This window comes from Pimephales promelas, chromosome 23 (genome assembly GCF_988280905.1).
Source record: "Pimephales promelas chromosome 23, fPimPro1.hap1.1, whole genome shotgun sequence".
NCBI classification, from domain to species: Eukaryota; Metazoa; Chordata; class Actinopteri; order Cypriniformes; family Leuciscidae; genus Pimephales; species Pimephales promelas.
In genome coordinates this window covers 2,724,622-3,012,979 of record NC_142791.1, presented here as the reverse complement: position 1 = coordinate 3,012,979, position 288,358 = coordinate 2,724,622, and the positions used below count along the sequence as shown (strand labels likewise).

General features: G+C 37.6%; 10 protein-coding genes across 24 annotated transcripts in view; 5 read left to right on the top strand and 5 right to left on the bottom strand.

Moving 5' to 3' along the window:
* eva1c (eva-1 homolog C (C. elegans)) overlaps positions 1–2,162 on the bottom strand; it is a 5,180-nt gene extending 3,018 nt beyond the window's left edge. The window contains exons 1-3 of the mRNA XM_039677494.2: positions 1,567–2,162; positions 270–466; positions 1–53 (exon numbers count right to left, since the gene is read on the bottom strand). The exon at positions 1–53 is cut by the window's left edge and continues 71 nt beyond it. Of these exons, the coding sequence (XP_039533428.2) occupies positions 1–53; positions 270–466; positions 1,567–1,681 (365 nt within the window). The 5' untranslated portion in view covers positions 1,682–2,162. The remainder of the gene's footprint in view (positions 54–269; positions 467–1,566) is intronic.
* A 365-nt stretch (positions 2,163–2,527) lies between these two features.
* On the top strand, positions 2,528–19,354 carry mis18a (MIS18 kinetochore protein A). 2 transcript variants are annotated; one of them, XM_039677073.2, is made up of 5 exons: positions 2,528–2,813; positions 3,487–3,553; positions 3,651–3,773; positions 3,881–3,983; positions 19,087–19,354. In XM_039677073.2, the coding sequence occupies exons 1-5, from the start codon at positions 2,606–2,608 to the stop codon at positions 19,171–19,173; spliced, it is 588 nt and encodes a 195-aa protein (XP_039533007.2). In that variant the 5' UTR covers positions 2,528–2,605; the 3' UTR covers positions 19,174–19,354. The 2 variants fall into 2 exon arrangements, with proteins under 2 accessions (XP_039533007.2, XP_039533008.2); XM_039677074.2 differs by lacking the exon at positions 19,087–19,354 and adding an exon at positions 4,677–5,725 and having other exon boundaries at positions 2,530–2,813.
* LOC120482588 (hormonally up-regulated neu tumor-associated kinase homolog A) lies at positions 11,172–21,169 on the bottom strand. Its single transcript, XM_039677070.2, has 9 exons — positions 20,270–21,169; positions 17,916–18,208; positions 17,630–17,685; positions 17,134–17,269; positions 16,920–17,047; positions 15,551–15,677; positions 15,294–15,462; positions 14,371–14,524; positions 11,172–13,034 (listed from the first exon to the last, which is right to left on the bottom strand). Exons 1-9 carry the CDS (start codon positions 20,507–20,509, stop codon positions 12,358–12,360), a joined length of 1,980 nt encoding a protein of 659 aa, XP_039533004.2. The 5' UTR covers positions 20,510–21,169; the 3' UTR covers positions 11,172–12,357.
* Positions 21,170–25,420: 4,251 nt separating this feature from the next.
* LOC120482589 (hormonally up-regulated neu tumor-associated kinase homolog A) lies at positions 25,421–34,139 on the bottom strand. Its single transcript, XM_039677071.2, has 8 exons — positions 33,137–34,139; positions 30,471–30,763; positions 30,229–30,284; positions 29,030–29,165; positions 28,814–28,941; positions 28,234–28,360; positions 27,871–28,151; positions 25,421–26,812 (listed from the first exon to the last, which is right to left on the bottom strand). The coding sequence occupies exons 1-8, from the start codon at positions 33,371–33,373 to the stop codon at positions 26,538–26,540; spliced, it is 1,533 nt and encodes a 510-aa protein (XP_039533005.2). The 5' UTR covers positions 33,374–34,139; the 3' UTR covers positions 25,421–26,537.
* A 23,058-nt stretch (positions 34,140–57,197) lies between these two features.
* Positions 57,198–123,443, top strand: rxfp2a (relaxin family peptide receptor 2a). 3 transcript variants are annotated; one of them, XM_089126259.1, is made up of 20 exons: positions 57,198–57,325; positions 57,924–58,004; positions 58,458–58,578; positions 82,620–82,763; positions 83,396–83,473; positions 85,763–85,868; positions 87,429–87,500; positions 99,523–99,594; positions 100,269–100,340; positions 100,953–101,024; positions 104,152–104,226; positions 108,475–108,546; positions 112,079–112,150; positions 112,294–112,365; positions 114,291–114,362; positions 114,463–114,534; positions 114,620–114,849; positions 118,705–119,115; positions 120,081–120,299; positions 122,166–123,443. In XM_089126259.1, exons 4-20 carry the CDS (start codon positions 82,625–82,627, stop codon positions 122,429–122,431), a joined length of 2,172 nt encoding a protein of 723 aa, XP_088982385.1. In that variant the 5' UTR covers positions 57,198–57,325; positions 57,924–58,004; positions 58,458–58,578; positions 82,620–82,624; the 3' UTR covers positions 122,432–123,443. The 3 variants fall into 3 exon arrangements, with proteins under 3 accessions (XP_088982385.1, XP_039534156.2, XP_039534158.2); XM_039678222.2 differs by lacking the exons at positions 57,198–57,325; positions 57,924–58,004; positions 58,458–58,578 and adding an exon at positions 72,724–73,136 and having other exon boundaries at positions 82,617–82,763; XM_039678224.2 differs by lacking the exons at positions 57,198–57,325; positions 57,924–58,004; positions 58,458–58,578 and adding an exon at positions 72,725–73,136.
* A 390-nt stretch (positions 123,444–123,833) lies between these two features.
* On the top strand, positions 123,834–199,908 carry fryb (FRY microtubule binding protein b). Of its 8 annotated transcripts, none has more exons than XM_089126545.1 (62): positions 123,834–123,970; positions 144,758–144,948; positions 147,513–147,566; positions 148,630–148,769; positions 150,880–150,970; positions 151,313–151,392; positions 151,581–151,661; positions 153,057–153,225; positions 153,588–153,680; positions 154,914–155,012; positions 155,804–155,905; positions 157,663–157,766; positions 157,943–158,051; positions 158,144–158,230; positions 158,380–158,551; positions 158,646–158,778; positions 158,977–159,084; positions 159,173–159,407; positions 159,824–160,009; positions 160,916–161,002; positions 161,381–161,640; positions 162,412–162,601; positions 162,688–162,812; positions 163,633–163,690; positions 163,795–163,886; positions 164,059–164,231; positions 165,935–166,095; positions 166,521–166,631; positions 167,696–167,850; positions 167,951–168,050; positions 168,306–168,477; positions 168,696–168,952; positions 170,126–170,272; positions 170,857–171,025; positions 172,408–172,498; positions 172,613–172,695; positions 174,390–174,540; positions 176,135–176,238; positions 177,747–177,932; positions 181,068–181,269; positions 182,187–182,338; positions 182,435–182,622; positions 182,714–182,808; positions 183,504–184,111; positions 185,487–185,584; positions 186,031–186,207; positions 186,295–186,435; positions 186,513–186,695; positions 187,508–187,672; positions 187,828–187,902; positions 188,118–188,285; positions 190,520–190,717; positions 192,079–192,225; positions 192,425–192,585; positions 192,671–192,881; positions 194,490–194,639; positions 194,770–194,868; positions 195,645–195,728; positions 196,385–196,402; positions 196,745–196,855; positions 197,213–197,415; positions 198,495–199,908. In XM_089126545.1, exons 2-62 carry the CDS (start codon positions 144,832–144,834, stop codon positions 198,751–198,753), a joined length of 8,925 nt encoding a protein of 2,974 aa, XP_088982671.1. In that variant the 5' UTR covers positions 123,834–123,970; positions 144,758–144,831; the 3' UTR covers positions 198,754–199,908. The 8 variants fall into 8 exon arrangements, with proteins under 8 accessions (XP_088982671.1, XP_088982670.1, XP_088982667.1 ...); XM_089126544.1 differs by lacking the exon at positions 123,834–123,970 and adding an exon at positions 124,414–124,570; XM_089126540.1 differs by lacking the exon at positions 123,834–123,970 and adding an exon at positions 133,701–134,028 and having other exon boundaries at positions 162,415–162,601.
* A 317-nt stretch (positions 199,909–200,225) lies between these two features.
* zar1l (zygote arrest 1-like) lies at positions 200,226–202,618 on the bottom strand. The gene is made up of 4 exons (XM_039677722.2): positions 201,933–202,618; positions 200,727–200,819; positions 200,580–200,654; positions 200,226–200,501 (listed from the first exon to the last, which is right to left on the bottom strand). Exons 1-4 carry the CDS (start codon positions 202,581–202,583, stop codon positions 200,358–200,360), a joined length of 963 nt encoding a protein of 320 aa, XP_039533656.2. The 5' UTR covers positions 202,584–202,618; the 3' UTR covers positions 200,226–200,357.
* A 2,335-nt stretch (positions 202,619–204,953) lies between these two features.
* kl (klotho) lies at positions 204,954–212,169 on the top strand. Its single transcript, XM_039676261.2, has 5 exons — positions 204,954–205,807; positions 207,025–207,535; positions 207,690–207,958; positions 209,000–210,125; positions 211,557–212,169. The coding sequence occupies exons 1-5, from the start codon at positions 205,082–205,084 to the stop codon at positions 211,895–211,897; spliced, it is 2,973 nt and encodes a 990-aa protein (XP_039532195.2). The 5' UTR covers positions 204,954–205,081; the 3' UTR covers positions 211,898–212,169.
* Positions 212,170–212,343: 174 nt separating this feature from the next.
* On the bottom strand, positions 212,344–215,679 carry rfc3 (replication factor C (activator 1) 3). Its single transcript, XM_039676262.2, has 9 exons — positions 215,466–215,679; positions 215,094–215,231; positions 214,936–215,003; positions 214,761–214,858; positions 214,439–214,620; positions 213,259–213,395; positions 213,042–213,140; positions 212,705–212,774; positions 212,344–212,609 (listed from the first exon to the last, which is right to left on the bottom strand). The coding sequence occupies exons 1-9, from the start codon at positions 215,550–215,552 to the stop codon at positions 212,418–212,420; spliced, it is 1,071 nt and encodes a 356-aa protein (XP_039532196.1). The 5' UTR covers positions 215,553–215,679; the 3' UTR covers positions 212,344–212,417.
* Positions 215,680–226,154: 10,475 nt separating this feature from the next.
* stard13a (StAR related lipid transfer domain containing 13a) lies at positions 226,155–287,881 on the top strand. 5 transcript variants are annotated; one of them, XM_089126499.1, is made up of 15 exons: positions 226,155–226,347; positions 228,712–228,742; positions 267,274–267,345; positions 269,732–269,813; positions 272,107–272,170; positions 275,124–276,421; positions 277,282–277,452; positions 278,500–278,659; positions 279,969–280,167; positions 280,255–280,468; positions 282,057–282,171; positions 283,056–283,301; positions 283,694–283,911; positions 285,342–285,518; positions 286,486–287,881. In XM_089126499.1, the coding sequence occupies exons 2-15, from the start codon at positions 228,721–228,723 to the stop codon at positions 286,601–286,603; spliced, it is 3,156 nt and encodes a 1,051-aa protein (XP_088982625.1). In that variant the 5' UTR covers positions 226,155–226,347; positions 228,712–228,720; the 3' UTR covers positions 286,604–287,881. The 5 variants fall into 5 exon arrangements, with proteins under 5 accessions (XP_088982625.1, XP_088982624.1, XP_088982623.1 ...); XM_089126498.1 differs by lacking the exons at positions 226,155–226,347; positions 228,712–228,742 and adding an exon at positions 246,401–246,865; XM_089126497.1 differs by lacking the exons at positions 226,155–226,347; positions 228,712–228,742 and adding an exon at positions 250,883–251,216.
* Positions 287,882–288,358: the final 477 nt, after the last annotated feature.

Genomic DNA, 288,358 nt, shown 5'->3' with positions numbered 1-288,358 from the left:
TGATTAACCAGGAACTGGCAATCTCTATGACCCTGGCATTCAGAGAGCACTTTCTAACAGAGAGGGATAATCAAAGACCATAGACTGTGTGTTATGCAATGTAGCCTTCTCCTGATTCTGGAAAACACATTATATTTTCTGAGCCAGAAGTGTAAAAGATCTTCCACAGAAGTGGGACTATTTAAAAGGTAATAAAAGAATCAAGTTTGTGTTCAGTGGATGCACAATTAAAGGTCAATTTTCCTGAAAGCAAGGCTCAGGCTTCTCACCGGCAGCGCTGTGGAAGCAGAACAGCTGTGATTACGCCACGGGCATCTCACTCCTGGCACGATCCCGGGAAGGGTTTCACTCTGTCCATAAAATGCAGACTGAATAGTTATAGTGGAGTGTCGTGGACACCTGAGGAGCAGGAGATCTCCATCACAGACTTGAGCTGATTGACTGTTGATGATCCTAAACAGATAATCTAATGAAAGGGGTTTGGGAGGGAGGAACTAATAAGTTCATTAAAAATACATTATGAATGCGATTTAGAACACATGCTAAATATTATTTTACCTCTTCTATTTTATAGAAGACGAGATTATTTTATAGTCTATAGATGGTGTAATATACTATATATTCTAGATATATTAGATCCAATATATCTAATGGATCTAATGAGTTGTGTGTATATATATATATATATATATACAGTGTGTGTGTGTGTGTATATATATATATATATATATATATATATATATAAGGGCTGTCAAACGATTAATCGCATCCAAAAGAAAAGTTTGTGTTTACATAATATATGTGTGTGCACTGTGTATAATTATTTTATATATATATAAATACACACATACATGCTTGTATATATTTAAGAAATATTTTCATGAATATACTGTGTATAGATTTATATATAATTTATATTTTATAGAACTATAACTATTTTATATATAAATAATATTTTTTCCTTAAATATACATGCATGTGTGTGTATTTTTATATATACAAAATAATTATACACAGTGTACCCACATATATTATGTAGGCTAAACACAAACTTTTATTTTGGATGCGATTATATATATCAATGCAAAAATATTATTTGGTTACACCTCTTCTACAATGAACTACTTTTTGGTTTTCAAAATTAAACTCATTTTTTTTTTTTTTTTTGAGACTTCACATCAAAAGTGTCTATGTGGTGTGATTGTCCAGTATTCATATACATATTACTTATATATTTAGGAAAGTTTTTAAATTAATACAAGTTATTATAAAAGTTTAATAAATATGCTTATGATGTATTTATGCCAGTTCAGTGCTATTAAAGAAAAAAAATATGTATTTTATTTTAAAAAATTTTATACAATCTTTAAAACATGAAAGCCGTCACGGAGAATTGGCATGGATCCATATGTATTTATTTTAGATCGTATTCTTAATAAAACCACAATCAAATTAAATTAATAAAAATTGTTTGTATGTATTAGTTTATCGTTTTCCATTATGATTGTTATTGAATATTGCACTCATAAATATTTTTTAGTCTGTTCATCATCATCACTGACTCACTTGAGAAATCCGAGAGTCCGTCCATTTCTTTGGTCCACAGTATGAGAACAGTGTAAAGTATTTGAACGCACAGCCCAGGTGCACGGCAGCTTCTCGGGTGTTGCGCTGAGATCATGTTCAAATTCTTCAATTATTTCTGCATCAACCCGCGTGCATTCGAGCGCGTGCTGGTGAAAGAAAGGCTGTCACGAATTCCCGTCTCTCTCTCACCTGCCAGGGATCATCTCACCCCGCTAAAGTATATTATTCTCATACCACGACTTTTACATCCCACTCCTTTCAAGCCAAAGACTAGGGAAGCGAACTCCTCGGAATCGTTTCAAACCTAAAAAGAAGTCAGACGAAGATATAAGGCAAAAAGTAAACATTTCAAAGCGACGCATGCAGTCACTGTGTTGCAGCCTATGGGAAATAACAAGTGCGCAACAAGTCAGTTGAGCCTGAAAACAGCGACTCTCGCATTATGTATTCGAATATTGATGATTTTATGGTCTTTAGCAAGACTACAAATAATAACAAGAGACTTATTGACACTCAGAAAGTGATTTTTGAGGATGATGAGGAATTACACGTTTGAACGGGGCGTGGCGGTGAATGCCTAAAATTGGCAGTGTTGTGGGAGTCGAGAGGGGCACTGCCAACAGTTGTAACCAATCTGAATAAACTGCCTTTACAAATACTCATATACTTATATAATTATTGAACCGACTGTCTTTGAAGCTAAACTTCTGGGACCCCTGAACCTTTATAAAGTTAACAAATAGCCTAATTTAAAAGATGAAAATGTTTATTCATATTTGTGTGTGTGTTTTAATAATTTATTGCCTGAGTATTATGAGTTTGGTCATGTTTATAATATTCTAGTAAAACCATACGAACCGAGAGGGTACGATCATCGCATTGAGAATGAAGTGAAATTGCCACTCCGTTGCAGCAGAGGGCGCTCTGCTCTTGTGTTTCCATATGTACTCACTGCAAAACAGCAGAAGTACAGCTGCCCGCGTACTTTTGAAAACATTTGACTAGTGTTGAAAATAATATGGCTGGGAAAATTAAAGTTCCGGACGATTGTTGCTATAAAACATATTCTGTTTGCGAGAGTGCCGTTGACAGCAGCAACAGAGTGGAGGAAGATGGCGAAATCGACGGTCCAGCAGTGTTTATGTGCGGCAAATGCAAACTGCCCATCGGCGACAGTCTGTCCTGGGCAGGCAGTGATGACGAGCAGAACCAAATCATGCTCAAACGTAAAAGATTATTACGTTTTTTTTAATTGCTGTTGTATGTTAAGTGCTGCTGGTTATAACCTGTTATGTCTTGGGTTGATATACATTGGCTTTCATAACATAAGTTTGAGGTCAGTACGTTTTAACATAAAATAAAGTAATACTTATGTAGCAGAGGCGCGTTAAATTGACAAAAAATGGCCGTAAATACTTTTATAATGCTATACAAAATCACGGTTTACAAATTAAGCAAAACAACTGTTTTCAACATTGATAATAAGAAAAGTTGAGCTGCAAATCTGCTTATTAGAATGAGTTTTGAAGTAATGATGCTGAAAATCCAGCTGTGCCGTCACAGGAATAAAATACGCTTTAAAATGTTAAAGTACAAAATAGTTATTGTATGTAAATTGTTATAATTTTTAACAGTTGCCTTTTTACTGTATTTATGATTAAATGCAGACCTCAATGTCAGAGACCTCAAACTTTTGAATGGTGGTTAATGTTATTTTTATTCATTGATAGGCCTAATGATGACATCTAAATCTACATTTTTGCATGAATTTGTTAAGCATAAAACAATTCTGGATAAACAACAAAACAAAAGTTACTAGCTGAAACTGTAATTATACATATAGGCATGTACTAAAGCTACACAAAGGAGTGTGACTAATGTTTTTTTTTTTAATTTTAGGTATCACTGACAATATTGTCGTTGGGAAAGAGCCCTTTGTTTCTGGTACCCAAAAGGAGCTTGGATGGTGAGATATGTGTTTATATACAGTATATGTCATAGATGTGATTTTAACCACCAAAACATGAAATCAAAGTCTCTGTAAAATCGTCTCTCATGTTTAGCCTCGTTGTTAATCTCACCTGCTGTGGGTGTGGTGCAGAATTAGGAATCATGTACATATCAACCCCCAAAAAGCTTGATTTCAAGAGATCCATTTTCTGCTTTAACGTTGCAAATATTGAAAGGTAAGTAGCCCATTGTGCACAAGCTTGTGTGCTGTTTATCTTGGGATTTTTGCATGTTTACCATAACTCACAATTCTCATTGAGGTCATGTGTTTTCCTCTCTATAGCTATGTATTGGGCAGTCCAGGCCAGCAGATGCCAGAATTAGACACACAAGACAGACCAGTGACGTTGGAGTACCAGAACACTGTGGAGCAGCAGATGACAGAGGTAAAGTAGGAGACCGTTTAATTATTGATCCATGGGGATGATGTAAACCGATGTAAATCATGTCTCTCTCTTTGTTTAAAAATAAGCAATTTCTTTTGCACTACAAATGTAGAGATAAATGCCAATATTGAGTGCGTATAGAATATGACAGAAAAAATAAAACAAATTATAGAAATTAATTGTATTTAAAACATTAGATAAGATATATGTGTATTTTTTTAATGTATCTCTAATAATAATGTGCTTTAGTTTGGGGGTACAAAGAAGAGATAAAAATATGTAGAAAAGGAATATCTGCTCTTTTTGCTGTTTTAAAACACATGAGTAAACAGCAGATGGCGCTCTTGTGGTGATCCTAGAGCTCTTTGTTTGGTCACCGAGTCCGGCAAACAATAGATATTAGGAACTGTTAAAGAATTTGCTCTAGAAGGGAGTGCTGACAGTCTGTTTGAGATATTTTAATGTTTTAATTAAATGTTCCATGTCTGTGTTGTTTGTCAAATAAATCAAATGAAAACCCCTGATAAGATTTACAATAAGATTCCTGTGGGTGATGATGAAATGTCTTCAGCAGCCTAGTGTGAAAATATGTTTTAGTTTACATTGTATTCTATCAATTATGTGTTTTTATTATTATTATTATTTCTATAGTCATGTCCTTATGCCAATGTCATTTTCTAATATACCTTGCAGATAAAATCCCTAGCTGTGATAATAGGACAACGCCTACTGGAGATTGAAACTAACCTCCAGTGCAGTTCTGAAAAATGACTGTTGTTTATGTTGACTGAGGGTAATGTCATTGATGAGGTTTTTGGACTCTTTAGTGTAAGATCATTTTGTCTGACTTTAATGCATTTACTATGCAGTCTTTTGCAAGTGACTCACACATCTGTAGTGTCCTTCCTTTTATTAATGTCATAAAACACATTCTAAATGATGTCCTTGGGTATGGATACATGCATATATTAGATGATATATCAACAATTTATTGTTCTTTACATTTTGCTGTAGGTTACTGAATGCTAGAGGAAACACTATTAATGGAAAGCATGTGTTTGTCACCATCTTATGTGTCAGAAGTGATCCTTGTGTTGTTGTCATGTGATGCACAGGGTGAGACTGCACGTAAATACAATGGTAAAGCATCACACGTGTTGTTGTTTTTCCCTCCACTTGTTTGTTTTTGACATTTCGTCAAACATCCCTGGTCCAACCCTCTGGAAAACTGGTTCAATAACAAGTGGATAGTGGATGTGGAGGGGGGCAGGGTGGCTTAAGCCATTTTTTGTTTACAGTTCCTGTCTAATGTGCCCAGCAACACTCTCCACCAAGAGGCGGGAAAAAAGACTGCTAGAGACCCGTGAATGCGCGCGCCCCCAATCCCGAATGCTGGGGTAGCATAACAACAGCGGCTGAGAGAGAACCCGCGCGCCGCGGACCAACCAGAGAGCTGTATCTAAGGGGCATGCTGCCATGGAAACAAAGCGCACACGCTGTCGCTAGAGCCTGTTGCCATCGCATCCGTCGTTTCCTTATTTGCTGGACAGCCAATCGGCTTGCGAGGCGGCCTGTCAGTCTGATGACGTTGAGCGGCAGTCGTTCGCAGGGGCGTTGTCTCTGTCTCCCGCGCCCGTTGAGACTTCTTCATTCTTGTGTCTTTGAACTCCTCCGTTCTGCCTGTTTACCCAGTAGTGTTAAAAATAGGAACTACAGGTAAAACAAGCTTAATGCACGTTGTATTATTGCATCATTTTTATTGTTTGTGTCCAGTAGAGGGAAACAACGTCCCTCTACACGTAGCCTATATACTTTTTAGCTGTAACGTTACTAGTTCATGGGGGTTCATCTCAGTAAAGGCCTGTGCAAAATTAATTCAAGAACGATAACATGTACCTAATTACGTATTTTGGTGTATGAATATCTGAACATGCAAGTTATCAGAAGAAAGAACAGTCTCTGCTTTTAAACAATACACACACACACAAATTGTTATGCCCTACTGAAATTAACCATGGTTTTATATTAAAAGTAGTAACCAATGGTTTTTTTTTTTTAGATTACCATTTTTATAACCACAGTTTTACTACAAATGCCATGGTTAAACTATGGTGGTTAGTGTAGCAAAACCATGGTTAATTTGTTGTTACCATGGTTTAACCATGTTATTTGTGTGTGTGTGTGTGTGTGTGTGTGTTTTTTTGCAGTAAAACATTTTCATTTTCTTAAAGGTACAATCCACTGTAAAATAATATTGTGATTTTAACGGTAAAAGACCGTTATATTTGGCTTACTATATACGGTAAATAACTGATATATATAATGGTGAATGGTAATTTTACTGTAAAATACTGTTAAATTTACCGTTTTTAAAGTGAAAATGAACAACTCATTGTATAATGATTTACAGTGAAAAAAAACGTAAATTGACATTCCCACAATTCCCTGCTTGACACTTCGCATTTGATGTGTTTTTGTTGAAATAATTTGTTTCTTCATAGTTTGCTTAGTCTTTTTCTAATCAGTTATGCACATTAGGGTTTTATGTGACATCTAATGTTGTTAAATTAATGTTTATTGATTTTTCTTTTAAATTTCATGTGTGTTACCATGATGGTGTTTAACGTTTGAGTGAATGACACTGCAGCTTCATGGTCTACATTTGTAAATTGAAGTTTAGTCTGTTAAACCTTCTCACAGTAAGTCTTGCCACCGTATTTTATATGATATGTTTCTATTTTACCGTAAATTGAACACATTTTTTTTTTACAGATTTTTGCAGTAAAGTATCCAAAAATCGCTTGGCCAATGTTATGTATTTTGTTTAGTTGATTACTTACAATATCCCCAATGTTTTAACTATTTGTAAATTGTGAGAAAATTGTGATTTTAACCAAGGAAACGGGATGTGTCGGCAGATTTGACGATTTGTTAGTGTAGTGTTCACGACAAGGATTCTGTCTCTCTGAATGTGCGTGAGGAATGCTCTGATATGTTTTTTTCAAGCAGGCAGATCACTCCTCTGAGGTGGTGGTTGGTAGTGAAGTGAGGGCTCCGAACATGGCATATACGCCTAAAGTCATGTCAAAAGTGCGGTCTCCTTTGAGCTGCCTGTCCTGTAAAGTCTCTGACTCAGAGTAAGAAAGGACACTTGCTTTGTGCCCTGTGCCACTCATCTGACCAGCTTTTTGTAAAGTGATGTCTTTCCCACTGGATTGTAGAAAGCTATATGTGTATAGCATATAAGGAGTTGGTTCTGCCTGGAGTGTGCGCGCACTCTGCAAGGGGCATGGAAACATCATGGGCATGGTTTAAGGTTTTCACGTGGATGCCAGTTGGGCATCACTGTGCACGTTTGTCCAGTTTACAGACTAGTTTGTGTTTACAGATATGTTGTGCTCACCACAGATTTTTTTTAATCCGGGGCCTTCGATCCCATGAAAAAGGAAAAGGGGTATGTGGTGGTGCTGGTCCCTTGCGTTTAGTTCATCAACTTTGTGGGATGTGAATATATGTCCCATAGTCATGTGTTGTACCAGGTGAACCGGCTGAATGGGAATATTGAGTAATGTAAATAACTACTGTTCCCATAAGGAGGGAAACCGTAAACCCTGGGGTGGTGATGGCGCGGTGGATAAGAAGACACATGCCTTTGGCGTGAGAGACCCGGGTTTGAATCCACTGTGAGACACCAATGTGTCCCTGAGCAAGACACTTAACCCCTAGTTGCTCCAGCGGCGTGCGACCGCTGACATGTATAGCAACTGTAAGTCGCTTTGGATAAAAGCGTCAGCTAAATGAAATGAATTATGAAACGAGGTACAACACCTCGGCTTGGTGAAGAGCTGGACTGAACAAAGGGAATGACGCATGCGACTATATACATGCTGTGGGCACCCCACCCATATCGTCATCTTCCCATAATCATGTGTACTTCGTTTATGCATAAATCACTGTTTCTATTGTAGCAATTCACCTTTTGGCACTCTGCACCTATTACTCTGACCTGAAGCTTTCCCGGTCTCAAAAATGACGTGAATTTCTGAGAAGTGTTGTTTCATAATGATGGAAAGTTCCGTCAGTGGCAGGGAAAGACTTAAAGCCAGACAGATTCTGATCGACTGTCCATGTTTTATCTCTAATTTGCTGGAAAGAAGGGATTCCAACGATATTGTCTCTCTTTATCTTTGTTATACAGTTGTTGTAGTGTGGACTTTCCTGTTCTTAGAGAATTAGACTGATTATTAAAACTTTATTGTCCTTGTGTGAATGGCCCGAATAGCTCTGTATACGTTCAACAAACACTTAGTTGAAAGGTACCTAAAATATATTAGATTTGCTCATCATTTTCTTCCAGTTTTCTTCAGTGTCCTTTTGTTACGACAGGCGTGTGTATTTCTGTGTTCTGAACCATTCATGTCATCACTCAATCGATTTGTTAAACATCAAGCGTTCACGGTTAAAATATGCATGACAAATCTCACGTAACAAACTTCAAAATGAAATACCTCACCCGTTCACGAATTAAATGTCAAAGTGCTGCATTGAATCTCAAACTCGTTCAGTCGTTCAAAACAATGAAAATCTCCCCAACATGCTCTAGGAAGACATTTACACGTTGTATAATGAATTTACGAACGAAAACCACAAAATTTCATTAGAAACGAAAAATATATGAACCAGAATGTATGTGATTTATTTCAAAGATTTAAAAACACGGATTTGGTCACGAACTAAACATGACTGAACTGTACATGCTCTTGTCTGTGTCCTTCTGTACTGAATTTCTAATTCATGTATTTTTCTCCCGTAGCCATTTTTTTTTTCACCTGCTCCGCCAGCCGCTGTCATTTTGATTAATGGATGCTGGCTGCAATCTCAGACTGCATCTCACTTGAACTGGAGTGCTGATGCGTTGCACTTTCAGTATGATATTACCCACCCCATCCACCTTCATCTAAGTGTCCAGACATAAACACACACACACCCTTTGTCCTGGAGGACTGCTGGGGTGGTAATCAATAATGTAGACAGTCTGATTAAGCGAAGGTTACTTCATTGCAAATAACCCCATGAAGCAATCGACACAAGGAGTGCAGAGACAAAACCTCCAATAGTGTTGCTCAAAATGGGACTTGCCCGTCCATTCTTGCTAATATGCTAATTGCATGTTGCATTGCTATGAAACAGCTGCCTTTTAATTTGCGTGTATTCACCTCAACATTCCTTTCAATTAATTATGATGAAAATAATTGAGACATTTTCGAACTTCCTTAAGTAACACAACAGGATGAGGTTGTTAGAAATGCTGTATGGAAATTTTATAATTGGCCAAATGTGTACAACTAGTTTAAAATGCTTTTAAATTAAAATAATTTGGCGATTTCTGTCATCTAAACCAAAATTTGAATATAATTGTTTTGTAATAGTTGTTTATTAAACAGCTGAACACCAAGCTAGCTTGTTCTCTGGGCAAGGGTATTTTCATGAATATCAGATTGGTGTAAGTTATCATGAGTTTTATAAGGTCATTTACTGCACATGGCTATTACATTTGTTTTACATTACACCGATTTAAAGTTTTTTAAATGTTTTAGAAATAAATTTAACTGCGCATTTTAAGATAGTGTATTGTGACAACATTTCCCTCAAAACATCAATGTGTATCTATCTATCTATACAGAAACTGACTTTTCAGAAATAAACCTACCCTGAAAGACTCCCCTTATACTGGGTCTGTCAGGATGGTATTAATTGTCTGTTTTTTCAGACACAAAGAAAACGCTCCTCAGCTGATAAAAAACAAAACCTTTGAAAACAGGATTAGTCTAAGCCAGAACAGATTGAGAGATTGAGAGGTCTAAGCACAGCAATAAGGCCTTTATTTGACTATGAGTCTAATGATGGTCTTTGCCATGTAACAAACAGTAAATAGGGATTTGCACACTCTGGACACAGCGTTTTAAATTGTGACGATGCCGTATTAACATGCCCCGGTTGTTTAATGTTGATGACACTAAAGGATATCCGGGATTTATTTATCCTTCCTTTAGCTTGGGTTATGATGTCATTTGTGGAGCTCTTCTATTCTTGTGTTAAACTCATCATGCTCTTAATGGAGGACTCATTTCTGTTCCACTGACATCAAGTGCTTCCTGACTGGTGTTCCCGTTTACATTTATATCAATGAATCAGTCAATCAGAACTTACTAGTTCAAATAGGTAAATAGAGTGAAATATTCTGTATTTCTGTATCGGTATATTCTGGGTTCAACATGTTAAGCCCAATCAATAGCATGTAAGGCGTAATGGTGACTATCATAAACATAAATGCGTTTTTTTTTTTTAACTACACACGTCAAAATTATTTTGCGAGTGAGCTTAATTTGTTTAAAACACAGAATATTCCTAAACCATGAAAGTAGTAATCTGGTCAAATCTTACAAAAGTTACATTAAAGCTATAATGTTTTATTGGATATTTACTGGGAAATACAAGGGTATTCATTGAAGGACGATTGATTCCATGTGACATGATGAATGTGGTAATCATTCTCCATAGAATGTACTGATGTAGCTTTGGAATTCTATTTCATGGCATCACTGTTCCATGGAATTATCTCAGCATTACATAGTCTGTTATAGAGCTAAAACAATCATTTCATTTGAATTCAGGGATTTGGTTTAAATGTTGTTCTGAATCACTATATCTCGCAGCCAATTTATCCTCAGCTCACGTTGTTGTGAATTACTCTGAATCAGATGTTTTTTAATCATAGCTTGTTTTCACCACTTTTCGCCAAAGGGATTTTCAGTGAGTGTCGTCCTTTGTAAACAAAGATTCTTGCTTTAATATCCGTTGCAGCCTCTTTTGTTCTTAAGCTTTTATCAGCTTAGCTGCACAGACTTATCTGGGCTAGAGTGTTTGTGTCTGTGGGTCAATCCCCCCCTTGTTTGGTCTCCTGTACAGCGACACAAGAGGGTGTGTAATATGAGTGTTTGTGTATGTGAGGGTACAGCTGACTGGATTATTCGACACAGGGTCTTTCAGCTGTCACTCATTTAATGGTTATTGCCGGGTTCTCGTGGGAAAAGTGTATAGAGATACACCAGGTCACCTCTGTAAATTCCCGTGACACTCTTTTAACTACCATCAAAAATTATAGCCATTTTAAAGAATATACAACTCTGAAATGTAAGTATTGTGCATTTATTTGTGTCAAAAAAACAATACATGCTGCATTAAAATAGAAAATTCAGAACACAAATGATAATCTTTGAATATAAATATTTAAAATCTTTTTTACAGTGTTAAAAAAATCTCTTTTAACTTGGCAAAAAAAGCAAATCAATACAAAACTTACAAAAGGCCTTCAAATGTGTCTTCACCATAACAAAAGTACAAAGACGTGTCACCAAAAAACTGACATCACTTTTTTTTTTTTTTAAATCCTGGTGTGCATGCAAAAGATCAGAAAATTTGTTCACAGCTCATAAGTCTTCTGTGCACGTGAAGACTGTGAAAGAGGTCTGCTTTGTAAATCTAATGTGAAAAAGACAGCATGAATCATTTTTTAAATGCGTGGAATTAAAGACACTTGAGTTCTATGTACAGGCAGATTTGAATCTCTTTCGTTCAATGGAGAGAAAACACCACCCTGGTTATAACCAGCTCAGCCATTAAATATATACACAATATTGCACAATCTATCACTTCACACATGTTGCTCTGCAGATGAAATGAATCTTATAAACGAAGATTTGAGCTGAAAATCTTCCATTACAGCCCGAAGGCTGAGTGCAAGATATTTAAGGCTATACAAAAAAAATGCCAGCAATCACCTACGGGAGAAAAACGAGGAATGTGGTCATCCAATGAAATTTTGACATTACAGTTTTAAAAGTGAGGCTATTGAAAAAGTGAAGCATTGACCTGAGTACAATTACAATTTGAGGTTGAATAAAGTAAGAGCTTAAAAAATCACTAACGCACTATCAAAAAACCCTCCAACCATTCATTAACAGTCTTTGTTGTATTACTCTACATGAACATATATTTAGCACACACATTATTGTGGGCAGTGACAGCTTTGTTTCACAGAAGAATTGTGCATTAAAGGTTGCTACATGGCACTTAGACTAGAAGCCTGTTGAACGTGCTGCTGCATGTGAACTTGGCTTTCAGTGTCTACTGTCCTGAGGCTTTATTACCTCAAGATCTAATTGTGTTATATATGTTCTCTGCAAGCTGTGTATGACATGCCAAATCACTCCCTGTGGGGTTTGCAGTGCATCTATTCTGCGTGTCACTGCAAGCATTGTCGATGAGAGAATACGGCACTGCATACATGTGATTGTATGCAATCGAAAAGCTCTCAGCACAGGGTTTTGAGAGCCCCTGAGGCGCAGAGCAGAGTTTGCATATGGTATGGAGTTGGAGACTCCACTTCCACCGCAGGCTCTGGCTTGAAGGGGGGCAGCTGGAAGCTGAAGGGCGGCAGCTTTTTCTTTAAAATCTGCCCGATACCCATGGAAGGGAACTTGCTGCGGTGCTGAGGGCTGTCGGGTTCTTCGCTAGCCCCGCTGCTGGGAGGGCTACCGCTTGAATCTGAGGAGCTAGACCAGTCTGAAGTGGGAGGCTGTTTCTTGGGCTGAGGTTTGACGATGAGAACAGGTGGGCTGGGGATCGTGGCCTTCTTCAAGTATGAGCTATCGGGCTGAAAAGCAGACACATGTCGAGGCGGAGAAAGTGCTCCGTTGGTCAGTTTGTACCACGGTGATGGAGGAGCTTCTTTGCTTGGTTCCTTGCTTGCGGAAGCCCAGGAATGAGCGCCGAGGGAGGAAGGTGGGCGAACAGGGATGTTGACAGCTTTTGAGGGTTCTTTGGAGCTGTCTTTCTGGGGCGGCTGGGTCTCGGGTGTAGGATGGGCTGGCTGCGGGTTGTTTGGGAACAGGGGGTGGATCTCCAGGTACTCCAGAGAGGAGGATGTGATGCAACCACCACGTCCTGAGTAAACATCTTTAAAACCTCCAGTCACAGCTTTCAGAAGACCTGAAATTGATAGGAGAAAGTTTGATTTAGAGGAGATCCAACTCATGTCTTTATTTATATTATTGTCATGCAGAAAGTCTTTAGTGCTGGACATTTACATTTTAAACTGCTTTAAGGAACGAAAGTCTTGGAACCAATTGATTTTCATTGCATGGACAAACGATATTCAATATTTTGAAAAACTATATTTTGTGTTCCTCAGAAGTAAGCAATTCATACAGGTTTGGAGTGACGCTGAGTACATTTTCACTTTTGGGTGAAAATTTCAACCAACTATACGATGTTCCACACGTTATACTGAGTTTGTGGAGTTGAAGCATCTTTATGGCTTGAGATACTTCAATATAGTCATATGACTTGGCAAACAAGCAGGAGAGAGTGTGGGAAACAGGTTGTCTAAACATTTGTTTTGTTGTGCCCAATGAATTCATCTTTAATCTTCAACTTGATCTTTCAGGTGATCCTGAACAGCCCTTGAAGGTTTTACATTCGTTTGATTTACTGTCGACGTATTTGCCAAGTAATTGGAATTATCCCTCAGGCAACAGAGCTTATTCCAAAGCTGCCTTCAACAAAGAGCTAAATTAAAAAACGGTTTAATTTGTACCATTGTTTATGTGCCATTTGTTCTCATTCTGTCAATCATTGTCACGTAAATCTAAAGCGCTGTTTACACCTGGCCTCTTCATGCCTTTTCTCAGATCGGATAGCTATCTTATTTATCAAAACGATTCCATTTACACCTGGTCAATCTTGGTCAATCCGATCTTCAATTCTTGTGCTATATGCAGATTTAATGGAGTGCACATCACCGAAAGCAACAGATATGAGCTGCATTTTATTGATCGTCAGCTAATTTCAAAATCAAAGACAGCAATAAGAGAGAGCGCACTTTATTTCTTTCTTTTCTTCGACTTACTTTCACTTTGAGTTGCGTTGGTTTACATGTTGGTTTGATGAAGAGATGCTCAGCTGCGGTAACGCGTGTTGTAGTAGCGTCGTCATATCTGACCATAACATTGACATATAGCTTATATAACATGCTCTCACACGTTTATTTTTTTAGCATTTTTGGGAGTAAAATTTACATATGGGGTTTTCAACAAACCAAATGCATTTACACATGTCCAGTTTCGTCTGGAATGTGGCCCAGACCTCCTGAAGTGGTTTGAGCGATCGGATTCAAAACCGTCTCTAATGCGTTTCGGATCACAGAAGTGGCCGGGTGTTAAAAAGACCCAAAGTCACGCATCAAATGTGTTCCAGATCACGTCTAAACCACATGGTTGGTTCATACATGTCTATGTTTAACGGTGTATATAGTCTAGGCACTTACCAGTTCTTTGTTTTTTTTCCTTGGTGGGGCCTTTGCTCACAGCGAGATAGACGGGTGTCTGCTTGGGTGGAATTGTGACCTTCTCAATGTGCTTCCTCCACTGGGTCTGAAACAGCTCGCTCTTTTTCTCTTTCACCATGTTGTACTGTTTCTCCTGTGAGAAAGAGAGTATGTTAAACGCTCAGGAAACACATCTGACATGCTTCTATGAAGTAGGGGTCGACTGATATGTGATTTTCAGGGCCGATGCCGATACCGACTATTACAGATCAAATAGGCCAATAACCGATATATGTCTGGTGTAAAAATGTAAATTAATGTCAAAATTAAGAATAACAAAGCGTTTTGAATACTTTCTTTAAATGATTTTAATTGTATCTTCGAATCTGAGAACAGCTATTAATAATGATATTTACAATAACTTAAAAATAGCAGGGAGCACCCAGCAGCATTCTATAAACATTTGGTAAAACTTACAGATTCAATTTTAATGTTTAAATGCAATTTTAGTAATCAAACAACATTTCTAACTAATTAAAATCATCAAACTTATTCAATTTATTTACAGTTTAACAAAAATTAAATTTTTAGGGCCCGATGAAAAACATTTTTTATTTTATGGGTTGCCATGGAGATCTTTGAGTTTCTGAGCGTTTATGATATGATATGATGATAACTTTTCCCCATTGAAGCATTAAAAAGCTCCGGAAGTTAGAACTTCGTCTAGTGAGTGGTAAGTTCCGACAGATGTGGCTTCATTAGAGACAAATATAGCGTATTTCAGAATAAAATTATTTTATCGGCAAATCAGTTTTGAAAACGGCCGATACCGATAACCATAAAAATGCTTAATATCGGCGCCGATAATCGGTCGACCCCTAATATGAAGGATAATCGTGTAGATGTTGGTTCCTCAAACCTACCCTGTACTCTTTTGAGAGTCTCTTCATTTTGTTGTTGAGGAGGAAGTAGACAGCCAGCGTGTGGCAAGCTTTGTTAGTGAGCACCGCACTCAGAACCTCACTGTGTTTGTAGCCCATTTTCTCAGTCATGTGGAGCAGAACCGTATGGTTGATCTCCTCAATGTGGATTCTGAGAGTTAAAAGGAGATGTTTCAGGTCACAATGTCATAAAACGTGGAATAAAAGCAATTTAGCTTAAAGCATATTAGATGACCGACCTATTTAAGTAAGGAACTCCAGTGTGAGGGTTGCCCAGCTGCAGCCACGAGTCGGTCATCACTTGGTGGATGTTGGGTCTCTTGTCGGGGTCAGGCTCTAACAGTCTCTTCAGCAGATTGACCGCAGCTGTGAACACAGACAGGAAGCAGTGAGGACTTTGTGGCATGTTACTTTAAGTAGACAAAAAATGAAGCACGTCCTTGTCAGCGGACAGAAGGAGAAGAGACAGGTAGCTCAAATTACAACGCTTTATGATCCTTGGTCAGTCTCTACGTTTAAATGATTTATTAGGTCAAATAAATCATTATTTATTGGGTCAAACATATAATGCTGTGGCCATTATGATTCTCCTACATCTTGCATTAGTCAAGGAATGACCGCACAGCCTTGCGTCCTTGAGATGCTAAATTACGGCATTACATAATGAGGCTAATCTCATTTCAACAGTGCATCATCCTGTAGTAATATATCCTGTCACAGATTTAGTAGTGAATGAATCACTTGTTGTTTCACGTAAGTGTAACGCAATCGCAATCGACAGAATGTGATTAACCACAATGTTGACGGTATCATCTCTTCAAGAGAATTAATCTGGAATGCTTGCATCATTTAGGTCAGTGAAATACAATGGTAGTGCATTCTATTCTATTCAATGGTAAGATGACTTAACTACATACTATGGAAAAATCTTACATCTTTGGAAGGTGTACAAACAGTATTAAAAAAATCTGAATAAAGCAGATCCTATAATTTATTCTTGAGAATAAAAAATAAGCCGCCCCTTGTCTGGCACATTTGCAGTTAACACTGTTTTTGAGCTGAGTATAATTTGTTGCCATTAAAATTAACCATGCAAAGTTAAAAGAGAATTACACAACGGTTACACAAAGTAAATGCTCAACCACTGTTGTAAACCTCATTATAATGAAATAAAGTCATATAAGTATCTAAATTATGACCTACAGTATATAATGAATTCATAAAAATAAAAAGATTACACATGCTAATGGTGTTGACACTCGGTAATGTTTTTTTCTATGGAATACAGGTTTACAAAATAGCATATAAAGTCAGAAAACTAGATGTTTCATGAAGACTCTATTTTAATAGATTTTATTTAATCTCCTGAGATATTTAAAACACAAGTGGACACCAGACCATCCCTATTTTTTTTCAATTAAGCATTCAAAAGCACTATACTGGACTGAAAAAGAAAAATCACAAAGACTGCATTCATGCTCAACTTTTGGAGCATGATACCCATTAGAATGTAATTGGTGGGAGTACACAGGCTAATTTTCAGCATGTTATAGTTGCTTGTTCTTGTAAATATCTTTTTACAATTCTCAGATGGATTTCTGTCAATACCTGAAGAGATAGATGGAGGTAGAGGGTTCATATCTTTGTCCACCATCCTCTGATGCAGAGCTTTTAGGCTGAATGGCTCCACAGTGAATGGTAGGGTACCAGTCAGCATGGCGTACATGTTCACCCCTCTACAAATAAACACATACAGAGTCAAATCCAGAAAATGTACTCAATGTGAGCTTGGAACATGGTGCTTCACATTTAGCAAACTCACATTGACCAGACATCCACTTTAGGCCCATATTTCTTCCTTGAGAGAAGCTCTGGTGCGGCGTATGCTGGGCTGCCACACTGTGTGCTGAAGGGATCAGAGTATCCCAGAATTCCTGCACAGTTACTGAGGCCAAAATCTGTATGGGGAAACAGAGAGATGGTTGTTAATGTGTACGGGCTCATAGAGGGATTGACTTTAAATACCTTCCCACTAGGAGGGATGCAAAAGTGTATATGGCTTCCCAACAACACTAACCCTGTCTGTCACACACAACTGCTAAATAAAGGCAATGTGTTTGCCAACAGCTTAACAGAGAGGTGAGAGTTTGTTCGGTTTTAATGAGATTCTGATTACTCAATCAGTCTTCACCGCCACATGCTAAAGATGAACGCTTGCATGTCAAATCACTTTAGGTCATTAGGACTTAATGTGACGTTCTTTGAGTAGGCCTGTCACGAGAAAACATTGCATAATGTAAATTTCATACAATGCTTACCGATCAGTTTTATGTTGTCCTGTTCGTCAAGGAGGAGGTTTTCAATCTTCAGGTCTCTGTTGAAATAAAAACAAAACTAATCAAACAACTTTCGTCAACCGTATATAAACTATAAACGAACTAAGCCACTATAGTCTTTGAATTGGTTTTACTGCTCATTGTGCTCTAAAATAGACTTATATACATTACAGAGCATCTAAACATGGTTTCGTAGTTTTCAGAATTAATTTCTCTTTTGGAAAGTCTCTTTTTTGATGACCACACCCTGTGACGTTTTGTTTCTCACCTGTGAACAACTCCTGCCCTGTGCAGATGCTCCACCGCCATGACTAGCTGGCGTACGTATTTCTGGGCTTCTCTTTCATCCAGCCTTTTCTTCTCATAAATGTGGTTCATGAGGTTTCCACCAGGGCAGAGCTCCATGACGAGGTAGTAGCTGTTCTCCGTCTCCAGGATGTCCAGCAGTTGGGTGATGTGTGGGTGTCGGATCATCTGCTGAATCTGTCCTTCACGCCGCAAGTTCTTTGTGACGTACGAATCCTTTTTGGCCTTTCTCTTGTCAATCACTTTCACCGCCACCTGTGAAGATAAATAAAAAGGAGATTTTGTCAGGATAGAAAACATAACAGGATTGTTTATTGATCTTCTTACGTATGGAATTATCCTAACAGCCCTGAACAGGTGAGGTGAGCCAGACTAAGACAGATGGGACTCTTATTTCACATTTGTCGGTCTCCTCACGTCTCCAGGGTTGAATGTTTGACCCGAGTTCCTGTGGAGGACTCGGTGGGGGAGGGATAAGGACAAATGACCGATTTGTAGCCGTTAAAGCACCTCCAGTTGAATGAAGAATGTCCAAATGGCCTGTTAATGCCACCCATTTGTCACCAACATGCCGTGAACCACTAATGCTCTATAAACATTGCGTTAAAAAAACCCTCGCCACCTCAAAAACACGTTCACGAACAATGTAATGTAGCATAGCATGCATATGTAAGTGAATTAGCTCATTTGTTAATGATTTTCGATGTTTTTTTTTTAAATTAAGGTGGGAGGGTCTTTGTTCTTTATCAAACAAGATTTCTTTGTCCTGGGTAAAATGTCCCTCTTTGTGCCGTAACAAAGCCTGGTGCTATTGGTTGCGCCCTTGATCAAAGAGCCCCAGAGCGCGACCCGACGAGGGTTCAAGGGGTGACTTGCAGTGCCACCACAAATCATCAGGCGCAAAAAATATAATGTTGAGCAAACCGACCATTTGAGCAGATAATTGGACCAATTTCTCCAACTGAGGAGCATTTTAAGGGAGGAACTGAGGAAAAATCCCCCAAAATGCTAATCCTACATTACTGGATCTTAACCGTTGTGTTTTGCAGGCATTGTTGATAAGGTCAATTGGTGGTCGATGGTTAAGGGGGGGGACCCCGGAGCCTCAGACTAACATGTTGTTTTTCTCTCAGGCAGACAAAGGCGGCGAGGGTGAAAGTGGGTTAGGTATGCTCACAACAGACATGGGGGAAGCATGTGCTATCGCCCACCAACCGTGAGCCCCGCCCCACCCTGTCTGTTTTTCTAGGTGATGTCAGAGAACGAGAGCGAAGCAGGAGACGAGAGGAGCACGAGGCAGCCTTGCTTCTCTTTGTGATTGCTAGGCGTTTGCATCATCACCCCGGACAGACCTCTTCTCCTTTCCCACAGCAACAGCATAAGAGGACTGAACAAATCTCTAATATGCTAAGAAGGTATTTCAGGTCACTCACTAGAAGGGCAAACTACTTTTTTTTTTTTTATATATATATATATATATTAGTATGCAACTAGAAGGTTCCCCCAGAACATTATACAAAGGAAGACAGCAGCCAGTTATAAAGAAAAACACATCCTACTCATGAATGAAGTGACATTCACAGTCAACAAACAATAATTAATAACGTCATAAAACTCGCCCTAGAAACCAGGTATCCTGTCTAACTGAGTAAAACACACACTGAATATAAATTATGCTGATTATGTATATAAACAAACAAAAATAATAATAATTATCTATTCATTCTGAAAGGCTGTGTAATCTGAAATTAATACAGACACCTGATTGCAAACAAGGCTCAAGGATTGCCTCTGTTACCCTATTTAACCTGTATGAAGGGGAACATGAGACCAATGAGAAACATCTCAACTCAACCTGATGATCAGGGGATGATGTTTCTGCTATTCTTCCCCAAATAGCCAACACAAGCTGATTCCTGGGTACTTTTAAAATAAAATCCAGCTTTAAACTTCATATTCACATTGATGGAAAACATTTGTTTCAGAATAAATCACTAAATAGCAAATATAACAGATAATTCAACTCGCGGTCCATAGACCATTGACACTGAGGGGGGTTTGACCAAAACAATTTAGACAGATGTTATTTCTCTTTTTAACTTTACATTTTCATATTCAGACAAACGAGTAAACAAAATGTAGTGAAAAACAAATGCGAAATCATTCTAGTCAGGTCTTGTTTGGATTTTTTGATCAATTTATATCGACTGGATGCTGTTCCTATTATTATGGCATTTTCTTTTCAGTGTCATTTAGGTGCAAATGAGCAATTCTTCTTTACAATAATTCTCTTAACAATTCTGCAAAGCTTCTCACCTTCTCGCCGGTGGTCGCATGAAGCCCCTCTCGCACTTTGGCGAACGAGCCCTCTCCCAGCTTCCTCCCGATCAGATAATTCCCAACTCTTTTCGTGTGGTAAAAGTTTCGGAGGATGTCAGCTGGAGGACCGTTGCTTAGAGACGAAGGGTGGATGTTTTCTGTGGCTACCGGAGCCTTAGCTTTCATCCCGAAAACCCTCCCGCTGTCCGTACCCATGTCTGTTCCAGCATCGGGCATCCCTGCGCCTGTTGTGTCCTCTGAATCAACTGCTACTGCTTACTATGAGCTCTATGAGAATGAGACATCTGAATCCCTGTCCCTAATACTAACCTGACACACGCACCACCTGTTCGGTTCAGCTGTCAGTCAATCCGCAAACTGTTAAGATTGTAGGCTAATAGTTTTACGTAACTATTACATTCGTCATGGAATAATGAAAGCTAATCGGTCCTAATCTAAATAACGCCTCATTAGTATACCGACCGTTCCGAATGACAAAGCTAAAAAAGATTCCAGCACCTCTCTCTATCTGAGAACTAAGTGAATGTCTGGCTGTCGAGTCTCTCATATTTGTTATTTGAAGTTAGTTTCCCGGCACGGGGTGGGGGCGTTTCTTATTTGCTAGCAAATCTTTTCTCAGTCACTGGGTTAAAATCTAATCCAATCAGCACCCGCGCAGGGACCAGAGGCTCCGCCCTGTTCTGAGTTGTAAAATGACCCCGCCTCTCACACATGCTTACCTAGACAACAAAGAGCATGTTGCTGAGGGGTCAGATTCGCAGTGATTCTTGATTTCTATCAGCTTTCCCCAGTGATGGTTTATTTCGCTTTTGCCTGACCTATTGGTCGTGACTAAATTATCTATTGATTATTCATTCAAATGAGACGGACATGCTAATGTACACAAACACGTTTTGCGCTGTGATGTCATGTCGAGCATTGATTTTATTTTCTTTAACTAATTTGCTATGCAATTCACCTCATCAGATATAAGTACACTTATATTATTATATGCGCATTTTACTTTAAATTTAGCACGTTATAGGCTAGCTACATAAATTCATCCATGTTTTATTTTACCTTTGTTTTGCCAGTTTCTTTTGTTTCCCCTTAAATATTTCTACATTACCTCACTCCATTTTTTTATGTCTATTAAATAGTGGCAATATAAATCCGGATAGTCACAGGCCAGTTTAAATGATAGGCTAATCGAAAGACCACCAAATAAACCCCAAATTCCATTAATTATACTCTGCCTCTTCGTATTTTGTAAATGAATGCCTTGGTTTTCTTCAAAGTGTAATCTTTTAGCTATGACTACTACCCTGACATGATTAATAGATCTTCACAACAATGGAAGGCTGGCTTTTAAAGGGATAGTTCACTTTAAAATGAAAATTCCGTCATCGTTTACTCACCCTAGTATTTTTTTTTCCTACTATGGAAATCAATTGTTCCAGTTAACTGTTTGGTTACTGATATTCTTAAAAATATCTTTCCTTGTGTTCAGCAGAAGAAAGAAATTCATACAGGTTTGAAACAACTTGAGGGTGAGTAAATGATGACGGAATTTTCATTTTAAAGTGAGCTATCCCTTTAACAATATTGCGTCACCACAGTCCAGCTAGCCGGCAGCTTGTTTACATTACCATGCGGTCATGAGCGAGCGATGTACAGACAAATGACGGTGAGTAAGTCTATTGCGCTCTCTAGTGGTAATGTTGCGTAGGACAAGTAGTCTCTCTCTCTCTCTCTCTCTCTCTCTCTCTCTCTCTCTCTCTCTCTCTCTCTCTCTCTCTCTCTCTCTCTCTCTCTCTCTCTCTCTCTCTCTCTCTCTCTCATTCAAAACTCATGTTCCCTTGTCATTCTCACCATTATTTTTCAAAGTAATGACTGTCTTTTCTCTTGGCTTAACTTGAGTGTTTCTGGCTGTAATATGGATTTGTACAGTAGTTGTGGTAGCACTAATAGGGCTATTGACTCTATTTGACTTCAACACGCCCCAGACATTGTAAGGTCATGATTGAGAATATGGTCCACAATATTGGACCTTATTTCATCAAAATCATGTCAACAATCTAGGCTTCTTCTATCTCTTCCACTGTCTTGCCTTAATATCCTTCAACCACGCATCCCTCTGTTGGGCTCTGTCACTCCGGTTGTTGACCCTGTTTGTTTAATTGTTGTTCTTCCACGGTTGTGTTGTGTTCTGTCTATATGCTTGCCAGATGAAGGTTCATGACATGCACATCAAGCTATTTTAGAAAACTGGAGGATTATTGGTTTATGTAGCCCTTTACATTTCCCTTCATTCAAAATTCACCTCAGCAATTCATCCATTCAGGACACATATACAACAACAACAAAAGAAATGTGTAGAAAATATGCTTATGCTTGACAGTTTATGGCAACAGCTCAACCATTTTGTATTTAATGCATAGAATTAATACCAAGATGTTTCATGGGTTAAGTATATTCAACAGGGACATAAGCAGTTGATCATTTAGGAAAAGCAAACAACTGTCAATTGCATGGATGTACCAAAGCGTTTGCAATTTAATTTATTTATTTTATTTTTTAATTATTATTTTTTTTAATTGCTTGGCCCTAACCCTCTTCCGTAGAGAAATGCATCAAATCCCTTTACTGTCTATGATCAAATCGACTGAGAAAAACAAAATATTTACCCCCAAAGATCATTGCTACAAAAGACGACGTAATCATGATCTGCCGCTGCTGACCACCAGAGGGCGCTTCTCACCAGCTGGATAATTAGAGCTGGCCAATACTGCAAAATTAGGTATTGATCTGATCCCAAGTAAATGAAACACAGGTCAGAATTTAACTAAGAATGTAATTTGCAATAATTATAATTTTTACAAAAATGGTCAAAAGATAAAACAAAAATTTTAATCAAAGTCAGTGCGTAATTTTAAATTACAATAAAGGGGAAAAATAATTAAAATGACTAAATACAGAAAGTGTGACGCATTCAGATTTAGATGTTGTTGAGCTGTCATATTGTTTGAGTTGTTCTCTTGCTGATCTGAAGTGGGTTACTGTGATGTTGAATTTTAGTTTTATGGCCTATAATTTTGATGTTTTAATTTGGTTTGGGATTTTCATTTCAGAGTTAATAATGCTAAACAAACCAAAAGCTCCAATTTAAATGATTGAACTACAAGGTAAAAGAATGAAATATCTACAAACTATAAACTACAATTAGAATATAAATAGGTATAGATGATTTAAATAACATCAGAGTTAAATGTCACTTCAATATAAAAGAAACAAATCATTATTTATTTAATTATTAATTTATTTCATTGTTGTAATTTTATTTAATCTGTATTCTGTCAATCATAACAATAAAAAAAGCATAGTAAAAATGTATATTGTGTGAATCTGAAACTTTAAAGTCACAGGAAACCAAAATAAACTTAAAAACTGAAGTGGTGAAAATAGTGTCAACAAATTTGAAATAGATGTTTATTGGCTGTAGTTCTAATAAACTCATTGTGGTTTAACGTCAGGAATTTGGAAAATGGTCACAGCTCATTTCTTTATAACTTGCAAGGAATGTTGTGGCGTGCAAACAAATGAAAGATGGCAGTTCCACTGAACCTGTGCATGCAATTTGCATATTAGCAAGAATGAACTGGCAAATCCTGTTTTGAGCTACACTATGATTAGAGGTTTTGTCTCTGTAGTTCTTCAGTGGAAAACAGTGGGTCATATCATGAGTTCAATGGATCAATATGCTAAATCTAAATACATTTTCATGACCACTACAAGATTTTGTGATTTGTGCTTTTGACACACCTTAATGCACGTTTGGATGGTATATGGTTACAAGAGGTAAAAATGATATAAATACTGTTCGTTTTCTCACACAAACCACTCGTTTCGTGTCTTAGGCCATCAATGTGTACATTTACGAGTCATTAAATCATGTTTAATTTGGACTTCTCTGTGCATGCTCTTTGAGGTGGTGACCATTGACCTCCATTATATGACTGACAGACAAGAACGGTTTGACCTAAAAATATCAAAATTGAAACTACTGCAGAAACAAAGTCACCTACATCTTGGATGCCCTTGAGGTAAGCTAAAACATACCAAAAATTAATTTCAAAGTCAACTATCCCTTTAACTCATCATTAGTTCATAGTAAAGTAATTATTAATAATAATTAATTATTATAAGGTATTGATAATAATTCATGTACTATTATTGTAAAGTGTTACCGAATTGGCATACAATGGTTAGTCTACTTACGAGACACTACTACTTAAGAGACAAAGACAAACCCTCCAATAGTGTAGCTCAAAATGGGATTAGCCAGTCCATTCTTGCGTATGCTAACTGCATGTATGGTTCTATGAAACAGCCGCCTTTGCGTTCGTTTGCACGCCCCAATTCCTTGCAGTTATGATGAAAAGAACTGGCATTTTTGAGTTTATCAGAAAGACAAGTTCTTAGGCCAAATGTTAGAACAGGTAGTTCAGTTTAATTACAGTTATTGTGTTGTCATCTTGCTTTTATGACATTGCATTTGAGTTATATTGCAAAGGGAAAAGACGACAGCTTGAGCAAACTCGATTGACCATCCTGGTCTTGAGCCTGTTTGTTTAAATGTGTATTCTCTTCAGAAACCATGTACCATTTATTGAGCCGATTATTGGCACAAACTAATGACTTTAGCTATTTTCTTCAGGAAATGTCCTTCAAAAATGAAATTTAACCATGTCCACAGTGACTTAGATGGCAGGTGCTTTGGTAGACATTTTCTGTTACCCGGGAGTGACATGCTGCCAAGATGGCGATGGCCGGCTCAGCCCACTTTAGGCTTGACGATAACTCCACATCAGCTACATAAATGTAAAATAGTCACCCTCAAAAAGGAACTATTTTAACATGCTATAAAAATGATCTGTGGGGTATTTTGAGCTAAAACTTCACATAAACACTCAGTTTCTCATGGGAAAAGCGTACAGAGTTACACCAGGTTACCTGTTTCTCTGTAAATGACTGTTAAATTTTAGTTTCTGTGACAAACTCTTAATTACCATCAAAAATTATAGGTTTATTTAGAGCCATTTTATGTATTTATGAACAAAAAAATACAACTGAAATTTAGGTATCGTGCATTTATTGGTGTCAAAAAAGTAATACATACTGCATTAAAAGAGAAAATTCAGCACACAAATAATGATCTTTAAATATATTCAAAATCTTTTTTTGCAACATTAAAATATCCTTTAACTTGGAAAATCAATACAAAACTTACAAAATACCTTCAAAGTTATCTTCACCATAAGACGTGGCACCCAAAAACTGACATCACTTTGGGGGGAAAATGCCCGGTGTGTATGGCGAAAGTGCAGTTGAGATCAGAAAAAAAGTTGTTCACAGCTCATAAGTTTTATTTGCACATAAATGTTTTGTTTTGTGTTTGTTTATTTATTAAATTTGCTGAAACCGGTGAACGTTTAACATAAAAACTGATTTCAAAAATAAACTAACGCAAAACAAAAGTAAAGCGGCAGCCCTTTACTTTCAAAATGCAAGATATTTAAGGCTATTATTCAAAATGCCCTACAGGAGAAAAACGAGAAATGTTGGCTTCCACTAAAATATTGACGTTTCACTGCATGTTTAAAAGTAAGGCTATTGAAAATGTGAAGCATTGACTTGACTTGACAGTTTAAATAAAGTAAGAGCTTAAAAATCACTAATACTGTTTTCTCAAATAAGTTCACTATCAGAAGTCTTTGTTGTATTACTCTACATCAACATATATTAGCACACACTTTATTGTGGGCAGTGACAGCTTTGTTTCACAGAAGAATTGTGCATTAAAGGTTGCTACATGGCACTTAGACTAGAAGCCTGTTGAACGTGCTGCTGCATGTGAACTTGGCTTTCAGTGTCTACCGTCCTGAGGCTTTGTTACCTCAAGATCTATTTGTGTTATATATGTTCTCTGCAAGCTGTGTATGACACGCCTTCCCGACAAACTCCCCGCGGGGTTTGCAGTGTATTTTGCGTGTTACTGCAAGCAATGTTGATGAGAGAATATGGTATGGAATACATGTGATTTTATGTAATCGAAAAGTTCTCATCCTCAGCACAGGGTTTTGAGAGCCCCTGAGGCGCAGAGCAGAGTTTGCATATGGTATTGAGTTGGAGACTCCACTTCCACGTAACCGCAGGCTCTGGCTTGAAGGGGGGCAGCTGGAAGCTGAAGGGCGGCAGGTATAGTTCAAATCTGCCCGATACCCATGGAAGGGAACTTGCCGCGGTGCTGAGGGCTGTCGGGTTCTTCGCTGCTGGGAGGGCTACCGCTTGAATCTGAGGAGCTAGACCAGTCTGAAGTGGGAGGCTGTTTCTTGAGCTGAGGTTTGACGATGATGGGATTGTGAAGAGATGTACGGGGACAGGGGGTGGACCTCCAGCATTTCATAGAGGAGGACCTGATGCAACCACCACGTCCTGAGTACACATCTTTAAAACCTCCAGTCACAGCTTTTAGATGACCTGAAATTGATAGGAGAAAGTTTGATTTAGAGCAGATCCAACTCATGTCTTTATTTATATCCGTGTCATGCAGAAAGTCTCGTGGCCTAGAGAACGTATTTTGGAATTTACATTTTAAACCGCTTTAAGGAAAGACGTTGTTTAATGTTTCAACTGTTTTTGTTCATACAATGAAAGTCAGGCAAAACAGCCATGGACCCAATTGATTTTCATTAAATGACAGACTTTTTTTTCTTTTTTTTTTGTTCCACAGATATAAGTCAGTCAATCAGGTTTGGACTGACATGGGGGATAGTACACTTTCAGTTTGGGGAAAACAATTTCAGAAATATTAACCAATCACATTTCCACTTAGTCACCATCCACTGCACTTCATTTCCCAGCATCCCCACCTGCACGTCATCTCCAATCACACACACCTGCACGTACGTAAGAGTACAATTTTCCACGCGTTATACTGAGTTTGTGGAGTTTAAGTATAGCCTCAAAGATTGTGGGAAACAGGTTTTCTAATGAAGTCATCTTTAATCTTCAACTTCGATGTGATAACCTGAACAGCTCTGAAGGGTTTTCATTTTTCTCTGTTGGATTTACTGTCGATTATGTTTCCTATTGACTATTTATGTCATTCATTTGGTTAATCGATTGATCTAATGATTATTTATTTCCCCGGTTAATCTTTTGTTTATTTTCTGAATAGCAGATTTACCAATAAATAATAACCAATAATTTAGCATAAAATTACTGTAGCTATTCTATGTATTAACTTTTACCTAATGAGATTATTTATGGCAAAAGATGATGCAGCGTAGGCATAATTAGGAAAGGTGTTTATTATAGACCTTTTCAGTGGTATCCGCTGTATAAAGCTCCTAGATCACTTATAATTTATAAGTGATTTTTGTCTGCTGAAATTTCTCCGAAAGATATTTTTCATTGTTGTGTCAAGACTTGTTCTCTTCTGACCCTAGCAACGCCCCTGTGCCAGATCACGTCTTAACCACATGGTTGGTTCATACATGTATATGTTTAACACTGTATATAGTCTAGGCATTTACCAGTTCTTTGTTCTTTTTCCTTGGTGGGGCCTTTGCTCACAGGGGGATAGACGGGTACCAGCTTGGGTACAGCTGAAGGATAATCGTGTAGATGTTGGCTCCTCAAAACTACCCTGTACTCTTTTGAGAGTCTCTTCATTTTGTTGTTGAGGAGGAAGTAGACAGCCAGCGTGTGGCAAGCTTTGTTAGTGAGCACCGCACTCAGAACCTCACTGTGTTTGTAGCCCATTTTCTCAGTCATGTGGAGCAGAACCGTATGGTTGATCTCCTCAATGTGGATTCTGAGAGTTAAAACAAGGACATAATATGTCATAAAAGGTGAAATAAAAGCCATTTGTCTTTAAAGCATATTAGATCACTGACCCATTTAAGTAAGGAACTCTCATGTGAGGGTTGGCCAACCGCAGCCACGAGTCGGTCATCACTTGGTGGATGTTGGGTCTCTTGTCGGGGTCAGGCTCTAACAGTCTCTTCAGCAGATTGACCGCAGCTGTGAACACAGACAGGAAGCATTGAGGACTTTGTGGCATGTTACTTTAAGTAGACAAAAAAATAAGCACGTCCTTGTCAGCGGACAGAAGGAGAAGATACAAGTAGCTCAAATTACAACGCTTTATGATCCTTGGTCAGTCTCTAGGTTTAAATGATTTATTAGGACAAATAAATCATTATTTATTGGGTCAAACATATCATACTGTGGCCATTATGAATCTCCTACATCTTGCATTAGTCAAGGAATGACCGCACAGCCTTGCGGTCCACAATTCTGCTTGCATATATATTCATTCAGTGTAATACAATGGTAACGGTATTTAATGCGAAGTAATTGGTGGGAGTACACAGGCTAATTTTCAGCATGTAACAGTTGCTTGTTCCTGTTTGGATGTGATCTTTGTGGTCATAAATATCTTTTTACAATTCTCAGATGGATGTCTGTCAATACCTGAGGAGATAGATGGAGGTAGAGGGTTCATATCTTTGTCCACCATCCTCTGATGCAGAGCTTTCAGGCTGAATGGCTCCACGGTGAATGGTAGGGTACCAGTCAGCATGGTGTACATGTTCACCCCTCTACAAATAAACACATATATAGTCAAATCCAGAAAAATATTACTCAATGTGAACTTGGAACATGGTGCTTCAAATTTAGCAAACTCACATTGACCAGACATCCACTTTGTGCCCATATTTCTTCCTTGAGAGAATCTCTGGTGCGGCGTATGCTGGGCTGCCACACTGTGTGCTGAAGGGATCAGAGTATCCCAGAATTCCTGCACAGTTACTGAGGCCAAAATCTGTATGGGGAAACAGAGAGATGGTTGTTAATGTGTACGGGCTCATAGAGGGATTGACTTTAAATACCTTCCCAATAGGAGGGATGCAAAAGTGTATATGGCTTCCCGACAACACTAACCCTGTCTGTCACACACAACTGCTAAATAAAGGCAATGTGTTTGCCAACAGCTTAACAGAGAGGTGAGAGGTTGTTCGGTTTTAATGAGATTCTGATTACTCAGTCTTCACCGCCACATGCTAAAGATTTAATTCTTTTTATTTACATACATGTCACATCACTTAAGGTCAGAGTTCAGAAATCTTTTTTGACCAAAGAAATGCCATTTTGCCTTGAAACTTGAAATATGTTATGTTAAACTTTTCATTACTTTTGTACCCTTGATTTGTAATTGGCTGCTTTTTATGCAGAAAGCTGATAAGGGGGGTCAAATTTTTTAACGTTCATTTTTTGGTAAAGAGTGAGAGCCCTGATTTTTGAGAGACCTGGCAACATGATTTTTGATCTGGCCATAGATTCCCGGCCGCTGCTTAAGGACTTAGAACTATAAAATTCGACTGCTTTACAGCAAACATCACTTCCCTCACCCCTCTGTGGCCATTGTAGACATCCCAAGTCTCTCTGAAGTTCTGGGAGTCTCCCGCATATTGATAGTGTCTCCCTGATGCCCACAAATTTGTTCAAATCTCCTGTAATCTAGAGCGTGCATGCGAGACAAAATATACTGCGCAGCAGAGAGGGAGAGAACGAGTGACCTTGCGAGTGTGCCTCACAAAAGCTAGTCAACCAGCCACCCCGTCAACAATCCAGTCACCAAGATATACCTCCCTGAAACGACTTCTTGCAGTTCGGGATGTCTGACATTGTTGATTCCAAAGCCGCTGCAGAAAAAAACAGCGAGCGTGCGCGTTCGAAAGTAGGTTGCGGTAGGCTAATTTATTTATTTACGACTGCGCTAATGGACAATTCCGCTTCCAACCTGTAGGGTGACCGCAGAGGAAAAGTCCTTTGGTGTTGCTTTAAGCAGCAAACCTTGCATAATGTCAATTTCTGACAATGCTTACCGATCAGTTTTATGTTGTCCTGTTCATCAAGTAAGAGGTTTTCAATCTTCAGGTCTCTGTTGAAATAAAAAAAAAACATTGAAACAGCTTTCATTTATAAAATCGACCAATAATAAACTATACCACAATAGTTCTTAAAAAGATTTGACGGCTCATTGTGCTCTAATAAAGACTTGTAATATTCTATATACAATTATATACATTTTCGATGACCTCACACCCTGTGACGTTTTGTTTCTCACCTGTGAACAACTCCTGCCCTGTGCAGATGCTCCACCGCCATGACTAGCTGGCGTACGTATTTCTGGGCTTCTCTTTCATCCAGCCTTTTCTTCTCATAAATGTGGTTCATGAGGTTTCCACCAGGGCAGAGCTCCATGACGAGGTAGTAGCTGTTCTCCGTCTCCAGGATGTCCAGCAGTTGGGTGATGTGTGGGTGTCGGATCATCTGCTGAATCTGTCCTTCACGCCGCAAGTTCTTTGTGACGTACGAATCCTTTTTGGCCTTTCTCTTGTCAATCACTTTCACCGCCACCTGTGAAGATAAATAAAAAGGAGATTTTGTCAGGATAGAAAACATAACAGGATTGTTTATTGATCATCTTACGTATGGAATTATCCTAACAGCCCTGAACAGGTGAGGTGAGCCAGACTAAGTCAGATGGGACTCTTATTTCACATTTGTCGGTCTCCTCACGTCTCCAGGGTTGAATGTTTGGCACAAGTTTCTGATGCTCCTTGATTTAAGCGCTGCTTTTGATACAGTTTGCCATGAAATATTGATCTCTAGGCTTTCTAATATTGGCATCACTGGCTCTGCTCTTTCCTGGCTCATTTCATACATCAGTGACAGAAAGTATTATATCACAAGGGTTTAGATCTACCATTGCCTCACTTACACAGGGTGTTCCTCAAGGTTCGGTTCTTGGCCCACTATTGTTTATCAGTTACATCTATCCACTCAGGGACATCAGGCATTGGATGTCTCTGAATTTCCACAAATTAAACGACAAGAAAACTGAGATATTAGTGATTGCATCTATTGCCTCAGTCAAAAGGATGGAGCAGTCCTTTGAAATTGATGGAATTTATATTAAGCCTTCACCACCGATTCGTAACCTTGGGGTCTTATTCGATCAAACTCTATCATTTGGCTCTCATATTTCTTCTCTTGTTAAAAACTCCTTTTTCCATCTTCGCAATATTGCTCGTTTACAATCTTTTATCACTTTGGCTGATGCTGAAACCTTAATTCATGCATTAGTCACATCACTCCTATTAGGCGTGATACGTAATACGTAATTACGTTCAAAAGGTCACGGTCGACGTAGCCAGAAGTACAGAGTCAGTGTTTACAAGTTGAACGCATAGGTTGAACGTGCAAACTAACTCAAACGCCGTTTACAAAAAAAGGAATTAAAAGGTAAAACAACGATGTCGGACGATTTTGATTCTGTACTTCCGGCTACGTCGCCCGTGACCTTTTGAACGTAATTACGTTCAAAAACGTAATTACGTTACGGACGTTACAAACGCGCCTCACAGAATAGAGCAAGGCTAGCATTTATCCTTAGAAAAGTTACATTTTTGGAATAAGTTTTGAAATAACCGATCGTTTCGCATGATAAGACCCTTATTCATCGTCTGGTGTCGTTTAAAGACATTTGAAGCTGCATCTGAAACTGTTATTAACTGTCTTTTGGACCTTGGACCGTCTGGTTCCCATGTAAGTCCATTATATGGAGAAAAATCCTGGAATGTTTTTATCAAAAACCTTAATTTCTTTTCGACTGAGAAAAGAAAGACATGGACATCTTGGATGACATGGGGGTGAGTAAATTATCAGCAAAAGTTTTTTCAAAAGTGAACTAATCCTTTAATTTCAGGCCCTGCACCTGGTGACATAATGTGTTTTGCGGTAATGCGTGTTGCAGTGGCGTCATCATATCTGACTAAAATAACATGACATATAGCCTCGCTCTCACACCTTTATTTTTTTTAAGCATTTTTTTTTTTTTTTGGGAGAAGTAAAATTTACATGTAGTTTCAACAACCAGGCAGATGCATTTACACATGTCCAGTTTCGTCCGCAATGCGGCCCAGACCACCTGGTTTTGAGCGATCGGATTCAAATCCGTCTCGAATGCGTTTCGGGGGGCATTTACACTTGGTCTTTTCACAATCGGATATCTATCCGATCACAGAAATGCATGAAGTGGCCAAGTGTAAACGGCCCCTCTTCTATATTCTTCCCCAAGGATCCAACACAAACTGATTTTAATAAGAATAGGTATCTTCCCTTAATCCAACGGTACTGCGACTCGTGTCTGCTGTGTCAATGTGTAGTATAATTTTTATAAATTGGTATCAATTTTTAACAATGTCTATTATAGCGAACGTGTACACTGTATTTATTGAGATTGAAGAATTATATCTGTTTTACGGCTTTTTATATTTGTATTGTTCATTGTAATCTTTTATTGTTGTTCATTTTAGGTAGACAATTTTAAGATCTGTCCAGGGACAACAGATGAAAAATAGCCTTTTGGCTAATTTTGGTGCATTTACAGTAATGTCAATTAATGTACACTGTCCCTGTCAAATAAATAAATAAATTTATAGGCAACTTTTGAAATAAAATGTAGCTTTAAACTTTAATTAACATCGACGGAAAGCATTTGTATTTAGAATAAATCTCTAAATAACAAAATAGAGAATTCAACACTTAGATCATAGACCGACACTGAGGGGGGTTTGACCAAAAGAAATAAGACAAGATTTAATTTTTCTTTTTAACTTTTTCACATTTTCACATTCAGACAAAATGATAAACTAGGCTATGTGGTGAATAACAAATTACTAAAATTAAACTATTACTAGCCATTTTCACAGTGTTCACAAATCTCACCTTCACGCCGGTGGTCGCATGAAGCCCCTCTCGCACTTTGGCGAACGAGCCCTCTCCCAGCTTCCTCCCGACCAGATAATTCCCAACTCTTTTCGTGTGGTAAAAGTTTCGGAGGATGTCAGCTGGAGGACCGTTGCTTAGAGACGAAGGGTGGATGTTTTTTGTGGCTACCGGAGCCTTAGCTTTCATCCCGAAAACCCTCCTGTCCGTACCCATGTCTGTTCCAGCATCGAGCATCCCTGCGCCTGTTGTGTCCTCTGAATCAACTGCTACTGCTTACCAAGAGCTCAATGGGAATGAGACATCATGTTGAATGAATCCCTGTCCCTAATACTTACCTGACACACGCGCCACCCAGGGGCGGATCTAGAAAATTATTCATAGGTTGACACCAAAGCAAGTGCAAATGCGTCGTTTTTTAGATGGAACGACATACACAATTGTGTGTTCACAAATAGGCCTACAAAGTAGTCTTATCGTCTTTACTGATGATTAGTTATTGTTTTGTATTGAATATACTGTTATTGTTAAATAACAAAATTGCATTTTCCATCATGGCACCATATTAGGCTACTCGAAGAAAAAAAACAGATTCGAAATGTTTCTGAGCTTGTATCTCTAAAGACAAGCGTTTTTATTAATATTACACTGTTTTGGTGGTAAATCACATAGTGAAAGTTAAAGAGCAACAAAAACTTTTGAATTTCAAACGTTATTGCTTACCTATAAAACAGTAAGGCTAAAATATTCATACTAAAAGCCACACTTATATTACACTTATTCGATCTAGCATTCAATCCCACTACTGGAACTGTGTTCAAGAAATAGGCTACATTTTATATTGATATTGAGGGTAGGTAGACACATAGATTCAGAGGCATATAGCCTACTGTAGCCTATTACCAGCCCGTTCTCATCCCAAGGCGTCATACACTGACGCTTTTGACATTTCGTCTACATCAAACCCACATGTAGCCTGGTAATACCAGACTCTGCTACTTCACTTTGCTTCACTACAGGAGCGAAATGAAATTAGCGGAAGTAGGAAGTCTGACGTAGTCAGGCGTCAATTTGAGACGCAGCTATAGATGGGACAGAAGGCGCCTCCTAGTGGTCTTACCCTAACCCCACCCCAGAAGAACTAAACCTACCATAACCGAACAAAGCTCTGTGCATGTACTTTGTCCACCTCTGCTGAAATGATACAACTCACTCCATAGTCCGGCTTTGTTGTAACATGGGGTGAGATGTAACATTATGGCCTGGTTTCACTTACAGGACTTAGATTAACCCAGGATTAGGCCAGTAAAGCAACTTTTTTAAATGTGCCTTTAAAGACTATTAGTGTGCATTGGGGTGGTGATGGCCCAGTGGATGAGACACATGCCTTTGGTGTGAGAGACCCGGGTTCGACTCCACTGTGAGACACCAATGTGTCCCTGAGCAAGAAACTTAACCCCTAGTTGCTCCAGAGGCGTGCGACCTCTGACATAAATAGCAATTGTAAGTTGCTTAGAATAAAAGTGTCAGCTAAATAAATAAAATGTAAATGTAAAAGCATCAGAAAAACAATGGCATGGATATATTTTAATATATGCCAGTGCAAGTTGCCTTCAGTTAAACAGCTCAAACAGACATTCGAGTCTGGGACTATGAAATAAGGATTATGACAAAAAAAATGAATTTAGCAAAATTTTTATTCAACACAGACTTTTTAACATAATTGGTGTGTGCAACAAAATTGAATAATATCAGCAAATGTGCATCCGCTTCAACAATAAAACGTATGTGTCGCATTCATAATAAAACTGATGAATGTGTGTGTGAGAGAGAGAGAGAGAGAGAGAGAGAGAGAGAGAGAGAAAGAGAGATGTTGTTACTGAAATTAAATGTAATTGGCCATAATAAAATACTATACAATTTTGCCACAGCTATCCAACTTTCCCGGCTCTTATACATCATCTGATGATGAGAGACAGCCCTCAGTTTATTTTTCTCTTCCAAAACATAGGCATACTGAAATATTTACCTGGGGTAGGTTGTAACATGCTTCATTACTGTTAAAACTTACCCACAGTCTTCAGCCTAGCTCACTTTACAGCTAAGAGACAAAACATTTGCATGTAAATTATCTACCCTATTGCTTTTTCTCTTTATATTGAATAAATGCAGGAATTGGTATTTGTGACACAGAGAAACTTGTCTCATACCCACAGGGCTGATCAAAGAACAACAGAACTTCTCCATCAGACCCTAAACCAGGTAGTTTAAAGGAAGACTATATGCACAAATAAATGTGTGTGTGTCCTGATGCTGAATTACACCCACATGGTGGCACTGTTGTGTTAGGAAAAGTCCGGTTGTACGGGTTAGAGCACCACGCGCGCGCTGCAACTGTTGTAAACACATGTATGCAAATAGAAAAAACACCAGCAAATAAATCGGTTTGACTACACGTGGTGCAAATGCTCACAATGCAACCGAATTCAGAAACGCAAATGCTCACAACGCATCGACTCGGTTTTACCACACCACTAGCGGCCCCAGCCAGGTTCATATATTGTTGTAGTCTCCTTGAAACATTTCCGTGCATTTCCGAGTTTCTGTATGGTTGTTGTAAGTATTTGCAGCACATATTGTCAAACTGATGAATATGTGTTCTTAATGCTGGTGTTTTTTCTATTTGCATTTGTTTTCTCCAGACGAGCCCATCTCGGCCACCGTAAAAAGATGAACGCAACTTTGGGCCAATCCCAATTCTACCCCTTACCCCTTCACTTTCCCCTTCCCCTCCGTTTTGCGCGTCCACGTGAAGGGGTAGGGCTGTCCCAATGGGCTATATGCACGCATAAGTTCCGCATTTGACGTAAGGATGCTCGTCCATTTCCGGTTGTGTAGATTAAAGCGGAGGAAAACCGGAGAAAACGGGATTATGGCAGAGTCTTCAATATTTACTGTCCTCCCGTCTTTGAAACGAAACGTACATACGTTTAGATGTAATTTTATATATAGTTATGTTTATTTAATATAATTTTTAAAAGAAGCATAAACACAACGAGGGGTGTCTGTTTTATCTGTTTTTGTGACTAACGTTTCATTAGTATAACCATGGAGTATAAAATTCAATATAACTCTCGGTATTGCATTGGACTCTATGATCGGCGGAAGTTATCGAGCATCCTTAATCCTTCACCGGAAATAACGCCGTGCATAGAGCCCATTCTCTTTTGGTTGGAGGGGGAGGGCTAGGGTGAAGGGCCAGATAGCCCTTCAAACGAAGATTTTTCGGGAGCACACTTCAAATGAAGGGGTATGAGAAGTGTCACTGCTAACCCAGGCTGGCTGCCCAAGCGACAAAGGAGACCCATAAATTTAAGTATTTGTGGCTTTAATAAGTATTATAACGACAAATAAGGATTTGCTTTATGTTACATTCAATATTGTGTTCATATTTACGGTCAGTTTCTTCACAGAAACGTTTGTAAAAAAATCGCTAAAATTACTGTAGTTTGCTAACGACAGTCCCGCAACATATTTTCGTCGTCTCCGTTGTCTCCTGCGAACTTCACAAGATGCAAGAAAATAGCTGTAACCCACGCGACTGAGATAACTGCAGCTGTCGACGGCATCTTGGAAGTTGTGATAAACATCGGCGCATATCCTGTGACGTAAGCGCTAGCGACGACTTATAATGACGTTTAACGGAGGCGTAGTGGTGTCCCATTTCTTAGGGGAATATTTTCACCCCTACGCATTGCCACTCTGTTTCAAGGGTCAAGGGGAAGGCGAAGGGGTAGGGCTAGGGGAAAGGGAAGGGGTAAGGGGTAGAATTGGGATTGGCCCTTTGTGTGCCTACACCCAAAATCTTGGTACGGTTTAAGTTGAAATTTGCTTTGAAAATGATTATTATTACCCTTTTTATTTACTCTCTAGAGTAAAAACAACAACAAAACACCAGTTACACTAGCCTAGACTAGTTCTCTCAGGGCTGCATATTGTTTTTTTTAAAAAAAATATGGTACAACTAACTTCTCTAAAGAGAATTCTGACCTATTTAAAAATGCAGCTTAGTTTCACGATCCATTTATGGTCTTTAGAAAATAATATAATTCGATGCAAATTCCCTACTGAGGTGGAAAAATAGTAGCCTACACAGTAGTCTTGGAAATTAGAGTCTATAAAAGTAAAGTAGCCATATCACCTTGTATCCCAAGACTGGTTGCCCACTGAAGCAGGGCTGAGCCTGGTTAGTATCTGGATGGGAGACCTCCTGGGAAAGCCAGGTTGCTGCTGGAAGAGGTGTTAGTGAGGCCAGCAGGGGGTGCTCATTCTGTGGTCTGTTTGGGTCCTAACGCCCCACTATAGTGATGGGGACACTATACTGTTAAAAAGCACCATCCTTCGGATGAGATATTAAACCGAGGTCCTGACTCTCTGAGATCATAATGTAACCCCGTCATCTCGGCCAAATTTGCCCATTGGCCTCTGTCCATCATGGCCTCCCAATCATCCCCATGCATACTGATTGGCTTCATTACTCTGTCTCCTCTCCACCTGTAAGCTTGTGTGTGGTGGACATTCTGTCGCAATACGGCTGCCGTCATATCATCCAGGTGGATGCTGCACATTGATGGTGGTTGAGTTGATTCCCCCTTCTATGTAACGCAATTCATGAGTGCAGAAAAAAGCACAATATAAATGTAATGAATTATTATTAAACCAAGACAATTGAATATTGGTTTAACAAAGCCTTGCTTAAAATTGAAAAGGGTTTGTCTATGTATGTATGACTATGATATTCAGTATAGGGCTATAATGCATTTTGAATTAGAATTAAAATTTGATAATAGATGCAGTTTTCAAAATGAATACAATATGCAGTGTTCCCAATGCATTTGCATGTTTTGAAATGAAGGATTTTAAGCTTTACTCACTTTTTTATACACTGCTATCATTTTGAACTCAACTGTACATAGATAGATGCTTTATAAGTGTATCATTATAACAATAAATATAGCCTAATATGTCTGCTCCAAACATTGAGGTAAACATGTGTTGCCAAGAACATTTGGTAAATGTTGTGACTATAGTGTTTTACCACATCAACTACATGACAGGTTTCTGTTTCCTAGCAAGAAGATTATTCCTATATTTTGTTTCTACAAGATTGGCAAAAAGTGCATTTTGAATTTGAGCACGTCCAGAGCCGGGGAAAGGATTTTTGATGATGCCTTTCATTTTCTCAGGTGAGGTTTTTTCTTTTCGTCTGTTTCCCAGCGTCTTACTTTTATATCTTCAGTTGCTCGCTGATGGATATTTTATATTTGGAAGAATGAATTTATCATTGCTAATTAGCTGAATTCCCATCCCATGTCTTAAGTAGAAGTTTTTGAATCAAATCTCACCTCCCGTGAGTCACTCCAGATAATAAGGCCCTAATCGCCTCTTCTCTTTTTAACTTTTACTAGAGCCAATCTTCCTTATGAGTTTTGGCTTATTTCGAAAGTTTGAGAGACTTTTGGTTTTCTGGCTCATTAAAGACCAGTGGGGTGTCGGGAAGGGGAGGATTGGGGCTGTTGGGCGGCAAGGTTTCCAGCTCAAACCACTCTATCTGACACATCAGCCTTGCTTATTAACCACCGTGGCGTGTGCTGTGCTGGGGCAGGGATAGACCTGCTGACTGGCTGTGACCCTGGCATTAGAAGCATTTTTACTGCCTGAATTCAGAAAGCCGCATTTATTTCCACTTAATTGTCATAATCATAATACAGTTCCTCACTATTGGCAGTATAGCTGGCACTCAAGTTTGGGCAGTGTGCTTGTCCCTCCTTCAAAAGTGCAGCAGTCAGGAAACCTTCAAAGGTTATGTTGAATAATAATGCTTTATTCAACAATTATTTAGTTGGGTTTTGATAATGGCACACTTTGTTTTATTTGAAGACCTTGCTGTGCATGCTCTCAGACAAGAGCAAGAAAAGAGAGCAGTGAGGTCATTCAGAACGCCCTAATATGGAAATGGTTTGCCATTTTACATTTTTTTTGGCATTATTAGTCAACAAAAGACACTAATTTTTGCATTATTCCTTTGGTTATGCAAGGACTGTGGAAATTACACACTTAACTTTTAACTTTTCATACTATGTGATTAGAAAATTGTCAAGACTCACAGTGTTCTTTAAAAACAGGTCGTTTTTGTTTTAGTGCAGACTGACTTCTCGGTGGAAGTTAACAGCCTAGTACTCTGAAAATGTAACATTAAAGATATGATATAAGAAGTTTGAAAATATATGATAAAGATATAAGTTTGAAAGCTTTCCTATAATAGAACAAAATGGATGTTTTTAAAACTGTGAGTCAAGTGGGGTGTTTAATGTTCTTAACATCCTTGTCCCCACTCTCACAAATGTTGTCTTCTTGATATCCCACCTGCTCAATTTTCCAACACATTCAGAATAACCTCAAAAACTCGGCTTTCAAATGCTTCATCTAAACAAGCTACTGTGTCAGTTTTATAAGCACATCATTCATATGAATGCCTTCCGACACTCCATAACTCCTACACTCTAAGAAATAAATCCGTAATAACAGAAAAAGGACTGGCAGCTCATTACCCGTATTTTGTCCCGTATTTAAAGGGAGTCTTCACCTCTGCAAAGATGAATGTGTATTTAAAATGGGTCATTTATGTAGAAGAAATGTGAATTTTGAGCTTTCTAGACTGAGAAAAGCCAGAAAATGTATTTTTGGCTTATGTGGATGAAAGACAACCGGTCTCGTATCTCTCACGGTGGAGCCGGAATTTTCTAAAACGCGCATCAACCGATCACTTGTTTAGTGTTCATGTAAACAGAACGAAGAGGAAAATCTTTTACCCGACATTATGAAATACATGAATGCTGATTCACGGGCTGATCTGAGATATACAGAAAAGGCCCTGATCTCTCGTTGCATTTCATTATATCAGACCTCATTTTATATGTAAACATTGGAAAGTTATGTGTTCACCCCCTCAGACTTACTGGGGGGCACAAGTTGACCATTTGCTAACAGTGGAAATTAGCATTGAGTATACACCTTCTGAGAGCAGGAGGGTTTACCCATCCACCCTCCTTATCTAAAAACTCTTCAAAAACCTTGTTACCTTTTATTACTTATTTGGAAATAGGACTCTAGTACCAGTCGCACGTGTAGACATTTCAATCAATACGAACACGTGTATAAAACTGTATGATATTTGTTCAAATTCAAACCAGATTCTTGTGTGAGTTTGGGTGATCTCTGCAAGAGTGGGGGATGTTCAAATGTTAATTTGCAGCAAGTGGTGAGGTCTCTTCAATCAGTTTTATAGTCTTTACAGAGTTGATTAGCCTCGGAATTGCTTTATCCGATATAGGATCGCTTTCATTGTCTCTCTCGTCACTTTCATCCGGAGGCAAATCCCCCGTTGAGCCCTCTTCAACACGCAGCAGTCTAGCGATTCGAAACCCGTTGCTGATAGTGGATTTTTTGACAATGCTCCACTTGACCATAAGTTGTGGTCAATCGAGTGATTGATTGTGCAAAAAGAAGACTAAAGCTTTCAGAGAGAAGGAAAGCAGATGGCCCGAACTAGAAAATGAGCTGGAAGACTGGATCAACACACAGAGAGCTGACGGCCGAGGTGTTTCAACTGTGCAGATCCGACTGAAAGCCAAAACAATCGCCAGATCTGCGGTACTGTTTGCTTGCTAGCAGAAATCATGGAATGCTCAAAACCTGACGAAAAGACGAAAGTCGATTCTTAAAACCGCGAATTTAAGACAGAGTGGGCTGACAGTTATGCATTTTTTGCTGCCGGTGGGGAGCACAAAATCATTGCGTTTAATTTGCAATGAGACAGTTGCCATTTTCAAGAATGGTAACTTGAAACGTCATTATAACTCAAAGCACGGAGTGGCATGGGTCTTAAGAAAGCACAAGAAATCATTCTCTGACTCAGAGATTGTGAAGGAATGCATGAAAAGAATAGCAATTGCCCTGACCAAATGAAGTCTGCAATAAAAAAGGCTAAATGCATTTCATTGGCTTTGGATGAATGCACAACTTCTGGTGTTTTTTTGATGAAGAGAAGGGAGAATTCTGTGTCAGGCCTCACAGCCCTCCATGGTCACACAAGAGGGCATGAGATTCATGAAGCACTGGTTCAGATGTTAATTGACGGAGAGAAACACCTGAAGCATGTTATTTCCATTTCTACTGATGGAGATCGATGTATGACTGGAAGAGAGAGTGGCACGCTTGAGAGCTCATCACCCTGACCTAACAGCATGTCATTGCATAATTCATCAGATGGTTTTGTGTGCAAGTCTTTAAGAAAATTATGCAGAGGTCATGACAACAGTAATGAGACTTTTTGAGGGCATCATCTTCTCTGCCGCAGTTTAATTTCGTACAATAGGGTGCCAAATTTCTATAGAGCCTTCCAGGCGAAAACCCGGCCACAAACAGGCCTTAATATGTCGCGAAATAAACACCCAATCTGGCAACACCAGCCACCAGTGTCGCAGCGAGCAAGGTCGGTGAGGATGGGAAAAATCGTACATTTCTGTGCAAACTTTGCCCGTCAATAAAATAATTGTTGTCTGTGGTTGTATATGGGCTGAGGCAATAATTAAAAAAGAAAGAAGCTCGCAACCTATGGAAAAAATAACCATGAACTAGTTCATTTTTTTGAAGTATGAACTATGAATTGAACTAGTTCATTTTAAAATGTGTGAACTGAACTTTGAATTAGTTAATGTAGTAGAAAGTGAACTTTCCCAACACTGGTCCTGTGGCTTAGTAATGCTTTTGGATATTACGGAAAGAGGAAACCTCTCTGTTGGATCAGAAGGGTGCAAAAGCAAAATAATTTGTGGAATTTATGCAGAATAAAGAAAAAATGGAAATTGATGCATTTCTATCAATACCTCACTTCCCAATGATCTGAACATGAAGCTCCAGGGCAAAAATAACACAGTGTGTAACCTCGGCGCTCTGTGCCTTTCAGAAGACAATGGAGCTGTTTAAGTGTGATTTAAATCAAACAGCAGGAACATGACATCTTTTTTCACACATTTTTTAGGCAAGGCAAGTTTATTTATATAGCACATTTCATACACAGTGGCATTTCAAAGTGCTTTACATGGAAGAATTTAAAATAATCAAAAGAAATCAGAATAATTAAAACAAAAAAAAGAATATATATATATATATATATATACCGATTCAATATATTGGTAATAAAATAAAATAAAATTTTATCAGCTTGTCCAGGAATTCAGCGTGATTGTGATAATAATAGTGAATTCCAAAAATTCCAAACTCGGTCTTACTATCCATGGAAAATCCATTTCTTGTCAAAAACATCTGCCCATGTGTTAGTGCTCCTTCTCTTTATTCAGAGCTAATTGAGCTTCAGGAAAACCTTGCACTGCAGGAGTCTCATGTGACCCTACCACCTTTTGGACTAAGATGGTCCTGGCAGCATGCTGTAAAAATGAATATGTTTTATCTGATCAATAAAATTGTGGCAACAGATTACAAGCAATATTATTTATTAAATTGAACAAATTAGAATTGAGTAATAGTTAATCAAATTAACATTCTAATTTGTACAATTTAATTAATAATATTGCTTGTAATATGTTGCCACAATTTTATTGATTAGATAAGCATATTATTTTTTTCAGTGCAGGTGGCCCTTCAAATTCTCACCATGTTTCCCTCAACATATTGTTGTGAGTCTGCCTTTTCAACCATGAATATGGTGAAAAACAAATACAGGAGCACCCTCAGTAATGAACACTTACCTCAGTGCCTCACACATTTATGCCCAAGTTTAAAGAACTGGTGGCACAAAAAGGTGTCACTTTTCACACTAATAGGACCAGACCACATCCCATTTTGTGCATAGTTTGAACGTTTTGTGCTTTTTTGTTGGAGTTCTGTTTTTGGATTTTGACTCTCAGTGGTCCGGACCCTGGACACAAGGAAAATTTTGTGAGTGAACCTTTTAGGTTTCTAATTTAGGACCCCTGTTGTATACTCTCTGTTATCACCGGCCTCGCGCCGCTCTCATACTTTACAGTCTTTGCTCTCATGTCCCTGTCCCTCGGCCTCGTCCCGCTCGCCACAATATTATTTCAGCAACATGACAAGCCTGTGAATTAGCACAGTGAGTGAGATTTTATCTACATATCAAGCGGCTAGAGTTTTGACACCGAGTCAATTCGCTTGTGTATCATCTTCGCTTTTTTTTTTTCCTTTTACTCGTCTTTGATTTATGAGCAGGTGCCACTCTTGAAATTGGCAGTTTAGGTTGTTTCTCCGCCATTAGCACAGCTGCAGCACACCGGCAATCTTGAGTTTAGTTTGAACGATGGTACACGCTGCGCAGTTACCTACCCTTTAAAGGAAGAGTCTTACCAAAAATATGTGTATTACAAACCATTTTGATTATCCATTTCCACAGAATGTTTATTTTTGCATGATGTATTCCTTTAAAATTGGATTGACTCTGAATCCATGCATATAAATTGTGGCATGCATGGATCTGTTTCAGTTACCTGGCAGCTTTCATTAGTAATTCTGTCACTGAGTACCTACGTGAGGACATGCCTTGTCCCTTAAAGGGATAGTTCACCCAAATATTAAATTTCTGTCAGTAGTTACTCACCCTCATGTCGTTCCAAATCCGTAACCGTTCATCTTCGGAACACAAATGAAGATATTTTTCTATGAAATCCAAGAGGTTTCTGAACATTTTTCAGACTTTTTCAAGGCCCACAAAGGTAGTAAAGACACCGTTAAAAAAAACGTCCATGTGACTACAGTGGCTCAACCTTAATGTTATGAAGCATCGAAGCGATGAGAATACTTTTTGTGTGCAACAAACAAACAAAAATAACAACTTTATTTAACACAGTCTCATCCCAAAATGTCATATAACTGACGTTTTGGGACGTATTTTGACCATACGTCAATATCCGCCTTTTTAGGGCCCCCTTAAACGTCGGTGGCAATCCCGGGCCGTCATACAACTGACGCTTTACCTTTAACGTCAGTTAGGTGACGGGTTAGGTTTAGGTTTAGGTATGGGGTAGAGTTAGGATCCCATAACCTCATCTACCGACGTTTAAGGGGGCCCTAAAAAGGCGAATATTGACGTATGGTCAAAAGACGTCCCAAAACGTCAGTTATATGACGTCTTGGGGTGAGACCGGGTTGCTTTATTCAACAATTTCTTCTCTTCCGTGTCAGTCTCATACACTGATCATATAGTAAACACAGTGCAGTTCGTCCAGTTTCTACGTCAGAACGCCGGCTAATTATTGGCCGGAGCTGTTCACGTGAGCAGAAGCTGGTCAATACTGAGCCAGTGTTCTGATGTAGAAACCAGAAGTGCTAAACTGTGTTTACGACATGTCTAGTTCACACTACATGATTTTAAGCCCGATTTGCAAATCGTTGAGCTCGCCGACAGGTCAGGGTGTTATCGCGTGCATATCGCAGGGGCATTAGCAGGCGATGAACGCTCGCCAATCTGTTAGTATGAAAGAGCCAACAACACATCAAAGATGCTCACAGACGCGAGCCTAGAAAAATATCTAGCATGCTAGATATCCAGAGCTGTCGCAGGACTCAACCTCGCGTGATGTCATGAGCTACAGCCAATCAGAGCAAGGCATGGGTTGAGGTCACCGAGTAAATCTTATTTTTTTGCGTCTTTTCTCAGAGCAAATCATCAGTTTGCAGAACTAGTTTCTGTCTGACTCCATGTCCGTGTGTTGTGTTCTTCGTCTTCTTCGTTGGGTATTGGCACGCGTGCTGTTTCGCGTCATTTCCGGTTCGTTTTGTCGTGTGATTTTTCGTGACAAAATGTGTTTTGTAGATAAGATAGAATCATTGGGTGACAGTTGTTGTCAACTCATGTAGTGCATTACCTCCTCTTGCGGATCAATCACGTTGTGTCGTGTGCAGTGTTGGGTGTAACTAATTACTAAGTAATTAGTTACTGTAATTTAATTACTTTTCCCTTGAAAATGTAAAGTAAGGGATTACTCTTCATTTATCTGTAATTCAATTACAGTTACTTCTGATGTAATTGAGGTAAATAAATACTGTGTATAGATCAATCCGATCTCACAGCGATTCGTATGCATTTTATGAGGTGTCTAAATATTACGACCGCACTCGTACGAATTCGTATGAATTATTGTAAAATATGTATGAAAAAAGTGTGAAATGTCATGAGATCAGACATAAAACAATAGTGGGTTTAACATCAAATGTATTGTCTGTATGTTAATGTATGTTAAAGTATGTTTATATAATGTAACCTTCTCCACCTTGGTCAGTTTAAGGATAATTCATGCAATTTTATAGTATTTATTTGAAAAAATTAAAACAGATTCATGTCTATCCTTGTATTATTCAGCTGTTTGAGATTGATGTGGGATTTTGAAAGTAATTAGTAATTAAAAGTAATTAAATACTTTTTAGAGAGAGTAATTAGTACAGTAATCTAATTACACTGTTGAAGAGGTAATTAGTAACTAGTAATTATTACTTTTTTAGAGTAACTTACCCAACACTGGTCGTGTGTGTGAACAGCTCAACAACTTGAGCACTCCTGATTTCACAGAGAGCAAGTCATGTAGAGTGAACCGCACAGTTCAGCCCAACGTTGAACTAGGCTTTTGGAGACTCAGAGAGCTCAAACAGCTCTTGAATTCCATCATACATATCTTAATATATGTTCCAAAGATGTTCAAAGGTCGTACGGGTTTGGAACCACACGAGGGTGTGTAATTAATGACAGAAATTTCATTTTTGGGTGAACTATCCCTTTAATTAATATCAGCTGTCAGTCAGAATGCATTAAAGTTAATGAATAACATTGTGCATAAACTGTTTGAAACTGTTGCTGTTTTGCAGAGTTCACCATAATGTTGTGCTCTTGCACAAGCTGTCAGATTAAGATGGAAATTGGAGCTTTCTTCTGGCACTGCCAGGGTAAAACGCAAAAACAAACACAACACAAAATGCATTCCACCTCTTGATATCAGAATTATGAGTGTTTATTCGCAAGGTTGTCCTAATCACATTTTATGCAGCTGTATGTTGTTCTTTTTTTTAGCCTTGCCTCATAGTACTGCCAAAAATCTTTGTGGATTGTGTTTCGAAGAAGAGACCAACGTGAATTTGCACAACCTTATGCAAATTTTAGCGATTGCAAACGTGCAATTTCAAGATTTCAATGCCTGTGCCATTCTTACAGCTACGATTGTCTTTATGGATCAGGAAAACTAACATAGTATGTCATTGGTTTAGGTTCTGAAAATAAATCATGTCACTGAGACTGCCCGTATAGAACAAAATATATGGGGATATACTGCAATATATTACATAATACATTTCCATTTATTGGAAACTATTATATTTTTCAATATACTGCAGTATATGCATTTACCGTGTATGGCTATATATTAATACAAATGAAATATTTGTAAATTAAGACAAAAATAGCATTACATGTAATATTTACAAAGTTTTTTGTGTACATATATTGCACACATACATGTTCCCATATAAATGTGAATGTATGTTCACACACATCTGTGATCTGTTTTGTGTTTAAGGTTCTATTATTTCGGAGTTTAAAATGTTTTCTGGTATGTCTGAGCTTTGGGGGGTTACCATTGTGCAAAAGAGTAAAGCCTGTGGTTAGGTTGACGATTGGCACAACATGAAGTCTATAGTTACTATATTTTAAAAGTAATAGCTGTGTTTCTTCCAACACACTGAGCACAGCGACTGTCTATTGGCACCCCATGTCATCCAAGAAGTCCACGTCTTTCTTTCTTCAGTTGAAAAGAAATTAATGTTTCTGATGAAAACATTCCAGGATTTTCTCCATATAATGGACTTCAATGGGTATCAAACAGTTCAAGGTCCAAATGAGAGTTTCAGTGCAGCTTAAAAGGGCTTTAAACGACACCAGATGATGAATAAGGGTCAAATCTAGGACCCTTCGAGTCATAACTCGAAAAAAGATTTGTTCATTTTGATGACATCACAGAACAGAGCAAGGCGAGCATTTGTGCTTCTAAAACTTAAACCTTTTCTTTATTTTTATCTCGTTTCGCTAGATAAGACTCTTATTCATCGTCTGGTGTCGTTTAAAGCCCTTTTAAGCTGCACTGAAACTCTCATTTGGACCTTGAACCGTTTGGTTCCCATTGAAGTCCATTAAATGGAAAAAAATCCTGGAACGTTTTCATCAAAAACCTTAATTTCTTTTCAACTGAAGAAAGAAAGACGTGGACATCTTGGATGACATGGGGGTGAGTAAATCATCAGCAAAAGTTTTTTTAAAAATGAACAACTCCTTTAACTAGCTGTAAAATGAGAAACATTTATAATGTAAATGATTAAAAAATACAAAAAATATATTAAATTAAATTTTTCTCCATATATGTGTATGCTGCATGAGACTGCATTACACATGCAGTACCATATCTGATCACATATATAAGTCTATCATGAAGTGTATCACTGAATATAAAAATGACATGCATTATGATATATTATTGTCACGTATTTTTTCATTTATTAACGCAATATATTTATATTTATACTGTTAAACCATTTAATATATTGATCATTCATAGAGAAATATGTTTTCTTTTCACAAGGGTGGACATGCAAAATTTCAAGTTGTAAACAACTAAACAGTTTTGCCCGGATTTGCTTTCTCAGCCAAATGTACTTTTCACTCTGCAGACATTCAGCACTTGAAACGCTCTATATGCCTTTTGAATTTCAGCCATCCAATCATCAGCAGCTGTGAGAGAGCCCCGAGGGAGCAATTCTCTTAAAAATCGTTTCTTGATTGCGTGAAATTTCCCCAGTAATATTCTTGACTCCCGTTGCCGTTGATCTGAAAATAGTGTTGTTTCCGCAATCTCTTGGATAATGTTTTTTAGGCCATATAAATTTAATCTTAAAATCAACCATAGATGGATCCTATAAAAGTGCTACTACTCCATAAACAACGTCAACTCAGCAGCCTGAAACAGGTCTTGGAAGATTAATCTCGTTTTTTATACAAGTGTCTTTTCTCCTTAGTTGTGGATTCTGGGCAGACTCCTCCATGATGATGAAGCAGCAATTATCCACCACTATGCTTTCTCTGAGGACTTCCAGCTTCAGTTACCCTGACCTTATGGCTGGCTGGGTCCTCCGCTGCCCCCTGGCTAAGTGGTCAGATTTAATCTCCTTGCTCCTTGCGTACCTCGTCAGCGAGCTGCAACTTTAGACTCCTAATAGATATTATTTGGTCTGGTGTCTCAGAACCACAGAACATGTGATTTATGAGTCACCCAAATTGGATTTCACAATTGACCTTTAACGTGAGCTGAACAATATCACAATATATTTCTATGTAATTGGAGTTCTACATGTGGCAGTAGCACAATAAATATGAATAATTTGTAATGGAAGTTGCTCGAATACATCTTTCTGAAAGCATCTCAACAAAAGATTTTTTCCCCCCCAAAATGTCCCAGACACACATAATAGACTTCCTCCTCCTCTTCAGATCTATCATCTCAGCTCTTTTCAGCTTTTATATTTCACATTCTCTATACCTCATTCAATGTCCCATCTTAATTCAAGATGTCTGGCATATGTTTAAATAATTTGCCATCTGCCTACATATGGGAATATCTGTATATATCTATTCTCATTGATATTTATATGGAGGAACTGGCAACATTAAATGAAGGGCTTTGAATCGTGTGACATTGAAAGACTCTCTCTTTCACTCCTTTTCTCTCGCCATCACTTCTCTCTCTTTCTTGCTGATAAAAATGAGACTGTATGTTCCAGAGAGAACTCTCTGTGCTTCTTTTGTGATCTCTATTGATGTAGTACTCTCTAAGAGTCTGCTCAAAACTCTTTGGTCTTATAGCTGGGTTTCAGTCACGTGATTCTGATGACGCGCGGAATTCAGATGGAGGGCAGGGAGTGAAGAGAGCAATGGACGAGATGAGGCAAGTCCGTACTTTACACGCTATTACAAGAGAAAAAAAATAAACAAAAAATCAAACATATGTTGGACGTGATCCTTACGTTATGAAGAGGAGCCATCCTGCCATCGAGGCGGTAGATATCAGCAATTACCTCGTCTTACAGACATACTTTGACTTTACAAAGTTCGGAAACGTTACACAGTCACTTAAGTTGTATCGTTACGTTACACACACTGGAGAAGTAGGTTTGCAAGCTGTTTCGATTTCTTGCATTTTCCCTCCTTATGAACAACAACTTTTGGTACATGATAAAAACTCCTTGTGGTTTGATCGATTCAAGTAACCATAAATGACTCAAAACACAGGCATTTTGAGTTTGTTATAGTGCTTTCTAAATACAGCAAATCACTTCCTTCACTTCTTGACTGGAACTCCGGCACAAAATGAACCTTTGGTCTAATTACACATTGTTACCTAGTCAACCGTTATCTGAGATTTGTTTTCATGATTGCCGAATGTAAATAGTTTTATCTCTAAAAACAGTTTAGCCTATAACGCTAGTATAACGCTAGTAAATAGGGCATAGAGTAATGACAAATAAAAATCGCTTGTTATTACCACTACCAAGGCTAAAAATAGCCCCACAGTAACACGGTAGCATAATAAGGGTCTCTACATTCAAACCAAAGCATTCAGAACTTTGTCAGTGTCCAAACAGTTTAATAAGAAGATATTTTATACACACAGTCAACTTCGCGAATACAGGAAGAAGCCATCTTTGAAAAATAGTCTCTACCAGTCGATCTACGAATGACGATCCAAGTGCGCTGAACTGTGCAGAATCTCATATGGTCCGTTGTTTCCGGAAGAAACACAAACACGACAGACTGATCTCATGAAGTAGCGTGTGTATGCCACGGCAATTCGTATTTCGATTTTTGGCGTGCTATCAAGACGCATAATCGCCTTTCAGCGTGTTTATGAACGCCGTTGACTTAACGTTATATAAATATATGACTTACCTCAACCCCGTCCCTAAACCTAACCGTCACTGGGGTTAATGGCATTTATGACTGTTCCCTTACCATCCTAGGTAAAAAAAAGATATGACTTACCTCAACCCCATCCCTAAACTTAACCATCACTGGGGTTAATGGCATTTATGACTGGAGATTTGACTGCGTGTACGGACACGCGGAATGACGTGGACGTTAATGGCGTAGACATAGACGCGGATACACGCGGATAGCTCAAAATGCGTAGAGATAACACACCACCTGACTCGAAAGTGGCGTGTATGTTTACGCAAAAGTCATGATGTCATGTTGAACACGAAAGTTTTCTTCTCTTCAATATGTATATGTAGACTACTGTTCGCGCTCACCTTATCACCTTATTCACATCTCACAGCGCACTTGGATCGGCGTTCGTAGATCGACTGGTAGAGACTATTTTTCAAAGATGGCTTCTTCCTGTATTCGCGAAGTTGACTGTGTGTATAAAATATCTTCTTATTAAACTGTTTGGACACTGACAAAGTTCTGAATGCTTCGGTTTGAATGTAGAGACCCTTATTATGCTACCGTGTTACTGTGGGGCTATTTTGAGCCTTGTTAGTGGTAATAACAAGCGATTTTTATTTGTCATTACTCTATGCCCTATTTACTAGCGTTATACTAGCGTTATAGGCTAAACTGTTTTTAGAGATAAAACTATTTACATTCGGCAATCATGAAAAGAAATCTCAGATAACGGTTGACTAGGTAACAATGTGTAATTAGACCAAAGGTTCATTTTGTGCCGGAGTTCTCCTTTACACACAAAAACCAGTGCCGTTTGATATAACTGACATCAAACCTGATGTATTTGGCTTCAAAAGACTTTGAATGTAGTGGATGAGTCATCGTGCACTTTATTCATTCAGAAAAACAAAAACAGCGTCAACATGCTAAATGACTCCTTTTATGTTCCACAGAAGAAAGTCCAATGACATGAGGGTGAACAAATGATTGCTGATTGTTAATTTGTGGGTGAATTTTTTTTGTTCACTCTCTCTGTGATCTCTGAATTGCTTTGTTCTTTGCACTTGCGTGATTTAATCAAACCTTGTCTCTTTAGTTCAACTCGTTTAATAGTGATTGATTCAATGATGGAGTAGAAGTCATACATTGCTCCACTTAGTGATGTTTCAGATTGCCCTCTACATTTGTCAGGAAGGGGGTGTGGTGAAGGAGTTTTGCTCCACAGGAGACTATACGGCTATCAACACCTATTTGTCCTCCTGTGTAATACTATAAACACTAACACAACTCCTACAAATTTGGTTCAGAGATGTATACAAGCACTTAACCATGTGAAATAATGAAACTATGACAAGCTGTTCAGGCTTCCAGGAGAAGGTCAAGCGGGATTAACATGTAGTGTAATACCAAATGTTAACCTTCAAAAGTCAACACCAAATTCCTGTGGTTTCTCGCATTTGCTGTGCTTTCTGAGTTTGAATGATAATAAGGCCTACGAGTTCATATTCCTTAAATTGAGCCACATTCACAAAATGTCCTCTCTCAGAGCTGACAGGCAGACATAACTTGGCGGCAGACCTACTACGTCTTAAATTGGGAACAGGTGGTACTCTGGTTTTGACTCAAATACTGTAATGAACAGGCATGAAATTGCGAATTGAAATACGCTCAATGGAAACATGTCAATTTCGCTAAAACTCCCATAATCGCTAAAAAGTTTTTACGCTCGCATGAGGTGGTTATTCAGGCAGTTCGAAAAAGGATTATGTTGCAAAACTGCGATGGAGTCAATCATTCTTTAAAGATGACTTATTAGGCTTATTTGTGATAAGATGACTTATGTTTGACTTATTAGGGGCAGCTTTAATATTTATATTATGTTTTATTCGTATAACATTGGTTAACAAAATGCCGTCATTTTGCAATAGTTTTTTTATGGACATTTAGAAAATATCGCAAAAGTTTTGTGCAAATCTGTAATGGAAACCAGGCTACTGAATTGCTTGAAAAATCTGTTATGTTTTTCATAGGGAAACTCTGCATGTGCAAGATGAGGGCATCTTTGTTACTGTTAAAACATGTCAAAGATTTGATGGAGATAGTCAGTTTGACGTGGGAGTAGTCAGCTGTTCTTCAAAAACAAGATAAAGACCATGACTGGATCATCACTAATCAAAATTGAAAGGTGAAATCTGTGCTTTTTAAGTAACACAAACTAATAACGATCAGTACAGCATCTATTCATTTTGGTCAATGTTCTTTTCTGCATTTAATAATGGAGTCTAATATGAAAGTTACTTTAGCTTAGCTTTTATTTAAATTAGATAATGAGCAGCAGTGTGTTTAAAATTGGATCATTCGTTCTTGGTTAAAAAGCAACACCTTTGGTTTAGCAGAGCACAAGAGCCCTTCAGTCCATGGTTCGGGAGAATTACAGATGGGAATAATTACAGCCATCGAATGCTTTATAACTAGCTATAACTTTTTAATCAAATTCAGATTTCTTCAAATGTTAATGTAAATATGTAAATATATAGGCCTACGCTATGTTCATGTCTCATTCATGTCCCTCTCTGATGTTTCGCTACTGTATAATAGGACAGGTATAAAGGCTGTTTTATATTCCAGGAAAATTTTCATTCTGCAGCTGGTCAGCTATAATTGCACTGATTTGCATGATTACCGGTATTTTTAGGGTTTGACTTTATAAACAGTCTCGAGGCTGCATTAAATGTACAACATTTGTGTACGGTTAAAAAGATCATAAATATAATAGCAGATATGCAAATTTGCAGCAGGATATCTTTAATCTTTGAAATCTTATCTTACTGCTCTTTTGGATATTATATATCCAAGTCAATATAATTCTGTCTAAAACTGTATCCACAAATGTATCTTTGCAGTTCCTTTAGTTTAACAGACATGGGGAAAAGATGCTGCATCGTTGGAATACTACAGTGACATCACAGACCCATACAGTGCTGGTCAGAATTATTTCGCCCCTTGGTAAATATGATCAAAAATGGTTATAAAAAATAAATATGCATTGTTAATACTTTTGATATTTTATTTAAAAAAAAAACTATGGTCAGATGAAACAAACAAACAAAAAAAAACATCCCTTTTATGCAAAAAAAAAAAAAAAAACCCATGTGCAAATTAAATCTGCTTTATCTTTAATGCTGTAGGCCTAATTTTCTGCCAGACTCCGCCCCACCGCGCTCTTCTCCCAGATGACCCGAAGAGGACTCCAGCCCACCATATTGCCTTGATGTGGCGATATACATAATTTTATCAGCCGGGGGACCGAATGAGGACTCATTCGGAACCGCGCGGATTGCAAGACGGTGCAAAGGCGGTGTGTGAACCGAGGATATTTAGTCGGTTTAGATCCAGACCTGCCGTCTTAGGCCCTAGCTGGCCACCAGTTGGAGTATTATTTATCTCGCGTGGATGAGGGGGGGACTCTCGCTCTATTGAGCTCATCGAGTCTCGACCGTTATATTGCAATGGTCATGTTCCCGCTGGGAGAACGTCCACATTCTTCTTTTATAAACAGGCGGTGGGGCGGAGTTACGCCATGTGATTTCCGCAGACCCATGGCATTTCCTTGCCAGTGGCTCCTTTTTATTTCTTTTGAAGATGAGAGGCTTCTAAGCGAACCCCATTCATCGCCATCCGACGTAACTCAAAATACAAAATCAATATCAAAAACTGAACCAAATACAAAATAAGAATTGTTTATTACATATTTTAGATGCATTTTAATACATAGACGTGTATGAACTAGAAGAAGCTAGAAAAAGATTACTAGAAGAAGCTAGTAATAGATTAATATCAATGAATAGAATACACAAACAAATAGTATAATACATAAGCAACATGAATAATCAACCATGTATATACAATAGCCTATACAAGAAAAGACATCTAAAAAAAATGCATGGAAACATGTAATAAATCAATGTAAAAAAAAAAAGAAAGTGCATCTTCACTTTCTTTGTTTTGTTAAATTGTTAAGTCTGATGTCACTGTTTCCAAATCCAAAAGTTCACGTCTCAGTATGAGAAGGCCTGCCCTTTCTGTTCTCATGTCTCAACGTTTGGAAAACCCTGTTGAGCAGGTTTAAAAACCTGTATATGATTTTTCTTGGGGTTCCTGTCTCAGTGCGGGAAGTCCTGCTCTCGTGTCTCAGCTCATTTACATGCTTTGTTTCAGAGTTTCTCCCCTCTCAACGTAAATCCCTCCCCCTAAAAATGTATAAAATTGCAATGGTTTTCGCTTCTGAGTTTTCAAACACTTAAGAAGAAAAAGTCACAACACATGTAAAACTTTTCTTGTCCCCCCCCCCCCCATTAATAATTCTGTTTTTTTTAATTTAATTTTCAAACCTCCTAAATTATAATGGGAGAGTTCAATTAGAAATGAACGTTCTGTCATCATTTGATTAACATTATGTTGTTTGAAACCCATATGGCTTCTTTATTTAGAGGGAAATGACAGACAAATGTCCTATATTTTTGGTATTATGCCTAAACAAAATCTCATAGAAACTTAAATTTTTGGTTAGATATATGGCTTTGATTTTATAAAAAAAAATTAAAACAAATATTTTGTCAAATATATATTTGATATAAAACAAAACAAAAAATTTGATTTACTGTAAGTTTAAACTTCCATAACTTTTTCATACTTTTTTGAAGTGCTTTCACTTCAGCAATAATCTGCTGAGAGTTTTTTTTTTTAAACAAGCCCACATTATATTCCATAAAGCATTCTTAAATTACAACCATTTGCATTTTAATTCTCAAAAAGGGGTGACAGTTAAGGCGTTAAAGGTTTAAAAGAAATAGCCATCCAAGATATGCAAGACAAGAGGCACATTAGCAAATTTGACGATTTTCACCGAAGAATTCAAGGGCGAGCTGGAGCAGAAGATTCCTTTTGCTCAGGTTCAGGAGGTTAATAACGACTTTGAGACACAGGGAAGATGAGTAAAAGACTGGTATAACAAAGTGAAAGAGGGGTGTCACAAAAGCTTTGCTTCGCCCATGAAGAGAAGCTCTCCTATAGCAGTCGAATGAAAAGGCCAGCTAGACACAGGCTGAGAGATGGGGAGAGGACAGGAGGAGGACAGAACAAAACATACTGAAAGAAGCTCCGGAACACCGACGGACTCATAGATCTGGGGAGTAATGTCTGTTCAGAACAGTACCACACCACAGCTGACCGAGCTCTCCTCGACACACACACACACACACACACACACACACACACACACTCAAGACAAGACTGCTTACTCCCCCAGATGTTTAGCTCCTCATTCTGGAGACGAAGACACAGAGAGAGACAAAGAGGGATGGAGATGTCTAATTTAGGGGAGACTATCCTCATCTCTTTCTTCCTTTCAGTTCCTGGAGAATGACTGTCATGAATTACACAGCACGTTTAAATATTTAGCAAGTTTAAATTTGTCTGTCTGTCTGTCTGTCTGTCGGAAGAAGGGCTATTGTCATAGCTTATTTAGAAGTCCATCAACAACTGTGCGTGAACAGACTGGAAGCAACCAATCCATTAGCTTGCTGCAGTCGACTCATGAATAAAACAAATTACACTGTAAAAAATGATTTTTTGGTTAAGTAAATACTAGTGAAAAAACCCAATGTAATTTACTTGAAAAAGTTAGTTCAGGCAAGAATTTAAAAAACTAAGTAAATTCCATATCAGTACTTATTTCAAGCGAGTATAAATGAAAGTGTAATATCAACTCAATAAAATTAAGTAAAAATTACTCAACTTTTCTGATACTGGGGTTCCCATCATGCACTGGACCTTGAATAATTAATGAGGTTCATTTTTCACTGGTTTCCAGCTTACACTGTTTTATCATTGATTTTTGTTTTCAGTATTAGTAAATTGCCATTTTGTGACATTTCGAGTAAATTTTTTGCTCAAAACGACACATTCAAACACAAAAACGATCCATCAAATGTTACCACAATTGTGTATTGAGGTGTTTGCATTCACATAAGGCTTAAAGTCTGACATGATGTATATATAAATTACTTAGATGATCTAAGTAAAGAACATACTATAAATGACTAATAAAATTCAAGATAATTGTTTTAGTGAAGTGTAATACAAAGGCAAAGGAAATCGGTATTAATCAACCTTTTACAAGCCTTTTACAAGTTAAAATTACTTATTTTTTGTAAAGTTTACTTAATTCCACATTCCAAGTAAATTTAACTTAAAGATTTCTAATTAAAGCTACTGATAAATATGTTTAGTTTTTTACTTGGCAAATCTTTGTAAATTTACTAGCATTTTCTGAGTGAGACCGTTTAGCAAGGTTTTTTCAAGTAAATCCTACTCCAAAATTTTTACAGTGTATCTGCTTTTACAAAGTGTGACATCGGGTTGTTTTCCATTAAAGGGGAACTAAAGGGAAGTTAGCCTTTAATGGATTTCTGCTCTCTTCAGTTTGAACTCTGGCTACTGCAGTTGAATTTTCCTATTGGATGTTGGTGGTGGTTCATGACGTAAGCAGTGAGAGCTGACGTAAGCAGGTTCCAGCTTCCTTGGCAGTATACGCTGATTTCACGCAGCCACCATTTTGAAATGGCTCCGGTGGGAAGAAAACCCGAAGTGTCGCCTTTAATCAGGAGAGTTGCGAATGCGATGGTGTATTGTTGTGTTTAATGTGGAAATTAGTTATTCTAAAAGAGGAATGAACTACATACATATCCTGAGTGCCAAAGTTATGACGTCACTTTGTGGCCCTTTTAGCACTTCTGGTTTTTAGCACCATTTTAGCACTTCCGGTTCCCATCATAAAACTTTATTGTGTCTGCTTGTGTTTTTTAAAACTTTATATAGGTTTCAAAATGTATACATTTTGGATTAATTTCAAGGAAAAGTAAAGGGAGAAGAAGAAACTGTTTTAATATTCTTTCACGAAACAGCTGCTATTCCTCTGCTGTCATCGCTTCAGTGAACCTTGCGCTGCTCGCGCGCAAGCGGCGCAACACAGATCAGCTGATCGTCATCGGATTCGAAAGTAACGGCTCCCCTCACCAAAGCTTCTGCTGTTTGTTCGGCTCTCCGTAAAGGTTTGTAAACTCGCCAAAGAAATATAAATACTACTCACTATATATTCAAACACACAAATATACTAAATGAATTTTATTTATTTATCGTTTTTACAGTCAGTGTTTACCAGTATCACTCATTTATTGCACAGTATGTGGTATGAAGGTTTTAGCCGCAATGCTAACAGTTAGCATCGCGGCTAAAACCTTCATACCACATACTGTGCAATAAATGAGTGGTAAACACTGTAAAGTTAGTAATTAGTTAGTGACTAATCTAATGAACTAACTTAAAGAACAGATGGATATCATTGACTTAATATTTTAGATTGTTTAAGTCATTCACTTCAATGTATTCTATACAACTGTGTCTACAAAATGTCTAATTTGGGCCCTCTTGGAATTGCTCCGTTTATTAATAGCTGATTCCTTCTGTCGTTATTGGCGTTTGCTAATATCACACGTGGATAGGCTTCAATAACTTTAGTTTGGTCTGTTTTTGTTTATTTTACTACAGCCAGGTGCCCTGATTCTTTCAAATAGCATTTTGAAGCCCTTTAGTGGCCAATAAATATTATGTTGTGAATGGATTATCAGCTTTGTTCTTTTGTTTCTCCAGAACCACTGCATTTCTAAAATCATCTGAACATTTCAGAGGCAACATTGAATTACAGTCAAAATTAAGTTACCTGTACCATATGTAAGTAGATTATTACAATGAACTTTTCTGTGTGAATTTGTTTTGTTTGTTTATGTTTTTTAACCAGTTATTCTCTGAAAATCTTCCTTCATCTTGTTTTTTAAATTCATTTTACTCAGGAAAAATTATATCACAGGTTTGGCCTGTTATATAAGGCTCATAAAAAGAGTAATTTTTCATATTTTTAGGATCTTTTCTGGGATATTTTTTGAGCTTAACAGAATATTTTTACATAAATTGTTGCATTGAATTGAACTAGACAAGCATATAATGGTTTCATGAATGATTTACACAATTTTTTGAATGATGAATGGGGTTGCATTATGCCTGAGATCTGTTTTTGGATTCCTCAGACAGAAAGACAAACAGGTTAGGAATGTCAAAAGGCTGACGAAATTACTTTAAATTCACAACTGTATATTTTAATAACATTGTAATTTTGGTTCTTTGCAGGGACCTCTGTATTCGGCCCGAACCCAGAGTAACGTTACTCCCCGCTGTATATAAATGGTTAGGACTAGATGAGTGGAGAAGGAGTGGTGGAGGGATGCTACAAAACTGTCAATGGATTGAGGTGAGTGCTCTCCACCCGTGTTAATTATCTGAACATGCTCCTATCAAACTTAACTAACTTAATAAAACATAATTTAAAAACATGCAACTGCTCATTGTCAGTTCATTAGCTCAGGTACTTTAATTTCCATTAGTCCATTTGCCATTTAGAAAATGTTGAAATTATCATCAACTAAGATTCAGTGTTTATATTAACTAATAGTTAACTAATATTAACAAATGGAACCTTATTGTGAAGAGTTACTGATAAAACACTAGTAAGTGTCCGAGTGTCTGAAAAGTGTCACTAGAAAACCCAGTCTGGTGGGTTCTGATTGGCTATCGTTGTTTTTATCAGCTGGAAAAAATATATATATCTGTGTGCCATTATCATTATAGACGTGGTGTGGACTCTGCTATTCTTTTATGTTTAGAACGATTTTTAGGAACTATATCTTTATCATATGAAAATAGGCGTTTAAGCAGTAAATAACTAATACTGCAGAAAATAAGTGTCAAATATTAGATTCAGTTATGTAAAATTTCTATATTTTGATTCATTCAAGGATCTATCTTTCATTTACTTATTATTCATTCATATTCCCACCAACCTCAACAATGTTCTTGTGAGGAGGTCCGTGTTTAATGCATGGGCCATCTGTGGGTGTTTTGTGAAATATACTTATAAATTGTCAAGGGATAGTCTATGCGTTCCTCTGAAGAAGGCAAATTGAAACCATTGTAACTCCCCTGGAGACAGAAGGTTTTGCTCTGATACCTTGGCAGCATTTGATAGGATTCAGTTAGCAACACTTTGTTCTTTAGAAGCAGCGAGTCTACATGAACTTCACGGAAGCTTGACCGTGACTCTTTTTCTTTTAAAACTAGAATATTGTTGAACATTGTTGTCCCTGCTTGGATGATCTATACATGCATCCGTCATGTCGGTTTAACCCTTGTGCATCAATTAAAAAAAGTTACACATAGGTAAAAAGAGGACAAAAATGTCCATGTCAAAAAACTGTCATAAAAATGTGACGCTTTGGAGCACAGACTTAAGTTTGGTATCATTTTAAAGAAGACCCTTTGCAGATTATTGCTGAAGTAAAAAAAATAATAATAAGTAAATCCGAAAAAAAGTTATGTAGGTATAAGTTTATGAAAATTATTTATAAAATAATATTTTATATAAAATATATATTTTTTAAATCAGGTTGAACTCAAAACTACAATAAAATCAAAGCCATAAATCTAAATAGGTTTTGTTCCAAATTTGAGGATGATATCTCAAAAAATGAGCTTTCGGTAACAGTTTGTTTGGGCGTAGTAACATATTTTCCCCATTGGGTGTCAGCAAAACCCCACTGGAGCTCACAGTGATTGGATTTGTTATTTGCAGTTTTTCTCTCTCAGTCTGACAAACACACACATGCGCACACACACACATATTTTTTTATAACACACATACTAACCACACTCTGACATCCATACCAACACACTGACACAAATATCGTTGCATAATTTATCCAGTTGGCTCTATAGTATGCCGAACCAGAAAACAGGAATAAAGCGACATTTGTTTTATAGGCCAAACTTAAAAAAAATGACACCATCTGATAAAAAATAGTAAAAAATAAAATTTTGAAGCCTTGCCATCAGAATGAAAGCCTCTTAACAAAGATTGCATAATTTTATAGTTAACTGAACCGGGGATTAAAAATGGCAGTTTTAATGGGTTTCAATGGGGACATTTTTGTTCAAAAGGGGCTGAGAGGGAGTATTTTTTGTACTTAATGCAAAAAATATTTTTTTAAGAAAATGACGGTGAAATAGTAAAATTCCAATAAAAATACACACCTGTGCCAAGTTTTTTGCAGTTGGCTTTAACACAGGCAAAGTGATCAAAAAAAAAACAAAACTGAAAAGGACAAAAATGTCCACAAGATGCACAAGGGTTAAATGTATGTATTAGCATTTCTGTTCTTCTAGCAAACCCGGATCATAGGGATAGACGCGCAACTAGCTTAAAGAAAAATCTGGGTGTCAATCAGGATTTGAGCTTATATGTTTAAAGTGACTCACAGCAAGAGAGCTGGACTCTGTTGAGTGTGAAATTAGTTTCAAGTTTCAAGTTTACTTTATTTATATAGCACATTTAACACAGTTGCAGACTGACCAAAGAAACAAAGGAAGAAAAAGAATAACATAAAATTAAATAAAAATAAAAATATCAAGTGAGCACAGTCCACTCTCAAGCAGGCAGTGTCTGTTCCATCAGATTTCCATAGAGCAATAAATAATCCTAAAATGCCTAATATGTCAGAGAAAACAAATGGGTTTTGAAAGAGACTTGAAAATGGACAAACTCGGAGCCAATCAAATTTCCACTGAATTACAAAAGTTATTGCAAGGAAATACTCCCAGAACTGCACTCTTGCTGAAATCGCCTGTTTTCGAGCTTTAACATTATACTATAATTTTCCAATTAGAGTAGAACAAATACTTTTACAACTAGAAAGCCGTATGATTCAGCTGTTTTAGCTTCACTTAATTGAATCTGTCCTATCAAATAAATCTTGTGTTGTGTTTTTATTTGAGTTCAATGCCTATGATTCATGATGTACTAAGAAAAATTTGTTATGGTTTATTTGGCTAAATGACCATACATGTCTGCTTAAAAAGGATGGAAGTGGAAGACTATGACAAAGAATGTTTAATAATCCTTTTGTTTTTTTGTTTTTTGTTTTGTTTTTTTGGACTAATAAATTTTAAATGAATTCTTGCTTTAGAAGGTTTTTTTTTTCCAAAGAAATTGCAATGCTCTAGTCTAGTTAAACCATGACCAGTGAAGTGATGTTATCAGATAATAAAGTTGGCTTGTGAGAACTTATTATTATTCTTCATACTATGACGATTCTATATCTAGAGTTTTAACTCCACATACTCCAAACTAGGCTCAGACACTCAAACTGTTCTGACTTAGTGTGCTATATCTTTTCCAACTGATCGGAGTTACGGTTTTCCTTAAAATGAAGATCATTTCAAATTTGGAAAAAACTCCATTGACTTAACATTGCGGAATCTTTTTCAGATTTTCAAACTCTCCAACTGTCAAAAATTCAAATCTAGAAACACCCAACCAACAAAAATATATTAGAACACCCTAGCAACCACCCAGAACACCCTAGTAACCACCCAAAATACCTTAGCCACCACTCAGAACACCTTAGCAACCCACTAGAAACACCCTAGCAACTTTAAATTACTTCAAACTATATTTTTACCTTTAAACTTTAAACTAATTTAAACTGTAAACTAATTTTATTTCTAATAACTACTTTAAACCTCTGGTCAAAACTTTCAAAAGCCAACTTAAAGTTTGTCTCAACAAACTTTTTAATCTAGTTTAGTGTGCTGTGCTAATGTAGTTTTATGTGAACTTGCCTTTCTTGATCCACTTATTTAAATACGTAACTATAATATACAAAAAATACTACAATAAAAAGCACTACTGTACAGGATGTATGCTATCTGTAATACTAAGTAATGTTATCTCTACAACAGAGATTCGATTTGCTTCCAAAAGGGGCAGAGGGAACAAATAAAAAATCTGTAATGTACTTGTACTTCAGAGTGTCCAAATCCATCTAAAACTGACAGATTCTCTGCTGACTTTGTATGTGCATGCATTTTAAAAGAACAACAAAAAAAAGTAATCGAGATTAGCATGACAATCCTTAAACATCAGAGATTTCAACAATTTCATTGATTTTTGGCCTTGGGTGCCGGTGGAATCTCATCCTGTTCTATCCTATAAATTTGAAGCTTGACATCAAACCAATTGTTCGGCTGTGATTTACTTCCCTCCTAGGTAATGTTTCTCAGTCAGCGTGATTTACATATCTCTTAGTGGGTAATATTTGTGAAGAGCTTCCATCCTATTAGAACAAATGCACAAATGATCCTGCTGTCAGCCACTCTGAATAGCCCGGCCCGCACAAGTGTATAAAGTGTATAAAAGAAAGTTATTACTGCAAACATGACCTTTATAGCAAGTGGAACATTCATCTCTGCACTAAAAGTAATGGTATTGATAAAAAAAAAAAAGTGTTCTGCGATAAGCGGAAGAGCATTCCGGCTCTTGGCTCGGACTCAGTGCTTCTTTGGGGGTTGTAGAGATTTTATTTTTCTCATGCTTTCTCAACCATTTTGAGCAGCTGTTAATGAGGAGAAAATTCCACATCTGTTATATGCAAAATATTTAAACTGCAATGATATTTGTGTGCTCTATGTCTATGTATTTCTGAATGGTTCGTTGAGCATTGTGTTCAGTTTACAGATTGTCAATTCGACAGTTGGCTGAGATGTAGAATGCAATGCATAGAACAGCTTTTCATTTGGCCATTGGCCTATTACCCACAAGTTAAAGATCAGGATGCGCCTGATCAACAATGCTAAACCACAGGTTCTGTGAAGCAGGCCTAATGCTTAGGCTAATGCACTTCATTAAGACATGACAATAAATAGCATTTATTGAGGTCCATAAAAAGCTTCAGGAATGACAAAGTTGAACTTCTTGGAAAATGGAACATTTTATTGAGTTGGACAAATAAAGAGCTATTGATGCAATGCAACAAGCTATTGATAGTGTTCACTAGACCTGACTGAATCAGTGACAATTAATCTGTAAAAACCGTTGAAGTTCTCTGGCATCTTCATCCTGGCTGCACCGCTACACACACCAAAAAAACGTTTGTTTACTATATGTGTATGGTTCAAGGTTTGGATTCTTAGGGCAGACACAATATTTACATAATCAAAATCGAACAGCTGCAACAAAAGCACTTCACAGCCAGACCTTTTGGAAATAAATTCCTAAATCAATCCTGTGTTTGAATGTCGGCATGCTGGTGTCTCTGTGCTCTGAGCTAACTTAACCATCCATCTGTGCCGCAACCCCAGAAGATTTCAGCATGATTTCAGCATGTGAGTCTATTTTTCTATTTTTGTTTTGTTTTTCAGAAAGGTGAGTTGGATGAAGAATTTCAATATACATTATTCTATTTTACCTTTACAGATATTAAGAACTGGAGGTTTCCTCTACGGAGGAGAACAGAAAGTTAATGCAGGACCAACTGATAGCATAAAACAGACATGGAATAGATGTTGTAATAGAGGATGAGAAGTGGATAAATATGCTGGCAGTCAAATGTGGAAGGAATTTGATTGAGAAACAGTGGTAGCCACAACACAACGGAATCAACAACAAAAACGTTACAACGCAAAGGAAAAGTCACAACAGAAAAGTAGATTTTTCAGGAATTCTGAATTCCATGAAAGAAATCAAGCCTTAACTACTCGAAAATATTATGTGTAAGATTGTTACCATAATCAGTAACATTTTTACAGTAAAACATGGTGTTATCTGTTCTGACATAGTGTTAAAGCATTGGTATATTTGGCTGTAAAAATCCATTGTTTTGGCCTTGTTTGAGCTTGTGTGTAAAAGAAGTTCGAGCATTTTAAATTTGTGTTAATTGTATGCATTTTGTCAAGAAATTTTTCAAATAGTATAGCTTACACAGATGGATGTAGTGCTAACTGTGTTAAGAGTTTTGGAAAATTGTTAAAAGTATTGAAAAATCTGTCATAGCAATCATAAAAAAAACAGTAATATCTGAGCGCACACTTCCCAGAACACAGATCGCTAGGTTTCAGGAGCTGGGGAGAGGTAAGTGGATCAGGTAAGAAAGGCAGGGATCAAAAGAGAACACAGGGGAGACACTAGAGATAGAGTTGAGCTAGAGTCACAGAGGTAATTGTCACTGGAGAACAGGTAAGAGTCTTTTAGGTTTTGGCTTGTCATTCACATCGGAGACCAGACAATGAGGGAGTAAGAAGTGTGTGCTCTTATATGCTGGTAATTGGTGAGTCGATTGGGAACAGGTGTGACTGGTTAATACTCAGGAAATTGGGTGAGTGTATATATATATACAGTATATATATATATATATATATATATATATATATAGACACACATATTACGTATTCTGAGAGCATATGTAAAAAGTTGCTTTAAGCTAAGCCTCCAAGTTGGGGTGCAATTATTGATTAATTCACAAATAATAATAACAGTAGTAATAATTCATTACATTTATATAGTGCTTTTCTAGGCACTCAAAGTGCTACACATGGAAGGGGGAATCTCCTCAACCACCACCAATGTGCAGCATCCACTTGGATGATTCGACGGCAGCCATAGTGCGCCAGAACGTCCACCACACACCAGCTTACTGGTGGAGAAGAGACAGCGTAATGAAAGCCAATCAGTGTATACAGCCAATACAGTATATGGGGATGATTAGGAGGCCATGATGGACAGAGGCCATTGGGCTAATTTGGCCAGGATGCCGGGGTTATACCCCTACTCTTTCGAAAGACATCGAGTCAAGACCTCGGTTTAAGACCCCCTGGCCCCCTTTACAATGAGTAAAAATATACATGTGTTCTGGCTTGTGCGTGGCATTTCAGGAACATATGGGACAGGATTAACTGGCCCCTGTCCAGTTTATTTCAGTACCAGTTTTGTCCAGCACTAAGGAACTTAAACGGGTACAACTTGTAAGGAAGAACCTTGAAAAGAGTATAAAGGCTGTCTTCATCTCTTCCTGTTGGGTGTCACTCTCTTGCACAGCGTAACTTCTGTGTACTAGACTGAACCTATTCTTGCAAGAATAAATACTTCTATTTTTATTAATTCGACTCTGAGTGTCTCTTATGCAGGGATGATGTTAAACATAATTTTTGCCACAACAACTTGCAAGCTTATTGAATGACCTTTCGACTGGCACTCTCTTTTCAACCTCTTTCTTTTGTCAAAGTACAAAAAATTCTGATGGCTGATTGATCTTTTCCCAGCAATGCCACACAGAGCGCCTGCAGGAGTCCAGAGACACTGCACTTTTCCATACTGGACCCCTTTTGTCTGCCTTGAAAAGCGCAGTTGGTATCCATAATCTCCTAATGAGAGCAAAACTGCAGCCAAAGAGGCTTTCAACAGATATGCTGATTTCTAATGGTGATAAGGCCCTTTAGGCCCTTTTGTTGTGATTGTGACCATTGCCACTGCTAGCCATTTTGGTGCCCTAAGCATAATTCCCCCCCCACCCACCCCCAAGAGAAAACATTTGTTATTTCCAGTTTAACTTTTTTTGGGGGAGGGCGGCACCATCGTTACTTTATAGAACAATTAAATACTCTTGTTCCGCCTGTTTTGTTATATACAAAAAGGCCTAAAAAGTACCTAATAATAATTCTATAATGAAATAATATCGACATTATAATTATTATGAATATGGTGATTTATTTTTTATTAGGATATTTTTGGTGCCCCCTCAGGACTTGGTGCCCTATGCACAGCATGTGCACGCACATCACAGAGCGGTGGCGCTGATCGTGACTATCACAAACCTTCTAATGTCACATGTTAGATTTGTGACCAGAAGACTGAATGGCCTTGAGACTGCTTGCCCCCAAGACAGATGGCGATTCAAATCGTCTGCTGCTTCTGCAAAACCTTTAGCAGATACACACCGTGACAAATAAAGCCGCTTCAGTTCTAATAAAGGCTTTTTTTTTCTGCTTTGTGCCAAATATGCAGGTTACATTGCAACTCCTCGTATGACGGATTGATTGAGTAAATTCTTGACTTTGTATTAGCAGGGGACACTCTTTCTGTCTGTTGAAATAGTTAGATGTAGAAGATATGGTCAACATGTTTAGAAATATTTTGCTTGATGAATACTGCATTCATAGGCAGTGTCCCACGGTGCACATTTAAAAATAACCGGCCATTTGTTGTCGTCTCAAGGCTTTCTGAACTATTGAACTAGATCTTTTAAGTCCATGAAAGAACATTTTGAAACTTGAAAGATGTAGCAATGATTCAAAAAGTTTTTTACTTTCACTGATGGAGACAAAAATATGACACATAAATATGCATTATGTATAAATCGGTATTTTCTTTGTTTGCATTATAAGAAATGGAGTACAAGGATTATCAAGAACATAATAATCTTTTAAAACACGCTCCATCTCAGCTGTGTGGAATGTTGTTATTTTATTTTATTTTATTTTGCCTTACAAGTGTCTGACAGTTCACTGATCCTCTAAAGCCATGTGCAGCCGACTGAGATTCTTTAACACATTTTCCAAAAAACACATACAGTAAAGCATAGTTCAATCAATGAAAATTCGGTCTTCCTTTTGGAGAACACAAAAAAAGTAATTAGTAAAAGGGAGTGAATGATCTTGAGGTTACTGCAAAAATTAACTACAGTATCTGAGTGTGATATGCTTAAAATGCTTAAATTTAACACAAGGATTAAGCTGAGAGGAAGCGAGCAGAATTCCCCTAGACATATAACTTCCTCGTTTAATTGAATGAGTAATGACAGCGGATGGACCTCGGAGACAGCAACTTTCTGCTGTTGTCCAAGGCAGGCTGCCAGATACTGAGTGTATGGGGATATCTAAATATCATTGCATCAGTAAAATAAGCTGATAAGTGTTTTTATATAAAAAATAATAGATCCATTATAAAATCAGGCTATTTATACGCAGATTAATAAATGCAACTAGTTATAAAAATGTAAATGACTTTGCAATTTATGTTTCTTTTAGGTAGCCTAGCTACTTTAACTTAATCTACATCTGTTGTTGTTTTGGATTAGAACTCATGACAAGTCTGTTCATCCAATTATGAAAGCGAATAACCCTTGTTAACATAGGCGTGGTTTCTGAGTTTGACACTAAAGTATGTTAAACTTTAAAAATGCGTAAAATACTAAGGAATATCATGCATTGCAAAAACAAAGCGCTTTTATACTATTATGGTAAATGTTATATATAAATCTCAAATCTTTTCACAAATTTTTGGAAATTACCACCACAAAATCAGTCATTTTGATCGCAAAAATCACAAAAAAAAAAAAAATCTTGAAATCCTGGAGGGACTGTTTATTCGCATACCGTGTATACAACTGGTGATATGGTGATCCATAAAATAGGGCATGAATCTGTCGCTGTTAACATCTTCTGGAAACTCAGGTAAAACTGTCTGCGTGCACGCGTGCATCCCCAGTTAACATGATCCCCAGTAACCCCGGCAAAAATGGCAGTATTGGAGCCGATACCGATACTGAGTATCGGATCGGTCCATCCTCAGCCAGATAAGTGATTTGCACAATTGAGAACGACTCTGTCACAGTGATTCATTAAAACAAAGCAATGAACAATGTCCATTCAGTACACTGAAAAGATGGAAAGGGGGCGACTGTCCACATGTACAAACACTTCACAAGACCTTTTCATCCACCAAACAATTCTACATCTCTCACTCTTTCATCCATCCTTTCTCTCCCTCTTTTTTTCAGACTGTAATGAGAATCACTTCCCAGCTGGTTCATGAATAACTTTTTTTTGTCAATGTGCATGGCAGTAATCCATTACAGAAGCTTTGTTTTTCCAGGCCTGTTTTAAAGTTAATTTGGTTCTTTCTGTTTATATGCTAATACGAGTAGAGATGCTGCGGTGACTTCAAATTCGGTAGTTTTCATTCTTTAATATTCAGGACAAGGACATCAAAGATCAATCTCAATACTGAATGTTTTACCTTAAAAACACCTGAATAAAAAGCATGTTTTAAGATTCTGATGACGAGCTTTATCTTTTGTCCTTAGAATCGGGATATTTTTGTGAGTATAGTTAAAGGTGGCATGAGCAAACTCGCATCATTTACAGAGCTAGAAGTTGGCATGTCAGACAATGTTGAAAGCACCACAGGTGCATATGAAAATATGGAGCTATACTTATTTTTCACAAGTCTGTTTGATTAGAAGTTTAAATGTTCTGAGTTTTTTTATTTAAATTAACATGTTTAAGTATTTTGATTTTGATGATAACAAATATTAAAATTTAGAATTAGAATCCATTTATTAATTTTTCTATTTAAATGATTTACATGAAAGAGTAATTTATATATATATACATCTAAATATCTTCTACATCTACTGACTATTTCAACAGACAGAAACAGTGCCCCCTGCTAATGCAAAGTCAAGAATTTACTCAATCAAGCCGTCATTCGAGGAGTTGCAATGTAACCTTCATATTTGGCACAATGCAGAACAATGCAAAATGGCACTTCCAGAACAAGACAAGAACAAGACCACAGTCCCTTGAGTCTTTATTAGAATTGAAACAGCTTTATTTGTCACGGTTCTTTCAAGCATTATATGCACTGAATCCTGTGTATCTGCTAAAGGTTTTGCAGAAGCAGTAGATCGCCATCTATCTTGGGGGCAAGCATTCTCAAGGCCATTCAGTCTTCTGGTCACAAATCTAACATGTGACATTAGAAGGTTTGTTTGTGGTAGTCACGATCAGTGCCACCGGTCCCAACTCTCGCATCACGCGCTGTGCATAGGGCACCAAGTGCTGAGGGGGCACCAAAAATATCCTAATGAAAAATAAATCACTATAGTCAACAAATATTTGTTCATCTGCATATCTTCTGACATCAGAGAACTGTGAACTTTTTTTTTTAATTATCTAACTTAATTTAAAATCTAAGGGCTTACTCCAGAAAAAAACACCAAAAAAGTTGGGGAACCCATGCATTGTATATAATTATATATAACAACGTGAATTTGCACATTTTAATGTGTTTGAAAGACAAAAGCCTTCCAAAGACAGTAATATGTGGTTAAATGACTCACCGAGTAATAATTCAAGTTGTGATTTATGTGTTTTTCAGGAGCTGACTGAGAAAACACTTCTTAAAAGTGAAAGGATTTCTGTAAATCCAGAGATCAAATGCTGCGTGCATCTCAGTTTTCAGTGATCGGCACATGACTAGAGGCTGGTCTGTGCAACAAGAAAGACCTTCTGAATCAACGGATTCTCACCCCAAGGCGTCACCTTTGACCATGCTTCAATATTTGACGTTTTAGGCGCCCTTTAGCGTCACTTACATGACGCGATCCTACGGCGTCATCTAACTGACGCTAAAGGAAAGCGTCAGTTAGAGGACGCGGTTAGGTTTAGGTGTGGGGTGGGGGTAGGGTACACGCGATCCTAGGGCGTCATCTTACTGACGCTAAAGGGCGCCTAAAGCGTCAGATATTGAAGCATGTCCAAATGCTTCCCAATGCGTCAGTTAGGTGACGCCTTGGGAGTGAGAATGGGCTGTCTGAATGCATAAGCAATAGACTTTTATTGAAAGAAACATTAACAAGATAAAAATATAGTAGTATGTGAGAATCAATACACTTTGAACATTGTGAGAATAACATAATCATCATTAGAAAAGTCTGATTGAGAAAATTTTATATGATTACAAGTAGTTCATTTTTGTAATCTGATTACGTAATCTAGATTACATGGAATCAATTCCTGTCCAGCACTGATGATGACAGAACTTGCATTTTTTAAGTGATTTGTCCGTTTTTAGGAACTGAATACTTTTTAAAGCACCGTAGACGTGTTTATATCCAATACAGCATTTTTTTCATGCTTTTAGAAATGCATGAAATAGTTCAAAACCCCATCAGCATGCAGATGGTGAAGTTATGTTGAAGGCTTTTTGTTTATGCTGAATGCTGTCAAAAACAAATGAAATATAAAACCTTCCAATCACATTCAGGGGAATAAAAAAACCGGGGTGACCGTGCTTTCACAGCTTATGGACCCAAATTATGGAATAGCCTACCCTCAAATATGAGATCTGCCCAAACTCTGACATTTTTTAAAACTTCTCTGAAAACGCACCTTTTTTCACTTTTCTCTATGAAGTGTAGCTGTTTGTCTTGTGCATGCTGCTTTGTTAAGCACTTTGGTCAATGTCAGTTGTTTTCAATGTGCTATACAAATAAAATTGTATTGTACTGTATTGTATTCACTAATTCAAAAGCAGATGTAATTAAAACACGTGGGCATCAATCTACTGATAAGGCTATTTTAGGTCTGTAATATCTGTAAAAGTTTATTGTTTTCATCAACCTTCGGATTGACTGGTGCTTTGAATACTGCCATCTTTGTTCGTGGTTAGCAGTTCTGGTCGTGTTAGTTGTATAAAATGCATGTGTCTAGTCACCATATCATTTTAAAGAGTATACCAAAACCCATTCTTTAATGATAAAATTGGCAAGCATTTCCATCACTAAGAGCCTAGACTGCACTCTGTAATCTGATGAGCACACCATTGCATGGCATCAATCGATTGACCTTTAGTGGTGACCTGCTTCTCATAAAGGCTCTGTGACCCCAGTGGGCGTAAATGAACTCTGGCACAACCTAAATCATTCAGTGTGGCTGGGCTTTAGTAATCACTCACAGCTTCTCTTCTCCAACATGTAAAAATAAATGAGAAGATAAAAGATAAAATAAAAGAGTAAATCTTGACTACAGACGACCGAGCGGTTACAATTTAAAACGTTGCTGTGAGACCAGCGACTAAAAATAACTCAATATTTTTAATAACATTACAGCCTAATATGTAACCCGGTGATTTTATACTGAAATGTTAAGTTTGTGACCAGCCCAGTTGCATATATACAGCCATTATGTTAAAACAGTTTCTTTAGATCTAGTGACCCACTAGGAGTTAGTCAAGGGGCAGTCAGACTTTGCGGTATCAAATTAGGCAAATCTACACTTCTATGTTACTAGTTATCAACAGTCTTAACGATTTTTTTTTTTTTTTGATAGATCTTGATAGACTAGTCTTAGTGGTTTATGCACTGGACCCAGGCTGGGAAACAAATTACCACCAGCTTAGGCTGGTTTCGGCAAGATGTTCCTTTTTGTTTTTGTTTGCAGAAGCAAAACAAAAGTGACATGCGAAAATCAAGTTAAGTCACGTTAAGTCAAGTTAAGTTATACAATGCAGATTGTTTCAAAGGAGCTTTACAGTGATGGTAGGAAATTAATGCAATGAAAATTGTTTTGGCTGTCCAGCTGCTCTAGAAGAGAGTCACTGTCCAACTTAAGTAATTTTTTGATTTTACATTGTTGGACAGCTGGGTGCAATGAACTGCGATGAGAGCAGACAAGGATTGTGGGAAATGCAGTTTCTAATGTGACTAAACACCGTGGGGTAAGAGGACATCTAGTGGTGAACCAGGGAAACACAAACCAGACACTGTGACATAATATTGCTTTTTCACACATATTCCGTTCGCAGTGCTTATTTTTTTCGAACCTTTCACACTGCACGCATATGCAGTCCGTCGATCAGTTCCAGTTGCTGTGCGCATACACAGCAGTGCAGAGTTCGTTTCCGCGCGGAGTCTATTTCTGCTGTGCTGCAAACGCTGAATTAAAGTGACAGCGCACAGTTCGTGGTCAAAATGAACACAGATTGACCTCAAAATGTAGTAATTTCACCATAAATGCATTTAATTCAATAAAAAGTAGTAGTTTCACCATCAATTTATCTAATTAAATATATTTTTTTTTTCACAGTCATCTTTAGACCGTGGTTAAGCAAGGAAAACTACAATTTAACCTCAACAAGGGCATAATGAACTGTATTGAGTGATACAATCTGTATTGTGAAAAACGCTATATAAATATACACTGTAAAAAAATATTGTTGGTTTAACTTAAAAAAGTAAGTGACCTGGTTGCCTTAATTTTAAGTTGATTGAACTGGAAAAAGGGAGTTAACACAATGAAGGAGATTAATTTAATTATCAGAAATTCAAAATAATAAGTTATCTCAACTAAATAAATTATTTAAGTTGATTTGACAAAAGAAAAAATGTTGTGATAACAAATCTTGAAAATGTTTTGACTTGACTTGACTTGACTCGCCTCATTCGAGGAGGTGGAAAAACAAGTTCTTTGTGACATGCAAGATGTAAATTTAAATGCAAATTAAAAGACATTATTGGTCAAAATCATGTCTAACCCATCATATCTTCCGATATATTGCACATCTTACTCATGCTGTTAAAATTTCATAATCAGCATAGATGTAAAAATTATGATACTCATGCTGGTCAATTTTCATAATCAGCATAGTTGTAAAAAAAAAAAAGACGTTATTTTTGGGGGTGCTTTGTCTTTCTTGGTGGGTCTAAAGCACCCGCTCGCCCATCGCCGCCCATGATCAGGGTCAGGATAGGCGTTCTCATAAAAGTGCAAAAATAAAAGCAAAGACAGTTAGCCTACTAGTGTTTATAATCCCTAACCACGCGGCAGTGACGAAATTGTCAATGAATAATGTCGGAGCTCTGCACCAGCTCATCAAGTCTCTCAGTTCGCGGGAGCAGGTGACAGAAACTGCTGGACCAACCGAGCGATGGTCTACCTTTCGTCTCTTGACGAAAGCAATACACGCTCATCTTCTTTTGGAATTAGTGCGACTTGGGAAAAGTCTGTCCGGTCGGTAGTGTAGCCTATTTGGAGGATCGCTGTGAGGCTTCAGCATGAAATCCTTCAAATATCCTTCACACACTCTTTTGGGATTAACCGTCATTTTCCTTTTCCTTCAAAACTCCAGGGTGGAAACCGAAGGTAAGATCTTTTGTTGGCACTTCATAAGCGACAGTCTTTTAATTCCTGCAAACTTTTACTCTTTCGTCCATGTGATCTGCTAACCTCTTATAGCCTATAGGCTACTCATATGCTCAGTCATTATAATTTCTTTTAATGTAGCCAGATGATTTATGAGAAGTGCTGTATATGTTTGATTACTGAATGGAGTATAAAGAATGAGATTTAAATAATCTAGCCATACACATAATCGGCAATATGCTACCGTCAATGTTTAAGACAGTTCACTGAAAAGAAGATAGCCTAAGACCTCTGAGGAACTTTTGACCCTTCTCGCGGTACACTCTGTTCTGTGGGACATGACATGACAATATTTTGCTTGTTTAACACGCGTTCTTAGACTTCAGGAACTTCTATATGAGATAAAACAAAACGTGGCACAGGTGGTGGCTTTTCTCGCTGCTTATCTACAAAACACGTTTCATCGCAGTAGTCAGTCAGTCACTCGGGTGCTTCTTTCTACAAAAGACTCGATTGAATTGTGTTTCAGTCTGTGCGCACTGCGGTCCGCACATGTTGTCAGACACCACAGGTTTTGAATAAAATTAAAGTTGCATTGCTCACAAACCCAAGCCTTAAAAAAAACATAATCGTATGCGAGGATTGTTAAGTGGATGTAGAAAGGATGAATGAAAAGCAAAGGGGCCAGTGCTTGCAGAGTTGTGCGTTATTGGGGTAGCTTAATTTTAGCACAACTATAATTACATTGATTGTCAGTCTTAGTAACTGAGTTTATTTTCTGCCATCATTTTTTATTATAGCCTAATATAATTTATTATATTATTCTAACATTTTATTCCCTTTTCATTTCCACATTTAGTCTCTATAAAGAAACATTTTAGTTTAAGAATTGTATTTAGAGTTAAGATGGTATGGGTTGTTGACTCTTATTTCTGCTGTTATTTAAACCTTTGAGATTTGAATGAATGAATGAAAAGTTTTTTATATCGAACATGTAGAAAAAAACAAACAAAAAAACAAATTTTAACTTGTACATGTCCGAAAAGGAATTGGAGGAAGTATATTCAATCCTACCCCATCTTCAACTAATTATAACTAATTAACCGAGATTGACTCTATTGTTTGAGGTCCCAGAGACTATGATGTGTATGTGAAAAATATGTACAAAATGAACCTCTTCTTTTCCCTTCAAATTAATTTAATATGTATATTTGACTTAAAGACTGTCTTATATTACTTACAGTATGTTTTCCCTATTTAAATATTTTTCTTGTTTTTAAGGATAAATCTCACTAAATTTGCCAATGTGTGTAACTTATAAAAACAAAACTAATTCAATATATATTTACTAAACAAAACAAATCCAACAATTGGCTGGATTGAAAGAAATTTTCATGTTAACTTGCATTGATTAATCTTTTATATTTGGAGTTGACAAATATAAAATCACATACTTAATAACTTGGATCAAGTTGGAATTGTGTTTATAAGTATGTAGCATGTATTAAAACGGTCTCTCAGAAAACGAACACAGCGTGAGGGTTAATAAATAAGTAAAACCAGCATTTTTCTGTTTCTTAACAGAACCATATGGAGTCGTACATCTCAGGATAAGTTAAATGGCTACTACAGGCTTTCATGTGGTTAATTAAGGTGGTACAGGCAAACAATACAGGGGATCTGAGTAGTACCATGGTGAGGGATCTTATTTCAGTTCCTTGTGTCAGAAATAGACTAAACACCATTCCAAACCATAAGAGTCGTGGCAGATGCCAAGAATGAAAATGATGCTGTGAGAGATAGGCATGCCATCTGTTTAAAAAGCTTTGATTTTGAATCACAAGCAGATTGAACTTCGGGGTGAATTATATGGAAACCCATACTGTCAGTATGGTAATGGTCTCATTCAGTTCAGCGGGACAATGCCTGCACCGAGCTTCGTGGGGCACTTCTGTTTCGAAATAACAACGTTAGTAGTTCAGGGAAGAAGGAGTTGGGACCTGGAAATGTTCAACGAAACTTTAATCGTAAAATAAACAAACACGACATGAAAGTAAAAGCGGCAGCCCCTCATGGATGACTGTCGCATAAACATAAAAAAAAAAACACAAGGTGAAGTCCAGGGGCCTGTTTCAGAAAGGAGGTTAAGTTAAAACTCTGAGTATGTTAACCCTGAAATGAGGGAAACTCTGGATTTTCTGTTTCAGAATGGGATGTATCAAACCCAAGGAAGCAGGGTAAGTCAAGCCCGAGGTAACTTATACTCAGAGTCAGTTACGATGGTAACTTTATATACGCACAACCGGCACATCCGGGAACTTAACTGTCAATTTTGTGGCGGGGACAAAACAAACTAGATAGACTTCAATACAAAATAACGACAAAAACCAACGTCCATACACAGCCGACAGGCGTAAATAACTTAAGAAATCACTTATATAAAACATGTCAAGGAATTATATGTCCACTCTGCCTGCCATAGAGCGTGAAAGATACATACACATACTTAATTTGGCCAATTTAAAAACAAATCCCTTTATTCTCCCAGTGTCAAATTGGTGTAACAATCCCACCCAGTGGCCAGAGGTGTCTTACCTGGACATTTACTTGTACCTCATCGAGTCACCAGGTAAGCCAGTGAATGATGCAGGGTTGACATATAATTAATTGACATGGTGTATATAAGTATTTTCGCCTGTCGGTTGTGTACGGACGTTGGTTTTTACCGTTATTTTGTATTGAAGTCTATGGGGAGTCTAGTTTGTTTCTCTCAAAAGGGGGCGGGGACAAAATTGACAGTTAAGTTCCCGGATGTGCCGGTTGTGCGTATTGACTGGAAACAACAAGACTAAAAGGCTAAGTAAGAAAAGCATTTTAGCACACATGGACACAGACACTGAAGAGACATCTAGCAAATGTTCACAAAATTGTTTATTTAGGTCAGGGGTGTCAAAGCTCTCGGTCCTGGAGGGCCACTGTCCAATAGAGAGCCTAAGTCCCGCCCCTCCGTTCCGGCTCATGGGACCTTATTTCGGAAAAATTACGAATGGTAGTCAATGGCGAGAGACAACTTATCTTTTTATTCCGTCTGAACTGTACCCTCAATTACACATATGATGTTTGTCAATTTAAAAGATAAATCTGAAAGTCGAAAACGTCGCAGTTTGTCATAAAACAGAAGAGTAACATTTAGTTTTATGTGAAAATCGCTCTGTGAACTACATCTCCCAGGAAGCGAAACAACGAATGAGATCCGCTGCTCGTGTGTGTGCAGTCTGGTACAAAACACTCAGGCATGACGGCGTAACGTTACGATTATGACGTAAGACTATAGAAACAATTACAGACATTAGCCTCAGTAAAGTTAGCTTCATTCATTGAGAGAAAATGTGCACCTTTGGGGTTTGTAGTCTTTGTAATTACGTATTTTCACAGTCTTATACTTCAACGGTTTTACCTCAAACTGCGACTTTCTTTACTTTAAAATGTATCTTTTAAATTGACAAACATCATATGTGTAATTCAAGGCATAATTCGAACGAGATCAAAATATTTGTTGTCTCTCGCCATTGACTACCATTCAATATTTTTCCGAAATAAGGTCCCATGGTGGTCGACCGGAAGGGGAGGGACTTAGGCTCTCTATAGAGTTTATATCCAACTTGTCTCAACACACCTGCCTGGAAGGTCATACCCTTTCCCCCCATGCACATTTCTGGTTGTTTTTTTCCCCTCCCTATAGGCTTTGAATTTGATTTGGATTTAAAGATGCAGTTATTGTAGCTATGGGCTAGTGAATAAAGTTGTAGAATTACTACTGGTTGGCAGTATCTTATTCCGTCGCCCAGTATGGTTGCCTGGCAACATAAAAATCCTTAATAATCCTTTTGCCACTGTGTTGGGAGGGAGCCTCGTTCCAGATGTTACACTTGGTGTGTCATCATGCTCTCTCATGTGTTCTTTTGAATTTGTTGCTAGCATTGTCTTTGTGCATATCCTTTATTAGCTAATGTGTTTTTCTAAGACTGTAAACCGAATTAAAAACATTGTCAAGCTACAGTACTTGAATGCTGATTCAAAAAGTGAGTTGCATACTGCATGTCAATATTTATAAAGTCACCAACAATAATTCCGTGACATTACATTAATGTGAGTCAGACAACTTGACAAGTTACTTGAGTTTATTAAACACACTTTATCTTCGGCAGTAATGGTTCCTTATGGGGGTTCTTGCTCCATGATGAATGGCATAGAGATTAAGCATTGACACCCCATAGAACCATCAGATTGAGTGATATATTGAGAGACACTTTACTAATGTCTTTAAAGCAAAACAGTATTAATGTGAAGACGTGGTAGTAAATCCCGGGACGTTTATACTGAGTGTCTCTCAGCAACGATGTCTTTGACAGCTTTAGGACTTGAAAGCCTTGATAATCAGAAACAGAAGAAGACCACAGCCAGAAGTTGCACAGTAGTATGCTTAATACTTGAGGCGAGCGTGAGGGTTAAGAGCATGCTTAACAAGCAGTAATGATGTGTGTGTGTGTCTAGTCTAATAGGAGAATGGAAGTGGTTAGAGTGCTTTGACCCCCTCACCTGATAGCAGCCTATATGCCTATGTAGTTTCCTGAGCTAACACCGCGCTCTATTAGATTTTCCAGTAAAAATATCCTTGATCAAAATCAATTTACATGAGACGTTTGTGTCCGTATTGGCATTTTTTTCTTAGTTTAATAAAACTGAATTGTTGTGTATATATACACATGCACTGTCTTATCAAGTAATGTAGATGAATAATACTGATTTAGAATTATTTTTTTTTGCAGTGTGAAGCCCTAATAGAAATGACTAAATCACTTAATTAGTTTATTTCCATTTGTTGAGACAAGTTGCATGAGGAAATGGTTTCATTATGTTTATTATTGGATGTTTATACACACAAATATAATGCTTCAAGTACACTTTTCAAATGAGAGTCTTTACAGATGGCAGAGATTGTCTGCGGTTTGTTTGTGTCCTGCATAAAGCAAGTTGTATGTCATATAGTTAAAACTTTTTTCATAGTAGATTCTTCTTTTACCTTGAACCAAGGAGGTCTATAAAGATTTGACCTTGCATTGATTTGACATTTGCATTGTTGGGTGGGCTTTGTGACATCATTTCCAGTTTCCTCAGTGGATGATTCACTGGTCTGAATACGTGAATTTGGAATAATGCAGTTAGAGCACTATTTTGTTAACTATTTTGATATATAAATTGGTGCTGATGTTCAGTATGTTTACAATCTCTTTGCGGCACTTTCTCGTTAAAATTGTGAACCATTTAGCTCCCTCTTATAACCAACAACATGTCTCAATCTCCAGGGAGACATAAAATGTTCATCTGTGTTTTACTGAACAAATAATTACATTTCCAGATGGGAAAATGTGTGTTTTTTCAAGTAGCATAAAGGAGGCTCCCGAAATAAAGATCCATGCCACGTCCAATCGATGAACTGTGTCAGAAACACGAGGTTGTGCCCTGTTGTTTCTTTCTCTATTCAATACACTTTTTAAAGGTTTATTTGTACCCCTGATTTGAAGGATCCGATTTTCTTTTGCTTGAATCCCAACTCCAAACATATCCAGCACTCAAAAAAATGATTTTAGCTCTTTGTTCAATTTCATTAATTAAAATGAGCTTAATTTCATTAAATGTAATCAATGTAATCTTTTAAAAATTTGGTTTACCAATTTTTTTTTTATTGAGTCAACATGAATATTTTTCGTTCGTCTTAAACGGATGTCACTCAAAAAATTAATTTTGGCCTCTTGTTAAAATAATTAATTAAAATAAGCAAAAGTAACATGATTGTCACAACTTAATTTATTTAATTTGTGTTCAATCAACCTAATTCATTTGTGTGAAATCTACATGAATCATTGTTGTTGACATCTAACTGGGCAGTGGATCTGTCGTTCCCAGCATGCTTTGCAAGGGACTGCATTAAGAGGGTCAATTTATGGAAAAGGTGTTATTTTATGTGTTTTTCAGTAAATGGAAAGATGTTGTTAGTTAATGTTAGTGTTTTATGTTCAGTTATGTTAGAAACTTCGAGTACTTTCTGTAATGTTTTTGAATTTTGAGGTTACCATTATGCAGAAGAGTGGTGACTGTTTTTAGCTCAGTATTGTATTTAGACTTAATATTACACTGTATGTGCTTTTAACCTCCTGTTCCGGCTGTGGGTACTCAGTGTGCACTACAGTATGTGTAAACCTCACTCGCAGTCCTGCACAAGTAAGATAATATTACTATGTAAAAAATAGTTTAAAAGTGTATATCATTAGATATGACCATAGAGTCAAAATAACTAAAATTATAATGATGGTAAATTAAGGCAGGACAAAACTAAATGAAGTTAACCTGACAGAACTTTATCTAGTAGGAATGACTAAATTGATTTAAATTCATACAACAAGATTACAACAAATTATTTCAAACTAATTTGAATTTGTTGGAAAAATGTAATTCAATTTCGTAAAAATAATCAACAGATTATTTTTTTGAGTGAGAGACGCCTCAAAAGATGACATTTCTTGACGGCTGCTCATGAGATCGTAAAAATCAGATTTGCTGGCTTTGTTGGGCTGTCTGGTGTGGTTACTAGGATTTCAGCTTTGATGTGTACTGGAGACAGAGATAAATGAGAAGGGGATATATTTGTGGCACGGCTCAATCCTTTGACTCTCATCAGGCAAATTAAATATTCCATCGCTATGTTATTCTTTTACTCACTAATCTATAATGTCAAAATTTACTCTTGTTGTTTAAAACCTTTATTTTTTGTTTGCTTTTTTACATTGAACACAAAATAAGGTTTTCCATATTTTTTTCACTCATGCTTCTGAAGGTAAAATGATATCTTTGTGTGAGAAACGGGCTGAAATTTTAAGTCTTTATTCACTGTTATCTTTACTCTTGCCGGAGCTCACAAATGAAAAAATGATTTGTGTTGGTTTGGAATCACACAGTTTCTGGTCTTTTCCTCACATAAAGCAATCATAGGGCTTTAGAAGGCTTATGGAGGAAAGAAAGTCATGTAAGCCCTGTTAACTATTCAAGTGTGCTATTAGTACTGCTTGTAAACTATGAGATTTATGCACTTCTCAGAAATATGCTTAAAAATTATGTTTTCACTGTTGTAAGTTTTCACTACCATTATTTAATTATCTACATGCCATGACTAACGTAAATGAGGATTTCACCTATTATTGCAAATTGTCTGATTAAAGAAAGTGTATGATTTGAAAATATATTTGTGGTGATGTTGTAAAAATCATTTTAAATTTACATTTACAAATATACATTTACAATTAGAATCATAAAATTCAAATGAAGTCTGAGAACTGGCCCAATCAGACGAACACAGTTGGACGGAAAGGTTTCTGAGCCCTGGCGGCTGGGGTTATTACTTTAAAACACCTCTATAAAAACATTGCTCCTCGAGGAGTTGTTTTTCATTACCAGCACTGGTACCTGTGGCATTCCTGATTTGAGGTTGCTTGATGGAGACTTTTTATTCACAAGTATGCTTGAAGGGTATTTCTTTTATTAATTTATTTGTGGAAGCCTGCAAGCATTTTTATACAGTTTTCTCAATGCCAAAATAAATGTAGGCAGACTGGAGCAGGAAGCTTGGTTCAAGAAAAACAAACAAAAAAAAAACAGTTATTTAGTTCACTTTTTTATTATCAAAGTGAATATCAATACACTCACTCAAAAACAAAACCTAATTTAATAAAATTATTCCACACAAGCAAATTATTTTGAATCTATGTAAGCTCCTTGTGTAAAGAAGAATGAAATAGTAATGTCCAAACAAATCAATGGAATTGCTTCCCTGTAACTTAAATCAGTTAAGTTTAGTGAACATGCTTTAGTTTATTTAAAACAGCACTGAAAAATGAAGGTCTGTTGGATTTACATGACATCTTGATTGAATTTCTAGACTAATTAGCTTGTAGCACTTATCAACATATTAAATGCTGAGATTTTATATGCTCTTTCAGCAAGAAGAGGTTTGCTTCTTTGAATCAGTCCACATCCTAACCAAATACTACAATGGTAACCCACTGTAATTTAAATGGTTCTAATAATTGCAATGTAATTGAATATTAACGTTTATTTTCTCTTAATTCAGCTATATGCTGGGAACTAACAAGCACCGCCTAATTTAAGTTAATGCAACAAACTTTAATTTTACATATATTTAAGCAGATTCAACTCAATCAAATCATAAAGTTTGGACAAAATGTATGTATTTGAGCAAGCAGCCAAAATGTTTTTGTTTTTTTCATTGCGATATATTTAAAGCGTTCCAGGAAAAAAAACTTTCCGAAATATAACAGAAATGAAAGACTTTGCCTTTAGATTAACTTTATATTTTCTCTGAGGCCATGCACCTTGCCACCTTCTTCACACGCCATCTTCATCCAATACATGGGAAATAGTCACATCCGTTTTTTTTTTTAGTTTTTTTTTTTTACAATTTACATTAGTTTAACGACTAATAATTAAGTATAATTAGTTTTTTTGAGGTGGCTGTGAAAATGGTATGATATGGAATACCACATGTTTCAGTAGTGGTCAGTTTTATGCAGAAGCTGTATATACCCATCACTGGTTGTTGTATAAACCAATAATATAAATATTTTTTTTTTCTAAGCTGCATATACCTATCAGTTGTCATTTCAGTGGCTAGTTAAATCATTTGATTCACTGATGCCCAATGTGACATACAGGCAAATGGTGACAAATAACCTCAAACAGATCAGCGTATTTCTCGTATACAAGGTTGTTAAAGACAAGGCCATGTTTTATGATAAAGCACTCTGATGGGAGAGCCTCTCCACAATTTATTACAAATCCACTTAGTGTTGGAGAGAGATGATAAAAAAAACACACAAACATAAATTTATTATGCAGAATGAAGCTGTCGGAGAGTTATTTTTTATTGCGCAAAAGCCTTCGTGCAGAGCTTTTTGTTTGTGTATTCTGGCCTGTCACCTCTCTTTGTCATGTCAGATGGAAAGAAGAATAACCGCGTGCCACAGGGAACCCTGTCTTCGTAAACGTCATATTTTCCGTTTAAAAAATACAGCATTGTCATCATGCGCCGTGTGCGAGTCCTTTTCACGTCATTGCATATATTTACTGCAGCCGTTATCGAGCATTTTTATGATGGTCAAATAAATATGCAAAAGATGCTCTCTTTATATCTTTTGTCAAACTCAATCGAACTCTGCTGTGTGTTTTGGTGCACGTTCATCCGCATTAGCTTGTGCTTTTCATGTCACCCTGCTGGAGGGCTTCCAGTCATTTACTTTGCCCTGATGGAAGCACAAAGTACTGCAGTGATTTAAAGGACTTTTCCTTTTTGTACTTTTCTAACTTTCCCTTCTCTCCCTCCTTCCGCCGTCTTCTCTTTGCCGCCAGCAGCACCGATGATGGCTAGCAGGGCGATGGCAGATGGTTGCCCTCTTGGCCAGTTCCCTTGTGGGAACATGAGTGTGTGTTTGCCGCAGGTCCTTCAGTGTAATGGCCACAGAGACTGCAAAAACGGAGCAGATGAGGAACACTGCGGTGAGGCATATATTTGTATTTTTCCATTTAATGCCGTTCTCAGTTCTAAAGCATTTCATCCATTTAAAATAGGCTGGAAATGTAAAGTTCAGACTTAGAAGTAAATTTTATGCTTTAGGAACTGATGTTTATTCAATTTTGATGTTATCAGTTTTTCTGCCGGGAGAAATCCTGACATCTTTCTTAGGTCATTAAATATCATGGTCCCACTTTATATTAAGTGGCTTTAACTACTATATACTTACATTGAAATTAATAATTTGATACAGTGGACTTATTGTGTACATACATGTTTTTACATTGTACTTATATTTGAAAAATACCAGCATGTAATTATAGCTATAATTACTTTATGTAATTACATTTGTAATTACACAGTTGACCCTTCCCTCACACCTTAACCTACCCTTAAACCAACCCATACCACCACACCTGTCCCTAACCTTACCCGTATCACACCTCAGTAGCAGCAAAAGTGTTTTACAATACAACAGGAACACAATAATACATTGTACTTATTGTTCAATGTACAAAGTAAGTACATAGTACGTAAAGCCACTTAATATAAAGTGGGACCAATATCATTTTTATATATCACTTTTTCACACAAAAACTTGTTTTACTTTTTGCAGGGGACAACAGCGGATGGGCGGATATTTTTTATCGCACCATAAAAAAGGCAGAGCCACAGGACCTTCCCAATGACTGCTGTATGTGTCCCGGAAGAGATATGAATACAAAGATTAGCATAAATGATCTTATCTTGAGGCGCATCCAAAAAATCTAGTCCAAAATCCCTCTGATGCAATTTTCATGCGAGGGCCAGACTCAGATTTTCCGATTCTTTTTTTTATTTTTTTTATTTGAAGTATTTACAACTTTCAGTGTCCTACTGGTTGCTTTTAAAGTCAGAAATGCTATAGACTACATCATAGCATTTTACTGTAATGCGTCATAAATCTGCATGAGTTTTACGATCTTGTAGAAGCATCTGGTTGGAAATATATTACCTTTCAAAGTCTTTTGGCCTTGAAATTAATGTAGCTGCCAGGAGCTTCGTAATGACCTGAACGGGGGGAACATTATGAACTTTTATGAATATGGATCATACGTATCAATTTGCCTCGTAATCGTCCCAAAACTGTTTTGTTGAAAGGCAGGTAAGTGGGCATGGACCATAGTAAAACTATTACTTACTGTTGCTATGCTTTTGAAAACACTTAAAATTAGCTATATTCACTAATTAGTTGCTTATCAACTAGCATATTATTGGCTGTTTATTCATACTTATAAAGCACTACATTCTACATGACTATTTTCTACATCCCTTAAATCCAACCCCATAAACATAACCACAGAAATTAGCAGTATTTTTTTTTCAAGACGGGTCATAATTTTTCGAAAGTCGGCCTTATTTGAATCTTAAGTAAACTGATTAACACTAACTAATTGCCTATCGGTCAGTCTATTCAACCCGAATTTTTTATCATTTTACGAGGTGGCTAATTCGTAACATTTTGTATGACCTCACTCGTACGACTTAGTACGATTTTTGCTAAATCGTACATATTTTACGTTTTGGCCAATTCGTATGAATTCGTACGAATGACCTACCCATCACGTGTGTTTAGACAAATCGAACAAATTCGTACGAGTGAGGTCGTACGAATTCTTACGAATCAGCCACCTTTTAATCACTCGTACAAATTTGTACGAATTGGTCGTGAGATAGCGTTGGACTTCATAAGTGGCTATGTTTATGCAACAGACACCAAGGCCACGTTTACACAAAGCCGGGTATTTTAAAGAGGTGATGAACTGAGAAATCAAATTTTCCTTGAGCTTTTGACATCTAAGAGGTCGTCATGTTATAAGTGTAATATCCTGTAAGTTTCAGAACTGAAAACGTCCTTGTTAGTCCAATAAAAGCTTTTATTGACACCAGGCTCAGCAAACGACTGGTTTTTCTAAGTGGAGAACTATGACAACTAAGAGGATAAAACACCACCCCCGCAGAAGAAGATCAACATGGCCGGTTTAGCCCCGCCCACTGATTCGCGCATTACACGCATTGCCAAATACGTGCACCGATGAGTGAGTTGAAACTCATTATAATATGCAAAACTGTTATCCACTCACAGCCATGGGCGTTTACTTCCGAGTCTTCAGCGCGAGACGCCCATGAAAACCGAGCGTTTTGGAGCTAGGCTCAAAACTAGGGTAGAAAATAGCCTATAACTTATTGATTTTGATGTTTTTGAATGCAAAAACCAAACGAACGTCATAAGTTGACTTCAGACAACAATATAATCAAATTTAAAAAGCTAGTTCATGACCCTTTTAGGAAACGAATATGATTCTCGCTGATTATGGTTAGGGACATTACATTTCCAGCAAACGCTCTAAGCGATAGACCATTCAAAACAGACTGGGGCCGGCTGACCAATCAGGGTAGATTGTGTTTTTCAGGGGGGCGGGCTTTAAAGAATCCAAAATTCTTGGTGAAAACAGGTGCTGCAACCATGTAGATTATTATAAAAGAATTATTTAAACATTAAATGATGTAAGTAGACCCCATTAACAAAATGATGAATGTGTAAATGAGCATAAATGAGCAATTGTGCCCCTTTAAATAACGTTATGGGTTGAAAAAATTGTAATATTTTAAAGAGGGTGAGGGGACAGACCAAGATAATCAATTACTAGAAATAGGAAAAAAAGGGATAAAATGTTATCCATTTGGTCCTATTTCTAGTCATTGATCTGCAATGGTAAATTTTTTATCATAAAATCTATTTTTCCTCAGTGTAGGCCTAATTTGAACAAAAAATGAATTAATGCAAATCATCAAATAATGTATGATTCATAGTTTATGTGTTTCTGATAGTAGAACACAGAACTGAACAAGTAGGCAAAGCTTTTATTTTTTTGCAGCTTTATGTACTAGATTTACTTTAATAACTGAGTTCATTATGTGTGTTTATGCTGATATTTTACAGTTCTGAAGGAGTACCCAGAGAGCTGTGATTGCATTAAGACAGAGGTGGAATGTGTGGACAAGAACCTTTATGTCGTGCCCGTCTTCCCCTCCAATGTGACTTGGTTGTAAGTACATCAAACTGGGAGCCAACTTGCTATTAATCTGTAGCTGGTGATGAGGACTACAGATTTCACATCAGTGAGGCAGAGCTTTAAAGCACTGAATTATTAAGCTTAACGAGAAAAAGAGCTCCTTTGTACTGAACAGTTCCCAAAAGAAAGAAGAATGATGTGCATTGCCTAAAGGTAGGGTTTTGTTTTGTTTGGTTGTTTCAGTTGTTTTCTCTACATGAGCTATAGTTGTGCTTTTGATACTTGTATTATGATCCTTTGAAGATATTGAGATATAGGGTGGAAGAGCGAGGTATTTAAAGATAATTGATAATTTATGATTTTTGGAAAAAGGATTCTGGAAATGATCTTTTGGATTCTGTGGATGTTTTGGGAAAATGAAGGAATGTTAGATAATGAATATCAGTGGTCACGAAAGTTGTATCCAATAATTTATCCACATTGTTTCGTCTTTGTGGAATAAAAGTACTCCTTAAAGGGATTCTGTTCATCATTTGCTTTCAAATTACCCTCATATCTTTCGAAGCCTGTGCTTTTTTTTTCTGTGCACACCAAAGTAGATACTTAAAATGTCCATGCCAGCAATCTGATGCTATCCCTATTTGTGTTACTATGAGTTGGTTTAGCTCTGTTTTCTGTTCCGCTCTTGATTCGTGTCATAGGTTTCTGATTGATTAGCGCCTGATGTTGATTTCCTTGAATAGTTTGGTCTATTTCAGCTCTGGGGTTTTTTTTTTTTCAGTTGTCTGTTCTAATCAGTGTATTGGTTTTTCAAGTGTGCTTAGTTTCTTTGTGTTTAAAAAACTGGACCATTGCACTTGAATCCAGCTTTTATTTAAATCTTGTTTCTGCACCCCAACTGTGACAGTCCAGGGTTTTTTTTTCTTTCTTTGCTAGACAAACAAAGTATTGTAGGTTCAAATACGCTCAAAATGAAAAGAATGAACCGGATGGGTTTTCAATAACTAATGATTTACAAATTGGTCTACACACAAAAATATCATGTTACTAGGAAATGACAGTTTTGAAAAACATTATTAGTCAAGTAAATGATGACATCATTTTATATTTTTTAGACCAACAATGCCTGTGATTGCCTACTATTTTCTGATAATAATATGTAGTTATTGTAGTAGGAGTAAAGGAAAAAATTAAGCCTATTTGGGTGTATTTTGGGCATATTCGATTAGTGTATAGCTCATTTGCATAATAAAATTCATTTTCAAAGAAACTTGTAATACAAAATTTGTTACTTTTCATGGATACTTTCATTGTATAAAGTTTTATTTTGATAGGAGTAAAGGAAAAAAATAGCCCCATTGGGGTGTATTGTTGTCTGGCCCTAGTGGCACACATCTCGGATTGATGCGAATTAAATATATTTCCTCAACTAGGATTTCTTAGGACTTTTATTATGTTGTTCTGGACACCTCATAGAAATGATCTATGCTGAAAAAAATGATTTTACAATTAGTTCTATTTTTGGCTCCAAAATGGGCTATTTTGCCTGGACAAATGGATTTGTTTGTAATTCAATGCTTTATAATTGTACAGGTCTCTGAAGAACAATAGGATTAGGATTTTGGATGATCACATCTTCTCCAAATATACACAACTGCAGAGACTGTGAGTATCATTTAATCAACTGTAAAAATGCACATTGGATTTGCTTAAAGTCTTCCGCCAATGTCTTCTGAGTCATTCTACAGTTTTACTTCTGCTGTGTATCGCCAGTTCCTGTTGACGCCTACATTTATGGATACTGTTAAATTTACAATATCCGATGAACCAAAATATCTCAGCCCTGAAAACTTTAGATCACTTTAGAAGGAGATGAGTGCAGTATCTCACAGATCTGCTGGCCATCGATAAAACACTTTAAAAGTACACCCACCTAAAGGATTATTAGGAACACCATACTAATACTGTGTTTGACCCCCTTTCGCCTTAATTCAACGTGGCATTGATTCAACAAGGTGCTGAAAGAATTCTTTAGAAATGTCGGCCCATATTGATAGGATAGCATCTTGCAGTTGATGGAGATTTGTGGGATGCACATCCAGGCTCCACCACATCCCAAAGATGCTCTATTGGGTTGAGATCTGGTGACTGTGGGGGCCATTTTAGTACAGTCAACTCATTGACATGTTCAAGAAACCAATTTGAAATGATTTGAGCTTTGTGACATGGTGAATTATCCTGCTGGAAGTAGCCATCAGAGGATGGGGACATGGTGGCCATAAAGGGATGGACATGGTCAGAAACAATGCTCAGGTAGGCCGTGGCATTCTTCATTCATAATTCAGATGGTTGTGAGCTGATGAGCAATACCATTATACTGGTGGAGTTTGTTTTCCGAATTTTTCTTGCAGTTTTGCTTTGGGAAATGTAAAAACAGTCAGACATGCAGTGAAAAAATTGCGACAGACAGTTACTTTTGTGGCGGCATATGAATTAGGAGTTTCCTTTAGATGCAAAATGTATGGGTTCAGAGATTTTAAATAAATGTTATAAAGGTTTGTGGTAGTAAGGTTACTGGTATTTTTGTGCCATTATTTAATGCCCCAAAATCATGTCTTAACCAATTTGGTGCTTGATATGGCAGTGATGGTTGCGCTGCTCTTCGTAGATTGCATTGGTTATACTGGAAATGAGCTACCTGGGTCTGTGTTCTTTAGTTTTGCCACTAGATCACCCACAGAACTTTTATGAGATTGTAGTATCATGCTAATTTGTCCTGTTTACTACATCTGGCCCTATAGATCTCTAAAAATCCCTTAAAGAGCCCCTATCATCGCATTTTAAATGTTTCTATTTTTGTTTTAGGAGTTCCCAAAAACAGTTTAACATGCATGCAAGGATAAAAAACACTTTATTTGTCTTATAATATGCATTTATTTTGAACTGATTTGCTCAGCGACTCCCAAATGATTCGTACAACGACTCATTTTTCCAAACCACTCCTTTGCGTGACGCTAATCGGCGGTGATTGGTCAGATGACCCAGTCAGTTATTGTTTGTTAGCCCAACGCATAAACATATTGATAAAGCACTGCAGTACTACAAGACGCTCTATTCTTTATGACAACTCCAGTAACAGCGACAAACATTTCACATATTTAAAAAAAAATTGACATTGGAGACCTAGAAGCTGCGCTGAGCGTAACTTACACACACACACACGCGCACACACATACTTATCGTGCCTTCCCTCCTCGCACCCGACACTACAAAACCGTTCAAAACCCATAAAAGCAACAATTATTAATAATACTTACAGGTTGTGATTCGAAGGAGGAAGCTGATCCATATACACTGGGTAAGTAAGTTACTGAGCCCTCCTTCAGGAACAACCGCTTGCGAATCCACATTTGAATTCATTGATGTTTTTGAACGTTATTCGTCAATAAAATGATGAGAACACAATCGGGCTATACTGTTGTGGTATCGTTGCAAATATGAACTCTAACCACCGATTCTTCACATGCTCGTCCCTGGTAATTGAAAACAAAGTGGCTGAACTATCTTTGCATTGTAGAACACAGCGTCCTCTCGACATGATGCTAGGATGAAGTATTTGAATATGTAGACTTCAAGTTTATACTTCCGTCTGCGCGCGCAGTAACTGTCCAGAATGTATCTACCTCACGACGAACCAGCTAATGACTCGTTTCAAAAACAATTCATTTCATAGACTCAGAGTCGACTCTCACTTACAATAACTTTATATACGGTGCACTTTCAGATATAAATCTTTGCAGGATGTTTTCATTCACTTAGAGCTATATTCAACACCATATGAACAGTCATTTTCAAAAATCCATGATAGGGGCTCTTTAAATTTGCACATGCATTATAATATTGATTGGATCACAAAACATATATAGCTATTATATAGATATGTGGCTAATATATCAAGATATTAAAAAAGATATTACGACCATTAGGCCAAAACTGCTATAAAATGCTAAACACAGAGGACTTCTGTCAAATAAAGTGTCCCTTTACGGCGCCATTTGTTTTATGGCCTTCTAAAAAATGCATTCTGGCATTAGGAGTATTTTATCCTCATGTGAATGCCAGTTTTTTCCATCATCATCACTCAAAAATATGACTTGCATGTTAAACGGTGCTTTATGACAGGGTTTCAAGTCAAATCAAGTCAAATCTATTTATATAGCGCTTTTTACAATACAGATTGTATCAAAGCTGCTTCACAGTATCAATCAAGACAACATAACAGTGTTTGTTTATTCATGAGAAAAGACAATCAAGATTGGTTGAGCTGATCAATGGTATGATGGGTCATTTCATTTGAATATCCCCAAAAATGCAAGTGTGAGTTAAACCTCTGCTAATTATTCATTAGTTTATAATTTTACGCATAGCTCTGTCCTCTTTCAGATGCTTATGAAACATACTTTTCCGATATCAAGTGAAAAAAACAGGATATTCCAAAGTTATGGAGTTCTGCTCACACATGTGTGTGTTTCAAGATGCCAAAACATTTCAACGACACGGTACTATCAAACAAAAGATTCTGAATTGATAGACTGTACCAAAAATGAACTGTGTTCTTCTGCCTGGCAGAGATTAAAATTATTTATTTATTTTACCAGTTATGACTGTCTGGCTGAGATAGTACATTCTCACTCAATTCATTTTTACTAGCTCGAACATCTGAGGTCTCACAACGGGACTTGCCTCTGCGGGGCACAAAATGAAGCTCTATATTCTGTAGATACCCTCTGCAGGCCCATTCCAACTGTTACAGAGTAGATATAAAGACTGTTTTCAGTTATTTGCATAGCCTAAATAAGCCAGTGGTGTCTTTTCTCTTTATTTCTGAGAGGGCACTATTAATCAGAACCCTAACTGCCCACAAAAATATCTTGTCATTGAATAATCATTCATTCCATATCAAGAAAAAAATGAAGTGAAAACAACCGCATTGATGGGTGCATGTTTTCTCAAAAAGAATCACAAATGCATAATTCTCATGTTTAAGTGAACTACAAGACAAGATAAATCATAAACATTGAAAAACAAGACTCAAAAAACAGTGCATGTTCACCACAGCCAATAAAAAGCAATAGGATCAGCTTAACACACCATTAAAGGGTTAGTTCACCCAAAAATGAAAATTAAGTCATTAATTACTCACCCCCATGCTGTACCAACCCCGTAAGACCTTCGTTCGTCTTCGGAGCACAAATGAAGATATTTTTGATTAAATTTGAGAGCTGTATAACTACCACATGGACCGCCTAAGGGACTGGCTCATGACGGCCCAGAAAGTCAATGAAGAAAATGTTTAAATATCCCAAGTGACTACACTGGCTCAACTATAAGTTTATCAAGCGTCGAGAATACTTTTTGCGCGAAAAAACAAACAAAAATAACGACTTTATTCGACTATTCCTTTTCTTCCTTGTTGGCCTGAAACGAGACTTCCATACAATTTCCACGACGCATGCTCTCAAATTTAATCAAAAATATCTTCATTTATGTTCCGAAGACGAACGAAGGTCTTACGGGGTTGGTACAGCATGGGGGTGAGTAATTAATGACTTAATTTTCATTTTTGGGTGAACTAACCCTTTAACATCAAGTTGAAAAGTAAGTAGCCTATGCACAGAAATCCATGACATCGAGATATAGCAGCCCATTTAACCAATTAAATTTAAACTCTCGGGAATTAAAATTTTCAAAGTTTCTCTCATATGGAGAACTATAGAAGCATCAAGCGTTGTAATATATAAAATGTGTAAAGCTTTCATTTTCCAAAGTAGCACTGATTTTCTTCTGTGCCGGCAGTTTGTCTTGCTTTCTAGTAAAATACAAAGAGTTTTTGCGCTGGCGCAAGGTGTTGGCCCTTATAGTGTCTCAAATTATTTGGACACTTTTGGAGTATTCATATTATAATTAGCAGCACTTAATATGAATATTATATATAAAATATCAAACCAAGTGGCATCAAACAAATGTATGAAGTCATTGATGTATGAATCCATTAGGTACTGTGTAATATCTTACGCTAGGGGAAAACCTCTTTCCCACGAGATATTGAAGCCAAAAATTATCCTTAATTTTGAATTAACGTAAAACGTGTTGCGGCAGCGTGCAGACATAGGCAAGACGGCTCGCAACTGCAGCAGCCTATCGAGAGAGGCCCTTGGTGACGTCAGATCCAATGGGGGCGCTTAGTTCGTGCCCACTAGAAAGCTCATTGTTTCTCAGTTAAGCGCACAGTTCTTCCTATGCTTCTGTTCTCATACTAAATTCCCTTTTGAATTTGGGAGTGTGTGGTGATGGCTGATAATGTTTGCAGGTGAGAGAGCTGCAACTCTCACAGGGTCAACATCTCCTTCACACTAAATTGAAAGCATGCTTTTGATCTCATATTAGGCAAGGCAAGTTTATTTATATAGCACATTTCATACACAATGGCAATTCAAAGTGCTTTACATAGAAGAAATTAAAATAATCAAAAGAAATCAGAATAATTAAAACAGTTTAGAATAAAAAATAAGAAATAATGAAAAATAAAAACTATGATGAGAATAAAATACAGTAAATTAAAACAGTACAGTAACAGTCGAATTGCATCATTATTATTATATTACTTGAATTGCACATTCATTTTTTAAGCTTCACCCTCCAAATTTAAATAATAGTATTTGGAAGAGAGGCTATTTACTAAATTATATTCACAATCTTGGAGCTTTCATTCGAGTCTTGCCTTTATAGAAAATGCAGCACATATTTATGGTATCAGTGAATCTGGGAACAGCTGGAATGGAAATTGATTGCCATATTATGCATTTAGTTTACTGACAGCCAATGTCTTTATTGCAAACTGTACTCTTTTTCTTTGAATCCAATGCCATTTTTTTTATTTATCTTTCCTCCTAAGACCCACTCATGATGCTATTCCAATAATAATTCTTATGTTTGCACCAGAAATCATCACATCGATCCATTATTCCTTCCTTTGTTTCTGAAATGTATCTGGTTGCTTTACTAAATATATTTAAATTGACATTATCGAAGAGACTTGACATCATATCTATGCGTATTTCAAGAGTAAATGGTCAGAAAAGGGCATTAAAAATGTGCTATTGCATTTTCAGTAAAATGTCTGGCTCATGGACCCAACAAAAATTGATTTTAAACTTAGAAACCACAAAATATCTTGCTCACTCCAGCCCCAGGGATAATTTACCATCCAACCTCAAAGAGTTATGGTTGTATTCAGTTATTCTGCTTTGGCTGTTTCATTGGCCCTCATTTATCAAAAGTGCGTACACCCAAAACCACGGTGACTTCGAGATTTATTAGTATGGATGTTGGCGTAGGCTACAGCACGCTCAAATCCTACGCCAGCTCAGGAGGTGCTGTTCATGTACGCACGTTTTGAGTTAGTGCAAAAATGCGCAGAAAAACAATTCCTTACACCACAAAACACACAGACAAACTAAAAAATATGATGACCCACTGTAAAACAACAACATAGTAATTATACACTTCAGCGTTTATTTTTGTGCAACATGGACTTCAATGTTTTTAATTTGTGTGACTTTACCAAAGCATTTGATTTGTAGGCATATGTATTCGGACTGGGGTCAGTAATAATAATAATAATGGCGTTCTTCTTCTAAATAACAATAAGCGTCATTAATTATACAAATCATAATAATAATACGAATATTACAAATTGTCATGCAATTATTCACGTCAATGAATGGTACTCCACATCACATCATCATCACTGTTGTACACCCCAATACATGTAAGTGACATGATATGAAATTAAATGCTAATTCTTTAAAACACATGCTGTAATTTAATGCATTGTGATAGGTCATTCAGCTCCACGTCGGAGACGTTTCTCTTCTTTGCCGTCTTCTGTGTGTCCCTGACGTGAAATGAGAGCGCGGGGGAACTTGAATATATAGAGGCGTGTTATTCTAATGACGATCGTTTTCAGCCGCGGCATTTATCAAGGGCAAGCATTGCGTTACGTACACCTGGATTTCAAAGATACACACAGCTTCATAAATCAGGCATTGAGAGGAGTGTAAGCATAATCTTGCGACAAAATATACGGCAGTTTCTACTGAAGAATGATAAATGAGGGCCATTGTGTTTTGGCTCTGAGACTGTTCGCCTGCGTGCCTGTTTTTTCCTTTGATTGATAGTTCTGTTCACCTGTTGCCCAAATAATTAGCTCTGTATGATGAAGGACAAAACATCAGGGGTTTGTAAGACGGTCTTGGGGTATCCTCTGGGAAATCAGTTTTCATATATTTTCAAGATCCCCTAAAATGTACTGCACTTCTGTATTAATGCAGAAGCTCGATTGTGTATCGATCTCTTCCTCCTCATGAGATTGTCCATCCCTGTAAGAAAAAGTAAATGCTTCTTTCTTTCGGTCCGTACATGTACACAATTATGAATAACATTACTCAAAGTTCTAATACTTTATAGCCTTATTTGCCTTAAAAAAAATCGTATTTTAAGATTTCAGATTATTTTCAAGATCACCAAAAATCACCTGTAGTTCTGTATTAATGAAATAAGTAACACGTGGGTATGGTGATGATTGACAAAGATGGTTTGTGTCTCTATTCTCTAATGTATTATTATGGTCCGTTCCTGTAAGTAAATAGGTAAAGATACATATAAATGCTGCTTGCTTTCCGTCTCACACATGCATATACACAATTATTATTAGGGACTTTAACTTAATGTTTTAGTACTTTATGGCCTTGTTTTCCTTCAGATTTTCTTTAAATGACTTTAGTCATGAAAATCCCAACGAAAGGAAAGTTATGACAGGAAAATAAATGAATAGTCTCAATCCACCCACTGTTTTAACACAGTAAATGAGGCTTGTAAATCATGTATTAATTGGTACTTCATAATGGCTGCTAGTTGTAAGGTGAGTCTACTGAACCCAAGTGCTGTTTATTTAACATGAACAAAATTAACAAAAACCTGACTTGATTCCTGAAATAAACATGAATATAACAAACACACCCACAGCAGTAACAGGTAATAAAACTAAACAATGGGAAAATTAGGGCTATTTATGCACAGATGACTAAAGGTGGGACACCTGTGAACAATTACACAATGAACCAATGAGAACTTAACACACAGTAAAGATCACATGACAGCCATCAGGGTTGAAATCGGGGACATGCCATTAAGAAGGGAAAAGCTTACAATGATGTACTGTTAATTTGCAGGGTTGTATTAAGAGTCATCGCACACAAGCAATTTTAAATGACTGTTGGGAATATAAAAAGAAGAATGAGAATAGATTTGGATGGAAGGATAAACATTGGGTTAAGAAATTTGGTCTGGAAAATGTATTTATTTGTCCCAATATGCCATTAACAGGAGTATCGTGTGGAATATTCCTGAACCTAATGTTGAAATGAGACCGCTGTAGGGTGGGGAGAAAGCAGAAGGAAGATATACTACTAATAGTTATGGACTCAATGGTTTTATGAGAGCATTTTAATTCTTGTACACAGATCTACTGTATATTGATGGATCTAAAGACTTAGTCAAACAAAAATGGGAGTTTGAGTATCTATTCCAAAATTTGAGATGAAAATAAGTTTAAGGTTGAGTGACAAAATGTCTGACTGAGGATGGGTCATAAAGGGTTAAAATCAACACTTTCATTAAAGGGTAATTCCAGTGGTGGAGACATGAATATGGCTTGGTGATGGCGCAGTGGATAAGACACATGCCTTTGGTGTGAGAGACATGGGTTCGAATCCACTGTGAGACACCAATGTGTCCCTGAGCAAGACACTTAACCCCTATAGTTGCTCCAGAGGCGTGCGACCTCTGACATATATAGCAATTGTAAGTCGCTTTGGATAAAAGCGTCAGCTAAATGAATCAACCTTATAGTTTTACATACATTAAAAGTGCATTTTACCCATGGGTTATCCAAAACATTTATGAGACCTTGTAAATTGCTATCAGCGAGGATTGGCTGTAGGGATGGAGGATAGTTCCTCCTCTATATTTTTCCATTGGGCTTCATAGGATGGGTTTCACCAACATCTAACGGCTCTCATCTGTGCTGTAAAATAATAATCCCCAACCCCCTTTTTCTTTAGCTAGCTGTAATGTTTTAAGTCGAACCCTAGGTCTTTTACCCTGCCATTTATATCTTGACAACATTTTTTCCCATTCATTGAATTGATTTCGGTTAATTATTATTGGTAAGGTCTGGAATAGGTATATAGGCAAAATATTCATTCAGTTTGCCATATCAAGGGGTGTCTGTTATACGAGAGTAACTGTGTTTTACCAACATTAATCTTATATCCTGATAATTGGCCGTATGTTTTAAATGACTCCATCAGTTTTGGTAATGAATATGTTGGCTGCCCTAAATATACCTGAATATCATCTGCATAACAAGCGAGTTTGTGTTCTGTTCCTTTAATGTTAATTCCCCTGATATCCTCATTCTGTCTGATGTGTTGAGCTAATGGTTCCAAATATAATTAGAAAAGTAATGGTGACAACGCACAACCCTGCCTTGAACCCTTTTCTTAGGGTAAAACTATAGAGATATCCATTGATTTTAATCTTAGCTGTGGGTTTAGACTGAATAGTTTTTATAATTATATTGTGTAATCAAAGTTGTGATAAAAATCAAACCAAATCTGTTTAAAACTCAATCAAATGCCATTTCTGCATCTATTGCTTCCATATCATTTATTCTTTATATGATTCATAATTTGTAGTGTCTTTCGTGTATAATCTTCTGTCTGACGTTGCTGTTTGAAACCTGTCTGATTAAATTCTTCTAATCATTTGGCCATGATAGAGGTAAATAATCTATAGTACACGTTAAAAAATGATATTTGTCTGAAGGATCCACATTATCCTTGCCTTCTTTTGGTATCGCTGAGATTATTGCCTCCTTCCAGCTTGGTGCGTTTGTGCTTTTATCAGAACCCAGTTCAATGTAGGGAGCATAACCAGAATTAATTCATTTTTAAATTGTTTGTACCACTGCCGTGTAACCCTCTGGTCCCGGTGACTTCAGTTCAGTTTCAGTTTTAGTCTACTAATTGCAATCTTTAATTCATATTCACATATGTCAGCAGTCATCCTTCTATTTTGCTCTTCATTTCAAGTATGAATTTATAAGTGTCAATTTGAGTTCCCTGGAACTCTTATAAAGTTTTATAGAAAACCTCGAAATATTTCCTTTAACTTTTTTATCACTTTTGTTTTTGAGTCTCTAATTCTGTGAATTGTATTTTCTTCCTCAGTTTCCATGCCTATATTCTCATTGCATTAGATCCCCCTTCATAATGTCTCTGTTTTAGAAACATTAGATTCTTCTTTACTTCTTGTATAGCTAAATTGTTAATCTTGTCCATAACTTTTTTATTTAATCTATTATATTGTCTTTTTTCTAGTTCTCTATTTTGTAGTCCATCTAATGTTTTATTTCTCAAAGAGAAGGTATTGCTGAAGATTTGAAGATATTGCTATGATTTTACCTCTTAAGACAGCCTTCAAAGTATCCCATAGGACAGGAGGTGAAACCTCACCATTGTAATTAAATTAGATAGAGATTCATTTCTTTTTTAATGTGTCCCTTAAAACAAGGATCATTAAATATACTCGAGTTTAATTTCCATGTAATGATTTTTGGTTGTAAGAATGTATCTTTCTTATCTTTATCTTTTCCAAATGTTATAAAATATCAACTGCAAGATGCTATCCTATCAATATGGGCCAACATTTCTAAAGAATGCTTTCAGCACCTTGTTGAATCAATGCCACGTAGAATTAAGGCAGTTCTGAAGACGAAAGGGGGTCAAACACAGTATTAGTATGGTGTTCCTAATAATCCTTTAGGTGAGTGTATATACACGATTCAAAATAAAGTAGGTATTATAAGAGAGATGTCAAATAGAAGAAAAGAGCAAGTTGTAATAGCAAGATTTAGGATTGGGCATAGTAATTTAAATGGAACTCTTTGTATTTTAGGAAAACATCCCACAGGTCAATGTGATGAATGTCAGGAGGAGGAAACAGTCAGTCACATTTTTTTTTTTTGTATAGGACAATATAATGTAAAAAAATATTTATTAGAATATGGAAAAAGTGAACAATATTTATTTTATTTTCCAACTGTACTGGAAAGACAAATATAAGTATAAAGGCTAACACTTTACAATACGGGTGCACTAATATGCATTCATTCATGCTTAACTAATGCACAAATAGTCATGAGTTAATGTAAAACTCATGAAGAACTAAACCATTAATTAATGATTACTGCATCAGGAACTAATAAAGAGTCTATATGATTAATAGATTTAGTACATGAATTGCAATTAATTCCTTAATAACATATTTTATTAACTAATAATGTAAATTAATGTGTTATTTACCACAATTAGGCAAAGCTATGCACTTCAACTTCCAGTTGTCTGCTTTAATTAATCATTAGCTAATGATTTGCAAGGGTATCATTTTGCTATGACTTTACTTGTTGGGGCACGTCATTATTAACTAGTCATTTATTAATTGTAGTAATTTTCACATGAATTTGCGCTAACACTTAAGTAATTAATCATGTATTAATGCTTATTAGTGTACCTGTCATATTATCTGGAAGTTGAAATACAAGGCATTCTGGTAATTAACATATTAATTAACAACATTAGTTAAAAAAACGAGTTATTATGGATTTGATCCACAATTACATATTTAATTCATAACAATTCATGTATGAACTAATACATTAACCTTACAGACTCTTAATTAGTTCCTAATGTGCTAATCATTAATGAATAGCTTAGATAATCATTAGTTACACATTAATTGAGTATTATCTGTGCATTAGTTAAGCATGAATCAATACTCAGGCACCCGTTTTGTAAAGTGTTACCGTATAAAGTGACAAAATAATAAATAGCAGATGGCAGAAATGCAACTTTTTGGATGCCAGCTGCCTTAAAACACCAAGGAAGAAGAAGAACATAAAACAGGGCTTACGCAAACCTCAAAATAAAACAGAACATTAATGTGAACCAAAACCAAATGTGGTGTAAGAAACTGTAGACTGCATTGACCCAGATTCCAGTCCAAAATATATGTATTAGAATAAACTCATCCCCAAAATCCCTTATTTATCATTATCACCATTTGGGTTGATCACATCCTGAACAAATGGTAGCCAATCGTAGAATAGGAATGGGTGTGGGAACCTTCTTATTACACAATTGTTAAACCAAGAGCAACTTCATTTACATTAAGAGTGGTAAACAGTAACAAGATAAACGGTTTAAGATTTGGATGTTCTGGGTTCATCCCAACGTGCTTTGCTTACCTTGCTGCTATGCTGTAATGAACTTCATTTTGGAGATCTTCAACGCCCACGTCATTTTTTTTTCTTACAGTGGCAATAGTGAACAGCTTGAGAAGTGTATTATGATAAGTAATGCAAACACAAAGTTATGGTTAAAATTCTGCTTCTGCTGAACTTCTGCTGAAAATCTAGCCATTTATGTTGTCAGACGTCCAAATGAACACAGCTGAATAATAGTATCCATAAGCACTTATTTGTTCTGACTTTCTTTTTGAACAGCTTTCTTCAGAACAACACTATTCAGACGGTCTCAAGCCATGCCTTCAGTGGACTATTCACTCTAGAAAGATTGTGAGTACAGTTTTGGTTTTTTTTATAAGCAACTGCTCCTACATTAAAAGCCAGGAAGAGATTGTGTGGTCATGGAAGAGGTGTTCAGAAATGAGAAATTACAGTTTCCGATTGAATATTGAACAGTGTGCGCTCTTTCACAAAATTGCAGCATGTGTTAAATGATGCAGAGCACAATGGCTTCTCTTTTCATATGGGGTCAGGTGGGTGCAGACTATTTTTTGAGGTGGTCTTTAAGACTAGCGTATAGTAATTGTCTTCTTTCACAGCAGCTCTGAGATCCCCTCGCTCCCGTAAACAGCAGGACATGCCCAATACTGGGGTGGTGATGATACTGTAGAACACCATATTTCATCAGGGAAAGCCAGTCTAGTGGGTCTGCATGATAAATGACCTTATCAATTTTTCGTAAAGAGTTTTGTTGAATTACAATCTTTTACCTTTTCTTTACTGCTCCAATCTTCCTCTAATTCATTTGAAAACATCTCATTGTGTCTAAGACAGAAATGAGTTTTGCAGCGCTCATATTCATTTGGATTCCTAAAAGGGCCATTCATTATTTTTACATCCGACAATCAGTCCTTTGGACAATTTAATGCCCAACCTTGACAGCGAATGGAGCTTTTGACCAATTTCAAGTCTGTGTCCCTAATTAAACATTGTCTTTTATGCAGGTTTCTGAGCCAAAACCAAATAACCTATTTAGGCCCGGGCGTATTCAGAGATCTGCACAAATTAAACTGGCTGTGAGTATGCATCACAACACGTTAAATGAATTACAAAAGGGAAAATGGTTTCTTCTTGATCTTTTGCATCAAATATCAATCACAAAATGTAATTTTTCTATTTTATATATATTTTTATATGCATTTCTTTGTTGTATGTTTATATTGTAGTGCACGTTTAATTACATTTATCTTATTTTCGTGAACTTCTCTTATTCTTTGGGTTTACAAACTTCATAGATATTTCATACCATATTTTGCAATATTTGTTTATATTTTGTGTATTTTAATTTTCAGCGAGGCACTGTCTCCTTAAAAATAAATAGGCCTACTAATTAAACTTGGCATAATAGCTCTGAGTTAGTAGAATATGGCTATGAATATGATTCAGCAAAAAGAATGATTTGGTTGGCATGTTGGCACAAACGCAGGCTGGGCACATTTATGCAGCACTAGAACAAGCACAGTCTCTGACAAAAGATGTGCCAACAAGATATTTCTTTCTAACATGGAAAAGATCACACACACAAAAAACACATGCAAGTTAAAATCTGGCATTATAACAATGTATTCCTGTGGTGTTAACATTTCGTAAATGACACTTCAGTTCTTGTATTGTTATTTTTTCCTCAGAGTCTTGGATCACAATCCACTTAAAAGCATTATCCATGATGCGTTCATCGGTTTGAGGTTGCTGACATTTCTGTAAGTATCTGGCTGTTCAAAAAGATTTCATGGTGTTTCTCAAGTGTGGCATTTATTTGAATCAGCTTGTCCTTGTTATCTCTAATATATATACAGTGTATATATATATATATATATATATATATGAAGAGTTCAGATGCAAAACCCTCTAAATGCCATTTGAAATTTTCTTCTAAAATGACCATTTTTATCAAACTTGTATATTTAAGTTCAGCAATTTCACTTAAATGACAATTAATAGGTAATCTTCTTTGCCATTTAAGTGAAATTACTGAACTTAAATTTACAAGCTTGATAAAAATGATCGTTTTAGAAGAAAATTTCAAATGGCACTTAGAGGCTTTTGCATCTGAACTCTTCATAAATATATTATATACAAATATATTTTGTATATATATATATAGATAGATAGATAGATAGATAGATAGATAGATAGATAGATAGATAGATAGATAGATTGAATCAAACTTAACAAATTAAGTTGACCCAACGCAAGTCGCAAGTACTTTAAATTGGAATAACACAATTGCATAATGCTGAAATAAAGCAAGTTAATCATGTGGAAATTCTTTCCAAGTTTTTTTTTATGTTCTTTCAAAGAGTTTTTTTTTTTTTAGTTTAAATTTGTCCCTGTTTCTGAGACAATTGTGTCTGACCAGTCAAGTAAACTTGAAAATGTTGTTTTAGGAGGTTGAAATTAAGCAATATTATCTTTTTCTCTGTTTAAAATTTGCCAGTCACTGTGAATTAAATCAATTCCCGCAACAATTTGATATGTCAAAGAAAAATCTCCATGCTGGTAAAAACTTTGCCCAAGAAAATGTCAAGATGTCACTCAAGAAACAAAGAAAGGGATCTAGGGATCACAAACCCTGTAACACGGCCAATTTTCTTATTGCAACAACACATTGCCGAGACAACTTTTAGATCTTAGATCACCATGATACAGAACTGTCTGTACCCAAAGAAATCAAATACTTTTGGATTTCAACTTGTGGGTTACCCGAAGGCTAATGTCATTAATATTCTTCATGCCTCCTTTGTGGTCTGTGCCAAAACTAACTAGAGTAAAAGAAGGAAAGGTTTTCACATCACAAGACTTTTTCCTTAATATTTACCCTCTCCTCACGGAAAAGGTTTCATTTATATTTGATTACTTTCCTCTTGGTGTTATCTTATCATCCGTGTTCACCTCCGTGTGTGTCCCCTAATTTGACTCTGGCTGCATTCGAAACCGCATACTCAATGAGTAGGTCCTTAATTTAAATAAGTACCTGCTTAACGAGCACTAAAAGAGTAGGTGCTTTATAGCCAAATCTCGTTAAGTATGAATGTGATCGAAACGATTCTGAAGAGAAAACGCTAAAGTGGCGTTGCGTTTTCACTTTTTATTCTGCGTTTAGACGAGCGTTTTGGGTGGGAAACCCGCGTACATATGGTGACTGGTGGAGCGTTTATACGATTTTCACTCTGGAGTGTGGTTTTAAGCCCCAAAAACGCAGTCGCCGTGTGAACGAAAGGCACATCCGATAAAATATTTTTACGTTTTCAGCCGCGAGTGTTCTCGTGTAAACAGGGTCTTAAAGGGATAGTTCACTTTGAAATTAATTCATGTTGTGTTTTATCTTACCTCAAGGGCATCCAAGATGTAGGTGTCTTTGTTTCCGCAGTATTTTCAATTTTGATATTTTTAGGTCAAACCGTTCGCCAAATTATATGAATTAATTCTATAAATATCAAGAGTAGTGTCAGGTTCGGGCGGGCCAGGTCAGTCAAGCTCGCATCAGCTGATCAATGTTTTCCGATACGTCGTTTATCTTGATTTATGTTGGTACTTTAATTTATTCTCATTAAGAACTTTAATGATATCCATAATACATTATGTTGGTTCTGTTATTTTCGCTGCTCTTATCCATGTTAGGCTGTGTGGATGTTCCTGATACGCCAATCTAAACAGTTTACTGATTGTCAATCCACTGTGAAAGTCTACTTGTTTAAGGTGTGTGTTTAATTTGAACTTCAAAGTAAAAATGAAACATTTATGCCACTTTTGCATAGCATTTCTAAACAAAAAACCTGCAGTATGCAAATTGCACAGACATTGTTTACCAGGCTTCAAAACAATTCTGTGTGTGCAAATCAACTGTGCTGTCAATTAATTCCTTGTGAACTCAACGCATTATTATCTTTTTCTGATTGTTTGTCCATTACAGCTCTGAGAAGCAACACACTGTACAGAGAAATTTCACATTATTTGCCTTGACCTCAATAATTGAATTATGTTTTGGCTTGACCACCATAATTGAATCCCTGAATCACTGAAAGATATTAAAAAAAATAATAATTTGATTTGTTCCTCCATCTCAATGAAAAGCAGGTTTCTTTCAGGGACCGCAAAAACTAATAATAGAAAATCCAAAACAGATTAAGCATCACATTTTCAAAAGAAAAGTACCTCATGAGATTACCTTTTATGAATGAAGATGTTATCTGATGTCATGACGGAGGAGATATACACTAGCCCAGAATGTTTTTCCAGCCAGTTCACTTCGCTCTGTGATTCCTGGATAACAGCACAAATAACAGTTGTACATCCCTTGAGCGTTTTTCCAGCTGTTTAAATTTAGCCGTTGCATGCAAAAGCTTAGCTTGCGGGAGTCTGTATTTACAGAAAATTACTTTTTGAACCCAATTTATTATTAAATAAATACTACCTTGTAAATCACAAGTGCTCACTGCATAACAAGCACATTAATTTTGCATTTATGAGTACAGATTAAACTGTTCTCTAAATTAGCATAATTAGCTCAAATGCATGGTTAATGTTAATTTCTCATTTTCTAATGACTTAAAATTAATTTCTTAGTTAGTTGATAATGGACTGTTTAAAGACAATTTTCAGCTAATTATTATGCTTGTGGAACAGAACAGAGAACAGCACAAAGATAGTCTGGTGACTGTTTTCCCTCTGAAACTGATTCAGTCGCACCTTGAAGAAGAGCTGCAGGGGGTTTGTTTGACTTGTAGCCTACTATAAAGATCTTCTAGACTCTTGCTGTGACAGTCTGCCATCGAGGCTGGGTTGACATTTTAGGTGGTTGATTTGAATTTTTGTGATTAATCGCAGATCTATGGTGAACACGTCCTTGATATGGCTGCCCAACTCGAGTCTCTGTCAGCACATGCCCAAGCTCAGCTGGCTGTGAGTACTTCATTTTATTGACCTATGTTGGGGAGAGTGGGGTAAGCTGTGCCAGTAGCTGTCCTCTATCAAGGAGAAATGAGAGGAGGCAAAACAAAAAAAAGATATAGTTCACTATAATGCTGCGACGGTGATGGGCTGGCTCCACATTGGACTTGGACTGTTTATGCGGGCGCACACACCCTGAACTGATTACACACGCAACTGTTTCCATTGATCACTCTCACATTAATGGTGTTCACATGCTAAGGTAATTATGGTAAATACCAAAAGCCGATGTGGAAAATGCACATGAACACCCCCTCGTGGGGTATTTTCCACTGGGCAGCTCGTAGAATAGTTTGCCGAGATGAGACACCTTTGACCTTTACAAAATGGCGGAGAGCGTGAATGGTAAAATATGTAATCGAGGCTTTTTGTGAAAGGGATAGTTCACTTTGAAATTAATTTTTGATATGTTTTAGCTTACCTCAAGGGCATCCAAGATGTAGGTGTCTTTGTTTCAGCAGCATTTTCAATTTTGACATTTTTTGGTCAAACCGTTCTTGTCTGTCAGTCATATAATGGAGGTCTATGGTCACCACCTCAAAGAGCATGCACAGAGAAGTCCAAATTAAACATGATTTAATGACTCGTATATGTAAGTACACATTGATGGCCTAAGACACGAAACGAGCGGTTTGTGTGAGAAAGCGAACAGTATTTATATCGTTTTTACCTCTTGTAATCATAGCCATGACAAAATGATCAGGGCGCTGCGCATGATCGCTTGCACGCCTGTGTCACGTCTTTGTTTATACAGAGATTTCGGAAGTTTTACCTTTCACTAAACATATTTATATATACGGGAAACCGCAATGGAAGACGATTTCGGTATATCTAAATATGTTTAGTAAAAGGTAAAACTTCCGAAATCTCCATGTAAATATTGAGTGACGTCACACGCAAGCAATCACTTCCGGCGTAACATTGAACTGATTCAGTTCGGTTCAGTTGGACATTGCACAACTGATTCAGATCACTGTGATTACACGAGGTAAAAACGATATAAATACTGTTCGTTTTCTCACACAAACCGCTCGTTTCGTGTCTTAGGCCATCAATGTGTACTTACATTTACGAGTCATTAAATCATGTTTAATTTGGACTTCTCTGTGCATGATCTTTGGTGAACCCCCTTAGCCTCCAGTGTATGACTGACAGACAAGAACGGTTTGACTGAAAAATGTCAAAATTGAAAATACTGTGGAGACACCGACATCTTGGATGCCCCTTGAGGTAAGCTAAAACATAGCAAAAATGTATTTCAACGCAACGAAACAGTTGAACCAAATGTGCCATATTAATCTATGATGTTAATCCGACACCCTTCTCCACTGTGACACCTAGTGGTCACTTGCAGGTGTTGATCTGAAACAACCTTGACACGCGAATTAAAAATGTGTTTTTTTTATTGTTTATTAATGTAGATATTTTTCTAATATGTGACGCTTGTAATCTGTAGGCTCCTCACTGCAGAATATTATTTTGGTCCTGACAAATGAATAATAAAAGAAATCAAGCAACATTGTCCCACTTTTTTAGAGATTCTTATTAAAAATATGAATTTCTCTTCTTTGGAAGGCTGGACATTTTTTCTTTGGTCTAACCAGACCTATAGAAACATCACTATACAAACATAATCATATGAAGAGTTCATATGCAAAAGCCTCTAAATGCCATTTGAAATTTTCTTCTTTAATGATGATTTTTTTTATCAAACTTGTATATTTAAGTTCAGTAATTTGAACTTAAATAAACAAGTTTGATAAAAATCATCATTAAATCTGAACTCTTCATATGTAAACATACCAACATACCATACCAGCTCATCACATCACTGCAGTTTAGCCTAACGTTATACACACTGTTTAACAATATACACTCTCTCCAGATAATTACAATTTAGTGTGGTTTTTATTCCAGTCAAAAAATCCTCTTCACAAAAATCCACGATGTCAAGATGAGTTGACTTCATTTATACAGATGTGGGATTGTGTGTTCTGTTCCCGAGACTCCCGACCCTATCAATCAAACGCTGAACCGGCCAAGTACGGCTGTGGGAACACTCAGAAGCGTCATTTAGCCGTGGTCACGTGACATGGGTGTTTTGAATCACGCTTCGGATCTGTGTTTTCGAAACATCTGCGCTTCAGGATCTCGCAGTTTCGGAACGACAGCCATCCTTAAAAATATGTACTTTTCATGATCTAGAAAATATACAGCATATTATTTACCCTTTGAGTTTTGATAAATCATTTTCTTGCTGTAGCAGATGAGTTAAGCAATCTAAAATAGATTTAGCTAAATAACAGGCCTGGATCTCCATCTTTTTACCACATTACGACAGCAAAAGCACTTGAACGCAACACACTGGTAAATATTTTCCACAAGTGGAAAATCTCATCTTTTCCAGTGCACGTGGACGCGCCATTATACTTCACGGTGTCTAATAATGACTGAATATCACTGTCTTATTCAATTCCGAGCGTTTCTGATCTTGTTTCACTGTTATTGTTACATAGTCTGTTATCTTTATCCAAGTCTTCGACCCTCGCTGAACCTGTTCCTTGATTGTCTGCTGCCTGCCTTTTTGACCCTTGCCTGTGTCCTGGTTTCTGTCTTGTCTGCCGCCTGCCTCTCTGATTCTCGGATCCTGATTATTGCCTTGTCTCCTATATGCTGTATCTGCTGGCCATTGGCTGTCTGACTACCCTGTAAATAAACTCCACCAGATCCAGCATATATCAGCCTTTCATGCCTTCCAGTCAGGGGAGAGTTGTAGAGAAGACTACACTCACTTCCTGGAAAACCTTTAAAGATGTGTGCTCTGAAGTTTTATAGTCAACAATAACCAATAAACATGATTATTCTCAGACAGGACGCCCACGTCCGAAGCGCATCGCACTCAAAACTGGAAAAAAATTTCTGGCAAGCTTTAATCTCATTTGCTGATTGTAAGTAATTTGCTGGAGTAAGGGAACACGGCGTTTATTATCAGTCTACTTGGAAGCAAAGTCATGTTTACAAGGTACCGGGTGATACGACGAGTGCTTTTGAGGATTAAATAATCTCTGGATCAGCTGGTTTTTCAGTTTAGAGCGAGCAAAACAGATTTTTGTTTTGCCGCTTGACGTGTCGGACATTATCTTCCTGTTTAAGTGGGTGCTTATAGGCAAGATTAAAGGAGTAGTTCACTTTAAAAAAAAACTTTTGCTGATAATTTACTCACCCCCACGTCATCCGAGATGTCCATGTCTTTCTTTCTTCAGTCGAAAAGAAATTAATGTTTTTGATGAAAACATTCCAGGATTTTTCTCCATATAATGGACTTCAATGGGAACCAAACGGTTCAAGGTCTAAATGAGAGTTTCAGTGCAAACTGCAAAACTGTTCAAAGGGCTTTAAATGATTCCAGATAATGAATAAGGGTCTTATCAAGCGAAACGATTGCTCATTTAAAAAAAAACAAAGTTTAAGTTTTATACTCTCAAATGGTCACCTTGCTCTGTTCTGTGATGCGTGTTCGTGACTCTCCTGTTTGAACTCGTTTATCAAAATGAACGAATCTTTTCCAGAGTCAGCTCGTTCATTTTGTTCATTGAATGAACCAAAAGACCTGAAAAAAGATTCGTTCATTTCTGGAATCATTTAAAGCCCTTTGAACAGTTTGCAGTTTGCACTGAAACTCTCATTTGGACCTTGAACCGTTTGGTTCCCATTGAAGTCCATTATATGGAGAAAAATCCTGGAATGTTTTCATCAAAAACCTTAATTTCTTTTCGACTGAAGAAAGAATGACATGAACATCTTGGATGACATGGGGTTGAGTAAATTATTAGCAAAAGTTTTTTTTAAAAGTGAACTACTCCTTTAAGCTCCTTTTTAGACTGTGTCACACATCTTGAGTTAACAATGAAAACTTCTCTCAAAGTGCCTGTATCTTTGCCAAATGTGTCGTCGGTGTATTTTCGAGCATTTCCCCATTCATAACGAGCACTTCGGACTCGTTTACAGCTTTTGTGTGAGCAATGCATTCTGGTAATTATAGTCAGGATGGACAATGGACATCATCAGGGGGACTGTGTATTTTGATTTACTTAGGCTCACGCAGACTGCAATACCCTCAATGCTTTAGGATTTATATGTATTTAAAATTTACAGCTGCTTTTCTTACTTTTGTTTTCCTTGGCTTGTCTTTCACCGCAGGGACTTTGCTGAGAACCACGTTGAGTTGCTGAATGTTTCCACTCTGATGACATGCACCGAGCTCACAGTGCTGTAAGTGTTTTTCGTGCTTTTACCTTCAGCCATAGTTGGTTCCTTGTGTACGCGATGGCTATACTTACGCTGATGCCAGCATATCAATTTATAATTGTTGTAAAATTTGATTTAATAGTCAGTTTAATTGAATGTGGTACAGATGTTTGGTTTTTTAAAATTCTCGGTTCATTATCTCTAAAGGGAAATGCTTGTTCTTAGTCAGACATTAGGATGTGTTTCTAATAAGTGAACAAAGTTTGATGCCCTTGGCTTGTGGAGAATGATGTCAAGCACATGTTTAAAAACTGTGGGACATTTCGTATATATTTGAGTACAATATTCTGGGGCCACGTTTGATAATGCATCAAACATGTCAGGCATGCATTGTCTTTTTATTTTATCTTTTTATTTATTTTTTAAATCTCATTAATCCTTTTTTTGCTTGGAACAACAAGTCAACAGATAATAACATTGAATTTATGAAATTATCATTCCCCACTTTTAATACCCCAATAAACAACCTACAGCTTCCAATGAAAAAACAAACAAGCAAAAAACAATATTGATATCTTAAAGGATTTGCAGAATAAAATAAAATAAATGCTCAGCTCAAATGTCTTGGGAGTTAGCCAGGAAATAATCTAAAAAGGGGTGCCACAGTTTATCAAAGGTTTTTAAAGAACCAGTCTGTGATACTCTAATTTTTCCAATTTAATGCAAGCGAACACTTCTTTTAGCCACGTATCAAAGGAAGAGGGTGAGGCATGTTTCCACTTCAAAAGTATGAGACGTCTCACTAGTAAAGTAGTAAAAGCTAGAGCCTTTTGAACCATTACTGAAAGGTGAACATTAACAGTCATCCCGAAAATGGCCAGGAGTGGATTTGTATCAAAATTTTGAATATTTCAGTCCAGTAATCACATCATTTAGGGCATCCCCACAACATATGAATGAGATCCGCTGGTGATTGCTTGCACCTATCACGTGCATCGCTGACAGAGTTTAGCAAGGTTAGCATTTGTAACCATATGTAGGATCTTACAATGTATCAGGCCATGTCTTGCACATATAGATAATGTGTGAGTGAGATCGAGAAGACGTTCCCAGTGTTCATCAGAGATCTCAAATCCCAAGTCTTGCTCCCACGCACCTCTGGCCCTACTGAGCCAGGATTAATATTGTGAGTCAGATTATAAATGACAGAGATATAATGTTTTGACTGTGGTTCAAGCTTTAAGAAGTCGTCTAATGGAGATTCGGGGGGTGAATAGTAAAGCGAGGGAATATTATTATGAGTAAATGAATAAATGAGTGGGAGTTAAAGTAGGCCAAATCGTTTGGAAAGGTTAAACTCCACTCTCATAGAGATCATCAATGGTCTTTATGCCTTTATCTGAGGACTGTTCCAGGTAGACCCAGCAAGGGGGTTCAGAATTCAGATTGTTCCCCCAACATGAACATTTCTGGATATTGCAAGCCCAATTATAGTGCAAAAGGTTTGGGAGTGCAAGACCTCCCTTGTTTTTAGGGAGCTCCAAAATTGATTTCTTAATTCGAGCTGACCCATTTCCCCACAAAAAAGGACATTATTTGTTTAGTTCAGCATAGTTTTAATGATAAAAAAACTAAATTTCGCAGGCCTTGTCCTCTCTCCACTGTCCTCATTTTTCCGGCTATCCTTCCGAGTGCCATGCAGGTTTCGTCCATTCTTTCCCTCCACTGGCTCCCATGACTCTCTGCTCCGCCCTGCTTCAACACAAAAATCATTTCTTAGAATTTGGTTTGTTCCCCTTTTGCTGTAAATATTACAGATCCAGGCTGGCATTTTTGTTAAGGTGATTAATTTTTTTAACATATAAAGAGCATAATATGGTGATTTCACACAGCCGCCATTTTGAAATCGAAAGCAAGGCTCTGGTGGGAAGAACTGTGATAGACAACAATGCCTTGGACTACCAACCTGAAGCAAACCTGACTATTACGTGTTAATATCCAATATAGGATATTTATATAGTTCGTTCCTGCTTCTTTTTTATTGTCTGAATTATATATATAAAAATAATTTTATTCATATAATTTATATTTTTTTTATTCATAAATTAATTTCACTGTATGTAGTCAGGAAGAAGGCAGACAAAGATCAAAGTAGAAAAAATACTTTCTTTAATGGAGCGAAACTCAGGAACAGGAACACAGATGCGACAGCGTGTTCGACACAAACAATACCGGACAAAGAAGTGAAGACAGGCAGGAACTTAAATACACAGTGAAGGTAAAAAATGACAAAATGTCACAAAATGACAGGCAGCTGTGCGGGAGGTGATGAGTGTCCATGGCAACAGATGAGGGCGGGCGGAGAACTCAGACGTGGTAAATCAAAACACACGGACAGTTCAAGGATGGTGACATCTATAAGTATATTTCATATTAGTATGAAAGAAATTAATGTGAATTTTTAGAATAACTCATTTCTATATCAAACACAATAACACGCCATCACATTCACGACTCTCCTAAAGGCGACACTTCCGGTTTTCTTCCCACCGGAGCCATTTCAAAATGGCGGCTGTGTGAAATCATCAGCGTATTGCTACAAACTATAAAAGCTGCATATATTGTTGGTAAATACAGTGACCTTAAACGTCAGTTCATTTGGTAGTTGTTGTTTTTTTTACCATTTTTACATTTTTTAAGCGTTTACAATACATGATTGTAATTTTTGCAGTTTACCAGAGCGAATTTTGCAATAGTCACAATTCTACCTCAGATTGAGAATGAGTTGTGAATCATTTATTGAAAGGTTTCAGAGATACATGCTGCACATTGTCTAATATTCCATCTGCCAATTTTTTTCTTTTTCTTTTTTTTATTCGATTTTTTTTTATTTATTTTTTCAAATAGACGTTCTCCTTCTCATTTTGCTTCGGGCAAAGTAACATAGTTTGATGTTATTTGAGGGGAAAGAAATCTAATTCCCATCACTTTCTTACAAGTTAATCAATACCTTGGGACATTTATCTAAGGGCTGACTCATTTGTGGTTGATCACATTTGGAGTATAAAAATAGAGGAATCTAATCCCAGTTTCTCAGAGAGAGCTTTGAATTTCACTCATTTGTAGTCTTGGTACTGTTTTCCTCCTAAAACTGTGGCAAAGGAAAGCAGCATGTCTCCTAGGAACAGTGTGATGACAGAAAGATTTTGTCTTATTCGGACAGACTGAAGTCTCTGACAGCGACAAACCCATTCCAGGCGTTTTCTCAAGGCTCTATTAGTTTATTATTAAGATGTTCTCTTTTGTAATAGATGGGGAAGTGTCAGACATATCTAAAATGAGATTTTGAGGGAGAGGTGGTATCTTTTGCAAACAGGGTCAGCGTGCCCTTGCTGAAAAAAGCTGGAAATGCAACAGAAAGGACTTCATTATCGTCTCGGTGTTTAACGGGCCCATGGCTGTTCTCTGAGGCTTTCCACACGCACGAAAATGTTGAAGTTTAGTCTCATTGAAAAGAAACATTATGGTTGTTCTCTCATTTTTTTCATATGCCTAGATCACTGCATGACAATAAAATCAAGATCCTTCCAGAAAGCACGTTTCATTCTCTTGGATCTTTGGTTGAGCTGTGAGTACTGCAGCACATCATTTGATTTGAGAGTAATAAAGTTCTTACATCATAATTGAGATGTTTTAATGTTGCAAAAAAAAAAAAAGCGACATATGCAACATATAACTGATTGTTGTGTTTGTTTCTCCTTGTTTTTTTAGAGATTTGTCTTGCAACAGACTTTCTGACCTTCCGAAAAACACTTTCAAGAGTTTAAAATGTCTGCAGAAACTGTGAGTTATGCAAATATCAGTCAAATCGTTTATTTACATTTTATTAATTACTGGGGCCATGATTGATGCAATAGGACAACATAAAAATTTTTATAGGGATATTTTACTCTAAATTCTGTCATTTTTGACACCAAGATATTAAATCTTAAATGCTTTGAAAGCTCGATAAAACAAATGCTTGCATATACACTCTCAGAAAAAAAAGGTACAAAAGCCGTCACTGGGGCTGTACCTTTTCAAAAGGTAACCTTTTGTCCATTTTAGATGCTAAAATGTACATTTTAGGTGTTAATAAGTATTTTTAGGTGTTAATAAGTACATTTTAGGTGCTAATATGTACTTTTTAGTTGCTAATATGTACATTTTAAGTGTTAATATGTACATTTTAGGTGTTAATATGTACATTTCAGGAGCTAATATGTCCATTTTAGGTCCTAATGTACATTTTCGGTGTTAATATGTACATTTTAAGTGTTGATATGTACATTTTAGGTGTTAATACATTTTAGGTGTTAATATGTACATTTTAGGTGCTAATATGTATGTTTTAGGTTCTAATATGTAAATTTTAAGTGTTAATGTGTACATTTCAGGAGCTAATATGTCCATTTTAGGTCCTAATATGTACATTTTAGGTGCTAAAATGTACATTTGAAGTGTTATTGTGTACATTTCAGGTGTTAATATGTAAATTTCAGGAGCTAATATGTCCATTTTAGGTGCTAATATGTACCACTAAGGTACCAATATGCAGCCTTTGGGTACAAAAGTGTACCTTTTGAAAAGGTACAGCCCCAGTGACAGCTTTTGTACCTTTTTTTCTGAGAGTGTATGGTTCTCTTATGTTGCTGAACACAGCTGCGTGAGTGAGTGTCCTTGTGCGTCCGTGGTTCAATACAAAACGGGAAACAAAAGAAAAACTAAACTAACGGACTGAGGAGAAGATCTTGAAGGTGAAAACAAGGTAAGGGAAAAGACAAAAAGCAAAGATGAACTCCGGTCCTCGTTCTTTAAAAGGGAGACTGGATCCACGTCTATTTAGAGCGATCTGGCCAATCACATTCAACAAAACTTTGGCGGGAAAAATTTATTTGTCTCTTCTGATTGCCTAATTTGCATTGTTTATGACGGCATCAGATTCACTCCAAAGATGGTACAACGTCGTCAAATACATTTTATCGTAATCTAATACATATTTTCAGCCGTGGCTAACCGAGAGGTTTAATTTGATACCAATTACTTTGTTTGGCATAGTATAAAGGTAGATATATATATATACTCTTACTGTTCGATAAACTACCAGATCATAACTAGGCTTGCTACACAAGCAGAAACGCAAAGATATACAGGAATATATCATATTCTTTCCAGAATTAGTCAAATTATTCTTTTTGTGTGTGTGCGTTTTTAAGTTGGCTTTTCTTGGCATCCCTTTCACCGCAGAAAGGAGGTGTTTGAGGAGATACTGATCTCTTTTAGGCCCAAACCCATAGCTGTGTCTAAACATTTGCATGCCATAAAGGTGTCAATGTGCAATTTGAATCAGACTTTCTGCTGCCATACTGCCGAGGAAGGGGGCAAGAGTCAGGACTAAAAGTTTTTTCACAATGTACAACTGAGTCATTCTCTACATTCATGTCCTTCCAAAACATTGTGCTTCTATTTCTTCCATGGAACAAACAAGTCTTCTTTTGGTGGCACAAGAAAAGTAATCAGTATTGTGAGCCTTTGAAGCCATGTGCTAGCATTTTACAGAATTGAATTTAAGCTTGTCTAGTTTCATGTCCTTTATGGAGCTTATGACTATTCACTGTTGTTACTGGCTAGAGAGAAAAATCTGTTCAAAGAAAAATGGATTTGAAATGTGATTAGTAAATAATCAGAAAAATTATTTTTGGCTAACATTTTCCATTTAATGCTTGCAGGAACATATCCCACAATCCTGCTCTCCATATTCATGCCAGTCACTTCAATCATCTGGTACAATTGGAGTCTTTGTAAGTAACGTCATTGCATGCTCTGCACTGAAAAAGAATGGCTTTTAAGACCCTATTAGTAGGTGTCGGATGAAATGCGAAGTTAATTTGTGTTTAACAGAAGTCTGGAGGGAATTGAAATTCCTGACATAACCACCAAGATGTTTCTTCCCATGGGAAACCTGTCCCACATGTACGTACCTCTCGTTGTGTGGTCTGTCTAATAATCTGCATTCGCAGGATGCTCAGTTTGTTGCTTGTTCATATGTTTTTTCTAGATATTTTAAGGATTTTCAGTACTGTTCCTACGCCCCACACGTTCGGAAATGTAAACCTAACACCGATGGGATTTCATCAGTTGAAGACCTGTTAGCCAGCCTGATTCTGCGGGTGTCCGTCTGGGTGATGGCCTTCATCACCTGCTTCGGGAATCTCTTCGTCATCGGAATGCGTTCCCTCATTAGAGCGGAGAACACCCTGCATGCAGCCTGCATTAAAGTCCTGTGTTGTGAGTAGGGCTGAAACCATTTTTTAATAATGGATTAAAAAATACATAGTGTGCATTTCTTTCTTATAATAGAACAAAATGGATTATTGATTCATCTGATCTTTGTACTGAACACTTCATATATTTGATTAAAAAAAGTAATGCATTTATATAGATTTCTTTCTTTCTTTCTTTCTTTCTTTCTTTCTTTCTTTCTTTCTTTCTTTCTTTCTTTCTTTCAAACATACAATTCATTTGAAATTTCCTTTAAGAAATTTATAATGGAAGAATAATAAATAAGAATGGAACACTTCATATATTTGATTAAAAAAAGTAATGCATTTAAATAGATTTCTTTCTTTCTTTCTTTCTTTCTTTCTTTCTTTCTTTCTTTCTTTCTTTCTTTCTTTCTTTCTTTCTTTCTTTCTTTCTTTCTTTCTTTCTTTCTTTCTTTCTTTCTTTCTTTCTTTCTTTCTTTCTTTCTTTCTTTCTTTCTTTCTTTCAAACATACAATTCATTTAAAATTTCCTTTACATTTCCATGATCAGAAAGGAGCACATGGAAGAATAATATATAAGAATGGAAGAATAATATTTGTATTATTATTGTTTTATTTTTTTTTAATTATATGAAGTGTACAGCACAAAGTTGTTATTAGTAGTTGTTGTTGATGTTATTTACTATTATTCAAAAATGTATTGTTGCAAGACACACACACGGCCCGAATTGAAATTGCTCCAAAAAAGTTTGGCTACACATCCTACAATGGCAATAACAAAAAAGCATTTTTTTTGGACCGAAAATATACCCAGTAATGCTTAGGCCGCCGTGAATGGCGGTATTAGCAGAAAAAAACAAGGGTAACAAAGGGTTTTATCTGAATAATGGAAGCTGTCAGTAAAGCCTATTATGATTTGGTTTGCTTGTACAGTAGCCTATATTCTTGTGCGCTTTCATTCTCATACATTTATGCATGCATCTATAATCCTATGAGTGACAGTTTGTTTGTTGTCTTATGCTAGTGTTTTTAATTTGAACTTGCTTACAAAGTAAAATTACAGACTGTTCCACAGTTCGATCACTTCCTGATGTATTGAGCAATAACAATCTACTAATAATTCAGTAAATCTGTGGCAGATGTGTTTTTGCCTTTTTTTTTCCAATACAGCAGTTTTACATGCGACATGCATCCAATAGGGATGCAGTTTTTAATTGATTGAAAATTGTGATTTTAAGCTTTTCCTGTGTATTCACAATTTGATGTGAAACTTGGTGAGATAATATTACTTCTCACCTTTGCTGCCTGAATCAAAGATCGCATACAATCACAAGATGGTGGTATGATATCAGCGCATGGCTCGGAGTAATGATGCATTCCATCAAACTGTAAGGAAGAATGTTGTGTTCATAACTTGTTCCTGAAACAACTGAAACTTGAAGACAGCTGGTGTCTTCTTAAATTTACTGACTTGTAGGACAGCCAGTAAGTGAGCATCTGTCAAGTATTTCACATCTCCTCTGGGAGGAACAATTCTGCAAGCAACTTTATGCCAGCTCTGGTCACATGGTCTTGTTTTTATATTGGTAATGGGCAGGGGCGTGTCTAGAGGGAGGGGGGCGTGTCCCCTGTTGCATCTGTAGAGATGACTTGTTAGTGTTATTCCAGCACACCTGACTTACATAAATATAAAATAGATGCATATTACTTTATCTGTTGTTTTAAAAAACTAAAGCACTATAATATTTTTCCAAAAAAAAGCCATGCCTTGGTAAACATTAAAGGGTTAGTTCACCCAAAAATGAAAATTAAGTCATTAATTACTCACCCCCATGCTGTTCCAACCCCGTAAGACCTTCGTTCATCTTCGGAACACAAATAAAGATATTTTTGATTGAATCTGAGAGCTGGATCAGTCCTAGATAGACTGCCTAAGGGACTGGCTCATGACGGCCCATAAAGTCATTAAAGAAAAGGTTTAAATATTCCATGTGCCTACAGCGGCTCAATTATAAGTTTATCAAGCGACGAGACTACTTTTTGTGCGAAAAAAACATAAATAACGACTTTATTCCACTATTCCATTACTTCCTTATGGGCGCATGCGCGAGAACTGAGACGAGGACGTTCTCATTCGTCTACTTCTTGTTACCGGCTGCTCACCGCTTAGGAGTTTTACCGCCCCCTACCGTATAAGATGATGTGCTGATATAGCTGGAAGCGCAAAACTTTCTGTTTACAAGCAGAGGAAGATGCGCGCTGTACATACGCTTTTCAATTTGCGTATTTTCCGCACTACAAGGTGCACTTAAAAGCCTTTAATCTTCTCAAAAAACGACAGTGTTCCTTATAATCCGGAGCGCCTTATATATGGATCATCATTTTATACGGTAGGGGGCGGTAAAACTCCTAAGCGGTGAGCAGCCGGTAACAAGAAGTAGACGAATGAGAAAGTCCTCGTCTCAGTTCTCGCGCATGCGCCCATAAGGAAGTAATGGAATAGTGGAATAAAGTCGTTATTTATGTTTTTTTTCGCACAAAAAGTAGTCTCGTCGCTTGATAAACTTATAATTGAGCCGCTGTAGGCACATGGAATATTTAACCTTTTCTTTAATGACTTTATGGGCCGTCATGAGCCAGTCCCTTAGGCAGTCTATCTAGGACTGATCCAGCTCTCAGATTCAATCAAAAATATCTTTATTTGTGTTCCGAAGATGAACGAAGGTCTTACGGGGTTGGAACAGCATGGGGGTGAGTAATTAATGACTTAATTTTCATTTTTGGGTGAACTAACCCTTTAAAATGTGAGAACATTAACACCATAGCTACATGCAACTTTGTGTAATTTGTACTTAATGAGTTTTTGTTTATTTTTACACCGTAACAGGTCATCCAAGTTTTTTTTTAACAATAAATCATGTCAGAGACAGACTTCATGAGATCTTACGCCAACACACAGAATAAATCATGTTAGATGACTAATCAATGCCTAGGTGATGTTTTTTATGCATTAGAAAAAAACTGTGTTGTCCAATCCTTGTAAAATACAAAATGATTCCCAGGCTCTTGTTTAGTCCATTTATATCAGGGCACTGTGGGCATTGCAAAGATTTTTTAATCAAATCGTGCTTAATATTTTCTAAACAAGTATTTATTTCCAGTTGAATTTTCTGATTTTCCCATGTTTCTTGGTCCCCCTGTGCCCCCTCCATTTATAATATCCTGGAATCGCCCCTGGTAATGAGGAACAGAAATTGTGCGGTCGATATCCACACCACTAATTGCTGCAGCAAGAGATCAATATTGTTTTAAATCAATTTAATTAGTATAGCATGCAACTAGACCTGATAAAATTTGCAGAAGCCTTCAGTTCCCTTTCAAAAGCTACTCTCGATGCTACGTACTCGTATGCATTGGCGCTTCTTCGGACCGGGCCGAGGGCGCTTGCATCTCTTGCTTCAGCCGAGATGATTTCCAGACTGATGATAAAGCTCAAGAAGAGTTAGGTTACGACTGGAGACCCCTAAGCGCACAAATTTAGAGTATATAATTCTGTGCGGTGGCTGAGGGGAGAGGTCCGAGTGACTGTCTCTCCTCTTCTTCGAAAACCTCCATGACGAGGGAAACGTCCAATGGACCTCATCATCAGAGGTTGTGTAAGCATCTTTCTTGCTGTGTTTGAACACATGCTTCACACCCGTCAAACAAAGATGTTTTCCCAATGCGTATACGAGCACACAGCATCTCATCCCTGCTTTTTCAGGGAACAGGGTTACAGTTGAGTAACCCGAGACGGTTTTTCATTTATGAAAATATTAAGTACTGTATCATGCTTAAATATCCATGACATTGTTATTTTTGCTTTTTATATTTTCCAGTTGCTGACTGTCTGATGGGAGTCTATCTCTTCTTCCTGGGGATATTCGATGTGAAATTTCGTGGCGAATATAACCGGAACGCTCTCATCTGGATGGACAGCGTGGAATGCCGAACAATTGGCTTTCTTGCCATGCTCTCCTCTGAAGTATCTGTTCTCCTCCTCACCTACTTGACGCTGGAGAAATTCTTAGTCATCGTTTTCCCTTTTAGCCATCTGCGGCCAGAGAAGGTGCAGACGGTGTTGGTGCTGGCTTTCATCTGGCTTCTGGGATTTGTCATAGCAGCTGTTCCCCTGCTAAATGACGACCTGTTTGGGAACTATTATGGGCGAAATGGAGTTTGTTTCCCTCTGCACTCTGATAGACTGGAGAAACCAACAGCCAAAGGATACTCCACGGGGATATTTCTTGGTTCGATATCTCTGCTTCACTGATTAGATTTTTGATGTATTCAATTTTTGTTCATGTATTTAGTATTTTTAATTATATGGTCCCACTTTATATTAAGTGGCTTTAAGTATTAGGTAATATATATAATATACTTATATGTATAATATATGCATAATATACTTATATTTGAAAAATACCAGCATGTAATTACAGCTATAATTAATTTATGTAATTACATTTGTAATTACACACAGTTGACCCTTCCCTCACACCTTAACCTACCCTTAAACCGACCCATACCACCACACCTGTCCCTTACCCGTATCATACCTCAATAACAGCAAAAGTGTTTTACAATACAACAGGAACACAATAATACGTTGTATTTATTTTTCGATGTAAGTACATAGTACTTAAAGCCACTTAATATAAAGTGGGACCATATATATATATATATATATATATATATACTGTATATATTCTCTAAAAAAATAAATTTAAGCGGGGTGACCTTTTTTCTTTCCTTTTTTTAAAGCCCAAATCGGCAAAGGGGATGATTTATAATGTCTGATTTATCTTGATTTACTGAGGGCTATACGGAAAATATTTAATTGAATAAAATTCTAGCTAAAAACTCAAGGTGTGTCAAGAAGAAAAATGCTTGCGGTGGAAAAATGTTTTGTTATTATATATATATATAGCTACACATATATGTTATTTATTATTATTTTTAATATATATGTATTTTTTTTTTTAGGATGGTCAGGAAAATACTAAACCACAAGAGATGGTACTGTAGAAGGGCACTGTGAAATTTACATTTTAAGTAGGCCTACCCATTATGAAACAGTAACTTTTCTGGGAAACGGGAATATCTGGTCACCCTGTAATTTTTAATTCTGTATCTACAGACAGTCCCACTTATTACTTTCCTTATGTCAGTCCTTATGTGCATATACTGAACTAAGTGTATTGTGTATTCACAGGTCTTAATCTGGTGGCGTTCTTGGTGATTGTCGTTTCTTACTCCAGTATGTTCATTTCCATTTATAAAACTGGCATCAATACCACAGATGTGCGCAGTCGGCTTCACAAAGATGTGGCTGTGGCCAACCGCTTTTTCTTTATTGTGTTCTCTGATGCCCTCTGCTGGATACCCATATTTTTGGTCAAAACACTCTCTCTTCTAAAAGTTGAGATTCCAGGTAAGTTGTCGCCTATATTTCTGCAGCACCATTTTTCTGACCACATGGTTAAAACAGAAGCATGTTTTTCATTTTTGCTTGAATCTTCAACCCAATAACATTTTGAATGCAAGGCAGTTGACACAAAATATATTTTAAAAGAGAAATCTTCAGTTATTTATAATAAGGCACACAAAAACTGGGTGATGCAACCAGAATGAACTAATTTGAGTCATGACAATAAAAAAAAAGAGATTTCAAGTTCCAAACTTGCTGTGATGGGTTTAACATAAAGTAGCTCTCTGTGGCTATACTTATCCACTTTATTTTTAAAGTAAGAGTGAGAGCAGCCATTTATAAATTGAATATGTCAAGGCTTTCATTCTCATGTGCTTCCATTTAGCTTGTTATGCTGCTTGATACTCCAAACTGGTATTTCTAACCATATTATTTTAATGTATTGTCTTAATTATATACTGGTTTGTAGTGCAAACATTTTTACCCCTTACTGTAAAAAAAAATACAATAGTACAAAAAAGTACAATAAAAAAATCTTAATATATATAATCTTATAAAATTAGTACTAATTTCCCCTAGCTTTTTCTTGTTGACTAAACTTTTGTAAATAACAGTTATTTGAACTGAGAAAAAAAAAACTTTAGTTGAGTCAACTTGACATTATTTGTTTTCTGGAGAGGTGCAACTATTCTGTAACAAATCTTTTGTGGTTGAGCCAATTCAAAAAAAAATCTGTCTATGGGATTTATTTTATTTTTCATTAAATAATTTGGTCATCACCATTTTGGTGATAAGCGTTTTCTTTGGTTGGTCAGTTTGGCTTTTTGTGTGAGTTTGTGGTCTTTGTAACAGTGTTTAGAAAAACACAATAGTTGTTGCTAAGAAAGAAAGAATTATCAAGTTTTCAGCCTCATAAACTGAATTCTGAATTCTAAAATACATTATGGGGAAAAGTATTTTGTCTCACGCACAGACATCACGAATCAGCGTATGAATCCCAACAATGGTGACATGCTTCATGCTGCAATACATGCTGAGAGCAACCATAGTATTAAATCATGGCTCCCAGCATGCATTGTGGCATGAAACATGTCTCCATTGAAACATGTCTCCATGAAATGCTCATTACCAAAATGGTGACCAAACTTCATCTGAACCTGTTTATTCTTAATAAGAACCTCTGTTTCCAATAGATGGAAAAAAGTTGAATTGGCTCAACTACAAAAGATTTGTTACAAAATAGTTGCATCTCTCCAGAAAACAAATAATGTCAAGTTGGCTGAACTAAATGTTTTTTTTTTTTTGTGTGTGTGTGTGTCACAGACAACTTATTTTCAGTATAACTGTTATCTACAAAAGTTGAGTCAACAAGAAAATGCTAGGGGAAATATGTACCAAGATTTTTTTGTTGTTGTATGAGATTTTAACAGTGTGGATTTTTTCTGAACCAACCAACTTTTTTCAAGTTATTTTTTTTACAGTGTACTGCCTTTGTTGTTCTTTTATAGCGTTAATGAATCTCGCACATTCACAAAAAATGAGGTGGATGTAATGATAAATAACTATTGGTATTTTTGCCTGGTTATAGCCAAGAGGTCATGGCCCTGGTATTTTAGGCCTGACTTTTACATTTAATTAATTAAATAAATAAATAAATAAATAACTACAATTTAAATAAAAGTTTAGCAACCCTTTCTAATAAAATTCTAAAATGTTTAATTATCCTTTATTTTTTACTGTTGTGCAAAAAAGCCAGTTTCCTGAAAATGACCCAGTTACCTCAAGCCAAGTGTGTCACAAATCCTCAATTTAAGATGATCAGTGAGTTCTGCTGTTGTTGACATCAGTGTCTTCTGTTTATCTCTGCAGGGACGATAAACTCCTGGGTGGTGATCTTCATTCTTCCTATCAACAGTGCCCTTAACCCCATCCTCTACACCCTGACCACCAGCTTCTTCAGAGAGCAGGTGGAGCTTCTCCTTTGCCGCTGGCAGCAACACTCGGCGTCAAAGAAAGGCCGCAAGAGTCTCACCAGCTCCACCATCTACATGGACCCCTCTCGAAATGCAGAATACCCTGCAAAAATATCCTTGCCACGACTGTCTTTAGCAGACATGGATAACCAATATGGGTGAAAGAGCCAGTGAGTAAAAGGATCATAGTATTGGATTATCATAATCTATTTATGGTCAGAGAGGAGAATGAAGGTCTTTCCTGGAACAATTGAAGTAAAAGGATGGCACTGATTCCTGCTGTTTTTGTTCCAATATGGAGTGCTCTTTCTAGACACATGACTCTAGCTTTGATGTTTTCTCCATTAGTAAAAGCTTTCTTGAACACTTCAGCTAGAGCCTCGAACGTCCGTTTTCACCCTAAACGCCATGTCAGGCCCGTAGCCCTTAAGCCCGGGCTTGTTGTTTGTCTCAAAAGATTTTAAAGAAGAAAAGCTATGACTACTAAACCAGTATTTACTGAAGACCACATCTTTGAGAGATCAAATGAACTTTAAAGCATCATTTCTATGAAGGACAAATTTGTACATTTTCTATGGAGATGTGTGAAAATTTTGAGATTGAATTCGAGAGGTTATTTGTAATGTACAGCAAACGGATTAATGCTTGCTTTGCCATTTCACAGAAAACACTCAAAGTTGTCTTTGGTCAACAAACTAGTTGACTGTTTACTGAACAGAAGCGTGCAATCAAGATGAAGAGGTGCTTTTCATTCATCTGTATAAGCTAATACATTGTTTTTGTTTGTTCTTTGTCATTTTTTAACAACAATGCAAACGCATTTTATTTTTATACTCATGTAGACTATTTATAAGGTGGATTTTTCTACATGCAAACATTCAAAGCTGTAAATATGTGCATAGTCCGAAGACTTGTGGAATTTGTCAAGCAATATAAAATTGACAATCTGACAAGGATTTTCTTATTTCGTATTAGTATAGTATTGTGTTTGTGCAATTTTACATAAAAACGCATGGATTGCACTATAAAAAGATCTTTTTTAGGGGGGGGGGGGGTTCTGATGACATTGAACATATTGTTAATACATTTTGTACATTGTATACAAGTTGTATGTCATAAAAAATGTAATCTATACATGTTTTGGCTTTTGCACAAATAAACAAATGAAGTAGAATTTTTAATTATTCAAAGTGTTTGACAGAAAGTGTATATTTTTGCTTATGCTGTGTGAACATTTTACAGGAAGGACAGATATAGGCTACAACTATTATTGTAAGTTCTGAACCTTTTTTAGTCTGCATTGGAAGAGAAAATTCCCAGTCAGTTTGAATGAAACTGAGCTCTTTTAAAGGTAAACTCCATTAAAAATATTGCTTTTGATGCCTTTTAACTGGGTTGTTTGAGACTGTGCACCTGTCAGTATCCAGCAGCATCTTTCCAGGCGCTCCAGAACCTAATGGATGGAAGGACACAGACGAACGTGCGTCTCAGCCAATCAGCGATCTCCATTTCTCTTGTCGGTAATTATATACAATCTGATTGGTCGCTATGGGCGGAGCTTAGCCATCCTCAGCGGCCGTCTTTTTCTGTCAGTCGATGCGAGGAGGAGACGCGACACTAATGAAGTGAAAATAGCAGAATTCAGCGACGACGATTGGATGAAGATATGAACATATAAACTGATACACACAAACATACAAGGTATGACGTTTTTTACTCAATGTAATCCTGTGTCCATTCCATTGAGCTTTTATTTGTGAAACCGCTTAAAATTGACGGAGAAGCCGCGAGGAAGGCCACACCACCAGCACAGATGGTGTTTAACGTTATTTGTCTGTTGATAACACAAACACAACTCAACAGATTTGGCTTCTAACTGTCCCTTGTATAATTAGAAATAATGAATGGTGTCCAAATGGTTGCCATCGGTGTTCTAGCTTCACGAAGTGGAATTAATGTAATTTACTAATAGCTGTAACGTTAATGGAGATGTCTGCTGTGAGTATGACAACAACGTAATAGTGGCTGTGTTCAAAACCGAGTGTGCTGCCTACATAGACAGCATCTTGGGTATCACGGGCGCGCGCAGCCTTTGTCGAACGCGCCAACGATACACTGAAATTCTGCGCGTGACTTAAATAAAGTGATTGATTTAAGGCAGCTCACGCGCTTTTGAGACACATCTACTTGTGATACGGATCATCACTATCAAGCATCACTGATATTGAAATTTACCTTTAGAAAATTGGATGATTTTGTACTCTGCATGGCAACAATCGCATCCTCCTTTGTCTAAACAGGGTGAGTCGTGACAGATTTTTTTTGTTGTCATTATTTAATTACAGTATTCATGTTACTGTTTAATTTATGTATTGTATCCAATTTCTGAGTAGCCAATGCAACAAACCACACGTAGGCTACTCGTTATGGGAAATTTGTGGGGTCCAAAAGTCCACATTGAACATCAGAGATTCAAAATATAATCATAATAAAAATGATAAAATAATAAAATAACCGTAATAAATAATAAAAATACTGAACAAAGAAAAGATGACGTAGCCTAAAATGTTTTGCTCTATTTTGTCACTAATCAAATAAGCAAATTTGTGACAGTGACCATGCAAACTTGTAAATGCCTATTACATAATATGAAACGGTACATAGTGTTTTATAGTGGACTCACATACTGAATTTCGGAGCTCATATATTTTTCCCAGTTGTTTTGATGCTCACATGTTCCAGTGGGAATTGTTTTGCGTCTCTCTGTTTTCAATAGGCAGGAACAGCTTTTGTGTCTGTGCTTTATTCATTACATGTAGTTCAAACAAAAGCGGACAGTCATCTTCATTGCTCTGAACCACATGTGTTTGCTTGAGGATTTGTAAATATTTACATTTAGTTGCTGAAACTATTTGTGAAGCTTGAATGTTTTGTTAATCATTCTAATAATTGGTTATACAAATGCTGATTCAAAATGTGGAATAGCTTGCCTTGCATAATTGTTCATTGCATTTTAGGCACTGTGTTGCGGTTTGTTTTGTCAGTCATATCGCGATCTGCAGTTAGTGAAGATAACTTTGGTTTTATTTTCACTGTGGAAAACCATATATGCATGATTAAATATTATAGGACATATTTAGCATCCACATTATCCAGATGTGTTTGGGTTCTCATGACAAAGACAGGCTCTCTGGATCACAATTTGTAGACTTTAGATAATTTTAGGCTTAAGTGTGCTTTGTATTTTCATTTTTTATCTTCAAATTTTCATTGACTTAAAGCGATAGTTAACCCTAAAATTTTGTGGTCGACCGATATAGGTCTTTTGATGGCCGATACCGATATCTGAGAGAGCTGGATGGCCGATATAAAGCTGATATGCATATATATATATATATATACTATACATACATATACACATACATACATATATATAGATGCGCATTTGCTGAAAAACACATCGGCCAATCAGATAAACGTATCGACCGATGCTGATATTTTAAAAATGTCAAATAACGGTGGCGATATATCGGTCGACCACTACTAAAATTTCTATCTTCAAATTTTCCATTGACTTAAAAGGACAGTTTATCCTAAAATGAAAGTTAAGCACTCATCTGCTCACCCTGTTGTAAAAAAACAATATATTTTTGACCACAAAAGGAGAATTTGAAAAAAAAAAAAGAAAGAAAGAAAAGTCCTGCTGTCACGATCCCAGTCTTTTATATTGAAGTGTATATTTGTTTCTGTGTTCACTTTCTGTGTTTAGTTCCTGTTTTCCCTTGTTGCATTAGGCTCGTTTGCGATGAGTAAAATCTGCGCAGAACCGATCACCGGTGATCTACATCCCGGTTAGAAATGTGTGGTCCGACTTGCTCTGATGTAATGCTGACGTATATGTCAAAAAACTCTCGCGACGGCGAGGCGGCCGTGTCGGATTCTGCAGTCAATCGGATTCTGGACACGACTTGCTGTTGACAGCTTAATGATTTTGGTTTAAAAAACAGTGTAAAATTGTTCTCTTTTAAACAATTCTGATATCATGTTTTTATGTGCATAAATTCTTAAAAAAATGCATTATGTGAATATTTCTAAACTAACAGTGCAACCTCTTTATGGGTTATGTGAATATCATATTTCTATAAAAATATAAAAACATGTCTGTATTAAAGTAAAAATGATTGGTAAACGTCTTTTAAATGGAATTAAGTAACTACTTTGGGTGTCTTGTTCATCATATTTATTTTCATATAAAAGCAACCGAATTTAAATTAGGCTACATCCAGTTTGTTAGCAACACAGCGCATGAATGTGAATCTTCCTTCGATCTCGTTGGTGTCTGATCTGATCCAGCCTACTCTCACATCTCAAACAAGCCTAGTGTCTACCTCATTTGTTTCCTACTTATCACCTACACATGTCTCTTGTTAGGCTGTTAGTCTTTGTGTATTTATACCACAGTGTTTCTTGTGTCTTGTGTATTTTGTGTTTGGTGCACTCACTCTCTTCATGGTTGTCTGGTCTTTGTGTTTTTGTCAATAAAATTCATCTGGATATAATTTTGAATAAAACCCATATTTCAATTCAACTCTCCTTTGTTTTTGGCAACATTACAGCTGCTCATGCTCATCCACATAATGACAGTGAATAGCGAGCAGCATCAAGCTTTTTTTTAAAGAAATGCAGAAGTATTACAGAATGATCCCATGCGAAACGTGCCATAGGGCTGCTCGATTAATCGAAATTAAAGCGTATGTAATTTTGCAAAGGCTGTGATTATTTTTTATTTTTTTTTACAGAGCACAGCTCTGTAATCAGTATTAAATGCTGCTCCATCTGAAAGCCAAAGGGTGCTCTCATGCAGAAACTACAAATATGCCCCGCAGTCATTTCAGAAAATCCCTATAACTATAACACTGTTGCTGAATTGCAGATGATTGAAACGCTTTGATTGATTAAACATGACTAATAAACACACGACTATGACATTATATGGTTCATCTCTATTAGTGCCACAGTTCACTCAGAAAAAAGCACACAATTTTTGGGAAATCAAGTTTAACAAAAATCTCCTTTTGTGGTCCAAAACAGAAAGCAGGTCATATGGCATTAGAACAACTCTAGGGTGAGTAAAGGATGGCTTAATTTTAATTTTCGAGTGAACTATCCTTCTAATGAATTGGTAGTGTTGTCATTCAAAATCTAAACAGCTGAGATAATACCATCTTCTTGGTATTTGCATAAATAATAGCAATTTTTGCAAGCACTGGTATTTTCTTTATTGAGTGCATATCTAATTGTTTTACATTCGTGTCCAAACTAGTATATGAGCACACATTGTACTGTTACTGAGAGACTTGACTGAATGTGTGATGCTCTGCCCACTTAGACATTATGTAATCTTAGAGAAATGGTCTTGGTTATTGTGTGTATAGGTTAGAGAGCGCTTATGGGATTTTATATAACAGCTTCTGACAGGTTTTAGAAGCAGAAATGAATGCATTTGAAACTAGCCACTGTGCTTTGGTAACCAATTTTTAGTCAAGAGTTGTTCACTGTTGTTTCACTTGCTGTTTCTGTATTATGTATGTCTCTCCTCTCACTCTGGCTGTTTTTCAAAGCTCAAGTCATGAATTATTAAAAGCTGCTAAAAAAAAGGACAGCCATAGCAACACTAAATTGTTCTTTCACTTCTGTCTCCATCTATTTCCACATCACTTTTCCTCAAATAATTGATCTCTTTGTCTCTTTTGATGCTTTCTCAGACTAAGCGATCAGAGTGATGTACACTGTAACTAGCGTCGATTACTTTCTGCGATCTACAGTAACCCAAAAACAGAGATTACATGTAACTCTGTAACACCATGCCGTTTCGTCCCACTTTCGGTGTGTTTGGCTTCCCATACTTATGTGTGTTTGTTTGTCAGAGCCTGCAATTGCTGTGTGACGCGCGTTCGCGGTGGACATATCATAACCATGACGAGCTGGACGCGCTCAGAGAAGTTTACAACCGGCAAATCGGTTGGACTAAAAGGAAAAATATAATAATAATAAATGGGTCGGTCCTAATTTGACAGGGTCGGTTGGGTTAAGGCAAACAAGAATATTTTTAAGGATGGCCTTAGTCGTTATGAGCTTATGTCAGCTATAGACCCCTTTTGCGCCGACGTCACAGGTACGTCACGGCGCTAGCTGGAGGCAAAACAAAGTGAGAACTGGAGGCGGCCAATACAAAACAGCACAGATTCGGCTACATTATTATGTATTAAGGAGCTTAAATAATTGTTAGTATTATTAAATGTCATCTTGTTGTGTTGTTTGGTGCAAGAATTGATGAAAAATGAATATGCTGTAACTGGAACTTTTATTTCTAAAAAATATTCACATCATTATAATCGCACTGTAATGTCACTCTTTACATTGTCGTGGTCTCGGCAGAACTGCGGATCGTACACACAAGTCTTGTACAGGACCATATAGGCATCTAAAGATTTATAGATCGGTTTCTCTATAAGGTAGGTGTAGAAGTCAGGCCACTCAACCGAGGTAACGTACGTTAATCCTGTCAGGTCCATGCATTGAGTGAGCGTGTAGGCGGCTACAGGTCGGCCAATCTGGTTTCGTCCGTTAAAAATAACTTTTGGAAGTAATAATCGCGGTCCTGGACACTGAGTGACCTTACACATTAAGATAATATCGGATTTTCTCTAGTCATTGTTAAAAAACAAGCTAACAATCCTTGCTAACTAGCGTTAGTGAAGCGGCCAGAGGGATCTTTCTGCCTCCACCCAAGCTCCACCCACAAAAAACGTCACCATGTTTACCAACTTTGCCCGTGACATCACGGCGCGGTTACCTGCGCTCTGGTTGTCAGAAGAAAAGTAATGGCCGCTTGCCGCGCAGCATTATAAAGACATAAGCAAACCCAAAGATTGGGTACTGTACTGTGTATCATTTGTGTTCATACCCTTATAAATTAATGTATTTTTACGTATATGTTAGCCAATGTTATATATCAAAGGTAAGATCATTTTGATTCAAAATATAGCCCATGCATAAATTACACCTCTATTTTACTCTAGTTGTAACACATTTACCAGTTATCCTTAGGGCATTTATAGGCATCTAAAGATTTGTACGCCTTCATTGACTCTCTGGTAAACATAGATGGCGTGTCGATGAGCTTCAGGTTATGTCGCCGAATGTCAAATCTGGCCATGTGTTCAGGCTTTTGCTCCAATTCTCTCTCAGGTGATATGGATCAGATAGAGAACATGAACACTGGTTTTATAAAAGCTTTACCTTATATCTCCTTTTAGCTTCTTCATACAAAGAATTATCATATGCTGAATTAGCACATGTTTTGGTTCTTTCTGCCAACCAGTTCGCGCCCACGCCCATATCGTGATGTCACATTTGACTCCGGCGAACATCGCTATTGTCAAGTGTAAAGTTCTGTAAACTGTTACCAAAATACTTTTTTAGAGATATTTTATATTGTATTGAAAGCTTACAGGGATCCCTTAAGGAATGAACGCTTAAAGGGACACTGTTGAGTGTTGCATTTTAAGTGTGGCCTAAAATAAAGTATGCATATACAATTTTAATGCTTTTACATACTTAATTTCATGCCACAATTATTGGTGTACATTATCGTTTAAAAAAAATACTTTTTATCAGCAAGAATGTATTAAACTGATCAAACGTGTCAGTAAAGCTGTTACAAAAATATATTTATTCAATATATTTCAAATAAATGTTTTTTGAACATCTGTTCATCAAAGAATCATTAAAGATATAATGTATCAGTTTACACAAAAATAATAAGCAACACAACTGTTTTCAACATAAGAAATGTTTCTTCAAAGCACCAATTTTGATTTCTGAAGATCACGTGACACTGAAAACTAAAGAAAACTTGTGTGTTTTATTAATTAAATTAACATGTGTTATTATAAATACAATTCGAATGTAGAAAAAAGGACAATATTTTTTTATAATTTAACATTAGCTTTGGTTGAAGTTATTTGGATAGCATATTTGAGATGTCTCATAAAACTAGTTTGATATAAACTGTACGTCTACTAAACTCTAGAGGGCAGCGTCTCACTTCATTTTCCTCACAATTCTTTATAGAAATCTTTGTAATGAGAACTTGCTAGTTGCTACATCCACTCCTCTTTTCTAGTTTTCACAGCTGAATCTAAAACACCTCTTAAAAAAACTCAGTTTTGTGTTTCTGACTTTCTTTAGATCTTCCACCAAGCTTTCATGCCATTTTCACAGTTTCTAAATCCAAGTTCAACTTTTCTTAAAAGGGTTTTTTAACTGAAGAGCTTTTGAAACATGACTTTGCTAGTGAATAAATAGTTGAGAGCATGAAGAGCCGGTGGACGCCTCAAAATCATTTGCCGAACTTGTCGAAACGTGTAAACATTGACATTTCACTTCATGAAGTCACCTGACTGTCTCAGAATGGCTTTCTTTCCACACAGCATGTCTATGTGGCGTCACTATCCTGGCAGACCAGTCCTAACTGCCATCTGAGGAATGTGATATCTGAAGATCACAGGCAATTACATAAAAACAAACCCTGCCTTGATGTGGTGATCACGATTGTGTGTGCGCACAGTCTGCAGTTCTAGGTTATCGCCAGTAATTAGGCTGCACCAATTAAGTGCGCTATTTTGGGGTAGGCCAGTGGTACTTGCAGGGTTCTTTGTATTTTTATCTGTTATATAAAGATGACACATTTTTAAACGATGGGATGATGAGTTTTCATGCTTGGATGGCCTTAGGGACCATTCAGAACATGTTTTTTTCCATTCCAAAGCGCTACTTTTCCATTGTTTTCCTATGTAAACACACGCTAGACAGACGTGTATAACCGTTGCAGCGTCTCTCACACATGACACAGCGTTCTAAAAACAAAAAAAATCAGTTCAACTTTTAAGAACCTTGCGTTTCCCCCCATTCCACTGTCTTTAATGTTGTTTATATGTCTATGGGGTGTTTTTTTAAGACCCTGTGCAAAGTCATAAGTCAACACCATTGCTGAGTATTTTCTCCTGAAAACTTCAGTCAAAAAAAAGACGCTGGTGTTTCTGATGCCACAAACTACCTTGTAACCAATCACATCAACGTGCCGATGGGCTTTAGCATATCATTAAAAGCGAACTAGCAGAGGAGTTTCTCGAGCTACCCATCGAGATTTGCTACTTATTGGTTATACGCATGTGCAGACTAAGGCAAAAGGTCCATTTTCACGTGTTATAATGTAATTTCCCTTTAAAAAATATAAATACAACTACCATATGAATATTTGTACGGTAAGCCAGCTGAACAAGAATAACTGAAAGTTTAAGTTATTAAGGAAAGATGTGCTTTGACAAGTCAAAGATGAATATTTGATGATAATTTTTTTACTTTTCACAACGTTTTAAAAATAAAAACAGTAGTCTACAGTATACAGTAGCTACTCATAACTTAGAATAGTATTATAATTGTATTTCATATCATATTAATCAACATTTTCTGTGATCGATTTACACTACGGTAGCATTTTTCGACAAATTGTCAGAACACCGGTATATTTTTTTGTTGATGTGAAAAATCGGGTAGATTTAGCAATATAGCGGGTGTATGATGTATAGTACGATGTTATGATGAACTATATGCCTTTCTCCACTGACGTTCTGAATTGTTTAAAGCATTTCTGATGATTGTTAGAAGGCTGGAAATTTTCTGAAAAATATGATTGTTTGTTCAATAAAATTTGCATAACACTTTCCAGCACATTGCCATAGTTTCATGTGGTGTACTAATTGTTACTTGGGTGTTTCTAGGGGGTTTTAGGGGGAAATCTGAGTTTGTTGCAAGTTTTGACTTGGGAATTATTAGCAAGCTCTTCATTAGACATAACATGTCTGTGCTTGACTTTATTTCCTATTTTTTTTTTTAAACTATATTTTTTGCAGGCGTAAAGACAGAGTAGCCTTCAGTTCTGCAGCTCTGAGCTCTGAGACGGCCCTTGGGAAGAGACGCTGAACCTTTTTGGATTTGCATCAAAATGTTGTTTATTGAAGAAAAGGGCTGTTTTGTGTTCTCTCGAAGGAGTGGTCAGTCGCTCTGTTTCTTTTTCCCTCTTTTTCATCAGCACTTGGAGAGAGAGACAGAATAAGGTAGTTGTTCCATGTTGGCCTTCAAAAAGTTTACTCCATAAAACCAGCAACGCCTGCAGGTCAGTGAACAGTGCGGCTATTTGTAAGCTTAATCTCATTAAAGGAGAACTCCGGCACAAAATGAACCTTTGGTGTAATTACACATTGCTACCTAGTCAACTGTTTCTGAGATTTGTTTTTATGATTGCCGAATGTAAATAGTTTTATCTCTAAAAACAGTTTAGCCTATAACGCTAGTATATAGGGCATAGAGTAATGACAAATAAAAATCGCTTGTTATTACCACTACCAAGGTCGATTTACGAACGCCGATCCATGTGCACCGGTGAGATGTGAATAAGTTGATAAGGTGAGCGCGAACAGTAGGCTACGTGTATATTGAAGAGAAGAAAACGGTTCGTGTTTGTGTTTCTTCCGGAAACAACGGACCATATGAGATTCTGCACAGTTCAGCGCACTTGGATCGTCATTCGTAGATCGACTGGTAGAGACTATTTTTCAAAGATGGCTTCTTCCTGTATTCGCGAAGTTGACTGTGTGTATATAATATCTTCTTATTAAACTGTTTGGACACTGACAAAGTTCTGAATGCTTCGGTTTGAATGTAGAGACCCTTATTATGCTACCGTGTTACTGTGGGGCTATTTTGAGCCTTGTTAGTGGTAATAACAAGCGATTTTTATTTGTCATTACTCTATGCCCTATTTACTAGCGTTATACTAGCGTTATAGGCTAAACTGTTTTTAGAGATAAAACTATTTACATTCGGCAATCATGAAAACAAATCTCAGATAACGGTTGACTAGGTAACAATGTGTAATTAGACCAAAGGTTCATTTTGCGCCGGAGTTGTCCTTTAAAAGGTGGACCAAATAAACACCCTCACCCAAGGACTCAAAATTCGTCTCTCATGATGTTTGTTTTGTGAGCACATAGCATTTGGGAATCAAACTCGGGGGACATGATGCCTTGACGACCATTTTGAAAACACCTTAGATGCAAAACACAAAAAAAGTTCATCTAAACCAGAAGCAAGTCATTTTAATAGGTTGCTTTCCATTCCCCAAATGTCAGTGTTTTTAAAGCGCTCTAAAATCACACTTTTCACTTGCCCCATCTCTCCTCCTTTACTTTCAAAATCTCCACCCTCTCTCACACAAAAGAGGCGTGTCCGTCTTGAGTAATTCAACACCTGCCCCATTCAGGCGTGCTACTGTAACTGGCTAAACAGCCTGGACCTGTGAGAGCAGACAGACTCTCTGATTGAATTCACACTTTAAAGCTCATGTAGCCAGTACAGAGGAAAGAAGAGAGAAAAGACGAGTCAGACAGAGCTGCCGATCCTGAGCAGGTGAAAGCAGTCCCTCTCTTTGTCATCCGTGTCGGATATGTCAGTGGAGGATGCCAACAGTGCCGGAGTTGTGGATGGTAAACCGAACGCTTGCGAATCTCAGTGCCAGGATGGGATTGTTTTGGTCCAGATGGCTAGTCTCTCCATGCATATGTTCACTCCAGCAGACTTTAAAGGGAAGTTTAGGAAGATCCAGCCGAGAAAAAGACCCACCATCATCAAAGAAGGTACTGGTGATGTGTAATGACACTCAAGTCATCCTTCATATTGTTGTGTGATTTAATTAGATTGGTCTTTTAAGTCTAGCCAAGGCTTAGACTCCCGTCTTTACCTCACACACTTGTGTTTCTGGTATTTTTTCTTGGTCGGCCAGTTGATAGCCTGCAATTTGTCTCAACGCTATGATGTCATGTAGTGACTGTGTTGTAAGACTTTCTGGTAGCCTTCAGCTAGAGATCATTGAGTGGGCGGGGAATTTCGTTGAAACTTGTGGCTGGTTGTGGTGGTATCGTATTTAATTTTCTTTTCACGTTATAGAGTCTGGTTTTGAGAAGCCGTACAATGTTACCTCCCCCCCCGTTTCATTGTGGAGTTTGATTTGTAGTTAGAGACAAAGAAAAAAAGAGGTTCCCAAGGGTTGACTGGACCATGGTTTCAGTTGGGACCTGAATCTTGCGAGTCAACCGTGCCTACGTGAGCGATGATGGAATAGGGGGAAGGGTGGATGTGAATGATGAGAGATAGCATCAACATCAGGAAAGAGATCATTTTGGGTTTTAATTAGACCTTAGTTAAACCAGCATCTCAAATCATCCAGAACCACAACTGGGATGGTCCTTAAGCAAAGCCAACATATTATAGAGGAAAAGGCAAAGAAAAAGATCACAAAGAAACAAATGTGTTTGTCTAAGTTAAAGTGACTTTGTTCACACTTCTGGCCTTTTCAATTTCAAATTTTCACATTTTTATTTAGACTTTTTTTTTTAATGTTTGGTCAGATCTTTTTTTTTTTTTTAATGCAGTTGTTTAAAGGGTTAGTTCACCCAAAAATTAAAATGATGTCATTAATGACTCACCCACATGTCATCCCAAGCCCGTAAGACCTCCGCTCATCTTCAGAACACAGTTTAAGATATTTTAGATTTAGTCTGAGAGCTTTCTGTCCCTCTATTGAAAATGTACGGTATACTGTCCTTGTCCAGAAAGGTAATAAAGACATCATCAAAGTAGTCCATGTGACATCAGTGGGTTAGTTACAATGTTTTGAGGCATCGAAAATACATTTTGGTCCAAAAATAACAAAAACTATGACTTTATTCAGCATTGTATTGTCTTCCAGTTCTGCGTTAACGTGTCCACGTCACTGAACACGGATTGACATCAGAACCGGAAGACAATAAAATGCTGAACAAAGTCGTAGTTTTTGTTATTTTTGGACCAAAATGCATTTTCGATGCCTCAAAACATTGTAACTAACCCACTGATTTCACTTGGACTACTTTGATGATGTCTTTATTTCCTTTCTGGACAAGGACAGTTTACCGTACATACATTTTCAATGGAGGGACAAAAACTCTCGGACTAAATCTAAAATATCTTAAACTGTGTTCTGAAGATGAACGGAGGTCTTGGGAAAACTTAGGGACAAGGGTAAGTAATGACAAAAAATTAATTTTTGGGTGAATTATCCCTTTAAAACCAAACCAGATTGAGGGAGAAGAAAGAGAGTTTGGAGGGAAAGTGGATAGGTTTAGTAGTATAATAAACAGTAAAGGTTTGATCTGTGGTGTGAAGTGTGGTAATGATGTGTTGTGCTGTATTTTTTAGTCCTTTCCCTTTCAAGGCTAAAAAGTGGGTTTCTGCTGAGTGGACGCATCTGTCTCCCGCATGATTGGTTTTTCAGATTTGTACTGAACAGGTGTGCTGGATGCCTGAAAGATTTTGAACCCTCACAGAAGCCTCAGTGATGGCTGTGTGAGGAGACCTTTTGTCAGAGGAAAAAAACAGCTGAAAACAAAGAGGAAGTTTTGGTTAGATTGTTCAAGTATCCTATTCACCATCATGTTGATCTAAACCCAAAGATTTGTTTTGGAGAATGTCCGCAAGTAACATTTGAAGGAGTCTCTCTCGGTTTTCCTTATTTAATTTTAGCATCTTGACCCGTCATTGACTTTTTATTGGAAACGGCCCAATTAGATCATGGGTTTTAGAAGCCAGTGTGCTCGCCAGTACTGACACTGAACTAGGATCATGTTAACAGGATCCTGGTCACTGAGGAGTTATGAGCCAGTGATCCCTGTGCCAGAGTCTCAACAGCTGGCAGAGGCCGCCTGGCGCTCCGAATGCTTGGAATTCTGGGGGTTTCTTGTAAAGATAATCCAGGCTTGACTGCTGTGAAGCTCTCGTAACAGAGAATAAAAACCTGAACAGTTTGCTATAGGCACGTCATCAGTTGATGCTAACATGAGTAATGCAGCAAAATAAACACCTGCCTCAGCATTTAAATTCTCTCATTATTAGTACAATCTAAGCAGTATTTATATCGTTTTTACCTCTTGTAACCACAGCAACTTCCAAGTGATCTGAGGGCGCGGGAATGGTATATAAATACCATTCGTTTTCTCACACAAACCGCTCGTTTCGTGTCTTAGGCCATCAATGTGTACTTACATTTACGAGTCATTAAATCATGTTTAATCTGGACTTCTCTGTGCATGCTCTTTGAGGTGGTGACCATAGACCTCCATTATATGACTGACAGACGAGAACGGTTTGACCTAAAAATATCAAAATTGAAACTATGTGGAAACAAAGACACTTACATCTTGGATGCCCTTGAGGTAAGCTAAAACATAAATTAATTTCAAAGTGAACTATCCCTTTAAGTGATTTGCTTGAAGCAGCTCACTGTTTGTTTGCGGTGGAAGTGGTGGGTGTGACCCCAGCTGCTGTGGAGATGTGCCCGGGGTCGCTGGGAGAGCTGGGACGACTCCACAGTCCACAGTAGCAGGAAAACCCTCAAGAGACCCACACACTCCTCAATTCAACACACTACCAAACTTTTTCAGTGCAAACACAATTCATTTTGCACTGATTTGTTTATAAATACTAGCAGTGTTTAGCAGAGCTTTGTCAGGAACTGGACGTTTTTATGGCTCTCTGCATATTGGGCGAGCTGCAGCTGTCATGTAGCACTAAATAAGCAATTTAAAGCTATTTACACAATATGTATATTTAATCTCCCTCATTGGGTTGCGTAATTTCATAATATAATGCATATAGCATTGCCTAATTTGGTAACACATCTCCCAAAATACAGACCTTTATTGGGATGTGATAGAATGTAAATGATCTTCTTCCAGTCCTTTTGCTGAAAGCTATGATACACTGCAGTAATTACATGCTGTCAATCAAGATGTCAAATACAGCACACCGCTCCTTCCAAAATTACGGTAGCATAACTTTGCTCATATTTAGGGTTAGGGTTATCATATTTATTTTTTATGCCTTGATATAGGCAGGGCAAAATACAACAAAAGAAGAAAAACAACAAGAATTTCTAGAAAGATTAATAGAGCATAGAGGAGAACATGTTTGGTAACTGCTTTCACATGGGAACTATTTACTTTCATTCTTCCAAAACACTTATGTTCTCTGCTTTGAGGGAACCTCTGAGATATTAGCATCACATTCCTTTGCTGATGTGTATCATACAGTGCTTTGCTTGTTCAGTTCTCAGAGCATGTTTTGGAAATAAGAATTCTGCTAATCATACACTACTGTCCAGAACTGGGGGGGGGGTATTTTTTCTTTTTAAAGAAATTTATACTTTTATTCAGCAAGGATGAGTTAAATTGATTAAAAGGGGACAGACATTTCCAAAAAATATGACTTTTGATAATAAGAAAAGTTTCTTGAGCTCCAAATCAGCCTTGGTGAGCAAAAGAGACCACAAACGACCACAAACGTTCGATCAGTACTGCATGTATATGTATGTGCGTATTAAGCACTTGTATTTAAATATTTAAATTTAATGGGTCAAAAAAAAAAAAAAACTTCCATGTTCCATTCCATACCTTAATTATCCCTTATACAAATACTCTATTTTCTTTTACAAGCTGTACACTTGTAGATGTGTACATTGAAGCCATTGCTTGGGAATCTCTGGCCATACATTTGCTAATCCTGCACAGGATGTTTAAAAATGATCAGACCAGCTCTACAGGTTCGAATACAGCTCTAGTCCCCTCCCTCTTCTTTGTCTCTCTTTTCTTCTTTTAAATGTGAAAAGCAAAAGGTGTGAATCAATTCGATTCCGGTGTATTATGTCGACTTTTATTTTAAGATATTTAAGCATATTGCCTTTTCTCCTTAGAGGTGACATCACTGTCATGGGAATTCCAAAAAGCCTAGACATAGAAGACAATGATGTCATCATTTGAACTGTTACATTTCAAATGAAATGCCCATCATCATCAGTGCAGTATTCAACCACGTTTGCTTTAGAAAGCCACAGCGCATGTGCCTTGCATGATCTTCCGTTGTGTTGTATTGCTGCAGCTCTGCATGTCAGCCAGCAGATGGTGTGACGATGTAATCCCATTCCCATACACTCCCTTGTCATCATGCACAGTGAACACGCAGGATCACATGATCACATGACCTCCTCCCTCGCCACCTGCTATAAAATGTAATTGTGCAGATAAAATGACTAAGTGCTTATTTTTAATATTCTAATACTAAAATAGACAATAGATAAGTGTGTGTTGTTTTTATGGGAAGCTGATTCGCTGAAAGAAATTAAAGGGTTAGTTCACCCAAAAATGAAAATTCTGTCAGTATTTACTCACCCTCATGTTGTTTCAACCCCGTAAGACCTTCGTTCATCTTCGGAACACAAATTAAGATATTTAAGATATTAAGATCGCTCCTGCATACAGTCCATAGGCTTCTTGAGGTACTGGCTCTTGCTGTCCCCGAAAAGTCATTAAAGACATCGTTAAAATAGTCCAAGTGACTACAGGGGCTCAATCTTAAGTTTATCAAACGACGAGAACACTTTTGTGCGCAAAAAAACAACAAAAATAACGACTTTATTTCAACTATTCACTTCCTTCTCCATGGGCCTGTAGTCCGTTAACGTAGTGTGATTGCGTAGAGCTACGTCACACGTAGGCTCACTATTGGCCGACGCTGGTCATGTGTGTGTGATGCGTGTGACGTACAATAACAGAAGCTTACGCTATTAAACTAGTAACCTGACTCGCGCAGAGGGAGAAATAAACGAATAGTTGAAATAAAGTCGTTATTTTTGTTGTTTTTTTGCGCACAAAAGTGTTCTCGTCGTTTGATAAACTTAAGATTGAGCCCCTGTAGTCACTTGGACTATTTTAACGATGTCTTTAATGCCTTTTCGAGGACAGCAAGAGCCAGTCCCTCAAGAAGCCTATGGACTGTATGCAGGAGCGATCTTAATATCTTAAATATCTTAATTTGTGTTCCGAAGATGAACGAAGGTCTTACGGGGTTGAAACAACATGAGGGCGAGTAAATACTGACAGAATTTTCATTTTTGGGTGAACTAACCCTTTAAGAATGAACATATCAGCTGCAGTGTCACATTTACATTTTAGTAAATTGTCGGGATGTTAAACAAGAGCATTGACGATCTGCTCCGGGAACACTGCAGTAAACAAACAAACAAACAAACATCCCCTCCCCCCTCCCTTTTTCTTAATGTCCTTTAAGGGAGACTGGACAACACAAACAGCAGCTCTCTCTCTCTCTCTCTCTCATTCTCTCTGGGAGCCAATCCTCTTAATGCAGAGTGAGAGAGAGAGTGAGAGAGAGCGGCTGATGAGGGAGTTTGATGGAGGGAGGGGGCAGGAAAGAGAGAGGAGAGGAGAGAGAACAGTTGGTGCTCAGAGCTGACACAGGACACGTAGGGAAAGGCAGTGCTGCAGCGTATGACGCTGTAAAGCGGCCTTTCTCTCTCTCTCTCTCTCTCTCTCTCTGCATCACTCCACCAGCTCTCTTTGCCTGGACTCGCTACAGCGACTGAGCCTGCTAACCAGCCATGGCCAGCCAGCAGGACTCAGGCTTTTTTGAGATCAGCATCAAGTCTCTGCTGAAATCCTGGGGCAGCAGTGAGTACCAATTCAGCACACACACACATCCTCGTGAGATGCAGCTGCATTTGTGTGCTGACCCTTAGGACAGAGTTGTTTATGATCTGCTGAAGACCAGTTTTATGTCCCTTATAGTGCCAGTGATGAGATTTTAAACCCCATCCGTTTCGTGTCAACTTTATCAGGATGCTTAAACTGTTCAGTTCTCTCCGGGATGTGTTTACATCCAGCTTTTGAATGAGATGGTTGACTTACGTTGTCCAGTATTCACGCTTGCGTGCGTGTCCGGTTCATTAGTGTTTGGATGGAGAGGTTGCGTTATGTAATGACTGCAGACCTAAGGGGCTCGTGACGGGATCAGGATGATTTGTGCTGTTGTTGTTGTTTATCATGTGAGCGTGTCCGTACCTCTGAGTGTACAAACATCACTGTGTGCACACTCAATGTCAAGGTTATTCACGGATCATGTGTGAAAACGATGATGGTGACTGTGACATCATAAATCTCTGATGATGTAAGAAAGCATCAGATCACTCCTCTTATACAAAGGCTGAGTGAAAAATGGGTTGTGTTTTGTAAAAGCGTTATTGTTTTATATAAGCGAGCCGAGAAATGGAGAACATAATGTACCAATGAACCTAACCCAACTATTGATTATTAAACTTATTTTATATACAGTATTAGTTGTTGCGGCCCTATACATTCTGAGATGTTAAGTCACTGTTTGTTTTAGAGGGATCTCTAACTTGCACTGGTAAAACTTCTAGCTAAAGGTGATAAAGATGCCCTTTTCTTGTACAAAGGAGCTGTGTCGCTGTACAGTGGCTGTTAATTTGTTCCCATGTGTTTTAGACGTGCAGCTCGATCCCTGTGAAGTAGAACAGGTGGCCTGATAACAGTCTGCTAACTCACTCAAGCAAATCCACTCAAATCTCTTTCCAGTCCCCCTGATCTCTTTTTCTGCATGCTTTCTTTCTACCTAAACCACCACTTTCGTTCATTCCCTATCACTTGTTACGCTTTCCAGATGTCTTTTCTGTCAGATCAACCCTTATTTATATGAGGTCAACCTGCTGTGAATTAGCTTGTGTACAAACTGATGATTGGGATGAGATGGAGTTACAAATAATGAAGGCTAGATAAAGAAAAGTTGATGTATGGAGAGAGGGAGTCTATGATTATATCTGATAAAGTTCTGTTTGCTGCTTCCTTTTAATGCACACTCATTATCAGGAGTGAGTGCGATTACTGCATCATACTGTATTTCCGAGCAATCGCTTTCATCATTAGTGTGTCTGAGCTTTCCCTGCACTGATTCAAAATGATTATGTTATACTTGCTGTAGTTTCTGCAACTGTGTTTCTTTTGCTAAATTTGGCAATGTCCTCATTTGAAAAATAAACATTTTGGGTCTTTTTTGGACAGAAAGAGCCATTCTTTGTGGCTCAGATTAAACTGGTTCCTCGGGATGTTTTTTTATGCAGCTTGTTGTGCGTTTGTTATGTCATAATATCCACGCAATGATGCTGTTATAGCCTAATGGACATAATGATGTTTTTACTGGAAGTTATGTATCAGAATGTCCATTATTACCGGATCTCACTTCATTTTACTGGAATATTGTGAATGCCATTATAATGCAGTGAAATCCAGTGTACAATATTATAATGCGATTTATGACATCATCACTAGATTTCATTGAATGGCATGAATGACTCATCAGACTCTCGTACATTTCATTTATAGAGAGAGTCTGGCCTCGCTCCATTGACTAGCATTAACTTTCTTGTAGGTGGGTACTCTGTTGAAGTTTAAAACCATTGGATCTGCCATGACCAATCGCTAACGTTTGGCGGTGACGTATGATGACTCAAACTGAGATGGTCCTCACTGCAGAACACAAAATCTAGGGGGAGGAGTTGGATCTCGATCTTACATATACCTAAACATATACCTAAACCATCTCCGCCCCTGATCCCTAACCCCACCCCTAATCCTACCCATCTCCACCCCCTGATCCCTAACCCCACCCTAATCCTACCAATCTCCACCCCTTAGATCCAGATCCAACTCCTCCCACCTTACATATACCTAAACCTACCCATCTCCGCCCCCTGATCCCTAACCCCACCCCTAATCCTACCCATCTCCACCCCTTAGATCTTGATCCAACTCCTCCTCCTGGATCTTGTGTACTGCAATGAGGTGCTACTGCTCAAACTAGCGCATGACATCATTGTCATCGTTCTCAGCCACTCCCTCTGTTCGCTGATTGGACTGGTAAAAAATTGACTGGACAAAACCAAAGAATTCACCATGTAGTACTGAAGGAAAATGAAAATTGAGCGGAAGTACATAGGAGGGCGGAGCCAGGCTATGAATGACATCATAATGCTGTGAAATCCAGTGATGCCATCATAATGGAATTATGACATCATAACTGGAATTCATTGTGACACATTGGAGTGAAATCCAATGAAATCCAGTGATGTCATAATTGCATTATGATAACATTTGCTGCATTCCAGTGAAATCCAGTGTTAGGACAGCATTAGGATGGCATCCATGGATTTGACTGGAAACATTGTGATATCATGATTGGATTTCACTGCAATGTGTCTCAATGAATTTCAGTGAAATCCAGTGATGCCATCATGAATGGCATTATGATGTGACAATATATCATAATGGATATTATAATGTCATCATAGCACCGATTATGATGTCATAAAGGGAACTGTAATGCTTTTTTAGATTATGATGTCATAAATGCCATTGTAATGCTTTTTTAGAATATGATGTCATAAAGGGCATTGTAATGCTTTTTTAGAATATGATGTCATAAATGCCATTGTAATGCTTTTTTTAGATTGTGATGTCATAAAGGGCATTGTAATGCTTTTTTTTTTTTTTTAGAATTTAATGCTTTTTATAATTATTAGATCTTGAAGGAATGCATGTTTCATGATCATTCATGTATGCTCCCAGTAAAAAGGAATAGTGCATGTCAGTGCTGAGGTTAAATATAGCACCAAATAGTCCCCTCCCACCCTCTCTCTATTTCTCTCTCTCTCTCACTCTCTCTTGGCTTTGCTAAAATTCCAGCTTGACCTTCTCCTCAGTTAGGGCTTGCTTCTGTCAAAAGCCTATGAAGAGCTAGGAAGGGTGTGTTCCCTGAACTTGCGTTCTCCAACTCCCATAACTCCAAGAGCAAAGCCCAGCTATCCCAAGTTCATGGCTGTTTGATAGGGCTGCCCAGCATGGTGCAGGCCCACAAAGACAGGACGGGAAGACAAATGGGACGTATGGAGCTCTGGTGGTGGTAAAGGGCTAGTTTTGTGTCGGATTACCGGAACTAACGTGGCCGCACCATGGAGCTTTCTCCCGTGCGGTGGAGTCGGGCCAGCGTCATCAGCTTCATCAAGGGCCTTGGTAGGTGCCACTGAGCGAAAGGTCTGTGGGTGCGTGGGTGTTGTTCTTGTTCACTACGCTTGCTGTAAGGAGGTTGCATTCTGTGGATTCCTTGTAGCGTGTTCAAGGCTAAAGTAGTGAACAAAATATTCGACAATTCCTTTCCAGCAGCTCCCCTCCTCATTCGGTTTGAGGGTCGACAGCAACTTCGGAGGTGCCAACTGACATCCATAAATAACGTTGACGTTAATTCCATCTCCAGATGACTGTCAAGCCAAACCATATGTAGCAATTTCAATTCAAAAATGAATACATTTGCAAGTGACTTCTGTTTTAGTATTGTTTGATAATGATTCAACAGTTGCTAAATATTGGGTTTTCGGTCTAGTTTGTAGCTCATGTCATTTAGCTGTCACTTAAATGTTTTACCTTTGACCTGAGCCGTGAAACCCTGGTGTCAGGTCATGAACTCCCATTAACATGGTGTGAAGTTAGGTCTGCGAGAGGAAATATAGTTCACAAAACATCAGCTTGATGTTACTTATTGCAGAACATATCAAATCTATACATATATGTATTAACACCACAATTGCATTCAGTAGCAACGATTTGACAACATCTACAACACTGTATTATTGTGTTGTTGTTGTTGCTGTGCAACAAGTTTTGCATGTACATCATTCACTTATTCTTAAAAAAAAACCCTGAAAAATGACATTTAAGATTAAAGAAGAAAAACTGAAATACTGATTTTGTGTCTTCTTTGATGCTGCATGTTTGGGGCAATGCATCAGTGTTTTTTTACTTCGATTGCTTTAGTTTTAAATGAGCAAAAACATGTGCATGAGAAAGTCTTTTAACAGCCTTAATCTCTAACTCTTTGGAAAACCGCTTAGGCAATCATCATTTTAAGGTAATTGCCTAATTTTAAGTTCTCTCTGTTTGGAAGATTATTTTTTTGCCATGTGTTTAGCTGCTTGTGACTTGTGATGTTGCAGGGGTCTATTCTAAGAGCAGCACATGCTAGAAGCCCCTGCAGCCACATGACGTGGGCTCCCCCGGCCCCGGTCAGCCGGCTGACCCCCTCCCTCCTTTGGGAGTGATGACATGGTCTTGCCAAAAATGAAAACACCAGCTGCTCTAGCCCTGGCTGACTGTGAGGCATAGTCTCCAGCCTTTGACTGCACAATTGAAATTTTCATCAATATATCTGTCACTTTTTTTAATTTGCTAATCTGATGAGAGCTTTCCATGTCAAAGCATTTGATTGGTCAGACACTTTTGCCATATCACCAGCATCATGCTTGTCAGAGCTTGTGCAGTGCACACCGAGTCACACATAGAATAATTATCACAACGATTGAGCTACTAATAAGATTCATAATGAACTAATCCTATATTTTTTGTGCGTTCCCAGCATCCCCCGTAGGAAAGCGCCCGCTCCCCCAAGTGAGCTGCGCTCCGGGTGAGAGGAAAGGTCCTGTTGCCACCATGCCGGTTACCGTGGACCCCGAGAGCAAACCGGGCGAGTATGTCCTCAAAAGCCTATTCGCCAACTTCACCACCCTGTCTGAACGCAAAATACGCATCATCATGGCAGAACCACTGGTAAGAGACCTATTTTTTTTATATTTATCAGTCATTTGAAAGCCTTTACATGCAGATAATCTAAGACTCAAGACCTCAAATGCAAGTAAATAACATATTGTCCAGTATTATATATTATTAAGTGGTGGGCAGTGCAACATTATTGCACCATTTTACCGTTTCTACAGATTAAAGTGAAAACAACAGAGCGGTTCACACCACAAGCACTCAGGGTTGTTTATGGTAATGATCTTTCAGAGGTTTATCTATAATATTTTTATCAAAAGACAGGTGCTTCTCTCAAGCACTTTCTTCTCCATGAATCTCTCTCCCTCTCTAACAACGTAAAGCACCACATTAAGAGCAAATGAAGCAGTTATTTTAACAACATTAGAGCAGAAAAATAGATGCTTTCGCTAAAACACTGCAGAAAACTAGAGTACAGCTAATACAATTATTTGTATCCATCATACAGATGAAAATGACCGTTTTGAGACAAGTTCACATGACGTTTTTTTCATATGTTTAGCATTATTAATCATCATATAAAGGGCATTTCATAATAAACAACAAAAAAAAAATTCAAATTTGTATGTGCCATACTCAAAGGTGTCTAAATGTTATAATAATAAAAAAAAATCTGATCTCATCTTTTTACATTCATATCCATTTGGGACTGGGAGAAATAAATACTTTTTTGGATAAGTTTTTGGTAAAAATTCTTAGACATCAGCATCACTGGTCTGGCTCTCTGGGCCCATCTTTGATGAATCATTTGAGTGATTAGGGTTTTTTTGTTTTGTTTTTGTTTTACTACGGCTTCCTCGATTGAAACTGTTCCAAAAAAGTATTGTCCGGACCTCCGCCGAAGGAAATATTGAGACTATACAATATACATCTACCCCGATCTAGCCCATATTATAAGAAGGTGCCAGACGTCACAGTTGGGTTTGAGGTTTTTTACGCCTTGTTTTAGCTGATTCTCTGGTTTGTTGAGTAGTCTGTAAAAACAGGAAGCATACATACAGTAAGCTGTCTAAATCAGTTAGACAATGGAGGAGAGATATCTAACAGCCCTGGCACAAAATGCAATGGCTTTCATTTGTAGTTGCTTTCGCTGGCAGGCATCTAACAGTAATACTTCACAATACATCTTCAAACTGCACTAATAGCCGTAAGATACTGTGTCTGGGTTTGCTGCAGTGGCTCAGGTTGCCTGGTCTCCCTGTATCATTTTAATTCCATTATGCTGGAGTGTGGATTTAAGTGGACAGGAATGGGTTTCGCCTACTCTGTATGAGATGCAGTCAAAGCTCTCAGCAGCACCCCATCTCTAAATGCATACCGCACCCAAACAGTGTGTGCTTCAGGTGGATAAATGTCATCACGGTTGAGGTGCTGATTTTATCAGAAAGTGCATTTTCCATTCAACTTCCAGTAATTGACAGTAGGGTTGTGTGATTAATCCTAATTAAACGATTATGGAAACAAGATAATCGAGGTACAGTGAAACAATTATTGTGCCATTCCCGTCCAGTACGCCTTCCTTTCCTTCACAGCGGTGCGCTTTCTTTCCTAAAAGTCCAAACTTAACATCCAAACAGCCAAATTTTAGATTAGAAAACTGTATTAATCTCTGTAAGGGGAAACTCGTTTGCCACCATTGCACATTACAAACAACACAAATAGACAAATAAACATTAAAAACAACAACAATCAGTACATTAAAAAAAAACAACTGTTGTAGGAATGAAATATCTTCTAAATCACTCTGAGGCATTACTAATCTTCCACTAAATTAGCTTTTAAGTCTACTAAAGATTGAGTGTAGTGGATGACCTTTGTAACACAGAATTTTTCATCTCCACAATGACCTCAAGTGAATCAGGAAGGCCAATCACCGAGCCAGCCTTTACAACAGTAACTTTGCATCAGATTAATATCTAGGAAACACAAATTTCAACCATACTTGAAATCAGTAACTTTAGAAGCAGAACACAAGCCATGACCAAGACATCAACCTGTTTGTAGAGTCTTTGCCCTTTTCATCTGACCCCGTCAATCCTCGCCAGTCTGAAAGCGCGTGTGTGTGTCCACGAGCGTGTCTGCGTGTTATAAGGTTAATCACTCGATTTGACCTTCAGTTCCGGCCCCAGTTAAGTTGGTCTCTTGACTCTTTGGCCTGCTTTCAGGCTGTTCTCCATGTGGCATCTTTAGATTAAGTTTAGTCCCGTTTAGTTCAAATGAACGAGGATTACTGTTGTTTTAGTGTCAAGAATCTGTAAAAGAGCCTTCGATAATGCTCACTGCATGACAAGTTTTTTTATATATATATTTTCCACACGTCTGTAAAAGTCTGCGTGTGCAGATTCCATGTGGTCTTAGTAGGGGTCCTCAAAAATGAAAGCCTTGTGCTTTCATACAGCCTAAAACCATAACCGATATAAGATTTTGGTCATATCGCCCACCCCTAGGTCTTGATTGAATGTTTAATCTGGGCTTTTCAAGTTCATGCATTACAAAAGCAAGATTGTTTTCCAGCTTTCTCTATCTATGCCTCCTAAGTTCTTTTTGATGTTCTGCAGGAAAAGCCCCTCACCAAATCTCTACAAAGAGGAGAAGACCCGCAGTTTGATCAGGTGAGATTAAGGAATATTTTCAACATCCTTCTTAACATTTAAGACTTTTACTTATTTAGGACTTAACGCTGGCAATGAAACAATTAAGGCTTTGAGACATGATTTTTTTTAGACAAGTAATGTTGAAAAAGAATGACAAAGAATTAATGATCTGCTCCCATACCATCCAATGTTTCCGGCCCTTCTCTATTGATGGACACTTTTTTTTGAGTCATCATCATCAGTCAGACCCTAAGAATAGCATTCCTGTAGCTGGTGCTGTGCTGTCCTGACTTTACCCCTCTCTATTGAATTCTTAAGTAGCCTTAATGTGTGTGGGTTCTTGAACGTCTCATAGTGGTTGGGGGAATACCAGACCTACTCGGCCCAGACACCACTCCTTTCCTCTATTTGGTTAAGCCCAGCCTGTATGACCACATTCACTCCCTGGATCTTAATTCGGGCTGTTTTCTGATTACCCAAATTCCACCCGTAGTAACATTTCACTTCGTCATAGTAACATTTTCACTGCGTCCCAATTCGCTTACTTGTACTATGCCCTAAAAGTATTTACATTTTTTGTTTAGAAATATTACATACTTTTGAGTGTGTTGCAGAAGTACAGGCATGTTTTGGGACCATGTCATAATTGCCATTACCTGCAATACATTGTGTTTCTTTAAAATGTACACATTCAGGCAATGTTCGGCATACCCTCTATTTTTAATTATTTATTCATTTTAGCTGACGCTTTTATCCAAAGCGACTTACAATTGCTATATATGTCAGAGGTCGCACGCCTCTGGAGCAACTAGGGGTTAAGTGTCTTGCTCAGGGACACATTGGTGTCTCACAGTGGATTCGAACCCGGGTCTCTCACACCAAAGGCATGTGTCTTATCCCTTGAGATGTGCACAATTTTCTGCCTGCATAAATTACTCCAGTTCATAATTGATCGAAACTACCTACTGGTTCACATGCTATTTTTAGAAGATAGGTGGTGTACTGTATACTGTGCTAATATATGCTAGTCTTTAGTTAAATCACATTGCATTTTGAGTTTGCATTCCTTGTTTCTCCACAGCTGATCAGCACTATGAGCTCTCTTGCTGAGTATTGTCTTCCCTCCATCCTGCGGACACTGTTTGACTGGTATAAAAGACAGAACGGCTTGGAAGACGAGTCCCATGAGTACCGTCCACGTGCAAACACAAAGTCCAAAAAGTGAGTTCCTTACATTTAAAGTTACATTTCTAAACTATTTTTATACTCTCTGAAATGCCATTAGGAGTGTGTGAACTTTCCTCAGACAAAATAATAGCCATATAGGGTATTGGTAACTAACTTTTGAACCTTTCATATGTACAAAAATACATGCTTAATTGTTGGAATGCACCGAAATTTCAGCTACCGAAAAAAATCTGAAAGAATCTTTTTCTGTTTCGGGTCGCAATGATTTTCTGAAATGAGTAAACAAAGGTTTAATTAGCGCTTCTTCGATGGCACGTTTTTATTGTGTTAATGTAGTGAACACAACATGGATAAGCTGCAACATTTAAACATGTCAGCTGTGTGGACACTAGCTGGACTGACAATATTATAATACAATTAAATAACATTTTGCTAAATATATGCTCTGTGTTACATATTCATTATATTTTTCTTCATTATTTAATGTATGTTTTAATAAAAACAAGTTATTACAGTTTATTGTCATTTATATTTTCCCAACAAGCTGGGGTAGAAACAATGTTATTAAAAAGTTGACATAAAAACTGCCAATTTAAATGTTTGTACAACTCCAGTTGCAGCTATTTAAGTGATGATTATTAAACCATTTTGATTAATTAATAGATTATTAAATGATTATTTATTGGCCGAGTGCATCCTGAATTTTTGGTTTCAGCCCAGAATTTTCTTTTTCGGGTGCATCCCTACTTAATTGCCATTGCAGGTATGGCGAAAAATGTATTCAGTTTCCACCCTGTCTGTAGAGTAAATTTGAGATAAAACTAGAGCACAAGTGTCTGCTCATCTCATTTCCACAGGTCTGTGTCAATATAATCTGATTTCATGTCTGTTGCATAAGCGTGTTTATGATGTTCTGTGCAAGTGTATATTTGTGTGTTTATGCGTGTGTGATCTAGTGTGGATGGGAGCTTGTAATTAATGGCTGTCATCAGGAAGCCTTGCCTTCATCTGATGAAATACAATCTGTACTGCAATGCACTGTGAAACAGCTCATCCGATATCAGGCCAGTAATAGCCAAAGGGATGTGATGATAGTCCGTTTTTGAACTGTTGTGCTAACAAGATTAGCATTGTCTGCTGGATTTTCTTCCTTTTTATACAAACCTACTTTCATAATAGTTTTTTTTAACAATGTATTTTAGAAAGTAGTCCCATTTTTCTTTTCCAGTTCCATTTTTATTTTTTATATTATTTATTTTAAATTACATTTATCTCACCAAAATGTATGCTCACTCTATGTATTTGTGTTCAATATATGATTTTACACAGAACAAGGAAGCTTGTGAATTTAATTTACAAAGTAAACAAGATCAAATAAACAAATTACAAGCAGAAGCACTAATAAATAGAATCAAATAAAAATACAAACGAGTGCATGCTTTAAGTTTTTTTTAAGTATAGGCCTTACAGTGTATAAAATAATCCTTTTGTTGTTTGATTAACATTAATGACACATGGTTTAAGTGCAATAGAGCTGCTTGCTAGTGTTGCGGAGCTGGCATGTGAGTTTTTAGCAATCAAGAAGCATGTCTAATTAATTGAAATCATGTATTATGAACATTTTTGTTTTTGCTGGTAATAAAATAAAGCCATAAAACACAAATTTTATCATTTATCATAAACTTTTTGTAAAATAACATGCTGCACAATGAGCTTTACTGTTAAAACATTGATTATTCCTTAAATTTAGTTTTGTTATAAAAATTCACAAGTTATTTGGATTAGTGTTTGTGTATTATTACATTAGGACATATCTAAAGCCTACTGTACAACAGTAATATATTTCTGTCAAGTTAAATCGAACTTTTATTTTGACGGGTTGCCGCGAAGACCTTTTGAGTTTATCTGTGTGTTTATGTCATGATGATAGTTTCTCAGATGGAGTGGTTAAATGATCACAAAGTGACTTTCAGAGTGGATCTATAGCCTGGAGAGGAAGTTCATGCATTTCTGTCTTCATATAGGCAAAAAACAGCGCAAGCTCTCATGGCACAGACCTCAGAAGCATGTTTATATTTTTGACTTCCACTAAGCAAGCAGTGATTATCAAAATGCAATTTACTCAACGTCTTCTCTCTTTCAGTGATGAACAGCAGAAGGATTATCTGATGGAAAGAAGAGACTTGGCAATAGATTTCATATTCTCGCTTGTGCTTATTGAGGTTTTAAAACAGGTAGGTTATGATTAAATGATCAGTAAATTGACAACCAGCCCTGAAACACATGCAACAAGAAGCAGAAACATCTTTGAAAGATCTTTTTCAGGGCAGGTTGGAATTTGTATCGTCATAATTTAATTTGGCCATTTGAACACATCATTTATATAAATGTATTTATAATTAATACTTTTCTTTATAACAAAATATTTATTTCATTTAAATGTAGTTTTTAACCTTTAAATGATTTTATTTAATTCATAGATTAATAAAACTTAACAGATAAATACATTTATTTTATTTTGTTCACATTACAGTGTTTCTTTCCCTTACTTATCCTGTCGCTTTCTCTCTTTGCAGATCCCTCTCCATCCTCTTCTGGATGGCCTCATTCAGGAAGTCATTAACCTGGCATTCAAACACTTCAAATACAAAGAGGGGTAATGATCCATTTAAGTTATTTCCTCCATCCACCATAAGCCATTATTTTCCAACGTGTGCATTAGTAAACCTGCCTAATAAGCAGCTTACATCATTAAAATGTTCATTAAATCACGCTTAGTGTGGTTAAGTGTGACTGGATTCTACAGAAGGACAGGAAGAATTATGACATTTCTCTGTCCTGCAGATACCTTGGGCCCAACACGACCAACATGCACATAGTGGCTGATCTGTATGCAGAAGTCGTCGGTGTCGTGGCCCAATCCAGGTAAATTATGAAGCAGCAAACTCAGCTAATAAGAGCTATTTTAATGTTTCATATTTACAAATGTGGAGTGTGATTTTGGACAAAGTGAAAAAATCTGATATTAAGGACATTTTGTTTGGTAATGTGTTGGGTCACCACATTAAAGTCCAATGTAAAATCAAAACCGCTTCCATTTGCAATAAAATTCCCACCTAACTTAAACTCTAAATGGATGGCTTCATGATTCCCGTTGAAGCCAGCGACCTGGTTTCAAGCTCAAAAGGATGGCTGCATTCTTCTTCCTGTGACAGAGTGTCTAGTGTTGGATGAAGCACTAATGGGAGGCCATTACGCTGATAGACGAGACGTCTCGTCATGTTCACAGGGAGCTCCATCAGTGTCGCACAGAGATGGAGTTTCTCCTTATCAGTATGAGCGCTCCAGTCCTCTTTCCATATTTAATAGTGTGAAAAATGTATTTGTGGCAGCACGTATAATAAGGAAGTCTTGAAATATCTGGTGCGTCTGTTAAAAGTCAAATGACATGCATGTGCTTCATCACCCCAGTACAGCACAAGATAAATAACATAATTCAGTCAAACAGTGTGTACAATGCAAATTGATTTCTCTCAGTGGGAAAGTAGCTAGTTAGTTTCTAGCTCACCTAAAACAAACATGAAGAGTTGCAGAGAGACACAAATTGAGATCCCTCCCTATTCCCCCCTCCAGATGCCTTTCTAAATATAGGGCTGAAGATCTCTTTCTCTGTCAGAACGAACTCACAAACACTCCCTAACACACACGTGCACATGAAACACGTCCAAGTCCTGGAATTTGGTGAATTTAAACTCTGAAATCGTCATCCGGGTACTTTTCGCCCAACTGTTTTCCGAATTCTATGATTTCGGACATACTACTCTGCTCGCGTACTGTTTTTCGCATACTATAGGGAAGTATTCAATTTCGGACGCAGCTTTGGACTTCCCATCATTATTTAACTGAATTAATTTAATTCATAATAATTAATTGTCGCAAATATCATGCATCCTGAGAAAAGCCATCAAAGGAGGATAATTTAAAGACAGACAGGTAAAGCATTTATAGACAACAAGTGGCTTTAAAAGTCAGTATATATTCAGTTGAGTAAATTGAGATTTTATCGATCTGTCCTAAGTGTAATGCTGTATAAAACAATATACACATGTTTGTATACCGTCTTTCAGCTTCAGCATATATTAACATTTATTTATTCAAGAGATTATTGTATCCAACACAACTTACAAATGAGGAATTTGCAATGCAGATATATAGATATACTGTATATGTAAGCCATTGCAAAATGATGGGATTCAAACCGAAACTCTTCCATAAGTTTTATTATTTTTTATAAATATCCCTCTTTCCCAATCTCCCCAGGTTTCCTGCAGTGAGGAAGAAGTTCATCTCAGAGTTGAAGGAGCTCAGGCAGAAAGAGCAGAGCCCATATGTGGTCCAAAGCACTATCAGCCTCATTATGGGGGTCAAGTTCTTCCGCATTAAGATGTACCCAGTGGAAGATTTCGAAGCGTCTTTCCAGTTTATGCAGGTACACAATGCAACAATTACTTCAGTGTTCTACTTTATTTGACAAACAACATACACAATTATAGACCATTTCACAAGATGTAAACAACACTGGTCCAGAAGCACTTCCTGTTTCAGTTTGTAACTGTTTCTTTATTTCACATGTAAAGAAAAAATCTTAAAGATGTTTGTTTAACTTTTTGATTCAGTTTTAAATGTTCTGTTGGTTGTATTTTATCCCAGCTTTTATGTAGTGTTAAAAAACTGAAACAGGAAGTGCTTCTGGACCAGTGTTGTTTACATCTTGTGAAATGGTCTATATAAAGAAAATCTCTCTCTCTCTTAGTTTTCAAAAAGACTTAAAAAACTGTTATATGTTTATAGGAGTGTGCTCAGTATTTCTTGGAGGTGAAAGATAAGGACATTAAACATTCTATGGCTGGACTCTTTGTGGAGATTCTCGTCCCAGTAGCCGCGGTAAGTACAGCCGTCTCTGAGAGATCTGCTGCAGTGAGCACCGCCAAACTAAATATTTGAAATATTTAAATGTTTGTTTTCATTCATTCGCTAAAGCTTAGTTCACACTACATGATTTTAAAACGTCGGCTAAACTGTGCGCTCAGGATCTCTCAGTGAAATCAGGAGTGTTCAAGTTGTTGAGCTGTTCACACCACACGACACAACGTGATTGATCCGCAACAGGAGGTAACGCACTACATGAGTTGACAACAACTGTCACCCAATGATTCTATCTTATCTACAAACCACGTTTTGTCACGAAAAATCACACGACAAAACGAACCGGAAATGACGCGAAACAGCACGCGTGCCAATACCCAGCGATAAAGACGAAGAACACAACACACGAAAATGGACATCAGACAGAAACCAGTGCTGCAAACTGATGATTTGCTCTGAGAAAAAAAATGCAAAAAAAGAAAAAATAAGATTTACCCAGTGACCTCAACCCATGCCTTGCTCTGATTGGCTGTAGCTCATGACATCACGTGAGGTTGAGTCGTGCGACAGCTAGTTATTTTTCTGGGCTCGGCGACGCGTCTGTGAGCATCTTTGATGCGTTGTAGCTCTTTCACACTAACAGATTGGCGAGCGTTCATCGCCCGCTAATACCCCACGATTTGCACGTGATAACACCCTGAGAGCTCAACGATTTGCAAATAGGCTTTATGCACAACTTACTTCCGCATTCTGTGAAACAGGTCGCATCGCTTCCGGTCCAGGTCTTTTGTATGTGCTTCATGACATTTTTTGCGGTTTTACTCAAGATAACTTAGAAGGAGCGAGCAAAGATTAGCATACCAATGTCCCTCACATGTGCAGATTGATATTTAAACAGTTTATAGTTTTTCTTCTTCACAGTAACGTTTAGATATTTAAATGGAATAAAACGCCAATAACAAAGTGAACTAGGTAGGTTAGCTGATTACCTTAAAAATCCATAGATATCGTAGTCAGGTCTTACGGCCGTTAACACTTTCTCTGACAAGCGGATGCGATTTGGTTTTCGTGGTTTGGTCACGTGACGCTCGACATAAAGCCTATTGGGCTTAAATCGGGCTTAAAATCATGTAGTGTGAACTTGGCTTTAATTTTAATTTGTTTGAGTAAGAAAAGCTTACCAAATACGTACATTTGAATATTAATGTAATAATGTGGATCTTGTCCAAACTGTTTCCCGTTTCTCTTCAGACGGTGAAGAATGAGGTGAATGTGCCCTGTTTGAGAAATTTTGTGGAAACCCTTTACGACACAACTTTGGACCTGTCATCCAGGAAGAAACACTCTCTGGCAAGTCTTCCCCTCTCTTTCTTCATGCTCGAGAGCAATGAGATGCATCTACAGTAATTGGCTCTTAGCTGACGTTTTTTTCCGCTGTCTGGGATGTTTCAAATATCTTTCACGCCTTAACGTTGCAACTTTTGATTTTACACAGTGGCACACAATAGTTGGGTGACGTGTGTGCCTTTTTACACCCTCGTTAAAAATTTTGCCATTTAAATTGTTTACAATCCAACTTAAAGAAAACAACTCAAGTGCAAAATTATTGTGACAGGAAAGAGGAAAGTGCTTTCTAAAATATTTTTGAGAGCAAGGTTTGGATCCCAAATATAATGTGCAGGGTTTTTTTTAACAATTTACATGAAATTAAATTATTAAAAGCATTTCCTTAGCAACATTTTTTAATGCAACCATAGTTTATGCAAACTAACACAGTTGGTGTAATTATTTTACACTATTAAAACTATTGTTTAGTTTTATGTTTATGCCATATGCTAATTACTTTTTTGATGAGAGTTTTAACTTTCATTCGTTTTTTTAACATTTTATTCTTTCATTTTAAGTTTCATTTGTAGTAAAAAAAAAAAAAGAACTGTGGTATTTTTGATTGGATTTGTGCCTACCAGGGTTTATAATATCCTGGAATGTATTTTACCAGTATTTCAAGTAAACACAAAATGTCTAATTGGGTCTTGGGGAAAGAAAGATTGAATATTTTGTTCTTTGCTCAGTCATTGAATTACATAATTCTTGTTAAACACATATAATGTACCCATTGACTTGCTTATTTTCTTTTGTAGGCTCTGTATCCATTGGTAACGTGTCTTCTGTGTGTGAGCCAGAAGCAAATCTTTCTAAACAGATGGCACGTTTTCCTCAACAACTGCTTGTCCAACCTGAAAGTGAGTATTTGAGATCTACAAAGCTTGTATGACACAGCTTTCATAGATCAGCAAATAACAGCAGATAACGTGCCAAAAGGAATGCAGTTTTGTTGTGCAAGGGGGTTGCGTTAGCATCATGTGAGCCCATCAGTCAAGTGCACAAATATTTAAAGTGGCAGCAGTTAGAAGCAAATAGCTGTTAAAAATGTGCAAAATGCAGAGGGAGGGCAGCAGATTGCAGGAATGTTTTGTTTGCTTGAAGGGATGGCCTGTAGGATAGCAGAATCCTTTATCATTAGCTTTAACATCTCATTGTACATTTTGTGCTCAGCACTTCAGTCTTTGACCTGTGTGGGGGTGTGAGAGAGGTGGAATGGGCTATATGCACGCATAAATTCCGCATTTGACGCAAGGATGCTCGTCCATTTCCGGTTGTGGAGATTAAAGCGGAGGATTATGGCAGAGTCTTCAAAATTTACTGTCCTCCCGTCTTTGAAACGAAATGTACATTATGTTTAGATGTAATTTTATATATAATTATGTTTATTTAATATAATTTTGAAAAGAAGCATAAACACAACGAGGGGTGTCTGTTTTATCTGTTTTTGTGACTAACGTTTCTTTAGTATAACCATGGAGTATAAAATTCAATATAAATTCTCGGTATTGCATTGGACTCTACGATCGGCGGAAGTTATCGAGCATCCTTCACCGGAAACGCGCCGTGCATAGAGCCCATTAAATTAGTCTGGACATTAGAAAGGAGGTGCATATGAACAACAACCATGATTGCATAATATCTTAGCAGAAACTGTGTCTGTGAGAATGGTTTAATTTCAGCGTTATCTGATTTCTGTTATCTCTCAGTCAGTCGTCATGTTGAACTTGCAGAGGTCTGCTGACTTGTTATGTAATTAAGGTTTTGACCTGCACTGCAGGAAAAAGATCCTGTTTGTTGCAGTGCCCACATTTGTTTAAAAGTCAAAGGAAATCGAACAACCAAACATGAAAGAATAGATCAGATTTAAAAAGAAGAAGATTAGAAGGGAAAAAAGATGGTACATTTTCAGGGGGAAAAAATACTCTTGCCAGTAAAACTATCTAAACACCCTTATAATAAGATATTTTTTATTATATTAAAATATTAAAAATAATATAAATATATTTTATTTTGTATATATATCTTATATATTCATCATAAACATTTTGATTACATGTATGCCTGTAATAAGAAAAAAGGTTACAAAACTTAAATCAAGATGTGTTCTCTGAAATTATTATTAGTCTTAATGCCATGATTCCTGTCTTGTGTGGACTTTTGTTATTTCCTGTTCTGTCCCATGTTTTGTAGTCCTATGTAGTTTTTCTTGTTTATTAGTCCCTCCAGGTGTTTCTAATTAGCCCCACCCCCTTGTTATCTTGTTTAGCTAGTTTGTCTGTGTATTTAAACCTCTGTGCTTCAGTTGTTGTTGGTTGATGTTGCTTGTAGCGGTCTCCATGTTCCTTTGCATGACCTGCTTACTTTATTAAAAGAGCACTTGCATTTGGATTTTCTCTCTGCTTCGTCCTTGCTGCATCATTACACTTGATATTTTTGTATATATTCTAAGTAAATTTATCCTGTTTTAAAAATGTTTAGATATTTTTTTTAATTGGAAAGCAAACAGGTGGAATTAATGGAAATTACACAGAAGTATAAAAAATGCACTCATTTGGTGATCATAATTGATAAGATGCATGACAGGAAATTTCAATATAAAGTGCTTTTCTTGCAGAACAAAGACCACAAAATGGCCCGGGTGGCACTTGAATCTCTCTATCGGCTGCTGTGGGTCTACATGATCCGAATCAAATGTGAAAGCAACACTGCAACACAAAGGTAGCATATTGTAAAACTAAAACATACAAACGTGATTTAAGAAATCTATTTCTAATATAAGAAATATAATGGATTTCATTTTAAATGCATGGCACTGACAGTAATGATAAGGAATTTGATTCTGATTCTGATTGACATCCATTAATATGACATTTTTATATTTTTATCCATTCCAGCCGCCTCACCTCAATCATATCAACACTGTTCCCCAAGGGTTCACGGAGCGTCGTTCCCAGAGACATGCCCCTCAACATCTTTGTCAAGATAATTCAGTTCATTGCCCAGGTTTGAGAAAATATTTTTCCTGTGCCTTTTTGCAGCTCCTGCAATTGTACACTTATCAAGTAACATAATCTTTGTTTCTTTTCTTGATATAGGAAAGACTGGATTTTGCTATGAAAGAAATAATATGTGATCTGCTGAGTGTTGGGAAATCAGCCAAAGCTTTCAGTTTAAACCCAGAGGTAATGCTCAAGCACACACGTTTTATATAAAACTCATTATTAATACCACCTATTAATAATTATAGAATGATAAAAATAGAATTGTGTTTGAACCCATACAAACACATGTAACCCAATGCGATGAGGAAATGCATTTTTTGTTTGTCTAGAGAATGAACATCGCCCTGAGAGCGTTCCTCGTCATAGCCGATAACCTGCAGCAGAAAGATGGTGAACCACCCATGCCAAACACAGGGGCCACTTTGCCTTCTGGGAACACACTGAAGAAGAAAAAAACCTACCTCAGCAAAACTCTAACTGAGGAGGAAGCAAAACTGATAGGTCAGGGCACTTCGCTTTTACAAACACCTGCCTGTTTGTGTTTGGCGTTTTTGTTCGTTTTGCAGTTTTTCATAGTCTGGGTTGTTCTCTGCAGGTATGGCACTGTATTACTCCCAGGTCAGGAAATCCATCGATAACATCCTGAGGCACTTGGATAAGGAGGTGGGCCGCTGCATGATGCTCACCAATGCCCAGATGCTCAACAAGGAGCCCGAAGACATGATCACGTAAACAGTTTTTTGGGACCTGTCAACACTTATTAATTATCTCAGAGCGTGACATGAGTGGGTGAAGGAAACGCTCACAGCCAGACAACTTATGAGTCACGTTCAGCACACACACCCTGTTTAGACAGTCTGACATTCTCTGTACTCTGTCTCTCTCGTTGTTTACTTTTTCTCACCTCATCCCTTCTCTCGGGTCAGGGGTGAGAGAAAACCGAAGATTGACTTGTTCCGGACGTGTGTTGCGGCCATTCCACGTATCCTGCCGGATGGCATGTCCAAAATTGAGCTCATCGATCTCTTGGCCAGGTGAGTTTCACCGTGCATAAACAACACACGGTGCATTAAAAACATAAGAGAAGCTGTAATTGATTATTTGTCTTTTTGCATTCTGCAGGCTGACGGTGCACATGGATGATGAACTCAGACTCATTGCCCAGAATTCCCTGCAGAGTCTGCTGCTGGACTTCTCCGACTGGCGAGAGGACGTGCTGTTCGGCTACACGAACTTTCTGCTGCGTGAGGTGCAGGACACCCAGCAGGGCCTGCAGGACTCTTCCGTTAAACTGCTGCTGCATTTCCTGACACAGTGGAGGCTGGCGATACAGGCGCCTGGAAAACGCTCGGCTGAGGTATCGGCATCAATTTTTCTCTTTAATGGCTATACACACTTATCCAATGTAAATGGATTTTGGGAGATGATCTAGCCTTTGTACTTCTGCTCAATTTCACTTTGCTTCTGTACTCAGTCTGAGAGAGCGACCTATCTCTCAGTTTTCCTGAAAACAGCCGGCCAATCAACGAACAGAAGGCGGGCTGAGAGCCGTGACGTAGAGTTTAAGATTGTATTTTAGGTTAGGGAAATTTTAGGTTATGGAGATATGGGATGCAATTCGCGAATAATCCCGGCAACTGAAGCCCGAACAAGAAGAGTGTTTGTTAAACATTTTGAATGGACGTGATGTTTAAGTTGGAGTGAGAAATTGTATGTGTAATTGTACATGAAATTGTATGATCATGTGTATGTGTGTATATATGTTGACCTTAGATGGGATCTCAGAGCAGCGGGAGCTCCAGACTGGCACCCGATCGCAGTCCTCACTCCACGGTGCTGCACGCTGTGGAGGGTCTGGCCCTGCTGCTGCTGTGCTCCTGCCAGACCAGCACTCGCAAACTGGCTGTGTCCGTCCTCCGAGAGATACGCTGCCTGTTTACAGCCATCGGACAAGCCGAGGTGAGACAGGCTGCTGTGTCTGGAGCAGATTATGCCAGAAACACAAACTAAACTAAACAGAATTACGTAGGACAAGGTAGAGTAAAATAAGATATAATTGAAAAAGACAGAATAGAGTAGAATCTGAAAGAATAAAAAAACACAATCGAATTACAAATAAAAAGATGGCATAGAGACAGAATATAACAGAAAAAGGAAGAACAGAAACAGACAGAATTGAAAAGAAAACGATAACATAGAATAGAAAAAGACAGAATAGAATAAAATAAGATATAATAAAAAAGACAGAATATATTAGAACAGATTCTGGTAGAATAGAAAGTCAAGAAAAATAGTAGAAGAAAGAGGAATATAGCATAGAATAGAAGAATATAGAATTGAAAAAGACAGAATATAATATAGAATAGTATAATATAGAATAGAAGACAACATGATCGAAAAGAGAAAGAACAATAGAAAAGAGTAAGGGGAAAGAAAAATCAATTATATATATATATATAAAATTCGATAGATAGAATGGACTAAAAACAAATAGAACAAAGGAAATAGAATAGAAAGAGACATGATAATAGAAAATGATAGAATACAACCGAGTACAATAGAATAATTGAATAGTACATAGAATAGAATAGTAATAATACAATAGAATAAAATAGAATAGAATAGAATAAAAGAGTTTCTCTTTTGCCATTATTGTTGTTGGAGAAGTTAGTTTTATACTTGGAAATTATTTAAACATTTGGTTGAACTAAAGCTTATTGACTGAATTTGATGTCATGTGACCAGTTGCATGCTCATGTTTATGATTAATTCAGATGCTATGCTAATCAGTACTAGACCTGTTAGTGTGTAACCTAAACATTATTCAACACAAAGCTTGTGACTGTCATGTGATTCTGCTCTCAGGATGACGATAAGTCCATGATCGAGGTTATGGACCAATTGGCCCCCAGCGTGCTGGACAGTTTCGTCCATGTGGCTGTCTCTGACTCTGTAAGCATTCCCTAATAAACCTCCGGATGTGTTTCTGTTTGTGTATCCATATGTTTGTGCCACAAGAGTTAGTGGGTGATGATGGCGCAGTGGATAAGACACATGCCTTTGGTGTGAGAGACCCGGGTTCGAATCCACTGGGAGACACCAATGTGTCCCTGAGCAAGACACTTAACCCCTAGTTGCTCCAGAGGCATGTGACCTCTGACATATATAGCAATTGTAAGTCGCTTTTGGATAAAAGCGTCAGCTAAATGAATAAGTGTAAATGTAATGTAAGAGTTTTATAGAATTCATTTGGCTAATGTCTGTCTTTAAAGTCATAACACTCATGCATGCTTGCTCAAGTTCAGCTATTAAAACCTGTGTTCTGTGTAGGCTACCCTGCCCATGAGTCATCACGTGGACCTGCAGTGGCTGGTAGAGTGGAACGCCCGCCTGGTTAACAGCCACTATGATGTAAAGAGTCCCTCTCACGTGTGGATCTTCGCCCATTCGGTGAAGGATCCCTGGGTGCTCTGCCTTTATAGCTTCCTTAGGCCAGAGCACCTCCCTAAACACTGCCCAACGGCACTCAGCTATGCCTGGCCTTACGCCTTCACTCGCCTACAGCTGCTTATGCCACTTGTTGACCCAAAGTGAGTTTTTCAATCATCTTTACTCTTAAAGGGAAAGTTCACGTTGAAATGAATGTTTGGTATGTTTTATCTTACCTCAAGGGCATCCAAGATGTAGGTGTCTTTGTTTCCACAGTAGTTTCAATTTTGAGATTTTTCGGTCAAACCGTTCTTGTCTGTCAGTCATATAATGGAGGTCTATGGTCACCACCTCAAAGAGCATGCACAGAGAAGTCCAAATTAAACATGATTTAATGACTCGTAAATGTAAGTACACATTGATGGCCTAAGACACGAAATGAGCGGTTTGTGTGAGAAAACGAACAGTATTTATATCGTTTTTACCTCTTGTTACCAATGGCATGTTGTTACCAGTCCTCAATGTTGGATGTGGCTGAGGTAAAAACGATGTAAATACTGTTTGTTTTCTCACACAAACCACTCGTTTCGTGTCTTAGGCCATCAATGTGTACTTACATTTACGAGTCATTAAATCATGTTTAATTTGGACTTCTCTGTGCATGCTCTTTGAGGTGGTGACCATAGACCTCCATTATATGACTGACAGACACGAACGGTTTGACCTAAAAATATCAAAATTGAAACTACTGTGGAAACAAAGACACCTACATCTTGGATGCATCTTATATAAAACATACCAAAAATCCATTTCAAAGTGAACTATCCTTTTTAAAACGTCTGGTTTATAGTAGTTTTTGTTGTTTTTTCACGAATATTGGGGTGTAAAACAGACATTCAAGAATTTCCCTTTCTCTGGTACACTTTTTTTAGCAGTCCCGTTTACGCCAAAAAGACCAGCACGCCAGGCCCGGCCGATGGCTATGTGACGCTGTGGAGGAATTACCTGATATTGTGCCTCGGTGTTGCCAAACCCAGCATCATGAGTCCGGGTCACCTGAGAGCCTCCACCCCTGAGATTATGGCTACCACACCTGATGGCAGTGTCACGTATGACAACAAGGTGCGTCCCCATAGTAGTACAGTGATGATTTGGAAAATTAAAGAACTGTGATGTCTTGAGTTGTACATGTATGTGTTTCTGATCAGGTGATAGGCACACCATCAGTGGCATGGCTCCTGAAACAGCTGGTTCCCCTCATGAGATCGGAAAGTTTAGAGATCACAGAGTCTCTGGTCCTCGGCTTTGGGCGAACAAACTCCCTTGTGTTCAGGTATTGTTTTTAATAAACATGCCTCTTTCTCACTTTATGAGCTATTTAGCATAATTCTACTCCAAAAAACAGCTGATTTTCAGAGTTTGTATTATTTCCTTAACCAAGGCCAAATTTATCAAAGCATTCTGGCAGCTACACTTGACTTTTGCCACACACACTGAGGGAGCTGTGAAAAATGTGAGGTGTTTGAGAACACCACGTGAAAAGAGCAAATAATGTGTGTGTCAAACAAAATAGCAGAGATGACTGTCATTCCATTCTGACGTGTGCCGTTACTTAGTAGAGGACACGTGTACAGGTTCTAGTGGTTCACTGAAGCTATTATTGTTAACTAAAACTATTAAAATCATTTTCTGTAATAAAAAAATTAAATATAAATATTAGATGAAATACATAAGCATAAAATGAGTTGCTTACTGAAATAAATCAGTTTAAGTTCAAATAAAATAAAAAGAAATATAAAAAACTAATACAAACCACAAAAGCACATAACAAAATGACTAAAAATGATTAAAATGAATTCTGAAATTATAAAATGATTCAAAACATTAAAAAAATAACATAATAGTATATAAAATAATAAAAAAACACTCAGCACAGGTTATTTTATATAATTTTAAATGTCAATCCCTAGAAGTATGGATTTTAATTTAGAATTTTTTTTTGTCAGATATGAATTCATAGCAACATTATTCCAGTTATTGCAGGAAAATCCTGATTTACTTCAGGATTTTGAGCAAAAAGCATGTTTATGGAAATATTTCTGTTACTTTCATCCTGCGGGTGTCTCATGACTGTTTCTCGTGTGTTTGATTAGGGAGCTGGTGGAAGAACTCCATCCTCTTATGAAAGAAGCTCTGGAGAGGAGGCCTGAGGTGAGAGTTTGTGAATTTGTAAACCCCCATGATAACATTATGTGTATTGTTGTGTCTATAGTGCAGTTTTTAGATTTAAATGGCCCCTATCTCTGTCTCTGTAGAATAAAAAGCGTCGAGAGCGGAGGGATCTGCTCCGGCTGCAGCTGCTGCGTATCTTTGAGCTTCTTGCTGACTCAGGGGTCATCAGTGACAGGTGAACTTGTCCACTGATCCCACTCACTGGTTTTGTGGACTTATGAAGTCAAATCCTGGGTTTAACTTTTTAAACTGATCTTCTTTCAAAACAAAGTGAATCTGTGACCTCTGTTGAATTAGGAAAGAGAAAGTCTTGTAAAAAGCACCTGTTTTTCTCTTCTTCCCTGCAGCACTAATGGGGCGTTGGAGCGAGATTCCCTGGCTCTAGGAGCCCTTTTCCTGGAGTATGTTGATCTGACCCGGATGCTCTTAGAAGCAGAGAATGACAAAGAGCTGGATATTTTGAAAGACATGAGAGCTCATTTCAGTGGCATGGTGGCAAACCTCATCCAGTGTGTTCCAGGTAAGACTGTACATTAAAAACATAGAGCAAATACTTTGAATATCCCTAAGTTACTATATCACTTTTCTCCATTAGCATCTCAATGATCATTCCCAATGTATAATGAATTCTCAGAATACTCTGAAGTGTACTCCTGAATACCAAATTAGAGCAGGTGAGATATGTTAGCTGATATAATAGAGCCATTGATACACGGGTCTCAGAGTCTAAGGTTATCCAAACACACCGCCCCTTCAAAGGCTCAATAGGCTCCAACACTGAGTGAGTCACTCATTTAAGGCCCAGGATCAGAGCTATGAATAGAACTGTGCAGGCTCTGATTAATACGCGCTGACTGACCAAGAAAACCCTCAGACCTGCAAAGCACAACACACAAGTAGCCTACGCAAGCCCATCGAAAGCCCTGCGTCACAGCCAGCTCGCAAATCAAAAGCTGTGATGCAGGGCTATTCAGGATGTTCACATCCTGTAAAATATGGGACGAATATTAGCATTTTATATAAATAAATATGACAGTATTTACCTGTTAAAAGGGGAGTTTATTTTACAAGTTGTTTATCTTTATAAAGTAAATGGACAAATGTACACAGATGATTCTTTAAAGAGCTATTTCTACTTGATCTGACCCTTAATTCAATCAATTGTGTTATAAATTATAACAGTATTATAATTTAATAATAAATAACTATAATTACTTTTAATTTTTCATTGTACACATAAACTACCGTTATTTGATACCAAATGTAGGAAATGAATACAGGGAGCATTAAATTGATCAAAAGTGAGAGTAAAGACATTAACTCTGTACTGTTGCAAAAGATTTCTAGTTTAAATAAATGCTGCTCTTTTGAACTTTCTATTCTTCAAAAAATTATAATATATATATGTATGAAGAGTTCAGATGCAAAAGCCTCTAAATGCCATTTGAAATTTTCTTCTTTAATGATGATTTTTATCAAACTTGTATATTTAAGTTCAGTAATTTCACTTAAATAACAATTAATAGGTAATTATCATTGCCATTTAAGTGAAATCACTGAACTTAAATATACAAGCTTGATAAAAATTATCATTCTAGAAGAAAATTTCAAATGGCACTTAGAGGCTTTTGCATCTGAACTCTTCATATATATATATATATATATATGGTTTCCACAAAAATATTAAGGAGCACAACTGTTTTCAATATTGATACTCAGTGCATTAGAATGATTTCTAAAGGATCACATGACACTAAAGACTGGAGTACTAATGACTGCTGAAAATTAATTCAGCCTTGTCATCATAGGAATATATAAGATTTTAAAATAAATGAACAGAAAACAGTAATTTTAAATTTTACTGTATTTTTAAAATAAATGTAGATTTGCATGTCCAAACACATTTCACACTGTAAAACCATTAATTCTTGTTTGTATGACTCAACTCAACTCAACTTTTATTTATAAAAGCACTTTCAAAACCATTAAAATGGACCAAAGTGCTGTCCACAGGCAATAAATAATACACAGAGACATAAAATTACGTCAAGACATGACACCCAGATAATCAAACCACAAATCACTCACAATTTTAGGAGCTACTCAAATGTCAAAAGCTTGATGAAATAAATAAGTCTTCAAATCCTTTCTAAAAATGTCCGTGCTTGACAAAACGTCAAAGCATGTTAGATCCTCAAATCTCGTTTGTGTTTTTCTCTTTAGTCCACAACAGGCGGTTATTGTTCCCGCAGCAGAGCTTGAGACATCACCTCTTCATTCTCTTCAGCCAGTGGGCCGGACCCTTCAGTGTCATGTTCACACCTCTGGACCGCTACAGTGACCGCAACCACCAGATCACACGCTACCAGTATTGCGCTTTGAAGGTAAACCTGGATAAAAAAAATTCACCATAAAGGCATTTTAGCCAAAAATACCTCATTTCCTTATATTTGGCATTTATACATGTCTCATAATGGAGAACAGAATTTGCCATCACAGTTTCCTTGGACGGATGAAATGATCCAGTCATGTCAGCGCCACTAAATCAAGTGGAAAAATTTGAAATCCAATCTGGAAAGTACCTGTAAGCTTTATACAGAAGTACCTGTATACAGAAAATCCCCCAAGCTCTCTATACCCTCTTTGTCCAAACAGCCACGCAGTTGGCAGGCGTGAAAATCCAATTCTGTGTGTTACAATGGATCAGGGCTTTTAGACAGAAGAAGCTTGTGTATAAAGTCTCTCTTGTGTATATGGGATTGCCTTTGATGTAATGGTGTGTTTGTGTGTGTACATTGCTTGTCCTCAGGCTATGTCAGCGGTACTGTGTTGTGGCCCTGTGTTCGATAACGTGGGCCTTTCTACAGACGGATACCTCTACAAGTGGCTGGACAATATCTTAGCCTGCCATGATCTCCGGGTATACATGCACTTTTTTTTTTATTGCTAGAAAGGTGTCGGTTGTAGTCCTTGTCTTAACCTGTTGATGCTGAACAGGCTTCCTGTTTTAAATTTTATAGCTGCTTTTAATACCTGCATCAGGTTTAATACTTGTCATTAAAACTAAACCAACAAGCCTGTCAGGATTGGCCTAAGAACATATTTTGTTTTATTTTCTGCTTTATTGACTTTATTGGTTCTGGGTTGTCAAACATTCAAATAATGAGTAATCTTATTTGTTTAGACCTGCTATTAAGGTTTAAAGTGTTACTTCAATTACTCACACTCATGTCATTCCAAACCGGAACACAAATGAAGATCTTTTTAATGAAATCTGAGAGATTTCGGTCTCTCCATTGACAACTAAGCAACTACCACTTTCAAGCCCCAGAAAGGTAGTAAAGACATCATTAAAGTAATCCATCTCCAGTGATTTAACCTCAATTTTATGAAGTGACATATCATCATTTACAACTTTATTTACTTTTGTAAATTTTTTCTCAACGCACGTTCACAAGAACACGATGCAAGCATTTTGTGTTGACACGACAACAGGAGCAGACTTAAGCGCTGTAAAGACAATGCCGACCACACGTATGCGCTCGCACGTTCATGAGAGCAAAACGAAGCATGCATGTTGTTTTGAAGCGAGAGTAGACGTTGTTGCGTGAACACACACATTGGAGATAAAGTCATAAATTATGTTTTGGTTTTTTTTGGCTCAAACAATGCACTAGCATCACTTAAAACACTGGAGTTACATGGATCTCTTTAATACCTTTCTGGTGCTTTAAAGTGGTAGTTGCGTAGGCTGTCAATGGAGAGATAGAAAGCTCTCTGGTTTCATGAAAAAGATCCTCATTTGTGTTCCGAAGATGAACGGAAGTGTTATTGGTTTGCAACGACATTATTGAACAGAATTGAAATTTTTGAGTGAAATAACCCTTTAATGACTAGCAGGATGGATAAACTTTAATTGGGATTTAATTATGTGAAAAGCACACTTTTAAACACTCGTGTTTATATCTTTGGCCTGGACTGCAGGTGCATCGGCTTGGCTGTGAGGTTGTCATCTTGCTCCTGGAACTAAACCCAGATCAGGTGAATCTGTTTAACTGGGCTGTGGATCGCTGCTTCACTGGGTCATACCAGCTCGCTTCCGGATGCTTTAAAGCTATTGCTACTGTGTGCGGTAGCAGGTAACCAGAACCTTCATCACTGCCATGGTCACCCTTCATGAAAGGTCAAGATTTACATCATAATCATTTTTTTTAATCTGTATTTTTTCTTACTTTTCAGGAATTATCCATGTGACATTGTGACCCTCTTAAATCTGGTGCTGTTTAAGTCATCTGACACAAGCAGAGAGATTTATGAGATATCCATGCAGCTTATGCAGGTACCTAACCTTTTTTTTTGTCTTGTTTGTGCTGGTTCATTCAAGCCAGTAGCTCAGATCTTTACTTGTCTTTCCTGTATTTTCAGTGGCTGAAAGCATTTTTTGTTCCATGTGTTAGAAAGTAATCATACAAGTTCTTATTCCAAAAATAAATAAATGACTAGCTCCATGAAAGCTGTTAATTCATAATCACAATTTTTGAGAGAAACAATGAAATAGAGTTGAATTTTCTTTTCTCTTTTCTTTGTCTCTCAGGTTCTGGAGTCCAAATTGTCTGTTTACTCAAAGAGGATTGTGGGGCAGAAAACTGGAAATATCCTGTATGGCACACATGGTCCTTTACCGCCGCTATACAGCGTCTCTCTCTTCCAGCTCTCAAACCAGCTGGCCTGCATGTATCCTGAACTCACTCTGCCTCTCTTCTCTGGTAAGGTGTGCGTGTCTGTGTGTGTGACACACTTTCTCACGCTTTACAAGGAATACCTTTTAGCCACAAGTTTGGATGTGTCACCAAAGTGTTGCCCTACTAAAAACAAATAAACACCTACGTGTAAAAGAATGGGCTGGGCCAGGCGTGCTCTGTTATTGTACTAATGCTAATCCTGCCTGCTTTTTTTCCCCTCCACAATCATTTCTCACACGCAGAGGTCAGCCAAAGGTTCCCCACCACTCACCCTAACGGCAGACAGATCATGCTGACCTATCTGTTGCCGTGGCTGAGCAACATAGAGCTGGTGGACACAGGACTGCTCCCCCCCAGCTCCAGCCCAAGCACCCCGGAGGAAGAGGCCCGTGAGCAGGCCGACAACCTGGGAATCACCCACAGGCTCAAGGGCAACGGCTGGGGCTCTCTGCAGGCCACCTCACTCGTCCTAAACAACCTCATGTTCATGACAGCAAAGGTTAGAGGCGCTGCGGCTATACCAGTTTTGTGATGGCTCGAGCCATTACAAAAGAGAAGTCACAAATTAGATCTCTTTAATATCTCAGTTGTTTGTCCTAGACTGTCTCATAGTCTTATATAGACCATTTCGCAAGATGTAAACAACACTGGTCCAGAAGCACTTCCTGTTTCAGTTTTTTAACACTACATAAAAGCTGGGATAAAATACAACCAACAGAACATTTAAAACTGAATCAAAAAAGTTAAACAAACATCTTTAAGATGTTTTCTTTACATGTGAAATAAAGAAACAGTTACAAACTGAAACAGGAAGTGTTTCTGGACCAGTGTTGTTTACATCTTGCAAAATGGTCTATAACTTTAGGGAAAACATAAAATGCTGTAAAAGTGTACAGAATTGCCCCTTTAAAGGTTCTACAGCCAACTAATGCCTGGTTCAGATTACACGGTTTTAGCCCGATTTTGGCACGATCCGTTTGACGTCGTAGGGTGTCGTGAGGATTCGTAAACGACAATGGGCGTCGGGACGCAAGATTCGATCGTATCATCTCGTATAGTGTGTCATAGTGGGCGACAACCTACGTCGCGCCTGCGATGCTTCATGACATCACGGCAAAAAGACATAGCATAGCATGTTTAATTTTTTTAACGGCCGTCCATGACGGGTCCGCCACATGTATGAGGTTGACCAATAGGAGCACAGAAGCTTTTCCGTACACAACTTTCAAAAATGGCGAAACGAAAGAGAGACGATGGTGCTAACGTTCAAAACTAAAAGTAAAAATATATAAGAAAACAATATTTTTACCTCAAGTTCTCTTTGGAGGATTGACAGCCCGTACTGTCCTCTTCGAGCAATCCAGGAACGTGTCCATTGTCGGGTTTTCTTTTTTACTTTTTTCTGAACACAGGACAGCCAATACAACACTCACCACTTCATCCATTGTTTGTTTTCGGAAGTCACTCGCTACCAGTTTCGCCTTCTCGATGACTGGTCAGGAAGCAACGTGTAGTCTGACATGTGTCTTGTCCATGACACGACAAGATTTTAGGAGTCAAAATCGCGTAATCTGACACAGTGACTATTGTCAGCGACTAACAGACAAAAAAAAATCTTGTAATCTGAACCAGACATAAGATGTTATTGTTGTTGTTGTTGTTTTTTTATCAGTATGGAGATGAAGTCCCTGGTCCTGAGATGGAGAACGCCTGGAATGCTATTGTGTCCAATGACAAGTGGAGTAACAACTTGAGAATAACGCTGCAGTTCCTCATAAGCTTGTGTGGAGTCAGCAGCGACACCACACTGCTGCCATATGTAAGGAAAACACACACACACAGACACTCTTAACTAGGGTTGGGTATCGAGAATCGAGTATCGATTGGAACCGAGACTAACTTTTCGTTTTTCCCGGAATCGTTCAAAAGTTAAAATTTCGATTCCTAGTTTCGATATTCACAGACCGCCGAGCGGAAGAAGAAACCGCTGAACAACACCAACGAAGAAGCGTCTACCGGAAGTGTTGGCATAACCGCGCGAGTCGAACACGAGTACCTTACGTCGGCGATCCAAAGTGTGGCTTCGCTTTTCTAAAAATAACGAAATCTCGACAAAATGCAAATATTGTGACAGAAGGAGTATTTTTACAGAAGGAGTATTTCCTTCAGAAAGGATTATTTCCTTCAGAAAGACCGTTGGTTAGCAAGGTTAGCTAAACTTTTTTGACCCTGCCTCTTAAAAGAATCGGAATCGAGAATCGTTAGGAACCGGAATCGAAACAAGGAATCGGAATCGGAATCAGAATCGTTCAAATTCAAACGATACCCAACCCTACTCGTGACCCACATGGCCATTTTATTAGATCTATGTAATGGACTAAATTTGTCTCTAACTGTTTTTAGATTAAGAAAGTGGTGATATATCTGTGTCGGAATAACACCATTCAGACCATGGAGGAGCTGCTCTTCGAGCTTCAGCAGACAGACCCGGTAAACCCAGTGGTTCTTCACTGTGACAACCCACCGTTTTACCGCTTTGCTGCCAGCAACAAGACTTCGGTTGTGGCCTCAGGTGAGGCACATATGATCCCCCACTTGGAAATGCCTTGTTGATTTTCCCATTACTACTTCTAATAATAATAATACATTTTATTTATAAAGCACTTTTCATTTGCGAACAGATCTCAAAGTGCTAAAGCAAGAATAAGAGAACATAAAAAGTGAAATTCTAGATTAAAAGTAGCTTTTTCTAAATAAGACCTTTTTTAAAATGGTCTACTGACTGTGGTACTACTGGTTATCCACAGGTTACAGGACTTAACAATAGGGTTTATGTCTGCCAGTAGTACTGATTTTGGTTGCTTGTACTTACTCAATTAACTACTGAGTAATATTAATTAACTTCATATGCTTACTGTTGAGTTACAGTTATTTTTGGTTTAGGGTTAATTACTTGTAATTGCATTCATTTATTGTTATTTCTATAGTAAGTTCATGTAGTGACGCGTAACTACGTCACCTTACACCGTGTCCTAACTACACGCGACGCGATAAAATTCCAGCGACAGTAAAGCTGTGTCTGAAACCGCTCACTCGTTCACTCATTCACTAATCCCTATATAGTGTATGGCATTTGAGTGCACTATATCTGCAAGGAGTTAAGTGTGTCTGTCCACACTATACGCGACGTGACTCAAAAATCACAGCCATTCAGAACAGCGTGTGGGTGAATTCACATTGGAAATGGGTAAGGACGTAATCAAATCAAGAAATAACATTATTAAAAATCAAAACATTAACAAAATATACTCATTGATAATTTTATTATGAAGTACAGTTGTATGTTTGCATAGAATTCATTTATTATATGCTTTCAAAATCTGAGGTAAATTATCCGTTATCGCTTGTGGCACAGTGACCTATTTTTAACTAAAAATAAATAATGTGTGATCATAACCAGTGTGATTTCTTCATTCTGTCAGCCGCGACGTCGCAGAAATAGGAACCGTTTCTAAACTTCGCGTGTCGCCGTCGCGTCTGGTTAGGACAAAAACTCTGATTAACATGGAAAAGATACCTTTTATCACGTGTCGCGGCGTCACGGCACGTGTAGTTAGGACACGGTGTTAGAAATAAAGTTTTTACTTGGTCTGATGACATTTTCAATTACATTTTTATGAAACTGGTGTACATGAAATTTCTTGCTACGCCATGCAACTTTTATAATAATGGCCGATAATCTGTAAATTATTGCATGCACTATTCAATTATTAAATAAATAATTCTATAAATTAACAAAGAGGTTTGTTTAAACACAAATGTAGTTCTAGAGCGGTGACAGTTCTGTGACTTTGTGCCATCTTTATTGGCGAACCCTGGGTTGTATCCATTCCAATGCTGTGAATCTCATAACTAAACGTGTGGTTCTGACTTTTCGTTTGTGTGTTTGCAAAGGCACAACGTCTAGCAGTAATACAATAGTGGCCGGGCAAGAAAACTTCCAGGAAACGGATGAGGCGAAGATCACCAGAGAGAATGTAGAGAGGTGCTTCTTTCTTTACAATGCAGCTACTAGATTGTTTAACAGCCAGTTAATACATGTTAAGTCAATATGCATTCTATGTTCCCTAACACGTGATTTGTGCACACATTTACTCAGGTTGAGCAACGCAGCACGGGCTCATAACCGTCTGGAATCACGTTACAGCAACAGCTCGGGAGGTTCTTACGACGAGGAGAAGAGTAAGTTCTTCATCTGACCTGTATTTTGGACAAATCTATGGATGACTTTTTGATTCACAAGCCCTCTGTGCACCTCCTGACTTTATAGGTTACTGTCAGTAATCCTCAGAGCAACAGATGGTTCACAGCTGTCAATCCACTCACTGACACATGTACTGTAGCTGAGAATACATTAATACTCTTTGTTTTACAGCTGTAGATTTCTAACAGCTGATATCTGTACATGTGTCTTACTATTTAGCACATACTGTATTTACAAAAAATACATGCTTAGTACAGCATTAAGACTCCGTTTTAAAGAATTTGTTTCTGAAATTGAGGTCACATTGCATCCTTTTGTCTGTATGTACTTGCACCTATTTGTGTGTCAGCCAGTTGTGCGCATTTATTTGTGATTTGGGTGTGGGAGCTGTCAGCTTTTGTCCTCTACATACCTGTCATGGCAGCTCTAATGGAGAGAAATGATCATCTGACTGGACTCCTCACACCAGATATGTATTGAATATGAATTGAAAGACTGGAATTGCTCTTTAATTTAATAATGAATTAAAATCAATTAATTGTTTTTTACATCATTTTTAAATGATAGATTGTCAGTTTATTTAGAATTTTTACAATTCTTTCAAATTAATATAAAGATAAAATAATATTATATTACTACATGAATGTAGAATTTTGCAGGAAGGATTTTTTTTTTCCTGATTAATTTATATTATAGATTATTTGATTATTTTTTTTTTTGTGGTAAATTTACAATGAAATAACCACCAAAAAGAGGAGTAGGTTGAATCCGAGGCTTATATTTGCCTACCCTATTTACCCATATACCTGAAGAATCAGTATTCTAAATTATACAAAAACATTATACATATTTATACAATACTGCACATACATTTTTTAACATAATATTAACAAAATTTACATACTAACTTAATACTCATTAACAATTTTCTTTTTTAAAGATTTTTTGAAGCAAATCAAAAGTACAAATCAGCATTATAAATTATAAAAAAAAAAACAGTATACCTATTTATACATTACTGCACATGCATTTTTTTCATAATATTAACAAAATTTACATACTAACTGAATACTCATTAACAATTTTCTGTTTTAAAGATCTTTTAAAGCTAGACAGAGAGGTACATAATTTCAAATCATCTTTTAGTAAATTCCGTAATTTCACACCCATAACTGAGACACATCTAGATTTTATATTGTTTCTTTCTTTTCCACATTCAAACATAAACAGGCCTCTTAAATATATCTACCCTCTCTTAACTTATATAACTTCTGAATACCAGACGGGAGACTTTTATTAAGTGCTCTATACATTATTTCCAATATTTTTATATATACAATATCTGTAAATTTTAAGGTATTACTTTGAATAAAGAGTTTATTATTTGGTTCGCGATATTCTACTTTATTAATGAGTCTAATAGCTCTTTTTTGTAACTTAATTGATACAACTATTTGCATTTCCCATATTTCTATAGTTTCTCCATAGTTTATTCAACTACAGATTTAATGTTAACTGTATGTGAAACTAAAGAGATTTACCAACCAGAAAGTAATCAAAGCATTCTGTGGTCAAATGTTGTACAGTGTTGCTAAACAAGAGGTCCTGATCACTCTGTTTTACGATGATGTCTACATTTTTTTTTTATTATGCCAATTGTGTGTTTTGGCAGATGACCCTCTGCCTCCATATGCCGCCTGGCTGATCAGTGTATTGGAGAGCAACAGACCTCAGCCTCTTCCCATGCCCGTAAACGGAGGCTGTTGGGCCCCGCTCGTGGACTACCTGCCCGAGACCATCACCCCACGGGGACCCCTTCACAGGTAATGCCCAACATTTTAATCTACTCTTTGCTTCCTTTGCAAGTCAGACTTATTCGAACAGAAGATTTAGGAAAAGTCACTTTTGAACTTTTACAACCCTCCTGCAAAAATGCCTCACACATACATGACTTGGAAAACATTTACAAAGACACATGGATTCATTTGTACAATAAAGTCATCTTTACAAAGTCTCTTTTCTTCATGTCCAGCGGATGAATCCCATAAAACTCACTTGTGTTAGTTTGCTCTGGCATTTTACAGCAGTTACCCTCAGCTCTGTTTTGTTTACAAGAGAGGAACTGTTGTCCCGTAACCATGACAACAGTGATTCCAACAGCATCCTTATGACGTTCAGTGATTTTTTCGGGAGGGAGGAATGGGCGGTCAGGCTTGCATAAGAGGGTGGTACAGCAACATGTTTGAGATTTTTATAAACCATCTGTCAAGTTAATCAGATCTGTGCAGACTCACCCTGACATCTGAACAGCAAGATATACATCAAAACCCATGAGTTATTGAAAATATGAAGAGAATTGAATATCTGCTTAAAACTTCCCTTTGCGTATTCTGTCTGGTTATACGCAAGCCAAATGAAGAGATCAGTCTGCAATTTCATGGATCTTAAATTGTATTTGGTGATCCATGGATCCATGGTAAAGAGAGGGCATGAAATAGTGGGCAATACTGTATTTGTTCACAAAGATTGTCAATTGTAAAAATAATTAGAAGAACGCAGTTACTGAAAATGTACATCTCTTAGCCGAAAGGTCAATTCACACTCTTTGTGGGGTTTTGTTGGATGAGTGTGTTACCCCTCTCCTTTTTGCAGATTGAACATGTTGAATAGGGGATGGTTGGTCTTGGAATCTGTAAAGACTCTAGGTTGATCTGATCATGGGGAATTTGCATATCATAATTAATAATTAATAATTATTCATACAGGCTTGGATCAGATCAGTCTTACATGTTATTAAATCTCCCGATGAGGGACGATATGTTATTTTGCCTGCATGCATGCATGTGTATAAAACACCGTCGGTGTATGTAAGAGTGTATGAATGGGTGAATGTGAGGCAAACTGTAAAGTGCTTTGGTGGCCATTAGGTCTATAAAGGCGCTATATAAATGCAGTCCATTTACCATTTTACCATTTACCATGTGTATCTTGGCAAGTTGATTGCAATTAATCACACAGATCACGTTTTACAAACAAGTAAAAATTAGCTCAATTGTCAGAATAATATTTGTGGGGATTCATTAATGATCGACCCGCAAGCGTGATCGTTCGATCTCCATCAAAACTCACAATATCATCCTACTTTAAAGACTTTTAGGAAAAAACAACCTGTGGCCACAAGAATTAGCCTTCCTGTTCTATAAACAAATACTAAAATATCTTTAATTTGTAAAGCTTGTAGATCTAGTCATTTAAGGGAGCTGAAGTATGAGCAGAGACACAGTAAGTCAATCAAATGAATAGTTGGAACAACTGGAAAGCGGTTGAGTCCCTGCAAATCTGAGAAGTGGTGTACTGTCGACGTTGATCTGTGTGTGTCGGTGCCGTCACGAAACTGTTCTTGCTGTATTCTGATAGGTGCAACATAGCTGTGATCTTCATGACGGAGATGGTGGTGGACCACAGCGTGAGAGAAGACTGGGCCTTACACCTGCCGCTGCTTCTTCATGCTCTCTTCCTAGGTAAGCACTCTTTTTATCTCTTTGTCGCTCTTTCTTTTCAATGTTATTAAAGGGATAGTTCACTTTGAAATGAATTTTTGGTACTGTATGTTTTATCTTACCTCAAGGGGCATCCAAGATGTAGGTGTCTTTGTTTCCACAGTAGTTTCAATTTTGACATTTTTCAGTCAAACCGTTCTTGTCTATCAGTCATACACTGGAGTCCACCAAAAAGCATGCACAGAGAAGTCCGAATTAAACATGATTTAATGACTCGTAAATGTAAGAACACATTGATGGCCTAAGACACGAAACGAGCGGTTTGTGTGAGAAAACGAACAGTATTTATAGCGTTTTTACCTCTTGTAATCATAGCCATGACAAAATGATCTGACGGCACGGGCGCTTCGGTCTGCGCATGCTCTGGAAGTGATCGCTTGCACGCCTGTGTCACGTCTTTGTTTATACAGAGATTTCGGAAGTTTTACCTTTCACTAAACATATTTAGATATACGGGAAACCGCAATGGAAGACGATTTCGGTATATCTAAATATGTTTAGTAAAACGTAAAACTTCCGAAATCTCCGTGTAAATATTGAGTGACGTCACACGCAAGCGATCACTTCCGGCGTAACATTGAACTGCGGTTCGGTTCAGTTGGACATTGCACAACTGATTCAGATCACTTGGACGTCACTGTGATTACACGAGGTAAAAACGATATTAATACTGTTCGTTTTCTCACACAAACCGCTCGTTTCGTGTCTTAGGCCATCAATGTGTACTTACATTTACGAGTCATTAAATCATGTTTAATTTTAACTTCTCTGTGCATGCTCTTTGGTGAACCCCCTTAGCCTCCAGTGTATGACTGATAGACAAGAACGGTTTGACTGAAAAATGTCAAAATTGAAAATACTGCAGAAACAAATACACCTACATCTTGGATGCCCTTGAGGTAAGCTAAAACATACCAAAAATTAATTTCAAAGTCAACTATCCCTTTAAAATGTAGGGGAACACCTTATCCAGCTTTTACTCTTTTCTGAGCTAAAAAAAGGAGTGTGTGTTTGTGTCTGGGTTTCTCGCTGTGATAACGCACATCTTTCGTCTGGTCTATATAGTTCCCGCATTCTCCACCATAATTCACCCCAGCAGTCTGTCTGAATAACCAGCACAACAATGTGAAAAATGTCTGTAATGGAAAATGAGGAGGAGAAGGAACAAAAGAAGGGGCTGGCGAAATGCCATCTACTCATGGCTTATCTCTTTTAGACTCTTGATGTCATCAGCCTCCAGCTAACAACGTGTTTCTCTTAATGTCTTTTGACTAGAGGCATTCCTGTGATATCTTGCTAATCATCCAAAAATATAGAGCACAACACCGTATGTGTGTATGTTACGTTATGCAACAGTGGGAACACCCTTTGAAAGTCATTTAGTTCATGTTCAGAATGTGTTTCATTCCTGTCCACTTCAATGGTTTCTGTTCATTTCTTCTCAAATCAGTTCATCTCTGTCCTCTCAGGTTTGGATCATTACAGGCCGGAGGTGTTTGAGCACAGCAAGAGGTTACTCCTGCATCTCCTCATCGCCCTCTCCTGCAACAACAATTTCCAGGTCATCGCCTCTGTCCTGTTACTAACCAGAGAGATCGGTGACAACAAGACCCTCACTGTTAAATCCAGCTACCAGCCTGAATACCACTACACAGGTACAGTCATGTCCTCAACCCATGCTTCAAATAAACAAGACACCACCAACAGAAATAAACATTCACGGACAGTTTCTTCATAACATTGCACAAAACCAATTCCAATTTCTCGCTATTCCCATAAGAAAAAAAGTTTCAGAAAAGATCTCAAACAAGAGAAAGACTTTGGCTGCATTTACACTGCAGGTCTTGATGCCCAAATCCGATTTTCTGATTATATCCGGGGTTTTTTTTTTTTTTGATCATCTTTTAAAGGTGACCCATGCGATTTTTGCATTTACACTAGTGTTGTCAAAATATTCGGTACTTCGGTACCAAGTCGGTACTTAAAAAATTTTCCCGGTGGTACCGAATACCCGGTTAAACCGAGATCTGGATGCGCATGCATGTACGAAGGGCGTGAAGTTGCGTCCTCTTCAAACAGCAAAACGACTATTTAAATATGAACCCTGCATGTTGCGCTTGTGAATGAACGGCGGAGACGTTTTTAGTTTTCTGTTTTCAGTCTCTGCTGCCTCACGATATGATGACATGATTCATGATTCACTTCATGAGCATTTTACCGTTTCATTTGAGAAAAACTATCGTCATATCCATAGGGTCATATCATATATCATACACGCACAGAAAGTCAAAGGTCTTTACGGCAACCCGTCAAAATAAAAGTTTGGTTTAACTTAAAGAAATTGACGGAAATAATTATATTAGGCTACTGTACAATAGATTTAACTACGTCTCAATTCATTAAAAAATACTACTGTAGCCTAAATCCACTGAATGCTGTATTTTTTCACTTGATTTTTATTATAAGCAATATTTCTCAGTATCATCAATATTTTCGTTTAAACAGCATGTAGCCTTCAATGCTTTCATAAATGTACCATCATAAATAATAAAGTGATTGAATTTTCTTTTCAAGTAGTTAAATAAAATAAAATAAAAAAAAACAACAACAACTAATTTTGCTGTCGTACCTAAATTGGTACCGAGAACCGTGACAATGGTATCGGTACCGACTACTGGAATTTTGGTACTGTGACATCCCTAATTTACACTATACACTGCTGAAACTACCAAATGTAGACGTTCTGACCCGGAAAATGAAGTAAAACAGCAGGAAATGCAATGGATGCAGATGCGAATAAAATTATCCAGTGTTTTTCTTTCTACAATATTTAAAATAGTCATCAAAAAAAGGAGAGGCACTGTAGACACGAGCGCTTAAAACCCGTGAAATGTCTTCAAATACATATTTGTTTCTAACAACCCTGCATTTTTGACTGAACTCTTCGCCCAAACGCTCAAAAGACATGAAACCTCCGCATTGCTCCACTGTGTGTATCCTTTCTTCCATCGCGCCTATAATTGCGCACTTTTTTAATGCCGTACGACTCGCATTTACTGGGGAATATCCGATTTGTCTGCTTACATGGCACACGCAAATGCACGCATCCGATTCATATCCAATTTATTAGCACATATGAGTGAGGCCTGAATGCGATCTGAGATAATCGGAATCCATGCGTTTATTTTCCTGCTTACACGTTCACCGGTCATATCTGATCTGTGCCACATGAGAGGAAAAAATCGGATTTGTTTCACTTGAACCATGCAGTGTAAAGTGGACACTAAAATTAAACAACCTGTGAAATATTCTTGGGTACAGTAATTGTTTCTTTACCCACAAACACCGCAAGTGTACAAAAAACATTTCAGTCCTGCCAACTTGCACAGCAAGCACAAATACCTTGCCTTACGCTCTCCTGACCTTATTTTATCACTTCACCTGCAGCACAGAGCATTCACTAGTTATGTTTCCATCCAAAGTTGTGAATTTAACTTATGCACATAATTGGAATATCGCAAACAACATTTGCACATAAAGCACCGTTTCCATCCCATGTGCTCAAGAGAATAAAATCATAGTTTCCTTATAAACTGTCGATAAACATCACTAAGAAAAAAACACAATCATAGTTTCCTTATAAACTGGCGATAAATATCTCTAAGAAAAATAGAAGTTGATGCAGTAGGAGTAGCTACTATATAGTAATGTTGTTTTTATAATTAATATATCACTCCTCAGAGCGCGCATACGAAACGCAATTAATGTGATCGCCGATCACTTGCTTTCTGTTTGTGAAGGCAGTCATGCAAGACAGTTCTGGGAGGTAATTATACCAAACCACTTTGACGACAGACTTTGCGTAGGCTTTTCAAAATGACCAAAAAGCATTTCAGATTCTGTGCAATGAGATCGGTCCGCTGGTTGGTCAAGTTATGCCGTCCCATTGCAAAGTCGCATCTTTTTTGATGCTCATCGAGAAATTTATTCAGTAAATCTCTTTTTATGTGCGTTTTTATAATTGATGTGCATCTTGTCATTCCCATACAGTGTTATGCGATATCCCAAAACTCACATAAAAATATATGGATGGAAACATAGCCAGTGTGACCTACTGAGCATAAGATTCACCTACATTTCCTGAACAGCTTGAATTTACAATGAGGAAGTAGGTTACTATTATTAAGAAAAACCCCAAGGGTTAGGATTTTACTTTCTTTGGCATAGAATTGAAAGTATTTTTGGCAGCTGTTTGTCTTTCCTACTATAGAAGAGACTGAGATGGAGGTAATTATGCCAGACTCTATGCCAGGTTTTCTACCATTTTATCTTTCATCCTGATGATTTTATTTTCTTGTTTGCTTACATCTGAATAAACACCAGTGTGAAAAGCCTTAGCTGACAATTAACACCTCAGTTTTTTAATATTATTTACATAAGTGTGGTTCATATGCTTATCTTACAGACCTGCAGCAAAGACTAAAGGTCTGTAAACAATCGCTAATTTTAAAACCAGCCCACAGACACAATAATAAGAAATAGGAGGACAAAAATGTTTAAGAGTTTACAGGTTTGTCCCTGGTTTAACAGACGATGCGTAAGCCTAGTCTCAGACTAAAATGAATGCTTGAGCTGTTTTAACTGAACACAAATTGCGCTGACTGTTTTTTCTAAGGCATGTTTATTAAAGCTACTTAGATGTCCTAATTGAACTAAGGCCTAATCTAAGCCCTGTCTGTGAAACTGTATTGATAACCTGCTTCCACTAAACCACACTCTCGTCTGAACAGGAGGATTCGACTTCCTGCGAGAGTGGCAAGCGTCACCAGTGGCGGATTCGGGACTGAGCTCATCCTCCACCTCCTCCAGTGTGAGCCTGGGGGGAAGCATTGGGAACCTGCCACAAATTACAGCTGACCTGGAGGAGCTGGACGAGTCCTCCACAGATTCAGACGAGAAAACCAACAAGCTCATTGAATTCCTCACCACCAGGTACGTGGCAATTATAGATGTACAGCAGTTGTTCGATATGTGCGGATGAAAATAGATTAAAATGCAAATCAGTCTTTTTCCCATTAAAAAGGAGTTAGATGCTGATCCAGAAGTCGTATAAAAATGATAATCAGAATAACGACAAAAATGGATGGTGCATCAATGATCAAATGATCAAATATTACAAAGCTCACACAATATTTTTTCTTTTTAAAATGAATTATTAATAGAGTGCCGAAGTGATGACGTCACTTTGTAGGACAACTCGGAAGCTAGCGGCGCATGGGTTCCCTTGGTCGAAAAACAATGCATTTTCCCCATAGACTTTTGGAAAATCGCAAAAAATAAGATCTGTTTAACAAAGGGTTGTGACCCTTACACGTTTTGTCTAGCAAGATAATCTTTACAAGTTAATCCAAAATTTATACATTTTGAAGCCTATATAAAGATTTTAAAAAACACAATCAGACACAATAAAGTTTAAAAAAAAACACAAGCAGGTTATAACTGTGTGTTCTATGTCATAGATCAAAACGTGAAAATATTTAGTGGCTTTGTTCACCACAGACCTTATTTCGGGCGATTTAGCAAAAACCCATTCAAAAATCCCATAGGCTTTAGAGCAAGGGAACCTAATGCTAAAATGCTAACTCACTTCCGCGTTTTGGCCTACAGAGTGACGTCGTAACTTCGGCACTCTATTGTTATTTTTATTATTATTATTTTAAATTATTCTAATTTACTAAAATATTTTCATTTTCATTACTTTACATTTGAAATTCTCACACGTGCAATTTTATACATTTTTAGCTTTTTTTCCTCAGCAAATTTTTTGGGGATTTTCCAGCGTCAGTAAATCAGGCAGTTAGAGAGTAGTAGTTCATGTATTTGTGATTTTGGTGGTGGTGGTGGTACAGTGCATGGAGTACTGTCCTGTACTTACTCAGGGCTTTTGGACCGCTTTGGTGTCACGAAGACATCACACCGAAGAACCCCAACTCTAAGAGCGCAGATCAGCTCACCAACTTCCTGCGGCATGTGGTCTCTGTGTTCAAGGAGTCCAAATCAGGTTTAGTGGATTTATGTTTCATATTAACAGAATGAAATATTTTATACATTACATTGGCACAGTGTTCGGTTGATAAGCGTCTTTGTCCTGTGTCAGATTTCCACCTAGAGCATCAGCTGAGCGACGTTGCTTTGCAGACGGCCCTCTGCAGCTCCTCCCGCCATTACGCTGGACGCTCGTTCCAGATCTTCCGAGCGCTGAGACAGCCCCTCTCTGCCCACGCCGTGTCCGACCTGCTCTCACGCCTCGTGGAGGTTGTGGGGGAGCACGGGGATGAAGTTCAGGTGTGTATCCATCAACCAGAGATCTATACAATAAATGCATTTGGTCAAATATATCTTAATTTTCATTCTTTAATGTTATTTTGCTTTCCAGGGTTACGTCATGGAGATTTTACTTACTCTGGAGTCTGTTGTGGATAATTTAGCTGAATGTCTGAACAACAGTGAACTTATGGCAGCTTTGACAAGGTTAGAATTTCATGCTGTACTTTATGCTGTCCGACTAATTCAACCTAGTAAAAATATTGTATAACTACACTACCATTCAAAAGTTTGGTCGCGTCCGACATTTTCGCACGTTAAAAAATAAATACAACCTCACATTATGTCAATGACGCTTGCACACTGCCTCCGAAACATTCGTCCATCATAAAAAAATTCGATTTCGATTCGATTTTCTGTTTTTTTCGCATCCATAGCGAGCAGTTTGAATGGAGTTTGATAATTCAGAGCCACTGAATCACGAATATGAAAAAATGCATACGATAATTTCGGACTCAGTGAGATTTAAAAAGGTTTAGCAAGAATGCATTCAATTGAACGTTTACATTGTCTCAAATAAATGCTGTTCTTTTGAACTTTTTATTAATCAAATAATCCTGAAAAAAATGTGTCATGGTTTCCACAAAAATATTAAGCAGCACAACTGTTTTTAACATTGATAATAATAATAAGAAGAAATGTTTCTTGATCAGCACTGTATTAGAATGATTTCAGAAGGATCATGTGACTCTTAAACCTGGAATAATGACTGCATGATTGCATCACAAAATAGCAAATTACATTCTATAGTAATAACAATATATCCAGAGAAAAAAAGTATAAGTAACAAATTAACCATCCATTTGTCTTTACATACCTGCAATGTCTCTTTCTACAAACAGAGATTCATCGCCAGACTTCCTGGTGAGTGGGAAGCTCAACCCAAACCGTAAGAGCACAGGGCAGCTGAACCTGCACCAAGAGACTAATGAGCGGAACAGGCACCAGCGCAGTTACTCTGTCCCTAAAAAGTTCGGCGAAAGCGGGGAAAACTCGTCCTCCAACCCTCCTCGCAGTGCCACGTTGGACCGCATCCAAGCCTGCACCCAACAGTGTCTCGCTCGCTCGGCCCGCAGCACGTCCTCCAACTCCACCCGTGCCGACATAAGCGTCATCACCGACCCCTCCCACTCCAGTCACCCAGCAAACTTGCTCGCCACCATCTTCTGGGTGGCGGTGTCGCTCATGGAGTCGGACTTTGAATTTGAATACCAGATGTCATTGAGGCTGGTTCACAAACTGCTGGCGCGGGTTCCTTTGGATCTGCAGGAGAACAGGGAGCGACTAGAGAAGCTCCAGGGTCAGCTGAGGTGGAGTGGCTTTTCCGGACTGCAACAGCTGCTCCTGAAGGGATTCACCTCTCCAGCTACAAATGATCTCACGCTTCAGTTGTTCTGTCAGCTTACGCCCGTTTCACGAGTGCCAGTGGTGGACACATCGCAGGCTATAGGTGGGTAGTAGAGAGGATACTTGTACTGGCACTTTTTAAAAACTGGTCAGTATACTTACTTTATATACTTTGGTCTAATGTGACCTGGAAGCAGTGGAAAACGGTGTATTTATAATTGCTTTTTACTCCTTATGAAATGAAATGCCCTTTTATTGTCACTATACACATGTACAATGAGATTAAAAGCAACTTCTTTTCCAGTATCAACATGTAGAGACAACAACATAAAATTAAATAACCACCTAATTTCAAATAATCAAACAGTAGTGCAAAAGGAAAGGTAGATGTTATCAATATTATGAAAATATTAAAAAATGTTGTTATTTTGTCGGTTTTAGACTTTGTCTGTGTCCAAACAGTCCAAACATTTTTTAAATGTTAGTAATAGGCCATTTGGTACTTTAAGTTGTCATCATTATAAAACTAAAATGCTGTTTTCCTTAGTGGCATGAATCACAGACTGAAAAAAAAGACTGAAAGCTGACACTACTCTAAAGTATAGAATATTTGCGAAAAATTTTAAACCACTGAGCACAATACCAAATTGTCCCTGAAAAGATGAGCTGTTGATCAGTTAGTATATATGAATCCATTCTAAATTCAAAATATTGGATAGTATTTTCTAAATATATTATTTTATATATTAAAATTATATTATTTTATATATTTTCAAATTCAAAATAATAGTTTCTTCCCCACCCCTGATTAAGGACACGCAACAGAAACGAGTGAAACGGGAGTATGGTACGACGTTTGATTGACACACTGACTGTCCAATGATTCTAGATGGTCTTGGAAATGATTGGCTGGAGTTTTTCCCGTTCCACAGATGATTAAATTGCTTAATTTTCATTTCAGTGCTTCTAACTCAGTGGCTGTGGTAGGGATGGGCAACGATTAATCGCGATTAATCGCATCCAAAATAAAAGTTTGTGTTTACATAATATATGTGTGTGTAGTGTGTATAATTAATTTGTATACATAAATACCCACACATGAATGTATATATTTAAGAAAAATGTGTCATTAATATAGCAAATATTTATATTTATATATAATATTAATTGTGAATAAATATATATAAAATATATACATGCACATATTTCTTAAATATATACATGCATGTGTGGGTATTTATATATACAAATTAATTATACACACTACACAAACATATATTATGTAAACACAAACTTTTATTTTGGATGCGATTAATCGCGATTAATCGTTGCCCATCCCTAGTGGGTTAGGAATATGATTTCAAGTAATTTTGACAAAAAAAAAAAAAAAAAGGTCAGCAAAGAAAATCACATACCCCACCTTTACCAAGTTTTCTAATCTTACACATAATTGTATGTTTTATTTTCTGTCTGTTCAGGTTTTCCTTTAAATGTGCTTTGTCTGCTGCCTCACTTGGTGCAACACTTCGGTAGCCCTACGCAGTTTTGTAAAGAAAGTGCTGAGAGGATCGCACAGGTCTGCCCCGCCTCCTTTTCTCTACACACTCCTACTATAAAACTCAGCCTTCACTTCATTGATATTTACACCTGAATGTGAAGGCAAACTTAGTTCAACACCTAATCCTGTATTATATCCCAACTCATAACTTGTAACAAGAAAACTATCACGCATTTAAATAAAATTTCAGCTAGTGTGTCTTATTTTCGATTAACAGTGTCAGTCAGTAGTTGAATACATTCTGTGTATGTGATAAACAATTGGCCACAAAAAATAAAATATGAATAATATTACATCACACAAGTATAAAAATAATATGAGCTCCCAATACATTCAATATGAAGTAAAAATAAAAATAAAAATATTATAAAAATCAGAAAATAAATGAGCTATGTCAGTAGTCGTTATTTTTGAAACACAATAACATCTGTATTCGACTGTTTATGGTGTGGTGTGTATTCTAGGTGTGTCTAGAGGAGAAAGACAAGAACACGAAACTATCTCACCTGGCTCATGTAATGACCCTGTATAAGACTCGTTCCTACACCAGAGACCCCTTCTCGTGGGTTAATGTGGTCTGTCGCTACGTGCACGAGGCTTTCTCTGACATCACGCTCAGTCTTGTGACATATATGGCTGAGGTGAGATTTAATATCCATCAGATATGGTGTTGCTTATGCTCTTATGAGAAGAACACAGTTTTAACACCAGCTGACCTCTCTTCATAGTTGCTAGATAAAGGATTACCCAGCATGCAACAGCCCCTGCTGCAGATCATCTACAGTCTGCTAAGCCACATGGATTTGGTTGGAATTCAGGTCAAACCTTTCAATGTAGAGGTGCTAAAGACCATTGAGAAATTTGTACAGGTGAGTCAATTTTTTTAAATAAATATAAAAAGAATTTTGATCTGATTTGTCATACCAAATGTGTGTGTCCTCTATAGACGGTTCACTGGAAAGAAGCTCTGAACATTTTGAAGCTGGTCGTGTCCCGCTCAGCCAGCCTGTCCCTGCCGTCCTATGCCCATGGCGATCTAGCCCACCTGGAGGTTAGCCGTATGATGTGGGACGGCTCATCTAAAGCCCTACCGGGAAAGACACTGGAATTCAATTTTGACATATCCGAGGTACTTTACACAGTTTATCTTGTCGTATCTTGTTAAAATGCATGTTTTGTTTGTTTGTTTGCTGAAGGCACAAAACGTAATTGGGAGCCCTATCAACTAAACAAGCAAATGAACGTTGGCGTGCGTGAAACGCATCACGCCCCAGAGCATGGGTATAAACAGGAAGCGGGCGCACACACACACACACACTGTTTTAGATTAATGTGTTGATGGATGAAATGAGGGTTTCCTCTGAAACTTAATGAATAGGGAGTGTTCTTTAAAGGGCAAGTGACTGCTTTTTATGTGAACTTAATATAATTAAATACCGCAAAGCTTAAACAATCTTGGGTTGTCCATTAATAATGTTAAATTTCATAGTCAGTTTCTGGTTATAATCATGTTCTCATTTAATATAGACGTCTGATCTAAAACAAGGAAGTCTATGAGACCTGGAGATGGTATAATTCCCTCGGCTTTCTCCGGTTATAACAAAGACAACTTTGTGTATGAGTTCCCTCTTGTGGCTTCATGTGCAATTACAGGAAACTCTCTCAGTTCCTAGAATTGAGTTTTTGCCTCGTATCCACCCTGATGAAGGCAGTGATATCCCGTCCAGATGGAGTGGGTCCACACTGATAAGGAGTCCAGCAATTAGGCTGTTTTTCCAAACATGTTTGTTTATCTAAACTAAAGGAAGGCTGTGACTCATGGGGAGTCTGAGTGAGTCTGAGTGTCCGTGCTCAGGACCTGTTGTTGTGCTTTTGTAGGGTGTTCCATATCAATGTTCAACCTTTATTGTAATATGTGTTTATGCATGTGCTTGTGTCCAGACACCGGTTATTGGCCGCAGATATGATGACCTGCAGGGATCTGGAGGAAGAGATGGGAAAGCCCGTGTGATCGCAGTGACCCGTAGCACATCCTCTACCTCTTCAGGGTCCAACTCAAACACTGTCCTGGTGCCAGTCAGCTGGAAACGGCCACAATCATCACAGGTGACTAACATTTCATGCTGTTCATGTGTGTCATGGTATTAAGGAGGGGAACTTTTATTTCTTTGGGCTGTTCTGAACATCGCATTTTAATGTTTACTGTGATACTATGAAAATCTTGATGATTCTCAGTCTGCTTTTTCACTTTTGTTGCTCAGAAGCGGACGAGAGAGAAGCTGGTGAACGTGCTGTCACTCTGCGGACAGGAAGTTGGCCTCACCAAGAACCCGTCTGTGAGTCCTCACTGTCACTGTCATTCCTGGAAAGACAATCATACTTTTTTCTTATCATGAGGAAAGATACTTATCACTTTGATATGAATGCAGGAATTGTGTTTATTTCATATTAATTAAAGCCCTAATTATAAGCTATAAGCTTATAAGGCATCTTAGTAATGGGACCATTGCATACTCTACGCTGACTCCATTGTCATGTTTATTTGCCTCAGGTGATCTTCTCCTCCTGTGGTGATCTGGACCTCATGGAGCATCAGCCCAGTCAGGTGTCCTCTGAGGATGGGACACGGGAGGACACCCTGGATGATACCACCTCAGAGCAGCAGTTCAGGGTCTTCAGAGATTTTGACTTCCTGGACGTAGAGCTGGAAGATGGAGAGGTCAGTAGAAAACCTGGTATCCGTATGGTATTACATTCAAATATGTTTGATTTAAAAATATATACACTACAATGAAAAGTTTTAGGGTCTTTTTGCTTTGATTTGTATTAAATTGAATTAAAGTGTTATTTATAACATTAAAAAATATTTATATTTCAAACAAATGCTGTTCTTTTGAATTTTGTATTCATTAAAGAATCCTGACAAAAATTCCTTCACAGTTATACAGTATATTAAGCAGAACAACTGTTTTCAACTGTGAAATTAATAAGAAATATGCTGACAATTCAGCTTTGCCATTACAGGAATAAATAACATTTCAACCCCTTAACTGTCACCTAACTTTACGTCACTATATTTCTATTAAATCCTAATCTAATTATAACAAATTATATATATCGTTGGAAAAGTCTAAGACTTCCTGATAGGTATTCTACCCCTATTTTGTGTTACAAACTATGTAGGAAGAGTAATTGATGAATTTATGACAATGCATCATAACAGGAGGTCTGACCTTTGTCACAAAAAGTCGATGCACCCACTTTTAATCATTGAAAAAGTTCATAATAAAACATATAATCTAGTATTTTTCAATTAATTATACTATAATATTATCCTATAAAAATTATAATATATAAATATTATCCTCTAAAATATAATATTATCTTTTTTATCGCTTGTTTTAATATATCACTTATTTTAGTAGTGATCATAAATTAGGTATCATTAATTACCTAATTAATTACATATCATAATTGAACGTTGCGTTAGAAACGGTACTCTAAATTATTTTATCAGGCTCCTCCCCTTTTGGGCAACATTATATTTCATAATTTGACAAAACATATATTGCCAGAAAGGTCTATGTCTCAAGGTTCCAAATTTTGTGACAGAATTGATATTTGGACAGAAATTTGTTAAAGGCAGAATGTATACAACTTTATTAAATGTAATTCAATGGCACCCGGTGGCTATTTTTGGTACTACGCCTAAACACAATATCATGGGAACTTCAATTTTTGTGATATCAACTTCAAACTTGGAACATAACTTCGTTAGATTTATGGCTTTGGGTTCATGGTTTCACTTCAGCAATAATCTGTTAATTATGTTCTTTAAAACAAGACCAGGTAAGGGGTTAAAATATATTGAAACAGAAAACTTTTTTTTAATTTATTGTAATAATAAAAATGTTTCACAATATTGCTGTTTTACTGTGAGCAGAAGGTACAGTACATATGTCAAAAACAATTTACAAATCTTACCGACCTCAAACGTTTGAAAGGTGTAGTGTGTATATTTTTTAATTATACAGATATAGACATAATAAATGACTTAAGACATCAAAAGATGTTGATTTCAGAGTTACAATTCCCTTCCCTACTAACAAAAACCCAGTTCCTTGCAACTTTCTTTCCTTATTTCTGGATAATGAGTTAACTCTTTTGCTCTGATAAGAGAGTGCCTGACTAATGTGGCCATTGCTTTTCCTCTGGACATGCTCACTGTGTAGCTAACACTTTCTCTCTTTCTCTCCTGTGCTGCCATAGGAGCTGCAGGTAAGAACAGCTGTGTTAGCATGTGACGTAGAGAATGGCAGAGATCTTGTTTCCAAATCTGCTCAGAATCACTTTGAGAATGATGTGTTTCAGTCATGTAGACTCTCATCTATCAGGCTGCTGTTGCTAAAGAGATTAGATAATTATATATTTTTTTGTGTATTCAATTCATGGATGTCATATTACATACTATAGAAATGCATGTTAGAAGCATCTCAATTCAATATATTTTTTTGTTTTGTTTCATTCATATTAAATCATTCCTCACAACTTGTTTTTGTTTTGTTGGAAAACTATTAAAATTCAGATTTTTTCAAATGCTTATTGGAGAAACCTGCTGATCTAAAATCCTTAAAATCTGGATTTTGTGTTTTGTTCGGGTTTGTTTCCGCAGGACTACAAAGAAGATTACTAGTATTTATTTTTTTTCATTTGCAAAGTCAGAAACCTTACATGTAGTGGCAGATATTGTTTCATATTTCAGATATTGTTCATTTGTATTTACTGTATGTTTGCATGTGTTCTTCATTTTTGCATGATTGATTAGAAGTGTGTTATGTCTGGGTCCTCCTAAGTGGTGGGCCAGAGTGGTGCACACCCAACATCGGCTCATGCTAGAAAGAATAGCTGCTGAATCAGTGCTGTGTGTGTGTGTGTGTGTGTGTGTTTCAATAGGGCGAGAGTATGGATAACTTTAACTGGGGAGTGCGCAGACGCTCTCTGGACAGCACAGACCTGACTGAGCTCCTGGAGGAGAGCCAGCACTCTGACATCACCCCCTGCATCGGCCTACACGACCCCCGGCAAGACTCGGATGACTCCTCTGAGGAAGAGTCCAATTCCACCAGCCAAAGCCTCTCCCACTCTCAACTAGTATGTGCTATCTATCTATCTATCTATCTATCTATCTATCTATCTATCTATCTATCTATCTATCTATCTATCTATCTATCTATCTATCTATCTATCTATCTATCTATCTATCTATCTATCGTTCTATCGTTCTATCTATCTGTCTGTCTATCGTTCTATCGTTCTATCCATCGTTCGTTGTATCTTTCGTTCGTTCTGTTGTTTTATCTATCTAGCGTTCTATCTATCATTCTATCTATGTATCTTTCGTTCTACCTATCATTCTATCTATCTTTTTATCTATTGTTCTACCTATCTATCTATCTATCTATCTATCTATCTATCTATCTATCTATCTATCTATCGATCTATCGATCTATCGATCTATCTATCTATCTATCTATCTATCTATCTATCTATCTATCTATCTATCTATCTATCTATCTATCGTTCTATCTATCTGTCTGTCTATCGTTCTATCGTTCTATCCATCGTTCGTTGTATCTTTCGTTCGTTCTGTTGTTTTATCTATCTAGCGTTCTATCTATCATTCTATCTATGTATCTTTCGTTCTACCTATCATTCTATCTATCTTTTTATCTATTGTTCTACCTACCTATCTATCTATCTATCTATCTATCTATCTATCTATCTATCTATCTATCTATCTATCTATCTATCTATCTATCTATCTATCTATCTATCTATCTATCGTTCTATCTATCCATCTAGATATATATATATATATCATTCTATCTATCTATCTATCAATCATTCTATCGTTATATCGTTCTATCTATCAATCTATCAATCATTCTATCTATCGTTCAATCTATAATTCTATCTGTTTTTCTATTATTCTATCTATTGTTCTATCTATCTATCTATCTATCTATCTATCTATCTATCTATCTATCTATCTATCTATCTATCTATCTATCTATCTACAGTATCTATCTATCTATCTATCTATCTATCTATCTATCTATCTATCTATCTATTGTTCTATATATCGTTCTATCTATCGATCTACGATCTATCTATCGATCTATCAATCATTCTATCTCTCGTTCGATCTATAATTCTATCTATCGTTTGATCTATCATTCTATCTATCTATCTATCTATCTATCTATCTATCTATCTATCTATCTATCTATCTATCTATCTATCTATCTATCTATCTATCTATCTATCTATCTATCTATTCTATAGATACATAATAGATATGATATGAAAGACAGACAGCATACAGTATCTGTCTGTCTGTCTGTCTGTCTATCTGTCTGTCTGTCTGTCTATCATACTACATAGATTGTCTTATTGTTTGTTTGGTTTAGCCTAATGGTATGTTTCTAAAGCTGGGCATTTTCTGATTTCAGACCATGAACCTCTCTCCCTCCGAGGACACCAATCATACAGACTCTCTGTCCACCTCCTATGACACCACATCAGCTGACCCAAATTCCCTTAATGCTGCAACACCTTGCTTGGGAACATCACTACCAGAGGACCACATCATGCCGCGTGTATGTTTACAATTACATTTAAAGCTTCTTCAGTGTGCCCAAATAGCACCAAACCTCGAAGCTAAACATCCGCTTCACCGTGCTGTTTGAAACTATTGCTGGCATGTTTGTGAAACTTAATTACTGACTAATTTAGATTTACTAAGAACATAAACTTTGAGGAGAGAAGATCAATAATGATCTTCTCACATCTGCACAGGTTTTACCAGAAGACGAGGAGTCAAATGTCCAAGAGGACGACCTGCCATTCGGTGTGAATGAGCTGCCAATGAGGTTTGACTGCGGCTCTAGTACAAATCTGGATCTTCCCGCTGAACAAAACCGAGCTGGAATCAACCAGAACCCAAACTCCCTGCCCAGGTTAATACTGATACACTTCACTTCAGTTTTAAAACTAACTGGAATGGTTATTCAAGGGTAACATCCTTTCTTCGGCTTTCCGTAGCTACCATTTTGGGGAGGACCGAGATGATCTGGATGAGCTGGGCTTTCCTCCTCCACCCTCCCCATTTTTCTCTGCTATCTTGGCAGCGTTTCAGCCCACGGTGTGTGACGATGCCGAAGAAGCCTGGCGGAGTCACATTAACCAGCTGTTGTGTGATACAGATGGGTCTTGCGCCGTCTACACCTTCCACATTTTCTCTGGAATGTTTCAGGTAACGTCACCCTTGTACGTACACAAAGCAGTCCTGTTTGAATATTTCTATTCATAATTGCTAATTCAGTGTTTCCCACATGATTTTGTAAGACATTGGGTGTCCTTATTTCGTGGTTCACGATATAGTGTCTCAGTTCACATTATATTGACAATGGTGTTATACGTACTGTAGGAAGGAACTATTAGGATATAGTAATCATAATAATGGCTTTTTTATTATCATTATTGTCATACCAACAAAAGTAATATATTACTAGGGCAGGGTAATAAATATTGATTTCTTGATATTAATCGATTCTCATTTTTACGAACCGATATCGGTTCTTAAATCTCAAGAATCGATTAGTCATCCTGTTTCATTTGAATGAATGGAACATTCATCCAACAAATCGCAATAATCTTTGTCCTTTGTTACTATTGATATGAAACAAAGTCTCAAATTTCAAATTACGTCCATTTTCTTTAGAAACTCAAAAACATAAATAACGTTTTGGCGCTGTGGCGTGAGATCGCTCTGGCGCAGCTCAAGAGAAGCAGCAGCGCTGATCTCTCTTCTGGTTTAATAATACCAGTCACAGCACGAAATAAACATGAATGAGCATCTGAAAGTGTGTTAAAAGATAGAGTACAACTTATCGAAATCCGTATCATGTCACATTGATTCGCTCAATCAGCGTTTCAACCGTGGAAAGACGTCAATTAAACAGCTTGTAATCAATGTATCGTCATAGTCATAGTCGTCATATCGTCGTTAGTCAGCTAGAAAAAATAACTCCAGAGAGGAGCATTTTGCTAAATACACCATATTACATATGCATTATAATCTTAATGTTCTTCAATATTTAATGCATATTTGCATATCTGGCAAGTTTTTATGACAGCCACCGTTTATATTTCATATAATCTTCTTATTATAAAAATAAATAAAAGTGTAATTTAAGTGTTTGTATAGTTACAAAACTAGACTCCCATAGTTTACAGCATTAGTTAAGAGATTTGATTTCCTTGAGAAAATTTGCCATTTACTGTAACTGATATCCAAAATAATCAATATTGAATCGAATCGAATCTGAATCGAAATCGAATTGAATTGTGAAATTTGTGTCAATACCCAGCCCTATATATTACTATTGTAAAATTGCACTGTAACATACATGTAAATTAGAAGCAATTTTTCGCAATATAGTAATTTACATTACTGTTTAAAAATATTACAATTCTTTTGTACATTTACATTTATCTGACGCTTTTATCCAACGCGTCTTACAGTTGCTATATATGTCAGAGGTCGCACGCCTCTGGAGCAACTAGGGGTTAAGTGTCTTGCTCAGGGACACATTGGTGTCTCACAGTGGATTCAAACCTGCGTCTCTCACACCAAAGGCATGTGTCTTATCCACTGCGCCACTGCCGCCACCACCACCCCTCGTCTTCGTTTTTCATAACATTTTATCTTATCATGAGAAGTCCACAAATATTTTTGTGAAAAAATTATTCTGAAACTGAGGCGTGACAGATTAGATTGTGACAGGCCACCAGAGTCTACACAATTAACTGGAAACACTGGTTAATTAAAGCCCATTAAAATTCATTTTTGTCTCTACAGAACATCCAGAATAAGTTCTGCTCCCTAACCAGCGATGCTGCCTGTTACCTCGGAGACGGCCTGAGGGGAATTGGGTCAAAATTTGTGCGATCATCAGAGATGTTGGCCTTATGCTCAGACTGTCCCACGCTGTATGTGGACGCAGAAACGGTCAGTGAATATTCCTCCCCAGCCGTGCTTCAGGGACCTCTCCTAACAAATTATTGAGAATCATTTTGTATATAGACTTTTAAAGTATTTTTATACCATGTTGTCTTTTATATCATCTGTCCTCTTGTAGATTGTTTCATACGGGCTTCTAGAAAAGATGAAGTTCAGTGTTCTTGAGCTTCAGGAGTATCTGGACACATATAACACCCGGGAGGAAGCCGCTGTCTCAGTAAGTCATTCTAACCTTTACATAAATCATTGTTAACATTTGTTATCTCGGTTATTTACAGCTAAGTGACATGATGTACAACGCAGCTAGAAGCTAACGTTAACATTTTCTAATTTCTAATAAATAGATTTTAAAGATAATGTTCAAATATGAGGTAGACATCCTTGTTTAATTTATCCACAGTTAGTTGGTGTTGTGGTCTACCGCATAACTTAATCCAGAGCAGACACTTATCTCGGTTGAGATGTGGCTTGGGAATGGGTAAAAAATACACACCGTCGCCCAGCCTCGCGGAAACCTAGTGTCAGAGTTGCATGTACCCCATAGATACTGTTTGACCATTTTAAACTTAAAATGACAAGAAAAAACGAATGAAAGCTGACTAACTGCAATGCATTTCAATGGACTTGGAGCCAGAGAATGTCCGAGTGTATTGGGTTAGCTGCGCACTGTGATTGGCTCATCGTGGCTTAGCCATAGGTCAATTGAGTTGCTGAAATAATTTGTGCTACAGATGTGAACGAGACTTTGAATCGTGCAGCTTAATGAGTGGAGGTTTGCCAATACTTCTCTAAGTGAACAGACAATTTTCGCACGATGGATTATGAGCCAGGCAAAAAAAAAATCCCATCAATTTACATTTACTTAAAGTCACGCAGGACTGCTTGCTAGCTGTAACACCCCAACATCATGGTGTCGGGTTTTGCGCAAAACTACTTGTGTTTTAAATTTTTTTGAATTTAGTCAAGCACATCCACTTTCTCCTCTCTCAACAGTGGTTGCAGAACTGTAAGTCCACGTTTCCGAAGTATCCTGATGATGGAGTGATCACCTGTCAGCCTGGAGACTCTGAGGAGAAGGTGCACACATTCATAATTTGTACACTGTTATGATTTTTTAACGTGTTTGAAAAAATACGGCTGCATACAGTATATTGTGAAATATTAAAATTTGAAAGAACTGTTTTCTATTTCAATATATCTTACGATGAAATTTATTTGTGTGATGACAGCGCTGAATTTTCAGCATCATTACTCCAGTCTTCAGTGTCACATGATCATTCAGAAATCATTCTCATATGTCGATTTGGTGCTCAAGAAACATTTCTTATTATTAACAACACTTAATATTTTTGTGGAAACCATGATACATTTTTTCTTTCTGGATTTTTTTGATGTTTAGAAAGTTCAAAAGTCACATTTGTAACATTACAAATGTCACTTTTGGTCATTTTAATGCATCCTTGCTAAATAGAAACATTGATTTTGAAATGGTATTGTATTGCAGTATTTCCTCACTACTCTTCTTGTCACTCGGTGCGCCTTCTTCTTGTCATCCTCTGCATGATTTATATGGGTTGGGTTGAATGCGACATGCACTAATCTTCTAATTATGTGGATGGGATTTCTGAGCACAGTGGCACATATTCAGTCTCACAGATTGCATGCTGGGTATTAATGCTGTCTGTTTCTCCCTTCTCAACTCTTTCCTGTTTTATGACATGCTTGCTCTGCAGCAAATGGAAACTCTGGCTGTAAGTTTGAAACTAAGAACCGTTCTCTTTCTTGTTCATCTGTGATCTGTGTTTACAGCTTTATAGTTTAGTCCATGCATTCAGTTCAGTTAGGGTTAGGTCAGTGAGTGTGTTTACATGCATGAAATTACCCAAACCTATGCTTAGTAAGCATACTTTTAAGATCATATAAAGTGTTTTTGAAGACTGTAGAAGTAATGAATCATTTAAAAATGTTAACATGGTTTTCATAAAACAAAGTCATTTTTTGTGCATATAAACACTCAGTGATGGAAGTTTGAGTTTTTGGCTGTTCATGTGTGTGATTTCCTTATTATACTGATGTATTCGTATCGTCCACAGCAATTGGAGTTGTGTCAGCGCCTGTACAAACTTCACTTCCAGCTTCTCCTGCTGTTTCAGTCCTATTGTAAACTTATTGGACAAGTGAACACCATCAGCTCTGTGCCAGAGGTACACAATGCACCTATGACCCCACTGTTTCTGACTGCAAAATAAATGTGATATAATGTCAATAGTTCAATGTCTGCCTACAATTTAAGTGTATTAACTGCCCTAATATTGTTAGAAAGTCATGAAAAGAAAAAAATGACATGACAACTTATCATAATAAAATCATTATTTATTTTATTAAATGTTAAGAATTGAAGTTTATTTATCAGGGGGCCTGAAAATGTTTTTTTTTTTTAAAACTATACATTTATTTTCTCTGTGTAAACTACAAAAACACAAATCTGTGAAAAAATGTTCTGTTTTTAGTACTTCGCTGTCGTGTAAACGCACCCTTAATCGTGTGCTTTCATTGTGTAGCTTTGGAACATGTCTCGGGAATTGAGCGATCTGAAGAATTGCCTGCGGCTAGCCGAAGCCTCATTGGCTGGTGATCTAGTGGACCGGCAAAGGCATGGCTCCCAGCCCATCTTCCCCAGCTCAGAGGCGGCTGTGCAGGCCATCCTGGAGTGCTTGAACAACAACGAGTTCTCCATGGCCATCCGCTACACTCAAGAGTGCAGGTGAGCTGTGACACCACTAGGGAGAGACACAACTCTGGTAATCTGGTGGTAAAGAAGCTAAAATGTATTTGTGGCATTATTTTATTTTATTTTAGTTATTTTTGGAGTCATGAAAATGTATTTGGTTTAGTTAGTTTTCCCCTCTCAAGTTAGTTTTTATTTCAGTTATTGAAAATGTTTAACAATAATATTGTGTTTAAAGGAGTAGTTCACTTTTAAAAAGACTTTTGCTGATAATTTACTCACCCCCATGTCATCCAAGATGTCCACGTCTTTCTTTCTTCAGTCGAAAAGAAATGAAGGTTTTTGATGAAAACATTCCAGGATTTTTCTCCATATAATGGACTTCAGTGGGAACCAAACGGTTCAAGGTCCAAAAATGCAAACTGTTCAAGGGCTTTAAACGATTTCAGTTGATGAATAAGGGTCTTGCCTAGCGAAATGATTGCTCTTTTAAGAAAAAAGTTTAAGTTTTATAAATTATTATAAATTATAAGCACAAATGCTCGCCTTGCTCTGTTCTGTGATCCTGTTCAAACTCGTTTATCAAAATTAACAAATCTTTTTTCGTGTCATTTGGTTCATTCAACGAACGAAATGAACGAGTTGACTCGGGATAAGATTTGTTCATTTTGATGAACGAGTTCGAACAGGAGAGTCACGAACACACAGAACAGAGCAAGGCGACCATTTGAGCTTATAAAACTTAAACCTTTTTTTTTTAATGAGCGATCGTTTCGCTTGATAAGACCCTTATTCATCGCCTGGAATCATTTAAAGCCCTTTCAACAGTTTGTACTGAAACTGTCTTTTGGACCTTGAACCGTTTGGTTCCCATTGAAGTCCATTATATGGAGAAAAATCCTGGAATGTTTTCATCAAAAACCTTAATTTCTTTTCGACTGAAGAAAGAAAGACATGAACATCTTGGATGACATGGGGGTGAGTAAATTATCAGCAAAAGTTTTTTTTTAAAGTGAACTACTCCTTTAATTGCATGTTAGTTTTTACTGTGGTCTTGAAACTGGAATTGAATAGCATGACATTTTGATGGTATCTAACTTTGTTCTTGATTCCAGACGAATCTGGCCAAATGACATTTTCGGCGGTGGCTCAGAGGACGAGATCCAGACTCTCCTCAACGTCTACTTCCGGCACCAGACTCTGGGCCAAACTGGCACCTTCGCACTGGTCGGCTCGAACAAGGACATGTCCGAGGTCTGCGCAAAGATCATGGAGCTCAACGGAGAGATCCGGGACATGATACGCCGCGCTCAGGGGTACCAGGTATTCTCATCCAGCCTCCTAGACTCCAGCGTTTCCGGTTTGAGTCTCTGACAGGAAGCCCGCGGCACCCCAGACCAGCCCTGGCCTGGACGCCCCGACCACTGGATCCCTCCATAGTCACCCAACCTCTCCTGCACCAGCCCTCATCCCATGATCCTCCACTCCCGCCACCCGCTCCAGGCCAGATCCAGTGTGACGTTTGGGAGTGCTGCCACCCTTTTGAGGGTTTAACACATAAAATTGTGCCCTTCTTAGGGAAACTTGCACGAGCATCCTTGACTGTACTAAATAGGAAGGGGCTCCTGAGAGTGAGCGTGTCCTCGGATCCTCAAAAGTGCAGCAGTAACGGAGAAACTGAGCTGCTCCTGCGAGATTCCTTGGATTGAGTCACTCAAACGCGTCTTTTAATTAATTATTGCACTATGTTGACGTTTCAAGTCGTAAATCGTGAGAGAAATAAATCCTGTTTGCTACTGAGAAATGCCGCCTTTTTTGGAAAGGAAGCACCTCCGCTTGGTTTGTTTGTTAACATGGGGAATGTGCAATGATGGATCATTGAAACGGATGCCTTTCTACTGTAACTGTTCAAGATTGTCTTTAAAAGCGAACAGGACACGCCGCACAAATGAAGGAGGGACAAAGGACACTATTTGTATGTCGTCGTGATTCTTGTAACTGTTTAAAGCTGAGAGCTTGTGTCTTTGTGAACCCGTCTATCCCTTACGTACCGCTAGATATCAGCCTCCGCACCTGTACAAAGACACGCAAACATGCTGACATTCAGCGATTTGCTCATACAACTGATAAGCTACGGCTAAACCTGATTCTACTTCAAGTGCTGATATGAGATCGTTTGGCCGTTTTTCAATCGACATCCTGCGCTACGCCAAACACAGGCTCACCTTTAGGGTAAATTTGTATTTAAGAAATCAGTGTGTTGAACGTAGTTTTTGAAATTGTTCTTTGTCGGGTCAAGTTGCCAAGCATGCGTTATTGTACTTTCCGAGTTGTATTTATTGAAAGTGTATTTTATTATAATGTTATTTGTATAAAGTGGAAAAGGGAGGCATCACATGAAGATTAGTCTTTGTCTCTAGTGCATGCCTAGACTGATTGCACATTGTAAAGCTTCGAGAAAATAGTTTTTCGTTCACTGTGTAAATACTTAAAGCTTTTGTGAAATAAATAGTGCTTTCTTCATGTTGAGATTCTTCTGGTTCGTTTCAATAAGACATTTTGGTGTTTGCATAGTGATTTTGCAACACAGACATTAATTTCATTGACACTTAATCTTAGGGTTTTATGCGTGCATAATCTTGAGCAAAATAATATTCCATTATGCATTACCAAAATTAAATTGTGGAACAAGATCTTAGTATCCATACAATGATAGTGGTGTTTTGGACCCCATTGACTTTCATTGCATGGACAAAAACAGTTCTTTATAATCTTGTTCCCAAAGAAATGAGGGAAAGCACATAATGTTTTCATTTTTGCGAAGCAGAAACAAACGGACACTAGTATTATGCTGCAATACTTTATTAGGTTATATAAACTTACACCTTTATACAAATACAAAAATTCAATACATCCCACCCAATGTCAAATGGGCCACCAATACAGATTCTAAAACACATCATTATACATCTGAACATTTAGACAATGTACTTGAAACTGTAGATGGTGTCACAGGAAAGGCTTTTGCCCTTGCAGCGGCCACACAGTTCCTGACGGTGAGGACGGCGCAGGTCAATGTGCCTCTGCTTTCGTTCACAGCAGCAGCGAGCCTTGCAGCAAACCTGGTAGAGGTCAAACAGAGCAAGGTCAAACTGCACCAACAGCTTCAAAATAAATCGTGCACCATCAACAACTCATACCTGGCACTGAATGGATTCAACCCTGAATGGATTCAGTCCCGCCTGGCACTTTCTGCAGTGCTGTTTGAAGTACACCTGTGGGAATGATGCCATTTAATGAGGTCTAAACCTTAAAGTTTAAGTGTTTTTAAAGTCACTGCATTTTACCTTGGAGGTTCCCGAGATGCACCACACGAATGCACTTTCCCATCGAATGTTGCACTTACTGCAGTGATAAAATCCATATTTCTGCTCCAGAAACTAAATAAGAATGAATTGTTAGAATAAAACTCCATACTGGCGTAACTTTAAAGGGATAGTACACCCAAAAAAGAAAATTGTATCATTTGCTCATCATCATGTTGTTCCAAACCTGTATGAGTTTCTTCTGTTGAACACAAAAGAATATTTTGAATTATATTGGTAACAGTCGACAGCAGCCATTGATATATATATATATATATATATATAAATAATGGATGTCAATGGGTGCCGTCAACTGTTTGGTTACCAACATTCTTCAAAAAAAGTTTAAAGGAGGAAAAAAACTGATTTGGAACAATTTGAGGGCAAGTAATGACAAATTTGGGTGAACAATCCCTTTAAGGAACAGACAACCAATCAAATTGTCCATTACATATTTATGTTGAAAGGGGTCGTAAAAGAAAACGTTTTAAATGGAATGAAGAGCTGCATTTTATTAGCTTTTGCAAGGTTCAAGTTGAATAAAATAAGTATTTCCAGACAAAATATAATTCGAATTCTAGTAGCCTACCGGTCACAACACAAGCGGTTTTCTTCCGAACAGCTTGACTAACGCTACGTAGTATAATGCTGTGCTCCAGGCAGATTTTTGAGCATGTAAATCACGACTCACGACTTTGTAGTTCCAGGGCAGGCCAGTCACTACCAACTACCTGAGCGCAAGGAATTGTGGGAGCTAGATGTAAACAAACCAGCATGGCGGACCTTACGGGGCTTGTTTGTAATCATTTCTGTCGCCAAAAGTGATCACTCCTTGTTTATTTGAGGGAAACGAAGGAAAAAAAATGCGCATAAGGCAAGATAAGCTATTATTCCTTTACTTTATTTGTATATTTGAAAATGTATTTTGTATTTGTATTGTCCTAAAGTGTATTCTCAGCAACGTATACCGCCTGCAGAAACACTGCATCTGTAGTGGCTGCCATTGTTGTTTTGAATGGTTTCGCGGGCTATGTGACGTCAGAGCTCGTAACTGGGGAGTACATCGACCTAGTACGAGTTAACGGGTGGAACGCGCTGATAAGTTACAAGCCTAAATCACCTAATTTCACAAAAATAACCATTGTATTTTAAGGAGAGTGCTAAACCTTTCCCACAGGGGAAACACACCTGAAAGTTTGACCGTTTATTTCGCTGAATCAACGACTTCTCCTGCCGTGATTCGTTGTGCGTGGTTTCCTTCGGTTTACACTTTTCCTCCTCGTCGTCGTCGTCGTCGTCGTCGTCTAGCTCACTGTCCGACTCGTTGCTCTCATCCCCGCCGTCGTCCTTACTTTCACCGGCAGTCGTGGATAAGGAGAAAATCCTGCGGTCGAAGACGGGTGAGTAGATGGCGACGCCGGGGCGGAAGAAGCGGACGGAGTTGACAGGTGTGCTGGGCAGAGTGTCTCTCAGTTTCAGTTTCAGTGGGTTGGTGGACGGCGTCCTCGGTGAGTCCCATTTATCCCCGCGATAAAACAGCGTTTTGGGGCCGAGTGAGCACTGGACAGTGGCATCCACCTTCGGGTTTACCTGCACACCGAACTCTCTGGTGTTGGCCTTGCGGAGGCGAGGGGTCAGATTCGGGTTCACCTGAGATAGTATCGCTTTCAACTGCGCGCGTTTGTAAACGTCAAAATAATCGGGGGCATCTGGCGCAATATACAAATTGTTTCCCTTTTTATTCCAGTTTTGCTGCTTAAATTTCGCGTTGCCGGGGTAAAAGGGGAAATACCCAGGATACCCTCCATAGTTGTACGGTGGAATGAAATACTCCTCCATTGTGGCATAATCATAAGCAGAAGTGTTGCTGAATATTTATGATCTTCCTGAGCACACGCCTTAATTGTCGCGACCTAATTAGCATGAACAGGGAGGGCGTGGCATATGACGCATTATTATTGATCGCTAGGAATCGTCTTTCGTTATATTTAATTTAGCATAAGTTGAAAATGCAGTTGGGTACAGTATTTTACATGAAAAGTCAAGAAGTGACAATGCAGGTTCCACAACTTCACCTAGGCTACCTTTATTTATTAAAAAGCATGTTGTTGTTTTTTTACGTGGAGTTAAATTACGATGATTTCTGTAATGTAACCCAAATTTACTTATTCATTTAAACATGTTTTAAATTATTTCGTAATTATTATTATATGTAATTTTCATTACCTCATAATAATTAAGAGACACCATTGAATATTTGCACTTTAAAAAAATATCTAGGCCTATCACAAAAAATATAAAAAAATAATGAATAAATAAATGTTTTATGTACAAATAAATGTTTATAAAACTATGAATATGTGTTTATAAAAATATATTTTATTAAAAACAAGGTAATTTGGTTACAGATTAGCTATTATTTTACTGACTTGAGTCGAGATTTGAAGAGCAATAATAATTTGTGAGGTATGTATGTTGCTAGGTGTTTAAATATGTGGAGGGTTATAAAAGCTGGATTTTAAAACCCTCTGTTACGCTTCAGGCAAACAACGAGAACTAAACTAAAGGTTTACTAAAGGTCTTAAATTCTAGGTTCACTATAGTTGAAGCTGTTCAATCTAGCTTGCATTACCAGTCTAAAGTTTGTTTCTTATGCTGAGGATTTTGTTCTGTTTTATTTGTCAAAAACCTTTCGTTGTCTAATAAAGTAAAATATAGTATGGATCACTTGTTAGCTGCACAGTGCAAAATGAAGTGATTTGTGATAAAAAAAGATATATATATTTGTATATATATATATATATATATATATATGTATTTATGTATGTATATGTATGTATGTCTTCAAGCACTGTTAGTAGTAGTAGTCATTTAGCTGACATTATTTAAGGGACAGTTATGTTAGATCAGCTTGCTCATGATGGCTGGGCACAAAAGTGCTAAGTGATCCCATTGATTCTTCACTTCATGAATTAAACAACCTTTGGATTCCCACCATCCCATACAGAAGAAGGCCTGACACATTTATACATGAACATGCATTACTCTTCAATATTCAAGTAAGTTCAATGCTCTGTGTTTGTATTTTTTATTCCAGCTTAAAGTATCATACATCATTGCAAAGTGATGGATTTGTTTTCCCTCCTTCTCCTCCTATGTTTTCTCTTTCTAGCCAATCATCTCTATAACTCATCTATATGGGATCCAATAAATTTGACTATAACCTTTAAAAATTTGACAAACAAGCCCTGAAGGGAAACACAAGACTCACACCATTGATTTTCCCTCATGGATGCGACAAGGTAGGATTGGTGTTGAGAAATAATATTATGTGCTATTCAGTTATTGAAAAATAATATTGTGTGATTATAGAGAGCAGCAGATAGTTGCAATAAAAATAAAAAAGTCATACATTCTTTATTTCATTAAATTATGTACATTGGCGGTCAATGCTACTGTAATATTGATGTTTTGCTTGAGTCAGACAGGCAAATGGCCAGGATCATTTGAACATGGCCCCTTCAGAGGCCCCAATGGCTGGTTTATAACTAATAAAACAATCTCGGGGAACATATTATTGGCATTAATGTATTACAATGGCAAATTTTCTTTCTGGCTCCGTTCAGGACATGCGCCTTCCAGATGGAGATACTTATATGCGTTCTGCTATATTACGAATGTAATTCAATTTAAAAGTACAAATTGTATTTTTATGTATTTGAAAGTGTTAATTTTATTTCGCAATCAAGGTGCAAAACCAAGGTCCGCAACTGTGCAAAAGCTTCCCGAACAAAATAGAAATGGAAAAGAACTTGAAATTGGATTGACCAATTCATAATGACTGTATGAAGTATTGTTTTCAATTCTGTTGATATTTTTTAAATACTTTGTACAAAGTTTGAGTTGTTAACATTAATGTAATGTACTGATTGATTTCATTCATAAATGGTTTGTCATTGAAACTCATTAATAGTCCGTTTTGATCAGTATTCCTGTGATATATGGTTCATTCATATACGTTTTTCAGTCTTAAAAGATATTCAGGTGTCATTTAGAGCCACTGGAGAAATCAAATTGTTGTTTTTTGTAATTATATTTGCCCTATCATACACTAGCAGGAGGAAATGTGTTATTATGGAGGTTGGAATTGCGCAGCGCTTGGATACCTATTTACCCGTCAAGTGCCTGGGTAATAATTGATAGATTTCCTGAGAGGACAAAAAACGGGACCAGATGGGGCCAGGTGCATTATACCGCAGTTACAAGCGACTCGGAGTGAGGTAAGGGACACAACTCACTTGTTTAACATAAGGAAAGTTGTCCAGTTCTCCGGCACCATGACAGTCGCATGGATTGTTTTGGCGCTTGTATTGTTCAGTCGGCTACAGTGGACAGCAGCTGATCCAGGCGCAGGACTGCACACATGGGACAGGTTTAGCAAACTTCCATATCCCGGTGACAAAGCCTTCCTTTATGACATTTTCCCCGAGAAGTTTATGTGGGCCGTCGGCACGGCTGCATATTCAGTGGAGGGAGCCTGGGAAAAAGACGGGAAGGGTAAGTCTATCTGGGACACTTTTACTCGCGGAGGGACCCGTGTGTCCAGAGGCGACGTGGGCAGTGACAGTTATCACAACATCCCGGCGGACCTCCGAGCCCTGCAGCAACTTGGGGTCAGTCACTACCGGTTTTCTCTGTCCTGGCCGCGAATCTTCTCCAATGGCACCAAAGAAAGTTACAACGAAAAAGGTGTGGAATATTATAAAAGTCTAATTCGAGGTTTAAAAGATGTGAAAGTGCAACCTGTTGTGACTTTATATCATTGGGACCTTCCAGACAGTTTGCAAACCCTCTTTGGAGGCTGGAGCAATTCGGTTATGGTGGATCTATTCAGAGAATATGCAGATTTTTGTTTTAAAACATTTGGATCAGATGTGAAATTTTGGATTACCATTGACAATCCTTTTGTTGTGGCCTGGCATGGATATGGAACTGGGGTTGTGGCTCCTGGTATCAAAAATGACTCAGATTTGCCTTTCAGAGTGGGACACAATCTTCTGAAGGTAATTAGAGCCACGTATTTATTTATTTATGTAATTAACAAATGTTTCTGTATGTAGTTGATATATACACTCACCTAAAGGATTATTAGGAACGCCTGTTCAATGTCTCATTAATGCAATTATCTAATCAACCAATCACATCGCAGTTGCTTCAACGCATTTAGGGGTGTGGTCCTGGTCAAGACAATCTCCTGAACTCCAAACTGAACGTCAGAATGGGAAAGAAAGGAGATTTAAGCAATTTTGAGCGTGGCATGGTTGTTGGTGTCTGAGTATTTCACAATCTGCTCAGTTACTGGGATTTTCACGCACAACCATTTCTAGGGTTTACAAAGAATGGTGTGAAAAGGGAAAAACATCCAGTATGCGGCAGTCCTGTGGGCGAAAATGCCTTGTTGATGCCAGAGGTCAGAGGAGAATGGGCCGACTGATTCAAGCTGATAGAAGAGCAACTTTGACTGAAATAACCACTCGTTACAACCGAGGTATGCAGCAAAGCATTTGTGAAGAAGACACAACACGCACAACCTTGCCAAATATTGCAGTAGAAATTAAAACTCATCAGACCATTAACGTTTTTCCAATCTTCTATTGTCCAATTTTGGTGAGCCAATCTGAATTGTAGCTTCAGTTTCCTATTCTTAGCTGACATGAGTGTAAACCATCCACTTCAAGGTTCTTCAAGGAGTTCCTTTTGCATTTCTATCAGCTCGGACAAGTCTGGTCATAGACCTCTGGCATCATCAAGGCATTTTCACCCACAGAATTGCCACTCACTGGATATTTTCTCTTTTCCGGACCATACTCTGTAAACCCTAGAGATGGTTGTGTGTGAATATCTCAGTAGATCAACAGGTTAAATCACCTCTCTTCCCATTCTGATGCTCATTTTAACCTTCAGCAGATCACCTTGACCATCTCTACATGCCTAAATGCATTGCTGCCATGTGATTGGCTGATTGAACAGGTGTATCTAATAAAGTGTCCAGTGTGTGTATATATATATATATATATATATATATATATATATATATATATATATATAAACAAACAAAAAATGATGTTTTTTATTTCATTAATAGGCTAGGAAGATAGGCTATGGTTATTTTTTTTTTTTTTTTATTATCATGTTGGTTCAATTTGTGTAGTTCAAAGTGCTGTATTATATAGATATTTTTCAAATATAATGTATAGCCATGTATTTTGTTCCCGTCTAGGCTCATGCTGCAGCCTGGCACTTGTATGACGACCGCTATCGTTCCCGTCAGGGTGGGCTAGTGTCCATGGCTCTGGCCTCCCACTGGATCAAGCCCAGCAGAACCAGGCAGGAGAGCCGCAGAGCCTGCCAGTGTTCTCTGGACTTCGTTCTCGGCTGGTTCGCCCGTCCGTTGTTTGTGGATGGAGACTATCCACCCTGCATGAAACACAATCTGACCCACAGACTGCCGTCCTTCACGGAGGCTGAGAGCGTGTATGTTAATGGTACGGCGGACTTCTTTGCCCTGTCTCATGGACCGGCTCTTAGCTTTCAGCTGATCAATGACAGTCTGCGCTTCGGCCAGACTGAAGACCTAGGTCTGAGGATGCTGCTGTACTGGGTCCGCGCCGAGTACAACAATCCTCCCATCTTTGTTGTGGAGAGTGGCTGGTATGGAAGTGGCAACACGAAAACAAAGGATGCCAAGCATATGTACTACCTGAAGCGCTTTATTATGGAGACTCTGAAAGGTACACTGTATATGAACTGAGGATATTTTGAGATTATAATATCTTTAGAAGCATTTACAATGTGTTTCAACTATCATTTAGCTCTGCTATTTTCAACAATTCACATTTCACAATCACTAACTGGTTCTGAACTATCATTGTCTTCTCTTTATAGCAATCCGTTTTGATAGAGTAAACGTGATTGGCTACACAGCCTGGTCTCTGCTGGACGGGTATGAGTGGTACCGGGAATATGGAATACGACGGGGGCTATTCTTTGTGGATTTCAACACTCCTGATCTGAAGAGAGAGCCGAAGACATCTGCCACTTTCTATAGCAAACTAATAGAGAAGAATGGCTTCCCTCAGCTTCCTGAGAACCGCCCTGCACAGGGTGTCTTCCCATGTGACTTTGCCTGGGGACTCGCTGCCAACTCCATACAGGTACAGCTTATCCTGGTTGCTTTTATCATTGATTTGATAATGTATATGATACATATTTTATATTTGAACAGTTTTAAAATATGCATTACTATTAGATTTTATATTATATAATATATTAGTGCTGTTGTCAAATCGATTAATCGCATCTAACATAATATATATATATATATATATATATAAATACAGTATCACATATATATATTAAAATATACAGTATGCATACATATATGTGTGTACACACAAACACACACACATATGTACACATTATATAAACATCATGATTAATCAATTTAACCTTCTTCGTTTCCTGTTTACACTTCTGGTCTTCTATACGACCCCAACAATTGATTGAGTAATTGTACAAAAAAATATAAATTTTTAATCATACAAATAATATTGTTTTGTTTTGTTTACTTCTCATCTATTCATTAATGCTGTGTTTTTGGAGACATAAAGTACTTATGTATCCATATACCACACAATTCCTCAACTACACCATTAGCTTGCATATGAAACATTATTTTTTATGATATATTGCATTTATGTAGTACTAGGCCTTCATTTCTGTGTGGGGTCATATAGACCCCATGACCCGATTGAGGGCTACCAGCATTTATATATAGAGAGAGAGTATGTGTGCGTATTTATATACACTGTATATAAGAAATATAACTATATAACAAATTAAATAAATATAATATTTATATTTTATAGTAATATTTCATAAAGTTTCTTTTATACACATGCATCCAAAAAAAATCAGATTACATCTAAATGCACATCATTGTATTTCATCAAAAAGTAGAAAATGTCCTTACTATGTAAAGTGCAGGCCAGCAAATCAATCTTACTCGGTAGTTCTTGTTTGTCCCATTCAAAGGTCATTTTTATAGAATTTAGATTCTGTGTTAATCATGATGCTTCTAGCTTTAATCTTTGACCTTTGCTCAAACTTCAAACATTGATAAACATCATTTGCATGTATTCAAAACCTAGTTTTATTACATTTTCATCTGAATGTCGTCTGATCCTGTTTTGAAGGTTGACACTACACCAACCCAGTTTGCTGACCCTAGCATTTATATCTGGAACATCTCTGGTAACGGAGAGTTGAAAAGGGTCCCCGGTGTGCAGGCGCCCCCTAAACACAGGCCGCGCCACTGCGCCGACTACGGCAGCGTCCTCCAGCAGGTGTCCGACGTACACCGGATCAAAGTCTCGCACTTCCACTTCTCCCTCAACTGGTCCTCCATCACCCCAACAGGCCGGGTGTCTGAGGCCAACGAAACTCTGCTAAGATACTACCATTGCTTTGTCAGTGAGCTACGTAAGGTTAACGTGACCCCTGTTGTGACCCTTTGGCACCACACAGGGAAACTATCCAGCCTCCCGGCATCCAGGGAGGCTGGTGGGGGCTGGCAGAGCGAGGAGACAGTCCAGGCATTCGCAGACTACGCCAGGTTGTGTTTCCAACGACTGGGAGCTCATGTCAAGCTGTGGATCACTCTGAATGAGCCTAACGACGAGGATCTTGAGTACACTGTGGGCCACCAGCTTCTTCGTGCGCACGCGTTGGCTTGGCACGTCTACGACGGCGAGTTTCGCAAAGCCCAAGGTGGAAAGGTATCGCTGGTTCTTCACATGGACTGGGTCGAACCTGCGTTTTCGTTCAGCAGGGAGGACGTGGCGCCTGCGAACCGAGTCCTGGACTTTCGAGTCGGCTGGTTCGCCGAGCCCATCTTCGGTAGAGGTGATTACCCGGCGGTGATGCGTAGCTGGCTCCAGCAGCGAAACAACATCGACCTCTTCAACTACCACTTACCGACGTTCAGCAAAGAGGATCAGCTGCTGGTAAAAGGAACCTACGATTTCTTCGCCATCAGCCATTTTACTACCTCGATGGTATATGATGGGGTGGAAGACAAATACACCTTCAAGGACAAGTTGCAGGTTCAGTTGATATCTGACGTGACCTGGATCATGTCTCCGAGACGCAACTCTCCTGTGGTCCCCTGGGGTCTTCGCAAGGCACTGAACTGGGTTAACTCCCGATACAAAGGGGTTCCCATTTATGTGATGGCCAATGGCGTTCAAGAGGACACCGCTAGATTTAAGGATAGCTTGCGCGTCTACTACCTATACAACTACATTAATGAGGCCTTGAAAGGTAAGAAACTGGATCATGTTATGTTTTTTTTTTTTGTTTTTTTTTTGGCTCTGTCTCAGTCACTGAATTAAAATTATGGTATCAAATACTGTATATTAAAGGAGTAGTTCACTTAACTTTTGCTGATAATTTACTCACCCCCATGTCATCCAAGATGTCCATGTCATTCTTTCTTCAGTCGAAAAGAAATTAAGGTTTTTGATGAAAACATTCCAGGATTTTTCTCCATATAATGGACTTCAATGGGAACCAAACGGTTCAAGGTCCAAAAGACAGTTTCAGTGCAAACTGCAAACTGTTCAAAGGGCTTTAAACGATTCCAGACGATGAATAAGGGTCTTATCAAGCGAAACGATCGCTCTTTTAATTAATAAATAACAAAGTTTAAGTTTTATAAGCTCAAATAGTCACCTTGCTCTGTTCTGTGACGCACGTTTGTGACTCTCCTGTTCGAACTTGTTCATCAAAATGAACAAATCTTTTTCCGAGTCATTTGGTTCATTCAACGAACGAATTGACTCGGAAAAAGATTTGTTTATCTTGATAAACGAGTTCAAACAGGAGAGCGCGTCACAGAACAGAGCAAGGCGACCATTTGAGCTCATAAAACTTAAACTTTGTTATTTATTTACTAAATGAGCGATCGTTTCGCTTGATAAGACCCTTATTCATCGTCTGGTGTCGTTTAAAGCCCTTTGAACAGTTTGCACTGAAACTGTCTTTTGGACCTTGAACCGTTTGGTTCCCATTGAAGTCCATTATATGGAGAAAATCCTGGAATGTTTTCATCAAAAACCTTAATTTCTTTTCGACTGAAGAAAGAATGACATGGACATCTTAATTAACTGATCAAAGAAACAAGCACATAAAACTGATATATTATAATAAATATTCATATTAATGATTAGCAATTCCTAATTTATAAAAAAAAAGCTTAAAGGAAATGTGAATCATGAATATTATTATTTATATTAATCATAACAAATAATATATTGATATCAAGTGTAACCCACAGGTATTATTATATGAACAATTAAACTTAATTTAAATGTAATCAAACATTATTTGAATTTTTTTTATATCTGTGTGTAGGGTGTCCTAATTTTTTTTTAATCGTTTTTTAAAAATTTTTTTTTAAGTTTCCTAGTAGTGTAACCCACTTGGATAAGTTCTGATGACTCAAATCTGTGCCGTTTCTATTTAGAGGCACAAATCTCAGGCTGTACACACACATCCACACGCGGCGGCTTAATTATTACACAGAAAAATAGGGAAACTGACCTTAGGAAAACTTGAACCGCTCTTCATCTGAGCTTTGGAAAAATATTTGTTTACTATTCTCAAAACACTGGCAAGGTCTCGCTTTATAGTTACGTCATGGGTTCATGAGTTCACTTCACTCGTATTCTAACCTCTGATCTGTTCTTTTAGCATATACGCTAGATGGAGTCAATCTAAAGGGCTATTTCGCGTATGCATTCAGCGACCAGCGGGACCCGGGCTTTGGCATGTATGGTCACGTGCAGGAGGAGGTCATTCTGAAATCTTCACTGGCCCATTACAAAAACATCATCCACCACAATGGCTTCCCTGCCTCGGGCACACCTCAGCAACAGTGTGGCCACGCTCCAGTGCACAGCTCTGGACGTTTTATCCTCACCAAGCAGCCTGTCGTTGGCTTTCTCTCTCTGGTGAGCTCTTGCATGCTGATCACAGTGTGCCTTATTATCTACTACGCCGTCAAGAGGCACAAATCAGCCACCAGAAAATGAAGGGAAATGGATACTTTTAATTTATTTGTTTTAATGGTTAGTTTAGAACAGCCTACATAACACTGCTTCTGCTTTAAACTCAACCTGAGGCTGACCAATTATTTAATTTCAGCATCATCGTGTAAACCACTATTTATTTGTAAAAAGTAAAATATGTGCATCATATTTGGCACGTTTGTTATTTCATGTTAAAGAAAAACTGACTGTTTAGTGTATAGCTAAATGATGTCATAGATTGTCATATATTAAATAAATGTTTTCAAAGTAATGAAGTGCGATATCTTTAATTTTTTCTTATTAAACCTGTAATAATATATATGCACTTTTTAATAATTTTCTGCAACATCTAAGCCTTTAATGTCATATGTACAGTCCACAAATCTGTAACTTTATGTTGTTAAATTTCTGTGGATTTCATTCATTTTGGACAAAATCAACAGTCCAAAAACATTTTAATAGCTTTTATTATGAAAAACAAACAGTTACCCAACATATTTTATTCAATTTAGCCTATAATAGTTCAGAACATAAAGTTGTCAAGTCCATCTTCCATAAACTTCTTGTAGATGGCCATGAATTTAGCTACAAAGGCCTCCAGGTGGTAAATAGCTTTGCTGCCAAGCTGCAGTCTGTGCTCGTAGTACGCCGCCATCTGAACCACCTCGGCCTTCAGGTGTCCATCACAGTTACTCAGCAACTCCGTCACCAGGCCCTGGAACACCAATGCCAACAGTTGTCAAAATCAAGCTGTGATTTCACTTTAATTTCCCAGTATAAAACATTTAAACTGAATGTAAGCAGTTGTACCTTCATGATGACATGTGGTGGGATGCAGTGAGTCAGAAGTTCATACAATCGTGCCCGAACCTCTAAAAGTCTGTGAAATTAAAACAAGTTTTTAGTCATTTGCAAACATCTCAATTACTGCTTAAAAAAATATCATGATGTAAAATAAATTAAAAAATCAATTCCACATTTACTATAATCACTATGTGAATGATTTTTTCTTAACCCTGAAAAAGACTTTGGCAAGTCATGCTCAAGAAAGTTCATATTTATTAACATCCATCGCTTTTTAGGTCCTGTTATTAGCATTGGCAGACAGCTGGGGATTTTTTTGGCTTGTATTTATGCATGTTGTGACCTTTGAGGGCTCTGCTGGCTGACTATAGCATTAGCAGTCTCTCTGAGGTACACCTCCCAGTCTGTCACAGGGATGTCCTGGTCTGGAGAGAATGGATACCTGGGAACAGAGAACATAAACTGTATGTTTGGCTTGCACTTCATGTGAGTTATGTTTTTTTATTTATCACTGCTAAATAGAACAGTCTCTTTATTCTGGTTGAAGCGAAGGCTCTCACTGTTGAACTCTGCAGGCTTCACACATCAGCAGGGCTTTACGGAGGTTACGGCCAGATTTCTCAGCAATCTGTCTGGCCAGTTCAGGAGGAAGCAGCAGGCCCTCCTTCTTGCAAACGCCTGACAGAACACTGCACACCTGAGAGGATCAAGAAAGGTTGGGTTGTTTTCACATGTAACACAATATATAGTTAAATGCAGCCAATATGACAATGTTTTCTATTTCAAAATGCAATTTATTTCTGTGATGGCTAAGCTGAATGTTCAGCATCATTACTCCAGGCTTCAGTGTCACATGATCCTTCAGAAATTATTCTAATATTCTGATTTGATGCTCAAGTAACATTTCTAATTATTATCAACGTTGAAAACAGTCGTGCTGCTTAATATTTCTGTGGAAACCTTGAAACATTGTTCCAGGATTCGTTGATGAATAGAAAGTTACAACAGCATTTATATATATAAAAATAAATCTTTTGTAACATACTATTACTTTGGATTAGAGCCCGACCGATAAAGGATTTTGAAGGCCGATACCGATACAAATATTTTTTGGTTTTAAAATCCGATATTTTTTTAGTTTTTTATTTCAGAAAGGCGCAACAAAACATTAACAGATTTCCCTAAGATTTGTAGTTATTTATGAGTTTTAACCAAAATAATATGATAATGCATTTTAAAAAGAAACTTTCTAAGAGTTTCTTTTATTGTCACAACAGAACAGACTGATGATAGTGGCATTAGCTAGCTTTGTGGTTAGCTAGTCTATGATGAACCATAATTTAGCAATGGATTACATCATACTGCAAATTGTAAAACATACATTTTCAAAATAACAGGCCAAGGAAACTTCCGCCGGCCACAAATTTTGTCATGCTTATTTGAGAAAAGAGAACTGATGGGGATGTTCTTTTAATTGTTATTCAAGCAATGTATGTATCATGACCAACTCAACGAGTGTTGCCAAGGGACGGTGTAGAGTGCCCTCTGGTGGACAAACTATACAACACTCATGACATGGTTCAAGCATGTTTCGTCCGTTTTTATTTTATTTTTTAAATATTCATTTATCGGCCATTATAACTGCCGATACCGATAGTTTGGAAAATGCCTAATATCGGCCGATATATCGGTCTGGCTCTACTTTGGATCAACTTAAAGTATTTTCTCTTTCAACCTCACCTCTTCCACACTTGGCAGAGGGACTCTCACAGCCAGACACCTGCTCCTGATGGGGGAGATCACTTTTGAGGTGGAGTTACAGCAAAGGATCAGTCGACAAGTGGACATGTACTTCTCCATGGTACGCCGCAAAGCATGCTGGGCATCTTTAGTGAGACGGTCCACCTCAGTCAGCAGCACCACTGTGAATAGATTCATTACTGCCACTACCGTTCGAAATGTACTGGATCACTAATAAAAGGTAATCATATCCAAACACAGCTCTTAGCTATTCAGCTGATTCAGATTAATGATCTAACCCAATGAACGAACAAAGCCCAACCTTTGAACTCTCTCTGGGCACTGGACTGAATCTGCTGAGACTGGGCGACAGTTTTAATCAGCTCCTGAATGACCACACGGTCACTGTTCCCAGCATCACTGAGGGAAACAGATCAGATATGAGGGAACTGCAAGTGAAGACAACAAAAATACAGAGTTCATCTCTTTTTTATTACCTTGGATTCACCTCTAGATGATAGTTGCTGGCAATAGTGTTGATTTCAAGCTTCTTTTTCGATGGAGTCTACAAAAGACAAACAGTAACAGTTAGCTAGTACTGTAGTGAACTAGTAACGTTAACTTAGGTGTTCAAAGCATCTGATGTTTTTAATACCGTGATGGACTGGTGTTCAATCCTGAGTTTCTCGACCCCGGGTCCGTACAACTCTCTGAGCAGACACATGATCCGTGTTTTCTTTCCAGCACCAGGAGGTCCATAAACCAATAAGTGTGGAAAATCACCACACTGGACCTGAGGAATCAAACCAGGAGACACCATTATATTATCTAAACGTATGTCGCCAGTATTGTTACTGCAATTGTAAAAAGAAACCATTTAAAAAAAATTGTATTCAGCTAACGTTAGAGAGCGCAAACGGTGTACATACATACAATATAATTTACGCTGGTTTAATTAACGTTATTTGACGTGACTTGAGTCAGACATAAACAGCATTAGCTTTCTACATAGTTTCTGCTTTTTTACCAGGTTTTTCAGATGGTTTGCTTGCTCCTTGTGGTAGTCGAGTTTAGCCAAGGACGTTGGTCTGTATTTATCCACCCATAAACTCATTTTTCTATCTGAGTGATGAAAATATCGTTGAGAATATGTAATGTTATTGTGAGTATTTGAGCCGCCTGCTCCCGCGAAACATAAACCCGCGCAGTGAGCTGTCAGAACGGCAACTACAGGGAGCGAGGGAGGACAAGTGCTTTCGCGTTTCGTAAAACTCAATACTTTGCGGCGCTCTTTACAGGTACGGTCTTTCATTGAAAACGGGCGTGCTGCGTGCAGGACATCGCTCAGAGAGTCAGATCGTCCTCAGTGATGATGACAGATGATGGCCAGCCATGGAAAGAGCTAAAGAGAAGATGGCTGAGTGACACACAGAAGCACCCATCTACAAGTATGAAAACATTTCTTATTCTCTATCAGTTACAGCTTCACAGAGGCAACGAATGATGAGACAGCTGCCAGATCTAAAAAATGTGGTTTTGTGGATTTTTTTTTTTTTTTTGATTTTTTTATTGCTTTTCAACTCTAAAATTGTGCCACTAGATGGCAGTAACAACTTTAGATAGATTTTTATTTAGCTTCTGCTTGTCTAAAACCTGGAGAAAGTTATACATTTATTCAAAAATGTAAGCTTTTCTTTTTGAACTTTCTATTCGCAAAAAAAATATAGAAAAGTGTATTTCCACAAAAATATAAAGCAGCACAACTTATTATAATAATAATATTAAAATAATATTTATAGAAAATATATTATTGAGCACCAAATCAGCATATTAGAGTGATTTCTGAATGGTCATGTGACACTGAAGACTGGAGTAATGATGCTGAACATTCAGCTTGGCCATCACAGAAATAAAATATATTCAAATAGAAAAGATATTTTAAAGTTATTATACATTTATTTTTTTATAATTTTTCAGAATATTACTTTATCAAAAATCAAACATTTGAATGGTAGTGTAACATGTCCAATTTCTGGGTTACTAATGTGCATCTTTTTTCATGTCAGACTAAAAAGGAAGCATGTATTGTAGTTTGTGTTGGACAGATAAGGCTGTTCAGGAGACTGTAAGGCATTTAAAGTGTTTATCAGTTTGGTGAGTGTGATCAGATGCCAGGCAGGTCTGGTATTCACTTTTCCCAGCATGCATTGCATAAACATATTGTTATGACTTCTAAGAATGCTTTTTGCATCACTGTCAGTCTGTTTCCCGTCAGTGCAGCTCAGAGACATATTGAAGCCCCAAAAGGGATTTATTTATATCTATGGGTTGTGAGTTTGTGGGATGAGCATGCAGTGAGGCTTCTTTATGCCTGAAATTCTTACACCTAAGTTAGAGCTTTACATTTGATTTGCCCCAAAGTTTAATTCTTAAGGGTTAGAGAGGTTTGTTCAAATTCAGTTTTTAAAATAATCAGCAGAATATATAAATGAGAAGTTGTCGATTTGTAAATGCAATAAATATACAATAATCCACACTGACCTCATTTCATTTATGAATAATGCATGGCATTCTTGGCTCATAAAATGCTGCATAAGCTGTATCTGCTCTCAGCAATGCCAAGGTGTTGTTAAAAGTGGGTCAGTCTGTAATTCAGCCTTTCTTATTCTATCTGAACTTTCTTTAACCATGCAAATGCTCTGTGTGAATGTAATGCGGGTTGTCTCGTGATCAGGGTAAAATCAATACTCTGCTGTCGATTAGAAAGTTGTGACGATGAGTGACTATTAGTTTTCATTGAAATGCTGTAAAATGTTTTAGAGATCTTAAAGCCCTATTTATATTCTTGAGAATCGCAGAATAGCCACTAATAGCGTTCTGCAGCTGTGAGCTCAAAACCCAGGAGACTAATTCACCACTGGTTCCCTCGAGGTTTTCCTACGGGTTTTTTAATTTATGAAAACATAACTTGATGATACTTTGACGTTTTTTTCGACAACGTAAACTGCACTCACTCTCACCCCAAACATTCTTATCTTATTAATCTTATTCTTATCTTATAGTGATTTATCATTTACACTATATATTTTTACATTAAGCACTAATACTTCAAAAGAAGTATATTTAAAACTATTTCTTAGTGTTTTTGAAGATATTACTATAAATTACAGCAACACGTCCCCCTTTGCCTTTCAGATGAGGTTCATGTTTAACTGTAATCTTGTGGGGTGGACTCATTTTAAAGTAATGCAATCGTTTGGTTTTAGCCAGGTTTCTGTCAAACACAGCGCATCTAGATTGTAATATGAAATAATTTTAAAGTAAGGGATTGGATATTCAGCAGCCCAATCTTTATCATTTGCTCATCTGTATTACACATCATGTCTGTAAGGAGTTATTGTGAGGAGAGAAAGAGAGGGCTTTGATGCAGTAGACTCTTAGAAGAAAAGGTTCTATATAGAACCTTAAAAGGTTCTATCAGTGCTACGTATTTGGAACCCCTAAAAGGTTCTATACACTCTTAAAAAAAGGGTTCCTCTGGGTTCTATATAGAACCATTTTGGAGTTCCATATATGAAGCGGGGGATGGAACCATTTCTGGTTCTAAATAGAACCATTTCTTCTAAGTGTGATAGTGTAGAGTGTAGATGGCCACATTTAGGAAGTTAGGAACACAGGCCGGATTAATAGTTTTGCGCCGTGGCTCTAATATCTGTCTCAGGATGCTTAGTGGTGGTCAGTGGCGGTACTCGCATAAGAGCCTTTTTGAGCAACTTAACCAAAAAAAAAGAAAGAAAATTCCTCAAATATTTCCCTAGTAATGGTGACAATTAGAAAAAAAAAAGGACCCTCATTTAGTGCCTGGCGACGAAGCCACTTCCTGTTGGTTTACAACCCCAGATCTCCAGATTCCCAAACACACAGCTCTAGTGTTTGTGTGAGAGAGGGGCTATTTTTACCCGCATGAGGCTGGGGGAGTGTTGAGAACGCATACGGATGGAATGTCTTCAGCTATGAATTGCAGCGAGTCACATGGACACACACACACACGCACACACTGACAGACAGACACGTTCACGAAGCACTCTCTTCAGACACTGCAGTGCTTTCAGCATTCATTAAAAGTTCATGTTGCTGCAAAGCACACTGAATCATAGAGGAGAACTAGACTGACTTAAAAATGACCCCTTTTATTTTATCAAAAACACAATTATAAGAAATATCATAGTGACCTATTGAGGTGGGAAGATGCTTTCATATGAAGCTGCTAAGGAAATGATCAATTAGCCTATAATATTATAAAATAACATAATGAATGATGATGATTTTTATATTTATGAATTTTCGCTAACATGCATGCCAATGGTAATACCATGTTTGTTGAACATGTTGCATTGCAAATAGACAGAATTACTGAAAAAAAAATTTTTCCATAGATTTAATAGCCTAAAACTAAGTTTTTTGGACATTGTAAAATGGAAATTTTACATTACAAAATGGCTATACCCAAGGTATTATTTGAAGCATCTTTAAATAATTAAATTCCATAAATATAGTATTTGAGTTTCATAAAATATTGTTGGTTTAACTTAAAAAAGTAAGTAATCTGGTTGCCTTAAAAGTTGATTGAACTGGAAAAAGTGAGTTAATACATTAAATGAGATTGATTTAATCATCAGAAACTCAAAATAATAAGTTATCTCAACTAAATAAATTATTTAAGTTGATATGACAAAAGAAAAAATGTTGTGATAACAAATCTTGAAAATATTTTACAGTGTACATGAATATCATAGTCAAAGTACAATGGTGTTTTCTCCTGTTTTGGATCATTTATGTGATGTTTTGATGCCTGATCATGTTTTTGAAACGGTTGCAATGGAGAACATCCCAATATGTAAAGCAAAAAAAGGTAATACCACATGCAATGAGACGTTTATCTTCAGATCGTCTGTAGAAACGTATTTGTTGTTTAATAAGCTGTGTGCAAATTTAAAGAACTGTACATTATAAAGTTATGTTTTAAGATAGTATACAGTTACACGATATGAGATAGTGAGAGATCTTAATTGATGTGAATTTAACACAAAATGGATGAATGATATAGTAGGTATAAATTGCTTTGCATAAGATGCATAAATGTCTTCTATAGTATGGGGTGAAACTCCTAGTGTGAAGAACATATTAAACACAATTACTGACACCAGCTCAGCACACTGTGTGTGACTGTGCCACGTGCGTTTAGACAACACCCGCAATTAATTAAGGATAATTGTTTTGGATTAAACCTGCGGTTACTTTTCCATGGTAAAATCCTCTATTTTGTTTTTGGTTGACAGAATGTGCCACCTGGCCCCCAGCTGAAACCTTCTGAAATCACCACCTAAGCCAATAATGCACTATCACACTGGGATTTTTGTGATAAAAACAAAAATGTCTTCCTGTAGGTCCATAGTAAATTTAGTGCAATTTGGGGTCAGTAAGATTAGGACATACTAAAAACTGATCAAAATTAGAATAAAGAGATTTATAATCCTAATGTATAATGTCTATATATATTTCAATAAATGCTATTCTTTTTATTAAAAATTCTGAAAAAAAAAACATTTTCACTAAAACATAAGGCAGCGCAACTGAAATGTTAGAAATGTTTTGTGAGGAACAAATAAGCATGTTAGAATCATTACTGTAGGATCATAAATGCTGAAAATTCAGCTTTGCCATCAAATAAATAAATTACATTTTAAAATATATTAGTCTTGATTTTAGATTGAAATGATATTTCACAGTATTACTGTTTTTACTGTATTTTTGATCTAACAAATGCTATCTTAATATTTGAAAGTATATATATAAAGAAATATATAATATTTGAAAATACTTAATGTTATTTGAGCCATTAAAGGCAGGGTATGTGATTTATTCAAATTTTTTTTGTTATGCTGGTTGACAGTGTCTTCACATCCTGATAGCAATCACAACGTGAAATGGTCTAAATGTATTTATACGTGATTTGATTTTTTTTTGCATTTCAATGGCAACACTATCAATCCCGAAATGAATCTGCAGCAGTCAGGTGGTACAGGTTAGTGCTATTTAAATTGTGTATGTTTATTGTTTTGAGTCGAGAAGTAGTTTAACGCCGTCTCTCGTGACGCTTCGCAGACTCTGCTGTGTGTGTTCATGTGTTTTTAAGGAAGGACTAGCTTTGGAGATGCTCTGAAGGGAGGGTGGGATCTTATGCTTTCAAAGCTTGCTCGCTATTGCTAGCCTCTCTGAAAATTGTCTACCCTACCTTTAAGTAAATTCCTGTAGAGCCCACTGACTGAAGTGGTGCCCTCACAGACTCAGAACAGTGTTAATATGTAAAGACTGTGTCCGATTCAAGCCGGACATCCCTCCATGAGTCAAGCGGGAACTTTGGAGACAAACGAAGAGTTCAGATGCAAAAGCCTCTAAATGCCATTTGAAATTTTCTTCTTTAATGATGATTTTTATCAAACTTGTATATTTAAGTTCAGTAATTTCACTTAAATAACAATTAATAGGTAATTATCATTGCCATTTAAGTGAAATTACTGAACTTAAATATACAAGCTTGATAAAAATTATCATTCTAGAAGAAAATTTCAAATGGCATTTAGAGGCTTTTGCATCTGAACTCTTCAAACAACCATTGTGTGACGTGTGTGAGGGGTTTTCAGAGAACGAACAAGGGGGACTCAAGAGCTACTCAGAGGGAAGAGCATGATTTTAACACCCCAGTTCAATCCAACACACACACACACACAGCCTACAGAAATAGCTGCTTTACATGCTTGTGTCCATTGATTGAGTCTGTTGTGGGTCTTGAAGACAAAAGTGGTATTCTTGAGGAGGATGTAACTACGGCCCCTCCGTTAGGAACAATATGACATATTTGTTCCATAAAGCTGTTGTTCAGTATGCTATAGCTGAGAAAAAGACACATTTCAAAGGAGAGGATGTGAGGTCATATCGCTGTCACCCTCCCAAGATTATTTCCACAGCACAGGGGAATCTTCAGTCTGTTGATGTGTAAGCTTGAATCAGTGACTCTTATTGGGGGAATGGGGAATTTTGGAGTTTCAATCCTTGTTTGCTGTGATGGTAGAGCAGATTGATCTCTCACACTGAGGTCCAAACTGGACGAAATGCCTGTTTCGTTTGTTCTTGAGTGACGGGGGTGACCACATCTGACAAAGGTAGATGGGATACTTTACTCCAGTCCTCAATGATGCTTTGAATATGCTGATTTGGTGCTCAAGAAACATTTGTGTGTATGATCAATGTTAAAAAAAAAAAAACGATGCGCTTCTAATTGCTTTTTAGAAACTGAGATTCAGGATTCTTTGATGAAGAAAAGTTCAAAAGAATAACATTTACTGAAATAGTAAAGAAATTTACATTGTTACAAAAAATTTAAAATATAGATATATAATGCATCCTTTTGGAATAAAAGTAGGGCTGTGAAAAAATTAATCGTGATTAATCGCATCCAAAATAAAAGTTTGTGTTTACATAATATATGTGCGTGCACTGTGTATAATTATTTTATATATATAAATACACACACATGCTTGTATATATTTCAGAAATATTTTCATGTATATCATTTATATTATGTATAAATATAAATATATAAATATTTTATATATTTTTTTCTTAAATTTACATGCATGTGTGTGTGTTTATATATATACAAAATAATTATACACAGTGCACCCACATATATTATGTAAACACAAACTTTTATTTTGGATGCGATTAATCGCGATTAATCATTTGACAGCCCTAAATAAAAGTTGTAATTTCTTTTTAAAAAAGTTATAATATAATATAGCATGCATAACTTGTGTAAATGTATCTTGTTTTAAGGAATTTACCTTTTTTTTTTTTTGCAGTTGCTCTTTATTCTAAGAGTGCGTTTATTGCCATGTTCAATTTCATGAAAGTACTTGAGACTGTTTCAACAAAGGGCTCCTTGTAGTGATGCAATGTTTTGAAGGCCGTGTAGCTCTCTTGAAACAAGAAAGTCCTAGACGTTTCTTCTTAGGGTCTTGATTAATGAAATCAAGTGTGTGCTGACACTGATGGCATGAGGTGTGTTTACAGAGCAAGCAGTCAGGCTGAAGCTCAGGCGCATTAGTTTAGCAATCCAGCAGAGAGAGCCCACACTCCTTTCTGATACAGATCAAATCTCCCAGTCTTATCAACAAACACTGGCATTTTGTTGTAGTTTGATGTAGTTTGTGATTCATGTTGACGATGGACATGCAACCTTGAGTCTTCAAGGCTATTGAGGAAAACAGCCCTCACCACCACATTTGATCATGTTTACATCCCCTGTGTCCTTGAATTACTCTTTCCCATGTTAATCTCTTTGTTTGACTTTCATTAGGTTGTGCTAGATAAGATTTATATTGTGTGCGTGTGTGTGTGTGTGTTAACAGCAAATGTACGGTGGACTAAGTGTGCACATCCTCCATGTTTGCCTCCACATTAGAGAAACTGTAAGTCGCTCAGATGGATTCATTCACTGTAGTGTGCCTGAGCTCTCTTTGCGTACACACTCACCTGAAGGATTATTAGGAACATCATACTAATACTGTGTTTGACCCCCTTTCGCCTTCAGAACTGCCTTAATTCTACGTGGCTTTGATTCAACAAGGTGCTGAAAGCATTCTTTAGAAATGTCGGCCCATATTGATAGGATAACATCTTGCAGTTGATGGAGATTTGTGGGATGCACATCCAGGCTCCACCACATCCCAAAGATGCTCTATTGGGTTGAGATCTGGTGACTGTGGGGGCCATTTTAGTACAGTCAACTCATTGTCATGTTCAAGAAACCAATTTGAAATGATTTGAGCTTTGTGACATGGTGCATTATCCTGCTGGAAGTAGCCATCAGAGGATGGGGACATGGTGGCCATAAGGGGATGGACATGTCAGAAACAATGCTCGCATTTTTTAAACGATGCCCAATTGGCACTAAGGAGCCTAAAGTGTGAATCATCACTATCCATCCCTTATTTTATTATTTTTAAAAAAAAAATTATCATTATAGCATTTAATTATGCTTGCATGCATTGTGTTCCTTTTCTAACCAAAAGTAATTGTTTGATTGTAATCATAATGCTAACAAAAATATCTAAAAATATCAAAAAGTAGTCTTTTAGAATTAATGTCTACATATATATATGTAAAAAATGGAGAAATCATGTCTTAAAAAAACAATGGGAATCCAAAAGTTTTATTTTAAAGGCCTGCACTCTATTTTAATGTGAAATGGTGCATTTATTGGAAATAATAATAATAATAATTAATTCTAATGGAAAAAAAATAGCTCCTAAAAATTGTATAATTATTGCATAGTAACACAGAAACCTTTAAAATTCTAAATAATAATAAAAAAATAGTATAATATCAAAAGTATAATATATTGGCTTTCCTGGAAAAAAGAAAGTTACATTTTATGGCTTCGGTCTCTTTCGACCAGTGTTGGGAGTAACGCATTACAAAAGTAATACATTACAGTAACATATTACTTTTTGCTGTAACGCAGTAGTGTAAGGCATTACTAATCAATTTTCAGTAATATTTTACTCGTTACATGTTCAGTGAGGCTTGTATTACAGTTGTATTACAGTGTATTGTCTGCTTTTACTTCTTAAAGGCAACAGACTATGTGAAAGTTTTAAAGCAGTCTTTTAGTGCCAGTTCAGAGCAGTCGCGTCAGTAACATTGTTTTTTCCTCATAAATGCGAACACGAAAACTAAAATAAAATGAATATTTTAAGTTCTATGGAGACTGGAGAGCCAACCCTTCCTCATCCGATTTGCGCAGTGTAATTAACAGAATTACAAAAAATATATTTTACCTCCTATTTTTTTGTCACGCATGAATGTGTGTCTTTTCCCTAATATTAAAAATAAAACATAGACTGATATTTGTCTAATGTCTGGAGTCCTTTAAGGAAGTAGCCTATATACGTTTCAATAAATGTATTTTCTGAGAATTTTTATTTCAAGTTTTGACTGCAAATGTCATGTCCATAATGCTGGACTTCCCCAATTTTAAATAATTTATCCTCAACTAGTTTTGTGGTGTAGGTCTACGTATTTTATAATGTTAACTTCAAATAATACTAATAGCCTAATTTTAAGATAAGGCAGCATTGGATCTGGATTGTAAGGAGAATAACGCTGGGAGTTGGAAGAGGTTTGTCGCGATTCTGTAGGTTCGTGGATCTGAGTTGTGTGGCGAATCGCGATTTCGGTTTCATATTGCATATCGTTACAGCCCAAAAGTTAAGTTCTACTTAGTTATTTTGGTGAAAGTAACTCAAAAGTAATACATGAGTAATGTAACGCATTACAATTCTGGGACAGTAATATTGTAAGGTAATGAATTACTTTTAAATAACAGTAACAAGTAATACCTAATGTATTACAGTTTGGAAGTAACTTGCACAACACTGCTTTCGACCGAGAAGAAGCCAAGTGTGACCCCTGAACGAAGAAATAGTCATTTATAAATAGTCATAGCAAAAACAAACAAACAAACAAAACGTAATGATTACTTTTAGAGCCTTTCCTTTTATTCACATTAGCACAAGAACTGTATCTCCTGTCTTGTTTCACTTGATAAAGTATGAACGTTTTCATTTAGTTTGTTTCCTTTTTTACTCTGTTTAGTAATTCACTCTCTAAATTAACCAATTTTAGAAAGAGCCAGAGATCATACGGCCTGACTTCACCCCTTGTGATCCGGTGTGACATATCTTAACCTTGTGACTCCAGTCCCGGGTTGAGTCGGACCAGTAGTCTCCTGTCTGGAGTGAGGGCTCACAGGAGGGAAATAAGGTGACCGTGCTAATTCTGATTACGTTTATTTCTCTTATTTCATTTCCTTGCTTCATGGACGGGCCTCAGAATCAGGTGGATTCAGGTCTCCGATGAGGATTCAGATGTTGAGATTGTGTGATGTCGATGTTGTCAAACACATCTGGGGATTAAGGGCGGATTAAGTGCATTCCAGAAAACAATTGTCCTCCATCACGATCTATTAAAACATCCCCATCTGCTCTACCTCACAACCTCGTTCTACCTCCATTTTATTGATCTCTTTATCTTGTCAGATTGAATAGTCAGTAAGAGAGTGTAAAAAACAGTTTTATTTTCTTAAAGGGGGTTATTATTTGACCTTGCAAATGAAGATAGAAATAACTCTGTACACAAAGGATTAGGGTTACAAATGGTGAAACCAAACCCATGCATGCCTCATCTACAGAGCCATTCGAGAAATATTTGTTGTTACCAGGCTCTGTGAGGGGTGGTGTGTGAAATTCGGGCTAGCGGTAAATCTGCAGCGGGGGACATCCATTGCCTGGAACTCAATTTTGAGTCGGGCAGAGGTCACAAAAACGGCCCCACTTTCCCTTAATACCACTCACTCTTATCATCACTCTCAACAGCAAACAAAACCGTGAGACATTATGCTCTTGAAATCTAGTCAGATGTTTTATTTGTAATCTCAGTTACATATTTATTCAATCCGATTAAATAGAGAGCAAATTGAGATGTTACAGTAAACCTCCATGATTTAAAACAAGCACTTGACTGTGTTGTTTGTGTACTTAACATCTGAAAGTGAGTGTTGCAACATATGTTTGTCTTTGTGTGTCTTCGTATCATTTTGTTTTGTTTAATGCATGTTGGAGTATAAGGTCGTGGGATCATTCCAGGTTTCTTCGACCGAGTTTATTTTTCCTCGGCTACCGCTGATAAAATGCAGCTGTCCAAATGTGTCTCTGAGCGGTGAGCGAGCCGTGGAGGGCCAAACGGGCCAGCCTTGCACAGCCATCTGCAGGCCAAACGGATAACAGGTCTGTCCTCACCCAACCCCTGGGTCAAGAAAATAGCCCAGGTCACGGTGCGCTTCAAGACATTGTTCCTTCTGGGTTATGTAAACGGTAAATTAGATAATTTTGTTACAGACAAACCTGTGAATTAACCATGCTTTTGATGTGGGGCTCTGTCCTTAGTTCCCTTTTTCTGGGATGTAACTTTCTTAGGCCAAAGAAATGCCTATAAGAACACACACAATAGTCAATGTAAGCGTGTGGTCAAGTTGAACATACTTAAGTGATGGTTCACCCAAAAATGAAAATTGGTTTAACCTGTATGACTTTTTTTCTTCTGTGGAACACAAAATATGTTTATTTTATTTATTTTTATTCTGAATGTCTCAGTGTTTTTTTATTGTCCATGGAGTAAAATTCATTGGGACCCACCACACGATTGACTTAGTCCAATGTTGTTTTGGACCCCATTGACTTTTAATATATGGATAAAAACGTTCTTCAAAATATCTTTCTTTATGTTCTGCAGATGAAAGGAAGTCATGCATGTCAATAGTTTAAAGGGTAAATAGCTAATGCTAATGCTATTTCATGCATTCTTACACTGTTAAAGAGTGGGACTCTCATGCTAAACGTGGCCAAAGTTTAAAAAAAAAAAAATGAGTACAGATTATTTTCTGTTATATCTGTTAAAACCAGTTTATGCTATTATCCTCTCTATAGCATACCTTGGGTCAGAACAGTAGTGAGAATGCATCACATACTTGTGTTTAGGGTCTAAAGATGGTATACACACTCTAAAGCTGCGTCCCAATTCGCATATTATCCGTCCTAAATAGTACTCGAAAATATAATTAGTACGTCCCAAATTGTAGTACGTGACAGATGTCCGTTAAAGATGACGTGATAGTACCAAAGCTTGCCTACTCTTTTGCTACACACTCAAAAGTATGTATTTTTTCTTCACAAAAAGAGGACATACTTTTAGGGCGTAGTATTGGGACGCAGGGTAAAAAATGCTGGGTTGGTTTAATCCAATTTTGGGTCAAATATGGACAAACCCAAACGTGTGGTTAAAAATGTTATTTAAAAATTGAACTCAAAGGCTGGGTTTGTCCATATTTGACCCAAATTTGGGTTAAAACAACCCAGCATTTATTAAAGGTGCATGGAAGAAATAACTTCTGCCTTTGGTGTCAGAGGACTGTGATTCTTCTCCTCTTTTCAGTTTGGTCTTGATTGGTTTGTGAGGGAATGGATCTAGAAAAATACAATCTTTCCCCCATTCCTTTGAAAAGAACATGTACAGTCTCTCTCAACTAACACTTTCATGTATTGTTGAAGTTATTCTTGGTCAGACATCGAGGGCCAGCATTTCCTCTGGGTCCTTTCTTTTTTTAGAATATCACATGCAAGCCTGATATGTAGGTCGTATCAGAAAACTATTATTCCTTTAGCTAGTCGAGTGGCCTTCATTCTCTCCCAACTAGATCAGTTCATAGACACCCCTGAGACTAGCTAAGAATGAGGGTCAGAAACAATCCCAAAAGTAAACGCCCGCTTCCCTAAAAGTGTCAATATTTTTAGAGCTAGAGGTTAAACCCTTGATTAAAGAAAGAATGGGAGCCTGTTAAATATGATGGGATTTTATTTTATTTTTTACTGCGTGACGAAAAATATTTCGGAATAATGTATCTAATTACTTTGATGTTAGTATATTATGCTCATACTGAATTGGGTTTATGTGGTATCTTGGTATATTTATACTTTCAAGACCCTTTCTCGCTTGCTGGACTGAGGTTAGCCGCTCTATTCACTTTGTACAGACATACTGTAGCTCTGAAATCAAAGACTAAAATAGAGCTATACCATTGATTGCTGAGTAGGATCTCTGTCGACTGGCTCTCTTGTGTAAATGGAGCCTTCAATCAATAAGAAAGCATGAGATCAGCAGTCCGAATTGAAACAACCTCATCAGGACAAGTATTCCTCCTAAACCATCACTGTAAAAAAAACTCAACTCAAATCAACTGGATAGATGTGGATTGTAGAGGCTCACACATCCAGTTTAGAGTGTTTTCTGCTTCTTCTAAAGACATGTTCTCTTTTATAGACTGTAAAGCCAGTGGTGATGTTAGTTGATGATGCTCATGAGTTTCAAGAAGCGTTTCTCACGCAAGAAAGAGGCAATTTATTGCCATCTGTCTGAAATTGAATGCATTACTGATGGCCTTTTGAACTTTGATGGTACTTTTTAAGCTGTTATTGTTGCTGCATTCATGTTTTCAGTTAACCTCTGGAGGTCAAATGTCAAAGTTGAAGTTTATCTGTGGTCACTTTCCGCATATCGTCAGTAATTAGCATTTTGTTTTGTTTTTTTTCCCCTAGGACAGGGTGATGATGAATTCAAACTCACCAGGTAGGCACACCTTTACTCCTATTATATACCGATGCCATATTGTAATTCTTATACAGATTCCAGGTGTCTTTAGATTCTACTTCCCTTTCCTTTTGAATGTTCCTGCTTCAGTTTCATAGACTCTTCTGATTCTAGATACATTCCCAATTGTGTTTTCCCCCCATTCTCATTCTGTTTCTATTAAAGGAGAACTCCGGCGCAAAATGAACCTTTGGTCTAATAACACATTGGTACCTAGTCGACAGTTCTCTGAGACTTGTTTTCATGATAACCGAATGTAAAGAGTTTTATCTCTAAAAACGGTTTAGCATATAACGCTAATATATGGGGGCATATAATAAGTAAAAAGAGATCGCTAGTTTATACCACTAACAAGGCTCAAAATAGCCCCACACTAACACGGTAGATAGACTTAGCCATCTTTGGAAAACAGTCTCGACAAGTCGAACCACGAACAACGTGCCAAGTGAGCTGAACTGAACTGTGTTCGTGGTTCGACTTGTCGAGACTGTTTTCCAAAATGGCTCCTGTCTGTATACACAAAGTGGACTGTCTTTATAAAATATCTTCTTATTAAACGGTCTGTACTCTTACAAAGTTCTCAATGCTTCATTTTATGGACCCTAATTATGTTACTGTGTTAGTGTGGGGCTATTTTGAGCCTTGTTAGTGGTATAAACTAGCGATTTCTTTCTACTTATTATATGCCCCCATATACTAGCGTTATAGGCTAAACAGTTTTTAGAGATAAAACTCTTTACAATCGATTATCATGAAAACAAGTCTCAGAGAACGGTCGACTGGGGACCAATGTGTTATTAAACCAAAGATTCATTTTGCGCTGGAGTTCTCCTTTAAGTTTTGTTTTTTGTTTATTTCTCTTCCAATTCTTTTAATTGTTTCTGCTCCTATTTCCATTTCCATTCCTCTTTCCCCTTCCGCTTGTTTCTGTTTTAATTCCTGTTCTTGTTTCCTTTCCTGTTTCCACTAGAGCTTTTTTTTTATCCATTCCAATTTCTGTTCCCGATTCCAGTCCTATTGACATTCCTGTTTATTAACAATTTTTAATATACTATTTTCATTCCCACACACTTAGCAGTCATGGAATGTCTCTTCACAGGCATCTATTTCAATCCATGACAGTAAAATAGGATTTCTGGGAATGACTTCTCAGGTCTTTCCAGTATGTCAAAGCTTAGCTTTCCAAAAATAATGACAGGCTGTTTTCACTTTATGCCACACACACTGGTATAAAAAAAATCACTTTTACAAAAGAATCAACCACACCACAGAAACCACACAGAAAGGCCTTAAATGAACAGATGATAATGAGCAGAAATGAGAGACATGTTTTCGATGGCTGTTTCTCCTTGGCTCTATCTCTCTAATTAAGTCTAATTTCCATGAGTTTGTGGTTGCAGAAGGTTTTGTGATGTAGTTGTGAAATAGTTTTTGTTTCAAGCTTCTGTGACGTCTGGAAACGTGAGCTAGAAAGTCTGGAGAAGGAAATGATAGTTCATGATGTTTTTAAATGGATCTCTGTGTTTTTATTTTAAATATTTGAGGCTTTGTCACAGATTATTTGTAAGGTGGTTTGATAACTACAGTACGTAGAGACATGTAACATTAGAAAATGTTTCCGTGTCAGCAAAATGATTGTCAAGCCAATTGCCAATGTTTTTGTCTATTATATTATACAGAGACGATCTTTGCATGAGGATTTGAAACTGTCGTGATTGACAGTGTCAGGCGTCAGGCTCGAGTGAGTAAGTGTCGGACCAGCTTCAAGTGTGTTTATAAAGGACTCAGGTTTACCTTGGACTCCCAGTGAAACTGGACCTTTATCAGGAGTCACGTCACGTTACTGTTATTGAGCAGCCTTGGGGAAGTGTGTGGATGTGTGTAATGGGCCCCTGGAGGGCCCCTTGAGGTCAAAGGTCATGCCACTCTAGGCCTTGAAATGGCCTCTCGCATAACCTCACTGGCGACGAGCACTGCGTGTGTTTGGAGAGTGTGTCGAATGCCCCGTTGCTTTATATATTTGACCGTCAGTACCCAGCAAGCAATTTTGCGTTTAAAAGTCAAATAGTCCAAACACAGCCCTGACGTCTAGGTGAAAAGTGAAAACAAGGCAACATTTTGGCTGTCAGTGAAAATTTAATAGACGTCTAACCATAGCCCAAGGATAGTAGTCATCAATTAGATAACATGTTAAAATAAAACCAAACACCTTGTAATTTACATGATGGAATATCATAGCAAGTTATTTAGGCAAAAACAACATGCAACCAAATTCAAGGTTATTTTGGCTATAGGAGTGGGTTACTCATAGCTGGACTATATCGGCTCTTAACCTAGATGGTGAAATAACGGATATTGCTTGTTGGGGTAAGCGGCTAGATTGTGTGTGTTTGTTTGTAGGAATCTGATAGGAATGTGTATATCTCTAGCTCTCATCATTGATTTGTTTATGTTTGTTGTGTGATGGATGATGTTTTAGCTAACACTCTTACTCTTAACTTTGACAGCTGATAAGCTACTGTTTGTGCCAAACACAGAAACATACTAGCTTTTCTCCAGCTTTTTCTGCCTACATACAGTTTCATAGGCACACTACTGACGGCCGTTATGAACTGTATTCAGCAGAATTATCATATGCTGCTAGCATACCGTAGCCTTGATACAAGGAAGCACTGCAATTAAACTTTGCAGATCCCTGAAAAAAGATAACCACAACCATTCAAAAGGTTTGGGTCGTTAAGATTTTTTGGAAAATGTTATTGAAAAAAACATTTGAAAGAACTGTATTATACACTTTCAAATAGATTAAGCGATTAAGTGAATTTAGGCATCACAGCGTGTACTTTATAATGAATGGATATCCGTTTTGAGATTACATTTAACAGCGTTATTAAATTATTAAAAATATGTATTTTTAAAGATTTTCAAAGTTTAAAGAATTTCCCCTTGGGGATTAATAAAGCATTACTGAATTACACCACCACCTGCACAGTGGTAACAAGGCATGATGGATCCATGTTCTCATTCTGTTTACGCCAAATTCTGACTCTACCATCTGAATGTCTCGAGACTCATCAGACCAGGCGACATTTTTCCAGTCTTCAACTGTCCAATTTTGGTGAGCTCTTGTAAATTGTCGCCTCTTTTTCCTATTTGTAGTGGAGATGAGTGGTACCCGGTGGGGTCTTCTGCTGTTGTAGCCCATCCGCCTCAAGGTTGTGTGTGTTGTGTCTTCTTCACAAATGCTTTGCTGCATACCTCGGTTGTAACGAGTGGTTATTTCAGTCAAAGTTGCTCTTCTATCAGCTTGAATCAGTCGGCCCGTTCTCCTCTGACCTCGAGCATCAACAAGGCATTTTCGCCCACAGGACTGCTGCATACTGGATGTTTTTCCCTTTTTACACCATTCTTTGTAAACCCTAGAAATGGTTGTGCGTGAAAATCCCAGTAACTGAGCAGATTGTGAAATACTCAGACACCAACTTTAAAAAAAACTTTTGCTGATAATTTACTCACCCCCATGTCATCCAAGATGTCCACGTCTTTCTTTCTTCAGTCGAAAAGAAATTAAGGTTTTTGATGAGAATGATTTTTCTCCATGTAATGGACTTAATCCAAAAGACACTTTCAGTACAAACTGCAAACTGTTCAAAGGGCTTTAAACGATTCCAGACGAAAAATAAAGGTCTTATCAAGCGAAATGATCGCTCATTTAATAAATAAATAACAAAGTTTAAGTTTTATAAGCTCAAATGGTCGCCTTGCTCTGTTCCGTGATGCGCGTTCGTGACTCTCCTGTTCGAACTCGTTCATCAAAATCGAAAATCTTTTTTCGTGTCTTTTGGTTCATTCAACGAACGAAATGAACAAATTGACTCGGAAAAAGATTTGTTCATTTTGTTCATTCATTCATAATTTCTTTTCGACTGAAGAAAGAATGACATGGACATCTTGGATGACATGGGGGTGAGTAAATTATCAGCAAAAGTTTTTTTTAAAGTGAACTACTCCTTTAAATGCCTCGTTCATTTTGTAAAACAGAAGCTGTTTGCAAAAATATCTTCTACTGACATACCCTCTCCTCCGCTTCTGTTCAGATGGGATGCATTTGCCATTTCTGACAGTAGATGCTGTGAGTAGTTGGATTAATATGGTACAATTTTAAGTCTAATGTTTATAAATGGCAGTTCCTGGACATGAGGCGGGATTATCTATAGTCAGTGCAACCACTGTCGCTCGCTCGCTACCCCCACTCTTTCATGAGACCAAAACAGATGTTGATGTTTTCTTCTGTCACAGATTTTATTTCCAACGTTGGTATAAAACACGATTACGATTTATCCTGCACTAAGATGGAATGGAGATGTGTTGGGACAGGTGGCTAAAATGTTTGATAACTTATCTTAATACCTCATTTGGGCCTGTAAAATGCAAAGTCAATAAAGTAATTGTTAACAATTAATTTAAACAATAATTTTCTGTATTCTTACCGTTCATTTTAAATTAATCACATTACATTGTCAAAATTGCTACATTCAATTTTCAGTGATATTCTCGTTCAAATATTTTTGAAAGACCTCCTGTGGTGAAAATCAAGTTTTTAATGTTGTTTATACGTCTATGTGGTGTTTTTGATATGCTTTAAGACAAGCCAAGTGAAAATTGAACAGTCAACAGTAGTATTTTCTTCATAAAACTGCAGTGAAAAAAGACATGGTTTGAAATTGCCTTTTTCTTACGTCACAAACTACCTTGTAAACAATCACGTCAACTTCAGCAGGGATGTCTCAAGATAATCCAGGTTATTCCTGTATACTTTTCTATTGATATGAAAAATCGGGTTCTTTGACTTTAATCAATACATCTGGTGAATTATGTGATATGTAGTACGATGTTATGATGAATATGCCTTTCTTTACTGAAGTATGATGTTCTAATTTGCGTAGAGTTACTTTCAATCTATTTTAAGGTATTAATAATACATTTCACAGGAAAAAAAAAACAAAAACGATTAAATATATCATTTATTTGATCAAAAATTAGTTTTAAGGGATTAAATTACAGGGGAAAAAAACAAAAACGGTTAAATATATCATTTTTTTGATCAAAAATTAGTTTTAAGGGATTAAATTATTGTCTATATGGAGACTTTAACTAATTGTTCTGGAAAGCCACGTCATGCACAAGATGCTGCAAAAGACGTATGTGAGCACAACGGCTAAACACGTCCGTCTAGTGCATAATTACATTGAAAAACAATGGAAAAGTAGCAGAGTGGAATGGAAACACGTTCTGTGTGAATGACCCCTGTGTCATGCAGAGTTTCCTATACTTCCTGCCCTCGGGTTTACCTTTATCTTATTCTGCATTCAAAGCCAGCTCTACGATTTAACCTCCATCACATCTCAACCAGAGAATTAATATTCTGTAATGTTGTATTATCTTTAGAGATGCTTAAGCGCTTACAGACCACATTGATCTCAAAATTTCAATTTCATCTGGACTGATCTAATCCACTCACTGTGATGTCCCTGTGACCTACAAAAACACACCCTCATATTGTGTCCCTTGTGTATGTAGTAGTGCACATTGACTCATTTGTCAATCCTTTCTCATCTCACACCTCACAGGATAGGGAAAATGTTTGTTACAAGTGTCTACTAGCTTGTTTTCCATTCCCTTGGGGTATAATGTTTTACCAAGCATGTGTGTGTGTGTGTGTGTGACTGCATGCTTTTTGGTTTGTGGGTGTTTGGTGGCGTGCATCTGTGTCTGTGGGTGCTTGCACATTCATATTACCGGTAATTGCATTCAGCCTCTTTGTCAATTATGTATTTTATTAGAATCCAATCAATAAAATCTCTAATGGCATTTTATAGTTCAATACGGTTAGGCTGGTTTCTTAAAGGTCTCCTGACATGGGGTTATTTTATTATTTTATAATGTTTCCTGGTTTGCCCTTATAATGTCAGCATACAGCAGCTACAGTAGAAATACAAATCCAGCACATAAAAAAAAAAAACCAAACAACATTTTGACACCGGTGAAACTCAACAAGACCTACATGAACCTGTCACCTTGCACAAAGCCAAGAATTTTTTTAAAACCCTGTATTAAATTAGATTTATTTAAATATATTGAAAAACTAATATTTATATTTTGCATTAAGAAGATGTTTCTAGTTTTACACTTATATTTGATAATTGATAATATATCTGTATCCCCCGGCCCAGACTATCACATATGGGAAACTTGACTGATTCTTTTATGCTGTTTTTCATAGTTTTTGAAGCTACTCCTTTTGTTTTTACTCAAATGGCTACTGTGATGCCCCGTTTGCATTTTTTAATGTATATAATTCACTGAATTTCCAATCTCACATTAATATTTGACATCCAAGTTTCAACCATACTGCAGATTGTTCAGAAACACTGTAAAAATGAATATGCTTTATCTAATCAAAAAAAAAAAAAAAAAAAAAAATGTGCCAACAGATTACAAGCAATATTATTAATTAAATTTAACAAGTTAGAATTGAGTAATAATTAATCAAATTAATTCCTTTAAAAGTTAACCATTTAAAATGAGTCAAACTTACAACAACCAAAAAAACATAAATTGAAGTCACCATTATGGTGATCAGTGTTTGTTTTAAAAGGATTCTGCTTGTTAACATCAGGTGTCTTCAATGTTGCCAATATAAAATAAAGAGTTCTCAATTAATCTTTGACGTCTGTCTGTTAGTGAGATATTTTTGTTACATTTTTTTGGTGTAAGTTTTGCTCATTTTAAATGGTTAACTTTTAAGGAATAATTTGATTAATTATTACTCAATTGTAATTTATTAAATTGAATTAATTATATTGCTTGTAATCTGTTGCCACAAAAGCATAAAGCATATTCATTTTTACAGTGAATGACAGACCAGTTGCTATATCATTTGAAAAAACTTTTCCATAGACATCAAAGAGCATTTCTTTATAAAGATAAGTTCCTAATTGCATTGCTAAAAGCATTTTGGCATGGATTTTACATTCACTGGATTCCCTCAGATAATCTGCAATCATAATAAATTAATGCTCTTTGACATATTCTCAATATGTCACTGTCCTCCTTATATGCAAATCTCTCCATCTTTGTAGTAAATTCATAGATTATATGTGGAATCCAAAACATTTCATCAGGAATTGTGTCTTTGATTGCTCTATTCAACGTGAAAGCTATATTTATAGAGTATGTGCTTTATAAAACACATACATCTGTGTAAACAGCAATTCGTTCATTGTGTATGAGGAATGTACTCACAGAGAGATTGACGCGCATTCGCTAGTGTCAAGCTGGAGGGATTATGTGTATCGCGCATGAGGATGGACATCTTCTGATTAGACACAGCCTGACAGGACAGGACCTGATAGAACACAGAGTGATATTTCCAAAGTCTCTGGCACTTCAGGCATGCGTTCTCCTGCGAATACTCACTGAGGCTAATCTGAGGACAGGCAGGGGACATGCATGTTGTGTATAAATATAAGTGTAGAAAGGTGCATGTCTGCATGCGTGTGGAAACGCTTGCGTAAGTCCAATTAGACTCATCTTGTGTGGTATTTATCTGATTAAAAAAAATAATGCTCAGTAAAAAGATTTGTGTGGAATTGCATGTTTTGCAGGCAGTAAAAAGGAAAGCTCTTGGCTCAGCGGTTAATAGCGCATCGCATTGAAAACCGCACGTTGTTATTACAGCAAGGCACTGTCGAGATTCTCTAAAACTGTTGGATGTTTGTAATATCTGGAGAGACCTTTGAGAGTCTCAGAGATTCCACTCCTGAAGGATGTCAATTTAGTTTGCTTCTAAACGAAGGTCGCTTAATTAGCCTGCTGTGCAAGTGTTGAGTGTGTTAATTCAGCACTCTGAGCTTTGGCAGACAGCCGACTCCGTTCCTACAACAAACCGCACACACAACCATCAACCCTCCCGTGGAAGTGTTGGCATCGGGGCGTGTTTTCCAGTCGACTGTGGCACTCACGCTTGCCCACTTGGGTGGCAATAAGATTCCCGGCCCCCGACTGAGTTGTTTCGAACTCTTTGTGCATCTGTTCTGGATGTGTTAGTTTAATGTGTTAGTAATTCGATTATTATTTTGTTATTGTTGTTTTTCCATGTCATGCCTTAAATATGCTTTTTAATTTATAATATCAATTTAATTTATTAATTTAAAATAAAAACAACGCTAAATAGTCTATTAATTGATATAAATAAAAATTAATACATTTTAATTATTTAATATATTTGTTCTAGGGCTGGGCAAACGATTAATCGCGATTAATCGTATCAAAAATAAAAGTTTGTGTTTACTTATTATATGTGTGTGTAGTGTGTATAATTATTTTGTATATATAAATTCACACACATGCATGTATATATTTAAGAAGTAGTTGCATGTATATATAGGCCTACTGTATATAGGGCTGTCAAACGTTTAATCGCGATTAATCGCATCCAAAATAAAAGTTAGTGTTTACATAATATATGTGGGTGCACTGTGTATAATTATTTTGTATATATATAAATACACAGACATGCATGTATATTTAAGAAAAAAATATTATTTATATATAAAATATAGATATTTATATATAATACAAATCATATATAAATCTTTATACAGTATATATATATATAAAAATATTTCTTAAATATATACAAGCATGTGTGTGTATTTATATATATACTTTGTATAAAATAATTATACACAGTGCACCCACATATATTATGTAAACACTAACTTTTTTTTTGGATGCGATTAATCGCGATTTATCATTTGACAGCCCTAATTTCTACATAATATTAATATTTTATATATTAAAAACACATTTTTTTAAATATACACATGCATGTGTGTGAATTTTTATATACAAAATAATTCTACACAGCACACACACATATATATATTATGTAAACACAAACTTTTATTTTGGATGCGATTAATCACTATTAATCGTTGCTCAGCCCGTGTGTGTATGTATGCGGTGTGTATATTATGATATTTTTTGTCAAATGGAAAGGCTGGACTGGACTTGACTTTTAAGTTTTGTGGTTAATCATAGTAAAGTGGCCTGTAATGGTGTAAGCCCTATGTTATGGTCCATGCAAAGGCACTGATTTTATTTCTTGCCAGAAATCTACAAGTTTACACACACACTTTTCTCTGCCTTTTGGCCCCTTGCTGAGTGTTTTGTTGTTGCTGCTGCTTTTGTGGTTGTGGTCTGTGCTAGACTGTCTGTCTATTTATAGTTCAGACATCAGTAAATCCACCTCAGAAATGCAACTCTAGCTTAAAGATCCTCTTTACCTCATAGTCTAATAAAAGCTTAAATGGGCTCTCTGTAATATTCTCTAATGGAGCCTGTGTACATTTATCTATTTGTGTGTGTGTGTGTGTGTCAGGATTTAAATGAGGTCTTTGTAATGCACGGTGTACATTTATCTTCATTTGTGTAAGAGGATGCTGTGGTCTGGGAATGAGATGATCACTGTAGACAAGAAAAAAAAAGAAAAGGACAAAAACCGGTAATATCTTAATGTCGTTACACCCTTAAAACAAGATTTACTACATATTTTATAAAGTGATTTGCGCAAAAACTTATCCTGAATTCAAAATATATTCTCTGAAAATGTCTATTAATTTAATGCATATTAATCACTTTTTAAGAATGTTTAGATATTTAATTGGAAACAGTACAAACATCCTGATTAAAGCAATATAAATACTGTTTGTTTTCTCACACAAACCGCTCGTTTCGTGTCTTAGGCCATCAATGTGTACTTACATTTACGAGTCATTAAATCATGTTTAATTTGGACTTCTCTGTGCATGCTCTTTAAGGTGGTGACCATAGACCTCCATTATATGTCTGACAGACAAGAACAGTTTGACCGAAAAATGTCAAAATTGAAACTACAAAGACACCTTCATCTTGGATGCCCTTGAGGTAAGCTAAAACATACCAAAAATTAATTTCAAAGTGAACTATCCCTTGAAGAAATAGTTTTTTTTGTTTTGTTCATTTCAACTGGCCATCACACGAGAACCATCTAGTCTCTGGGCCTTCTGGCCTCTGTGAGATCCACCATGAGAGTTTTGGAGGGGGCTGATTTAGAGAAGGAGGGGCGGTCGTGATCCAGCAGGATATTTTGTGCCACTCGGCCTCAGGGGAAAGCAGTTGCTCTGGGTGGCCAACACAAACAGTGGGTTCTGCAGGATAGTAGAAACTCTCACATACACATAAACAGATTTCCTCTGCGTCCATTAGTCATTGTTTCGCCCCTCCGCCTCAGTAATCCTTACCTCTATGATAATAATCTCACACCATTAAGTGCTTTAGGAATCAATTTAAACAACTCCAGGGATAAAAACAATGCACTGGCATGTTTATGTTGTGGAAGAGAGATCTGAAGATGGGACGCTCTAGGCAGGGCAGGATTTGACCAAGGCTCCAGACATCCTTTGACCCATTTTACAGAGACTTTGGCTCTCAGTTGAGGTGACCAATGCTGCTGATGAGACTGATGTCATCAGTGACTCATTGCTGATGTGTCTGGAAGACATTCTTCATAAGATAACCCTAAAATAACCTGTCTTTTCTATTCTTTCCTCATTTGGGTATAGGATAACAGATTTTATTTTTTGGTTTGTTTCTATATTAATAATGGTTTAGCATGCGTTAATTAATGAGTTAATTATCTCAGAATTATGAGATAATTTTTCATGAAAAAAAAGTTTTTGCTCTGTTTTTCTGAATTATTGACTTGATTAACTCAAAAACTCAGAAATTCAGAAAAACAGAGCAAAAACTTTTTTCCCATGAAAAATTATCTCGTAATTCTGAGATAATTAACTCGTTTATTTAGAAAAACAGAGCAAAAACGTTTTTCCATGAAAAATTATCTCGTAATTCTGAGATAATTAACTCGTTAATTCAGAAAAACACAGCAAAAACTTTTTCCATGAAAAATTATCTCGTAGTTCTGAGATAATTAACTCGTTAATTTAGAAAAACAGAACAAAAACGTTTTTCCATGAAAAATTATCTCGTAGTTCTGAGATAATTAACTCGTTAATTTAGAAAAACAGAGCAAAAACGTTTTTCCATGAAAAATTATCTCGTAATTCTGAGATAATTAACTCATTAATTCATAAAAACAGAGCGAAAACTTTTTCCATGAAAAATTCTCGTAATTCTGAGATAATTAACTCGTTAATTCAGAAAACAGAGCGAAAACTTTTTTCCCATGAAAATTATCTCGTAATTCTGAGAAAATGAACTCATTAATTCATAAAAACAGAGCGAAAACTTTTTCCATGAAAAATTCTCGTAATTCTGAGATAATTAACTCGTTAATTCAGAAAACAGAGCAAAACCTTTTTTCCATGAAAAATTCTCGTAATTCTGAGATAATTAACTCGTTAATTTAGAGTAGATTTTGTTTCCTCAAGTGAATGCAATATGCTTCCGTACAGTATAAAGGTGTCATAAATAAATAAAGAAATATGGCTTGTTCATCCGAATCTTTTAACTAACATTAGTCTAAGCCAAACAAAATGTTGAACTTGTTAAAGCATCAGAATATCATGTTAGGATGTCAATTTTGAGCAAACATCTCTACCTTAAACCAGATTCTTTTTGACAATCTTTTCATGATTTTCATCACCTCTGAGAATCTGGACCCAAAACATTCCCCAGAGGAAAAACAGCCACAAACCCACAAATAAGGTCAATGAAAACAGCACCATCTGGCAGACAGCTTCTTCCTAATCTTGATGTCTCTCATTTTAAAACTGGTGACGGAAATGATTTCAGAGCAACAGGGGGTCTACAGCAGGGAAAAGTCAGTTTGAGGAGACTGGGTATGTTTGGGATTAGGGGGAAGTTTGAGGATGACTTTTTTTTGGGTCTACTCTACAATGTATACAAGGTTACAGAACAAAAAAGGAGAAGGAAATGGTGTTGTATGAACTGGAAACATCAAGGGGATTTCCTTCTAGATCGTGTTTTGATGTGCAGAGAAGCCTCTATACTGAAGGTTAGATCAGTGACTACGTCCATCTGACCTTGTGGCCCTGCATTCCTCCGTCGTCACTGAACGATCACAACCCTGTAATTATTTACCCACACTGATATCCACACACACACATGCTTTTCTCTCCACTACTGTCAATTTCGAGGGGCGAAATTCAGTTTCAATAAAAATCCACCCAATCTGGAATTTCACGTGAGGGTGAAAGATTTGCTCCTGCTGATTTTGTAACAGAAAGAACGTCGAACGTTAGAACATCGCTACATCGCTACACTATTGACAATGGACCTTTTTTGCCCATGAAATGTGGCTATGCAACCACATCTTTTGATTTTATCTTAAAGGGATACTCCACCGTTTTGTCATATTAAACTATGGCTACGTTCACACTGCAGGCTGAAACGACCTAATTCCGATTTTTTTGCCCCTATGCGACCTGTATCTGATTTTTTCATGACAGTCTGAACGACACAGATCCGATCTTTTCAAATGCGACCCAGGCCACTTGGGTATGTGGTCCAAATCCGATATGTATCCGATCTTTTGAAATGCGACTTCAATCTGAACGGCCAGGTCACATATATCCGACCCGCACGTCATTGCACGCACCTATAGCTAGCCAATACACGCTAACTCCAACGTGTTTCTGCACTGTTATGGGCCGCTGCAGACGTGTCTCTTCCCCAGTGTTGTGCCTGAACGCGTTCATATACTGTATTACTGCCTGATGAACATTACTGTGAACACGTTCATTCTGGTGTCTGTGAACGTGCGCTCTCTCTCAGTATAACTTTGTACAGTAGGGTGCCAGATTGATTTCTATAGAGCCTTCCAGGCGAAAACCTGGCTAAAACACATGTAAACATGCTTTAAAATGTAGCGAAAAAACACCCAATCTGGCAACACCAGCCACCAGTGTCGCACCGCGGCCGCAGGTGACAAAGCAAGGAGCGCCGAGGACGCGCACTATCAATTAAACGGGGTTTATGACGAGCCTCGGTGAGGATCGGAAAAATCGTACATTTATGTGCAAACTTTGCCCGTCAATAAAATAATTGTTGTCTGTGTTTGTATATGTGCTGTGGCAATAATAATAATAAAACAAAAGCTAGCAACATATGGAAAAAAGGACTATTCCGCAAAAAAGTGACGCCGTTGACCGTTGATTACTCTTCTGCGCATGCGGGTCACTTCTGGGTCATTTCACGTTCACACAGGAGATCACAAAAGGTCGCATTTAATTGGAAATGTGAACGGCCTTGCAAAAAAAATCGAATTTTTTCAAAAAATCGGAATTGAGCATTAAGCCCTGCAGTGTGAACGTAGCCTATGTTATTCCCTTAACTACGACGAGTTGATGCATACCTCTGTCGTCTCATTCGCACTTAACTAGCCCAGTTCATTCAATATGGGCCAAGCAGAGAAGCGGCCAAACACCTCCACTTTTTCCCTATTTAAATACAGTTACACGAGCAGCGTAACTCGACCTAGGACGGTGACACAAAATAAAAGGACGTGTCAAGAGACAAACGACAAAAGTTGAGAATTTTCAACTTTATGCAAATGAGAAGCGATTTTCGCGAGCGACAACCAATAGGAAAGAAGACTTTCAGTGAAGCTCACGTCACCGTCTCGAGTGCAGGCAAGACAGAAAGAGTTCGAGGACGATATATTTTATATGATTTGACTGTAACCACATACATGGATAATAAAATGATGCATGGAAACGAAACTGTCGACAGTCTCAGTGAGTTTAATTCATACATTTAACGTTAGTTCAAATGTTTTAATTTTATGATGCACGTTTAGCACTGCTGCAGTTCATTTTACAATTTCCCCTCATTACATTGACTATTAGACGCAATAAAATTGATTATTTGTCAAATTCGAATGACGTTGTTATAATTTGTGACAGTACGAGTGAGTTTAATTTGTTCATTGATTGATCGTTGATCTAGTAAATGATTTAATCCACTGAACACTGCTGTGGTAATATAAAAACACTCTCCCAACAGCATTCGTTTTCTTTTTAGCCTTAAAAGTCATTTATTCCCAGTCAAATTAAAATTATATAGTTGTATACATCACTTCTGATGGTATTTTGTATAGATATGGCCAGACGTGCAGTCTACCAATAACATCAGAGCGACAGCACTATGAACGCCCACAAGCGACATCACCGTACAGAGACTAGCGACACACAGCGACAAAGTTGCTGGCGGTGTGAACGGGGCCTTTGGGAGCACACACACACACACACACACATAGCCTATATATATATATATGGACTCGGCACATATATATCTATGGACTCGGCGCAGTAATATCATCACTCCGGAGAGATGATATTACTGCCCCGAGTCGAAGTGCTCCCAAGCACTTGCTGTGGTATTCCGCCATACACTGTATTATAGTTGTATGATTCAGTTTCTATATTACTGAAGATACTACAATAGTTATCCACTTCACACGCTTAGAAAAGCTGAACATTTTATTCTGTGTCACCGTTCTAGGTTGAGTTACACTGCTCGAGTAACTGTATTTAAATACCCAGATAGCAAACTGACATTGAATCAACGTGGAAATATGACATCGAAACAACGTTGATCTGACATTGTTTTGCTCATCGAATTAACGTTGAACCAACGTCAGACGCGTCATTCTTTCAAAACTAACGGGAAATCAACTTGAAATCAACGCGTTGTTTCAACGTTATGAAAGCAAACTAATTTTCGATTTTCATTTAGCTTTGAAGAATGCCGCGTCCGACGTTGGTTCAACGTTGATTCGATGAGCAAAATCAACGTTGTTTCAATGTCATGAGAGACGTCGTTTCCACGTTGATTCGATGTCAGTTTGCTGTCTGGGTAGGGACCCGATCTCACGGGAATTCGTACGAATTTTACGAGGTGGCTAATTCGTAACAATTTGTACGACCTCACTCGTACGAATTAGTACGATTTAGCTAAATCGTATATTTTACGAATTAGCCAATTCGCATGAATTCGTACGAATGACCTACCCCTGACCCCGCCCCTAAACATAACCGTCACGTGGGTTTAGACAAATCGTACAAATTTGTACGAGTGAGGTCATATGAATTAGTACGAATTAGCCACTTTTGAATCACTCGTACGAATTTGTACGAATTGGTCGTGAGATAGGGTAGGAAACGTGGAGGTGTTTGGTCGCTTCTCTGCTTGGCCCATATTGAATGAACTGGGCTAGTTAAGTGCGATCAAAGTGTCTCGCGCGCCAGAGCGATTGAGACGACAGAGGTATGCATCAACTCGTCTTAGTTAAGGGAATAACATAGTTTAACATGAAAAGACGGTGGAGTATCCCTTTAAGATTTTGCTATGTTAATGAAAAAAAAAAAAAAAAACTCATATTATGTGACCCAACAGTTGACTCAAAGTGACTCCCTCTGACGCCCACCGGGCAGCCTCTAAAATGAATATTCATTAGGGTCTCCTGAGGGGCCCCGGGGACTCATGAATTCACTCTTTCACACAGATGAGCGGTTAGCTGTGTGATAACCACGCTAACATGGAGTGACGTTTGGGGCCACACACATTCACACAACTTTGCTCTTAATTTTTGCAGGCCGTATAAGTTTATTTATTTATTTAACACTGTCTATTTAGTTCAATACTTTAAATCGCTTGTTAATACCTTGTCGTTTATGATTACTAGAGGCTTTTATTCATTTTCTTTGCTTTTAAGCGGCATAAAACGTAAATCACCTCACTACAAATGTTAGATGTGCGAGACCTCAGAGGCGCTGAGACCCTTTCAGCGTCAGACTGGCTCCTGCGCCGCTGTTTTCTGGCTAGAGTTACTCCAGCGCTTTTATTTTGAGGTTTCAGTTGCGGTAACAATCTTTTCCCCTCGGTTTGTGTGTTGAGGAGGTTTAGGCTCTCCGTTACAGCGCCGTATCCGGTTTAACTGTGACCCACCCAGGATGAACTGACTGCTTTACCCCTGCGTTCATGTCTTTCCCTTTCTCTCCACACCTCGCTCCAGTCATGTCACCACTGCAACCTACTGACATAAATCTCCAACGCAAAACTTCCCTCTGAAACACCCCCCTCTGAGAAGGAGCTGAGCCAGTGTAATGCCTGACACCCATAGACACTGGAATGCGTGTGTGTGTGTGTGTGCACACTAAAGAAGGACAGGACTTATGAAATACATTGACTTCAGGTTTAACTGGATAGTTAATAGTGCAGAGTGACATGATATATTATATTTAATCATATTTTCAGTCTTAGCAACTGCAAGTAGCCCCTAACCCTCAATATGAATCTTTTGAACGCTATATTGACAAGAAATACACTATATCGTTCAAAGGTTTGGGGCCAGTATTTATTTATTTTTTTTAAAGAAAATAATATTTTTATTTAGCAAGGACACATTAAAGCTGCAGTCCGTAGCTTTTTGGGGGTTAAAAATGATCCAAAATACATATTTGAGAAAAATGAACTCGCTGTTCGATTCAAAGCGGTAAGCTTGTTAATACTGTTTTTAATTCCAGTGGTGGATTTCCGTGGGAGATTCGCATCATTAAGTCATTAAACTCTGAAGACTGAAATACTTCCAAAGAGAATAATCTGTGATTCTGAATGGCAGTTTCCACACCGGCGGTGACTGACAGCCTCACAGTCTCCTCAAACATTGTGTTCATCCGCACTGTGCCGTGTCGAGGGTGTCGAAGTACAACTGACTTAAAGTTGATAATTCCGCGAATGACTGCAATTGCAGATTTCGAACAGAGATGGCGACAAAGAGGTAAAACTGCGGACTGCAGCTTTAAATTGATTTATATTTTTTATTTGAAATAAAGAAATAAAATAGCATTGTTTTTCTACTAATTCTTGTGCAATTCTCGTGCATGCGTCGTGGAAATCTTTTGAACTCTTGTCTCAGGCCAACAAGGAAGAAAAGGAATAGTCGAATAAAGTTGTTATTTTTGTTTTATTTCCGCACAAAAAATATTCTCGTCGCTTGATAAACTCATAGTTTATCCACTGTAGTCACATGGAATATTTAAACATTTTCTTTAATGACTTTCTGGGCCGTCAAGCATCATTCTCTTAGGGAGCCTATGTAGCAGTGATCCACCTCTCAAATTTAATAAAAAATATCTTAATTTATGTTCCGAAGATGAAAGAAGGTCTTACAGGTTTGGTACAGCATGGGGGTGAGTAATTAATGACTTAATTTTCATTTTTGGGTGAACTAACCCTTTAAAACAAATCTTACAACCCCCAAAGATTCGAACTGTACTTGTAGCTATTTGAACAAATTAAGAATCATTTGTCATAAATGTTTGAACTGTCAGAACCACTATTATTATATATAGCCTACACTAAAAATTAACAGACTAGTGTCCATTTATTTGTCATCTAACATTACCCACTAACGTTACACGAGATCCCAATGTCAATATTTCACCTAGATAGGAGAGTGAGCGAGAGAGAGAGAGAGAGAGAGAGAGAGAGAGAGAGAGAGAGAGAGAGAGAGAGAGAGAGAGAGAGAGAGAGAGCACTGTAGTGTGTTGTAGTGAGGGTACCACGCGCCTCTGCATTGCATTAGTGCTGGAAACGTCACACAGCTGTTCTCGCTGTCATGTTGCGCTGATTATAGACGCGGGAAAACCTCAGAGAGCATGAGACCCATCCGAGTGGATTCTGCCTCGTCCAATTTAGCCTCGTGCCCGAGCAAAATATAAACACGCTTCGCTGTTCTTTTGCTGCAAGGTGACGCAGCGCCGCGGATCAGTTGGAGTGACGACAACTGCGGCACCAGTCCGAGAGACCCGGGCGGGCGCGCGAGCGAGCGGATAACGGTCCCCTCTGAGGAAACCCGGGCGCGGTGCTGATATGTGTCACCGTTCACAATGACAACGAGACGAAAGTCCAGCAAACTGCAGCTTCGGCGGTCAATCAGCGAGCAGCTGCGCGACTCCACGTCTAAAGCCTGGGATTTACTGTGGAGGAACATACGGGAGAAGCGACTGGCAGGTCAGTGACAGGACACGAATCAACTTTTATAATAAACAATGGGTCGTCCTATTAATCATATGCCCACTGCCACACGGGCCTGGGGAAGGTCAAGTTTTAGGTCACGGTCATTTTGTGCCGTCTTGACTGGGATGGATTTAATAAGCTTGCATGTGAATGACCAATGTTTGTGCTGTCTATAAATAATTAAAATCATTGCGCGCCGCCGGTCTGTTGTGCTCGTGAAGCTGCAGTCGCGCGCTGAAATGTCATTAGCTGATGTCTGCAGCCTCTCAACTCGATTAAATGCGCATTCCTGCACAAAAACCTATCAGGACACTCGATCCATGTCACGTTTTTGTTTTAAACCAATTTTAAAATATTCTTTACACTCTAAAAAGTGGTATGCTGAGCTGTGGAGTAAAGTTTTTTCTGAATTTCAATGTCTCATTTTGTTCTCATTTCGACCGACATGTTAGTAGTTGAACATGGTATAGTTCTCAAGTTCAACATGTTTGTAGGCTACACCATTTTTTTTTAAGTTGCTGCCTTACATTTTTAAGTTAAGTCAACTTAATTACATTAAATTGACTTAAAATTTAGTTGAATTGTGTAGCTTAGGCCTATAACTTATTAAAAAAGTTAAGAATTGCTTAACTTATTTTAATGAGTTAAAGCAATGTAAAAACATGTCTCAACTTATTGATCATATGTTTTTTCAGTGTATATATATCATTACAGCACAGTATAGTTTTCATAAATGACTCTTTTTACAACATTTGTCCTCCAAATATCAACTGTATAATCTAATATCAGCTGAAGAAATTTTCAATCTTTGAGGTAGTTCATCTTTGAGTTTTTGTAGACTCAAAGATGAGTTTTGTAAAGTCGTAGTTTTTATTATTTTTGGACCAAAATGTATTTTTGATGCAACTAACCCACTGATGTCACATGGACCACTTTGATGATGTTTTTATTTCCTTTCTGGACATGGACAGTATACCGTACATTTTCAATAGAGGGACAGAAAGCTCTCGGACTAAATCTAAAATATCTTAAACGTGTTCTGAAGATGAGCGGAGGTCTTACGGGCTTGGGACGACATGAGGGAGAGTCATTAATGACATAATTTTCATTTTTGGGTGAACTAACCCTTTAAGAGTATAATACAGTTTCAATTTGTTTAGGGTGATGGCGTTCAAATCTTTTGGGGGAAAAAAGCGAAATATTTTAGAACAAAGCAAAATGACAACCAGTGATCAGCAGTGTTGTTGTATAGAAAAGAGTTTTGACACTTTGTTCCACATTGAATAAATCAAAAAAGCGTCCTGAGGATGATGCCGGTTGATTTGTGAAAGTTGTGATTCTGTTGATTTGACTACATTTAGGTGAATGACTTTTGAATTAGTGATCTCTAAAATAATTTTTTTTGGTCAGAATAATGATACCCTTATTTGAATCAATAATCTGAGGGTCCGTGACAGAGTATATATGTTTTAGAGACCTAATTATGTCTTTGTTTGGACACTTAACTGTTTTCCGTCATGGGGAATAAAGTAATTCTAGTAAAATAGAGTACATTGTTGCATGAATGGCAGGGCTCTGCTTACTCATTTGTGGCTTTGAGTGAGGAAATGACAGGAAAAGTTCATTTACAAGTAATCTGGACTCAGTGAGTGCTGTACAGACTCTCTCTCTCTCCGTCTCTCTCTCTCTCCTTCAACCTACTAACCTCATTCTAAACATAGCATTTAAATATATATATATATATATATATATATATATATATATATATAAACCAAACCATTTTTTAAGCTTTGTGTCTGTTTAGAGTGGATTCAATTGGATATTGAGCCCGTGGACTCTTGTTTCTAGTGAAACATGTGGGATTACTGTAAGCAGTGTCCCCCCGATTTAGACCATGAACAACTCGCCTCTGGTCGACCCTACTGAATTTAGCTCATAAGTGAATACTCATAATGACACGGGTTTATTTTAATGGATCAAGTTCATGTTTAGGTCATTTTGGCTCTGCCCTTATGAGGGTGTCTTGGCTGGACTGAATTCTGTGGAGGTTATGCAGCCTGAAGCAAGTCCTCAGTTGAACTGAATCAATTATGAATGTTTTTCACCCATTCACCATCAGATGGCAGTCATAGTCAGGTTCTCCCTCAAGGATGTCAGTATGCTTCAACAGCATCTTTCCTCCTAGTCTCACATATAGCCACTTCTGACTGACGGGAGAAGTTCTGGACTCCATCGTGGTGTTATTAAGAGTGACCACGGTCAATCTGACTGCAGTAGATGTGAAAGATATTAATAAAAATGATATTAATTCTTCCAGCTCACATACCTTTATTTACTTCCTGTTTTCGGTCGAAGTCCACACTAGTTGAGTTCGCGCATGCAATTGTTTGTAATTAAATGATGTCAACATCTGATTCGGATGAACTATCTATTTGAGCTGATATTCTCAGTCAGAACACCACACAGCACTATCATCGACTGTTGCTTACACTCTTAGAAGAAATGTTTCTATTTAGAACCAGAAATGGTTCCATCCCGCGTTTCATATATGGAACTCCAAAATGGTTCTATATAGAACCAATTTTTTTTGGTAATAGGTTCTATTGGCCAAGTACGGAACCCCAGGGTTCTATATAGAACCCAGAGGAACCCTTTTTTTAAGAGTGTATAGAACCTTTTAGGGGTTCCAAATACGTAGTGCTGATAGAACCTTTTAAAGTTCTATATAGAACCTTTTCAACTAAGAGTGTAGTTACCAATGATCGTGCGCGCAAACTCGACAATTGACTACCGTGGACTTCGACCGAAAACAGGAAGTAAATACAGGTATGTGAGCTGGCTGAATTAACATCATTTTTATTAATATCTTTCACATCTACTGCAGTCAGATTGACCGTGGTCACTCTTAATAACACCACTCACATGGCTGTGCACTCGTAATGACAAATCAAGGATGTTAAGAGGCTGAAAGCAGGTTTAGAACATGCCCCATTAAAGTCAACAGGGTGCGAATTTTAAAAAGAGGATAACACGGTGTAGGCAACACCCATTTTTTGTCGTTTTTGTTTGTACTGACAGCACTCCAAATGTACAATGAGCTCAATGTTAAAATTGACCGAAGTTTTCCTTTAAGCAGAAGTGAGAGACTGTAAGTTTTGAATGCTTATATTTTCTAAATGCAAATTTTGTCATTGTTTTGGAACACACCAGCTTATTCATAACCTTAAAGGGATACTCCACTTTTTTTTTTTGGAAATAGGCTCATTTTACAACTCCCTCAGAGTTAAACAGTTGAGTTTTACTGTTTTCGAATCCATTCAGACGATTTTCTAAAATTTAGAAGAATATCAGTAAACAGACAGATTCTGGTCTCATTGAATGAGACCAGAACCTGTCTGTTTATATTCTTCTAAATATCAGAAAATCGTCTGAATACATTAGAAAACGGTAAAAACCCAACTGTTTAACTCTGGGGGAGTGGTAAAATAAGCCTATTTCCAAAAAAAAAAAAAGTGGTGTTCATACTAAAAGCTAAAAAAACACACATTTTGATTTCAGGGGGGCTTTAAACACCGTTGTCATTGCTTTAATTAGATTCTTTCTGTAAATCGGAGTTACCGATTTAGATTTCAAATATTTAGCATGCTACATGTTCTGTAAAGATGCATTGAGATCTCTGAGGATATTGCGATACTTTCGGACCGCTCCTTCCTTCCCGTTGCATCTCACTTTTGTTTCTACTAAAATTACTTTTCCAGCAGAAGGCATGTTGGATGGTGTTTTTTCCCTAGGTGTACCATTCATTTCTCTTTTCTTTGGCTGAAACATCCACACCCACACACACACACACACACACACACTCTAAAATCACTCTGAAGCAGGTTCTTGGCTGAAGTTCAGTTGGCTCGCTGCACAGCAACCCTATTGGCTCTTCTCGCAGTCACATGACCATTGAGTGGGTGGTGCAGATGAAAGTGTGCACTCAGATCAGATCAGTACTTACTTCATGCCTAGGTGTGTTTGAGTCTTTGAAAGTGTCTAGCGATTATATGACAAAAGGATCACACTTTGTAGAGTATTTCAGCAGTGTGTGAAATTTAAAGGAGTGACTAAATGACAAGTTCGAGGGAAGCAGTTTTGGCTGACTCTGCACCTGTGGACAGTGGAGAGATGGACACGATGTTGACTGACCTCTTAGACGAGTGCATGGACAGTGAGTGTTTGGGAAGCATGACTCCAGAGACTCAAGATATATACCTCCGACTGGACAGCCACCGCAGGCGTTCTGGACTACGCCTGGCCCGTATCATAGCTAGGCAACAGCTGCTAAAGAAGATATCTCAAGGTATTGTGCTACTGTTTTAGGGATAGTCACAGTTTGTACTCATCTTTATTTGCATTGTAAGTTTGTCTTAGATGTTTCTCCTAAAATTAAAAGACACTTAAAATGAGACTACAGTAAGAATATAAACCTATTTGGACAGCATAGCAGCCATCAATCATTTGGATTGGGAAAATATAGCTAAATATGATGGCAAATGTGAGTTCCTATTGAAATCTGTGTCTTTTGATTGCAGCCTTTCTTTGGTATATTAGCAAATCCTGAGACATTTCAGTTTCACGTGTGAGATTATTAGTCTTTTTGTTAGTATAAACATCTGTATGAGTCAACGTGTCCATTTCCTCTCCATTTATTGTCGTAGTTGTCTAAATACATTTAGATATTAAAATGAGTTTTTTATTCCTACAAGATATCTTTGTTTTTGAAATGCGAGTGAAACTTATAACATGTGCAGTCAGTGTGCCCATTCTCTTCTAATGTTTTATTTTTTGTTCTTGTTTACGTGAATATGAAGCGCTTTGCATTCAACTTTGACGTGCCAAGCTGATCTAATGTTTTCTCAATCGCAATACAGACTTTTCTTGTGTTTTCTGGATGTAAAGAGTCTTTGTGTTTCTGGCACTAGAGAACTCCAGAGTATTATCCACAAATCCACAGTATTATTAATGAATAACCCTTTTATTCTTAATGCATATGATAGCAAAACACGTCACTGCATTACGTTCTTGGAGGTCTAACAAGGCAGTTTGGTTTGGTTAGTCTGCTCCTTAACAAGAAGTATTATTGAGAAGTACAAATATGATTTGTTAAATGTTTGTAGTATAGATATTTAGCTTTGGTTTGACAGTGAAATGCTTCAGAGGTCAATAGAAATGCTGTGCGTGGCAGCTTTAGTTTTGGTTGTTGTAATCTGCTCATGTACACACACACTTTCTCTCTCACATGGCAGCAGGAATGTTTGGACTGCACACCGGTTATTCTGTCATTGGGCTCGTGGAGGTCTGGAGAGCTCTTGTCACGGGCTTGTTTAGTCATGACTGTGGCATGTGGATGCTTATCATGCTGCATGATTTATTCACCTCCATCTGTGGAGCAATATTATTGATTTGAAATTGTTTGCATCCCACACTCACTGCCTCTGTCTCAAATCTGAACCTGACCTTCTTTTGCCTGACTGCAGACTAAGTGTTAGCAGCTGTACCGTGAGTCGGGTCCAAGAATACCCCATTCCATCAAAAACTGGGCCAGAGGCCTGTCATGCGCAGCACTTTGTTAAAGGGGTCATACAATGCCATTTTTATACAAGTTAAAGGAGTAGTTCACATTTAAAAAAAACTTTTGCTGATAATTTACTCACCCCCATGTCATCCAAGATGTCCATGTCATTCTTTCTTCAGTCGAAAAGAAATTAAGGTTTTTGATGAAAACATTCCAGGATTTTTCTCTATATAATAGACTCCAATGGGAACCAAACGGTTCAAGGTCCCAAAGACAGTTTCAGTGCTACTGCAAACTGTTCAAAGGGTTTTAAAATGATTTTAGACGATGTATAAGGGTCTTATCAAGCGAAACGATCGCTCATTTAAAAAATAAATAACAAAGTTTTAGTTTTATAAGCTCAAATGGCCGCTTTGCTCTGTTCTGTGATGCGCATTCGTGACTCTCCTGTTCAAACTCGTTCATCAAAATGAACAAATCTTTTCCTGAGTCAATTCGTTCATTTCGTTCATTGAATGAACCAAATGACACGAAAAAAGATTAGTTCATTTTGATAAACGAGTGCGAACAGGAGAGTCACGAACGCATCAGTTGTGATCAGAGCCTAAGCAGACTTTGATTTCACCAGTGCATGACGATTATTGACACAATAATGATACATTATAAATGAACACAGTGAGGTTATGTATTTACAAAATAGATACTTTTACAGTCCTCACCCACGCACAGCATACCTTAGAGATTCTTGACTGCACGTAAGTCATTGCTTTATAAAAAAAAAACTCTCAAATACATAATTTAAAATATTACTAGAATTACTATACCTCATTTTTGCCTCATTTATTAGACACAGTAACAAATCATTTTTTTTTTATTATAATAATATGAAATATAACGGTATTTAAAATGAGTCATGATCAGTGCCCTTATCTAACTTTTGTGTCTCGGTATGCAGAGTGGATTCCTGGATGGTGAATATGTACATTTGTATAACCACGAGCTGCTGTGGCATGTGTGCGGTTGCTCAACAGCAGTCAGAGGGGTTGGGCTGGGCTTCAGTGATTCAGTTCAGTGCCTTAATCCAATAACAATCATATCCTGTCCATACAGATAAGCATTTATTAAAATGACACATTAAAGGGGTGATGAACTGAGAAATCAAATTTTCCTTGACATCTAAGAGGTCATCATATTATAAGAATATCCTGTATTCAGAACTGAAAACGTCCTTGTTAGTCCAATAAAAGCTGTTATTGACATCAGGTTCAGAAAACAACTTGGTTCAACGCCTACTTCAACACGGCCCACCGATTCGCATATTACACGCATAGCTTAATAACATAGATTCCTACCTCGTGATGACAAACCGGATCGAGATACCGAGCACAAAATATTGTGCAGTGCCTGGTTGTGGAAGAAGACAGTGCACTTTAAAAAATATAAATACAAGTAACATATGATAATAATAAATAAACCAATATAAATAAAAAATTTGCATTAACATAATATCAAATAAAACAATATCATATCAAACAAGGTAATATTGCTGGAGATTAATAGAGATTACTACGACACGGCTGAACCCAAGTGGGGTCTGATGCCAGGCTAAGAGGAACGGGTGACGAAGAAAAATGGACCCAGACCGTTTTGACATCATACACATTCATAAAACCACACTTAATATTGACATAAAGCAAAGTCACAAAGTGGTTTGAGTCTGAGTTTGTATTGGGAAAGTGTGTAGGAGAAGATTAAAAATCAGTATGTGAGGGATTTCAATGCACTGCATGATGTGCATGCAAAATTAAAGACAAAACACTTCTGTAGGGTCAGCGAGTAGATTAAGTGAATTGTGTGAACAGCATAATTAAAAACCAAGACATAATCAAACACTGTGGCGGTTCTGTGTACTGTTTTGTGTTTCATATTTGGTGTTTGCGTTGATGGGATTTGGGTCTTACACAGCCATTCAGTTTTGAGCTTCAGTGGGCTAACATTTTGCAGTTTTTCCCTGGCTCTTGGTTGCCCTCTGTTGGATAAAAGATATATGTATGCCAATCACTAAATGTGCTTATTAAGGCAAGAATCAGTATAAGTATTGCTCAAGTTATTCAACCTAGCCCCTATAACCCTAAGTATTATAATTTGGCACATAACGTTTCCTTGCTGATGCTGCAGACATGACTGGTACCTGAAATCATGCTTTTTTTTTCCTGGTGAAAAATAAAATAGCTCCATAGTCTTACATATCACACTTGAATATCACAGGCATGAAAAACTTTTGATTTGGGTCAGTTAGCATTAGAGCCAGACCAATATATCGGCCGGCCGATATTATAATCAAAATATCGGTATCGGCAGTTATAATGGCCGATAAATGAATATTTCAGAAATAAAATAAAAACGGACGAAAGACGCTTCAATCATCTCTCCTTGGCATGTTATATTGAAAATGTATGTTTTACAATTTGCAGTATGACGTTATCCATTGCTAAATTATGGTTCATCATAGACTATCTAATCACAAAGCTAGCTAATGCAACTATCATCAGTGGAAGACCGCTAACGTTACATTAATGAGCTTGGAAACCACAATGAACTTTTTCTGCCTAAATACAGTAATGATTACTGTATTTATAACTAGCATATCTCTAGTTACAGTCCCTGCATTGTAAAATGTAAGTTAGACTTGCGAGGAGTGAACATTTAAACAAAAGTATCAAACGTATCTGATGATTGAAAATGGTTTGATGTAGCTTGATGGAAAGAATTTAAAAAGTGCAGGTAAAGGGATAAGCAAGCTGACATTGTAATTATAAGGTAGCTTATAAGGCAATGTAGGGACTAATTATTATTTTATTTATCAGAACTTTAATATATTTTGATGTTCCTCTGTTCTGTTGTGACAATAAAAGAAACAAGTTTATTTTTAAAATGCTTTACCATACTCTTTTAGTTAACTCATAAATAACTACAAATAACTATGTTAGGGAAATCTGTTGCGCGTTTCTGAAAAAAAAAAAAATAAATAAAACATCGGCCGATATATCGAAATATCGGATTTTAAAACCTAAAAATATTTGTATCGGTTTCGGTCTTCAAAATCCTTTATCGGTCGGGCTCTAGTTAGCATCACCCAGATCTGCCTATTAACCATACAGGAGCGACCAAGTAACAAAAACCCACTCAGAACACCTTAATGTCGTGATGGCAATGTGTTTTGCATTGCTCACAATAATTCCAAAAAACTAAATAAAAATCAACAAGAGTAACCTACTGTTTAATAGGTTGTTATTTTTTCACTTCTGACCCCTGTTTCCCTCAGGCCATCCGATTCCTGCATTCCTGACTGCCACTGCTGTCTGTCTTCCCATCTCTCACACACACACACACACACACACACACACTCGTGCAGCCTCATCTTGTTCCCAGAAGGGAATGTGTGAGGACTCTAGGGAGTGTGCCCAGAGCCACTTAGCCCACACTTGACCGTCTGGTATCTCTCTCTCTCTCACACACACACACACACACACATACAGCATTCTCTCTTTCTCCTCTGTTGTTATTCTTTTGTGAACCATTCTTCTCCAGTGTTATTCCTCCTCCTATCGTTTCACTGCTTGACTGCGCAAGAAAGTGAGATAATAACAGACTATTAAACGGATCTTTAAAGGGATCGTTCACCCCAAAATATACATTCTGTCATCATTTATTCAACCTTTAGTTGTTCTAAACCTGTAAAAATATACCCATCTACACTGCTAGGAAGAAGCAAGGCAAGATGAATGTAGAGCTGTTGGTCTCGTTGGTGCTAGAACATAAAGAACTGTGTATGTGATAAAGCCCGACTGATAAAGGATTTTGAAGGCCGATACTGATACAAATATTTTTTGGTTTTAAAATCCGATATATCGGCCGGTATTTTTATTTTTATTTCAGAAACGTGCAACAAAACATTAACAGGTTTCCCTAACATTAGTTATTTGAAGTTATTTATGAGTTATAACTAAAATAATATGATGATGCATTTAAAAAAAAACTTGTTTCGTTTATTGTCACAACAGAACAGAGTGGCATAGTGGCATTAGCTAGCTTTGTGGTTAGCTAGTCTATGATGAGCCATAATTTAGCAGTGGTTTAGCAATTTAGCTATATTTTCAATATAACAGGCCAAGGAGAGATGATCCGTCTCATTGCTATAACTGTCAAGAGCTATTAAAGAAATACTTCAGTCACATTGTCAAAAGTTAAAAGGACAGTCAGTCAACTACACTGTAACAACGTAACGTAACTATTACTAGCTAAGTCCGCTTCACTTTCGGCTTATTTAACAGCAGCAAAACTGGACATGATAGTCACAAATTTTGTCCTGCTTATTTGAGTTAAGAGAACTGATGGGGATGTTCTTTTAATTGTTATTCAAGCAATGTATGTATCGTGACCAACTCAACATTTGTTGCCAACAGGGACGGTGTAGAGTGCCCTCTGGTGGACAAACTATACAACTCCAACACTCATGACATGATTCAAGCGTGTTTTGTCCGTTTTTATTTTATTTTTGAAATATTCATTTATCGGCCATTATAACTGCCGATACCGATAGTTATTTGGAAAATGCAATAATGGCCTGCCGATATATCGGTCTGGATCTAGTATGTGACAAACGCGACTGCGACTACAAACATCTTGATAAAAGAGAACTGTTATGGAGTGGTATTGCAGAGCAAATGGGCGCCATCTAATGTCAGGGAATGAATTTGCATGTTAACTTGGCTCATCGTCAGCAAAAATCGCTTGGGCGTGAACAAAAAAAAAGCTGACGAATAACGTGCGCTGATATTCGTCCCGGTGTGTACGGGCCTTAAGACTGGCATGACACCTTCATAACCATGACATGGCATATGTCTTGAATTTGAAGTAGGGTTTATGCATGTTTGTGACAACTGTCATTAAGTGTCTTTCGCTCAACAATGACATTTTGAATGCAAATATGACATTGTTTAAGTCGTATTTGTCGTGACAACTTGACATTAAATGAAGTTAAACTGTCATGTGGTTGGCTTTGACATTGGCTGTCATGAGGCATTATAACTAGGGTTGGGTATCGAGAATCGAGTATCGATTGGAACCGGGACTAACTTTTCGTTTTTCCCGGAATCGTTCAAAAGTTAAAATTTCGATTCCTAGTTTCGATATTCACATTCGATATTCGATATTCGCCGAGCGGAAGAAGAAACCGCTGAACAACACCAACGAAGAAGCGTCTACCGTAAGTGTCGGCATAAACACGCGAGTCGAACATGAGTAGCTTACGTCGGCGATCCAAAGTGTGGCTTTACTTTTCTAAAAATAACGAAATCTCTGCAAAATGCAAAATTTGTGACAAAAGGAGTATTTTTACAGAAGGAGTATTTCCTTCAGAAAGGCCGTTGGTTAGCAAGGTTAGCTAAACTTTTTTGACCCTGCCTCTTAGAAGAATCGGAATCGAGAATCGTTAGGAACCGGAATCGAAACAAGGAATCGGAATCGGAATCAGAATCGTTCAAATTCAAACGATACCCAACCCTAATTATAACTGTGTCATGAATATTTACTACAGTGGTACTAATTGAATTTGTCATTAAAAAGTTATAATGGCTTCATGACAGCCAATGTCAAAACTACCTGACAGTTTAATGTAATGTTAACCAATAAAGCTAGGCGCTTTCTTAAGTTTGATCATTAATCTGCTATGTCATGTTTATGACAGGTTATGATGTATTGGTCTATGTCAAGGTGTCATTACAAAGACATCTCAAACAATGTCATATTTGCATTCAGAATGTCATAACTGAGTGAATGACACTGTCACAAACATGCATGGACATATGTCATGATAATGAAGGTGTCATGTAAGCCTTATGCGCACCCCTTCAAGTAAAGTGTTACCCAGAAATTTAACAAAGTGCTTTTCGGGTATAAATAAGTAGAAATAAACATTGGTGGGAATTTCTCCCAGCACTTGAATGGATTGTGTCATTGGGAACCAGCAGCTGGACGGGTTGCTTCTACAGCTGCTGGTGTGTGTGTGTGTGTTTATGTATGATCTATGGCGCCCTGAAGGTAAACGCACATGGTCATTTTCTCGCATGTTCATGGTTGAGGAGGGGGCGGGGTCTGAAGACTGTACACACTCCAGCTGTTTGGAGGAGTGGAGGGAGGGCATACAGTCAGGAGGTGTAGTAGAGAAAGAGAAACACACAGCTGAAGCCTGCGGTGGAGAGGAGCGGCTCTGGAACGGGCTCGTCTCGAAGACGCTGAATGTTCAACGGGAAACGCCGATATGGTTTTTGGATCTTATCCATGACCACATCTGCCTACCGATGCCTAGAGGTACCAGAAACTGCATCTTCAATTTACTCTGAAGCCCAAATGGCTCATTTTTTAACTTTAAGATGTGCATCATGTTTTTACTATTCTGTCAAGTTTATGTTTTATTTTTGCAAGTACACAGAGGAAATGTTATTGCTCTTTTATGTCAGGTATGTTTTATTTAATCTAAATGCTGCTTATTCTAAAATCCCTCGGGTTATTTTCCCAGGAGCAAAATCTAAAGTATCCATTTGCTCACCGTTATGGCCGACATAAATGATATATTTAAGGATTTCCTTTGTGTCTTACGACTGAGTTTGAATATGGAGGACATGGTCCATATTAGTGGTGTAACGATACCCTCATGTCACGATTCGATGGTGCTAAAAGTCCTATTGAACAACCAGTTGTGCCAGCATAGATAATTATGTATGTAAATATGACTTTTTAGTGAGGTTTTATTGATGGTTGAAATAGAGAATGGATGAATGAATTAATTGATAGTTGTATTTGAGTGACTAATTATAACATTTTATATTGTATATTTTGTACTGTAATTCACCTGCTCGGGGACTGCAGATGGAAACTAGCTTAAGCTAAATCTGGTTCAAAGCATCTTTAATTCATGTTTTTTGCACATTGTCCCTGTTGAAATAAATAAATAAATGAAAAATAAATGAAATGATGCATATCACGATACGATATTATTGCGATGCTCCAAGACGTATGGTAAAGGGTTAACAAAAAATGTACTGTTGATTTAAATGCTAAATTTGATATTACATTGTGGGTTTAAATGAATAGGTGCTTGTAACCCAAGGACAATGGTGACACCAGAATAACAATATTCATGATTCTGAAGCTGAAATACAGAATTATTTTAGATGAATTTGCTTGCACGCTTTCACTGTCTAGATATATTTAAAATAATATCGGCCACTTTTTACTGCTAACATAATTCGTTTGGCATTATCAGGACCCAAATATTCCCACATTGCATTATTATACATCTATTAGTTTAATGTAGTACTACTGACACTAAAACTCTGAAAACTTGAATTTTTTTATCACATGGTAATTTTTATTTTGGGGAGACTATCCACGATACATATTGTCACTATCCACTATAAGTATTGTTGCAGTTTTGTATTGCGATTACATTATAGCACGATGTATTGTTACACCCCTAGTCCATACTAATGGATCTTCAGAGTCATGTTTAGCTAAACAAGAAACATCCGTATGATCCCAGTGGATGGATGTCAAATCACTTTAGCATGTGTGGGAAAATGGCATTGGTCCATAAGTATTTGTGTGTGTGTGTGTGTTAACTGAATGCTCTGATGAGCAATACAGGAACCGTCTGGAGAAACCCAATGGGAGAAGTGTGTGTGTTAGAAATAGCTGAGATGAAGAGTAAAAAGAGACTGCATGTTTGTGGGAGAGTTTGCATTAAAAAGCTCAGAAAGGATCATAGTCTTACTTCCTTGGTGGTCTGAGAGTCAAGTACACAGTTTAACACGCACTCGTAGACACCAAAGCAGATTTGAAACACATCTAGCTGCCTGTTGACACAATTGATAGTTTCATTTGTGGTTTAGATTTAGTTGAACTTTTTTGAATGATTAATTCAGGAATACATCACATCATGGAAGTAAAATATGTTGCAATTCACGTTGACTGTAAATTAAATGGCATTAGAGCTTCTTTTTCTTTTTTACCTCTGCCAATTCACCAGGTACATTTTTTTTTGTTTAGTGTGTGGATTATGATTGAACGTTTGTACTATGAATCCATTAAAGCGTTGACTGGAGAGGTATTGTATGGGCTTCTCAGATCTCATAGCCTAATGGGAATACTGTCAAACATTTATTATTCAGATACAGTGCTGTATAGCACTCACATTCGTGATAGCATAACAGCTGAACAGTATCACAAAGATTGAGATTACACACACATACTCTGCATGGTTTTAAAGGAGTAGTTCACTTTTAAAAAAAACTTTTGCTGATAATTTACTCACCCCCATGTCATCCAAGATGTCCACGTCTTTCTTTCTTCAGTCGAAAAGAAATTAAGGTTTTTGATGAAAACATTCCAGGATTTTCTCCATATAATGAACTTCAATGGGAACCAAACGGTTCAAGGTCCGAACGAATTTTTTGGTAAATGAACCAAATGACTCGAAAAAAAGATTTGTTCATTTTGATGAACGAGTTTGAACAGGAGAGTCACGAACGACGTGCATCACAGAACAGAGCAAGGCGAGCATTTGTGCTTATAAAACTTAAACTTGTTTAGCCTATTTATTTTTTGAATGACCAATCATTTCGCTAGATAAGACCCTTATTCATCGTCTGGTGTCGTTTAAAGTTTTTTGAAGCTGCACTGAAAACTCTCATTTGGACCTTGAACCGTTTGGTCCCCATTGAAGTCCATTATATGGAGAAAATCCTGGAATGTTTTCATCAAAAACCTTAATTTCTTTTCAACTGAAAAAAGAAAGACGTGGACATCTTGGATGACACGGGGGTGAGTAAATTATCAGCGAAAGTGTTTTTAAAGGATTTGTTCACTTCAAAACACAAAAGAAGATATTTTGAAGAATGTCGGACTCGGTAACCAAACAGTTGATGGACCTCATTGACTTCCAGTCTTCTTTTGTCCTGCTATGGAAGTCAATGGTGTTACATCAACAGTCAGGTTAACAACATTCTTCAAAATATCTTCCTTTGTGTTCAACAGAGGAAAGAAAAGGTTTGAAACAAATGATGACCGCATTTTTATTTTAAAGTGAACTAATCCTTTAAGCTTTTTCAATTTGAGTGGATTGTGATTGCTGATCAGCTGAAAAATGTCATTCTGAAAGTGATTCAAATCATATTTGTGCTAACGTTTTGAGAACATTAGATTCTCAACGAGAGAGAGTGTCGGAATAAAACCATAACTAAAGGGGCAAGTGGGGGAAGAAAAAAACCCCAGGAAGAATGCAAAGAGCTGAGAGAGTCATTTGTGGGCCGAGGTGACAGGAGGGACCTGTGTTCTTATAATCAGAGATCTTGCCTGCTCAATCAAAACAAGAATGCCTTTGATTGTGCCCTGCGCCCTGTGGCATCGGGCTCTGCGTGGCATCCGTGCCTGCTGCTCTTTCTCTCATGGCGCGCTGCCTGTTGTCACGTCGAGGTGACCAGGAATGCCTGGGTCACTGTGGGCTGCGTGTCCCGGCCGCTGGGATTAGATGCCATAGCAGCGTAACATGCAGAGCTGATTGCTGCGTGTTTGTTTCTGTGACATTTTTTTTTCTCAGCACCTCATTGTGTCGAGTTGTGTGACTTTGGCTGGCTCATGTTCTGTATGCTGCTTTGCTTTAGATTCATTGTTGTGGGCACCTTTTGTGTTGGTTCGGTCCTTTGGTTCATGGCGGGGGATATTAGATATTAACGGTATGTGTTAATTAAACTCTTGACTTCACAGCAGTTCTTTATTCCCACGCCGTGGACTCGGACCTACCCAAATTCCCCTCTGAGAGTCTCTTTAAAGTTCCTCAAAACAAGCCCAGTGGTTGGGCTCCGTTTGAGGGCTTCATTAGAAGTTGGTGTTACTACTGATCTGATCTGGGTTTTTTGTAATATTAAGGGTAAGCAGGAAGTTGAGGTTAAAGGGATAGTTCACTTTATGTTTTATCTTACCTCAAGGGCATCCAAGATGTAGGTGTCTTTGTTTCCGCAGTATTTTCAATTTTGATATTTTTAGGTCAAACCGTTCTTGTCTGTCAGTCATATAATGAAGGTCTATGGTCACCACCTCAAAGAGCATGCACAGAGAAGTCCAAATTAAACATGATTCAATGACTCGTAAATGTAAGGACACATTGATGGCCTAAGACACGAAACGAGCGGTTTGTGTGAGAAAACGAACAGTATTTAAAAAAAAAAATTATTTAATTTAATTTAATTGTGGAAAAGTGGGCGTTATCATGTAGTTTGAGGGGAGGGGTTGAAAAATATGAAGGATTGAGATGGAAAAGTTACATTTTGATGCATGATTAAAAAAATCCATTTATTTATTGTTTAATTTTCTAAAAACCAGGGACATGCTTAAGAAATTAAATCAGGTAAATTATGACTTCATGTTGAATTGATAACAGCACATCCTCTTGATTCACAATTTTCACCACACTTCAGTAGATGTTTCACTAATGATCATAAAAACTCTATAATAACATGTTTTATGCACGCTAATGTTCATAATTACACACCATTACACTTTAAATTCCTCAGCCACTTGCATGGACCTGTCTGTTGATCATCAACTCCTTGTGTGATTTACAATCCCAAAGCTTTGGTTGACGTGAACAAACAAACCATTAAAACAGAACAAACATCCAGAGTGGTGACACGGGGGTCTTTTCCTGCCTATGACAGTGGTTGGCTCCCCCCGCTGAGCGTTGTTTCTTGATGCCAGTGTTTGCACTCAGTAAAAGGCCCCCGTCGTGTCTTTCTCTAATTGCTTCCATGTGTGAGTGTGAATCTGAGCGCTGCCGCTGAACTAGTATTTCACATACAAGGGATTAATATGTGTAAGTTTTATTAGAGATGCTCTAAAGGGATACTTCAGGATTTAGCATTAAGCTTTGTATTAGTAGAAAACCTGTAGTATTTTCAAATTACTGTGCTTTCCACCCTCATATCCTCCTGAGACGAGAGACTTATGTATTTTCTGTCTGGAAAAATTCGTCATTTTGTGTCATCGGAGGATGTTTTGTACAGAGGCTAAAGACTATAGTCAGTAGTCGGGTCTGTCCCGCATGTCCTCAACCCGCCCATAGAGGGCGATCTCACTCACAGAATGAACACATAGTGTCGGCCATCTTGTTTTGGAAGCTAAGCTAGCAGGCTCTTGTTCTGTGGAGAAAGCTGAGTAGTCGGGGTTACCATCCTCTTTTACCCGGACATGTCCGGCCGTCAATGTCTGAGATTCAGCTTTTGGTTTTTCATTGTTTACATGCACAGCTTTTGTTTCAATCTAACTGAATTCGTTCCGATTTGTGAATCTGAATGTAGTGTTTACATGAACGCTAAACAAGTGATCGGTTGATGTGCGTTTTCACATCGCTAAAAAAATTTCCGCTCCTCCGTGACCGATACCAGACCGGTGAGCCCAATCCCGGACATTTTGGGTGATCTCGAAACACATTTTCGGGCACGGAGACTCACTAGTAGCCTAGACTTGTTGTTTAACTACTGCGCTCTGTTACCGGTAGGCGTGGCCTCCTAGGGCAGCGAAGCAAGTGCATTCTGGGAGTTGTTGTCTTTCATCCACATAAGCCAAAAATACATTTTCTGGCTTTTCTCAGTCTAGAGAGCTTCAAATTCAGAAATAATTTCACATTTCTTCTACATAAATGGCCCATTTTAAATACACATTCATCTTTCCAGAGGTGAAGTATCCCTTTAAATGGTAAATTTAATACAATATATTATATTAGATATATTGATTATGTGGGCATGTTAATGTGCTCAGGTTGTGATGTCATAACTATAACGAGTTTCATGAAGCTATGTGTGGCGATTGTTCACATATATCTCCATAGCATCATCTGTTCAAAGAGCAAAACTACAAAAAATCCTTAATGTGTCCTTTTACTGCATCCTTTTAGAGGAGGTTAGACATTTATGACACACTGCTGTGAAGAGAATTTGTCTCTCACACTGTCTCTCAGACTTGTACTTGTCAGTGGTATTATTGTATATCAGTAATTCATACCCCTCAGGAGAGAGCGAACCACGGGCCCGGGGGATTGTGCTGTACACCCAAGTGTGAGGAATTCCTGTCCTGCTGCCAGGAACAAGGCGAACTGTCCAATGACAATGTCAGATTGGAAACATACAGAATAAAAAAAAAAACATTTATGTGTCAGCATATTGTGTGTGTAAATGTAATCGGTGACACATCCACATGCTCCAAAACTGATTTTGTGGCAAGTTTTTTGTTCTCTTTGACTAATTCATATGTGATGATTAGACGTTAGTGGATGTTAGTGGCTCGACTTAACACACACATTGAACATTTCATCATCTCAGCTGCCTGGTGTTTTTTTTCCACGTTGTGATGAATGGAGGAACACATAGAGAGAGAATGAATAGCTTTCCAGAGCCCTTTATTGACCACTGAAAATATTTCATAGAAGTCGGGGCCGTGGCGCACCATGTGCTCCAGATTTATTGAGTTGTTGTGCCTATTCCCTCCTCCCTCTCCACTATATCTATAAAGCTGTTTTTTTTAAGACAGTGTGAGTGGTGTTTGCTCATTACCTCCATTATGGAGGTAATGACCAACTTTACAGCAGAAAAAAACATGTTTATACATGTTTTGGTCTATATATAGTACGGAAGCCCTGAACCGCAACGTAAAAAAAAAAAAAAGCAAATGTAAAAAAAAATTTAATAAAAGTTTTAAAAAATCTAGCATTTCGAGATTAAAGTCGAAACGTTTTGACTTTAATCTAAAAAAAATTGTAAAAAAAAGTAAAAAAAAAAATCGAGCATTTCGAGATTAAAGTCGAAACGTTTCGACTTTAATCTAAAAAAAATAGAAAAAAGTTTTAAAAAAAAATCTAGCATTTCGAGATTAAAGTCGAAACGTTTCGAATTTAATCTAAAATATTTTTTTTCAATTTAAAAAAAATCTAGCATTTCGAGTTTAATGTCGAAACATTTCGACTTTAATCTGAAAAAATTGTGAAAAAAAAGTTAAAAAAAAAAATCTAGCATTTTGACATTGAAGTCGAAACGTTTCAAGATCAAAGTCGAAACATTTCGGGAGTACGAGAATGTCTTCCGTCGAAGTTGTGTGTGTGCTTGCCATTGTTTCACATTGACGCACACACAGGCATTCATAATGGTGCATAGCGAGTGTTTCACACTGTGTGTGTGTGTGTGTGTGTTTGTGTTTTGTTTAAAGGAAATTCAACAGGTGCCAAATCTACCAGCATAGGACGTCTAATACTCCATTACCTCTATGTTGTGAGTGGTTGCCAGTTTGTTGCTATATGATGGCTAATGTGTTCTGGATGCTATGCAGTTGTTAGAGTATTCAGAGTGGTTCCTGAGAGATTGAGCACATCAACTAGAGGAAGGATGTTCAAAAGCGAGTGAGCGGGAACAAAAGAAAAAGCTGCGATCTGAGACACATAACTGGAACGTATGCTGACTGAACCAGATTTGGGACTTTTAGAGACCTTGGAGGAAAGGGGTGCTCAGATCTGTTTTTTCTGCATGACGAAGTGATGAGCACAACCAGTAAGTGTGTGAAATGTTAGACTTTATCTACACATGGATGTATCAAGGGTTGTGTGTTCAGTGTTGTGAGGGAGATTTCTGCAGACTGAGTGGTTTCTGTTCAGCTAATGTGTAATTTAGCACAAGTATGTGGAGAATCTTGTGAGAAAAAGATGTAATTGTCGGATTGTGGTGAGGTCATTTCCTGACCGGTCCATTTTTATGGTGGCTTATTTTGAGAGACGCTTTGTTTTTTACTCTCTTATTTCATCTCTTGTGGATCATTCTCAAAAGCCAAGTAACTTTCTTCCCAGATTTTGCGCTGTTTTGTTTTTGACAAGGAAAGTGCACAATTTGCTATCAAGCCTGTTTCCATTCAATTGACCTTTTACCAATAAAATGGTATGCGTAATGACATCATCCCTAAAAAATGCATTGTTGGATAAGTTTTGTTGTATCGCAAAAAATCATTTCTCAACTTTTTTTTAACATTTTTTTTAGATTAAAGTCGAAACGTTTCGACATTAGTCTCGAAATGCTAGATTTTTTTAGATTAAATTCGAAACGTTTCGACTTTAGTCTCGAAATGCTAGATTTTTTGTTTTTACTTTTTTCTAATTTTTTTCTAGATTAAAGTCGAAACGTTTCGACTTTAGTCTCGAAATGCTAGATTTTTTTTACTTGTTTTTTACAAAAAAAAATTTTAGATTAAAGTCGAATTGTTTCGACTAATCTCGAAATGCTAGATTTTTTTTAAAATTTTGTTTTACATTTTTTTTTTTTACGTTGCGGTTCAGGGCTTCCGTACTATATAGATCAAAACATGTATAAACATGTTTTTTTCTGCTGTAAAGTCATTTTAACATGGGGGAGATACAGATTTGACTCACTTTTGCATCCAGTCTCAAGCGGCCAGTCGTTGAATTGCAGTTTAACTCGCTTTCCTGTTGGTTTGAAGAGAGAGAAGGGGAGGTTGCCGCTTTATCCAGAAACCAAAAAACATAGAAAAAACACACAAGTATTCTTCATGCTCTTTACTTGTGTATATGCTGCTTTTGTTTTCTTATTGATGCTAGTTGTACTGCGTATGAATATATAGTTAATAATAGATAAATATATCATAAAAATATACTTTTTAGTGTGTGCATGTGTGTAAGATGAGGTTGAAAGATAAAATGCTGATGAATTATATTGAATGAATTTCTTTTCAGAAATCGAGGCAAAGGAAGCATGTGACTGGCTGAGGGCGGCGGGATTCCCACAGTATGCCCAACTTTATGAGGGTAAGAAATGGGAGTAATATCTATAAACATAGACACAGATGGTAAAGAATTGCTCATTGATTCGGTGGTCTCAACAGTGTGGTTGCAGCTGTGAGGTTAAGTGACGGTAAAAATCAGGAATGCAGAGAGAGAGAGAGAGAGTTGCTTTGAGTTTGAGATCACACCTATCCCATCCCACCTCAGCTGGGCGGACAGAAGCCAAGCAGTGATCACAAGCTGAATTATTCTGGATTTTCCGCTTCAGACATATGGAATAAAAACTGAATTTATACAGCTGTGTGCTCCATTTGTCAGCACATTTTTCTTCTTCCCTCTTTATCTTTTCTGGTCGTTTTCAGGCCATGGCGAGCTATTTGCAGACTAGAGTTTCTATCCAAAGGGAGGAAGAGGTCATGGGAAAAAGTCTTCATTATCACTGCCGGGAAAACACAGGCCTTTGCCTCAGTCTTCCGCATAGGCCAACAAAGGGGTCAAGAGGATACTGTTCTCTCTCTCTCTCTGTTCCCCTGACTCCTCCTTATGATGCTTTACGTCAATGAGCGATAAAATGTCAACAATTCTATATTTAATGCCGTGTAAATTCATGGCTTGGCTCTCATGAGAAACTGGAAAAAGCTCTCATTGGCCTTTATGACATAAATGAACTCCCAGATTCCACTGGGAAAATACCTTAGTGTTCATCTTGATCTGTCTCTCCTGCTTTTTGATAATTGTTTGAGTCATTTCAAGAGAGCGATAACCCACGTTTCAGTTTCAGAGCTGGTATCTGCGGAGGCGCTTGTTGCTGGGCGTTTGTCAGTCTCTCTCTTTTTTCATGTGTTTCTTTGGTACAAGCAGCTCCTGTTGCTGAGTTGACACAGTATTTGAGGAATCAGAGAGTGCGTTCACACACAACCCGCAAAGACAGGTGACATGTCTCAGTGGCGTCTAACCACGCTTGTGCATTTTTTTTGTCTCTGATTTGATCATAAACTAGCGCATTACGTCCCGTGTCACGCTGGCGAACGATCCCGGCTTAAAGGAGTAGTTCATTTTTAAAAATTTTTTTGCTGATAATTTACTCACCCCCATGTCATCCAAGATGTCCACGTCTTTCTTTCTTCAGTCGAAAAGAAATTAAGGTTTTTGATGAAAACATTCCAGGATTTTCTCCATATAATGGACTTCAATGGGAACCAAACGGTTCAAGGTCCAAATGAGAGTTTCATTGCAGCTTCAAAGGGCTTTAAACGACACCAGATGATCTTGTGAAACGATCAGCCATTTCAAAAATGACTCAAAAAAAGATTTGTTCATTTTGATTCGAACAGGAGAGTCATAAACACGCAGCACAAAACAGAGCAAGGCGAACAATTGCGCTTATAAAACTTAAACTTTTTTATTTATTTTTAAAACGTTTAAAGCCCTTTGAACAATTTGCAGTTTGCACTGAAACTGTCTTTTGGACCTTGAACCGTTTGGTTCCCATTGAAGTCCATTATATGGAGAAAAATCCAGGAATGTTTTCATCAAAAACCTTAATTTCTTTTCGACTGAAGAAAGAATGACATGGACATCTTGGATGACATGGGGGTGAGTAAATTATCAGCAAAAAAAATAACAAGTTAAATAAAGAGCATCTCTTCAGGGTGTCCCAAAATAACAAACAGAACAAATAGGATAAGTAACCTAAACCAATAAGAAAATAAAAAAATACATTTAGCTTACCTAACTCCCTACCAAAGAAACAGAGCTCAAACTAGTTTCAAAATAAACAAGCAGGACATCCCCACGCTCCACACTTTAAAGGTATGTGTTGTTATACATACGAAAGATATGTTCAGATGTTACACCCTGGATGCACAAGTCGTGCCAGCAGCGTCTTTATCAAGACCACGCCCGACTGGACAACCAATGGCGTTCGTACAGCCCATCATTGGGCAACCTATTAGAAATCAGACAAAACAAAAAGAGAGAAAAGCAACACAGAGCAATAAAGAAAACGATAATCTACATAAACACAGATCGTAACAATTGCATTACTCATTTGTTCCCGTGTAGTTGAACCGTATAGTGTTACCCTGGTCTGCTATGTACAGTATAATGTAATCAGTGAAGGAGCGTCTGCCAGAGATAGCGCTTGCTTTATAAGAATTACACCACAGCGGCTGTGGATCTGTGATCCTCTGCAGAACCTCCGGCTGGACCAACTAGAAACATTTTATCCACTTATCTCTCTCATTTGTTTATTTCTCCCTTTCTAGTTTAAATCATGATTGTCTTCATTCATATGTCTTGAAAATATAATTAAATGACATGCACATAATCCATATGTGAACTTTTGACGATGTTGGTTACATTAAAGCTCTTATACTGGACAGAAAAGTGATCTGCTTCCTGTCTACAGATTCCCAGTTTCCCATTGAAATATCCGCAGTCAAGAGGGACCATGACTTTCTCGACAAAGACCTCGTGGAACCTCTTTGCCGGTAAGTTTCTAAATGTCTAAATTATCTCTTGAGAGTCTTGCAGTCTGAGGAAGGAATCTGATACAGCGTCTTTTACTTGAAATGACAGCTGTGGAAATCAAAGACCTTACTGTCAATCACTCGTGCTCAGTGTTAAGCAATATGGCACCTTTAAGGACAACATTTACTTTCTTATTTAAAGGCGGGTCACTTCACCTATGGAAAGATGAATGTGTATTTAAAATGGGTAATTTATGTAGACGAAATGTGAATTTGGAGCTTTCTAGACTGAGAAAAGCCAGAAAATGTATTTTTGGCTTATGTGGATGAAAGACAACAACTCCCAGAATGCACTTGCTTCGCTGCCCTAGGAGGCCACGCCTACCGGTAACAGAGCGCAGTAGTTAAACAACAAGTCTAGGCTACTAGTGAGTCTCCGTGCCCGAAAATGTGTTTTGAGATCACCCAAAATGTCCGGGATTTGGCTTTTGTGTTCTACAGTCGCCATTCATTATGTTTCCTGTGGTGAGCGGGACGGCCGCGGGAGAACGGCGCGAGGCCGGTGGCGTGATTACGATAACCGACACCTGTGAGACGCACCGCTCTCGTATCTCTCACGGAGGAGCGGGAATTTTCTCAGCGATGTTAAAACGCACATCAACCGATCACTTGTTTAGCGTTCATGTAAACACGACATTCAGATTCACCAATCGGAACGAATTCAGTTAGATTGAAACAAAAGCTGTGCATGTAAACAGTGAAAAATCAAAAGCTGAATCCCGGACATCGACGGCCGGACATGTCCGGGAAAAAGAGGATGGTAACCCCGACTACTCAGCTTTCTCCACAGAACAAGAGCCTGCTAGCTTAGCTTCCAAAACAAGATGGCCAACAGTATGTGTTCATTCTGTGAGTGAGATCGCCCTCTATGGGCGGGTTGAGGACATGCGGGACAAACCCGACTACTAAGCCTCTGGACAAAACATCCTCCAAAGACGCAAAATGATGATTTTTGGGTCATCAGAGGATTTTTTCCAGACAAAAAATACATAAATCTCTCGTCTCAGGGGGATATGAAAGTGGATGAAAAGGTTTCCTCCTAATACAAAGCTTAATGCTAAATCCTGAAGTATCCTTTTAATGTTGCTGGTCTTATTGTGCACAATGATGTAGTAGCTTTCTCTGCCACTGCCACATGTTTCCCCAAAAGTCCTTTTTATGAGCAATGCTAAGCATAAGGCCAGTCCCCAACCAGACGAAACACTATTATCGCCCCCCATTCTGCATGTACAAGTGCGAGAAAGCTTGGCGGTGCTGTCCCGGTGGCGACCTCACCTCTGTAGCTGTCTGACCCATGTCCTCCATAAAGTCTGTCCCCTTCCCCGCCGCTTTGATCCCTAACGCAGCCCCCGTGGAGCCCGCTCTGATGTCCCTCTCAAAGCCCTGAGGGAGAGCATGGGGGTGTAGAGGGATAGGCCACTAACAGATGGTTGTGTGTGTTTTCATGAAAAGAGGCCCGGGGTTTGAGTCGTTGAGGGTTTCTAGCAGGTTGTGTCTAATGCCACTAATGACAGCGTTAGGGAGATCTGACAGCTTTACTGTCAGAGAATACACACACCACTCCTAAGGACAGTGTGTGCTGGAATGATAATGGTTTCATTATCACGCCACAGACACGATATTTACGCATATTTATGTGGCCATCTGGGTGCTTAATTAGGGAATCTTGATTGGAAAGTTTCAGCTGATTAACCGCGCCGATGTCATGACGGAACATTTTAGCGTGTCAAAAACAACAAGTCTGGTTTTATAGGTGAAATAATAGCTTGTTTGTGTCTGGAATGGGTATAAAGTGAGGGGTCTTATGGAGAGTGAAGAAGATTGTGTCTGTGTGTGTAAAAAGGGGTGGAGGAAAACTCTTCAGGGGTGAAGATCAGTCAGATGAGAACGTTAAAGGGCGCTTTAGGGTTAGATCAAAGAGGAGGTGGACGAGAAGGTGGATTGCCCACTCTCTCGCTCTTTATCCTTCTGTTTTTCCTTCTGCAGCCCCATCAGAGTCTCATTCATTCATGGCCATGTCTTGAAAGAGATTAGAACCTACGGCTGCCAAGCTGTCCCGTCACTCTTTCCGGCAGCCAATCAGGACGCAGATAGCGAGAGTTTCTTGAAATCTATACCTGCACGTAGAGAGGTTAGACGAGTGTAGGGTCTACAGTGGATTGTCTCTCTCTCTCTCTCTCTGTGGCTGTATGGTTTCTTTGTGGTGGAGATGAGAGTGACGGATGCACCAGTGACTGTGTCTTCTCTCTTCCAGTCGACTCAACACTCTGAACAAGTGTGCCTCCATGAAACTGGACGTGAGCCTCCCCAAGAAGAAAGTAAGTGGCTGTTTAATCGATTCTTTTTTTACTTCAAAATGGGATTTGGGTAAATCTGTCAAGAAATAGGTCATATTTACAAACAATGAAGATGTATTATTAAAAGTATAAAGCACATGTATAATATATAATGTATATCATGATATACATCTACATTGCCATTCAAAGGTTTGGGGTCAGTAAGATTTTTAATGTTTCACCAAGGCTGTTTATTTGATTGAAATATAATATTACTACAATTTCAAAGCACTGTTTTATACAGAGGCGTATTGCATTCACTTGAAGAATAAAATCTACTCTGTTTTTCTGAATTAACGAGTTGATTATCTCAGAATTAAAAGATAATATTTCATGGAAAAAAAGTTTTTGCTCTGTTTTTCTGAATTAACGAGTTAATTATCTCAAAAACTCAAAAGATTTTGTAATTCTGAGATAATTAACTCGTTAATTCAGAAAAACAGAGCAAAAACTTTTTTCCCATGAAAAATTATCTTGTAATTCTGAGATAATTAACTCTTTAATTAATAAAAACAGAGCAAAAACTTTTTTCCCATGAAAAATTATCTTGTAATTCTGAGATAATTAACTCGTTAATTCATAAAAACAGAGCAAAAACTTTTTTCCATGAAAAAATATCTTGTAATTCTGAGATAATTAACTCGTTAATTCAGAAAAACAGAGCAAAAACTTTTTTCACATGAAAAATTATCCTTGTAATTCTGAGATAATCAACTCATTAATTCAGAAAAACAGAGCAAAAACTTTTTTCCCATGAAAAATTATCTTGTAATTCTGAGATAATTAACTCGTTAATTCATAAAAACAGAGCAAAAACTTTTTTCCATGAAAAAATATCTTGTAATTCTGAGATAATTAACTCGTTAATTCAGAAAAACAGAGCAAAAACTTTTTTCACATGAAAAATTATCCTTGTAATTCTGAGATAATCAACTCATTAATTCAGAAAAACAGAGTAGATTTTGTTTCCTCAAGTGAATGCAATACGCTTCCGTACTTTTAATATATTTTAAAGTGTAATTTCTTCAGTGTCACATGATCTTTCAGAAATCATCTAATATGTTGATTTGCATTTCTTCTTATTATTAATTCTGAAAACAGTATTTGTGGACACTGATACATTTTGTCAGGATTCTTTGATGAACAGAAAGTTTATTTGGCAGCATTTATTTAAGCTAAAAATCTTCTGTATTAAATGTAGCCTATTTACTGTCACTTTTGGTGAATTTAATGCATCCTTGCTGCATTTTAATTTCTATAAAATTTCCTTTGAATGGTATTGTATAAATATTGTGAGTTATGAAGATTTTAATCATTACTGTATAACATTATACAATATTATGTCATTAATGTATTACATTATATTGAATACATAAGATTTTTGTGCATTACAGTCATGACAATGAAGGACATTACCCCAAAATTCTCATTAAACATTTTCAAATAATGAAAAAAACATTTCTTCATGAAATGAACCCTTTTATTTTAGAGACAAATGAAAATGAAATATCTGTTCTATTAAATAATCTTTATAAATGCAACGGTTTTACTATTACTATAATGGCTTTGGTTTATGGTGCAAGTATTTATGCGAAATAAAAATCTCTTTAGAGTAAATCTGTCTAGGTTTTTAAAATGGATTATTTGGCTTGTGAACGGCTTATAACAAAGAAGATTATATAAAAAGAGCAGCCGTTCGCAGGCAATAGAATTGATGACGGTTTTAAAGCACAGAAGTGTCAGTTTAATCTTCATTCAAGACTCTTTGACTGTTTACTCAGGGGTCGTATATCAGATTAATTATGACTGTAAGGCTGTGGATCTCATTCAGTAGGTCATTTCTGACGCTTCTGCTTCTTCTGACGTCTCAGGCATGTGAAAGGGGTCTTTGGGTGTTGCTGTCTTTAACACAACCAGATGGTCATTTGATACCTGTTATGTTCATGTCCTCTTGTTTGGATGATATTTGAGAATTCCCCTAACCAGCTAGTGTGACTTTTTTTATATTTTTATAATAGTCTCCTCACATTTTTCAAATACCATGAGCCTCTTTTGACATCATCACTATTATTCAATTTAAATGTATGAGGTCTGTGATATTTTAAATAGGAAGTGGGATGTGAAAGTATGTACAGTGCTAACAGGGTGTCCGAGTCCTTCACAGCTCTTTCTTGTACTGTGAGCAGCTCACATGTCTGGACTTTACTATCTATAAAACATATTGGTTGCATCTGTACAACAAAGCCTTAATATCCATCAATATACAAGGTTTCCGTGGGGTCTTAAAAAGTCTTTAATTTAAGGCCTTAAAAAGTGCCAGATTTTCATCTGAGGTCTTAAATTTGATTTAGTAAGGTCTAAAAAAGATTTTCACCCTCGTTCATTTCCCAAAACTCTGGCGGCAGAAAGTTATTACAAAGTAGCAAAAAAGTATTGAGTCGTAACCATTAGCTTACAAAGCGGAGCTCTAGAGCAGGGGTTCGAACCGGTTCAAACACGGCACTCGCGTGCTAGCATTAAATCGTGCATGGTTGCATAGCAACGACAGACGCAGCGGGAAATTTAATTTTTTTTATTTTTTGGTAATGCGTCGTGTAGGTCTTAAATTTCTGTTTCTTAAAATGTCTTAAAAAGGTCTTAAATTTTACTTTCTGAAACCTGCAGAAACCCTCGTAAATCATCATGTTAATCACACTTAATTTTTTTAAATAACTGAATAAATTACAACTATAAATAAATTAGTCATTTGACTGCAATACAAATAATTGTTAGGAGGTTTTAGATAGCGACACTTGCCTATTTAATCGTCCACTGAATGAGAATTGCAAGTCAGTATTTAGCTACACCACAGAATAATGACTAAATACTGTACAGTTTAGGAGCTGAAATGTTTATGTGAAGCTAAGTCTATTCCTGTGCTTTCTTGTGCCCGCAGAGTGAGGACTCTGATGAGGAGGACCTGCTGGCCATCAGCAATAGATGGACATTTGAGTGGAACAGTCGGCGCTGGTCACGAATGCAAGACATCGATTACCTCTTGGGTAGAGAAGAGGAGGTGGGTGAGCATCTGCGGACCACTGTGAGCAGCGAGAGCATCCTGACGGACCTCAGTGAGCCGGAGATCTGCTCGCTGCACAGTGAAGACTCATTGGCTGCCATGCCTGACTCCGCCTCGCTCACCCCACTGCACTTACCCAGAGAGCTGCCTCATTACAATTCACTTCCTGCCAAGAGCAGGCGACGTGGACGCACACGCGCCAAAGACTTTCTGAGGAGGATGGAGACGCTGGGTCGGACGTGGGGGCCATCGATGGGTCGCTCAGAGCGACGCTCTTTGGTTATTAGCGGCCCAGTTCTGCAAAGCGAGCCACAGGCGCTAAAGACTCTACAATGTGTTCAGATTTTCAACGATGGGCCTCTAAACTCTGAAAACATGCCATCTGCCAACAACTGCCCAAATTCGTTGGCCAGCAGTGAGGCCAGTAGCCAATCGGAGACCAGCGGTAGTACCGGAAGCACGCCGAACACGAAGGGACGTGTCCCGAACTCGTATCCTCCTGGTAAACGTGCAGGTGTCTACCTCGAAGACATTGATGTTCTCGCCGGCGCCCCCCAGAGGAGGAGACCGGTTGAAAAGAGCCGCAAAAATGATTTCCGCTCCTATGACGAGCTATTGGTGCATATCCCGAAAGATCACAAGCCCGGTACCTTCCCTAAAGCGCTGTCGATCGAGAGTCTGACCCCAGCCAGTAAGGGACAAAGAAACTGGAAGGTTCTGGATTCAGAGCCACAGTTGTACAAGTGCAGGAAAGTCCGGCCCGTGACACGCTGCTGTCCGCGGGGAAGCAGAATCAGCGTGTACGACAACGTACCCGGCTCACACCTGTACGCGAGCACGGGCGACTTATTGGACCTTGAAAAGGAGGATATATTCCCACATTTAGATGACATACTGCAGCATGTGAATGGCTTACAGCAGATCGTGGACCATTGGTCCAAAAACGTCCTGCCAGAGAGTGAAGGGGAGGGGGAGGGCAGCAGGGGGCGGGACCAGAGGGTTGTTGACGGCCAATCTTCCAGTCAGATCACGCTGGACTTTGAGGGGACCTCGGTCGAAGGCCTGACCACGCCGAGCGATGCCAACAGGGACGGGGTTTCGTTAAATGGCACGGACACCTCCAGCACCAGAGAGAGGAGGGACTCGGGGGTGGGAGCTTCTCTCACACGCCCACAGTAAGACTTCAGGATGGATATACTTAGAGACTTCACACCAGCTTGTAAGCTTTAGATATCCATACTAGAGCCCGACCGATAAAGGATTTTGAAGGCCGATACCGATACAAATATTTTTGGGTTTTAAAATCCGATATTCCGATATATCGGCCGATATTTTTTTCTCATTAAATATTGTTGGATTTCACACACATTTAAAAGAAAAGCTAACTTTTCTGCACAAGATACGTTTGATACTTTTTCTCTATGTCTGAATGTTCACTCCTCGCAAGTATAACTTACATTTTACAATGCAGGGACTAACTAGAGATATGCTAGTTATAAATATAGTAATCATTACTGTATTTAGGCAGAAAAAGTTCATTGTGGTTTCCAAGCTCATTAATGTTAACATTAGCGGTCTTCCACTGATGATAGTGGCATTAGCTAGCTTTGTGGTTAGATAGTCTATGATGAACCATAATTTAGCAATAGATAACATCATACTGCAAATTGTAAAACATACATTTTCAATAAAACAGGCCAAGGAGAGATGATTGAAGCATTAAATATTCATATAAATATTCACTGCCGATACCGATATTTTGGAAAAGGCTCTAATCCATACAGCGTCTCTTTTATTAATATATATCCGCAGGCAGATATAGATGAAAAATTGCTTGAACACTGTTAATTGAAATGCATGATACAAAATCGTGTGACTGCCCCTTAACAATTTTTTGTTGGGATTTGGTGTGTAAGAACAGAAAATATTTTTGTTATTGCAGTTGTTATTTTTGTTTATACTTTAAAGAGCAGCATTAAGTTATCTTTACATTATGCAATGTTCATGAATATTTATGCTTTTGTTGTATTTCTAGCCTTAGATGGCCAAGCTTCAGGATGTCAAACCTCCTCAGCCAATCAGGAATCTCGCTTCAGATATCTAGCCAATCAGTTGGCCAGCTTAGCTTGCTGCAGAAATTCTCTTTATTGCGTCTCACTGCTGTGATGGAAAAATACTCCATGTCCAACAAGCACGGGTGGACTTGGTGAGTTGCCTACAAACAAATTTGGGAATGATCATTAGGATCATTCTAAAAAAAAAAAAGTACAATGAGTAAGAATGTGACATCAAGGATTCAGCATCATAGCGTACACTACCATTTATGGCATCCTGGCCAAATTTTCCCATTGAATCATCCCCATACACACTGATTGGCTTCATCACTCAGTTAGCTGGTGTGTGGTGTGTGTTCTGGTGCACTATGGCTGCTGTCGCATCATCCAGGTGATGCTGCTTCACATTGATGGTGTTTGAGGAGATTCCCCCTTCCATATGTACATAGAAAAGCGCTTTATAAATGTAACAAATTATTATTATTTAAAAGTTGGGGGTTGGTGATTTTTATTTTTTTATTATTTGAATATTTATGCCCACCAAGGCTAAATTTATTTGTTCAGAAATAAGTAAAACCAGTAATTGTAATATATTTTAAAATGTATTTTATTCCAGTGATCTCAAAGCTGTATATTCAGCATTGATGTTGATGTTTGATGCTCAAGAAACATTTCTTAGTACTATCAATGCTGAAAACAGTTGTTCTGCTTACTATTTTTGTGGAAACTGATGCATTTTTCAGGATTTTTTTCTTTGACTAATAGAAAGTTCAAAAGAAAAATGAGAAAAACTAAACCTTGCTGAATACAAGTATTAAGTCCTTTAAAAAAATTACTGACCCCAAACTTTTGAATGGAAGTTTACGTACAGTACATAAGTCAAGGGTGTTTTAAAGCAACAAGATAAGTCAGACTTGGAAAGTCCCTGTGGGTGTCGTTGGGGTTTTCTACTTATCAGTTATTTGCTCTTATTGAATGACACTCAGATCAAAGTGTTTCCTCAGTCAAGTGAATCATGTGTTAAAACTCCAGAGCTTATCCAGTAAATCACAGTTCTGCACTCTTCCATTCGCATGATATATCACGACTCCTAGACACACAGACAGACTGTACCTTTATATACTGTACATACATATGGACATAAACTGATCTCCTCTTCTTAATACTGTGCATATATATATATATATATATGTTCTTAGGTCAGTGCCAAAATTTATGAAGAGAATGAAGGGACCAGACTACAAGGATAAGGTGGTTTTCGGCGTTCCTCTGATTGTCCACGTCCAGCGGTACGGACACCCTTTGCCCTTAAGCTTACAGCTCGCCCTGCGCTATTTAAGGAGCCAGTGTTTGGACCAGGTACCTGATTTCATTCATATTTGCAAGATTGATTATACGGTTCAGTCTAATTTAGGTCACAGTCAAAAGCTACATTCAGACTGTCAGTCCAAATCCGATTTGTGTGCATTTAAGATTGAAATCCGGATCAGATTTAGCAATTGTGAACGGCCAAAAATCACATGAAATGTTGAATAGTTTAGAGCTACATTCATATGTGGTAAAAAAATGCAATTCTGGAAATCCGTTTCAGTTTGACTGCTCTGATCGGATTTAACATCAGACGTTGTTATAGGAACATCGCTGCACAAACAGGGTTGTGGTGTTGCTATCATTGCCATAGAAACCAATGCAGATATTACGGAAAATGAAAGAGCGGCATGGACACACAAATCAGATCTGAACAGGTGTGATACACCATGTGGACATCAATAATTTTAAGATCTGTTTACAATCACATACACAAATAATTGGATTTGGACTGATTGTGTGATATTTGCAAAATAAATAAAAAATCTTGATGGTCTTGATAGTCCAGTCACTGCTGTGTTTCTAAAGATAGAAAAGCCAAAGTTTACAAATCAAAGTCTTTGTTTTTCTTGCCTGTATGTTAATGTCTTAGTAATCCGACATCAAATGAGATGTATTTGCTTCATTATTCTGAAATCATTATTGCTGTCGCTCATATTTTGGGTTAGGGTTTTGAACAAACGTTTTTGCAACAGTCATGAACGATACCTCAAATTGTGCGGTTTGTTAATGTTTTTTTTTCCCCAAATAATCAGACATACGATTTTCATCTGGTGGACGAAAAAAAAAGACTGAAAAAAGCCCATAAATTTACAGCGATAAAGACGAAGAACACAACACGCGGATTATGGAGTCAGACACAAACTAGTGCTGCAAACTGATGATTTGCTCTGAGAAAAGACCCGTTTTAAAAAAATAAGATTTACCCGGTGACCTCAACCCATGCCTTGCTCTGATTGGCTGTAGCTCATGACATCACGTGAGGTTGAGTCGTGCGACAGCTCTGGATATCTAGCATGCTAGATATTTTTCTGGGCTCGGCGAGGCGTCTGTGAGCGTCTTTGATGCGTTGTAGCTCTTTCACACTAACAGATTGGCGAGCGTTCATCGCCCAATAATCCCCCGCGATTTGCACACGATAACACCCTGACCTGCTGGCGAGCTCAACGATTTGCAAATCGGGCTTAAAATGATAAAATGATTAAGCCCGTTAGCAACCACCCACAACACCCTAGCCTTACAAGCACCCCTCACATTTTCTTTATAAAAAGTACCATTATTTGCTTTCCCTGTGCTTCAGGTGGGACTTTTCCGCAAATCTGGAGTGAAGTCTCGTATTCAGGCTCTCAGGCAAATGTGCGAAACCTCCCCAGAAAATGTGAACTACGAGGATCAGTCCGCGTATGACGTGGCGGACATGGTCAAACAGTTCTTCAGAGACCTTCCCGAGCCTCTCCTCACGAGCAAAATGGGCGAGACCATCCTCCACATATACCAGTGTAAGCACTTCCTGTCTGATACCGGCTCATGTGCACAAATGCCACATGCAGTACTTTCAACACTCTTTGTGCTTTCATGCTACCCAGATGTCCCTAAAGAACAACGCTTACAGGCCGTGCAGGCAGCTATCATGCTAATGGCCGACGAAAACCGTGATGTCCTGCAGACGCTGCTGTGCTTCCTAAATGATGTCACTTCCTCTGTTGAGGAGAACCAGATGACCCCCATGAACCTGGCAGTGTGCCTCGCTCCTTCTCTCTTCCACCTCAACATCATGAAGAATGATAACCTGTCGCCGAGGTAGTTCTGTTCACATGCGCTCTACTTAGAGAGGGTGAAACTTGGGTTTCGTTATTCTATAGGAGCTATGCGATGATGATGTGTGTGCTTTGTCATTAGGACTCCATGGCCCTGAGGTATCGTGAGAAGGCGTGAAGGGTTTTATTAACTCAATGTACAAACAACTCCCACATCATTGTGTCGAGTAATGCTCCCTAATAAACACACTTCCCTGAGGGCCAGAGACAGGAGGAGGTGTGGAGGGCGTTTTAAAAGAGAGATGGGTAGTTTAGCTTTACCTCAGACTCACCCAGACTGGGCGAAGGGGGATGGGGGTGTTAGGAGACTTCTTCATAATGTATAAAGTGTACTTAAATGTCCTTGTTACACGTTTCATGGATTTACTATAGTAATAACTATGAATTAGACATAATTACATACTTTTACAAGTAGCCCCAAACCAAACCCTAAGCCTACACTATAGTAAGTGCATGTAGTTCATTAAAGGGATAGTTCACTTTGAAATTAATTTTTGGTATGTTTTAGCATGTCTTTGTTTCCGCAGTAGTTTAAATTTTGATATTTTTAGGTCAAACCGTTTGTGTCTGTCAGTCATATAATGGAGGTCTATGGTCACCACCTCAAAGAGCATGCACAGAGAAGTCCAAATTACAGTGATGTGAATATTTGGACACCCATGCTAAAGTTGCCTAAAAAGAGGAATAAAAAAATCATATTTTGGATATTGATCTTAATGCCTTAATTAGAAAAATGAGGAAAACTCCAACCTTTAAGGACACAATTTTTTTTTTGTTAATGAATAATGTATGTATAAATAAATGTTTTTCCTTAAAATACAGGGTGCATAAGTCAGGACAGCCCTATGTTAAATTCCCATAGAGTCAGGCAGATTTTTATTTTTAAAAGCCAGTTATTTCATGGATCCAGGATAATATGCATCCTGATAAAGTTCCCTTGGCCTTTGGAATAAAAATATCCCCACATCATCACACACCTTCACACATAAATATAAGTACACATTGATGGCCTAAAACACGAAAAGAGCGGTTTGTGTGAGAAAACGAACAGTATTTATATCGTTTTACCTATTGTAACCACTTGGACGTGGCTGTGGTTAAATCTATATAAATACTGTTCGTTTTCTCTCACAAACCGCTCGTTTCGTGTCTTAGGCCATCAATGTGTACTTACATTTACGAGTCATTAAATCATGTTTAATTTGGACTTCTCTGTGCATGCTCTTTGAGATGGTGACCATAGACCTCCATTATATGACTGATAGACACAAACAGTTTGACCTAAAATATCAAAATTGAAACTACTGCATAAACAAAGACACCTAGATCTTGGATGCCCTTGAGGTAAGCTAAAACATACCAAAAATTAATTTCAAAGTGAACTATCCCTTTAATATTACTCAGTGCTTAAATGTATAATTACACTGTAACAGGGACACATCAAAATAAAGTGTAACTGATGTTTTTCATTGGTTTAATCGTTTGTTTTATATGCTTACAGCCACAAATATTGTGAAAATATAATGGATCACATGGAAGCTCAAGCACATGATGTCTTTTATTGCATTCAGGTCTATTCAGAGGAAGTACGCCACTGGGCGGCCAGACCAAAAGGACCTGAATGAGAACCTTGCGGCCACTCAGGGGCTTTCGCACATGATTGCTGAGTGCAATCAGCTGTTTGAGGTACGAGACACATGTTCTGTCATGTTTGCAATGAGAAGTTGTACGGTACATAAAATTGTGTACAGAACAAGTACAAAATGTTTATACATTACAGCTTGCTTATAAGTTTGGGATCAGTACAAGTTTTTTTAAAATTTTTATTATTATTAAATAAATTTATTAGGGCTGTGCAAAAATTAATTGCAATTAATTGCATCCAAAATAAAAGTGTGTTTACATAATATATTTGTGTGTGCTGTATATAATTATTTTGCATATATAATTACCTATGCATGCATGTATATATTTAAGAATTATTTGCGCTTAAATTCTGTATATATATATAAATACTCAATCTATATTATATAAATATAAATATTTTATATATGAATAACACATTTTCTTAAATATATACATGCATGTGTGTGTATTTATATAATATATATACAAAATAATTATATACAGCACACACAAATATATTATGTAAACACAGACTTTTATTTTGGATGCGATTAATCGCAATTAATTTTTGCACAGCCCTAAAATGTATACTTTTATTCAAGGATGCATTAAATTTGTTTAAAATGGACAGTAAAAACTGTTCTTTTGAACTTTCTTTTCATCGAATGTTGAAATAAAAGCTGAAAATTCAGCTTTCTCATCACAGAAATAAATTATATTTTTAAATAGATTAAAATAGAAACCGGTTATTTTAAATTGTAATATTATTTCAAGATTTTCTACTGTATTTTTGATCAAATAAATGCAGCCTTGGTGAGTATAAGAGACTTTCAAAAACATAAAAAAAAAATACTGATCTCTATTTAAAAAAAATGTTAATGTTGGAGGACAAAAGGAGACACTTCTTTTGAAATATTTTTTTTCTTTTAATGTGGTTTGTGCAGATTCCTCAGGAGATGCTCTCTCAGTCCAGGAACTCGTACATGGAAGCTGAGCTGCTGGCGCCCTCTTTGGACGAGCTCTGTAAAAAACAGTCACAACAAGACGAGGAAGAGGAAGAAGAGGAAGAAAGTACATATCACTCTTATCTGGAGAGCCTGATACAGAATTTGATGAAAGAGGCCAAAGACAAGACCAAAGGCTGGGTGGCCAGATCAAATATTGACAATACTGAGCTATCATTCAAAAAGGTAAGAACACATTTTATTCATTCATTCATGTTGCATAGTCTCAGGCCTGGCTTAGCCGCTCCATGATAATGGCTGATTATGTGACTGAGCGCTCATGCAGGGTTTTTTTTTACTTTTGTAATAGTACCCTGTAATAGTTCCATAAAAATGCTATAAATTAAAAAATTTAAATATTTAAATATATTTATTAAATTCTCTCTTTAAAATATTGATTACATTTTAGTGAATGAAGAACATCGGATCAACTTTATTTGGACAAATAATGTGAATACTGAAATTATAGACTGATACATGACATGGGAACTTGATGCATGGTACATCCTATCCAATACAAAAACCAAAAGCCTATAACATAATTAAAAGTCTGAGGTGAAGTGTGTTGTCTGGCGCAGGTGGGAGACGGGACCCCGTTGAGACGCTGGCGTGTTTCTGCAGAGGTGGAGGCTCCTCCATCAGTGGTGCTGAACCGAATACTGCGAGAGCGCCACCTGTGGGACAGTAACCTGCTGCAGTGGAAGGTTCTGGAAACTCTGGACAAGCAGACAGAAGTGTACCAGTATGAGCTGAACAGCATGGCTCCTCACCCCAGCAGAGACTTTGTGGTGCTCAGGTGAGTACAAAAACATCATCTGATCCTGCTCATGTGATCTAAATCCTCATTTTTTTTAAAGGGATACTCCACCTTTTTGGAATTAGGCTCATTTTACAACTCCCCCAGAGTTTTTGAAGCCATTCAGCCGATCTCCGGTTCTGGTGGTACCACATTTAGCATAGCTTAGCATACATCATTGAAGTGGACAAGACCATTAGCATTAGCATAGGAACTATACTCTCATTCCTGCGTAATAATCAAGAAACTTTACTGCCGTACCATGAAAATAGTAGGGATGCACCGAAATGAAAATTCTTGGCCGAAACCGAAAACCGAAAAAGAGGAAACCAAGGCCGAAAACCGAAACACCGAAAGAAATTATGCCAATTATTAGTATCATTGCATTTATGGCTATGACTGTGTACAAACTTTACTAAAATCATTAATTAATATAACATTTTCAAAGAATAAATCAATTACAAATATTTATTTTTTATATATATTATATTTATTCAGAAGAGTCAAGTTTTAAATAGGAAAAATATCGAAACACTTTGGTCTTTTTTTTTGAGAAATGCTAATGGTCTTGTCCACTTCAATGATGTATGCTAAGCTATGCTAAAAATGGTACCGCCAGAACCGGAGATCGGCTAAATGGATTCAAAAACGGTAAAACTCAACACTTTAACTCTGGGGGAGTTGTAAAACGAGCCTATTTCCCAAAAAAAGTGGAGTATCCCTTTAACGTATGTGTATTTATAGCAGTAGCACTATACTTTATATTATAGTATCCTACTCTGACTGCCGTTATCAACCTCTCTCTATTTTTTCCCTCTTTTTGAAAGTCGTGAAAACACTATCAGGGAGTTTTTCTTGTTATTTGAGCAAATGGGAACACACAGATGTAATCTCTCATTCACCGCTATATAAGTTTACCCAACTATGACGACATCCGCTTCTGAGAAACCCGGAAATGTGAAAAGGGTTGTTTACTGTTAGATACGTGTGATCCCATTATCAATTGTCTAAATACGAATTACTGATTAAAGCTGTATTAAAGCTTCATTTGAGCATCTGCAGCGAGAGCTTCTTGTGCGTCATTCGGTGCATGTGATTCTCAGAACGCTGAGGTCGTAAAAAGATCTAGCATTGAACGGCTGAACATTCATGGAGTATTACTGAAAGAGACTCACAGAGCACACTTCTGTTACTTCAACATAAAATGCAAATCAGACCAGCCAGGTCATGCCCTGAATATCACTGTAAGATTACAGTTTAACATCATTTGACGAATACGCAGCTGTGAGGTGCAAACCGTAATCTGATCGGAGCAATATATTGCATGTTATTTGAGAATTAATCAAATTTGCATTTGGCAGATTACATCTCTAGTGTCGGGAATGTCACTATCAAGAGTGATTTATATTGGTGTTTTCTTTTCTGTTTAGGACGTGGAGGACAGATATGCCAAAAGGAGTGTGTGTACTGGTGTCACTGTCGATCGACCACGAGGAAAGCCCACAGCTGGCCGGAGTGAGAGGGGTCGTTCTGGAATCACAGTATCTGCTTGAACCGTGTGGATCTGGCAAGTCCAGACTCACACACATATGCAGAGTTGATCTGAAGTAAGTGCATTGAAGACACGAGCGTTCATATGTTCGGGGTCAGAAAGATGAATGAATAGAGTTATTCATATTTTATCAAATAAATGCTGTTCTTTTGAACTTTCTATTCATCAAAGAATCTTTCAATAATGTATCAGGGTTTTCACAAAATATTATTCAAAAATTTTAACTGTTTTCAACATTGATAATAATAACTAATGTCCTAATGGGCATATTACATTGATTTCTGAAGGATCATGGATCCTGAAAATCCAGCTTTGCCATCACAGGAATAAATTACACTTAAAAATATATTGTATAATGATATTTTTTATGTTGCAGCCTTTCATTAATACATATATATATATATATATAGTGAAAGGCTGCAACTCAAAAAGTTTAAATGATATTTATAATAAAATTATATATATATATATATATATATATATATATATATATATATATATATATATTTGGGCTGTCAAACGATTAATCGCATCCAAAATAAAAGTCTGTGTTTATACAATATATGTGGGTGCACTGTGTATAATTATATATATATATATATATATAAATATAAATATACACACACACACGTGCATGTATATTTAAGAAAAACATAAAATATTTATATATAATATGATATATAAATCTATATACAGTATATACATGAAAATATTTCTTATATATACAAGCATGTGTGTATATTTATATATATATAATAATTATACACAGTACACACATATATTATGTAAACACAAACTTTTATTATGGATGCGATTAATCGTTTGAGAGCCCTAATATATACATATATAACACATGTGATTTGTTCTTTAATAAAACAGACATGGTTGTAATTGTCTTTAAATTGTTTGTTTTATTTAACTTGTTCATTAGAAATTCTACTTTCTCAAAGCATGTAATGAATGCTGTAAATCTCTTAATTGTCCTGAAACACTAAATGCTGTATATTTGCTTGCTGTTCCAGAGGAAAGTCTCCAGAGTGGTACAACAAAGCTTTCGGCCATCTCTGTGCTAGCGAGACCGCTCGCATCCGCAACTCCTTCCAGGTTTTGGATCCCGAGGGTCCAGAGACCAAAATCTGAGCCGGGCTACGTGGAGAGAGGCGTGAGGGACGAACTTAGAGAGATTCACAACAGAAGACAAGAGCAAATGGAAGTGTTATTTGTGTTTCTAGCCCCCCCTAAACAACAACAAACTGCCATGTCCTGTTGGTTTAATAGACTGTGGATCATTGGGATTGGTTTTAGAGTGTTTTACCCCTTATAGGGCATTTAATTTAGTCCGTTTATTTCATATAAATGTATGCAGCTGTTCAAAACTGCCCCTTTTGAAATGGCATTTGTTGTGTGTTTTGGGGCATGTGATTAGAGAAGAGAAAAGATGGACAGAGAGAGTGACAGAGACAGACTCCAGTGTAGCCATAAAGCCATGCCTATAAAAAAAAAGTCATAATGCTGCTTCCTGTTGTCCAGTCTTTACCACAGCAGACAGCTTTAACTAGCACCTTCAGAGCTTCGCTTACAACAAACAGATGTGGATGACAAATCAAAACACAGCAGGTCTGTTTTAGTTTTACCAAGCACTTCAAATTTAGGTACCTTACATTATATAAAACTCTGTATTTAGGTGTTTTATCCTCATTTGAATGAAGCTAGTGTTACAGTGACTACATTTTGAGCTAAGATTGTACCCTGGTGACGTATTGTTGTGAAGTAAGCCCATATTTCTAAAGTTCTGTTGAATAATGTTTTTTATCGTTACTTAAGTCTTTGATTTCATTCACTGTTAAGCAATAATGCATTATCATGATAGATGCACTAGTAATGTGCTCTTCTGACAATGCAATAAAATCAAACAAAGTTGTAAATAATATAGGCAATGCTAATGATTGTTGCAATTACGGTATGGATTATTATTATTATTGCTGTCATATTTTGTTATATGTTGCTGTGTCACACTCTACAATGTCTGGGACATGAATTCATTTCACTGCTTCTGAGAAGCATGTCTATTTTATTCACAAAGCTGTACATTTGTGTGTGTTTATGTATAAATGTGTAGATACAATTCCGGTTGTAAATTTTGTACAAAAATGAGGCTTATTGGCAGGTTTATCTGCATTTATGCTCAGTTATTTTCCTCATCGTATCAATATTTTGCTTGAAATATCATTGCAAGCTGGCTTAATCAGCTGGCTTGTTCAGTGATGTTTTGATGGGAACTGTGTGTTAGGGTTTGACTTGAGCTCAGTGACAGGAGGAGGTGATATGTTGTGGCTCCAAAGGTAGTTTTTGAACAATTAACAGGGTGGGTGAAGTTCCAATCATTTGGAAATGTGAAAAATAAAACCTCAATACATATTTTGTTTGAATTTGGTTTTTTTTTTGTATTCTCTGATTTTTTCCTGCCTTGTTGGTCAGTCCAATAGTCGTGTCCTAAATATAGCGTAACTTTCTCAAAACATTGTAATGTAAATCAACAATGGGATCTAACTCAATCACTTCCAAAGAATCTCACAGGCTGAACATGGTTAACCACTAGAGGGCAGTGTGGATGCACCACAGTCGCATTGGCGTCGTGTATGCAGGTACGTTTGGATACTAACAAACTTGGAAATTTAGAGGTCAACGAACTATTCAAATGTTAGTAACATTGCCAGTAAGTAGTTGTGATTGTGTTTTCTCTTGGGTCTGCAGAACCCGAGAGAGTCTCAAGGGAACTATTGATCCACGCCATTTGAATAACACGTCTACACAGAATTATGGAAGACCGAGGACACTCACTGCGGGCCATACATCATCATTAGGGAGCAAAAAGGTAGTGGCGTGTCTTTATAC

Coding starts and splice junctions, on each gene's coding strand:
- stard13a (XM_089126497.1), top strand. CDS start 250,985: ATGACAAGTTCGAGGGAAGCAGTTTTGGCTGACTCTGCACCTGTGGAC. Junction 277,453..278,499: donor AACAAGCACGGGTGGACTTG/GTGAGTTGCCTA, acceptor ATATGTTCTTAG/GTCAGTGCCAAAATTTATGA. Junction 278,660..279,968: donor GGAGCCAGTGTTTGGACCAG/GTACCTGATTTC, acceptor CCTGTGCTTCAG/GTGGGACTTTTCCGCAAATC.
- LOC120482588 (XM_039677070.2), bottom strand. CDS start 20,509: ATGCCCGATGCTGGAACAGACATGGGTACGGACAGCGGGAGGGTTTTC. Junction 17,048..17,133: donor AAAGTGGATGTCTGGTCAAT/GTGAGTTTGCTA, acceptor GTTTATTTGTAG/AGGGGTGAACATGTACGCCA. Junction 14,525..15,293: donor GACTCTCAAAAGAGTACAGG/GTAGGTTTGAGG, acceptor TCTTTCTCACAG/GAGAAACAGTACAACATGGT.
- kl (XM_039676261.2), top strand. CDS start 205,082: ATGACAGTCGCATGGATTGTTTTGGCGCTTGTATTGTTCAGTCGGCTA. Junction 207,536..207,689: donor TATTATGGAGACTCTGAAAG/GTACACTGTATA, acceptor TTCTCTTTATAG/CAATCCGTTTTGATAGAGTA. Junction 207,959..208,999: donor TCGCTGCCAACTCCATACAG/GTACAGCTTATC, acceptor CCTGTTTTGAAG/GTTGACACTACACCAACCCA.
- zar1l (XM_039677722.2), bottom strand. CDS start 202,583: ATGGAGGAGTATTTCATTCCACCGTACAACTATGGAGGGTATCCTGGG. Junction 200,655..200,726: donor GCATCTCGGGAACCTCCAAG/GTAAAATGCAGT, acceptor TCATTCCCACAG/GTGTACTTCAAACAGCACTG. Junction 200,502..200,579: donor TTGAATCCATTCAGTGCCAG/GTATGAGTTGTT, acceptor GACCTCTACCAG/GTTTGCTGCAAGGCTCGCTG.
- rfc3 (XM_039676262.2), bottom strand. CDS start 215,552: ATGAGTTTATGGGTGGATAAATACAGACCAACGTCCTTGGCTAAACTC. Junction 214,621..214,760: donor TGCCCAGAGAGAGTTCAAAG/GTTGGGCTTTGT, acceptor ATCTATTCACAG/TGGTGCTGCTGACTGAGGTG. Junction 213,396..214,438: donor CTCTGCCAAGTGTGGAAGAG/GTGAGGTTGAAA, acceptor TGATCCTCTCAG/GTGTGCAGTGTTCTGTCAGG.
- rxfp2a (XM_039678222.2), top strand. CDS start 73,049: ATGAAATCCTTCAAATATCCTTCACACACTCTTTTGGGATTAACCGTC. Junction 73,137..82,616: donor CTCCAGGGTGGAAACCGAAG/GTAAGATCTTTT, acceptor CTTTGCCGCCAG/CAGCACCGATGATGGCTAGC. Junction 108,547..112,078: donor TGCACCGAGCTCACAGTGCT/GTAAGTGTTTTT, acceptor TCATATGCCTAG/ATCACTGCATGACAATAAAA.
- fryb (XM_089126539.1), top strand. CDS start 133,839: ATGTCAGTGGAGGATGCCAACAGTGCCGGAGTTGTGGATGGTAAACCG. Junction 182,623..182,713: donor AGCACGGGGATGAAGTTCAG/GTGTGTATCCAT, acceptor TTTGCTTTCCAG/GGTTACGTCATGGAGATTTT. Junction 190,718..192,078: donor GCCTCTCCCACTCTCAACTA/GTATGTGCTATC, acceptor TTCTGATTTCAG/ACCATGAACCTCTCTCCCTC.
- LOC120482589 (XM_039677071.2), bottom strand. CDS start 33,373: ATGCTCGATGCTGGAACAGACATGGGTACGGACAGGAGGGTTTTCGGG. Junction 30,285..30,470: donor AGGGCAGGAGTTGTTCACAG/GTGAGAAACAAA, acceptor TTATTTCAACAG/AGACCTGAAGATTGAAAACC. Junction 28,152..28,233: donor AGAGTTCCTTACTTAAATGG/GTCAGTGATCTA, acceptor TTTAACTCTCAG/AATCCACATTGAGGAGATCA.
- mis18a (XM_039677073.2), top strand. CDS start 2,606: ATGGCTGGGAAAATTAAAGTTCCGGACGATTGTTGCTATAAAACATAT. Junction 2,814..3,486: donor GAACCAAATCATGCTCAAAC/GTAAAAGATTAT, acceptor TTTTAATTTTAG/GTATCACTGACAATATTGTC. Junction 3,984..19,086: donor TGGAGCAGCAGATGACAGAG/GTAAAGTAGGAG, acceptor TTTTTCTCTCAG/GCAGACAAAGGCGGCGAGGG.